The sequence below is a fragment of the Eleginops maclovinus genome, chromosome 16 (genome assembly GCF_036324505.1).
Source record: "Eleginops maclovinus isolate JMC-PN-2008 ecotype Puerto Natales chromosome 16, JC_Emac_rtc_rv5, whole genome shotgun sequence".
NCBI classification, from domain to species: domain Eukaryota; kingdom Metazoa; phylum Chordata; class Actinopteri; order Perciformes; family Eleginopidae; genus Eleginops; species Eleginops maclovinus.
In genome coordinates this window covers 15711508-15975647 of record NC_086364.1, presented here as the reverse complement: position 1 = coordinate 15975647, position 264140 = coordinate 15711508, and the positions used below count along the sequence as shown (strand labels likewise).

General features: G+C 41.4%; 27 protein-coding genes and 1 pseudogene across 38 annotated transcripts in view; 14 read left to right on the top strand and 14 right to left on the bottom strand.

The window, feature by feature from the left end:
* The first annotated feature begins 23010 nt into the window (after positions 1–23010).
* LOC134878095 (retinoic acid-induced protein 1) lies at positions 23011–35133 on the top strand. The gene is given in 7 exon segments (XM_063903905.1): positions 23011–23976; positions 23978–26033; positions 26036–26556; positions 26559–29612; positions 29793–29886; positions 31047–31096; positions 33458–35133. Coding segments are annotated over 7 exon segments (6750 nt in total). The 3' UTR covers positions 33467–35133.
* A 522-nt stretch (positions 35134–35655) lies between these two features.
* Positions 35656–49127, bottom strand: srebf1 (sterol regulatory element binding transcription factor 1). Of its 2 annotated transcripts, none has more exons than XM_063903906.1 (19): positions 48809–49127; positions 46142–46735; positions 44964–45175; positions 44726–44836; positions 44389–44625; positions 44161–44275; positions 43748–43905; positions 43376–43589; positions 42880–43064; positions 42504–42765; positions 42061–42227; positions 41615–41783; positions 41399–41507; positions 41170–41279; positions 40098–40230; positions 39739–39904; positions 38800–39015; positions 38075–38186; positions 35656–37518 (listed from the first exon to the last, which is right to left on the bottom strand). In XM_063903906.1, exons 1-19 carry the CDS (start codon positions 48912–48914, stop codon positions 37298–37300), a joined length of 3597 nt encoding a protein of 1198 aa, XP_063759976.1. In that variant the 5' UTR covers positions 48915–49127; the 3' UTR covers positions 35656–37297. The 2 variants fall into 2 exon arrangements, with proteins under 2 accessions (XP_063759976.1, XP_063759977.1); XM_063903907.1 differs by having other exon boundaries at positions 44389–44607.
* Positions 49128–51031: 1904 nt separating this feature from the next.
* On the bottom strand, positions 51032–69812 carry LOC134878012 (TOM1-like protein 2). Of its 4 annotated transcripts, XM_063903756.1 has the most exons (16): positions 69712–69812; positions 65593–65677; positions 64232–64310; positions 63611–63760; positions 62825–62959; positions 62593–62742; positions 62232–62348; positions 61023–61156; positions 60542–60584; positions 58992–59163; positions 58438–58552; positions 57612–57687; positions 56780–56854; positions 54343–54402; positions 53793–53829; positions 51032–53701 (listed from the first exon to the last, which is right to left on the bottom strand). In XM_063903756.1, exons 1-16 carry the CDS (start codon positions 69761–69763, stop codon positions 53556–53558), a joined length of 1626 nt encoding a protein of 541 aa, XP_063759826.1. In that variant the 5' UTR covers positions 69764–69812; the 3' UTR covers positions 51032–53555. The 4 variants fall into 4 exon arrangements, with proteins under 4 accessions (XP_063759826.1, XP_063759827.1, XP_063759828.1 ...); XM_063903757.1 differs by lacking the exon at positions 56780–56854; XM_063903758.1 differs by lacking the exons at positions 54343–54402; positions 56780–56854.
* A 499-nt stretch (positions 69813–70311) lies between these two features.
* Positions 70312–74228, top strand: drc3 (dynein regulatory complex subunit 3). 2 transcript variants are annotated; one of them, XM_063903754.1, is made up of 12 exons: positions 70312–70448; positions 70611–70777; positions 70847–70963; positions 71080–71246; positions 71391–71537; positions 71716–71835; positions 71935–72306; positions 72420–72551; positions 72784–72856; positions 73236–73357; positions 73667–73798; positions 73926–74228. In XM_063903754.1, the coding sequence occupies exons 1-12, from the start codon at positions 70444–70446 to the stop codon at positions 74019–74021; spliced, it is 1650 nt and encodes a 549-aa protein (XP_063759824.1). In that variant the 5' UTR covers positions 70312–70443; the 3' UTR covers positions 74022–74228. The 2 variants fall into 2 exon arrangements, with proteins under 2 accessions (XP_063759824.1, XP_063759825.1); XM_063903755.1 differs by lacking the exon at positions 70847–70963.
* Positions 74229–74413: 185 nt separating this feature from the next.
* Positions 74414–85859, top strand: LOC134878023 (uncharacterized). Its single transcript, XM_063903773.1, has 14 exons — positions 74414–74792; positions 75235–75294; positions 75979–76086; positions 76582–76683; positions 76768–76898; positions 76990–77050; positions 81296–81370; positions 81456–81536; positions 81622–81694; positions 81787–81970; positions 82597–82790; positions 82879–83001; positions 83464–83581; positions 83904–85859. The coding sequence occupies exons 1-14, from the start codon at positions 74568–74570 to the stop codon at positions 84655–84657; spliced, it is 2289 nt and encodes a 762-aa protein (XP_063759843.1). The 5' UTR covers positions 74414–74567; the 3' UTR covers positions 84658–85859.
* On the bottom strand, positions 85548–97606 carry tbl3 (transducin beta like 3). Its single transcript, XM_063903555.1, has 23 exons — positions 97445–97606; positions 97273–97324; positions 95959–96054; positions 95788–95835; positions 95525–95666; positions 95329–95413; positions 94888–95058; positions 94716–94791; positions 94482–94578; positions 94143–94363; positions 93851–93992; positions 93105–93163; positions 92812–92918; positions 92541–92676; positions 91767–92006; positions 91357–91427; positions 91106–91262; positions 90665–90723; positions 89747–89850; positions 88560–88631; positions 88220–88378; positions 87574–87667; positions 85548–86764 (listed from the first exon to the last, which is right to left on the bottom strand). Exons 1-23 carry the CDS (start codon positions 97474–97476, stop codon positions 86374–86376), a joined length of 2811 nt encoding a protein of 936 aa, XP_063759625.1. The 5' UTR covers positions 97477–97606; the 3' UTR covers positions 85548–86373.
* A 255-nt stretch (positions 97607–97861) lies between these two features.
* On the top strand, positions 97862–100305 carry rnf151 (ring finger protein 151). Its single transcript, XM_063904524.1, has 4 exons — positions 97862–98126; positions 98721–98890; positions 99001–99097; positions 99347–100305. The coding sequence occupies exons 1-4, from the start codon at positions 98124–98126 to the stop codon at positions 99815–99817; spliced, it is 741 nt and encodes a 246-aa protein (XP_063760594.1). The 5' UTR covers positions 97862–98123; the 3' UTR covers positions 99818–100305.
* A 422-nt stretch (positions 100306–100727) lies between these two features.
* On the top strand, positions 100728–102857 carry rps2 (ribosomal protein S2). Its single transcript, XM_063904765.1, has 6 exons — positions 100728–100749; positions 101063–101200; positions 101302–101391; positions 101852–101959; positions 102063–102396; positions 102642–102857. The coding sequence occupies exons 2-6, from the start codon at positions 101066–101068 to the stop codon at positions 102812–102814; spliced, it is 840 nt and encodes a 279-aa protein (XP_063760835.1). The 5' UTR covers positions 100728–100749; positions 101063–101065; the 3' UTR covers positions 102815–102857.
* A 537-nt stretch (positions 102858–103394) lies between these two features.
* On the bottom strand, positions 103395–105744 carry ndufb10 (NADH:ubiquinone oxidoreductase subunit B10). The gene is made up of 4 exons (XM_063904995.1): positions 105487–105744; positions 105030–105168; positions 103921–104060; positions 103395–103546 (listed from the first exon to the last, which is right to left on the bottom strand). Exons 1-4 carry the CDS (start codon positions 105629–105631, stop codon positions 103458–103460), a joined length of 513 nt encoding a protein of 170 aa, XP_063761065.1. The 5' UTR covers positions 105632–105744; the 3' UTR covers positions 103395–103457.
* A 706-nt stretch (positions 105745–106450) lies between these two features.
* LOC134877476 (large ribosomal subunit protein uL3-like) lies at positions 106451–110704 on the top strand. Its single transcript, XM_063902981.1, has 10 exons — positions 106451–106588; positions 107336–107528; positions 107928–108096; positions 108195–108330; positions 108888–109074; positions 109162–109322; positions 109755–109856; positions 110093–110188; positions 110354–110473; positions 110596–110704. The coding sequence occupies exons 1-10, from the start codon at positions 106586–106588 to the stop codon at positions 110656–110658; spliced, it is 1230 nt and encodes a 409-aa protein (XP_063759051.1). The 5' UTR covers positions 106451–106585; the 3' UTR covers positions 110659–110704.
* Positions 110705–111289: 585 nt separating this feature from the next.
* Positions 111290–121248, bottom strand: LOC134878291 (testis-expressed protein 2-like). Its single transcript, XM_063904237.1, has 12 exons — positions 120933–121248; positions 117657–118983; positions 116914–117114; positions 115690–115969; positions 115320–115507; positions 114553–114753; positions 113955–114054; positions 113397–113529; positions 113167–113304; positions 112595–112804; positions 112377–112497; positions 111290–111909 (listed from the first exon to the last, which is right to left on the bottom strand). Exons 2-12 carry the CDS (start codon positions 118839–118841, stop codon positions 111763–111765), a joined length of 2904 nt encoding a protein of 967 aa, XP_063760307.1. The 5' UTR covers positions 118842–118983; positions 120933–121248; the 3' UTR covers positions 111290–111762.
* Positions 121249–122014: 766 nt separating this feature from the next.
* Positions 122015–125647, bottom strand: LOC134877604 (zinc finger protein 90-like). The gene is made up of 3 exons (XM_063903166.1): positions 125187–125647; positions 124437–124652; positions 122015–123731 (listed from the first exon to the last, which is right to left on the bottom strand). Exons 1-3 carry the CDS (start codon positions 125290–125292, stop codon positions 122788–122790), a joined length of 1266 nt encoding a protein of 421 aa, XP_063759236.1. The 5' UTR covers positions 125293–125647; the 3' UTR covers positions 122015–122787.
* A 447-nt stretch (positions 125648–126094) lies between these two features.
* LOC134877602 (zinc finger protein 287-like) lies at positions 126095–129346 on the bottom strand. The gene is made up of 2 exons (XM_063903164.1): positions 128985–129346; positions 126095–127568 (listed from the first exon to the last, which is right to left on the bottom strand). The coding sequence occupies exons 1-2, from the start codon at positions 129166–129168 to the stop codon at positions 126370–126372; spliced, it is 1383 nt and encodes a 460-aa protein (XP_063759234.1). The 5' UTR covers positions 129169–129346; the 3' UTR covers positions 126095–126369.
* A 230-nt stretch (positions 129347–129576) lies between these two features.
* On the bottom strand, positions 129577–133305 carry LOC134877603 (zinc finger protein OZF-like). The gene is made up of 2 exons (XM_063903165.1): positions 131590–133305; positions 129577–131180 (listed from the first exon to the last, which is right to left on the bottom strand). The coding sequence occupies exons 1-2, from the start codon at positions 131750–131752 to the stop codon at positions 129997–129999; spliced, it is 1347 nt and encodes a 448-aa protein (XP_063759235.1). The 5' UTR covers positions 131753–133305; the 3' UTR covers positions 129577–129996.
* LOC134877605 (methionine-R-sulfoxide reductase B1-A-like) lies at positions 132325–134465 on the top strand. The gene is made up of 4 exons (XM_063903167.1): positions 132325–132484; positions 133177–133319; positions 133491–133605; positions 133845–134465. The coding sequence occupies exons 1-4, from the start codon at positions 132355–132357 to the stop codon at positions 133862–133864; spliced, it is 408 nt and encodes a 135-aa protein (XP_063759237.1). The 5' UTR covers positions 132325–132354; the 3' UTR covers positions 133865–134465.
* A 370-nt stretch (positions 134466–134835) lies between these two features.
* LOC134877606 (methionine-R-sulfoxide reductase B1-A-like) lies at positions 134836–136661 on the top strand (annotated as a pseudogene).
* A 9338-nt stretch (positions 136662–145999) lies between these two features.
* Positions 146000–158446, top strand: LOC134878264 (heparan sulfate glucosamine 3-O-sulfotransferase 6-like). Its single transcript, XM_063904192.1, has 2 exons — positions 146000–146778; positions 157033–158446. Exons 1-2 carry the CDS (start codon positions 146252–146254, stop codon positions 157649–157651), a joined length of 1146 nt encoding a protein of 381 aa, XP_063760262.1. The 5' UTR covers positions 146000–146251; the 3' UTR covers positions 157652–158446.
* A 6215-nt stretch (positions 158447–164661) lies between these two features.
* fahd1 (fumarylacetoacetate hydrolase domain containing 1) lies at positions 164662–165844 on the bottom strand. Its single transcript, XM_063903508.1, has one exon. It carries the CDS (start codon positions 165699–165701, stop codon positions 165039–165041), a length of 663 nt encoding a protein of 220 aa, XP_063759578.1. The 5' UTR covers positions 165702–165844; the 3' UTR covers positions 164662–165038.
* A 150-nt stretch (positions 165845–165994) lies between these two features.
* On the top strand, positions 165995–169338 carry hagh (hydroxyacylglutathione hydrolase). Its single transcript, XM_063903507.1, has 9 exons — positions 165995–166174; positions 166662–166846; positions 167277–167341; positions 167459–167576; positions 167668–167776; positions 167967–168070; positions 168190–168291; positions 168395–168474; positions 168574–169338. Exons 1-9 carry the CDS (start codon positions 166108–166110, stop codon positions 168671–168673), a joined length of 930 nt encoding a protein of 309 aa, XP_063759577.1. The 5' UTR covers positions 165995–166107; the 3' UTR covers positions 168674–169338.
* A 300-nt stretch (positions 169339–169638) lies between these two features.
* narfl (nuclear prelamin A recognition factor-like) lies at positions 169639–173393 on the bottom strand. Its single transcript, XM_063903506.1, has 11 exons — positions 173264–173393; positions 172306–172401; positions 172073–172216; positions 171826–171955; positions 171578–171712; positions 171261–171379; positions 171047–171176; positions 170889–170961; positions 170664–170801; positions 170312–170469; positions 169639–170146 (listed from the first exon to the last, which is right to left on the bottom strand). The coding sequence occupies exons 1-11, from the start codon at positions 173327–173329 to the stop codon at positions 169905–169907; spliced, it is 1431 nt and encodes a 476-aa protein (XP_063759576.1). The 5' UTR covers positions 173330–173393; the 3' UTR covers positions 169639–169904.
* A 1537-nt stretch (positions 173394–174930) lies between these two features.
* e4f1 (E4F transcription factor 1) lies at positions 174931–182468 on the top strand. 2 transcript variants are annotated; one of them, XM_063904455.1, is made up of 14 exons: positions 174931–175107; positions 175354–175463; positions 175543–175627; positions 175932–176116; positions 176268–176388; positions 176480–176632; positions 178439–178629; positions 178820–179053; positions 179387–179492; positions 179632–179849; positions 179966–180164; positions 180257–180417; positions 181234–181296; positions 181440–182468. In XM_063904455.1, the coding sequence occupies exons 1-14, from the start codon at positions 175011–175013 to the stop codon at positions 181812–181814; spliced, it is 2298 nt and encodes a 765-aa protein (XP_063760525.1). In that variant the 5' UTR covers positions 174931–175010; the 3' UTR covers positions 181815–182468. The 2 variants fall into 2 exon arrangements, with proteins under 2 accessions (XP_063760525.1, XP_063760524.1); XM_063904454.1 differs by having other exon boundaries at positions 180254–180417.
* Positions 182469–182647: 179 nt separating this feature from the next.
* On the top strand, positions 182648–206645 carry grid2ipa (glutamate receptor, ionotropic, delta 2 (Grid2) interacting protein, a). Its single transcript, XM_063904456.1, has 25 exons — positions 182648–182832; positions 183479–183684; positions 184960–185213; positions 185295–185627; positions 185717–185871; positions 193906–194181; positions 194981–195066; positions 195219–195288; positions 195705–196001; positions 196191–196342; positions 196546–196707; positions 197309–197415; positions 197523–197670; positions 198344–198669; positions 199697–201649; positions 201699–202274; positions 202356–202443; positions 202846–202935; positions 203011–203207; positions 203323–203478; positions 203768–203854; positions 203960–204089; positions 204208–204326; positions 204450–204614; positions 205139–206645. The coding sequence occupies exons 2-25, from the start codon at positions 183603–183605 to the stop codon at positions 205217–205219; spliced, it is 6090 nt and encodes a 2029-aa protein (XP_063760526.1). The 5' UTR covers positions 182648–182832; positions 183479–183602; the 3' UTR covers positions 205220–206645.
* A 200-nt stretch (positions 206646–206845) lies between these two features.
* On the top strand, positions 206846–214374 carry slc5a11 (solute carrier family 5 member 11). 3 transcript variants are annotated; one of them, XM_063903407.1, is made up of 16 exons: positions 206846–206938; positions 207205–207247; positions 208383–208529; positions 208815–208890; positions 209016–209116; positions 209216–209468; positions 209588–209693; positions 209789–209869; positions 209955–210160; positions 210808–210943; positions 211114–211221; positions 211315–211465; positions 211753–211921; positions 212029–212244; positions 212702–212876; positions 212965–214374. In XM_063903407.1, exons 6-16 carry the CDS (start codon positions 209313–209315, stop codon positions 213195–213197), a joined length of 1737 nt encoding a protein of 578 aa, XP_063759477.1. In that variant the 5' UTR covers positions 206846–206938; positions 207205–207247; positions 208383–208529; positions 208815–208890; positions 209016–209116; positions 209216–209312; the 3' UTR covers positions 213198–214374. The 3 variants fall into 3 exon arrangements, with proteins under 3 accessions (XP_063759477.1, XP_063759475.1, XP_063759476.1); XM_063903405.1 differs by lacking the exon at positions 206846–206938 and having other exon boundaries at positions 207007–207247; positions 208815–208886; positions 209012–209116; positions 209216–209275; positions 209364–209468; XM_063903406.1 differs by lacking the exon at positions 206846–206938 and having other exon boundaries at positions 207007–207247; positions 209216–209275; positions 209364–209468.
* On the bottom strand, positions 213659–234072 carry arhgap17b (Rho GTPase activating protein 17b). Of its 4 annotated transcripts, none has more exons than XM_063903402.1 (21): positions 233690–234072; positions 229786–229825; positions 224710–224814; positions 224225–224301; positions 223934–224045; positions 223179–223255; positions 222886–222988; positions 222409–222477; positions 222159–222240; positions 221469–221596; positions 220848–220959; positions 220684–220765; positions 220444–220524; positions 219929–220042; positions 219734–219825; positions 218949–219087; positions 217857–218141; positions 217145–217266; positions 216658–217062; positions 215493–215544; positions 213659–214975 (listed from the first exon to the last, which is right to left on the bottom strand). In XM_063903402.1, the coding sequence occupies exons 1-20, from the start codon at positions 233740–233742 to the stop codon at positions 215537–215539; spliced, it is 2286 nt and encodes a 761-aa protein (XP_063759472.1). In that variant the 5' UTR covers positions 233743–234072; the 3' UTR covers positions 213659–214975; positions 215493–215536. The 4 variants fall into 4 exon arrangements, with proteins under 4 accessions (XP_063759472.1, XP_063759473.1, XP_063759471.1 ...); XM_063903403.1 differs by having other exon boundaries at positions 215499–215544; XM_063903401.1 differs by lacking the exon at positions 215493–215544.
* A 2215-nt stretch (positions 234073–236287) lies between these two features.
* On the top strand, positions 236288–238221 carry aqp8b (aquaporin 8b). Its single transcript, XM_063903163.1, is given in 6 exon segments — positions 236288–236407; positions 236410–236599; positions 237138–237264; positions 237349–237563; positions 237801–237935; positions 238052–238221. Coding segments are annotated over 6 exon segments (762 nt in total). The 5' UTR covers positions 236288–236355; the 3' UTR covers positions 238095–238221.
* A 2473-nt stretch (positions 238222–240694) lies between these two features.
* On the bottom strand, positions 240695–244525 carry LOC134878515 (meteorin-like protein). Its single transcript, XM_063904585.1, has 4 exons — positions 244310–244525; positions 243392–243798; positions 242302–242361; positions 240695–241461 (listed from the first exon to the last, which is right to left on the bottom strand). The coding sequence occupies exons 1-4, from the start codon at positions 244393–244395 to the stop codon at positions 241139–241141; spliced, it is 876 nt and encodes a 291-aa protein (XP_063760655.1). The 5' UTR covers positions 244396–244525; the 3' UTR covers positions 240695–241138.
* A 4184-nt stretch (positions 244526–248709) lies between these two features.
* Positions 248710–251437, bottom strand: cbx8a (chromobox homolog 8a (Pc class homolog, Drosophila)). Its single transcript, XM_063902985.1, has 5 exons — positions 251218–251437; positions 251058–251101; positions 250622–250687; positions 250119–250185; positions 248710–249683 (listed from the first exon to the last, which is right to left on the bottom strand). The coding sequence occupies exons 1-5, from the start codon at positions 251284–251286 to the stop codon at positions 248871–248873; spliced, it is 1059 nt and encodes a 352-aa protein (XP_063759055.1). The 5' UTR covers positions 251287–251437; the 3' UTR covers positions 248710–248870.
* Positions 251438–256773: 5336 nt separating this feature from the next.
* The window catches only part of cbx4 (chromobox homolog 4 (Pc class homolog, Drosophila)), a 7787-nt gene continuing 420 nt past the window's right edge, over positions 256774–264140 (bottom strand). The window contains exons 2-5 of the mRNA XM_063904669.1: positions 264091–264134; positions 263259–263324; positions 260980–261046; positions 256774–259700 (exon numbers count right to left, since the gene is read on the bottom strand). Of these exons, the coding sequence (XP_063760739.1) occupies positions 258303–259700; positions 260980–261046; positions 263259–263324; positions 264091–264134 (1575 nt within the window). The 3' untranslated portion in view covers positions 256774–258302. The remainder of the gene's footprint in view (positions 259701–260979; positions 261047–263258; positions 263325–264090; positions 264135–264140) is intronic.

Genomic DNA, 264140 nt, shown 5'->3' with positions numbered 1-264140 from the left:
TCTCTGGCCTCCCACCGAAACAGTCACGACAGAATGATTGTCTGAGGCTTGTGCAATTCAGAACAGGTGGGAGACAGGGAGACACTGAAGGAGCATTGCAGCAAAAGGACTCTCACATCTAGAAACGCAGCTCAAACTCGCCACCAGTGTCATATTTACTCAAGTTAGCTCCTACAGTCAAAGCATGACTACTTGTGTGATGTTTGAAAAAGGGTGGCTTACCATGAGAAGCCGAAAGAAATACTCAGTGCGACTCGGCTCTATGAAACTTTACAGTGTTGTTCTTTTAGCAAATTGTTTTGGTTTTACGGCTAGCAACTTTAATGTTTTGATTCACTCTCGCAGTGTTTAGCATTGTCATTTTAGCTAAAAGATAAGCTAAGTTAGGCGCCCACCAGCACACAGAGACAGTCAGCAGATAGCTAGAGAACGGCCCAATATTTCTCTGAGAAGCTGGAGGAGACCAAAAACAGAGATAAAAACATTACGATTTATGTTTGTGAGGTGGATAAAAAGACAACAAATGGATGCTAATGGAGCTTCATATTTACTTGGTGTTAACATAAGTAGCTGGTTGCTAATAAGATTGCCAAACTCCATAAGGAGGTCATAAGGCATAATGCTTAGCTAATTTTTGCCACCCCAAAAAGGTCTAATAGGGATTGCATGTTTAAGAACTATTTTGAGGAATCCATGATATATATGCAGACCATTGACTGACCATTTGCATATATAATGAGAATATTAATAATACTATAAGATTATTTTAATAATAACACAAACTAATATTTTGGATGCAGGCCCATGCAGTTTGGTATTGCTATTTTTAAAATAAGAGGAGATAAAAATACTTTCTCCACCGCTGCACTCCCCTGAAAATAGTTGCAGCAAAGTAGAAATAAATATATAAACAGAGAGAACGGCATGAAACAGAGGATTAGGGGCTTAGTTAGCCTGCATGAAATCCCCTTTTCCTCTTGCGCCCTACAAAGGGAAGAAGGCAATTGTCCACATTATACAAAAATAGGAAGAGCGGGAGGCATAAGGGGGAGAGGGAAAAGGGGAGAGAAGCAAAATCTCGATGAATCCATCGTTGTTTTTTATGTTTCCCCCACACTGCTCTGCATGGCTGCCGCCCCACCTGTGACATCACATCTATCAATACAGGAAGCAGTTTTATTTCCTTGTTTGGCAAAGAGGAAGAGAACGGAGGGAGGGAGGGAGGGAGGGAGGGAGGGAGGGAGGGAAAAGTGACATTGGCCTTGAAACCTGCTATTGTCTTGCCTCCAGGACAGCCAGCCAACCAGCAGCTCAGTCAGAGAGAGAGAAAGGGGTAGAGAGATAGAGAGGGAGAGACGGTTGCCATGGTTACTTCCCGGGAGATGCGAGCACACTTGTTTATCTTTTGGCCGAGGGAGCGTGCGCGACGGGCCCTCGCTGAGCAGATGTGTATATGTGTGTGTTTGTGTGTAAACAGGTACGTGTTTTATCAGCATTTTGTGTGTGTGTGTGTGTGTGTGTGTGTGTGTGTGTGTGTGTGTGTGTGTGTGTGTGTGTGTGTGTGTGTGTGTGTGTGTGCGTGTGTGTGTGTGTGTGTGTGTGTGTGTGTGTGTGTGTGTGACTAAATGCACACAAGCAGACATACCAAACATTCTACGGCTTCCTTTGTAAACAAACCTCCACACAAAAACACACACCGACACAAACTCACTCACACACACACACTCAATCACACACACACACACACACACACACTCACTCACACCTGCCTAATAAAACTCCAGCTTACCTACTCAGTATTATTGAGCCAACAGGAGTGGACTGATGCAGGCTAATTGGCCTGGTGTGAGCTGAACACCAGCTAAAGAGCATGGAGAGGAAAATAAAAAAGTGGAAGGGAAGAAACAGACAAAAGGGAGAATGGGGAGAGAAAATGGGATTGAGATAGGCAGGGAAGAGTAAAAGGAAATGAGAGCAGAATGAGAAGAAAATGAACAAAAAGAAGGAAGAGCGAATGAGATGTGACACAGAGGAGGGGATGATGTTGAGAAAAGACAGAGAGGAAATTAGATGGTGGGGGGGGGGAAAGGTCAGCAGCCAGAGGCTCAGATAAAGAGCAAAGCAGCGAGAGGACGAGAAAATGACAGTATTAGAAAGAAACAGAAGCATTGGAGAGCAAGAGAAACAATGCAGAAATATGAAGCAAACCTGGCTGGAGAAGCAGAGCAAAGAGAAATGGAAACCACAGGAAGAAGTGATGAAAGGGAAATGAGAGTGAGAAAGTGTGACGTGATGCGAGGACTTGTGATGTGACAAGATGCGATGCGACGAGTGCAAGCCGAGGCGTGCTGCCATGTTAGCGGAGATCAGCCCCGCTCCTATAGAGCAGACACTGCAGGCTCTGTAGTATGTCAAATGTCACAGACACAAATTCACAAGGCTGCACAGGCACTACTGCCTCTCACGTCATGTCACACAAATACACAAACACACGCACACACACGCCGTCACACGCAGACGCCCCCACAAAGGCGGCCTACATGTTCACCTAATTGCACGCATGTGGATTCTTTGCCTTTCTTGAACCTGCAGGATGAGGTCGCACATATTATTTACACAAACAAACAATGTTGTACACTGTGTACAGACACACACACACACACACACACACACACACACACACACACACACACACACACACATACACACACAGTTGGACGTCCCGTGGGCTCTGTTGCAATTTGATATGTTGAGGTGAACACACACGATGTTGAGCTCGCCCATTACCTGAGACAGATAAACCTCTAAGGCTTGTTTTGTCGGCTTCATTTGCAATGATACAACTTGCGTCGGCGTGTGTGTGTGTGTGTGTGTGTGTGTGTGTGTGTGTGTGTGTGTGTGTGTGTGTGTGTGTGTGTGTGTGTCTATTTATTCTATGCGAGGTGAAAGCCAGAGTCACCCTCCTTAAAATAACAAGCTAACCCTTTCCCTCAGGACAGCAGACAGCCATCCCGCTAGCTGCCTGATCCAGGGCCGCCCTAGTTCACTGCTCAATCCATCTCCTTCTGTCTCACTTTGCTTTGTCTCTATCTCACATAAATAACACACAAACTGTATCTTAGTTGGTGGCCTAATAAGCAGGGTTTTCTCTTCCCTATGCCTCTTCTTTCATTTCCATGTTGCGTTATTGTTCTAGTTTTCATGAACTTACAGATAAGGTCACAAACAAAGTGAAATGACACAGACACACTGCATTTTCAAGGTATTAGAAACAAATCCAGATAAAGACATACCGCCTCCACCTCCTGCTAGGCTTAATGAGCTCTCCCCCAGCTAACTGGCCTAGAAACGGCAGCGGTCAGCAGTCCAGAGCCCATGCATCCAGCCAGCTGTAATTTTTTCTCAGCCTGCACTTCAGCAGCAGATCTCTCTCACTAGCTGTGCAGGGGGGGCTGCGAGAGAAAAGGCCTCATTCACTCAATTAATAGCTCTCTGTGTGTCTGAAACGACGCTGAAATACATGCAGTGCCAAAACTGAAAAGCAGCAAATGGTTTTAAGGACTTAGCAGTGTCTAATTTGCCACTAAAATGGCTTTTATTGCTGATATAAATAAAGACTGTAAGCACATTTGTGAGGATATTGCTCAGAAGATGGAGAGAATAATGAAGAAGGGGCAAAATGTCATTATACCCTGGATGAATCAGTGTGATTGCGTGAGAGCAACAGCATGAATTCTTCATGTGCTTTGCTTCTTGAGCTGTATGTTTCTGCATCCAAGAATGTATAAGCGTGCCTGTGTTTGAAGAGGCTTTAAAAACCTGTGTGTGTGTGTGTGTGTGTTTTTCCCTTGGTAAGTGAAGATATGAGCCAGTCAGGCCTGCAGGCTGTTGGGCTGTATGGAAATTAGGAGAAACACCGCTGAGAAGCAGGTGATGGAGGAGACAGGGGGAGGAGAGGGTAGAGGGAAGGGAAGGAAGGAAGGAAGAAAGAAGAGGAGAGTGTTGGAGGGGAGTCAGATAATGAGGACTCTTATGAGAAGGATGGAGAGCCTTGAATAGAGACATCCCAGAGATTGAGAGAGGTACAAAAAAAAGAGATCGACGGAGAGGTGGAGAGGGTTATGAATGGACAGCGAGATGGGAAACAGCTGCCACTAGTGGCGGCCTGCGAAAATAAATAATAGATGAAGAGGAGGAGGAGGGAGGAGAGGAGATGAAAGGAGGATAGGAAAGTGAGCAACAGAATGAAAAAGGTTTATTTTGAGGTTTGAGGGGGAAAAATGTGCAAAAAAAGGCAGATTGTGATGAAATGTGGTTTCAATGAGAATGGAAAACACGAGGCAGCAGGGATGTGAGAAATTAGAGGAGGAGGAGGAGGAGGAGGAGGAGGAGGGCAGGTGGAGCTTCAACTATTAAAATGTTGTGAGGATGAGAGGCTTGGTGGAGTGGTCACACTAAATGAGAGGGAAAAAAGAAAAGAAAAGACATCACCCTAGGGAGACCAAGCCAAAGACGGAGCAATTGAGCAAAAACAGAGAGAAATAGAGATGAGGAAAGAGCGTGAGCGGAGCGATAACAACTGAAAAGGGATGGGGGGGGGGCAAACAGACCGATACAGAGAGAGGGGAGAGACAGGGACGATGTGAGGAGGAGGAGGAAGAGGAGGGTGGCGCTGGCAGTGGCAGGACACGGGTGCAGGCGTAGAGACTGTGGCATGCATCTCAAGTTGGCATGGACTCTATCACTCACTCTCAGGCCTGGGCATGGGGCCCTCGGTGGCAGACACACACACACACACACACACACACACACACACACACACACACACACACACACACACACACACACACACACACACACATACATATATGAACGGGCCTAAGCAGATCTAACACCAGGACATTCGCTTTTTCTCTAAGTCTCTCTATTACACACACACACACACACACACACACACACACACACACACACACACGCACACACATACACTCAACCAGCAGACAGAGAGAAAAACACTGAGCTCAGACACAGCCTGACACACACACACTCACTTAGTCTCAACCACACACACACACACACACACGGACATATAAAGGAAAAAGACGGATGGATAAGCTTGTGCATGAAGGTGTGTGTGCGTGTGTGTCTCTAATTGTGCCAGCGCTGCCAGAGCAGGATGAGGGATGGTGTCTCAGAGCTGCTGCTGCCGCTAATAGCCACTGACTGGGGGTGACAGGCTCCCTCTATCTCTCTCCCTCACCCTCTCTTCCCTCTTGTTTTCCATCCAATCAGCAGTCAGCACATCTGTCCTTCCCTCTATTCCTCAACCCAATTGGGCTCATCTTCTCCCCTTTGTTTCTCCCTTTCCCTTCTCCCTCTCATATCTCTCCTTTGCCCTTTTACCCTCACACCATCCTCTCCCCCCCTCATCCTCCTCCTCCTCCTCCTCCTCCCCCCTCGTGCTTTCATCTCCACTCCTTACCCACTGCCACCTTTCATCACTTTCTTCCTCCTTTCCCCTCCACCCCCCTCTGTCCTCTCCACCCGGTCCTGATGATACACAGGAGAACGCTCACGCATGAGTGGTCACATACGTGGGTGTGCACATGCAGACACAATCATATAACGACTTTGTGTGTGTGTGTGTGTGTGTGTGTGTGTGTGTGTGTGTGTTGTTTTGTATGTGTTGACTATTACGCATGCATGTGTGTGGGAGCACATGCAGGTGGGGAAGTTATTATTTCTGAAATCATTTCGGGAAAGATCAAACAAAGACTAGAGGACGAACACAGACACACACATACACGTGAACACATGCACGCGTCTCCTGCTGCCTTTTCATATCCCTGGCTTCTGCATTTCCCTCACGTCTGGACTCTGTCCAAAGAGAGACGAGAGATGAGAGGGAGCACTGCTCTGCTTTCTATCTGCACCAGGTTATTAGAGACATGCAATTAGCGAGCTCTAGCAGGATAAATATGCCTGTTTGTGTGTGTGTGTGTGTGTGTGTGTGTGTGTGTGTGTGTGTGTGTGTGTGTGTGTGTGTGTGTGTGAGTGTGTGTGTGTGTGTGTGTGTGTGTGTGTGTGTGTGTGTGTGTGTGTGTGTGTGTGTGTGTGTGTGTGCCTGTCTGTGGTTAAAGAGGGGGAGAATTTGTGTGCAATCAGGGGCAGATTGTATGGGATGCATCTGGGTTGGCCTGATGTGGAGGGGGGGGGGTGGAGGTTGTTAATATTATAGAGGCTGCTGAGTGTCTGCCTGTATGTTTGTCTGTGTGTGTGTGTGTGTGTGTGTGTGTGTGTGTGTGTGTGTGTGTGTGTGTGTGTGTGTGTGTGTGTGTGTGTGTGTGTGTGTTTGCCTGTTTTAACTGGTCTACAGTCTTGAGTGGTACGTGTGAATAATAGCAAGACCTTTATTTATCTGTGTTTGTGTGCGCGGTCAGTGTAGAGCTCCCTGAGACATGTGGATGCGTGTGAAAGTGTGGTTGTATCTTTAGTGTCTTTGTACATATTTAATGTGTGTGTGTGTGTGTGTGTGTGTGTGTGTGTGTGTGTGTGTGTGTGTGTGTGTGTGTGTGTGTGTATGTGTGTGTGTGTGTGTGTGTGTGTGTGTATGTGTGTGTGTGTGTGTGTGTGTGTGTGTGTGTGTGTGTGTGTGAGTGCGTGCGTGCACGCGTGTGCGTGCGTGTGTGTTTATGTGTGTTAACAGTGGAGGGGGAGGGGCCTTTAGAGTTCCGTCCTTCCTGGAGGGTAAGAGACGAGGGGGGGCTTACTTCACAGCCAATCGGTTTTGCTTTGCTGAAGCAACCATCCATCGCCACCACGGCAACAACAACGCCACGGTAACACGGAGCTAGGCGGCTGCAGGGGATAGATGGGCGATGTGTACATGCCTCTTTGTTTTACTTATCTGTTTTCTCTCTGTCTTTTCCCTGCTGTTTCTTCCTCTGATTTGGCCCTTCTTGCATCCGCACTTTTATCAGTTATCTGTACTCTTTTAGCCTATTTACTCTCCCTCATCTCTCTCTCAGATATTTCACGCTAATGGGGCCTTCGCCGAGCTCTCTAAGGTGTGACCCAAAGGGCGAAAACAGAATTGAAATGGAGAGTGTGAAAGAGAGTGAGAGAAAAGGAGAAAGAGGTTGCGGTCGCATTTTCCTCCTGAAAGGGCTCTTTTTCATTTCTTTTCATCAGCCACCGCCTGCCTGCATATCTTGCCTCTCCTCCTCTTCTTCTCCCGCACACAAATCCCCTTTCTCTTTAGCTCATATGTATGCAAATAAGGCATCATATGCAAATGAGACAGGTAGGGGACTGGCGGTGGAGAGGGAGAAGAAATGGGCTGGGAGAGAGGGGGTTGAGGATGAAAGGAAGGGGCACTGGAGGAGAGGGAAGGGGTAAAACAGGAAGTGAGGCAGGCGGTTCAACTCTCTCAGGTTACAATCTGGCGCTGAGATTTCTGGCTGACTCTTAATAATTCTGCGCTTGTGTTGCATAAATAAAACATTAAAGATGCCTGCAGGTGTTTAATATTGGATCTTGAGCCACATTGATGTATTTACTGTCAAATCCTCTTAACATCAACAGAATAATGTGATCGGTGTCCTCTCTCTCATGCCAACTGTTTTATTTTGTATAAAATGATGTCCATGTTTCCTCAAACCCCATAGCTTTCTGCCATAAAGAAGATGTGCCCCCCCACCCCCCCGCCCGCCATATGCATTTGTTTTCTCTTTGGTTTTACTGAAAAGGATAAACATCTTGGAAGGGATCTTTCCATCGGACTTCCTCTCCATCCACCATCTGCCATGGCGAGAAATTCAGAAAGCTTGAGCGCTGCTTTTTTCTGGAAGAGGAGCAGCTCTTGGTTTTGTGGTTTAAAGCAGTCCAGCAATTTTTTTTTTAAACGAAATCCAACCCTGTTGAACACATTGGAAACTGCATCCAATCTTCTCTGTGGTTTGTTTATCATCAGTATACTAATGTTTCAAAATGAATGCTGGAATGATTTATCGATGTTAAAAAGCAAGTTGCTGGGCCTGGCTAACAAACTTTCCTGGTGGTAGATGGGAAAATCAGTTCTGCTTTAGGGGTAGGTCTTTCAATGGATATACATCAAAAGACAGGTGGTGTGTTGCTAAGGAGACTGATGGCTTGGCACTAATTGGCCATACGTTGATGCTAGCTGGTCGGTGCAGCAGTAGCTAACCTGTGATGATTGATAAATGGAAAGTTAGCATAACTGGCTTCGTTATTCACAATGTCTCTATGGCAAGTATGTGTGTCACTCCTGAGTTGTTTGTGGGGGCTTTTTGCCGACACATTTTGGAAAATGGAACACCATAATTAGGTTTTCATACTTAATTGGCTGTGTTTGATGACCTTTTCTCACTGGATATAAAATACACCAACATCCAATAACATCTGGCTTTTGTCTTCGGCTAGAAAGGTTACAATTTGCATTCATTCCTGGGAAATATGTGTCTGCAATAGTCTCGGGTAATTATCAGCCCGTGCTTCCATCTGCAGTTATTGAAACGTGACACCTGGTCTGACACGCAGATTTTTGACCATTTTGCAGTGTGATGCATTGAAGTGAATATATAATAAATCGACACCTATAGTGATTTTTGAACACACAAAACAAAGTATTAACATACTTTATTCAACGCCACCATACTCCAGTCAGACAACAGAAACTCAAAATAATTATTAGTCTTCTTTCCAACAATCTCCAACCCTAGTCCGAGGGGTTTGACAAAGGGACTGAATAAGTAACAGATATTTAATAAAAGAAAGGTAACCACATAATGTTCATTAACACTGCTTCTGTTGCCAGCCAACATCTGTAACATCAAACAAGACAAACCAGAAAAAACAACAGACAGAGATACTGGCCAATGATACTGAGAAATGAGGCTCTTGCACATTTTAGCAGGTTGTCTCGTGTTGTAAAGAAAACCTGCGTATAAGTGTTAATTTTGGTGGAAAAAGAGTGTGTGAGCAGACTAAATATGTGTGTATAAAGATGCAAGGCAAGCAGCTAGCACACAGATGTGTCTCCTACACTTTTAGAAATGAAAGTGTGTGTGTGTGTGTGTGTATGTGTGGGTGGGTGGCTGTGTGTGTGTGTGTGATGGGGATACTGTAGGTTTGACACGGCATGTGCCACACGGCTGCATTCAGTGACAGCTCTGTGCTGCTGCCTTAGTCCCATCGGACACACACACACACACACACACACACACACACACACACACACACACACACACACACACACACACACCATGAACACACACTAGCATCTTATGAGCTTAATGTTAAAGATTTTTGCCTACTTAACCAAACACATGCATTTCAGGGATCACTGTTGTGCCAATGTGATACAAGATAATAACAAAAGCACATATCTGCTTTCCCCTAATGTAGGTGCTAGAAAAAGGATGCAGTGCTGACAGGACAAATTATAAGCCACAGAAAGAACAACATGCAGCGACTCGTATTGTTTTCTTCCTTTCTGTTCTGTTTTCTGGTCTCATCCCGTATCCATCTTTTTTTGCCCCTCCCTTCTTTCCATCCAGCAGCATCCCTTCACACCCTCTCAGTCAGTCAGCCTCTCTTAGTCTCAGCGCCCCTTCTGCCTGCAGGAGGGATGAAGTCATGCACCGCAGGCGTAGTGCAGATCCCTCCCCTCTCACTGCGCCCTCCCTGCGCCTGCCACTCAGTCGCAAGCATATGGGCACTTTGGTTTTGCCAACGCCCCTCCCAGAACACCTGACTCTGTCTATTCACGCATGGCGGGCAGTGCACACACACCAACAGACAGGATGGACACACATATTTGCACACACTGCCAACATTGCATGACGGGTAGGTCCTTGATTGTCCCCTGATGTTCCCCACTGTGAACCTCACCGCCCAACGAAGGTCATACTCACTGTGAAGACCCCCTTTACTGTAGCATAAACAGTGACAGCATTCAATGTAGTTATTCCATCTTTTATTTTGGCCTGTGACTTAACTGCCCGATGGCAACATTTTTATTTCATTAGTGCCAGCCAGGCTATGATTGAACACTTCCTGGTATCATGATCTAGTTAAGGTCAAAGTGTTCGCCACATCGAATATGCTCAGCTCCCTGGTCCTGCATTAGCGCTGCAGTAGTTACTCAATCATTTCATTGGTGGATATTGGAACAGCAGTAACCTACAAAATGCAACATCTGTGATAGCTAATCCAGTTGAAATCCTTCACCACTCCCTACCTGGGTGTGGATTAAAAGAAGCGCTTGTTCCTAAAATAACGTTAAAAGTGCTCAGTATGTAAGTAGGAAGCTCATTACATTTCTTGGTCTATTTGCCTGATAACATTTCATGCGTAGCTGCAATATTTACTCAATAACATCAGATTTTGGTGTCAAATTTAGGATATTCAAGGAGGAAAGTCAATTTTGAAGAGCCTTTTCGGGACATTTATTTCATTTCTGTTGCAAAGGAGACATAAATGGACACATTGTGTTTTTCTCAACAGGGAAACCTTGATGTTGCAATTGCTATGGCTTCCATTATTAGTTTTCTCTATCGGGTGCTGAACGCAACAGGCATATTTATTGGGGAGCAATTCTGGGAAGCTCAGAATTGAAAGTTTTTCTCTGCAGAAATGTTTCAGACATAACATATTGATGGCGTATGATATTGTTTCTGAGAGGGGACTATACGTTTTAAACTTTTTAGCAGAGGTAAAACTTGTGGTTCTAAACACAGAGAAGTGTTTCATCTTAGAAATTGGGAAATGGGCTCATTTTGCAAAAAACAACAAATAACAAACTACAAAAGGCACATTTTCTTGGCTAAAAATCCTCCTAGTTGAAATTACCTGCAGTAGCTGTAGCTACTGCATTTTAGGATCGAGTACTTTGCTTGCCACTGGCTTATTTATTCCACACACACAAATGCATGCATACACACAACCTGAGAATCAGGTTTGGAAAGGGGCAGGTAGGAAAATGGTGGTAATTATCATTAGTTCTTTGTGATTAACCAAGTGACACACACACACACACACACACACATGCACCTTACACACACCCACGCAGCTTGTGATGCCCTCTGCTGCGTGGCACAAAATGGCGGAGTGTGTGCGTGTATGTTTGTATCCTTACAGAGGCTGTGTCTGTAAGAGAGAGATGGGAACGGGGCCAGGCAGAGGAGGATGTGAGGACTTGGCTGGCATCAACTTTGTGTGTGTGTGTGTGTGTGTGTGTGTGTGTGTGTGTGTGTGTGTCTGTGTGTCTGTGTGTCTGTGTGTGAGAGATAACATTCAGGTGAGAAAGGGACATTGACTGGCTCAGAGAGTAAAAAACGACTGCAGCTAGAGTGCCTCGTATACACACAGAACCAGCACAGATGTGAGTGTACACATGGAGGATAGAAGAAACAGAGGGAGGGAAAGATTTTTGTCTCTTGCAGGTGTAGTCTGACCTTCACTCAAACTCTAATTTCCTTCATCTGTCCATCCCTCCCTCCCTCCCTGTAGTTCAGTGCTCAGTTGCGTGGCAGGTAATTTGCGCGCTATTGGAGATTAAAGTTTAATTAGTGAGCGAGGAGTCATTTGGGTTTTAGTTGAGTGGAATAAGGCAGCAGTGTGTGTGTGTGTGTGTGTGTGTGTGTGTGTGTGTGTGTATGTGTGTGTCTCCTGCTCGCTCACTCACCCTAACACATCAAGGCTCATCACCAAGAGAGAATGCGGGAGTGGGAATAGAGGATCCAATTCCTCCTTTCATCAACGAAGAACAAAGGATGGACTTTTTTTCCGCTCTCCTCTTCATCTCCTCCTCCTCCTCTCTGTCTTTCTCTTTTCTTCCCTCTTTCCCCTCCCAATTCCTTGGCCGAGTTTGGCAGAGCTCCACAGCCATATTCACACTTCCCTGGTCCCTGGCGAGACACTCACACACACACATCACCTCTACTACCACCGTCACACTGCGACACATGTAGAAAAGTGAAAAAAAGAGAATGAAATAAAACTAACTTTGTCTCTCTTCATCTACCTGTGAGAAGTGGCCGATAGATCTGTCACCTGAACTGGGAGGTGTATCACCTGAGACAGCCTGTCATGATCTTTTTCCGCAGCATCTTTTTTTTCCCATCATTCACTCGACACAGTCTGCTGGTCTCCCCCCTCAATCTGTTTTTCCCTTCCCTACAATCTGTCCTCCTCTCCTATAAAGTGTTATAACTTTGTCATCTGTCTCTCTACTTTGTTTTTTTTACTACTCTCTTGGTCTTAATCATGTGGACATCAAACGTGCCATATGTTCACACACGAAGTTGATGCACGCACGCGCCCGCCACACACACTCTGGCGTCTCGAGAGCTGTGTTTGCTAATGACGAGGGAGTCTGCATCCCAGCACCACTGTTATTTCACCGGCTCGAGACACTAACGCAAATCAATAGGCAGCACGGCCCCGCGTTAACGATCTCCGTTTCTACTCTCCTCCCTGCATCTCTCCATTCGCCTCACCACGGTGCCCTCCTCCCCCCTGTACTTCATCCTCCCTCACATATGCCTTGATCTCACAGCTTCATCTATCTCCCCCTCTGCCTCCCACTCTTCCTCTCCCTGTCTCTGTGCCCTCGATCTCACATCCTCTCGTCTCCTCTTTTTTCTCTTCCCCTTCTCACTCCAAGTTTTTTTTCTCAGCTGGCTTCCTTGATCTCGCAGCATCTCTTCCTCACTTTCGTCGCCTCTCGTACTTTACACTCCCCTTCACATCTCGCCACTAACCTGTCATCTCTCCCACTGTCCTATCTTTACCCTCTCTATCTCATATTTCCCTTTCTCTCTTCCTCTCACTCCCCCTTCTCTCAACTATCTTCCTAGTCACTCTTCTATTTCTTGGCAAACTCCCTACATCTGCTCTTTCCAATCCTAAATATATCCCTCCCTCATCTTAGTCTCACACCATTTTTTCTCCTTCCTTCTCCTAATCTGTTCAGATCAAATGTCGTCTTCTCCTCACTTGGTTCTTGCTTTCCTCCTCTCATTTCGGCTATCTGCCATCGATGTATCTGTGGCTTGCCTCCTTTTAGTGTTGGTCTGTCTGCGTCTGCCGAAGGAATAAAGTATTCCCCAGTCTGGTACTCAGGTAACAGTTGAGAGTAGAGAAGAGAGCAGGCCATCAAGGACACTTTCTTGGAAAATTCTAGAAGGCACAAATACAGTGATGCAGCCTTCGTCAATTATGCCCCAAAGCTAAGGAACAATACGGACATGAAGGAAGCCTCCTCGGTGGAGGTCTTTAAACGTAAAAAAGCTAAAAAAAATATCTGTTCACCTAATCTGTAAGGTAGCTAACACTTTCTCGATGCATTCTGATGCAACGCATTTTCATTTTTTATATTATTTGTCTATTCTATGCTCATTTTATGTCTATTATTATGTATTTTATTGGCAACGGATGTGATACAGTTTCTGTGGCTATTTCATGGGATATCAATTCTCTACTGGGAAGCACTTTGGACTGCAATGCTTGTATGAAAGGTATTAAGACAAACACAATCGCATGCATGCACACACAGAGGTTTCCATGTTGAAGTGGGGCAGAGGGAAAGATGCGAGAAAAAGTTACTGCATGAGGTTAAAAGGACAGGTGCAGGCAGGTGTTCTGGAAACAACAGGAAGCCAGTTATTGGCCCGCTGATTTGACCCGAGCAACAACATGGTCAGCATTTAAAGCTGCAGCGGTGGCTGTGACACTCAGCTCATTGAGCTTATTAAGGTACTTAAAACGCTTACGGCAGAGCGACCGATAGGCGCATTTTGTGTCAACATGTTACTGCCTCTTACCGGACTGCTAACTCAGTCAAATATGAACATTTAGACATGAAACACACATTTCAATATTCAGTGTCATTTACCCGTACGGATTGTTCTATTTTCTCCGGTGTCCTTCGCAAATGAAGGTCCGTAAATCCTCTTTGATAGAAAGTTACGCTCCTTGTAATTCAAGAACTTGCTTGAGAATCATCACGCTTTTATACCTTCTCCAGTCTTAAAAAAATCAATAAAAATCAAGTGATAGTTGAACATTCATGGGTAGACTGCAAACAGGAATGGCTTGCTGTTGATTAGCCATAGGTTTAATGGTTGAAATTCACCAATTATAAATAATATAGGCTTGGACATTGGAGCTAATTTGTAGCCAAAAGATACCAAACGTCCCTCAATGGCAACAGGATGGCACCAGCATGGCAGCAATTTTACTTTCTGTTTAAAACCCCTAAGCATTATGGGAACTTATGCACTTTCTCTTTAAATCATGGCACCGTTTTCTCAAAAAAATGTGTTTGTTTACATTTTGGCAAATTTAAACCATTAAACCTATTCTGAATAAAAGCAAGCCCCTGTTTGCAGTCTACCCGTTATTGTACAGATAACTCTCACTGGTGGTTTTTAATACTGACAAAAACCTAAAAAACGTATGATTATCATGAAACTTCTGGAATTACAAGAAGCATCTTTTTTCTTTTCGCCTAAAAGAGAGGCAACTCATTCTTATTTTTTTAAGACAACCACCTGCAGAGGACAACATCTGAGTCCGCTCATCCCCAGTACAAATCTCTCCTCCAGGCTATGGGTTCAATGTGCCAGACCAGTGAGCTGCCTGCCACCTAAGACAAGGTCACAGAGACACACATATGTACACACAGCACTGCCAGCATCTGCACAGTGGCTACAGGGCAAGGAAAGGGTATGAAAGATAGAGGACAGTGGAGGACAGGGTACAACTTAAAGGACACGGAAAGGAGAACTGAGAGGAAGAGGTAGGAGGTGTGTGTGTGTGTGTGTGTGTGTGTGTGTTGGAGAGAGACAGCAGGAGTGACATGGCATCATCAATTAGATGAACCGAAGTGGCACAAAGAGGGAGCAGGTGCAATCAGTGTGTGTGTGTGTGTGTGTGTGTGTGTGTGTGTGTGTGTGTGTGTATTTGTGCACACATGTGAGTACTTGTGTGTATGTGTAAATTAGTCCAGGGATCGAATGTGGAACACACCATGGAACCCAGCAGGGATTTCACACCGAACCTGTTCCAACACCACTCCCTCTGCTTCATTGGAGCGCTCCACCCCATTACCTGCAAAGGGCGGATAAGTGTGTGTCTGTGTGTGTCGGAGGTGTGTGTGTGTTTTTGTGTCTGCGGCAGAAAGAGGTGCTTTGCTGGACCAAACCAAAATGGGTCACTGCAAGATATGAGCCATTTTACTTCTGTTCTCCAACCTCAAAACTTTGCATCTTTGTTGCTACTGTTCCTCGCTGCATTTGCGTTTGAAGTTTAAAAATAAGCAATTCTGCCTTCATTGTAAACAAGAATGTACTCGATGCGATCGCTTCTGAATACATCTTTCTTCTTCTCTTGTCCCATTTTCCTCCTGCATTGTTTCTTTCTTGTGCTCCACAATCTCCCTTTGCTGGAGGATTCTGATGGAATACTAAGTAGCTCTGCAGCCCAATACAGTGTGTGTGTGTGTGTGTGTGTGTGTGTGTGTGTGTGCGTGCGTGCGTGCGTGCGTGCGTGCGTGCGTGCGTGCGTGCGTGTGTGTAGGGAAAAAAGCAGAAGAAGTGTGTGGGCATGGTTGAGGTTATCAATACTATGGTACTATGGGAACATGAAGCCAAAGAGCATCTCATTCTCGCTCTTTGTTCTTCTTCTTTCTATTCTGTCTGTACGTCTCACTCCCTCAGTGCGATGGGAGGTTAGCTGAAGTCCACCAATGCCCTCACACCCACACACACACACACACACACACACTGACACTGCAGGGGTGTTGAAGGCAGTCAGGCTTGATCATTCAGGTGCTCAGCAAACCCTCTCAGGCCAAACTGCTTAAAGGTATGAGCACATATTAGACAACGCTTGCAAAAGCTGGGAATGATTCATGTTGACACCCACCTACCTACACACAGACATGTATTCACTTGCACATAAGCACACAGACACAGAGCACGTAATGAGCAATCAGTTTTCCTTTTCCTGATTCTTGTCACATGCTCAGGTATCCACGACAACCTTAGCAGCAAACAAACAGGACCTATGTGATGTGTATGTGCGTGCGCTTGATTGCCCGTGCGCCTGCTCTTTTCTCTGGCTCATCCTTCTCCATCCCCGGCCGTCTCATCACTCCGTTACCATGTAAACAAAGCCAGGTTTAGTCCTTCAAAGGGCAACGCTCAGCAGCTGCCCGCTGGAGGTGACCGTGCTGAAAGACAGAGGGAGAGACAGGGAGGGAAGATGGATAGAAAAACAGATAAAAGAGCATTGTGCGAAGGAGCAGAAAAAGGGAGGGACGAATACTTTTAGGTCAAGGCTAGAAGGAACGAAAAGAGAGAAAAAGATAGGTCTACAGGATGTGTCCTTTCACAGCCCACATGCTCATCTTTCTCCCATTATCAAGTGGGAAATGATTCACAGGTATGCCCTAAGGTGTATGTAAAATCATATATGTAGATGGAGCAGATTTAACTCAAAGCCTATCTTTAAAAGAAAAACGCACAAGGCTGACTTAATGCTGATAGTTTGAGTCTGGATTGTGAGTCACTGAACACATACTCTCACAGACTCTCTCTTTCTTATCTCTGTGTCGGACAAACTGATCAATATTTGGTGCTCGAAGATTCAGTGATGAGGAAAAGAAACACACGGACCTTGTCAAAACAATACACACAGCAGGGTTTTGTCAATTGGCAATATTCACACAAACAATGAGTTGCCTTCTTCCCAGGAGGCACTTGATACCAAGTGATGGTCATCTGTGAAAGAAAACAGAAATGTAAGTGATTCCTGATACCAGATTAAATGGAATTCATTTCAGAAATGTTTTTATTCCGTTGTGCGTCTCCTTTGCCTATAATAGTCCGCCTATATTTATATACCACTAGGCTTTTCTTGCGGTTATCATATGCAAGGCTTTCCACTTGACTGTGTGGCTTTGTCGTTACCATGGTGACTGCAGACCCTGTTGTTTTTGTTGTTCTTATGGCCTCACAGGACCCAGTGTGAGGTTGTCAGTCTCTGAAAGGTCATGTGACAACATCAACTCGTCAGTCGAAAAAGAAGATTGAAACATATAGACACGCACATCATCCAGCACAGCGCATCTAATTATTATCATATATTTTATTTCTCCTTTTCTCACAAAGAGAGCAAAGAGGGAGGAAGTGGTTCTACGTTGTGGAGGGATAACATCACCTCTGCATTCTGCTTTCAAAGACAAATAGGAATTCTGAACCTCGACCACAAACAGATAACTGTAGAGGCTGAAGCATTCCTCTCTCTCTATCTGGCTCACACACACACACATCTGCCTCTCTCTCTCTCTGACCTTTATTTATTGTTGCATGCTGAAGCTGCCGCCCTGTGTGTCTATCTGTCTTTGTACCGTCAAGACTTCCCTCTCTTCTTCGTCAAGGGTTATGCATTTGAGTAATGTCTGTATAGAGTGTGTGGTTGGCGTTGATGTGCCATGCCTGTGAATGTCGATGAGTCATCCTAAACCCCCAAGACAAGACAGTTGCACCTCTCAAACACACTCACACACACACACACACACACACACACACACACACACACACACACACACACACACACACACACACACACACACACACACACACACACACACACACACACACACATATAGATCCAGCCTTAACTCACCTCACTCACAGAACCAAAATGGTCTCCCAGATCAACTGGGGTAAGGCTCACTTTCCTCCGATTTTGAATTTTTATTGGGTCGTTTCAGCCTCAAAGCTAAAACAAAATCACGCTGGATTTAATCTAGGGAAAGAGCCGATTTGGTAGGAAAACACCAAAAGATTCTTAACTTCCATTTAAAGTTTTTGGCAGTAAAAAATGTCAATATTTTTAAACTGTGAGGCCAGTGTTACACATTAGGTTGTATGGAAGAAGGAAAACAGGCAACCATAGGGAGATGATGGATAGCGATTATCATATTCGATGATATTTGATGGAAATCTTTACATTTATGTCTGACTTAATGTATGAGTAACATAACCAATATTATCAGACTGCTTACATCATCAATTAAAATATTATGTACACACTGTTCCTCACTGTCAGCCTTCTCCTGCCTTTCCAATCGCCTCAAAGCGCCATCTGTCTGTCTGTGAGTGTCAACGGACGGTCTCCCCGCCCCCTCTCTATGTCTCTTCCTATAATCTATGGGACTGGATGCCTGTGACCCCCCGTGACCTCCAGCTGTGTGTCATGACAACAGGACGGTGACAAATGTCAGGGAAGATATTGGCTTCTTCCTTCTCCTAAGCCTCTCCCTGAGGAACCCACCCACACAGCCTGGCCAGACACTGCAGAGCAGAGGAGGAGAAAGACAGAGACGAGATATGTGTCTGTCTGTCCATCTGTCTGTCTGCTTTCTCAGTGTGTTGAACCTGCGGTTATCAGGGAAAAGGGCAAAGTGTCCGCTGAGAGGGCAGGATGCTGGCAGATTTGAGAAGACAGAATGATGGTTGGAGGCATCTGAATGCTCTTTGTGCACCATTGAAGTGTCTGTAATTAGGAAGGGGATAGCAGCACGCTGATTGGGAGCAGCGACAGGGAGGGCTACTGTGTTATTTCGGAGCGTGCTGTGTTAAACAGGGTGTTAAAGTCAGATGCGTTAGACATGAATGTGTGTTGAGGTGGGGAGGGGGCTTGGAGAGCGGTGTGTTTGGGTTATTTTCGAGTGCGTTGCCGGGTTTGTCAAGGAGCATGTGAGCTGAGCTTTGGTGTGCGTGGTGTTGTGATGATTTCCGAGGTGGCGGTGAAGTAGGGTTGTTTGTGAAAATGTGTGATGGGGGTGTGTGTGTGTGTGTGTGTGTGTGTGTGTGTGTGTGTGTGTGTGTGGGTGTTTGTGTGTTTGTGTGTTTGTGTGTGTGTGTGTGTGTGTGTGTGTGTGTGTGTGTGTGTGTGTGTGTGTGTGTGTGTGTGTGTGTGTGTGTGTGTGTGTGTGTGTGTGTCTTTGTGTGTGTGTGTGTGTGTGTGTGTGTGTGTGTGTGTGTGTGTGTGTGTGTGTGTGTGTGTGTGTGTGTGTGTGTGTGTGTTTCCTCCCAGGCTGCTCCACCTCCCCAGCAAACTGCCTCTGCATGCATAATTAACCAGGATGACTGGGGAAGTAAATACACAGGACGACGTTCCACCCTTCTACTCTGTATGCATCCATTTATATGTGTTTGGATCTGTGTGTGTGTCTGTGTGTATCTGGATTTGCATGTGTGTGTTTGTTAATGTCAAATAGACAGAGAGCAGGAAAAAGATTTGAAGCGAAAGTGCTTCAGAGTTGATGGAACGAGAGAATTGTCTGTGTGCACGTGTGCACGTGTGCACGTGTGCGCGTGTTTGTGTGTGTGTGTGTGTGTGTGTGTGTGTGTGTGTGGAGAGAAAGAAGATAAATCCCATCTCAAGCTGCCTCTGAAGATGATGCGATGAAAGAGAGGGAGAGAGGATAAAAAAAGAATGAAGGGGGGACTGTAACCAGTCGCAGCTCTGCGCATTATGAACCATCCAGCGGAACAATCAGATTCACCCTCCCCTCCTCCATCCCCCTCCCCTCCCGCCTTTACACTCCGTTCCTCCTGTCCTTCCTTCCTGGCAATATTTTATTTACAGACAGAGATCTAAAAAGGTCCTCCTGGACACATTTTTAAAGGAAACACACATGGAAAAGCACACACACACACACACACACACACACACACACACACACACACACACACACACACACACACACACACACACACACACACACACACACACACACACACACACACACACACACACCAACAATCAAATACTTGATGTGACTTTAAGGTTTACAAATCTAAAATAACAAAAGCTGGTTATGAAGGCAGCTGCCTTGATGAGATTTGAAGTGGGCAGAGCCCAACATAATCAATCACACGTCTAGCAGCTCATGTTTGTCTGCAGGGATGAAGCATTTGGCTAATTACGGATCCAACTGCATAGTAACCTTGTGCACAATCTTGCATGCAGCTATGTGCAAATGGTAGTGTGTGTGTGTGTGTGTGTGTGCGTGTGTGTGTGTGTGTGTGTGTGTGTGTGTGTGTGTGTGTGTGTGTGTGTGTGTGTGTGTGTGTGTGTGTGTGTGTGTGTGTGTGTGTGTGTGTGTGTGTGTGTGTGTGTGTGTGTGTGTGTGTGTGTGTGGTGATTGCTGCGGCTCATATTTCCCCGGAGCCCAGGTTGTAAAGCCCACTCAGTAAATCATCTATCCTCCTGTGTCCTCTGCACCCCCTTTTCCTCATACTCATCTTCAAACTTATCATTCCATCACTTCTACCTGGCACCCCCCACTCTCAATCTCTCCCCCAGCCTCGAATGACTCTTTCTCCCTCTGCTTCAAAAACACCCTGACGCTTTGTCGTCTTTCCCATCCGCTGCCATTCTAATACTCAGTCACGGTAATTGGTCAATAGGTGTTTTAAAGGAAATGTAAAAAAAATGAAGATAGAGTTGAGAGAAGGTAGATTTGAGTCACAGATACCAGAGAGAGAGAAGAAAGAAAGATCAGTGCTACCTGAATACATATAAAGGGAAAACATATGGGAAAGAATAACATAAACACAAGCAAGAAAACACTGTGGGTGTCTTACTGTTTGTGTTTGTGTGCTCACGAAGCACTGAGGGTGAGCGGTACGTGTGTTTGCTTCTACTACATCTCTTGCAATCTGAACGCATAGACAGATCAACAGAGAGGATTGGACGATCTCAGCATGTATCCATCGTCCTCTCTCCTCTCTGACCCCTACCGAGGCACGGACATGACGTGGTGCATCAACAAATACCCCTCACAATGCCAGGGCTCACTGTGGAAGACAGGAGAGGAAGGAGGAGGAGCAGCGTGGAGGTGGAGAGGAGACGTGATTTGAATGTAGACGGCACTCACATACGTGTTGTTGAAAGAAAGGACAGAGGGAGGAGTGAAGTTAATTGATTGGCGAGAGGGGTTGATTTGGCTTGTTTGCTTTATTTTTAGCAAAAAATGTAATTACTTATTCTTTGTTATGCGCTATTGTGGAAAAAAGCGAATGTATCAGAAACACACACAATGCAAAGATGGACATGTGGCATCACAACACTGGATCCCTAAAAGCCTATGTGTACCTCAGTCCATCCTCTCTGCTCTGCTGGGCATGCATGGTCTAGCAGAATACCGTCTTTTGTCCCCTATAAGCATCTTATTTAGGTCATTGTGTAAACAACTAACCTCACACACACACACACACACACACACACACACGCACAGCAGGTGCTGCACTAGTAGGATGCAGGCAGGGGAGATAGGAAGGTAGGAGAGTGGATAGAGAATCTCCGGGGGAATCTATAGGTGTGTAAGTTTGTGTTTGCATATCAATGTGTGTGTTTGTTGTGTGTATATCTGTGGGACTGCCAAAACTGTGGACCTGCATACATAAACTCAAACAGACCTGCAAAAGATGACAAACTCACACTCAGGCACATGCAAGAATGAATGCGCGCAATATTCACACACTGCTTTGTTTCCTCACGCACAGATCCACACACACACACACACACACACACACACACACACACACACACACACACACACACACACACACACACACACACACACACACACACACACACACACACACACACACACACACACACACACACACACACACACTCACACCGATGAATAATGCTACTGTGCCTCTGGTGGGATGCACCGCTGTCCCTGGGGCGGGTTGAATCCCGGAATATTATGCTGGAACCGGCTGACACACACAAGCACACAAACCCACACAGGCACGCGTGTGCGCACACACACACACACACACACACACACACACACACACACACACACACACACACACACACACACACACACACACACACACACACAAGCTCAGTGCGCCGTCTCCAGGTGACTCTGTTCCTTTTATAGAGCAGAGCACTCTCCACCCCTCCTTTATTTCTTCCTTTTTTGTATGAATGCACAAACACACTAAGCCCAACAACACACCATATGAACCCCCTGCTGGTGTAATGAAAGCATGCACGCAAATACACACTGTAAGACTTCTCACTTCCCCTTGGAGGAAGTTGGAGTTTGCATCTGTGCAGGGGAAGACAGGGAGGAGAGAGGAGAAGAAAAACATGGCTAAGCTGAACCTCTTATGAAACACTGGATCAAAGACAAATCAGATAATATCGCTATATATTATTTGTTTAAGTAATACATTTTAATATCTTGGGGTGGTTCAAAAAAAGGGGGTAAGGCTGGGGATCATGTTTGATCCAAACAATAACAATGAATAATGCATTATACAAAGTCAGCTGGAAAGCTAAATAGCCACAGAGGCTCTGTGAGTGAGTTCAGATGAGACTGTGCGATGAACCAACATGGATTCTCTTCAGATGTCAAAGCAGTGCTGTGGCCTACTGTGTTGGACCATTTTGCCTCGTCTACAATCCTGCATCCATCTTTGTCCTTCCTTCCCAAGACATAGATAATGCCTTACCTGTCTGCCACGTCCATCTTGAGAGGCTGAAACAGATACATATACAAACCCATGGACAGTTTCTTTATATCCGGAGAAAAAAAACAAGTATTTTATGTTATTGTTGTCGTTATTGTTGGGAAATGAAATGATGTAAATTAAGTGAATATAAATTTGTATTTGGGAGTGAAAATCGTAATAGTACTGTATCTATCATTCGTGTGTGCTCTTTATTCTTGTTTAGGCTCCTGTTGGATGTTAAAATAGAAAGAGGTGTTTTATATGAAAAGACAAATGCAGGCGGAACCTCATCGGCGCTAACCCTCGTATTGTTCTCTCTTTTCTTTTGCCCTCTCTCTCTCTCTGCCTTCAGAACCCCTAACCCCCCTTCCCCCCTTTCCCGTCTCACCTCACCTCCCCCTCCCCGCTCTGGCTACAGACGCAGAGAGTTATGCAGTCCTTCCGTGAGCGCAGCGGTGGTTACCACAGCAACCAACCCTGCTACCAGCAGGAGCCCCATGAATTATCCCGCCTGGAGACCTACCGGCAACACCCGCATCATCCCCATCCTCAGCACCCGCACCCAGGCCCCGGTCCACATCCAGGCCCAGGCCCAGGCCCAGGGCACACAAGGCCAGGCTATGAGGCTCATCCACTGGCAAACCCCACAAGCATGCCTCCAGCTGGGGGACCGGGAACTGCAGGAGGACCCAAGGACTGTTACAACCAGCAAGCATACCCTGGTTACCCTGGCAATGGTGGGGGGAATGGGAGTGGAAATGGTATTCCAGCATCCTCGCAGGCAAAGAAATCCTACAGAGGAAGTAAAGTGCCCCCGCCAAACCCCGGTCAACTCCTACAAGGTCCTGGGGGCTATAGTAACCACATGGGCCCGGGGAGTTACTCAGCCCAGTATATGAGTGAGGGCCACCTCCAGCAGAAATGGGAAGACTCAGCCCAGTTAGCACAGTATGACCAGGAGATGGTGGGGCGTATGGAGGCTGGTGGTACCCCTGCACCTGTGTCTTCTCAGTACATGGATCAGAACATGCTGGGCCACTCACAGACCCAGTGCCACCAGCCCTCCACCCCTGCCTACACTAGCCCCCACCATCAGCCCCATCCCCCTAACCCTTCTCCCTCCCCTCTCATGTACCCCCAGAGTCACCTCCACTACCCACAGCACTCACCCTCTCCTTCGCCATACATGGAAAAGTGCAGCCCTATGCCCCACTGTTATAAAGGTTACAACATACCCCCAAATTCCCAGTATGGCAGACAAATGAGCAGCCACAGCAGTCTGAAGCCGGGGGCTTACCGGTCGCCCCAGAACAGTTATGGCTACCAGCAGACTCCCTCGAGAGGTTATGAGCAGCAGCCTCCTTTACAGGCCATGCCTAACCCCCAGGAGCCCCACCTCTAAATACCAACACTACAGCCAACCACAACAGAACTACTGTCTCTCAGAGCTGTCTGTCAGATCACCAGAGCAATATTATCAGACCTGCAGCCCCTCCTCAAGCCACTCCCCTGCACGGTCTGTAGGACGCTCCCCCTCGTACAGCTCCACCCCTTCACCACTAATGACCAATCCAGAGTCATTCCAGTATGGCCAACCTCCCATGACCCCTGGGGCAGCTTCATCCGCTTCATCCTCTTCAGCTGGTATACAGGAGCAAACCAATACCAACACCATGTTGATGCCCCCACGCTCGCACCCCTCACCCAATGTGCCCCATGCAGCCCCCCACAGCTACACTACGACACCACAAGTCCCCACCATGAAAGAACGCTTCTCAGAGAAGCTGTTGTCAAACCCCAGCCTGTGGAGTCTGAATGCCCTTACCTCTCAGGTAGAGAACATATCTAATAATGTCCAGCAGCTGCTGCTTTCAGAGGCCATGGTGGCCAACAAGAAGGGTGGTAAGCGCAGCAGTGGAGGAAGCAACAGCAGTGCTGGGAGTGGAGCACCCGCCAAAAAGGGTGAGGAGTATAAAAGTCCTCCTTATCCAGATGGTGGTGGTGGTGGTGGTGGTGGTAGTATTGGCGGAGGCACCATGCAGGACCCCTATTCAACACCACAGCACCAGCCAACTCCCATGGAGCTCCACGAGGGAGGATACTCCAGCAGTAGTGATGAACAACTGGAGAGGGGATACTACTACTGTGGCCAGGGCAGAAGTCCAGCACAGGCCCCCAATAACACACAACTCAGTCTGGACACAGCCTCTTCCTGCTCCATGACATCTCCTGATGATATGTCCACCAGGTCTGGGGACTCAGGTCTGCACAACCTTACCCCTGATCCTAATAGATGTCAGTCATCGCAGGGAGGAGACGGCATGAGTACTCCAGTGAAGAGCATTGGTGATGAGAGGTCGCCGACAAGCTTTACAATCCCCAGTCCTATGAAACAAGAAAGGGACTCCCCTTCAGATATACAGCATATTAACGAGCCTGTCAAAGAGAACTTTGAAGAGTCGGCCTGGACAGAAAAAACGTCAGAAAAAGAGGAAGTGTCAACAGGTAACACTCCTGACCATGAAAGAGATTCAGACACAACTAAATCAACAGAGCATCTGGAGAAATGGTCAGATGAAGAAAAGTGCCCAGCTCTCTACGGCAAAGTAAACGAAGAAGTGACAGAAAATAACTATTGCTATAAGGAGACTGTGTACCAAGAGGCTCAGAGCAAATATGACCCTGATACAAGAGACTCAGTTGAACAGTCCCCAGCAGCTCTTTCTGACACCAGCCAAAAGGAACACTTTGGTCATGAGATGAAATCCGAGGCGTTCAAGTCTGAGTCACCAACTGCGTCTGAGAGCTCAGTGAAAACGTTGCCTTTCATTTCTAGGGGTGACCTTGAACAGGATCAATATTCCACAGAGAAGGAGGACAGCTCAGAAAACACCTCTCCCAGCCCCCAAGTTGAAGCCTTGGATGAGAGCAACTCAGACAAAAGAGAAAGGAGAAATGATGAGGAAGAGGTGGAGGAAGAGGGGGGTGGACAGAAGGAGGCAGATGAAGAGCAAGAAGAAGAAATACAGAAACATGAACAACCTTCTCTTTCCCCTCCTCTATCTGTAGAGGTAAGGGAGGAACTGGGAGAGGGGGAGAAAGTGTCATCAACTGAGGAACACATGAATAACAGAGATGAGCAAGAGAGGTCTCCTGGAGATTTCTGCGGCAGGACAGAGAGTCAGACTGCGGAGCTGCAGACTGACAACAAACCTTCAGGGGCACCTGCCTATCCAAACACAGCAGCAGCAACAGCAGCAGCGGATGCTTCTGCAAGAGAGTCTGCCATTGGTGACACTGCTCCTCAGCCTCAGTCTGCTATGCCATTCTTCTCGGCTCTCAATGACAAGACAACACCTTCAGCTCAGACCAGAGATCATATTGATCACATTGACGCTAAAGTATTGGAGCCAGATTCTCCTCAGCTGCCAGGAAAGTCAATACTTCCCTCAGCCCCTCCTGGGCTGACACTCCACCCTCTCCCAAAAAAGGTGATGAGGACATGGAGCCGGGCATCAGCTGCGCTAGTGCTGTGACCCCTTTGGCCAAGCCAGAACCTGTGGTCCCATCTGCTCAGCCAAGGGCCTTTGGACGTAAGCATGCCAGGGGCAGAAGAAGAATCATGCATTCAGGTGTGGGAATCAGGCGACAGATAAGCTTGGAAAGGGAGGGGGAAAAGGAAGAGGAAGGAGTCTCTTCGCCTACACAGAAGCCCTGCATCTCTCTAAGCAAAACAGAGCTGTTTTCGGATCAAATTGATCTAGCTCACCAAGAATCTATAGTGAGCCAGACTCCCAAAATGCTATCTGATGGTTTCCGTTCAAGAATGTGTACTCGCTCATTCAATGCACCGGACTTGCCACCCAAGGTTGAGCCTCATGTAAAGAGAAAACCAGGCCCCAAACCAGGATCAAAGCCTGGACTCAAACCTGGGCCAAAACCTGGACCAAGACCAGGAGCAAAGCAGGTCCAAAACTAGGGCCTAAACCTGGTCTAAAGCCTGGAGCAAAGCCCGGGCCAAAACCTGGACCTAAAACAGGACCAAAACCAGGACCAAGACCTGTGCAAAATGAACCTGAGCTGCCACTGAAAATTGAGACTCCTATGAAAAGAAAACCAGGACCTAAACCAGGTTCAAAATCAGGACTAAAACCTGGGCCAAAACCTGGGTCAAAACCTGGACAAAAACCTGGTCAAAAGGCAGCTATAAAGCCTGGTCCAAAACCAGGACCTAAGCCTGGACCAAAGCCTGCAGATGTTTTGCCCCCTGATGACACCTCACCCATCAAGCCCTCAGTTGGTCGCCCCAAAGGTTCAGTTTCTAAGGCAAAGATCGTACAACAAGAAGAAATCATTCAACCTTTGCCAAGTTTGCCTAGCAGGGTCAGAAAGAACCAAAAAGCTACATTATCACAAGAAAACCAGGATGTAAAACCAGTAAACCAGGAAGAAAAACAAGCCAACCATGAGGTTAAGTCTCCAGAAAAGGAGGGTAAGAACATGATCCTGAGATCCAGAAAGCCCTCACAAGAAAAACTGTCAAAAGAAAAAGAAAAAATGATAGCGGAAGACATTCTGCCCCAGACACTGACAGAAATAAAAGCCAGTGATGAATCACCAAAAGTAGAGGAGCCTGCTATTTTGGAACAACCTCCAACTCATATTCATGATGCAGACAAAAACACAGATGTTCTAGCAGACCCACCCACACCACTTGCCCAAACAGTCCCAACTGAACCATCTGAAGAAAAGACCTCACTTTCATTGAAACGGAAACCTAGCCCAGAACTTTCTACAACACCAGTAAAGAAAAAGAGGGGTCCAAAGCCCAAACCAAAAACCTTACCACCCCAACCCCCACTGCTGGAACAGGTTGTTTCCACACCTAAAGAGAAAGGTGTCAGAGGCCCCAAAAGAAAGCGAGGGCCACCCAAGAAAGCATCTTCAGTCACTCCACCACCCAAAGACACTCCTGTAACCATCAATGAAACGGACATTGCTAGTGATGTGCCTGTAGTGCCTCCTCAATGCCCCACTAGAACGAAAGTTCTCCCACCACGCAAAGGCAGAGGACAGAAGTACGAGGCCATGGTGCAAAAAATAACATCTCCAAGCTCGAAGAAACATCTCCCAATTCCTCAGATAGACAGCAATTTCACTGATGATGTGACAGCCAAGGGTTTGTCTCAACATGTCTTAAAGGAAGGTGAGGCTACTATCATAAATAGCACGGAAATGATAGAGGGAGAAGTGAAAAGCATAGAGTCTAGACAAGAGGGAGTGAAACAATCCGAAGGAGTGGATAGAAAAAAGGAGATTACTCAAGAAGAAGAAAAGCATGATGTTATTCAAGAGGCAATAACACCAGATGAAGTGAGACAACAGGAGACAGAAGAGCTATTAACTAAGGCAGAGACAAGACAACCAAATGTTGAAACAGAGACAAAGCAGGATGTTGGAGCTGACAAGGTTTGGAGCTCAATAGACCCCCAAGAAGAAGTCAGGGCTCTAGGAGAGTCTGCACTACAGGCCTCAGCAAGTTTATCTTCTGCTTCCAAGTCCTCCAGAACTAAAAGGAAGCGATGGGCCATGGTGGAGAGCACAGATGCCACAGTAGTGGCCTTGGAAGCAGGGAGTCTAATAGTTACAACACCAAGGCTGGCCAAGCAGAGGGCCATTAAAAACAACCATGAGATGCATCTAAAACAGAGGAGAAAGAAGAGAAAAGGCCAAGCTTCTCTAGAAGAAACAGAGACAGTTGAGGAGACAAATATTGAAACAGCAGAACAACAACATCATGAGAAGGAAGAAGAGAAGGTAACCCCCACAGAGGCAACAATACCTCTGCCAATCAGCACAGATGAGATTACAGAAGCCCCCCAGGTTACAAGCACAGAACTCATTAAGAAACCTAGGAGGGGCAGAAAACCATCCACAAATCCAAGTAAGAGAAAACGAGGAAAATCCTCATCGGAGCAGATTCCAGGCAAGCCAGTGAAAGTCCACAAAAAACCTGGGCCAAAACCTGGGATGAAAGACGCCATGGAGGTTATTGAGGCAGTAGTTAGGGCTGCAGGGTGTGAAAGTGCCCAAAAAGAGGAAAGAGAAAAAGAAGAAATGGAAAGAAGAGAAACAGAAAAAGATGAACAATCTGAGTCATGTATCGTGGGCCCTGTGGTAACAGTAACAGACAAAAAGACTGAGATTGTTTCTGTGAAAAGAATCAGGCGCAAACCAGTCCATCAAAATCCCAATATGTCTTTCTGTCCTTATGTACGGATTAACAACTCCAGAGACTTTTCTTCTTGGTGTGCCATAGTCAACAAGCCTGAAGATGCAGTAATATTTCAGAGACGTAGAAAAAAAGGCATACTCAGAATGAGAAATCCTTTCACAGTTGCAAAAGGTGTACCAAACACTGCTGCCATGCTACAGGGACCCTTGGTAAAAAGAAATCTAATTGACAAGTGTCTTACATGTTGCCTCTGTGGAAAGCCAGCAAATTACAGAGACCTGGGTGATTTGTGCGGCCCCTACTACACAGAGGATTGCGTACCACGGAAAATTTTGACCATCGAGCACACAGAATCCCTCAGGGAAGAGTCACAGAAAACCGACGACAAAAACAGTAGCAGCAGTGACGAACCAAGCGAGTCTTTAAAGAATGAGGGCGAGGGCAGCACAGAAAAGGAGGGCAGTACAGAGGCGTCCACTCAAGAGGGCAGTAGTAGCAGGCACCATCATTGGCGCTACCGGCGGGCGGAAAGAACCGAGAGAACAGGTCAGGAGGGTGGTCCACGAAGATTAACTCTCAGAGAGAGGTTCAGGAGGATGCAGCAGCTTCAGGCTGTCAGCACAGGGGCCTCGAATGACCAAGAGAGGGGTGACAGTGTGTTTCAAAGGCTACAAGCAGAAGCAGAGAGTAAAGAGCACTGGGCACATGAAAACTGCACCATCTGGACCAAGGGGGTCATAATGGTAGCTGGGAGACTATACGGACTGAGGGAAGCTGCCGGCAACTCAGCCCAAATGGTACAGTAGCAACTAGCAAGTCAATTCTGAAAATGTGTGCATGGTTATGGAAGTAAAGAGACATCATTTGCAGGTTCTTTGATAAATTGGAGTTAACGTTTGACTTTTTTTCTCCTTTTTTCCTCTCTATGTCCCTCTATTGGTCTTGGTCCATATGTCCGTCCGTCTGACTAACTTCAGAGTTGCTTCAAGTGCCAGATTGTGGGGGCATCCCTCAGCTGCTGTTGGAGAGGCTGCTCACATAAATACCACTATGTCTGCGCCAAAGAGATAGGTAAGAGACCACAGCGACAGAGTGAAGTAAGCAAGGGGGGGGGGATGACGGAGGAGAAATGAGGAGCGATATTGGGAATGTGAAATTGAGCATGAGTTTAGAGGGCAATGGGTAGAGGAACAAATAAGGAAGGTAGGAAAAAAAGGAAAGGAGAGGGAGGGAAAATGGATGTGGGTGAAATGAGAGAAGGAAAAAGCATCAAGAAGTAACATTATTGAGTGCGAGAGAAGATATCTCTGAGTGCTAGGGGAGAAAGAGGAAAGTGGGGAGGGAACAGAAGCAGGGAGCCTTGAATAAAGGGGGATGATGAGAGGAAAGTGGGACCCTGGAGTGTGCAAGAGGGAGAGGGCGATGAGACAGAGGGAGGAGGGTGTGTATGCGTGCATTATTGACCACAACCCTGTGGCTCCATCCATCCATTCTGCTGTCTGGGGACTTAAAGTGCATGTGTGGGTGGGTGTGTGTGTGTGTTAGCATGCATCGATGTGTGTGCCTTCCTTCATGAACGCTGGCTCAAATGCTTCACTCATGCCACATTCCCTTCAATTCCTGTGTGTGTGTGTGTGTGTGTGTGTGTGTGTGTGTGTGTGTGTGTGTGTGTGTGTGTGTGTGTGTGTGTGTGTGTGTGTGTGTGTGTGTGTGTGTGTGTGTGTGTGTGTGTGTGTGTGTGTGTGTGTGTGTGTGTGTGTGTGTGTCTTTGGTCATTGTTGTCAATATGACTGAGTGTCTGTGTGTCAGCACATGTATGGTATGGCTTCCCCTTACATTACCTCATGCCAATGAAGTACAGTGGGGGGATTAGAAGGCCTGCCACGTCTGCCTAGCCTGCACAGGGTGCAGAGCGAGGCCCTTTTTAATCCTGCTGAGTGCACCAGCCATATCTGACTGCCTGCCTGTATCGCTACTCAACCACTCAGCCTCTCTCTTTCTTCTGTTGCTCTCTCCCTCTTGCTTCCTCTCCCTCTCTTTTTCTCCCTCCCTCTACCTCTTTCTTGTTCATATTTCATTTTATACATACCTGTATGTCATCACTATATTTCAAGGGGGGTTACGTTCTGTGCACTCAACTCATGCTATTTGTTCATTTGTTATTATTGTCTATCTGCAACATTGTAGCTTATTCTCTTCTCCTTTTCTTTTCTTTTTCTATTCCTGCTTAGGCTGCACATTCCATGAGGATGACTTCTCCATCAAATGTCCTAAACACGAGGTAAGAAAATTACTAAATGGCCATAAATGCTCATATTATTTCTTTTTGAGCATTTAAAATGACAGCATCCTGCTTTAGAAGTGACTCATTGAAAAGGGAGGGAGGGTTGGATGGAGAAGTTTTCGCATTTCCCAGGGTAACAACCTCTCAGACATTTGTGTTTTCATATATTTTCATGTAAAGTGAGTGTGCACAGGATTGAATTTCCATTAGAGCACTTATAGCCTCTCTGCTCAAAAAACGCTGTGCATTTGTTTTAGTTTTTTTTTCCTCTCATCCCGCTTCCAAGCCCAGAAAAAATTGAGTTCACACATTTCTGTCACAAGCAACAGCACCGTGGCTGGATAGACGATACTGTGCAGAACAGAAAACACAATTGTCAGCTCTTGTAAAACAGAAAGAATCAGAGGGGGAAACACAAGGTTTCAGGTTGGAGTTTGTTGTATCACATAACCTATTATCTACTTCAATGACAAGAGAGTCAGTATTTCATCTTGGGCTGATCAATATTCTGTTACCTAATCAATATGTACCCAATGACCTTGGCAAGCTGAACCCATATCAGCCAGCCTTCGTTGTGTAAATACTCAGTTATGTGACCTGTGTGCATTACTGTCACTCAACACACAGTGTTATGGCTGCCGACTGCTGCAATTACAACGGGTTACTCTAGTTGTGTTAATATGAAACGTCCACTCCACAGCCAGCTTTCCTGTAAGACAGACGCCATCTGGTGGAGACGTATTTACACTGCAGCACAAAGAGGAAGGTCAAATGCAGAGGGGAGGGGGGAGGGGGAGGGAAGTAGAGGGGGAGAGATGCTGACATTCAGCAGGGAGCAGCGGTGCATTGAGGCAGCAGTGGCAGTAGCCTCCCTCCCTCCCCTCTCTGCATCTCTCTCCCCCTTCCTGTTCATCTCCATGCAGACTGACAGGGATGAAAAGCTGGCTGATGATCAAAACACCCCATCCAGCATCACTGCCTGCTTTTCTACCCTGGTGCTCTCTCCACCCTTATCTCTCCTTCTTCCTCTTGTTATTTCTCATTTTTTCGCATTATTTTGCCTATGCGCCTCCCTGCTGTTTCAGCTCCCCCACTCTGTTCACCTCTCATCTCCTGCGAGCTCCCTTTTTTCTTCCATTGTTTTTAGTTGTCCCCCCCTTCATCCCTTCCTCTTTCTTTCTCATCTCATCTTCTCTATTCCTCTCCTCGCCTCAACTCCCACGTCTAAGCAGCAGAAATAGAGTATGTGAAACAGAGAAAAAAAGGAAAGGCAAGACAGGGAGAGATTGTTGTTAGTGAGCTGAGGCAGAGCTGTCATCAGCTAAGGGATCTGAAGGTCTGTGTGTTTGGGTCTGTGATGCGCCAATTTAGGCTGAGCAGCCTAATCAAAGGGAAGAGCAGAAACATACGAACACACACACACCACCCCACCCATGGGTCCCCCTCTGAAATTCTCCCTCTGCCTGTGTTCTCTTGGTTTGAGGGCTGGAACATACATATTGATGAAATCACATGTAGAGCTAATGGATACACACTGTGCGCTTTTACACAGGTTTATTAACGAGTTACCTGTAAGCTCACAAACGTATGGACATATTGAACGGCAGAGAGTGAAAAGCAGGGAGAAGTAAAAACAGGTTTGTGCTGCGGCTGAGTGGGAACAAAAGAGGAATGGGGGCAGTTACATCAGAGAGTGACAGCATGAAAGAGACAGGGATAGGAGGAGAGAAGAAAGGCAAGAGAGACAAGCAGCTCTCAGTGAGGGATACATTAAGATTGAAGGGGAATTAGGTAATTTAGGGAGGTAAATAGGAGAGAGAGGTAGAGTAAAAGAGAAAGTAAAGCTGATCTGAGTCCAGGCCATAAGGATGGGCAACAGAGAGAAAGACAGAGAGCGAACAAGAGATGGGGGGCTGCAGAGGAGAATAAGGGGAAAGAAAGCACTCCACCACCAACACACCGGTGCAATTAGTAGGCGTTCCTGCTGTGTCTTTCACAGTGGAGCTGGTTCAATGGCCAGCTGCATCCATCTCTCCACTCCTGCACACGGCAGCCAGCTCACCTTTGTGTCTGCATATCTGCACAGAAACACTCATAACGCTGCAGGTACAGCACATACACCAGAGCTCCCACCTGCAGAACACATGGACACACATTTATTGCAGCTTTCGTGTTCAAAACAACATGCTGCAGAATATTTTAGCACTTAAATAATGCTCATATTCTGCACAGCTGTAGAGACAATGTAGCAGTCATAGACCGAATACCTCAAAACCTCTGGAAAACCAAAAAGAAAAGTCCACTCTGTGTGTATTTATGAGTTGAATTCATAGCAGTCTCTCTTCCCCTATTCTACAGGACCTGTAAGATATTCCAGTTCATCACTTCCAACACCAACACAACCTCTCAGCCAGGCAGGCGTCACTTATCCAGCAAGGCAAACAGAGATGTTGTCCTAACAGCCACCTATACCTAAAAAAAACACGAGGATGACTGATGACGGACAGGCACATCAAGCCAGTGGAGATGGGGGAGGGAGAAAGGCTGCTCTGAGATGGAGGAAGGAGCAATACAAACCCCAGGAGAACGGCTCCGCAGAGAATAGCTGCTCCCTGAACCCGGCCCTGAAACGTGTTTTCTCAACTGAGCCCCTTACTGGGAGGCAGAAGGCAGCGGCACTGTTTACCAGGAGGAAAGACTGCGCTTTGGAGACTGTGTGTCTAGAGCCCAGTGCACAGGGGGGGCTGCTTAAAATGCAGAGCGAGGGATGTGTGTGTGTTCTGCCTTCGGATGGGTTGCTATCATATTCAGACACCTGGCGGACAGTGATTGGACAGGAGCATCCCTCTGGCCACCTTGTCTGTGAGCCAAGAAGTGTGTATGCGCAAGTGTGTGTGTCTGTGCGCGTGTGAGTGGGATAATCACATTGTCATTCTACAGCTACACCATCCGTGTGTCTGGGCATTATGTGTGAGTGAAGAAGTTTGTCTCCAAGATGTCATTGCATCAAAAAAGCAGCAGCAGCAGCAGCAGCAGCCAACCACTGGATGTACTCTCTCAATGTGTGTGTTTAAAACAAGAGACAAAATTAAACATAAAAAAGGAAACTGTACATGATGACGTGCTTTACAGGTTCTACATATTCTGATATTGAAGAGTTAAGTAAAAAAATGGACGCAGTATTTTACTATAATGCTCTTATCTTCGGAGATGTATTTTGATGTGCATTATGACTATACAACATCATTGCGTCACTCTTGGTATATGTCAGGCTTTGTTGTAATTCCGAAATTAACAAAAAAAAATGAAAAAACAAAACTCTGTTTAGGAGTGTTATCCCATTTCAACTGTGTGCACATTCAATATGTACAGTAGATGACGCCATCATCACTCAAAAGGTTACAAATCAGGGCTCCAAGTGTCCAACCGGGAGTCAGGTCATCTCACCTCATATCTATGTACAGTTCAGAAGTATTACTGTTAAACATTGCCATCATGTATGATTATTTCATCTACAACTTCATCGCAGAAAAACATACATTCACTTCAGATTTCACAACACTCCCGTCTGTTCGTGTATCTCAGATGTAGCCTCTTTCACTCTTCCATGCTATGTTACAACGCCCTGGACAGGGTGTGAGTTTGAGTACTGGTCATATCAAAAGGAGACATATTTAAGTATTAGAGCATAAAAGAAAGCGCAAAAACGCCACACCAAACGTTCTCTTTTATGAAGCTCATTATTTAATGGTGTATATAAGTATTTGATGCTGTTTAAATGTAAGATGTGATGTACTAATATAATTGTGTATAGTATTTCCTAGAGATGTTTATTTTCTATAAAATGGAATATGTTATTGCTTATAAAATGTTATTAAAAGAATCCATTGATGAAAAAAATAACCTTTTTTGGGAATGTCACTTGTCATAAGTTGGAGCATGTCGTTTTATTGATTTTCATGTCTATTTGTTTGAAATCGATGATACAGCATCACTTTGTTTGAAATGTTTTTTGTAACGCCAATGTTAAATATACCAGCACCTTTCAATGCTGCTATGACCAACGCCTGCTCTTTCTTGTCTTTCCTGAATACGCACTGACATCAACATAATTTGGATCAGCATGGCATCACCAAGCAAAGTGAGCATGATGAGTCAAAACAGTTTCCATTACCAAAAGTACGTCAAAACTTTCCTTCATTTCAGTCATATTTCAAAACTTCCAACCTAAACACAAATATGTTACCAACATACCAAGCAATCACATTTGAGAAATGACAGCCTTATCCAACAACCTGCTTTTAATAAAGAAAATGATTACAGGTAACTATTACTGATCAATTAACCTTTGCAGTTTACTTACAAAACTCCAAAGGAGATTCCGTTCAGAATAATCACAGGTTTTCTTTGGACAAGTTTTGTTTTTGATTTTTCCATTCACCCACAAGAACTGCCTAACTTCGAGTAAGGAACATTATGTGTATTAATATCACGATCATGTGGTTTTAAGCACAATTACTCGCAGTGAAATGGAAAACACCACAGGAAACTGTAAATCCTTCCTTACAAAATGCTTTAATATTTACATCATAAAGAGAAGAGAATATGTAAAAGTTTAAAGAACACATGAATAACAACTTTAGACATTGCTATGTCTCATTCCATCCTCTTTCAGTCTTTCACATTAGTGACACTTTAAAAAACATACCCGTCCTGAAACAAAAAACACATGCCAACGTTCTTTTTTTAAAAGTCCTGTAAAAATCAACAACGTGTGGTTCTCTAGGAACATTAAATTATGATGACTGAAAGAGCAAGTGTTGCTCTTCATGATGGAGCTAAAAAGGAAAACCAGTTTCACTACAGGCCCTCTTTGGAAAATAAACACATTATTTTGAAATGTTTTGCATTATGTAACTTGTTGGGAAAGTGCCATAGGTTCACTTTATAGCGTTTAATATTTGTGATGCCAGAACTGGAGGCTGCCAATATGAAGAAAAAAATCGTAGCTGCATACATGTGCAACAGTGCAAAAGGTCAATTGAGTCAGACGGTGTGACGCAAATAACTTGCACTCAGTTTTGACACCCATTGCCATGGCAACACATTACAGTAACTTCATTATATGGGCCTGGAGAAAAGTTACCAAATAAACTTGGTTTAGGGGAAGAAAATAAGCATCATTACTCTGCTTTGCAAAATACTTCTTGATCCATGTTCTTACAGATTATAAATACATTTTAAAATATGTACACGGCAAAACAAATAATAATCTCTATGAAAATATCTCCATAAAGCCACATTTCGATTTATCTCAATGAAATCAGCCTTGCAGGGCTAGTGCAGATTGACACATGGAGCTTGGACAGTGGATCACCTCTCCTCAGGTTTCACAAGTCAAACATGATTTAGATCAACTTTAACACTTTTTGACCCGGCGCAGTGGCTTCCCACTGAACGAGCCCATGGGCGGACCAATCGAGTCCTTTTCCTCCACGACCAAGAGACGCCTCACTCTGCGGCCAATCAGAGCAGCCCGCCACTCCAACCCACTGAGCACTCCCGCTTAAGGTGCATTTATATTGAAAAGATCAGAGTGGGACTGAATAAGTGCAGGGCAAACATCTCTTTCATCACACACACAGACACAGACACAGACACAGACACAGACACAGACACAGACACAGACACAGACACAGACACAGACACACACACACACACACACACACACACACACACACACACACACACACACACACACACACACACACACACACACACACACACACACACACACACACACACACACACACACACAGAGGACGTGACGGCTCCTCACTGTGGTCAAACGGTGGCACTGCAGCCGTGCTCTCGAGGGGGGATTAATCTCATTAGAACATTTTTCCATTATTCTGCTAATAATCCATAGCAACAAGAGTGTTAACTCTACACACACAGTGCGTCCTGATGTGGAGATTAGGTGTTGGCAGTCCATGAGAAAAATCATTCGGTTTGATATGAATCTGGATAGTTTACTAAATCTGAAATGAAATAGCTGCACGCCAGAAATGCCAGAGAATGTGTGGCTGTGTCTCTGCTGAGTTTTTCTTTTTTGTCTGTGTGTTTTTGTATCTCAGAGGTGTTTCTATATACAGTGTCCATACATGTCTCTCAGCCCCTCCCCAACCTCTCTGCTCTCTAGCTGTTGGTGACAGTAGTGCCGCTGCCCAGCTTGATGATCATTTGCTGGCAGTCGTGGAGGGTCCTCTTGTCTCCCAGCTTCTCCAGGGTGCGGGCAGCGTCTGCCAGCATGCCCACCCTTTGGCCGGGAGCCGACAGGAAGGAGGGAGGGAGGTAGCGGCACGCCAGCATCACAGCCTCTGCCTGCTCCCGCTGGCCCGGCCGCGTCTCGCACTCCTCTGCACACAAAAACACAAAGGAACGTTGTTACCGTGGTAATTTCAGAAGAGCTTTACGATGTCATCAGCCACCGACGGCCAATCAGACTGCAGCCGCTTCTTGCTTAATTACTGATGGGATTTAGTGTTGTGAACAATTGGCCAAAATAGATTAGAAGCTGATTAGAGCTACTAATTACCGCCATTCAGTGTTTCCCAGCTTTTATTTAAAACGAATCAAGGAAACACACATTTAAAAACGCTGCTTGAAGAGCGGAATCCACAGTTGAAGTTTATCAGTAAGTTTAAAATGCTTTTATTCTTATTTGTCAACTGCTTTAAAGCTAATTAATTGCAGCTTGATAACTCACTAATAAAATATCCAATACATAAATGGCAAATACATCAATTAACGGAATATATCCCATCTGAAAAGATGAAGGTTTGAGGACAAGAAATAAGACATACATTTAAAGCAGCAAAAAGCTAACTAAAAATTCCTCCTACAGATAAAATAACATGTTGCAGAGTTGATGAAAGTATCAAAACAAAAGTGCATCTACCCACAAACACACACCTGTTTTGGCTCCAGGTGTTGCCCTGCGTCGCAGCGAACGATCCAGGAGCTGATGTGTGCGGGTGGGACTGGCCCCCGCCATCAGCCTGGCTGTAGCTTCATGGAGGAACAACTGGAAAGAGATGAAGGGAGAGAAATGAGGAGGAGGGATGGTGACTCATACAAATATCCAGCTCTACCTCAGAGAGACTTTGAAGCCTAGTGAATAATGCTGCTAAACACTTGCCTCAGGGGTGTGTGTGTGTGTGTGTGTGTGTGTGTGTGTGTGTGTGTGTGTGCATATATGTGTGTTGTAACACCTCCCATTTAATTTCCACAGAGAACTGCACCGTGGCCTGCCTGCAGATATCTGCACAGGAAGTATTTGGATGTATATACAGCACACTATGCGCTTCTCTTAATGTGTTGCCATATTGGCTGACTGTTTGCCATTCCAGCCCTTGATGCCTGTGCCTAGATACTCTACAACAGTTTATGAGGATTCTATTGGGTCATGGTTGTTATTTTTATAAACTTTTATATTTATTGATTTTTGGTTTGCACGATTAGTCATGGTTTTCATTGCTTGACAATAAAAACACAGGAGTAGGTGTATTCATCTTGTCTGTCAATTGTGTTTGGATGTCTGCTTGTGTTAGAGTGAGAGGAAATCAAATTAAAATCAGTTCAGACAAAATTTAAGTTTTGCAAGACAATGAATTTCCTTCAAACTCTGCAGTACGTACTCTCCGCATTGCAGGCCTGAAGCTGTGTGCCAGTTTTCGTAGGGAGCTGAGATCTTGCTGAAAGCCCTGGAGCTCTGGTGGGGAGGCCTGGTGGACCCCTGCAGGACCGCTGGTACCCACCAACCCTGACCCGGCAGGACCGGCCCCCTGCTGCTGCAGGCGCCACACATTGGTCCTCATCACCAACAGGAGATCACACAAGAGCAACTGGACGACCTAGAGAGAGAAATGGCCAAGCATAGGATGCATTAAAACTCTATTGATGCCACAAGCTGCAGGAACAGCACGGACTGATGACCTGGATGCTCAAATTAGAGTGTAACTTATTTTTTAATGACCTGGTAATTATTTTAAAGTGTTATTGTACACGCTAAATCTATCTCATTAATTGTAATTATAAGAAACAAAACATTCAATACTCTATATGTTAGCACAAAATATCACAGAGATATTAGCCGGCTCCAGTCAAAGATGAAGGGCATTCTGCACCCTCACTATGTGTGTATGTGTGTGTTTGCTGCTGTTAGTGGCCCAGCTCTGTGTTGCACTGCAGGAACATTGCACTCCGCTGAGACACACATGCAATGCAACTACAATGCACCACAGCTCTGGCCGCAGTGAGCTACCTATCCACCAGCATCACCATCTGCTGAGCACCAGAGGGGAGAACACCGCCCTATCACAGAGGAGCTGCTGCAGGGGGATTCACGGTCTGTGGCAAAGAGTGTGGCGTTGTTTTGTGAAATGTGTGTGTGCGAGTACTCAAGTGATTATGTGCGGGCAATTTTCTCTGTTTACAATTTTAAGCACGCACATGTTTCGGCACATCTGTCACTCTGTGCATTTGTGTGTACTGTTTGCATTTTTTTGTATTTCTAATGCAAAATATAATGAGCACAATCTGCAAGAGCCTGTGTGTGATAGTGTGTGAGCGTGAACCTTGTCTAAACTGGAGCTGTGGCAGTGTGGTCCGAGGTTGAGGCTGTCACGAAGCAGAACGCTGGCCTTGTCGCTGTAACTCAGACTCAGCTGGCAGTTTTCAGGCTTGGACAGCAGAGCCCTCACTGCCCTGAATGTGTTCAGACACGCCTTGGGCAGAAGACTCCTGACAGAGCGAGGGATCAGAGAGACAGAGGACACAGGTTAAAGGAGTGGAAGTGTGTGTGTGTGTGTGTGTGTGTGTGTGTGTGTGTGTGTGTGTGTGTGTGTGTGTGTGTGTGTGTGTGTGTGGCATAGCTTTATGCCACACACTCTAAGGCTAGCAGGGGGAAGTTCCTGTGTGTTCATGTTAAACTCACTCTGCGTTCTGCAGGCTGCGCGGCAGGTGCTCAACAGTTGGGTACAGCCGCTCCGCCGCGGCGTCATCTCCTTGGAGCCAATTGATGATCACCACGGTAACCGAGGACCACCACTTTGAGTGGGGGTCGCAGCCTGGAAGTTGGAAGAAAAAATGGTCAAAAGCAAGACACCCGCAGACAAACAAACAAACAGACATGCGAGGATTTGAATCCCCCATTGCCCACTTTCACATTTAACATGAATTAGAGTGCGAACACACACACACAGACAGCTGCTGTCTGTATTTTGACCTCTGAATCAATCTGTTTCTCCCCTCTGGCGTAATCACAACATGCTGAGAGAAAGCTGCCATTTTGACGACTCCCTCATTTGGGAAAATTACTCCATTTAACATTTGGGCAACACGCACAAACTTCTGACACTGCGAGCAACCTCAAGCTCTGCCAAGAAAAGTCTCCTAATAAAATTCCTGCTAGACACCCCTCCCTCTCTCCCTCCCTCCTTCCCTCCTCTCAAGGTGATCACAGATTTGACAGCACTGAAGATAAATGAAGCAATCTAGTGAATGCCTCCCTTTCACCTAGCCCCCTTTCGCTAAGATGTGTGATCATTGAGGACAAAGGAAAGTGGTGGGAGTGTAAGTCAACCAAGTGGAAACGGTGTTACTCAATCTCAATAGTGTAAGACCTAACTTTATCCATCCACTTATTATTTTGCGAGCTCATTAAGAAAATCAAACAGTCAAGGGAAGGTGACTGAAGGATGCTGTAAAAGCAAATCCAATTATCTCAGATAGAAAAGTAGTCATGAAGGAAACAGCCCTAATGGAACACTCAATAAATTGATGGAACCAAGAAACAGAAGCAGGCTTAGTCAGTAATAGTTTGGTTGCCATGGTTTTAAAATATGTTTTTAGTCTGGGATTCAGAGGCTGATATCATAAATTGGCACTAATGTAATTTGATGTTAAACTATAAAAATGCGCCAAAGGTTTTATAGAATACACAAGATAAAATGTCTTCACAGTGCTTGGTTTGCATCTCCTCTGGTAAGATAATGACAGGCACTTACCGGTCACAGTGGCCATGTTGGAGCCGATGGCAAAGGACTGGGAGGTGGCACCAGCCGCATCTGATGCACTTATCAACAGCTGGAGATACTCCAGAGCATCGGCATACTCCCTGAGGAGGGAAACACTATATTACTACCAATTAATTTTTAAATTATGCAATCCTTTTTGTTTAGTGTCAAATTGTAATGGCATACACATTTCAGTTGGGTAAACAGTTTTTTTTCTCACCCTTCTCCCTGGTTGGGGCTTTTCTCTCCGTGAGGCTGAGCCACACAGTACAGAGCTTTCTCCAGGAGGTGTTCCCTGAAGGCCTGAGTCACCTGGGCCAGAGGATCCACTGTGAGAGCACAGAGAGACCATTAACATGAGAAATACAGTTGTGTGTATGTTCAAAACAGATGGCAAGGCCACATGGGGTGTGTACTATATTTTGTCTGCACTCACCAGTATTGCCCGCCTGGCTATAGATGCTTTCTTTAGGAGTGCTGCGAATAGCCCAATCCCCATCCACAAAGAAGCGATGACCGAGTGGGTGACACAGCCACTGCATAGCTGGAGGAACGCTGCCACTGGACGACAGGCAGGCCTGGCGAGCGCTGCTCAGGAAAACACGCTACAGGGATAGAAAACTAAGTTAGGTTCATTTCTAACATAAATTGATTATGGACAGAATGACACAACTTATAGTTCACAAATGATGTTTCATCAGGTCCCATTAATTACAGAGGAGCTAAACATAACCTCTCAACTGCTTGCTAAGTGAAAACCATTTGAATTCGAAACAGAATTATGTGAAAAACGTCATTCTGACAGCATCAAAGCATAAACTATTGAACAAAACATAAGATTTAGCAATTGGGTTTGTGCAAGTGCGAACTAAGGGGACTTACAGAAGTAAAATGCAGGATCCTTGGCATGCTGGCTTTGACCCGTAGAGCTGCAGACACGTAGACCTCAGCCAGACTGGCAACAGGCAGACAGGAGCCAGCACACTCTGCCAAGTTCACTGCACTTAGAGCCATGTGCACTGCTGATAGGTGGCTGCCATTCAGCTTACCTGTACAGAAATAAGACAAGAACATTTGATTTAGAAATGTATATTATTAAATGTTTTAGAATATAATTTTAATGATTATTAATTATGGTGATGGAACAATCATGAAAAGGCTTTGCAACGTTAGCCAATAAGCCTTTACTCTTCTTCTCAACATAAGCTGACAAAGGGGGACGGAGCTTTAATCACCAGAGATTCTGCCACTTCAATAAGCCACCAGATACAGTTCAGTTTCCCGCAGCGATTTCATTTAGAAAATGTGTTGTTCCACCAACCGACCTGTCATGTGAAGCTGGTGGAGGCGGTGGTAAACCAGGGCTGCGTCCCGGCTGCTTTTGCAGGCATCTTCCTTCAGGGGGCCGTCAGACCGCAGCCCTCCAGCCCTGGCAGCCAACCAGCGGCCCACCCAGAGGCGCTGGAGGCAGAATCTTAGCAGGGACCAGAGGGCAGAACAGGCCAGGTCCAACTGGGAGATGGGTAAGGGACGACCAAGAGCCTTTAGACAAGTCCACAGGTTCTGACTGGCCTGGGCAAAATCTCCCTGGGGGAGGAAGAAAGAAAGAAAGAAGGAGATCATATCTAACTCTTCAGGGAGAGTGTTGGCATGTAGAGCTTTCTCTTGTTGATTCAATCTTTGTGTATTGATTAAAAGTACTCTAGCCAGGTCCAGGTCAGCCTGCTTGCGGTGCCTCCAGAACAAAACAGAGGATCCAGAGTGTGGTCTGGTTACAGGCTCTCCATACACCAGCAGTCGGACCAGAACCCCCGACACCAGAATACCGTTCACCAGCCACACCAGTAAGGTTGGCAGCATCCAGTCCATCCAGCCCCACGACTCCGCTGCAGAAAACACATTTCATTTAATATTTTGTAGTCTTAATTTATACTTAAACCGACATTTCAAGACTGTGGAAGTCATTATTGTCTCATCTAAATTGTTTGATTATTTCACAAGTCAACTTTGATTGTATGTTTTGATTATTATCAAGGATATGCTAGCTCCGGCCTCCCTATTCCTAACATTATTGTTCAAATTAAGCAAATTCAAAATGTTTCTAGATTTATCTTTCTACGATCTTCGTAACATGACGTCAGGGCCCTTACATTTCCAAGCAGCTAATTTCTGTGACACTCTACTGACTTCCTTCTACCTGCGATATCCACACCCAGGACGCTCCTTCCTGTGTGATGTGAGGCTGCGGAGCTTCCAGCTGTGCTGCTGCCGGCGGAGCAGAGCAGGGCAGCCAGAGGGTTGAGAGAGAGGAAGAGGAAGGTGAAAGTGCACAACGCCATGCGGGAGCGGTCCAACATGCCGCCAGCGCTGCCTCCTGCTGTGGATTTGTCCATGATGCCCACAGTAGGCTGCTGAGTTGTAGAGAGACCAGAGAGATACATTGATGTGAGTAAACTTAATGATAGACAGAGACTTTAACTTCATCCTTTATTTTGTTTATGAAGCACAACGGTGATTGAACTTCGGCCGGGATTCTAAATGCAGCATGAATCATGCAAAGCATTAATACCTTTGTGTCCTCCACCATCGGACTGTCGGGCTCTGAGTCACTGCTACAGTGTGAGAAAGAGGTGGGGGAGCCCACGTCAGAAGCAGGTGGGGTGGGCAGCTCATTCTTCACATCAGCCGGTCCATCGACCTCCATGGCAACCAGGTCCTTAAGAGACTCTGAAGGAAAAAGGAAAGGATGGGCGCGGTGACCAGTTAGAAAGTCAATCAGCGGTGCAAAAGTAAAGACATCTTCAAGCCTCAATTTTACCTAGTTAGAGGCTGTAGAGGACTGTTCTAATTTCCGTCAGTTCAGGATAACAGTAGCTAACTAAGACCTCCTCCCAACAGGTCAACTGAACGACTTCAAGAAATAGAAATGATTGTAGAGACCCATTGCGGAATAAAGAAGAGCAACAGGTTTAAAGCACATACTGTTTTTCTGGGCAGCCATTTTAAAAGCCATGTTCTCCTGTTTGAGCTTCTGGTTGGTCGACTGCAGGTAACGGATGTAGTCGATGGCTTTCCTCAGCACTGCAGACTTGTTGAGCTATGAGAAAGAATAAACATCAAATGATAACCTTCTTACTCTTTTCAATGTTGATGAAGCACAGATTATTCTTTGACAAGGAGAGATTGCAATGGAGATAAATATCTTCGTACCTTGGCATCGGAACCAGCCACCAGATCTTTGAGCTCGAGGATTTTGTCATTAATAGAGGAACGGTAACGCTTCTCAATGGCGTTGTGGGCTGTGCGCTTCTCTCCCTTGGGTGGCTGGCCAAACGGCTTGCCGCTGATGGCGATGCGGTTGATGGGCAGCTTATCAGTGTCCACCATGACGGGCACAGTGGTCAGGATGGTGCCACCACCCATAAAGGCCTGGAAGGGGAAAGATCGCTAAAAAATTTAAGGAAGACAGTTCCCTAAAGAGTGTACACTAAAACCATATTTCAGTTATTGTATAAAGTCAGTATAGGGTTGCATTGGATGTGCCTACCTGCAGTGAAGTGCTCTGTACTGGGGTGGTGGAGGCCAGGGATGTGGAAGAAGCCATAGTAGTAGTCAGCAGCAGAGACTCCGCCTTGATGAACTGCGGCTGCAGCAACACCTGAGAAGACACACAAGCATAATTACAGTTTAGATACACAGTTCTGCTTTCGGCTCAGTAAAACACAAACAATACAGTACATGCAGAAGTACTCAGGCTCAGTCAGGTGCCAGTGTGAAACACTTACAGGTACTTGCTGTAGTTGTTGTACTTGTTGTACTTGTTGTACTTGCTGTACGTTGGGTGCGATGGTTTGAACAGGCGGGCTCACTGACGTGGCCAGGAGAGGAGACGTGGTGGTCAGCCCTTGGATCTGAGCCTGGATGGTCACCGGCTGCACACTCGGAGGTGAGGAGGACAGGAGGGTGGTTGGTTGGCTCACACTACTGGGACTGGTAGCTGGAAAATAGTATTGCAAAAAATGTGTTTAACTTTCATTCAAGGATGTACAGTATAATTGTATGCAACATCCACATTTCATAACCTGCATTTTTATTATTGCTAATTAGCTTACATCATCAACAAGACCCCTATATTCTTCATACAATATTAATATTTTGAACACTTCAGGAAACTTGAGAGATGTCAGACTCCAGTACTCCAACAGCAACGCTCTACTTCTACTTGATGTAGTTGAACAGTATACAAAAAGAAATAAAAGACCAATCATTACATTGCATCAGTGGCTGGTATCAGTCTATTACCTTAGATTGAGCTGATTTTTCATCTGATACATTAATCCAGTGTATTTTACTCCATGTGGCAGTGATTTGTGATCTTTGAATCTTAATTGACCTTTCACTTGTTACATCCTGGAATATATTTTATGAGCTACTATTAAATCAGATAGAAAAAAATACTAGTAATTATTGGTTGTAAATGCAACTCTATTACACTACATCATTGCCCGGTCACTAGGTGAAATAACGGGGTTTCAGTGAGTCATCTTTTCTTATCAGCTCTATCTAGGTTGGCATTTACAATCACCTGTCAGTACAACAATCGTGGCGTTATAAAAGTAGTAAAAAAAAATTGTTTTATTTAGTTTGCAGACTGTCATACCGCAGAGCAAAGTGTATCAGATTAGGAATTGGATTGATTCAGTTAGGGTTGAATGACCTAGTGTCCATAGTAAATGCAATACGCTTTGCTCGGCAGTGGAGTTACATTAGGTTATGTCAGTAATGATAATTTTGGAAAATGTATTGATTTTACATTGATAATTGCACCACGTTCAAAACCAAACACTAGAGCTTCTCTTGTCTTAAAACTGAAACTGCTGATCCAAGTCCTAAACAATTCCAAAACAAGGCAGTAGCCCCTCTTGGCACTCCAATAAATCCTACTCCATCAAAGAGTGCTTACTTGTGTAGCTGCTCTGAGGGCTGTAGTTGATTCGGATCTGTTGGGACTGAGGCTGGACATGAAGTGCCTGCTGCTGCGGTTGGGGCTGGGGCTGGGGCTGAGGAGGGGATGTGGGAGCAGGCGCAGTGAAGACGGCCTGGGGCGTCGAGGTGAAAGGTGGGTTTGGTGTTGGCGAGCCATGAGGTGAAGCTGCCTTTGCCGGGGCTGAAGGGCTGAGAATGGGTTGGGGCTGCTCTACCTGGGGCTGTCTGAGGGCCGGGGCCTGTGGCGGGGAGGCCGGCTGAGGCCTTTGTGTGGAGTTGGGCACCTTGGCCAGGGGGGACTGCTGAAAAGTGGGTGGCTGGAAGGCCTTGTCTGGGGTGGAGGAACTGCGGGTGATGGGTGGGCCCAGGAGTGCATCCAAGTGGGGGCTACTGCTTAGGATGGAAGAGGAAGGTGGAGGTGGAAGTGCGGTAGTGGTGGTTGGAGGGGCAGGTAAGGTGATGGACTGGGTCAAACCGGGAAGCTCTTGGGTGGGAGTGGGCACTGTATATGGGGTGGTATCAAACAGTCCTCCAAACTCCATGTCCTGGTTGTTGATGAGCTGTAGCATGTCTGTAAAGAGAGAAAAGAATCAAAGCCACTCATTGCCACCGAGTTGCAAGATTTTCCAGTTGCAAATTGGTCTGAACCAATATTTATATACATGTTTACAGTGTTTACTATATAAGAGATCAGAGAGTGCCCCCATAAGAGAGTTACAGAATGGAATTGTAAATCTTCAAAATGCTATAATCACTGTATGAAGAAATAACTTAATGCAAGAAGGATGTAACATACATCTAACAAATCTACTAGTGCTGTGTTGGATAAGAATGCATCATTTTGCCCCTGAACCAGCTCTCGTCATAATGTAAAAAATGAATACAATTAATAGATTAAACAATAAAAATACTTGTTTTGTTAAAAATAAATATTTGGGGGGTTTTTTATATGGATTTCCCCCAAAGCGGGACTCAAAAAAAATTGCCCCAAGCAACAGATACACAACATTTGTAGTTAATAAACTTCTTCATCTTCATCAACCAATACTATTATGATATTGCTGCAGTTATGGGTGAAGGCAGTACAAAAGGCAAGCAGAAAACCGTCATGTATTGTGAAAAGAAGTTGTGAAACAAACAGGATTTTGGTCATGAAACTATTGACTAGAGGGTTCACATTAGTATATGAACCTAAGATATCTATATTGACTGACGTGTTTAATGGATATTGATTTAAACTGTTTTAAACATATACTATTCAAGGTGCATGTAAGGCCCTGTTAGATTTATGACTCGGTAGCAATATGCAAAATTAACCAAATATGTAACAATCTCTAAATTTGATCTGATGAAACTCTAGAGAAATACATAGCTCGAAACTAAAAACTGCGTGTATGATGTGTCTGCAGTGAAACGCAGCTCTCTGGAATTACACTCCAGTGTTTTGTATGAGGTGATCGCTCTTGTCCAATCAGATCGCGTCTCAGAGACTTGCTATGCCGATCAGCCCAAGACAGGGAAGAGAGCGAGCGCTGTCTGTGGCTGCGCGCGAGGTTACCATCGAGCAAAATCACAGAGGGTTACTGTCGGTCAAATTTAGGAAGGTGACGAGTAGGTCTGCAGGATGTGTATTTCCGACTAGAGTTTACGCAGTGGTGCTTTTACAAATAAACTTTGAACAATAATACAGTATTATAATATTTAAATCTGGAAAATCCCTAGGAAAACAACACTACAATAGCTAATTAAGTCTTTTATTTAATATAACATCAAACGAGTAATGTGAATGACACATACACATTTTCATTTATTAAGATGCCCACTAGTTTATAATATTAAAATAATAATAAACGAGTAACGAGAATTGAACTATAACACATACATAAGCAGTTTAGTTTATTAAGATGTCCACTAGTTTTCAACAAAAAAATAAAACCAGCGATGAGAATATGACTATAACACATACATAAACAGATGCATGTATTAAGTTTTGCACTAGTTTTCCATTTTGAAAGATGTATAGCGTTATTACAAAGCACGTGTTTAAACAGGAATACGAAATGTATCATTGGAGCACATTGTAAAAATAAAAACATCCTGACACATTTTCTACAATTCAAGTCTAAAGTCGGTCAACCAAGGCGGTGTGAACCCATGAAGGGGGAATGAACGACAGTAACCCTAGTCTGTGGAGCAGGCTGGGGGCGGGGCGCACTCACGACCACCTAGCTGTACGTTAGCCTCACCCACAAGCATTAGCATAACCTATCTTATATTTTGTTAGAAAGATTGTACGATAATATAATAAGTTCCGATAGTAGAAGATCAAAAATGGGAACAAGACCATCTCATATTTCAGAACCAAAGCAAGCATCTAAAGAAAATGAGTTAGCTGAATAGAAGCTAGTCTAGCTAATGATGAAAGCTACGCTGTGAAGTGAAACCTTTAAATTGACCACTGGTATTGCTTTAAAATCGTATAAATGAGATGTTAGACTACATATTAGATGTAAAACACATAGTGCAAGCCAACTAAACACACATAGCATGCAAGGTGTAACGTTAGCGTTAATGTATAAGCAGTCTTTAGCTGCAAACGTTTGACACAACTGTATTAGCTAGCACACGCTGTCAATTTTCTTACCATCAATGTCGCTTAAGAGGGCCGTGTCAATATCGTTGGGATCATGAAGCGACAGAGTTGGATCCAGGTTATCCAACGAAGGATCGTCAAAAGACAGGCTGTTCATCTTTACTCTTGTGTGTGGCTCCAATGTAGACTTGACTGGCTGTAGAATCGCTCAGAGGAGAAACACTTCTCACGTCCCTACATTTGCCAAAACGTCAGATCCAGAGTGTACCTGAACAACGTGAGCTGGAACTTTTTTTAATTGAATGTCAACTAACTGCTCACTCTTACCCCCATGATCATGCAGGGAAACTTGTCAAACCAAAGCCAAACACTGGAGCTCATTCAGTACTAACATGCTTACGGAGGCAGCCGGGAGGACCCGCCTAGCCAACCATGATTGACAGGCGCGACAGCCAATCACTGCCATAGTACTGGATTCCCATCTCTCTTGTTTCTCAGGGTTGTTTTGATTATTTTACTGAAGAGGTGACAGCACCATGTGGAGCTCATACAGAGGGGCTTAGACATAACTATTCACTCAAGCCTTATAACTTTGATCCAGAAATACTCAACTAAAAGTCAAGATTAAAAATGTTACTTAAGTAAAACTAACACAGTTTCCTCCGAGGTGCAGTGGAAGTAAAGGACAGTTATGTCAAAAGTGAAAAAAGAACGAGGTATCATACTCTCAATAAGCATGTTATAATACAATAGTATAATGGCTCCAGAATAAACATATATATCTATTTTAAAAGTATTATAAAATTATTATCTAATGTGTATACATGTCATGTTTTACATAATATCATGCACACCGTATATTTTGAGAGAAACAGCATGGATGTGTTTGGTTTATGTGGGCTTGCCTCCAACAGCCAATGAGAACCGAGCAGGCGTGAGCTACTGAAAGCAGGTTTGTTTGACTCGCAACAGCGGCTCCTCCTGTGGAGCCAGTGGAACCGACCAATGAGAAGCTCAGGAGCCGAGTGGGGTGATCTGACGTCACATATCTGGGTCTAAGTGATTACATCATGTGTTTCTATTTCAGCAGCAGGGGAAATAACCTGAAGGATACAGGTGACCTGACAGATTACAAAATGAACTCATTTGTAGTCTAAGTAATATAAATGAAATACCATATCCAATAATTCAGTGTACAGATAAATATCCAATTAGTCTTTGTAAATTAACTCTTCTTCCAGTTGACAACAAGCACACATTATTAAAGATGTAAATAAATGGCAAGGCACACTTTATTTCAGATCAGCATCAGCTAAATTAAAGCTATGATGTGAAAAAACACTGAAAACAAAAGGGGGACACCACAAAAGCCTACTGGGGAAATAGGTCACTGACCTAGAGTAACACTGCAAAGTTGTTGTCAGTGAAGGCATGTTAAAAGCTTGTCAGCAGGCCTGGTATTGTTGTTGATGGGGTGTGTTTGTGTGAAGGAGCACATCTTATTCACTTGATTAGGGAAATCTACTGCTTTGCTAGGAAACCATTCCTTGTATGTTTGTTTTTTGGGGGAAATGTATGCAAAACAATCATAAGTCCAATTGTGTTGCTATAGAAGAGATATTAAAGAGTTTTAAACATAGGCAATTAATATCAACCACCCACATATTATTATATGACTCACATGCTGTCAAATGATTAAGAGATTAAGGGATTTATTAAGTCTCCCAGACTGGGTCCAGAAGAGCGAGTTAATGCGTAAGGAGAGAAATTAAATGTTTTACCATAACAAAACTTTGAACAAATAATGAACAAGATGCATAACAGTAGAAGTTAATTTGTGAATTTTTTTGAAAAGTAAATAAACGTGTAATACATTCAATATATATTTTTAAAATGTTAAAAAGTTAGGCAATTAACAAATGAAAAACTGAAGGCAGAACACCAGTATGACTTTTTTGGGGACATTTTTGTAAAATTACAATTCATTTTTTGTTTATTCTTTCTGTCATCTCCAGTACATTTTATGAAAATTGTAACAAACCATTAATGCAAACAGGGTCGGCAAAAGCAACTACTTTCTAATATATGTGAACAGAGTGGACACTATGTACATGAACCAACATGTGTGAGGGGGGAGGCTCATTTGACAATGAATGGCCAGTACAGTGCAAGATTACGGTTGGGTTGCATCAGCATGTGTGTGAGGAAGTAGAAAAAGAAGCAGGGGCTTGAAATGAAACCCATTACTGTAAATAACCACAAACCATTGTGAGATAGAGGTCACACATTGCTAGTGTTTTATTGGGCAGTTACATACGTGCATTAGGTCAAACTAAAATCTGACCGTTAGTAATGGCAGCAGACAGCACGGCCACACTGACATGGAAACAAAACTAGCCTCTCTTCCATGTCTACAAACATCAGCTGATTGATCCGCTTCATCCGTATTAAAAGACATTCAGTAACCATTTTGAGAAATCAGAGGAATACATGTTGCAATCAGGACTCAAGCTTCATAAAAGCAAGTTACACAAACAATCCGTTACAGATCCAGAGATACTAAACTCACAAACAGAAAAATACCCAAGTTCCCTTTTAAAGGATCTCATGTTACATTTTTAATACTACTTAGTTCAGCCTGCAATCGTAAAAGTAGTTTCTTTTTAAAGTGAACACAATGGTTGATTGTAAATTTAACGCTATTATCTCAGTTACCTGGCAACCATATTAAACCTGTATAACCACATATAACCATACAGCATTAAACAAAAAGTTAAAGCTCATAAATCATTAATCTTCCTCAACTAAAAGACATGTAAATATTTAACATAATGATTATGCAGACACGCAGAACTTTGCAATGTCACCATTGCGTTTATGTTAACAAAGTATAACAACTCTGGAATAATTCCCTCTAGTGGAAGGCCTATACTGACAAGTTATGTTGTTGTATGAATTAGGCTTCTAAAAATGGGGATTGGGGATGCCCTTATTGAGAAAGCTTTTGGTCTTTACAAAAGGAATCCAATCTTTCAAGTTTTCAAGTGCAGAGCATCAGTAAAACAAACCACAGCCTCAGCAAAAATTTGGAATGACAACAGGATTGCTTTTTGCATCAACGTGTGATCTTAAGTTCTCCACAGACAAACTCCTGCCAGAGCTACTTAGCTGAAATCAGAAATGCTTGGCAGCAGCTTCAGCAGGAGCAGATGAATAACGCTGGAATGAAAATAATTCAAGAATACGTTTGCTTTTGCCTGCACAAACAACAAAAAAATAGTGTGTGTTCGCTGCATTCTTCAGCCTTAACCACAGGAATAAATGATGAAGGACCTCAACATGCTTTTACATGAACTAGAAAAAAATACAATCCGGGCATGAAATGATACATCAACCTCTCTGCCTTCTGGATACAATCCATAAGCCAAAACATGCGTTACCAAACTAAATTGCTATATTATGAGGTATATAGATTACATAGTTTAGGGTAAATTAAGCTTTTCCTATACGGATACATACTTAACAATAGTGCAATATTGTAAGCTATACATTTTGTCTGTTAGTGAATTATGGTGCCAGCACTAACGTATGATGATAATTCAGATGCCACATTCTGTCTAGCATTACTACTACTAAGTTTTTGCTATCATACATTGAACTCTCTATCAACCCACTTCTATGTGAACAGCGCAGTTACAAAAGTTATGTGCAAGATGAAGTCAATCTTCGACCATTTCCCATTCCCTAGAAAAATAGATACAGTCTTGTAAACACAAAGGACAAAATACAGATTTTGCTTCAAAGTGCAGACATTAATACTGTAGGGGGAAATAACTGTTCATGATCCCTCAACCTTTATAACACATGAACATGATTACCGTTCTACAGGTTCATTTCAGAGCTAGTTATTTTTAAAGCCTTACTATTCTTTGGAATGGCTAAAAATGTTTGTAGTTGTTCAAGAGCAGCTAACTAATTTATCGTAGCCTTTCAGAGGACAGAAAACACTGATAGGAAATACTTCATGGGCACGTTCCATCCCAATAACAATGTAAAATACACAACAGGATCCTAACTAGTGCTTTTGAGATTTTGTATTCCCTTTGGTTAGAGGAATGCTGGCATACACTGTTCAAGAGTAGCTATAGTTTTGCTTTTATATCCCTTGTAAGGCAAATTAGCCTGCTTACATAAATATTTTGTCCATACGGCTTCAGTTTATAACAACGTGTTGCTATCCACACATCACCCAGTATTAAAAAGCGTTACTAAAGCTCAAACTGATGTACGAAAATGCCTGGACCGACCACAGCGCTAGTAGTACATGTCACAGAACACATCTTCAAACAATAAATGCATACATTAGCAACTAGCTGAATGTAGTAACACTATAATCCCAATTGTACGCTTCCATACTGACTCAATTCATGGACCTACAGTGAACACTTCTCCATTCCTTACGCAGTAATATACCACATTCTAAAACCACATCTGACCGGTTAGGTTGTCTTCCTTTGGTGGAGTGTTACAGATGAGATGCATGGCTGCGAGTAATACATCCCATAGTAACAGATTAATACATCCATATATAGTAAAGCGCAAAACAGTTGTGCACAGTAAACCTCTCTGCTTGTTAGAGCAACACCGTGGCAAGAGAATGACGAGTAGCTGGAGATGGCCTGCTACACCACTGCCAGTTAGCGATGAAATGGGACAGGAGGGACTGTTTTGGAGGAATCATTTAGGGCCAAGACCTTAAGATGCCACCAGAGAGAGATCAAGGTTCTCTGAGAACAGTCTACAAGGCAAAGAGGGCATCCTCCGTCCGCTCGGCCTTCTTGTGGGAGCCATCAGCGGCACGAGCAGGGTGAGAAGGGTGAGCTCCCGGGGGAGACGGCAGGGAGTCTGAAACCTTTGCTCGCTCCTCCAGGAACTTGTCAAATTCTGGAAGAAACACATTAATAAAAAAGAGGGGAATGAACACAATTTCACACATGTAGGAGTTAACTGAATATACGCAATTATGTTTCTATACCTTCGCTGGTCACCCCTTCCTCAGCAGCATCCCCTTTCTATTGAGAAGGGAAAAGAAACCATTAGATAATGTGCACACTTTGGTTTTGTTAATGGAGTTTTCTTTGTTTTAGGAGACAGTGGTGAACCTTTGTGTTCAGACAGCAACACAGCAGGCTCTCTGATACACAAGAACATACAAGTCAAATGTAAGTTCACACAAACCCACACAAAGTCGCTTATGAAGGGTCCGTCAATCATGCATTCTTCCACACTTGTCAACCAGTAGCCTCCTTGAGCCCAACTCCAAAACCTCCGCATGCACGTTTACAAAGCTCATTGCAGCCATTTTAACTTGACTATTGTTAGCACTGTGTTAGCAATCAACCAATTGATCGTCATTGGTTAAAATACATTCGATTACAGTGAATGAAAGGATGTGACGTGAAAGGAAACTAAAGTCAAATGTAGACAGTTATGCGAGTTTGGGGGATGGAATGTGCTCTCCAAGAAAAACAAATCTGAAGAGAAAAAGATGGGAAAACGTTTAAATCAAGGTAAAGAAATCTCACCACGTCAGCACAGAGCCACTCCTCTATGTCATCCATGACAGAGGACTGCGGTACGGGGATCTATGGAGCAAAGCCATGGACAAACCAAAGGGCAGCACCAAAGCCACACCACAGAAAGACACCCAAAAAGAAAATTGTAACACACAAACAAAACAAAAAATAACAAGAATTGGAATCACCAATGGAGCAAGATGATCGAAATCAAAATGAAATAACAAAGAAATAGCTGAGAAGACACACTCAACCTCTCTCAAGTCTGTGCTCTTATTGTTTTACCATGTGCAACAAGCTGCCACTCAGCTGTCTTCACTGAGAACAGGAGCTCCCAGGTTGTGTTTTGTTCTCATTAGTTTCCTGATGCTGATATGGCTTAACAGCTGCCGACTGATGTCACACAGCAGCGTTAATTATTCCACATCATTAGTTAATTAGCGAATCATTTGAACGTGATTAAGAGATTGATTGGATGGGAAAAGCTTAAAGCACAGGGACTGTCGAGAGGCAGGGTATTCCCACGGAACACATACACACACAAACGCTGCATTGAGTGAAGTAACTGTGATGATGTGATGAATGTGCGGGTTTGTGTTGGCACCAAGTGATCACAGTGAATAAGGACTGCTGGAAAAGTGTGACGCATTGTGTGTGCTTGAAAATAAAGGACATTCTAAAAGTGGCTCCATCCATGAGGAGCAACACTTATTGGGAAATTGGGAAAGCTGCTTGCATGCTTTTTGTTTCCAAAGATACAAAGAATCCACACAATACTAAAAAGTCTTCCACATCATTTCACTGCCTATGTGTTGGAGTCAAAGTCCACATTTGATGTTGGCCTGATATCAAAGTTGAATAGAGATAAAAAAAACACTTTCATCTGACCCGGCGAAACACTACAAAAACATGGGTGGGGTTTCCTCTTGAGATCACAGTTTACACGGTGAAGGAGCGTTTCAGAAAGAAAGGCCAAGGCAGTGGGGCAGTGAAAGTCATCCATGAGAAATAATAAATAACAAACACATGTAGGATAAAAAGCTGTAGAAAAGTGTGTGGAATTCACCAAAATGACACTGATAAAAGTTCAAAGTGCACGTTTTTTTACGCAAAATACAGCCACAACAGCACCTTCACTTTTACAGCAACTAGTGACTCATTCGTTAGTGAGTATTTCTGGTTAGGGTGGTTCTTGTTAGTTATATCTAGTGTATTATCTAAAATCCAGAGACAGTTAGAAGACAAAATTACAAATACTCTTCAAAACACAGCAAGACACATCCCTTTTTGTTGTGGGGGTCCGATGTTACTAGCACTAAATAGATCCACTATTGTTGATAGTGCTTGCTGTGCAGTTGAAGTATCTGTACTTCCCTGCTGTTTTAGTGTGTGAGTGTTAGGAGAGGAATCTAGATGATGACAGTTCCTGGTGACCCATCAGGCTCATAAACCAAACCATAATTTCCCAATTTGGGATCAATAAAGTACCCGTCTATCATCTATAAAGGGGTGGGAAGCATCAGTTATGGGTGTAGTGTTTTATGTCAATAGAGTGCAATGGAGGGGCGTAGATTGGATGAATTCTTATATCTTCACTTAATTTTATAACCAGTAAATCAAGTGAAACTTAATACTTAAGAAATGAAGATCCTTCATGATGCAACATGTCACTATAAAAGGGCCTGTTGATTGATTTGCAGAATTAGCTTCAATAAGCTAATACATCCAATACAACAGATGGTAAATAAATAACTCCCTAATGTGAACAGTAAATCAAACAGCACTCAATGACAGAGTGTTAATCTCTTAAAAGGGATAGTTGAGATTGTTTTTAATTGCAGTTTTACATTCAGTATAAATGACATCAGCACGCCTACAGTTTGGTAAAGCAGACAGGATTAGCAGAAGGAAAGTTAAGCAAAGTACTTCTGTACAGAGAGGCAGCAGCGAAACAGATTTTAGCCTCTCGAAAAAGTCTGTGTTTAAGTGTCTGCTTTTGTAAAATTGTCGGATTTGAACAGAGCATTGATTATGGCTTCCTAGTCACAAAAAGCTGTCTCGAGGCAAGATAAAGCTGAAATAATATTCTTAAAAGTGAACATGTAAACTCATATTGACTCTTTTTAGATGGCAATAATATGTTTTCTGCTGCCACCGTCCCAGGCAGTTCTGTGTATTTCTCCAAACAGGAGGCGATCATTAATCCTCATATTGCCCAACAATAGAAAAACACTGGAGGAACCCTCTGAACCTGCAAGGAGGCTCTTGGGAGGATATTTTTCTCTGGTATGGGCTTGTATGAGCATTCCAGGACAGAGCAGTGAGATGAATCTAGAAAGGAGAGCAGCTCATGAGGGTTATGGATGACGCTGCAGGAGGTTGAGAGCAGGGGTGACGGTGGACACGAGGGAGGGGAAGGAGGACACACTGAGGATGGAGTCCTCACCATTCCTTGGGTAATAAGCCAGCTGTCTATGGGCAGCTCCTGTTCTGCTGCGTTATCATCCCCTTCTACCCTCAGCTGAATCAACAACAGAACAACACCTTACACAAGAGAAGAAAAGGTAGCAAGCCCCACCACAGCATAGCGCACAGTGCAGAGAGAGAGAGGAGGAGTCAAATATGCAAGAGATGGCTTTCATTTCAAAGTGGGAGAGGAGGAGAGGAGAACGAAAGAAAACGAGGATAGGATCATTCCGTAAAGATGAAAATGAAGAAAATAAAAAAAGGGATAACGACACTTTGGACTCCCTCAAGTAAAAGCTCAATCTGAAGTAACTGAAAGAGGAATGGACAATCCCCACTGTGTGTGTGCTTGTTTGTGTCTGTGTGACGCAGTAAATATTTCAGAGTCGTCTGTTTACATTGCGATAACTATACAAATATATTGCAATGTGTGCTCGGACAGGAAGAGAGACTACAGAAATCAAAAGTATGGTGTATATTTTTGTAAGTAATGAGATTACTAATGCTAGAACTAATATTTAAATAATATTTTCAGTCGCTTATATCTACATATTGGAATGCTTAACACTTTGTAATGTATTTATTTTAGATATGAAGTAATAACCAAGTACACAAACCTACGCCCTTTTGTTTGATCAAAGTTTGAGTACCACTGCAGACAGGACGAATGTCAGAGACCACCACATGCAGGGAGTGACCGAGGGCTGAGGACAGACTGGTTCGGGAAAGGCTCACCATCAGCCATGTAAACAACACCCACCCTTCATATACGGGTGAAAGCAATATTAAACTACATGCATCAGTGTACTCACCCCCACTGCGTTCTGCTGTCTCACATCCAAAGCCGAGGCCAGGCTGCCCAGAGCCTGAGGGTCCTCATACTTCACACTGTGTGACAAAACATAAAAAGTACTTACAAAACAAACCATGAACAAGTCCCGGCAATTCCCCCCCATTTTGAATACAATTTTTGTTTTCAAATGCCAACTTTAATTGTATTTATTGAGTTTGAAAGACTTATGTGCAATATTCGTGGCCATATTGCCCTTATTAGGAAGTACAGAGCAGAAAGACGGAAAGCGGGAGAGTTTTGGTCAGCAGGGATAAAACCTTAGCCACCAGTCACCCCAAAACAACCTTCATTACAACAAACTAAATCCAGGACTGGAGAAAAGGGAGAGAAGGACCCAGTTTGACGAGAATAAGTTGTCTAAATTGACGATAAGGCAGTATCGTGAAACACGCTTACTTTTTGGCATGCTTATCAACTGGGAACTTGTCTCTCTTGCCCTTAATTTAGCGCTTCAATTTGCTCCACCTATGGGTTCAATTTACAGCAAGAAATAGCAGGTTTTTATAGAGATAAACATCCGTACCCTGGAGGTTTCCAAAACTAATTTAGCAAATTCAATAAGTCAATGTATTAAGGGCAGGTTGAGAGACAGTGCGCATATAAGATGTTCAAACTTCATCACGTTGAACATCAGAGACCAAAAAAAGTACCCATGGATAGCTTTTGTTTTAAATATTAAAAGGCGGTTATGAATATCCCTTTAATTAGAAGTAAATGAAATCCTGAATAACAACATGAGAGGGTCTGAGCTGCCCCAGAAGCAAAATAAAAAAACAGAGACCTACTTTTTGCGCTGATCAGCCAGAGAGCTGGTCCTGGTCTGGGCAAACATGTCAAAGTCGTCCTTGTTGTGGCCTGGTAGACAAGACGGGGTTCGGCTCGCGCTGTCTGAAGTCACATCTGGAGAGGGACAGTGAGGGAGGAGAGCAGGAAAGAGGGAAGAGCAAGAAAGATGGAGAACACAGAGTTAGAGGGTTTTTAAATAAGGATTCAGGAGCAATATATCCAAGCTTTAACCATACAGAGACTTTCTAGGGAAGAGTGTCTAGCGGTGAGTTATGTGGCTGGGCTCAGTTCCAATTAGCAGCCAGATTATTAGCCTTTTTTACACTCAACTGATTCTCTAATGCCAAGTCTGGAGACGCTGGGGGGGAGCGGTGTTACGACACTGGTGAGAGAGTGTGAGTGTTTGATAGTTAAAAAATAATTGTGGTTGTGTATGTAAATGCCTCCAAATTCAGGGGCAAAAGTTTCCCAAAATTGCCTATTTTTTGGCTAATTTTCCTATGCTGTAACACAATATTTTTCTTCCACCAAGGAAAACAGACATGATACTTACCGATACTCGCAAGTGCAGATGTTAGCGAGGCTGTAGCGGGATTATGGGCTGGGGAGGCAGCGGCCCCTGCGATGGGGTGGTGTGTTGGGCTGGAGCTGATCCTGGGTGTGACCACAGCCGGGGAGCCCGGGCCCAGGTCAATCAGGTTGTCCTCCGTGGCTTCATTCAACATCTGAAACAGGGCACGGAGGGGAGAATTATTGCTGTCAATAATTACGAACGGATACAAACAATGTCAATATACAGATTAAACATATAATTATATTTTTCAATGACAGGTTTATTGAGGAAATCATATTACATTGTGATTACCCCTTGTATACAGAGACTACCGACATCCTACAGGATTTACTACACAGTTTGAGACAACACTGAGGGTCAGTGGCTGTAGATTGAGGGCTATGCACTGATACAATACTGAGGGTTGAATACAGTTGCACAAAAGGGCGCAAAAGGGAGGACATATAGAGTATAGTTTCACACAGAGCTACTGTTTGGTCTACACCAGTGTTTCTCAGACAAGGGTACTAGTTCCCCACGGGGTCCTTTGGAGCACTGCAGAGGGTACGTGAAATGTGATTAAAAACCTCTCTTAAGAAACGTCAGCTATGCTTAGTTGCTTAAATAAGTAAATATACTAAAATAAATTCCACATTTTTTTAAATATAACTTCAATAAACCATATTTATCATTCAATATTCCTATTTCCAATGCAACTTGGAATCCTGTTTTGAAATTGAATTACAGAGCGAAAATTGATTCGCTGTTGAAAGGTTGCCGCAATGGAGAAGAAGTGAAAAATAAGCTCATATTTCTTGCTAAATGGTCAATGCAACACCATCTTTGTTATTTCATGATGCAAGAAAATCATAGTGATGGTTTCTAAACATTTGAAAGGTAGCATTTAATTTGTATAGTAATGAGCTTGTTATACTTTTTTATGGCCTTTATTTTCCCTCCATAAAAAGTCTTCCACTGCTCTGGGGCTTTTTTTTAAAATGTGTACATCACGGAAGAAAGTTTGAGAGACACTGGTCTAAACATCAGTTCCATACAGTTTAGCAGACATGTTCACTGCATCTGGTAATGGCATCATACTTGCCTCCATCAGCTGGCCACAACACAAACACACAGAGCACACAGAGAGATCAGCAGCATGCAAACACAAACAGCTATGTGGGAGGCGGCGAGAGACGCCCCGACCCTCCGGTGAATCACTGATCCTGGCAGATCTACGCTCTAGACAGCAGATTGAGACTTATTTTTTCTTAGCTCTTCCAGTTTTCACAAGGCAAACAAACCTCACTTGAATTAAATAGTAATGCTGCACTGAAGTGCTGGGTATGCTTTTAGAAAAATAATACATTCAAATACTCGAATTGTAAAACAAGCACAACGTATGGGTATGGGAGCGATTTTAAATCATCCCTCATGGCATCTTTAACGTAAGTGGAACCACCACAGGCGATGCAAATGCAACAAGCAAACACAAAACAAAGATCTATGACAGAATCTGGGGTACATCTTTTCTTCTCTTTGATGGTACTCACCCCGTTGTTCTGTGCGGCTCTACCCGACCTGTACCTCTCGTACCTGTGAGCAGCACACACATCTTTCAATGTTTTAGCACAAATTCTGTGAGGCTCAAACAACGCTCATCTTCACAGGCCTCATGAAAGAGCCGTTTGAAGCTGCAGAATGTTTTAAAGGAACGTTTTGTGACTTTGAGCTTCAAACTGTGTTTAGCATGTTTTCTCCAATTTTTTATTTTTCACTGGTAAGCTCGGGTATGATCACAGCGGGAGCCAGCTCTTTAAAAATCATAACTCGAGGAACTAACGAGCATCCATTATTCATTAATTAACCATATTGGACCGAGATCTTACACATTGCAAAAAGTTCTGTTTGAGAGGTTAAAATTATTCTGACATCAAAGATGGTATAAACATAGGTCTGCTCATGTCACCCTAACAAATCGATATGTCAGCCCTTATTCTGACACACAGAGCCTGACTGTTAGAAACATCGTACCTCTCATATCGGAGGAAAATGTTGTTCAGGTCGTCGTTGACGTGTAGCAGCTCCTCGGTCACTTCTTCGTTAGAGACGCGTGAAATCAGCTCGACCACTCTCTGCTGCATCGCCCTGCAGGTTCTGTTCAGCTCCTACAGAGATTGAACCACCAATAGAAAAGACTTATTGATAAATTCATCAGTAATAACAGAAACAAAATAGAACGGAGAACCATAACAAGTAAGCTATCTGATTTAGTCAGACACATACAGCCCTGGGAAAAATTAAGAGACCACTTCAGCATTTTCATTTTCTATTGTTTATTATAGGTATGTCTTTGAGTTAAATTATTATTATTATTTTATTGTATTCTATAAACTACTGACAATTTGTCTCTGTGTTGAAATTCAACAAACACTGGAATGGCTGCCATACATGTAGAGATAAAGATTTAAGAAAACATTGGAGTTGTCTCTAATTTTTTCCGGAGTTGTATGACATTATGCAATCAATCTGTGAAAGCTAAGTGAAAAATACATATTGTTTTGTTTGTTTCTATTTAGCGTTGAGCAAGTCAGAAATATTTTCTCAGCTGTGTAAATCTGTGCCAGGTGTATTAGTAAGGAACACCTACCAATACAACTGGCACAGGGCCAGGGGCCTTGCAGCTGACTCAAATACCTGAGTGGATTTGGCTTTAGGAGATTAAACTCTGCATGAGTTTCTTTACCACCGGTTAGTTTCCAATTCCAGGAATTTTACAACAGCTAACTGGATATTAATAAGTTGTGTGCGAGTTGAGCTTTTCCTCTGAAAATTAGACCCAGTACTCCCCCTGGTGTCTGCAAACAGTTCCAACACTTCACAGCTGGAGTGCGATGCTGGAAAGCGTTTTACTTTGACCATCTTTAGGAGTGTGCGGACAGTCATGTACTCAAATATTTGCAAGGGTTTATATTCCTTTAAATTCAGTTTTTAGAGTAGGGCTGCTAGTATGATTTCCTGACAGACCCTTTCATATAAAGAAGAAATATCAGATTTTCCCCCTCTGAACAGTCTTCTGATTTAGATTTGCTTTCATGTTCTTGACAGCTTTGAAACCACATCTTCTTAGAATCCACATTAAACATTAAAACACATAAAGCCAGATTTATTTACGGTTTTTTGTCTAGTCAGGCACATCATTGGTCAAAATAAACCCTCATAATATATTAATTCTCCTCTAACCTGAAGCAGTTCTAGGTCTGAGGCGTCTTCCTGCCCAGGCACCATCTCTGTCAGCATCTCCGACATGACTTTGGTGTTTCCTCTCACTACGTCCAGTTCGCTGCGCAGCCGGGCGATCTGAAGGCACAGAAGGTCAAAGGTCATTCACACTTTCAGGGATTATTCAGGATCAGCAGTGCTGCGTCTCTTCTTAAAGCGGTCAATGGAGTGATATCCAGATAAACTCTTGTAGTCTGCTTTAATCTTTGCACTTCACAGTTTAATAATCTCTGGATTAAGCTCCTTTAAAACAGACTTTGAAAAGGGCTTTTGATATAAATTATTTGAATAAATTAAATTTGTAATTTTTGAAGACATTCACCTGGTCAGGGGTCGCTGTGATTGGGCCCGGCACGTGGGAGGTGTGTGTGGTAGGGACAGGAGACGGGATGGGGGAAGGTTTAGGCGTCGCAGCAGCAGGTGAAACCGGGGCGAGGTACTTGATCATGGCTGGGTCCACCTCGGGTGTTCCCTGGAAGAAAGAAAATAACCCCTTAAAGAGATTGCTGTGTGAATATACAGATGTGTTTGTGCTGTGTGTGTTTTTTCCTCACCCTCTGCGGTGTGTGGATGGGAGACAATGCATCCAGGTCCGCCATCGGGAACTCAATGCCTTTCCTCTTCAGTTCTTCGTAAATGTGGACCACACCAGTGAGATCCGGGCTGCTCCTGAAGGCATCAGCCCAGGACTGCCACGAACACAAAGTCAGTATAAACGTCCCAAAAGCTCATAATGGTGTCCTTCTACTTTGTTCTTGTCATCAATAGTGGTTATTTGCATTAAAATACACAATCAAATAGTAGGGGAAAAAAAGGTTTGTTTCAATATTTGCTTTTATGAAAAAAACTCTAGTAATTCAATTCTGTATTATAAGCAGCTTAATGTATGAAGCTAAACAGGTCTTTCCTTTTTCTATTTTTCTTTTATATTAATGCAGAATTAATTCAATGATTTTGATGATGATTAACTAACCTCCGTAAAAAATGTGTTTAGGGAAGAAACACTCTCTAATGTTGTCAATAAACCAAGCAAAGAAAATAACAATGGTGTCTAAACTTAAACATAAATCCCTATAAATAATCAGAGGACAGAGAACACCACCTGTTGGCCGAGATGGCTTCTAGTTACGGGACAGGAGGCTGTAGTCTGTGGACTTGCTGCCATGAACTAACCTTTCTCTTATCATCACACCATGATGTCATGTCCTGCATCACCGAATGTGTGAACGGAGCCATAGGGAGGAGTCAGTATGAACAGAAAGCTGTGTGCACTTGTTTTTAGAAGAAAACACCTACGTAAAATAGGGATGATATGGCACTGAAGAAGAAAGCTTTAATACCTGTATGAGCGCCAGCACTTTGTCTTGTACGATGGTTGGAGGATTGTTTTTGGGCGATATGACTTTGACCAACACACCGTCGATGAAATCTCTGGTGGCTACCTGCACATGGAACCTGTGACCGCAGTTCTTCACACATGTCTCCAAAACCTGCAGAGAGGGAGACGATTAAACACAGACAGAAGCCGGGAAGATGAAATTAAAAAAAGCAGGAGGATTTGTGAGAGGCTGCTGGGAAAAGACTTCTAAAACCAGGCTGCTTTGACCACATAGAGAGAATTTTAACTAGGGGAACTATCCAAGATGTGAAGAAAGTTTAAAAGGCATGGCTGCTACAAACAAAATAAAATATGTGCAGTAAAACATAACTCTGACATCTGCCGCGGAAGAGAAACAGTAAAATAAAATGACCGAGAAAGAACACAATATCTGGAAAGGTGAAGTTTTATGCAGGGGACAATCCTTTAATGTGGCCTACACAGTGAAGTGCGACTTGAAGTGGTCCCAGCTTCCTCAGAATAACACCATCAGGAAATGTTGCAAGTTCAAAGCCTTTCCATTACAAAAGCAGGTGAATCTGAAGCCAGATTTACAATGAACCAAAAGTAAAAAGGGTCTCACCGTCAGCGCCAGCATCACCTCTCTGTAGTTCTTGTTGCCACTAAGTCTCTTCTTGAGTGCCCGCATGGCGTCTTTTGGCCTGGAGGGGAAACAGCAGAGAACACAGCTGGATGAAGCACCCCAGCTGAGAGTAGGCATAACATCTTTGGCTTTGATGGCATAAATTATTTTCTGTGCCACAATAGCAGATGCCAGTCAGTCTGTCAGCATATCTGTTTGACTAAGACAGAGAAGTGCTGTCACACCATCTGTTTCGCTCTTTTCTTTCAGATTGAATATCTATTTCCTCGCAAGGCTGGGCCAAAGCTGTCCGTGTGTGAGGACTTCAGGTTGCAGTAAGTTTTTATGATCTATTTTATGAGCTACATGTGGCTATTCGTTGAGTGTTGGGGCGGAAATAGACAGAAATGGATGGGGATGGTGCACAGAAATCTGATATTTAGCTCCTTTAAACAGCACTATATGTGTAACTGATTCAGCTTGTGTTTGTTCCGTTTGGTTTTGGATGGTGCATCTGTTTTGTCATATCTTGCTTCGGCACTCGGTAGCATGTGTTAAGACAACATTATGCTCATAAAATAAAGAATTTTCCCACACATCGAGGCTAAATCTGCAAAACAGACAATGTCGGAGTCGCAGAAACATCTTGAGAACAAGACGGTCTGTGTTCTGTGAATCGAACTCTGTGTGGATGTGTGTGTGTGTGTGTGTGTGTGTGTGTGTGTGTGTGTGTGTGTGTGTGTGTGTGTGTGTGGATGTACGACAATGAGTTGTGTGTAGGCAGGAAGAATGTGAGAAGCTGGGATATAAAGACAAAAGGAAAAGTGCTGAGGGAATAATGAAAAAAGATGGATTCTAAAATGTTTCCACTAAAGAAAACGTGGATATGTTGGATGGGATTGCTTTCTGCTTTGAATGTATTTAGTCTACTGATTAAAATGGCGAACTGTAGCTGAAATTAAAAAAACAATCCTCGAGAAAAAACACAACCAGAAGTGGAAGAAAGTTATAGAAGTGAATAAGGGCAAACAAGTACATGTTTTTATTTTACATTAACATTTAAGATCAGGTCTTTTTTTTTAAAGGTTTTTTGTTGCAACTACATTTTGTCTAACCACTGACTTGCCTTCATTTCTTATTTCAGTCAGAGACACGCTCAGAAAACAAAGACGGTCTGTGGTACGGTGCCTGCTGGTGAAGCCCAGCAGGCAGTGTATTAATTGTTAGAGTCATTCAGTGAGCCAGTGTGACAAAACTGACCAATTCAGGAAGCAGACGGTTTGTTTTTTTACGCCAACATAACGGTGATAAAGCAAATTATAACCCGACAACGATTCAATCTAGACAGAGCAACAGCTCACCCCTCGTCCGTCTCGTTTATGATGTCGCAGATCTCCATGTTGATGGTCCAGTCCTCATTCTGGAGGCCTCCATCTGTGGCCCTCTCTGCAGGAAAACACGAGAAAATATGTATACAATTATTTATTTAAAAGACAAAAAATAAACTGTGCTCATTCCTTTTTCCATGCCTCTACATTTGTGTTTGATTTCCCTTAATATAAATATCAAACCACGAGCCCTGACTTCCTTATAGTCTTTGCTATGGTGTAGTTCACATTAGAAGAAGTCATTTGCATGCGAGACAGGAAGCTGGCTAACATTGTTTACAACCCGACATAATGTAGACGATACCATTCAGTGGAAAGATCTGTCAGTAGATTGTTTTAGTTTAGTCTCAGTAATACTCATTATGATCATGGCTCTATTTGTTTCCAGGTCCTCTGTCTCCCAGATGATGCATTGTGGTCGGGCTGGGTGATCGTCTGTGCTAAAGTCAATACACAGTAATTAAAGCAACCCATAGTTTATATAACATCGGAAGTAAAACTGTTGTGTAAGCAAATCAGGATGGGGTGACATACTTTTTCTGTCTCTGCAACGCCAGTTTTTATTCAGCCAGACATTTGGTTTCTAAACTTTACAATCCCTATAAACTTGGCTGCAAACAATGTGTTTTTTCTGTAATAGTGTACAATAATGATCCAACTAAAAAAAGCAATAATTAACTTAAATTTCAAATGGAACTCCAGGGAATCCTGTTTTGTTTTTTTCACATGTAAATACTCAGGAATGTGAGGACCTTGCTTGCTTACTTTATTGTTTTTTTTCCTTCTATTTAAGTGTATAGTCTGATTCATTAATAACCTTTATTGGAAATGATCTGTCGGAATGGTTGGAGAAAAATCATGGGTAAGGATCCAACAACAAATCAGAAAAATACAACTCTTTTAGTTTTCACATCAATGTTATCTCCAGGAAACCCTTAAAAAAAACACCCACCACCTGTTGCTCCCATGCCTCAAACTCCAAAGTGAATGAACGAAGGAGTCGGTTAAAAAGAGGAACACTATGTCAGAGGAAAGAGAAGCAGGTTAAGGGTGTGATGCGGTTTTGTGAACTCAGTATAAAAGCTGAAACACAGAAGCCTCTGAGCCCTGTTGCTTTCAAACGCCACCCTACCATTTAATAGCATTTTGTCTACAGCCAGGAGATCATGTGCTCCAGACTGTGAGGAGCGGCAGTGATGAACGAGCACTGCATTCATCGCTGCGCTCCTCGCTCCGTCTCTTCCTTCCTCTCCCGTCGCCCAAATCCATCCATCATGTCAGTGAAAGCTGAGATCGTTCAGGATGGCAGTCATCTGGGGTGAATTTCACAGTGGAACAGGAAAAAAAAGGGTTTCTACCAAAGTGAGCTGTGACCAAGTTCCTGTGACTGACAGTCAATAGATTCTCATTAGACGACTCTTGAGTTTGGACAGGAGGAGCCCCTCTCCCTGAAGCCCAGAGGCCCAGAGCCGGCTGTCATGCCCGGGCCAGCAGCCTCTCACTGGGCCATGCTGCCTTCCTTTTGGGAGGCTCAACTTTGGACAAGTCTGACAGCCATGACTTATTCATGCTCCATCTCCCCTCTCTAATCAACTTGTCACAGACTCAGCCAGCACTGAGAGACAGGCATCCTTTTCTGAGAGGATACATCTTTAGTCTCACCTACAAACACACTTATCTGAAGACAGAGACGATACACTTCAGGATGAGCTAAAAACACTGCTGTGTGTTTCTGTGTTAGGCCGAACATAGTGCATAGTAGTTAACCAGCTTCTACCATTGGGACATCTCATGTAATCTTCTCAGGTGGATTTCCAGGTCAAGACAGGGCATAACACAAAGTCTGACAAGGAGGAGAGTCAAAAAAATAAATCTGATCTCTACATGTGAAATGAGCTGGAACGCCTCTGAGCAATCAGAGCCTTGCTAATGAAGTGAATGCCCGCTGAGAGCATGCATTCATGGCATTGTGTCAGGGAATCGACAAACCAGTGAAGCACGTCGATCACGTGGCTTCAGCAGTGGCTGGCTGTGCCATCCGCTGCCAACAAAGCCATGAATCTCTGCCCCTCACTGGCCCTGTCTCTCCAAGCTTCTGTCCTTCATAGACTCTAGAAAAGCTTAAGCTAGCCAAAATACAAAATATTATTCACTTTCTTTTTTTAATGGTCAAATAGTGGAGGAACTTCTTAATTCTTCTTAAAATCTTGCATGATATTCTGAAAGGAAAAAAGTCTGTGGACACATGCCAACAAGCTATTAAAAACAGGGGAGGTTCATTTAAATTTACTTTGTCCATCCATTCATGACTGGAGCAGTCTGTGAATTAATTGCTGCCTTACAAATGCCACTCATTGACTGGCAGAATGTGAGAGTAGCCTCTGATTATTATGCTGTTCTTGAGGAAAAAGTTGTACAGCATTGAAGGAATATCAGGGTCAATAACTTGAACATGAAACTGCAGCATGTGAAAGAGGAAAGAAAATGAATTCACCACCTCTAACCCCTCCACCTACTTCTCAGTCACTTAGGAAATGAACAAGGTTCCTTACAAGGCCTCCCTCAGCATCGGTTCTATCGATTCTCTCTAATTGTTTCAGGTAAGCTGATACGGTGTGCTGCAGCAGTGGTGTACAGTACCCTCCGACAGCCAAACAGACAGCAGGCGGTACAACTCCAGCAGCAGCTCAACCGGAGAGATGAGGCTGGAGATACAGCCATCTCTGAGAGGAGGAGAAATTTAAGATGTGCCGCATACAGCCCACAGCATGACCTAGAAAGACCTCTGTCGAGCAAAATGCCTGAGAGGAGGGTCACAGTTGGTAGCTAAAGGGCCGTCTTGGATGACATGGCACAAAGCTGCTGACCGGTGGGTGGTGAGCAACAGTTCAAAGGCCCCTCTAACAACGTCCTTCCTCCAGACTGTTTCTATCCGGTGCACTAAAGAGCTAATAACTCTCAATCACTAGGAGCTGGAAAATGCTTTATGAAAGCTTAAGAAAATCTGAGATCTACCAACAGGCCTTTATTTATTAAGGGACAGTACACAATATAAATAATGCTTATGTGACATCTGCTTCATTCACTTAAAAGGTAAACATAAATATACATTTAAAAAACGTTTCAACTAAAAGTCGATAAAATAGGAAATGCTGCTTGACATATTTAGGATTATTTGCCCAACTGTGTAAACACTGGACTTCAAAATTAATTAAAAACGGTTTACAAAAAAGAGGGTTAATGCTATTAGGAGTCAATCCAAGGTGTTGAATTATGTATTAGAATTTAAGATGGAGTTTTCTATAGAAGAGGAAACAGAACATTAATGCAGTTGCCATTAGGGTGCACGAGTGTGGATTATATTCAGACAATCTAGAGTGAATACTTGATCTTCACTAAGCCTCACAAGATTTAAATGGACAAGGATCACAAGAGAAGTGCTTCAAGAGAAGTGTTGCTGCAACCAATCTACACAAAATAGATTCCCCTAAAGATCTCACAGAAAAGCTGGTATCATCATGTGTGCTATTCTCTCATGACAAAACCTTGGTGACAACTCTTCTGGTTCCGAGATGATTTATCAGAGTTTTGCAAAACAACAAGCAAGATGCAAAGAGAAATGCAACCACACCAAGGGGATGTGGTGGGCCACATGTATTTCTCATCATCTGCAGGACGAACTTCAGCATAACGCTTGGAGGTTTAAAACTAAAACCAACCAGGCTGACCAAGCAGTGTGGTCAGCTCTGGTCAGGATTTAAGGGAATATTGAACTTGAACTTGGCTACGGCTCTGTAAACCCCTCTGAGACATGACACTAACACTGCCCATGCCATTTACTCGCAGTTTCCTTGAGAATTGCTATGAATTGTCTTACAATATTCAGTTTTATACACTTGTGATTACAGCGGACTAAGTTAGGTGGGCTAACGTTAGCTGTTCATTCCAAGTAGGTGACGTTTGCTGCGAGGATGCTTGCTAGCTCGCTATTTTCGTAACGTAATTCCTCCTAGTAAAACACCCATATGTTTATCCACGCAGTATGAAGCAGAAAGTATCACATCTCTAATGATAATTTTAAGGATAACGTACCTATACATTGGCCCACGGGAGTGCCGTACGGATTTCCAAGTAAGAACTCCATTTTGACAACAAACAATCCGCTCGGGATTGACAAGAGGCTGAGGCCCAGAGGCGGTACTAAGGCCCGCCCACTGAGGAATTCTATTGGACAAAAAAACTGAAAACTCAAGGCGAATGGTTGAAATCAACGCCAGTTATATTTAGCAAGGAAAGCTATGTTCAACAAACATTTTTATAAATGTTACCCACATAATAAATATATATTTTACATAAAAGCGTCGACTATTTTCTCCAGATTCAGCAAAAATACACAAATAACGATACAAGCAATGGACTCAAGCATTCATACTCTGAATGTATTGTATATACATGTACATCAGGGTGATTTACTGGGTATTGCTTCATTGTAGTTGAAAAAAGACCGATACAAGAACAGCAAAACTATGTTGCACCAAGTCTTAGTTTCATCGTTGGCACCATTATTTTAATGTGTGTTTATTATGTTTATTCACAAGAAAGGCAAGAATGTTCGGAGATGAGCGTTCATTTTAACTGAATCTTTGGAATATACTTGAACGCAGCTTAGGTTCAACCGGTTGCTATGTAACCGTGTAAACAACAGAGGTACGAAGTTACAGTTTGTCTTTACTAGCTAAGTTAGGTCAAGTATATTGTATTGTTTGTTGAATTTAAAACACGATTGAAATTCTCCAGTGTTTTTTCAGTTGGCTAATTTCGGCTATGAGGTTTGTCTGATAAACTCATTAATCCAAACAAGATCATGTAAATTTGTTTGCTAATCCGAGCTACACCATAATGTATTTACTCGTTTTGTTGTTTAGAATATTTTTTACTTATAACACAAGTTCTGAATTTACAAAATGCAATCTACTTTCTGCTTTGAGCAGTGGAAGTGAAGTAAACCTGAAGGATGCTGAATCGTTGTGTTTGATACATGAGGATCTGCTCAATCAGGCAATATTGGAGCAAAATCCTAAAGATGAAGTTGGGGGCAATTTCAATGAAGAGGGAATCCACTTTGATGAAATCCTTAAACTAGGTCTGGAATACAGAAGTAAGTAAAATAACAATTGGTATATGATTGTATTGGATTTCAGGTATTTGAGAGGTTGTATGTTCACAGACATCCTGAGGATTGACCACTTGTGGGAATTCACATCCTTGACCAGACTCAATCTGAATAACAACTATATTGAAATCATTGAGGGCCTTGATCGTCTGATTAATCTGACATGGCTTGGTAAATTAAAGTTTTTCTCTGCTTTCTTTTTAATGATTGTTCAGGCATTATCAAAGGTGTGGTCTTAACATAAGAACCCAGTAACTTGTAGTAATAATGACATTTACTCCTTTTAGATCTGTCATTTAACTGCATAGAAAAAATTGAAGGTCTGGAGTCCTTGCGGAAGCTGGAGCTGCTGAATTTGTCCAGCAACAAAATCTCTGTTCTTGAAAACATGGACACACTCGAGGGACTCACTCATTTCTCCATTGCAAACAACCTCCTTGGACAGTTGGACATCGTATGACAACATTTTCTTGTATAAATCTGTCATAAAATGCTACATTTATATAGCAAGATTCATATAACTTTTCTACTTTGAAGTTTCATAATATAAAATAAAAATATATAACATAATCTCATAAAATTTGAATGCATTTCATAGGTACTCTATCTCAGGAAGTTTAAGAACATGTTCAACATCAACCTACTTGGAAATCCTTGCAGTAAGGAAGGCGATTATACATTTTTCATCGCAGCCTTCTTCCCAGACTTGAAGTCCCTAGACTACACTTTACTTGACGAGAAGACAGTAAGTATTAGTGCCGTGTTTGACCCAAACCAAAGTTGCAATCTACTGTCTTCCCCTTTTAAGCAATATTTAATATTTTTAATGAAACATAAGTTTGTGTGAAAAGATTCCATGTGTCTAGTAACTGTTTGTTGTGATGATATTGTATACCTTAATGTGTGTCCTGTTCAATGTACAGAAAGAAGAAGCATCTGTCAAATACCACGATGTCCTCGAAGAGATGAAATGTAATGATCTGCAGAAGCAACAAGCTGAAAAGGCTAAGCAATGCAAGGAAGCTGAAGTCCAATTACACACTGTAATATGAAGCTCACAACTGGTTATCATAAAACAAAAATTCCACTGAGCTCTCTATACATTTCTTATTCTTGCTGTGTCAAAATTATTTTTCTAATAGGATGCCTTTGTGGAGTTCCTGAATGACTCTAAACTGTTTAAGAGCATGTTCAACGACGATCAAGAGGCAGATAAACTACACTGTGTGCCTGAAATTGCTCGTCTGCTTCGAACATATCCTTTTATTCAAGAGGGGGTAATAATAATATTATGTAATCACAGGAAAAAAGCTCTTGAATTCCTTAACCATACTCTTACATTTGAGAAAGAAATGGTGGATCTGTGCATGCAGTTGTTTGAAACAGGCTTGGCTGAACATAAGCGAAGGGAGAAAGAAGTGAACTCCTTTTTCATTGGTCAGAATGAGACTGTGACTGAGTACCAGCAGAAAGCGTTGCAAATATTGACAAACTTTGAGCAGCAACACAAAGAGGTAAGCTGTAGGACTAAATGTCTTTCACTGTACTGTAATGTATTAAGAGGACTCAGTAAAGCTGCTTTTAGTAACCAGCATAAAGACGTTTTTCTTGTGTTCACACCTTCTAGAGGACAGTGGAAATGCAGAAGTTATCAGAAGGACACTTACTGAAGGTCAAGATCAACCAGTGCAATGATGAAATTAATCAACTCTGTAAAGGCCTCATGGCGCTGGAGTTTCAGATGGTCAGCCAGCTTGAGGTCAGTATGTGTGTCTGTGTGTGTGTCTACATTCTAAACATTGTGCATCTTAAATTTGTTCATAAAACTGCACTTTGTCTATACATTTGAAGTCTAAGGTTTTATGTTCAGTTTCCTAGTTTATAGTAGATTGGATATATATAGATTACATTTTTGATTACAAGTCCAAAAGTGTGTGCTTATTTTATTTAATTTCTTATCTGTTCATCATGAAGCCTTCTATTCATTTCAGGATATCACCAACAAGTTGGACATCAACATTTCTGAGATGGTTGGCTACTTCACTGAATGTGTTCAGGGGACATATCCTTTCTGACTGTGCCTCAGCTCCTGCGCTTTGAATTATTTCCTATAACACAGCTGTTCTCAGGGTGAAGCTATTGAGATCATGTTTTCCCTGATTTAGGGAAGAAACTTGCTCCAAGTCCAAATGTAATCAAATCTGAGTTCCAAAGCAATTACCTGCTTTTTTGTTGACAGCAATTATGTTTAGATGTCTGTGCACACACACACACACACACACACACACACACACACACACACACACACACACACACACACACACACACACACACACACACACACACACATACACACACACACACACACACACACACACACACACACACACACACAGTTATGATAGAAAATAAGCGTCAATCTTTCCTTAACATAGTCATACATTAGCGCAATGTCGAGATCTTGAGGATGATTATAATGGGAAGGTACGAGTGACTGCTTTAGCACTTCTGGATGATGCTTCCAAGGACAACCTGGATGAATTTTTGCCAGATCCTGTTAAAATTGTGAGTTTTATCCTTTTAACGATAAAATATAGAATTACTTGGACTATTATAAAAAATAATTGTATTTCTCAGTTGTGCTCTGATTAATCTAAAACATAACTGTTACCAAAAATGGAAAAAAACATGACAGTATATATAATATTGTTATGTTGACACTGCTATATATATATATATATATATACTGTATATATACAAAGAAATATAATATTGCAAATATAGCATGAAAAAGAGCATTCTCATGTAAATAGATTTTAGAACATGGACTGCCACCAATGTCAGTGCTGTCTCCCCTGTGTTTTCTCCAAGCAGCTGTTTACATGCAAAGAGACAGTGATGGATGCACTGGCAACCGGCCACGATAACCACCTGATGAAGATCAATGACCAAGAGACTGAGATGGTTTCACGTGCCAATGCCTGGAAAGTGGCCCTCATTAAAGGGGTAAAGAGTTGGATTTACATTAAAACAAACATCCCAATATTTTATATTAATCTGAAAGACAATCCTCTCCCTTCTATCTCACAGTCTTGTTATTGTTTTTGCTTTTTTGCTTTATGTGTTATTTCAGATTCAAGACAAAGACCTTAAGCAGAACCGCACGCGCATCAAAGACATCCACAGATATATGGACCATCTGTGCGTTCAGCTGGAGGAGTTTCAGTAGCAGTATAATTTCAGTGTTATCTACTTGGGTATACAAACAACAAACTGCAGTTCTGAATAGAAGGCTATATTCAATGATTCAAATATGTGTAAGGCTTGGTTAAAAAAGTAGTGTGAAAAATAAGAATGTGAAGGAAAATGTCTTTTAAATGCTATCTGATTTCATGCTCTGTATTGTCATATGTGTAACACAAACTAAATAAATATGTATTTGTATCCAGAATTGTGGTTGTTGGATAAAAAACATTTTACTAACACATAAGTCTCTCACTTGTGCATTGTAGTGTAGTAGGAAATGTCCTACAACTCCCAAATGCATTTCGGTATGTAATCCAATAGGACTGTTACTTTAGTCGAGCACCAGATTCCAGCCAATGAAATTCAAGGGAGCTGGATTCTGGAGTGAAACGTTGCAGTATCCCTCCTCCATGGACAGTCCATGGGCAGCTTGGAAAATTGGGTAAAGTTTTGGGTTTTTGTGTAGCTGGCAGCCCCTCTGTCAGTCCACTTTCTCTGCCCAGCTGTGGTGTGCCCAGTCATAAAGTCCATGACGGTTGCTGACGGTAACGCTTTAGCGCTCATCATGCCTGTCCGAGCAGAGTGTTGCAGTATCCCCGGCTCGGCCTGCACATCCTCGGCCTCCCTTGTTCCCCCTGCCCCGATCAACACCTCCCAGCCAGGGGTGGCCACGTCGCTGCTGTTCAGCGGCTCACAGTTTCGGGGCTTTCAGAAAAGCAAAGGCAACTCCTACGCCGTTGAGGTTGTTTTGCAGGTAATGTCTTTTTGGCAGGCACTTATTTTTTAATCATTAGTTTTTATGGTTTGCAAAGTCAGCATATGTGTACACCTAGTTGCTAACTTGGCTGACATTAGCTTTTAAGGATTTTTATGGTAGTCATACAACGCTGACACGTTGACACGTTTATTTGACAAGGTTTTTACTGTGACATTTTGAGTTTGGGTTTTGGCCAATAACTAACATTATGGTTGCCTATTACGTAGTATACTTACTACCCAAACACGTTAGCATTTTCTTTGCAACTAGCTACATAAATCTGTATAAATATTCATCAACTAGCATTGCCTTTGATAGCTTTTTCTGCAGACCTACTGACAGTAACTATAATAACTGCATGCCTACTTCTTACAATATGTCTCTGTATAGACCACTTCTCCTGCTATTTTTCATTATTTTTGTCTAAATCTGTTTGCAGCATGTGACTGTGGAGGACTCATATTTGTGTGGATACCTGAAGATCAAAGGGCTGACTGAGGTGAGTTTTTAGACTAGCACAGAGGTGGTAGGACTGACCTTTATTCTGTCATAGAATAGGCACACACTGTTTAAGCATGTGGGAACTGGTTTATACTTGCTTGCAGGCTAAACTTTAACAAATTGTTAAAGGTAGACAAATATTAGGACTCTAGGCTTGACCTCTTCTTTCAGGTCCGTAGCTTAAGTGTGTCAACTGTATACCCATTACATTACGCAACATATGGAGGGGAAAATGTCAACAGGATCCTTAAGTGAAGTTTGTCTGTGGCAGAGTGGAATGAAAGTCGAGGAGCCAAAATGTGTCTGGTAGTAATGAGGCATATTATTTTCAACTGATACGTTGTTTATGAGAAATAGAGGTAGAGAGAACAAACTGTTACCTGCTCACATCTGTTATTTAAGGTTGTGCCTGAGTGCATCTGCTTGCTGTAAATGAACTACATGTAGGAACGCATCATACAAAGGATGACAATTCTTCCTAATGTTTGTAGATGTACAGGCACATGTAGATATCCAGAATGTGAAAAATCATACAATCGCTAAACGAATCTCACTTTGCACAGTGATGGCTTGACAGAACAGCGCCATTTTAAGCACTTTAATAACAAAATCCAGCTATACACTTTGGAACCAAATGAAACTACAATTGTTGTATCAATTTCCCCTTTTCTCTGTGTTACAGGAGTATCCCACTCTCACAACGTTTTTTGCTGGTGAAATTATCAGTCGGAAAAGGCCTTTTTTAACTAGAAAGTGGGACGCTGATGAAGACGTGGACAGAAAGCACTGGGTATGTACAGTTTGACTTTTAACTTTTGTTTCTTTCTGATTTCAAACCATTTTTCTATGTTAATTTAGCAATGCCCAATTAAGTAAGACTTACAATCAAGTTTATATTGACAAAAATGACAAATATGGTGCTGCATTATTTGTGCATTCATTGGTTTAGTGTTCACAGGTGTTTTCAGAGGCTTGCACCAGATGAATATACACCATAACAGCAGAATGTATACATATGCTGAGCAACCACAACTTGAGAGGAATTCAATGTGATGGGAGAAGTTACGTTCACCCAAATTGCTGTAGGCTTCTGGAATCGGCAGCTCTTTATCTAACCAGTTCACTGACACATCATTTTATCCAAAAAATCCTCTAAAGTTTGCATTATTTATTTGCTCTTTTGTGAAAGAACATTTTTTTATTAAATGTATGTCAAGGGATGATAGGAAGTTGCTGCTGTATGAGCACCATGCGTCTCTTACCAGTACTTAATGAACTCTTACAGGGCAAGTTCCAGCCTTTTTATAAGTATGCCAAAAGCTTCAACTCGGACGACTTTGACTATGAGTCGCTGGGCAACAGTGATTATGTCTTCATGAGGTGGAAGGTTAGTACACAATCTTAAACATCTCTCTCTCTCTTCTTGTGTTTGCTCTGAGCTCTAACCTTTTATTTTCTCTTGCCCTCTCAGGAGCAGTTTCTAGTTCCAGACCACACTATCAAAGACATTAGCGGTGCCTCATTCGCTGGCTTCTATTACATCTGTTTCCAGAAGTCCACGGCCACTATCGAGGGGTATTATTACCATAGGAGCTCAGAATGGTAACTATCAAACGTTACGAACTACAGTTTCCACAGTATGTTTCCTATGCAAATATCACTCTTATTTCTCCTTGTCTACTTGCCTCTGCAGGTATCAGTCACTAAACCTAAACCATGTTCCAGCGAACAGTATGCCTATTTATGAGTTTCGGTGACAAACACACACACGGGTATCGAGTCAAAAAGGGGACAGTTCATGCTCGCCTGTGGTTAAATAGGACGGGAACAACGGAGAGCCCTTTAGTGCCATGATCAGAGCTGACGCGTTTTCCCACTGCTGGGAAATAAAACGTGGGGTCAGACACTCCTATGGTGGACTGAAAGAAAGATGGCACAGGAGGAGAAGTGAAGACGGAGGTCGCTGACGATCGTTTCACTGTAGAGCTCATGTTTACCTCAGATTTTATTTTTTATCCTATTTGTCCTATTTTTGGTCTATTTTAATTTTAAGTATGTGCTTCCCAATTTCTTTGCTCATATGATTTGTCCCCTTGTTGTTGAACATGGAAATATGTTTTCCTTCAGTGGATACACTAAACATAACTGCCTTCTGAATGAGAGTTGCAATAGAAAATAATATTAGGTTTATATAACTATTAGGAGAGTTTATATTCAGTAAAGCCTAATTGTATTATTCTAACATCGCTTTGACGCCCCGTGCAAAGAAGGATGGAGGGGTTACAAAAGTAGCAATGATGAGCAGTGATCTACTTTTTATGCAAGGTCTGTAAAACTGTGAGTTAGGTTTGTTGCTCAGGGATGGTGTGATGGGGTTAAGTAAAGGTTGATATTAACCATCAATGTTTAGCTGCTGCTTCTTCTTCCAGCACAGTCAAAAACTCAACAAATAGTCTTCAAAATACTTCTCATCAAAATGTCTCTATGCAAGCCAAAGGTCACTACTAGGTAGGACTACTAGATGCATCTCATTCATATTTATTATTTTTTCAAATACAAGAACAACCTTGAAAGACAATGCTGAATAAAAAAAATCGATGTGTTTAATGACCTGCATTTGAAGCGTGTGACAGTACATTCCAACTCAATTAGTGTAGAAAGTGTAAGTTTTCATATGGGTTATTTTGTGGCATGTGCAAAATAGTTATGCTCAACCCAGTCTGTCAATGCAATATTTTCTTTGGTTTTACTCACATTGGTACCTTCCATTTTAAGAAGCTGTTAAACACGGCTGTCATTATCAATACACCTGCCGATTGTTTTATACTTGTTTTTTTTTTAATGGCTTATTTTGTAAGTTCAAAACTATTCAGTTCATATTGTATACATTCAACACGGAAGCAGGAAATCTCCTAATTTCAGAGGCTGAAAACAGCTTTTTTGGCTTGCACAACAGTTGAAGGAAACAGAAACAGCTTCAGATACTTTAGCAGCTTATCAACAATGTGTTACTATTCTCTCCTCAGTAAAAAAAAAAAAGATTTAAAGAAAAATCACCATTTGTGGCTCATGGAAAAAGGTCTGAAGTATGAAACGATGATGGGAGGAACAATAAAAACCTGCTGCCTTACAATTTTAAATGTTTGTTAAGCTCCATGTTTGGGTTCGTACGGTTTTATTTGAACGTATATTAATGTGTTTAAGAGAAGTTGTACAAAAAATGAGAGGACTTTTTATTAACAACCCAAGGTTTTTCTGTAAAGGGTTGATATAAGGATTCTGTGATGGAGCGTGCATGTCTGCTGCCTGCCGACTCTGCTGCTCGTAGACTTTCAGCTGCATCATGATAAGCGGGTGTGATGACTTGTGAGATTAATGTTGGCACTATATATATTTTGTACCCAATAATGTGGATTGAAGATGGTCTGCTTTTTTATTAATCATATAACAGAACACAATGTGCAATTTAAGAATCAGATGTGTATTTGGGAGTGCAATGACTGAGGAGAAATAAAGAGCTAACTATTTCATACACTTGGGAATTATTTATTATGAATCTAAAATGCATTATTTCGTCCAATGGCAATACATATGCATATCAAAGCAATGAGAAATAACAATAAGAATATAACAAATAATAAGTATCTTGTACCAAAAGTCTTGTATCGCTGCGTCCTTTTGATAAAAGTTTTAGAATCTAAGCAAAGCAATGTCCAAAGAGACATAATATACAGTAACATCATACTTCAAGATAGGTAAAGTAAGAAATACAAATGTGGCTTTCCACAGTTACATAAATTATAGTGAGGCATTTGGACAGTCAAAAGAAGAGAATAAAGGAAAATAAACATGAATAAAATGTGAGTTTCCAATTCAATATCTTTACAAAATCAGTTCTCAGATTGTACGTATTGCATTCAATTTTTCCCAGAGGTATAAGAAGATGTCCATCTTTACGTTTAAAGGGAACCATTGCCACTGTTATGATCTCTACTGTATTTTCTTTTACATATTTTTATACTACTTTTAAAAAAAAATTAAAAATTCACACTGAAGAAAGACTCAAGAAATGGAGGGATGGGTACAACATTCAGCAAAGGTTCCTGGCTAAAATTAAACCGAGGATTCCGGCAGTTGTGTGGTATTGTGCGTTAACCGTTAGGGTACTGGAGCACTACATGAGTGGCAAGGTTCAGTCAAATCATCAGTGCACAGAAAAGATAACAGCCAGCACTAGATGGCAGTGGTGCACAAAAAAAGGTTTGAGTCCTTCTGTTTTTCTGAATACCTTCATAGATTCAAGAATCAAAGGCTTTAATGGCATATGCACAGCTATACAGTGTAGAAATGGCAATGAAAATTTCAAGCCCCACAAAGAAATCAAGAAAAGCACAGGGCGATCCCTACAAACAAACATGCATCACATAAATGCAGGCACTGAAAAATATCCACAATAACATTTACAAAATATTTCCAATAAATGCTGGTCACACAGATGCTTCATGCATTGGGTTACATTTTCACAGAGCAGCAGTTTGTGTTGGGTCTAAAATTCTAGTACCTAATATTAAAATGGCCAATTTTGGTGCTTGGACACCAAAGCTATAGTTTCATATTCCAAACCTAAATCAAAGGAATGCGAAGAGTGATGACAAATATTTAGCTTTTGTTATCAACAGGCTGATGATTAACCAATAACCAGGAAAACAAATTCAGGAAAAAGTCCTTTCTAAAGGTAACTAACCATGACCTATGTATGTGGGTCGTGTTTAGCATACGTTTCTCAGCCCACAAAGAGAGGAGGAAACATTATTTCTCCAAAAAACAAAGGAAAGAAATGTGGAAATATATGGGCAACAACTTCCTCATGTTGCATGTGGCTCTAACGATGCTGGCTGCTATATTAAGAAGTGTTTAGTTTCTTACAGGTGTGAGCAACACTGATGCATTTTACTATTAATAAATAGTGCAGTTGACTTTATTTAAGTTGAATCAAACACAGTTTGGTGATTTGTGTACTTGATCAAGGATTTGTAAACAGCGCCAGAAAATAATTATTAATCAGAAACAACTTTAACATTATTATGATTGACCTGATTATAAACCAAAACATTGGAGTATTCTACTGTGTGTGTGTGTGTGTGTGTGTGTGTGTGTGTGTGTGTGTGTGTGTGTGTGTGTGTGTGTGTGTGTGTGTGTGTGTGTGTGTGTGTGTGTGTGTGTGTGTGTGTGTGTGTGTGTGTGTTGAGTGAGTGAAATCAGTAGAAATCTGCTGAATTATGTGCGTGTATCTTTACTGTATGCTGCTTAATAAAAATAGAGCCCCCGTGGTTGTAGGGGGGCAACAGATTAATGTTTTCTTTTGGTTTTTGTTTAGAACATTTATTAATTTCATATTTTCTTGGTGTGGATTGATTCAATTGTATTATTGTGTTTCATTCTTGTTTGTTAAATGTTGTTTAATATATTGTTAAGCCCTTTTGTTATTAGCCTACTGTCTATGTAGTATCATCAGTATATCACCATGACATGTTTTAGAAAAATGTTCTAAACATTTGCATATCTGATCATTTGTTATGTGATTGGTATTATAATAATGATCAGATTGGAGCTAAACATATATAAGTAAAGAAAAGACAATTACAATTAAACGGACGAACCATCGCCAGAGGTCTGGATCACAGCTTTCTATCTAAATAAACTTCTGCCACATTCTCCTCACATATCCACATCAAATTGTAATAGAGTACATTTCTCCATGACTGAAGAGAAATAATTTAGGAATGGAAACCACAGAAACGTGCTGCCTTACACGCGCGTCCTAAATTTAGAATACAAACTAAGAACACACTTCGTACTTTCCACCGTGGTATCGTGACGTAACACTTGCGCAGGTGCAATATAAATACACCTGCGGAGCTCCTTAGTTTCAGTCCCAGGATCAGAGCGATTGGAGAGGAGCACCTCACAACTAATCAACACTCAACTGTATTCCTTATTGTTCCCGCATGGAGTCCCAGCGGTATCCCATCAGCGTCCGTTTAATTGGAGTGATGCACAAAGAGAAGAGCAAAGTAAGCGCATATGGCATTAAACAAATAATAATTAAGAGACCTCTTCTCTACAGTGTGCTTCACATCTGCATTTTATTTTTTCCAGATGTACATGACCTCCGTGCTTTGGTCAGACCAGAGTGACATTGTAGTTTACAGGACTTATCCGGAATTTAATAAAATGCATGTGAGTATACAGCTGATGTATGTTTTGCGTCAGTGTGGTTGTTTGTTATTATTAACAACTCTGCTACACATTTTCTTTATGACAGAAACAAATGAAGAAAGCATTCCCACCTGCAAGTAAAATAAAAAAATCCGACAGAATCATCCCCAAATTTCGATGTAGGTATTTTTAATTAACAGGAGAAGTTTGTGCGAGTCACAAGTTGTATTGCTTTGTGGATGCTGACTTTAAACGTCCTGTGTGCTTTCAGACGGAAGGGTGAGAAAGGGCGGCCGGAGGAAAGGTCCCACCAGGTCTCTGCTGCGCCTCAAGTTTCTGCAGAAATATTGTAATGAACTTCTGAGCTGCGACCCGAGGGTCTGCCAGTGTGCAGATCTGATCCAGTTCTTCCACCCCAAAGACCAGGACCTGCAGCCGGAGTTTGCCAAGAACAGGTAGGATGTTTAAATAATTTAAAATGACATAATATTGATGCCTTTAACCTTTAAGGGGGCATTGCTCGTCTCAAGCCGTAGGAGCTTTAGAGGGAAGTGAGTGGTGACATCTTTGGCAAAAACTGTAATTAGAGGAAATACCCTGAATTATCCTTTTAGGGAGATGAAACAATCCAAGAAATAAGGACATTATTTTTTAGAAATAAACTAAACTTTTTTACTTTAAATTCAGATGTGTTGCTACCAACTCCAGTGGGCTTTTCGGCAGGATTTGAACTTTCCCATAATGTCTAATTGAGAATATACATATTTTACATTATATAACAGTTTGTAACTTGACAAAAAAAAAACAGCCCATGTGAATTATTATTGTAGTTGTATTAATATTAAAAATAATTGCAAAAATAGAACATGTGAGTTTCTCGGCAAACATGTGGCCCTGGATCATGTTAAATGAGGGAGTAGCATCTGCACCAGGAGCCTTTAAATTAAAACCAGACTATACCTCAATCCAACACATTTATAATATTTTCAATTATCAGTTTAGAAGTTAGGATTTAGACTTTTCAACCAGCTGCTCTGCGTTTTCCTGCTAAATACTTTTTTACCCCTGCTCCCTCCCTCAGCATCATGATCATGCCAGCAGAGGATGAAATGATCAGTGATGCAGGACCAGGACACGGCGGAGGGAATGTGACCCAGCCGTTCGTCACAGAGACGTACAGATGTGTGGCGCCGTATGAGACCAAAGACACCAAGAACAAGCCTTTCAAAGTGGCGCTGGACGAAAAAGTAGATGTTCTCATCAAAGACAAAGCAGGTGAGCGAGCCTCAGTGTGCTGTCAATGGTTGACCTCAGCAACCCAAATATCCTGAGACCTGTTAAATGAGAAATCATGTTGGTTTAGGGTGGTGGCTTGTGGAGAATGAAAGCAAGAAGATGGCCTGGTTCCCTGCCCCCTACCTGGATAAGCTGGAGGATGACGATGAGGTTGAGGATGAAGATGACATAGATGGGACTTCTGAAAGAGGTATGTGCATGGATATATTTTTACCCAATCAAATCATTACACTATCAACACATGGCTTGTTTACACATCAGTAAAGGATTAGACACTGTTTAAAGTAGAAAGAGTAGGGTGTAGAAATCCCCCATTATAAGTAAAAGTTGTGAATTTCAAAAGTAAAATTACAAATAAACGGTATTAAAAAGTACTCTCTATGCAGAATGGTTCCTTTCACAGTGTTATATTAAAATAGAACATAATATTGTTGTTTTTTTAATCACAATTGCTCATTAAGAGGATTATAATGTGTCACGGTCAGTGTGAAACACATTTTATAAACTTTGTGTATTACTAGGTAGAGTAACAACTTTTAACTGCATTATCAAAACTGTACTTTACTTCAGTACCTATGTGGATTTACATAGTTGGTTATTGTGAGTAAAGGTGCAACAGAGCAATGTATTAAAGTCATTTCTTTAACTGCAGGAATGCTATACAATGCAATCAAGAACTACAAGGCCACCAAAGACGACGAGATAACCGTTGCCATCGGTGCTGTGGTGGAAGTCCTGCAGAAGTCCGACAACGGCTGGTGGCTCGTCAGGTATTTTACATTTTAGCTGAACATTTTAAAACATCGTCGAGTGTGCTGGATTTAGTTGCATCTAGGGGAGAGGTTTGCAGATTGGAACCAAATTAATATACTGCTTGTCAGGAAATCTATGGTGGCTTTTAAGTAACGTAGACTCTCAATAGGCCCTTTCTGGAGCATGGTTAGTTTATCTGTTCTGGGCTACTGTAGAAACAATGAAGGTGCAAAATGGCAGACGTAATGGAAGACTGCCTTCTTTTTAAACCTTTAAGCTTTAAACTCATCCTGATTTCTGATTAACCCTCTACATGTTCCTCTTTGTTGTTTTTAACAGATATAGTGGTAAAGCAGGCTACATCCCCGCCATGTTCTTGAAGCCTTACAAATACCCTCATATCCGCATGACAGCCACCAATAAAGATCGTCGCAACTCTTCCCCAAACCAACTTATGCCGTCCCTGGATCAGCAGTCCAACCATCTTAGCCTCTCTCAGAGCAACTTGCTGCAACTTCCTGTCAGATCTTCCACACCCAAGCTGCTCAAATCACCCCTACTACAGCAGAGATCAAAATCTGTTGATATCCAGCCTTATCATCCTCCTGTTCCGTCTGCAGCAAGCATTACTTCTTCCACCGACGTTGACACCTCTCCCACGACCTCAAATCCCTTCCCTCTGCCCAGAATCAAGGTGGAGATGGATGGAGAAGATGAGCCGCGTCGCATGAGCCTGCGGGCCGACAGCGAGGGGAGTCTCTTGAGCAACAGCAGCAGCTTAAGCGATGACCTCAACAGTCCCTGGGCGAGCTCCTCGTCCATCAACCTGAGCCAAAGCTACAACGAAGAGCAGCTGCGTCTCAGCCGTACGCCTCCCCCTGTGTTGAGCAACCGCCTAAGCCCGACAAGCGGCCTAGAGGGGAATATGGCCCCAAGTGTCTCTGATCCAAACCTCTACAAGGGTCCGACAACACCTAAGGTGCCCCCCAGACCGCGGGCCCAGGAGATCCTCACCCGCTGTACCACTGTCACCCGCAAGAACGCTACCAAAGGCGGCCTGTCGTCCACACAGACTGAGATAATAGGTCGATGAAGTGTGTGTTATCTTTATTTGAATAATTAGGAACTTTTAATTTCTGCAACTAAAACTCCCCAGTAAAGTGAGCATGTGAATGTAACTGGCATTGCATCAGTTGTATTAAAGTGACTGTGGGAACATTTTGTAGAAGTCGTGCCAACATTTTGTTTTTCATTTTTCTTCCTGATGAGGTTGTTTTCATTGGCCTATTACCTGTCAAACAGTCTTGTTGTTGTGATTGTCATGAACGTTGAAGAGAAGATTGTTTACATGTTCACACAATGTACAAAGGTATTCAGCAAGGAGTAAAATGATTCCTCTGTAAACTTGGTGGTTTTGTGCACTGATAGAAACGGATGTGTTTTTGTGTCTGCAGCAAAAGTAAATATGTATCTGAACAGTATGTGGGCATTCTGTTTCCTGTCAAGCAGATTTACAGCAAAATTAACTTGTATATAATGATAGGTTGTGGTTTAATAATACAGAATATACTGACCATGTAAATCCTGAGTGTATTTACATGTTACAAAAAAAACTGAATGATATTTTTTTGGGGTAAACTGGAAATGTCTTGCTTTAAGATTTTGTTACAGCTGTATAACTCTCTGTCAGTCCGTCCACAAAACTTTTCTCAGCCTTTGATTCAGTTTTTTTTCCCTCGGAGACTGACATTTGGCATGTAGGTCAAATGTTTGGGAGGTTGAGTGTGAATGCCGCCTCAGATTTTTGCAAATGTGGACATTATGCCTTTTGGGTCGACAACAACCGACGCATTATGTTGAAGGTTTATGCGTCTGATTCTCATGGAAGAAATATCTCAAGAAGACGGCACAAATGTCCCCATGGACTCAAGGATGAACTGATTTATCTTTTGGAGGGGTCCAGGATCAAAGTCTCTGTGACGGTTCAGAAAACGTCCAAGTTTATTTCTCCAAGTTAACAGCTGACAAGTCAAAAGCAGAGAGATTGATCGATGTTTCTTACAATATCATTTATATACATAGTCCTCATTATTCTGTTAGTAGCTGCAGGTATTACAGTAAACATTAGATCCTGTGAAGTTCTGAATCATGCTTATAAGTCTGGAATCAAGTCTCATCACCTTTGTTCTAATAATAACTTTCTTTGGGTGCTTCATTAATCCTTAAGAAAAAAAGCTCTATGATGTTCACCACCTGAGTTAAGCTCCAATAAAAGCACAACCTCAAAACATCCAACAGGAATCTTTCCCATGCTATACCGTACTATGAAAATGTAACTCGTTTGAAATCACAACATTTTTTTATTTATTTTATAAACATTTTTAGTCATGACATAAAAAAGAAATCTGTGGTTATAGGACGAACATTTTCTGTTGTTGTGGTTGAACCGGTAGATCAGGACTATGCAATGCTGCAGAACTAGACAATAGCTGCTGGTGTCTGCAGTGGGGGAGGATAACCTAGGCTCTATGCAGCTCTGTCTTTCTTCTGTCTCTCCTGTTTTCCGACCAAAGTCCACTTTGTCTGAGGAGATCACAATTTAGTTATTGGCATAGGACAGAAAGTCTTGACAAACTGCAGAGACTCAGGAATGCACAGAGAGGGTTATTATCTGTATCACTAACATCCCACGTCTGTCTCTTTACACACCGACATTCAGTCAGTGCTTCACACCAGCTAATGGTCCGAGATGAGACAACCCCCTTTTTTTCCCTCCAGGAGTCATCGGTTATCAGCTTTGAGATCCCTGTCAGCTGGCTGAAGGCTCACATTGTAGAGCGGAAGAAACTGGGAGACATTTTACCCCCTTTACCGTTGTCTGATCCATTTCTTCTGGGTCTTCCTCTTCTGAGCTCTCCTCACTTTCAGAGTGGTGGTTGCCGTTTGTTTTGGCGCCTTTTCCGTTTGCTGTTCCACCGTTGTTGGTGGTTGATTTGTTAGTGGCACTGACCTCCTCATCTCCTTCTTCCTCTTTGTCTGGACAATTTGCATCTTCATCTTGTCCCCCATCACTGTCATCCCCGTCACTGTCATCCCCGTCTTGTTTCTCTTCACCGTCGCTGCCCATTCCTTTCTCTTTGTCAATCATAAAGGAAGGCTGTGCGAGAGGAGTGGTATCCATGTCTTCATCTTGGCCCATGCTAGATAGGATTAACCAACATGGATTAGATAAACGGCAAAATCAACATGTTTAACTATAGAACAAATATATGAAACACAAATAAAGTATAATGCATTCAGAGCTTTTCTGTTCTAGATATAATTCACTTCAAGTATCTTGGTATTTTCTCTCTCCACTGCATTGGACCTGGCAAGCCTGAAAGTCAAATCTCTGACAGACAAAAATGTTGCAGTCTTTTTACTCAGAGAATGATGCTCTGCAACCTTTACTGCTTCCTCCTTCTCCTTCGACTGAAAAACAACCACAGTCTAGTGCTGGGGACCTCACCTGGATTTATAACACATGTCAAGTTTGACTGACACAATCTTGGTACCAGGCCGAGGGAACAACTTCCTGATTGCACTTTTTGCCATAGTTATTGGAGGAAGACAAGGAAGTCTCTGAGCTCTGTCTGTGATCAAAGAGGTAAAACGAAGTGTGTGAGACTCTAAATGGAGCCAGTCTGTCTGTGCAGCAAAGGTGCCAATTCACAGAGTTCAAGTATAAAAATAGCTGGATTGTCAGGCAAAAAGTTAAACCATGGTTGATTTTGGTGCAAAGAAACGTACTGATATCTGGCAGTAGTGTTGTGCAAACCTATTACAAACTTTCAAGCGCATATTGCTTGTAGTTCACTTTGTAATGTGAGCTGTATATTTAAACTCTGAAATGTCTCGTGGATTTCCTTGATCATATTTCATTCTTTCCGCGATATTATAAACAATATGCTAACCAACATGGCCTCAGGTGCTGTTTGAAGGCAGGGCTCTTTGGGGGTGAATCTCTCACCTGGCTGGTGCTCCGGCCACTCTCATCTTCTGCCACATGTAGTTCAGGAACATGGACGCCTGCAGCAGGTTGCCGATCCTCAGCATGTGTCTCTCTGTGGCAGAGGGAGAAAGGTCACCGGTTACTCAGAGGATTTCATACACACATCAGAGTTATAATTAGGAATCAGAGGTAGAGTGGCCCAGCAATAATGGGATGGGTAATAGACTTGCTTCAACACAAGACCGTCATGTTAACATCCATTTGTTAAATACACTGGAGTGGGCTCTCTGTATCTTTTGTTTTATCGGGACCGTCCTGCAGAAAAGAAAGGAGTCAACAAATCCTTATGTATTGCGCATAAGTATATATGTAAAGCGCATCATGTACTCTGCCGCATTAGCTTGGGTTCAATCTATCCTGAGTCCCTTTTTGATGCATGTCATCCCGTCTACCTCCCTATGTCCTTTTCTTTTTCTTAGCATTGACACTATAATATCACGGAATTAAAAAATTACAAAGGGGTAGATTCTGCTCAAAACAGGATTCTACCTTTGCTTTGTTTTAACGGTTGTGGTAATCGCTCCAAGTGGAACCAGTGCTAGAGGGGCCCAGCAATGAAAGATGGGTTAAAGGAAAACACACACACACACACACACACACACACCTGTATATGGGATGAGTCCCTCGAGGTGGGCTCGGGCGCCCTGGTACTGCAGCAGCTCCTCTGGTGGCAGGTGTGTGAGGAGCACCTGGAGGACGGCCTGGGCGTTCTGGCAGTTTCTGGCGTTGGTGTTCCACACCACACAGTAGCGCAGGAGCGACTCTGAGTGTAGTCAAAGTGAAAACAGGGTCACATGAAGGACAGCAGTCAGTGATGGAGGTGGAAAGGGAAAGAAGATAAGAAAAGAGACAGACTTCATTACTTGTACTTCTACCTCGCTTAAAGACGTTTAGCTTTTGTATTCCATCATTAGAAAGGTTGAAGGATATTGATGATCTGTTACCTTTTTGATCCACCCGAAGTTTCAGTAGCGTCTTCTTCAACAGCTCATGGCTATTCTCCACCTGGCGGAGCGCTGGAAGCATTCGAGAACAACATGTTAAACACAGCAGAGTGTCAGTGGTCGGAACAACATTCATAGAAGAGGCGCTTATCATGTTGAGCTAAATGTCATAATTTTTGTTTGAAACATTGTAAATCATTTTGTGTAAAATTAAACAAGAGACACAAGGGTTAAGCCATTCTTTGTTTGTGCCGTTGTAATGCCTCGCTTTCCTTTCAATTTTGTAATACCGTGAAGAATTATAGTCTACCCAAAACTTTTAGATTTTAGAGAACTCGAAACCAGACATGCATGTGCACACCTGGGTTTGGCACAATTCATTCTTGCTTAACTCTGTGTACTACCTCTCTGCATTGTCACTGTTACATAACTAAGAATGCATCTGCCTTTGATTGACAAGGGAGCTAAATGACCCATGTTACACTACATACTTGAAGAGACGGAGAAATGTCTTCATGAGAATAAGGGCTGTGCTTAACCGGAAACTATTCAACTACAGACGTTTTCAAACTCTTGACACATCTCAAGCACTATAATCTTTGTCTCATGTATCCATGCTTATGCTGACCACTCTCCAGATACAGATTCTAAAAATAACTAGTTCAAACATTTATGTATACAGTGTCTTGCTTGCGTAGTTATTGAAGGATCATTATGAGTGTAAAGCTTTAAAATGTGACATTTCTGTGAAGTAAGGACTATTTTGACTACTATACTACAATTTTTCTTTAGCTTTGCAATGACAGCAGGTTCATAACACTACCAACACTAAAGTGAGATTCAAATAAAAACAGAAACCTCATAGTCTTGTGTCGTCTGCACGCAATACCTGATGTGAAAGCTATTCAGCTTCAGACAAAACATCAATGTACTTATTTGTTTTGAGGAAAATGTTCATGTTCACAGGCTGAACCTTTGACAGAGCTGGGATTGCAACAGCTCGGGTGACTCAACTCTCTACAGTGAGCAGTCGTCTACAATAAACAACAGATAGACAAGATAAACACAACAGAAAGTGTAAGAAGAGGGATGCAATGTGTACATGTGCTTCCAATCTCTCGCTCCACTCTGTCAGCTCTTATAGTCCAGAGTCAATTTAGACCAGAAGGTGTTGTAGTTCAAAGTACCTTTGATGACGTTGAGCACAGTGTGCGGCTGGTCCAGAGAGATGGCCAGACCCAGGGCCTTCAGGTACTTCTTCTCATGGAGCAGGTTGGACAACTCCTGCTGCCTTCAGACAGAAGAAACACAAAGGTTCATATGGAGACACACGACACAACAAAAATATCTAGTTTAAAGTCATCAGCAAAAACTAGTTCATCAACCAAAGAAACAAACTGAATATCAACACATTCATAAAATGTGACCAAGGGCTATCCGGATATATCACTTTCAAAACGCGATTTTTGTTGCCAAGTTAATGGACAAACAACAACAAAATCCCAGAGGTCCCGGTGAAGATCTTCTTTTGTCCCAAACTTGTTTTCAATACCGTCCAGCTGCTGAATTATTACACAATATCAAGGTCCTATGGGCCTCAAGTTGTGTTTAGATATGGTACACTCAAACTTTGCTTTTCACTTAAAATCTCTCGACTATTTCAGTTTCTATCAATATAGAAATAAGGCTTTCAGACAAATGCTCCTCAAAGAAATGGCGGCGTGAAAATGAACCAACATGTCTGAGTGCATGTGTGCATTCCTCAGTGGGCAAACATATACAATCAATTATATGTTACCCAAAATGCCCCTTTTCTTATCAGAACACACACCGCCTGACCTGTGACCCAGAGTAGTACGCCTTAGCCTAACACAGTCTCTGTTTATCTGTTGGGTGACAGGATGTTTCAACAAGGGGAACCAGCAGCCATGTCTGAATATTCCTCCAGGATCTCTGACCTCAGGCAAACAGACAACAAAACTTTGTTCATCCACCATTTCAGTTTGAGCGATCAGTCGGAGGATGGAGGGCTAATAACAATGTGACCGCCTACTCCGTCTCATCTGTTCAATGACATCTAAAAGTCAATGTTGTGTGTGACTTACTTAAGTATCTGATCCTCTTGCTTGGCCTGCTCCTCTGCCAGCTCCACTTCAGTCACATCCTAGCGGTGGACAAAAGACAAAAACAAATTTGTGGTTGGACATTGTGCATTGCAGGGGACTTTCCAAGTGTTCCCCTTCAGAAGAAGAGATTCTTTAAAGTGAAAGGTCAGCTAAATATAAACACCTACATAACATTTGGATTCAATGTTATCAAGTGTTACTCAGCAGGTCAGATATTAAATGCCACAAAGATCCAACTAATAGATCCACTGTGAACTTGTTGCATCCTGTAAGCTAAATTATGTAAAGGTAGGAGAGGAGAAAAAAAACAGTCACAATCTAACAACCTCTACTTGTGTTTATTTAGAAGTTAGATTGCTGATAAATCCAGCTCCATTATCACTCTACACACTCTGCTCAGCAGGTCGGTAAAACACTTACCACCCACACGGTGATGTTAGAGTCTGCTGAGCCAGTCACCATCTTGTTGTCTTTCTGAGTGCCGTGGAGACCCCACACTTTGTCCTGGTGGGCGTCCAGCGTCTTCACACACTCGTTGGTTTTTATTGTCCACAGCTTCACCAAACCGTCTGAGCCACTGAGGACAGAGCGTGATTAAGAAGGCTTCGTAACAAGTGTGGGCCAACAGAAGCTTATTTAAACTCCTAACGACTAATAAGAGTTTAGGTTACCTGGTGAGCAGCTGGGTGCCTCGGCTCACAAAGACGACCTTCAAAACGGATGCATCGTGACCCTCGAATGTCTTAAAACAGTAAACAAACAAACAGTCATGTCATTTTTTACTTTACAGCCACACAAAAACAGTTAAAATAATTTATTTTATTCAGAAGTTGCTTAAGAATGTTTGTAATAAATGTATTATCCTCATTAAAAAGTGTCATATAACAATCAGCTATAGGAATATAACTAGCTATTAACTAAACAACTCTTGCCCTTGTATAATCTTTATATAGTACTGAAAGTGAGAGACTTAAGGTATGTTTGTCAAGTCCTTCATACAAGACTACTGTAAGTAAATAATTTATCATATTTTCTGATAAATGACACCCTGTCACACATGCACACTATAGCTCGGGCCCACCTTGAGGCAGCTGAAGTCCTGCAGGCTCCACAGTTTGGTGGTGCCGTCGGCGGAGGATGTGGCGAGCACCTGGTCGACAGGAGAGAAGCAGACGGCCCAGACGCCTCGCCGGTGGCCCTTAAAGACCCCCAGCAGACCTATGCTCCCCTCCCCAGCCAGCGACCACAGCTTGGCTGTGCGGTCCTGGGAGCCCGAAGCCAGCAGTTTGTCATTTGGTGACACTGCGACGCTGTTTACATCCTGGAAGAAAGCCGATGAGGAAATGAGGAATACAGTTTCACAACGCAAAAGAGATCTGGCTATCTTTAACTTGGAAGGAGGAAATGTTTTCAGAATAGGGACCGTGCCGAGAAATTACATGGCATTGTGGAAAAAAAGTACAAAATGACATTCTTCCTGTCACTACAATGCCTGAATATGACAAAAGACATGTTGAGTAACCAGTATTTGCAGATGGACAGACGGTCGATTGTTTTATCTGACATCTCAAGTTACTGTGTAGGTGCAGTGTTGAAATTTCACTTCACTACAGCTTTCTAACGGTTATCAGCTTCACTGGTGGGCACATTTTGCACTTCCTTGTGTAAAGAGTCAAAATGCATAAAACTATTTAAAGAGAGATAACTGGAGACTGACTCACCTGGGCGTCTGCGTGTGTGTGTTTAATAAAGAGTCAATGAGTGAGAAACAAACTTTTATAGGTTTAAATGCTGCTCTAAATGCAGATCAAATGCTATGTGCATACTTTACTGTGCATTTTGGAAGCTACCGTACCTTGTCATGTGCCTTCTCTGTGGCGCGGGGAGTCAGCTGTTGTATCTCCGCCCCTGTTGAGGAAAGGTCTGCTGGCAGATCCCACACCTTCACCGTACAGTCCTGACTGCCGGACACTACGAAAGATGCTTTCATCCTGGACAGAAACATGGAGAAGCATTGCTGTCACACATGCTCATTGGTTTTCTTTTACTAACAATCAATTCCCCTCTTTTTACCACCAGGCTCTTTGCATGTGTATGTGTGATGGGATAAGATGTATGAGAGTTACCTGGAGCAGGTGATGGAGCCCACAGCGTTAGCGTGGTTGGAGCCCTGAGCCACACAGTGCACCTGACCACTGTCGCTGTCCATCTTCCACACACGCACTGACCTGTCCTAAGGACACACACAACACACACATTTCATTCTTTGCTTGAATGTAGTTATAAAGGGACTTTAGTTTGTGGTGATACTGGTAATCTTACATGTGTTGAATGCCTTAGAGGCCATTGTGTACAATAATTGTTTGAGTTTCTATTCTTTGTGTGCAGCGTTGCTGGAGGTGCAGAGGAGTGTGCTCACCTTTGCACAGCTCGCAAAGAGAAAACCCTTTTTGAACACGTCCAACGAGAGGACAGTATCTGTGGATGATAAACAGATAATAAAAGTGAATGTCAAAGTGGATAATCTTCTCTCTAACCTGCTCAGCGGGTCCCTTTTCAACACGTGCTGAGACTACCAGATCGTGTGAAGTCTGAAGTCTGAATTCCAGTTGCTCTTAAGTAACCTTTAATTTTAGGTTACCATGTCATGTAATCAGGTCAATCAGTTATGCTATTATGTCATTATTGTTTAAATGTTGATTTTAATAGCTGTCTATAAATAATGCTTTAATGTATTTGAATGCCTTTTGAATTGCACTGCTATAAAGCACTACATAAGTTCTATACAAATAAAAGGTTATTAATATTTAATTTGTTAACATCAACATGAGCCAGCGGCAACACAAACAAATGTATTTTTCTTAAAGTTATTATTATATAAATATAAAGTTATGTTGAAAATGTCTGTAATTATCAGTAATTGTAATAAACAGCATTACATTAAATTAAGTAAAGCTTTTACTCTCAGTTAGTTAAGTTTCTCCAAGTCATAAAAAGGTTGATTACAAGTTTAAAAAGCTAGGGACAGTATGGCGAGTAGACTGTGTTAATGTCAAGATTTGTTTGTGTGGTTTCTTTCTGCCCTCTGGTGAACAAATGAGCAAACTGCTATGCATTTCACATGAGGTACACACACATGATCTCTGCCCTCTGTTGGTGGCTGACCTGTGTGTCCGTAGAGGATCTGGCAGCTGTTGGTGAGCAGCTCAAACACCTTCAGCTGGCTGCTGTTGGTGGCCACCACAATGTGGCTGTCTCCTTTCCCCAGAAACTTCACATCCAGCACTTCGTCATTGTATCCCACAAACTGTGAGAAATTAGAATGATGGAGCAACAGAGGAAGAAAGCGGCCATTAAATATATGTATACGATATTAAAACAAGCTGGATGACAGACACCTATAGTTTCAGAACTATTAGAAAGGTTCAAACCCCCCCCCCCCCCCCTCAGTACCGACCTGCTGCTGTGTGGTGAGAGCAGGCAGCTGGTAGAGGACAATGTTGTGCTCTGCTGTGACGGTGGCCAGTCGAGAGGAGGTGGGCAGGTGGAGGAGATGTGTAAGACCGCGAGGGTCATCGTCTTTCTCCTCCTCCTCTTCAGAGGAAGCGGAAAGGCTGGAGCCAAGGGTCTGAGCGTAGACACAGCGCGCCGTGCTGGCCTCCCACACTCGCAACTCGCCTGCCGTGTGAGGAAGGGAGAAGAGGCGAGTGTGAAAGACATTTTAAGCAAAGCTCTGAGGAACTGCTGTCACACAAAATCTTGACTTCACATGTGATTGAGAATTCAAGGGTCAAACCTTTGCTGCCAGCTGTAATGAAATGCATGTCTTTGCTCTTCACTCCAATCAGAGACAAGTCCTCATCCTCAGGCAGCAGCACAACACCCTCCACAGCCTGCAGACAAAAGAAACACACACATTAAGCTGTCAGAGTTCAACAATTTGTCTTTTGATGTTTTTATTAATGAAATTAAAACCATCTATAAGCACGTAATTAATGTCTTCTTTTCAGCGCACTGTTCTCAGTCTTACCTCGTAGACAGGCACCGTTCTCTTGGCTTTCTTCGTCTTCAGGTCCCACACTGTGCAGATCTTGTCTCTGCCAGAACTACAAATAAAGATTGGCACACAATTACATTAAGCAGAAGAGAGATGTAAAACACTGAGCGTTAAATGTTGTAAGTGACTGCTGAGGGTACAGTACCTGACCATGGTGTCACCATCGGGGCTGAAGCTGAGCGAGGTGACAGCGCTGTAGTGGCTCTGCAGCACACACACACACTTACTGGTGCTCAGGTCCCAAAGCCGGATGCCACAGTCCAGAGAGGAGGAGAAGAGCTGCAGCTTGCTGATGTCTGGGTGGAACTGGACCAGGCTGCAAAGATACACAAAGTTTTGTGACTCAATTTTGTGATTACCTTTGCGAGGTGCACGCGTGTTTTTCTGTGTATGTAGCTTATCTCACTACTGGCCCCATCAGTCTAAACATGTTTTGTGCTCATATATGATTGCATGCTCAAGGACTTAAAAATGCATGCATTTAGACTGTGTTGGGGGGGCATAATAGTACTAACCAGGTCTTTTTTTAACGATATAACATCTTATATATATATATGCATATTATTCAAAGCATTTCTGAACTTACTGTACAACGCCAGATGACCCTTTAAGGTTATGGGTGCAGTACTGCTTTACAACATCCCAAAGCTTTATAGTGCCATCACAGCCACCTGCAAGACAACAAGGAGAAACCATATGCCATCTTTACAATGTCTGTGTAGCGGAGATCAGACAGAGAAACAGGACACAAAAGATCCAACTTCTTTTCATTTAATGCTGACCTGTCGCCAGGAGGGTGGAGGTGGAGTCAAAGGTCATACTGGCGACAGGAACAGTGTGAATGGCCCTCCAGGACCGAGTACACTGAGCTTGCTTCCAGTCCCACTGCTTCAGCAGCAGAGCTCTACTAGCTGTCACCAGCATCTGTGTCGGGAAACACAGCAGAGATTTACTCACAAACAATCCCTCTCAAAGGCTGGTAAGATTCATTTAAACAATGAGCTTTGTCTGAAGTGATGAAAGGCACTCGAGGTGTTTTCTTTACCTCATCATCAAAGCTGAGGGCAAAAGATGTGATGTCCTCTTGATCCTCCTGCAATTATAATATAGACAGAGGAGACAGATTGTCAGGATTAAATGGTCCAAAACTGTTCATTTTCTGTGATACAAAACAAAGCAAAGCAGAAAATACTGACATTTGACAAGCTGTACTCACATGCTCAACACTGTGGACGATCTTTCCCGTGCTGATCTCCAAAACATTGACACGAGATCCACAAGTGCAGAAGATGTACTTCTCATCTTTGCTTATCTGGAAAACAGACAGAGGAATTAAAAAGGGAAGCCTGTTCCATACCAGGGACTAAAAGTTAAGATGGTACCAAATCTTGTGGCAGTCCAATATATATAAGAATATTATAAAACGTAAAAATATAAACTAAAGTTTTAGAGCTTGAGTGCAGTTTTCAAAGGTCCACAGTTGTGGAAAGCGATTGATAATACATGCGATTTCTGTGTGAGTTCATACATTTGATATATTATCTGCTTAATGTCATGAAGGTTATAAGGCGTCCCATTTTACATAACTGTATTCTATCATATTATTTTACTTTCAGGTGAATAAACTGACACTGAACTGAGCCATTAAGTCCCTGAGACCTAGCCTCTCTCTAACACCCACAAAGATGGATTCAGTTCTTCTTGTTGATTAGAAAACTTCTGCTCAGGATGAAGATTGCCCAGCGCATTGACAGAAATGTATTTGACACACAAATACTTTGTCTACAATACAGTGTTAAGGAGTAGTGTACTACATGTTTTTAAACTAGTTGTCTAATACATTTTGCATTAGATTGCTTGTAGTTTCCAATACATCTATATTAGCATAGTGATTCATGTAGAGACTTTTTGACATCGTTCTTTGAACTCAACTACTGAAAGTACAAATACATTTTGGGCTATTAAAAGGGAAAGAAATGATTTTTAAATTCTATGTTATAATTGATTCTCTAATGCAATAGATGCTCTTTGATTTTCTCTAACGAGTAAAAATATATGTCCAATATTTAGACCAGTCTGACAGCTGCTGTTAAAAGGTTAGGTTGTGAAGATTGTACAAAGCAGATGTCACGAAAATGACAGGTAAGACAACAGCCCTAGCATTTAAGACCAGCACAATAGCCGTTCAAATAGTCTAAAAAAAAAAGTAAAATATTTTGAGTGGGGCATTTCGTTTTGGGGGTAAATGTATGTCCTCAAGCAAGTGGGCGCATACAAATTCAACAAAATGGACATTTTTTTGCTGCCATGTGACTTCATTGTTATAAAGCTTCATCAACACTGCCAATATGAATAATAAAGTTGAATATATATTCGCCCACATAGTCCTGAGGAGAAGCCTAATCAGCCAGATTAATTAAAACACCTGTGTGAATGTTCAGTGGTTTTAAAATCAGTTCAAGCTGGTGCAACATAATGAATACTTGTATCAGCAACATATTTGACACAAAACACATGACAGGTCACTCACCTGCACTTTCCCTCCTTTGTAAAACGGTTCAATCTTGCTGTCAACAACATAACTGTAAGGGAATAACAGAAATATCACTGTGAGCCGTACCAACTTTAAATGACACTTTAGCCTAGCTCGTGCCAGCTAGCACAGTTTTGCATCCTTCACGTGCCGTGCGTCAAACACTTACTTTGTTTTGAATTGAAGGTTGGTATTTGCCATCTTGCTTGCGAAAAATTCAACACCTTTGTATATTTAGAAGCTGCAATAATGTCATTTACTTATTTTTCACTTCACACGTTGGCTGAAGTCAACACATCCATGCCGCATGTTGATAATCGAGTCGCACACATTGTACGTCATCCAAGCGCACTGAGCTGTGATTGGTCAGACGGTTTCGCTCGATTTCATTGTCAAAATGTAAACAGAGATATATTTAAGAAAGAAAACGTCTAAACTAGTCAAAATGTTTAAAGAAATTAACTTCATTAGTTACAAAGGCTAATTCAATGTGATCGTATGATTCAAAAAGTTAACTTTGACTTTAAATGTGTGCACCCCAGACTCAGAACAATAGACTCAGCTACAGCTATTCATGTTGAAAAGTTCCTGTTTGACGCAGGGTGAGCTTTGATGCTAGAACAGCAGGGAAAGGACGCGCTTCATAATGAGCGCCATTATCTCTCTTCGTTTTCATATTTTACTGTTTTCAGGACACACACCCACACACACATGGTCCCTCCTTCACGTTTTGTCAGGAATGTTCATGTGTGTGTTGCATTGATAACGCGGGTGTGTGACATGTGAGAGGACCGATATGGAGTAAACCTGCGCTGGGAATGGAAACACGGTGAGGAGAGAAGATTGACATGGTAAGTACACAACAGCTTCTGGTCTTTTTTATTATTATTAATTCGTCCATTTTACCAAGCTATACTTTGGGTTAATTTCTCAAAATGTAAACATACAGTAAATAGGCCTATCCTTAAAGTGTGATCAGCTAGTTTCCTAATTTATTTGGTGAACTGTGAAATATTCCTTCCCCTAAAAAAACACACAGTCTTTCATTAATTTCATGGTATATATTTTTTTGTTTTTATTTAGTTTTATAAAAATGTAAACAATCGAAATAATTCCATACATCATGTGCTCATTAGTCCTTTCTCATTGTTTCAGTTTTTGTTGTGAAATAATGGTGTTTAAGGTTTACTCAGGCCTTTTTGTTGTATGTTATCAGTCATATGACTTTCTAGAACAATTCTGTTTTGTCATCTCTTGCCTTTTTGTTTAAAACACTGTGGATGGGTTGAAGGCAGCTGTGGAGAAAATACTCACCTGTTGGTACATAAAGGCTCACAGTTTGTCCATCATTGGAGCTGAAACTACTTAACATGTTATTGTTGCCATGAAATATAAGATAATGATGATACACAATACTAAGGTAGTATTTATTTGGCCCCCACCAGGCGGACCCAGAGGTGTCATCACAGAGCGGGGGCTACGATGTGGAGCTGTTTGTGGACACTCCAGACTACGATCTGATCTGCACTATATGTCAGGGGGTCCTCAAGTGTCCAGTAAGAGCAGCGTGTCACCACATCTTCTGCAAGAAATGCATCTTACAGTGGCTTAAGAGGTACTGAACATAACATAGAAGAGATCGGCGTAAAGTTATCCTGTATTGGATTGTTATTCATGCCTGGTCTGAACAGAAGAACGAGACTCAGTGTTGTTTATCCTCCACAGACAGGAGACATGCCCCTGCTGCAGGAAGCCTGTAAACACAAGCCTTATATTTGTCATGTTCAAGCTGAGCAAATCTATTGGCCGCCTGAAGATCAAGGTAGGAAGATTGAAAGAAAGAATTCTATAAAAAATATGTGTACATTAATACATACATTTAGTCATGTACTGTAATTATCACCTCTCATTTTAGTGGCATTTGAGTGGCTTCATTAATACTTTCAAGCCGCAAAAACATTAATAATATCATTGCCTTAAAGTTACCCAAACTGATCTATGTCAATAAACAAGTCTGGATTTTATGACTACAGATTTATTTTTGTTTCTCTGTGTCTGGCGTCTCTCACAGTGTAAGAATGAGATCCGTGGTTGTGCAGAGACCTTCTCCCTTTCGGAGCAGTACTGCCACAGCATGAGCTGTCTCTACGAGCTCATCCCCTGTCCCTACCAGGGCTGCCGGGCGCAGCTCCTTCGCAGGGACCTGGACACTCATGCACGCCACTGCGAACACTGGCGCCAGCCCTGCCACATGGGCTGCGGGACGATTCTCTCACACCGCACCCAGGCCCAGCACAACTGCTACAAGCAACTGAGGCAGGAGTATGAAGTCAGACAGAGGAACCACAGGGCCATCGCCACTGCCCTGCAGAGGAAGATGAGGAGGATGCAGAGTACCATGACCCACATGAAGAGGCAGATAGGGCTGATCTGCGATAGCCTGGAGGTGATGGACGACCTGCACGAGGTAGAAGAGGAGGACCTTGGAGAGAGCAGTGGAAGCTCGAGCGGGACTCCAAGTAGCAACACCAGCAACTGCTGAGGGATTCCCTTATTACTGCTGCTGCTGGTTGTTATTTCTGCATGTGTTTATTTCTTTGAAAGTGTGTTTGTGTGTTTTAAAATATGTAGGTGGTATATGATTAAAAAGAGTGAATTTGTAACATTTTTTGTGCTGTAGTTTCCTATATTTTGTTAATAAAGTATTTAAAACTGACATTGTCATCCTGACTTTCATTCAGGAGAAAAATGTGGAGACTTTTTTATATTTACCAGCTTTGCCTACAGATGCCACTTGAGATGAATACTTATTTTAATACAAACAATTACCAGACGTGTGCAAACATAACCTACATCTAACTCATGACTATGCTTTCCAGAACATTTAAAGCACTCAGACATGTATTCATATTTCACAAGACTGTTTTTATCTTCATATAATGCATTTGTTGTTTTTATATTTTTCTTTTAGGCTATGACTATTGATATCTGATGAGCGATGTATCTTTTTAGACTATTTGAGCTTCTAACTTCTAGTACACAATATTCAAACATGTTCTTAAATTCTTTCTGACTTATGCATAGTTGTTATTATATTTATTTTATTGTATAATTGTTTATTTTCTACTTTTTTATTTCTAATTATGTGCAATACTTATTCGACTGTTTTTTGACTGCTGCAATGAAAACATTTCCCAATTTGGAATGAATAAATTATATATTATCGTATGTGTAGATATGCAAATACATAAATAAATAAAAGGATTTTTTAAATTTTTTTGTTTTAAATGCTAAATTATGATTTCAATAACGAGATAACATAGATTCGATAATTACTCTTACAGGTCAGGTCTGAAAAGCTGCCGCTTGGGGCAGTGTATTGCATGTTTTCTCGAAGAGGAGATATCGCGAGAACAGCTCTATATAAAGCCCGGTGAGACTTCACGTTGTTCTTCTTCCTATAATAAAGATCACGTAAGTGCATTGCTGTGACTTCCTTTCCTATCGTAATCCTGTATTATCTTTAACATCCCTTTGACAAATACTTGTATTTTACCTCGAAACGTACACATAAAGCTGCTATTTCCAAACCCTGCTCTTATTTACGAAAACATTTAAGCAGACATTGAGATATTTGTAACTATTGACTGAAAATCCGCAACGTTGAACATGGCGGCGATCCTCATTTTCTGTGGGATGTACTGTCAGACAATGCTCGGTGTTTAGCGCTCTTTTACTCTTATCAATTGATGTTAATATTAATTTAGATCTTTATTCTTTCCTGCAGCAAATGGCGGACGACGCCGGTGGTAGAGGAGGTTTCCGTGGAGGTTTCGGCGATAGGGGCCGCGGCAGGGGCCGTGGACGCGGCAGAGGCCGTGGCAGGGGACGCGGTGCCCGGGGCGGAAAGTCCGAGGACAAGGAAGTAAGTTTAGGACTCCCTTATTTAAATGGTTCTTTCTTTAAAAAGCTGGCTGTATCCAAATGCCTTGAACAACATTTAACTGAGATGCTTTCTTTTCAAAGTGGGTTCCAGTCACCAAGCTGGGCCGCCTGGTTAAGGACATGAAGATCAAGTCCCTGGAGGAGATCTACCTGTACTCTCTGCCCATCAAAGTAAGCAGCGTTTGAAGATGATCATTGTTAAAGACCGTTAATGATCTGTATTGAGAGCAATGGGGGGCCTGTTGCATGCAAATAGGTGTATGTTTATCTCCCTTACATAGTCTTTATTTTATAGCTTATTGTTGTGCCATCACATTCAGGCCAAAGTAGTAACATGTTATGTTTAAGATTACTAATACCTGTCAATTTTCCACATCTATCAGAAAAATATTTTAACATATTCATAAAATAGTACAAATGCATTGAGGATGTATGGTTGCTGAAAACTGTTTCTTTGCTCATTTAATACATGGGGAAAAACTTCCTTGAGGAACTTCAACTATTCTAATAATTCTTAAGTAGTGCATGGCACTAATTATCTTATTTAAAAATTCATACGTAAAGCCCTATAATGGATGTGGTGTGTGTGTATATAGTCAAACATCCGTTTCACTTTTTTTTTCCCCTGCAGGAGTCTGAGATCATCGACTTCTTCCTGGCTTCTGGTCTGAAGGACGAGGTGCTCAAGATCATGCCCGTCCAGAAGCAGACCAGGGCTGGTCAGCGCACCAGGTTCAAGGTGAGTTTGTTATTAAAGGTTAAATGTCGCTGTGTATTTATTGGGTTTCATCTCCCCATAATGATGTTGGTCCTAATGTGACACTTTTTCTTTTTGCTTACAGGCCTTTGTTGCTATTGGTGACTACAATGGCCATGTTGGTCTGGGTGTGAAGTGCTCCAAAGAGGTGGCCACCGCGATCCGTGGTGCGATCATCCTGGCCAAGCTGTCCATCGTCCCCGTCAGGAGAGGTTATTGGGGTAACAAGATTGGCAAGCCCCATACAGTGCCCTGCAAGGTGACTGGCCGTTGTGGCTCTGTCCTGGTGCGTCTCATCCCCGCCCCCCGTGGTACTGGTATCGTGTCCGCTCCCGTTCCCAAGAAGCTGCTCATGATGGCCGGTATCGACGATTGTTACACCTCCGCCAGGGGCTGCACCGCCACCCTCGGCAACTTCGGTAAGTTCTTTCTGCTGATCATGTGTCCTTGTGTTCTCCTTGCTCTGCCCAACTTCACCTCTGCTGTGGTGGTAGTTGTCGTTATCAGGAGAGACATTAATGAGTATTGTAATGCACGGCAGAGAGACTTGTTTGGTGGTCTCCTCTGTTCCCCTTTTCAGTGCTCAACATTGCTTCCAAAAAAGACTGCAGAACTATATCTCTTAAGCGTCGACTCATTGTTTTTATATTTATTTCTTCTTCAGCCAAGGCCACCTTTGATGCCATCTCCAAGACTTACAGCTACCTGACCCCTGACCTGTGGAAGGAGACAGTGTTCACAAAGTCTCCCTACCAGGAGTTCACTGACCATCTGGCCAAGACTCACACCAGGGTGTCTGTGCAGAGGGATTCACCGGTCCAGCCCCCTACCGCCTAAAGTTTTTGTACAGTCTCGTTGAATAAAACGTTCTGAAACAAAATGCAATGCGTTTGTCTTGTGTTAAACAGAGTTGTTGCCTAATATTAAGAAGCATTTGTAATGTCAGATGTTTTTTTGGGGGGGGCTTTTTGCCTTTAATCGGATAGGACAGTGGAGAGTGACAGGAAAGTGGGAGAGAGTCGGATGGGATCCGGAAAGGATCACGGGTCAGGAATCGAACCCGGGTCGCCGGCGTACGGTGCAGGCGCCCCAGCCAGTTGCGTCACGGCCGGGGCCAGATGTTTAAAAAATATATATATTTAGTTTGACGCGATATGAACAAATACAATATTCTCTGGTCAAAATATGTTTTAAAATAGCCCTATTTAATGTGGAGCACAATAGTGTCAAATCCATGGCTGAAGAGCAATTCACTGTAGTTAACTATTGACCCACACTAAGGTGTGTGACTTAAAACAGAAGGTTAAAGAAATCTTGAATAATGGTATTAACAGGAGGTGGTGCCAGCCAACCTGGTTTTATTGCACTTGCATGCAATTACAAACTCTTTTAGGGCTAAAAAAAACCACCAGCAGAATTGATTTATCACATACATTTTTATTTTACAATATTACAGAGGACATATAGTAGCAATCTGTTCTTAAGAACTCTGGGCCTGAGCAGCCATCATCCGTTCTTTTTGTTTCATGAGACATTTCCTGCCACTGGCATATGCTCCCAGGTCTCCATCTATAAAGAGGAAAGTCAGTTTAACAAATGTAGTTGGATTTTTTCCCCGAACACCAGAATTGTGATCTCCAAAAGAACTTGGTGCAATTGTTAGAACAGAAAAAAAGCAGGCTTTTAGCATTTTCCTTTTAACAATGGCATCTAATAAAACACTTAGTATTATTTCAGCACTATATCAAACAATATTATTTGTACAAAAGAAACTAACATATTGACACAGAGGACAGTAAATACAATTTGAGTTGATAAAATAATTTGCTACACCTTTGTTTATGTCAGCAGTGTTATATGACATGTAGGTTTTCTTTAATGTTTTGAAAGTCTCTAAGTATCGCACATCACAGCTGTCCAAGTTCCATTAGCACACTACTTACAGCGTAACTGGAAGTTGTTGGAAGTCTCTTTGAACTGCTCAATTTCCTTGGCACAGTTCTGCAGGTAGCTGGATCCTTCTCTCTGATAGCAGGCCCTCATACGCTCCTGGACTACCTTCACAATCTCCTGGTCCACTTTGCTGAAGAGTGAAGACAGCACAACAGGGTGACACTCTAAAACGGCATCTCCAACACTGATAAGCCTCTATTACAGTTGCGTACATTCATTATAGAGTCCTTGAAATAAATGCAAACATTTTTATGCCCACCACTGTCTCATAATTATAAAAAATGCTAGACTACTACAAATCAATTGGTGTCATTGCCTGATCTAGAGAGGGTTGTCCAAAATGTGATCTCGTCTTATCTTGATTATGCAACTCCCTTGTCTTTCTCAAAAGTCTCTCAATCATCTCTAATTTGAGTTTCCCTTACCGTAGTTACCCATGTTTTTTAACAAACTTAAAAATCTGTTAAAAAGGACAAGTTTGGTTGGGCATCTACTTTAATCTTTAAGCCGTTTTCCCCCTAAAACCAAACGTTCTAACTCAGATTCTCAGGTAGAACTGTGTTATCCGTATCAAAGTCATGGCTAAAGTACAGGTGATGTACTGTTAGAGCCCTTGAATGTCCTTTCTGAGGAAATCAGGCATGTTTGAATAGCGCACCATTTTTTGAATCCCTAAGTTACACACTTGATGCTTTATTTTGTATACATTAACTTTACATATTCCTTTAAAAAAATGGTACTCAATCTATAATCAAACAGTGAGAATAAAATGCAGTGCATATTCTGAAAGGCACAGTTCCCTACACTGTTCCCCGGCAGCAGCACATATGGCAGCCCACTGCTCCTAAAACTAGGATGGGTCAAATGCAGAATGTATGTTTCCCCTCTGTGGGATAATAAGTGATCATTCTACAAGAATGCCACTAAAATGCCATTATCTCATTTCACAGGTTGCTGTACTGATGGATGTCTCCCCTATACCAAGCCACCTTAGACACTGGGCATCCAGCCTGTTTAAATATGTAATCTTAATACCAAAATATATTGTCTAGTAAGATGAATAAATATGATGTGATGTTCATCTATGCATGCAACTTACTAGTCTCTCCTCCACTGCATCTCAGCCTCATAGTAGCAGAGGTAATCTCCGTGCTCGCACTCTGTCAGGTCAGGTACACGGCGGAACTTCTGGTGGTAGTACACCGACTTGTTGTTGGACCGAATACTGTCAATAGCACCTGGGGGACAGATAAATAACAGCTTTAAAACAAAGACTTAGTTCAACCTAACGCTAAGCAAGGACACGTACTGTGATTTGATATGCACCAATGTTGCTATCTAGCACAACACTCAGCTATAAGTGCATACATAGCTAGCTTGCTATGTCTTTTACTGCCTTCAAACCAGTCTTATTATGAAATGAATATTACCCGATTGCAAGGACACAGCAGTTATGGCAGTGTTATTAAGTTAAACCAACTGTATGACTCCTGATAACTTTAGCTGTGTTGTTGTGCTAGCCTGTTAGTCCAGTTAGCTCTGTTAGCTTGAGTTACCTCTAAATGTGGAGACAGGCACATCCACGGAGTAATAGAAGAGCTGAGACAGGATCACTGCCGGGTTTGGCAATGCTGTCTGTTTATCCACAACAGGAGTCTTCCTCGGAGGCTCCGGATATGCTGCTTTATCGTGGTCCGTCATTTTGCCTTATTTTGACCACGATAAAGAAATCCTTCAATTCGACCTCAGCAGCTCTCCTTCGGTGGTTAAGAATGCGCATGCGCAGAGGATCTTCGTCTGTTATTATTGCAGACTGCAAACCAAGTTTTAAAGGTGCATTACGCCACCTACTTTACCGGAGTGTGTCACATCGACACTGAACGACAATTTATTTCAAATGATTAAATTAAATTAAATAAATTAAAGCAAATATGCTATATTCTAGAAATCAAGCCTGTGTTGTCAAATACTTTAATAAAGCCATGTGCAGAAGAAGATACAACTCAAAAGCGAAATAGTGGTCGAAAAATCTAAAAGTATGTATTAGTCGTTACTCATAATATCCCCCAAAAATGTCCAAAAGCTCATAAAAATGTTTTTAATACAAAGGTTGAAGGGTAAAGGTTAAAGGTACAGTTGTTTTACCATGGAGATGCAGCTGACTGACACTCATTTTATTTTTTTTATTTTTTTAATGTATTATTGACAGACAATAATAGTACATATACAAGAAAAATAGCCCTCAAATAAATCTAGACAAAAGTACTGTATTACTGGAAGTATAAAGCGGGCTATACATTTTCAAGTAAGAACAAGTTTCTAAATATTGTACTTTAAGTACTTAAGGTATTGTTACATTCCACCAGTAAGGTTGGCCACAATGAACATCTTTCTTCAACCCTTTGTCTCCTTTCTTGGTCAAGTGTTTCCTCTCCACTGGGCACCCCCACCACCTCAATCCTCTGATATTAACCCCCTCCTCTCATCCTAGCCTCTCCTTTCATAACTTGGCAGAGATAGCCTTACTTGAAAAATAATACGACTCCTCAACTGGGCCAAGCACAAATTTAGAGCCCTTGCACCCATATCATCTTAAGTATGACCCTTACGCCAGCAGCTCTCTCTTTCTATTCCTCGACTTGACAGAGTGCAGACATGGTCAGTGCTCCTTATATTTTATTATATTTAATTTGCAGTTTTTTCTGTCTTTTGTCTTCTATATGTGTGCATGTGTGTGGGGGTCATCACTTTATTTGACCATTTCGTTTTTAGAAGGGAATATGAAACATATTGAATCTTGTAATGGCTGCTTTGAAGAGACCACGTGGAGAACTGAAATGGCCACTTCTTTTAATATCCCATACTATGCATCTATTACTGTTTATAAGCAACTTGACTCTGTTACAGTTTTTTTCTTAATGTATTGTTTTTATTGCAATATTCAGAGTCCCTTTAATATTACTGGATTTTAAGTATAAATAATACAGCTTTACAGAAACAGGAAAGACAACATTTTACTAGGGCTGCAACGATTAGTCGTAGATGAGTCGATCAACAAATAAATGCAACAACTCTGAGGATCGATTAATTGTTGAAATAATCATACAACAATACATGAAGATTATCTGCTTTTCTACTTTATATCATATTTAACTTCAAGGTCTTGGGGTTCGGATTATTATAACATCTAAAGACATCTTAAGACATCACCCTTGAAATGTTTCACTATTTTCTAACGTTTTATAGAACAATTGATTAAATGAAGTAATAAATCAATAGATTATTAAAAAATAAAATAATGGTTAGTTTGTCTCTTTTTTTTTTATCTACCACTGAAGTTCTTATAGTGTTATTGAAGATATGAATTGTAATACATATCTGAGTAGTAACTCTGTGCCTCTACAGTCTCATCGTAAATTCCATGCACCCCGCCATGGACACATGGGGTTCCTGCCCCACAAGCGTTGTAAGAAACATCGGGGCCAGGTACGCACGTGGCCCAAAGATGACCCCAGCAAACCTGTCCACCTCACTGCTTTCCTGGGGTACAAGGCTGGCATGACCCACATCGTGAGGGATATGCGCCGCACTGCCCTAAGTATGTACCACTGTAACATGGATGCATGGGAGGATTGAGCAAAAAAACAATAATTTTGACTTTTTTCAGAGGATAATGGACTTCTGAGGGCAGGTGTTACATCGCACCTGAAAGTTTCTATTGTTTACACATATCACATTATCACAGTATTACATTGTTATTGGGTGTTCAAACACTTAATGGCTCATAAACTCTTCTCTTAGGTGTGTTATGTGGTGAAGCCAAACTGCCTTAACTCCATGCTTTAATTATCATCCCTATTCTTTTGTTTAATTTTGCTTTTTTAAAATTGTTTTGTTATCATTTCCATTGTGTAAAGGCTATGCTTGTATGAGCTTTACAAAACACTGACTGTTGAAACATTTCTGTGGATTAATATTTTCCATGATTACCCAACAGAGGTAGCACATCGAGAAGGAGTTGAGGCCGTTACCATCATTGAAACTCCACCAGTTATCGTGGTGGGGATTGTGGGATACATTCAGACCGTCCGTGGCATGCGTCCCCTTAAAACCATCTTCGCTGAGCATCTCGGCGATGAGTGCAAGCGCAGATTTTACAAAAACTGGTGTGTGTTACCATTATGTGCAGCTAATTGAGCACACCGTTGTTGCCTTTAAAACTCCACTGTTTCTTCTTTCTTAACTGGGCTTTTCTGTTTTTCAGGTACAAGAGCAAGAAGAAGGCCTTCACCAAGTACAGCAAGAAGTGGCAGGACGAAACAGGAAAGAAACAGCTGGACAAGGATTTCACTCACATGAAGAAATACTGTTCCTCAATCAGGGTTATCATTCACTCCCAGGTAGACCTGCCAGTTTACAGCTAAAGCAAAATACGCTTATAGAGACCCAACAACTGTTTCCGTGTCAGTGAGACTCCACTGATCTATGGTTGGCAGCTTTAGAGCCACCCCTGCAAAATGATCACATGACCACATGCAATGGAAATAAAAGCTGCAACATCCCAAATCCCCCAGCTGCCAAGAGCCACACGACTTTGACAGAGGGGAGGACTCGAGGGTGTCATCTCAAATGACAGTTTAAAAATAGTTCTCAGGGCAGAACCAGGCTGGTCACTCAGGCCTCACCAAGCGAAAACCTTAATGTTGGCTGCAACACTATATCAGCCAATAAACTGTTGCTGGGATCATATTACAGTTTTAAGTGGGATTATAATTTAAATGTGTTTTAAAATATCAAGGCTATGGTAATTGCCCTTAAAAGAGGTTCAAACATAAGCTTGTGCTTAGTCATTAATCCAACAATAAAAAAGACTTCCTAGGGCAATTATATAACTTTTCAATTATAAAAACCTTTCCAGATTTTCCAGCCGCAATTTACAGGCTTTATCCATTTCCAGATGCGAATGCTGCCCATAAAACAGAAAAAAGCCCACATCATGGAAGTGCAGCTGAACGGGGGGAGCATCTCGGACAAAGTGGACTGGGCTAAGGAGCGCCTGGAGAAAGCTGTGCCTGTCTCTGCTGTCTTCTACCAGGATGAGATGATTGACGTCATTGGAGTGACCAGGGGACATGGCTTCAAAGGTGAGAAACATGTTTTAATTTGTGCCAGTCCAAAAATGTGTTAAAATAAAAAATTCATTCAAAATTTTTGTTCCTTTGTGCTGATAGGTGTGACAAGTCGCTGGCACACAAAGAAGCTTCCCAGGAAGACGCACAAAGGTCTGAGGAAGGTGGCCTGTATTGGAGCCTGGCATCCGGCCCGTGTGTCGTACACCATAGCTCGTGCTGGTCAGAAGGGCTATAACCACCGTACAGAGCTCAACAAGAAGGTGAGACAAAAGTCCAACTTCACCCACAAGACTTCCTTTTCATCTGTCCTCAGGGAAACAAAACTTCATCAAATAATAACAAGCACAATCTATGTCAGAGAAGAAGATTGTTCATCAATGTGGCAACATTTTAGATACTTAAACTACAAGGAAGTATACATACTATTTGTGTAAAGAGTAACTTTTCACTTGATTTCAAATAAATGTATTTGAATAAAAAATATAACATTTTCTTTAGAGGGGTTGAAGGTTAGAAATTTAAATCTGCATAAAATAGGAATCCTCCGGTAAAGTACAAACGTGAACTAAAGCACAGTACTTGTGCTCAGTTACATTTCAACACTGATAAGCAATGTTATTATAAAAATACATAGATTTACTGTAAAGCTCTGCGTCCATGCTGGAGCTGATCATGTCCTCATGTCTTCTCAGATCTACCGTATGGGTCAGGCTATTCACATCAAGGACGGGAAGTTGATCCAGAACAATGCCTCCACTGACTACGACGCCAGCCAAAAGACCATCACACCCATGGTACTATTTTTAAGATGATAAAATCCACAAAAAAAAGATGTCTAAGAAGCCAATACATCAATATAATGTATTATCCACACAATGTTTAAAACACTGCACAGGGATTGATAATGCATAATGGTGTATTACTATGAAAGACAATAGGGTTTAAAGAAAGTGATAAAATGTTGTTCCTGAACGCTCCCCATTTACTCTTTGTTCCTTTTGTTTCCTCTTCACTGTTGTCCACCCTGTAGGGAGGCTTCCCCCATTATGGTGATGTGAAAAATGACTTCCTCATGGTGAAGGGCTGCGTGGTTGGGACTAAGAAACGTGTCCTCACCCTCAGAAAGGTAAGTTGAGACTTTAAATGTTACATTTTGGATCTTATATGCAGCAGCTTGTTGTGTGAGTACACAGCTTTAGCATCTATTTTACTCTCAAAGTAAATAGTTTGGCTCTTTATACATAATTGAAGACATGTACATTATATCTTTGTGTCTCTCCTCCTCTCCTAGTCTTTGCTCGTGCACACATCTCGCAAGTCCACTGAGACCATCGATCTCAAGTTCATTGACACCACTTCCAAGTTTGGTCATGGCCGCTTCCAGACTGCCCAGGAGAAGCGAGCATTTTTGGTACGCGGGAGAAAAGTTTGGTGCACGCACAAATCTGAAAAGCAGGAAATTCTTCAGAGTTAACATTATCACAGCTGAATCCTTGTGCACTATTTAACACTGAGTTCTGGTTTGACCTGCAGGGGCCACAGAAGAAGGATGCCATGAAAAAAAATCTGCCGGAGCTTCTAACTGAGGAGGACTAAAAACATTTTCATATCTTAATACAATAATTAAACTGAGTTGAAAACACTCACAGTGTGTTGTTGTGCCATGTACATTAGCATTGGTGTGTTTGAGTTCTAACGACATCAACCGCAACATACAGAAGCCATGAGAGCCAACATAGAAAAATAACTAATCTAAATCCTTATAGTCTCAGTATTTATTTTTTTCTTCTGTGTGTATGATTTAAAAATAGGTCGAAAAAGCAGATTTTGATGGGATTATCTTTTTTAGATCCTTGAAATTGTTTGCAGGTAAAACAATTTATGGAAAACAAAGTGAAGGAATGGGTAAATCTACTACTTATGGTGGGAATTAAAGGGTGCACTTCTTCCTCTTGTGGCTGAGTTTTTACAACAACACAAATTATCCTGAAAAAAAACCTCAGTCCAAATTTGTTTTTCTTACCTATTATCAAAAGTGAAAAAAACAAATTACGAAACCTAAAAAATATTATCCGGGCAAACATCCAAACAATTTGGATCAGGCTTAGATAATTGATCACAATAACTTGTTTTGTTTCATTTGGCCTTTCAGGGCTTCCATATAAGCACTTCCTATTTGAACTGAATTAAGGTTCAACAAGTAACATAGATTCAGAGTTTTGAACTTTATTAATCAATGATAAACCATCAGCATATTAACACCATTCAAAAATAACATGCATTCATCTTCTTTATAATTTCCATGTTGAATGGATGGATAGTTGGTTCATTCAGTACTTTTTTTTAATCACTTGTCATTACCAAACCCTTCTCTTGATGTGCAGGATAGACATCCGCTGTTTGCATCTTTCCTTAGCGTTGGCCTCACGTAAAAAAAAGTGCCCGTTTTGTGTTTCATGTGCTCTCACAGTTCAATCATCCTCACAGTAGGGGGCACTTTAGCTCTACTCTTCCAGTCCCCAGGTTGCCGCCACGCTTAGCCTGTCCTCAGGAGGCATCTATCCTGACACACTCAGGGTACACACCAAGCTGCTACCCAGCTGCAGCATCCTCTGGAAGCATCCATTAGAGATTCAAGGCAATCGCTGGACAGTGGCTGTTTTGCGTCAACATTATTCCATTTGTGGCCTCACAGGGGAACTACTCTGACATGTACTCCTGGGACTCTGTGGAAGACTGGTGGGAAGAGGAGTGCATTGACGATTGGTGGGATGCAGGTGGGTTATCCAGGCCAGATGTCATCAGGGGCAGATATAGATCGTCCATATTGGGCATCACAAGCACTTTCTGATGAAGGGAAATACACAACATAACTATATTTATCTACAAGATTGCATTCAGTAATGTGCAGATATCATCCTGGATTGTCAGCCTCTTGCTTGCCAAACAAGTAAGAGTTAAATCTCACTCAGTTTTTCCTCCCTGCCTCCTTACAGTTAACCTGGTGGCAAACTTAACAAACACAGTGATTTATGAATCTTGTATTGTGCCTTACTAACATATTCTAAAGAATGTATATGCAACAAATGTAGCCTTCAACAAAATAACTAAAATTAGCTTTTAGCTAAGTCAAAAGCCATTATATGCATTCTGCTACTGAAACATTTGTTCATCACAAATGTTAAATTCTTGCAACCACAAAAGGTCCTTGGGCACACATCCGTAAATGACCACAAATAAATTAGGTGGATAGGTTAAAGTACAATACTAGCTTATTTTTAATTGCATATAGACGGATTCACTTATGGACTTACCTGGAACTCACACTGCAGTTTTTTCTCGATCCACTCGGTGACATGAGTGAAGGTGACCTCCCTCTCCCCGAGTGTTGGTCGCACATGAAGGTCTAACCTCGGAGGCACCCTGAAACTGTACCTGAGAGGACAGAACAACATAAAAAAAAGACTGCATGAGAAAGAAAGGTTCCCTTGAAATGAATGTGTGAATGATGGAGAACAAGTTAACTCAGTACCATATCCTGTCAGTGGGGGGAGGGGGGATGTTGACAGCCAGAGTACCGGAGAGCTCCAACACCTCGACGCTGAGCATCAGAGGCATGTTGGACACCTCAGCTATCTTCTTCCTTATGTACTCGTTCTCTGTTGCTTTCTGGAAGTACTTGGACTTTGCTATCTTGTCCACAAATCTCAGGATCTTCCTACTCGTGCTGCCACTGGTTTGCCTGGGGGATTAGGATAAGGGCACAAACTAAGTGAAGGACTGTGAATGAGACCTTTCACTTTCAAGGCATATCCAAATTAGTGGTGCTGCATTGAGGACTTCAAATATGTGCAAATTACCTTATTTACAAAAAAATGTGTCTCGAAACTACTATTTAAGACACAGTATCAGTGGTTCTATAAACTTTTTCTGTCATTTCTGCCTTTAGTGGACTGAAAAAAGGGTCTAGAGTCGTTGTATGGACATAATGTGGACACATAACTAAAAGTAAAACTTTGACATATCGAACATATTGTGTTTATTAAATGTCTTACATATAAATATTGTATAATGGATCTGTATGATAGAAAGGTATTTATTTACCCGTCAGGTGCTAGCCCTGAGCTCTTATCTCCCAGAGACCCCTGCAGCTCAGAGAGTGGGGCTTCTTCTTCATCGGACGAGCCTGCGCTGGATGACTCTTCATCACTATCAGCCAGTACACACAGCCTGGGTTTGGAGCTGAGAAACACACCATTGGTACCTGTTAATGAAAGCTTCTAATTCCTCCTCCAGCATGCTAACATCCACCTATACACTCTGATGGACCTCACCCAAGTGGCTGGTTTTCTTGAATGCAGTGAGCCTCATCCTCTCCATCTTTACCCAGCTTACACAGGTTCATCTTAGTCTCCAGGGTCATCTGAAGGCAGCCTGTGTACACCACCTCTAGTTCCAGCCACAGGCCTTAGCAAAAAAGGGAGGCAAGGAGAGGCGGTGAATAAAACAGCTTAGAGGTTCAAATCAGATCGAATTTCTTAACAAGTCAAGAACTCTTCTAGATCTAGATTGGCACAGTGTTGTTGCAGAATGGACGTCAGAGCAATAGAGGATAGTTTGGTCATGTAATTGTCAGCTAAGCTTTGTCCAAGAGGATTACTAATCTCTTAAACGGGAGACAATTGAAAGCTCTTTTAGGGCTGGTGCAACAAACTATGGGATAAAACAAAAGAGATCATGGCCTAAGCTGACGACAGGTTTGTGTCTGAGAGAAGAAGTCGAGACGGTCTGGTCAAACCTTTTTGTGACTCCTCAACAAAATAAGCAAGAGCAAGTGCTGATGCATTGTTATGCAAAGCAACATGTACTGGTGTAAATACAAACAATTGTACCTCTGCGGTCCAGTGTAGGTGTGGAGGTGCTGAGGACTTGTGGTAGACAAGTGCCCATATCCAGATCTGCCAGCTTCAGCTCATTCATGAAGTATGGCAACTTGTAATGAGACAAACACAACCTTTAATTAACAAATATGCTGGGCACAAAGAAGATAAGAAACCTGATTTGGTTGTATGCATTTGTGTGAAGGAAAGAGGGGCAATATAGTAAAAAGGATGGTGTGTGTCAAAGAGAGCAGGAAATGAGTAATGAGATGCTGCAGCGCCATCAGTGCTCCACTACTCACACCCACCTCCTGCCTTTGGAGTGCTGACTCTCACACACACACTACACAACAAACACAGATTCAGCGTTGATGTGCCTAATATCACATCTTTTGACCTTGTGCACAAAGCATTGGTGTTCAGGTCGTATCATTGTGTGACAAAGCTTGTAGAGCTCTGACCGACAGTACACTGACACCTGCCAAACAGTGTTATAAGTCACTTTGATACTTATGATACTGCTGCTTCTTTTTACTGCATCAGTTTTATGTAAAGACCATCCGTCCAGCATTAAAACACTTTTATAAGACCAATAGTCATCTCCCCTCACCTTGATCTTGCTCAGTTTCTTCTGGATCTTGTGTGCCACCTGATCGGTCCAGTACTTCTCACGCAAGAAGTCCCAGAAGATCCGCCCCACCAGGGAGTTGACCCAGGTGGGCTGGCCCTCTGCAGAGGGTCCCTCTGCACCTGAACCAGCATTTGGCTCAGCTCCAGTTCGACCTCCAAATCCATGCTCTTCATTCTGAATCTGCAGGGAGTAATGAGAATTAGTCTCCAGAAAGTATATTTTTGCACAAGCTTTTCAGAGGTTACCTGTATATGACATGCATGAGGTGCCGATTCTTTTTTTCTAAAAAATGTTTGCTATTTATATGCTAGTCTATTCCAATTTATGCTGACTTTCTCACTGATTCTCAATCCTTCTTCTAACACCAGGACAGACTGTCTCTAAGGTGGCAATCACAAACTCAAGCCAGGATTAGTCAGGTATGCTGCAGTTCCCTATATATTACCATCCTTCCAGCCAGGTGATACAGTATTTGATATTTCTGCACATTGACATTTGGTCTAGTCAGCAGGGATGGGTTTAGCTGAACCAGCATCCCAGACAAGGCTTGTATGAGTGAGAGCAGTACCGTGGAACAGCAGCTGATATTGACCAGCCCTGATCAATGGAAGTATAAGCAAGACACGCAGAGGGTAAGTAGGGCAGAGAAAACGTTCTGATATCTGCTCCCACTTTACAACCTCCAACAATGTCATGTTACCCCTGACAATACATCCAAAAGCTGAATAAAGGTGATGCTCATTGACCTTCTTGTGGCTCGTGGGGCTTCCCTTGTCACTTTGGCAGGGGCTGGGGGCGAGATTGCAGCGCTGTGTGCCAATTAGTTGCATCATGTAGGAGCTGTAGTCCAAAAGTGTTCTAGTTTTCATGGCTCCTGGCAAATCATTCAGCTCCTCTGTGCTTCCTTTGGCTGTGTCTCCAGCACATGGTGTTTCTGAATCACAGAGAAAAGACAGACTGGGCTGAGGGAGTTGGTAAATATAACTAAAGGACGTAGGAACAGTACAATTCTGCATGAGTATTAATCTGTCCTGTACTGGAGTTCATCGACTTTTAGAAAACAAGGAGTTGATGTGGCTGAATTCTCAACCACAATGAATCCAAACATCTCGTTACCTGCGTTCTCCTCTTCGCTCATGATGCTTGTGGCTGCAGCCTGGGAAGCAGACAGGAAGTGCTGGAACCACTCCTCCTTCTCTCTTCCTGTTCGGCCAAACAGGTACAAGGTGACAGGAAGCTGGTGGTTGGGTGCAATGTTTCTCTCTGCTCTTTCTTCCTCTCCCTGACCTTCGATCACACTTTCCTCCCCTACTTCCCCCTCAGCCAGAATGATGCAGATGGGATACTTCCTGTTCCAGATCCTCTTGCGAGCCAATCCAGGTGGCAACAGAGACACCTGGGATTGAACACACAATATGTAATGTTCTGCCACTAGGAGTGACTCAATCAGAACAATAACAAAAGACAACAATTGCTGGCGTCTTAAAGTAGTGTGGCATCAAGGGAGTTTGTAATGCAATCAGCTTCCCGTTGTTATAATTTCCAATCATCGTAGAACACAATGAGTTAAACTGGTAAAAACAATAACTAAAGAAGCTAGGCACAAAATGAATGTTTCATTGATGTATTTCAGTGAACATAGGATGGTTGAGCAGCAAGCTAACGGCAAACATTTAGTCAGCTGGTTTCCCTGATGATTCAAGATGCAGAAGTTTGATTTATAAAATCCTTCTTCTTTTTAAATATATAGCTTGAAAAGACGAATAGAAAAAGGTTTTGTGTGTGTGGCTTGCAATTAGTTAAAAAATAAATGTATATAAGCTTCTGGGAGAAAACTACAATATCAACTATATGTCAAAGTTCAGATGACACGTGTTCTTACTTTGACTTTTGAATATTACACAACGCAACAACATATATACCATAAGTCTTCTTGTTTTTAGTCATTTTAATGTGGACATGTATATTGTGTCTTAAAAATAAGTTAGTAGTAGTAAGTTTAATTTATTTCCTTTCTGCTGGAAGCTAAAAGTTGTGTTGACGGTTCACCATGACCACAGAACTCCCCGCGTTGCTTACGTATATTGTGTGTTAGCTTTATATTATCACACTATAGCAGCAATTGTAGCCCGCAACTGGAACCTTGGTCAAATGTATTCAGAGCATCATCACCTCATTTGTAACCCCATTGGTCTTTCACCCTCCGTGTTAGATGACAATATGAGTGCAGAGAGATAAGAGTTCAGGCGAGAGGTCACTTTCTCTTTTACTCACCTTGGAGAGACATGCCTGCTACCCTGGGTCCCAGATATGTGTCTATTTTTTGTATAACACACTGACCTTACAGTTGGGCAGCGGGTAAGTGCGTGAACGCAAAAAGACAGCCTCCTGGGGCGTCTTGTCGAATGCTGCCCACCGGGGAATGTTGGCACGTGGGTATGCCAGACGCAGGCGGCTGCCCTCGAGGGTGACGTAGACAGAGTGTGTGATGGAGGGGTTGAAGGTCTCAGGGTCGTAGCTTAGTGTCTCATTCATCCAGCCCTGGTAGAAAATAACAAGGATATTTAGTGAGTCAGAAAATCTGGAATATAATAGATATTATATTCACTGTGAGGGGTTCAATCTGTGACAATACAGCTCAGCAGGAGGGGAAACATGAGACAGAATAGGGATCTCATTTAACAATATGGATGAGGCATTGAATTAGCCACAAGCCTGCTGTTAGAAACTCCTCTATTCTCATAAATTGCCTCTTTCGAACTGCTTACTCTGCATTAAATGAGCAGCCAGCCCCACTCTCTCAGCAGAGCAGGGCTCTGAGAAAGCTATTATCAAAATAACCTGTGTCTGAGGGAATTTTTCAATAACGTAATTACCTCAAAAGTAATCCATAAAGCACCACTGACAGCACTAGAGCTATCCAAGGCCTCACATGGCAACTGTTGTTTAATGTTTTCATCTCTCGAACCTAAGAGCTTCATCGTCATTTGCATATAGCCAAATGTGTAAAAGGAAACAGAAAGTGCATGAAAGGTCACCCTCATGTTTACACCTCTGTTTGTTGTATTTTAATAACTTGTTACCTCTACGATTTCTGGATCGGTGAGTTCTTCATCCAGTAGATCCATGTTCAAGGTCTTTGATTTACTCCAACTGGAAGACGAGCATCGAGGTGCAAACATGAACACCGCCATCAAACCCAACATGAAGCCACATGCAACCCCCATGGACAGACCAGTCACATAGGAGGGCAGGGGCAGCACGAAGAAGCCATAAACTAGAAGCCCCACAGGGAAGAGCCAGTAAAAAGGCAGTGACGAGCCTGGCACTCTGACTCGAGACTGGGAGTAAGATCTATGATGTGTCTCTCTGGAGCCATTCTGGAGCTCCACCACCTGAATCATATCTTTATAAGTGCGAATTTCTAAATGGCTGTCACTTCTATGGCGTTGTAAGGATGTGGAGGATTCTGTTAAGGAGGCTTTTTGGAGTCTTTTTAGCGGCATGTCACATGCACCTTCAGCTCTCCTCCGGCACTTGAGTTCTGCATCTTCACGTCCCATTTCTCTCCCGCAGCTGCCTTGGAAGGGTGGTGAGTCTTCGGCACCTGAAGCCCTCCCCTGCTTGGGGCTGCCAGAGTTTTCCTCCCCCATTATCTTACTCAGCATGCTTAGCGGATCCTGCATGGCCTCGGAGAACTTCCTCCGTGTGTCCTCCAGCTCAGCAATCAAGGAGCTGCCCCGGGGCTCAGGGGGAGGCACGCCGCCAGCAGAAAGAGGTGCTTCCCAGTCATCATTCTCATACAGCTCTCCTGTTTCAGGCCTGACCTCTGCGATTTTTGGATGGGTACCCTGCTTCCAGGGATGCATATGCAGCTTGGAGTCTGACTTGGAGAGGTTAGCCTCTGGCTCGACCCGGCGGGAAATCTCTGTGCTCAGGGACTTGACCAGGCTGAGCAGAGGTTTGCCTCGCAGGGAGCTGCTCTCCCTCAGCTCCAGCTCTGTGGAGGAGGATTTGACAAGGTTGCTGGTAAGAAGCATTTCTGCTGATGAGGCTGACAGATCAGCTAAAGAGCCAGGGGAGGAGGGGGAGTGAGGCAGGAAGGGGGGCTGGGAGCGGTGACTGAGGTTCAGGCCGAAATCCATCCCCAGGCTGAGGTCAGGCTGGCTTTTGCTGTCTTCTGGTTTGTCTTTGGAAAAAGCCACAGTGGGACCATCATTACGGCCATCCAAGCTGAAGATTAGCTTGCTTTCTTCCATGTTTGCCATCAACCAGGAGCTACTGAGAGAATGTGGTCAACAAAACTGGGTTCTTGAAGACATGGAACAAGGCGCTAGCAATGGGAGTCTTTAACTGCATGAAGATTTGTAATGTCCTCCTCGGGTAGCTTGTAGTACATAATTTTGGATGCTGGAAAGTGAAAAATATATTTTAAACATTGTCATTTCAAAAGCTTAAACTTCCTTGTAGCAACATCATCTTTTAATGGCAGCATAACATTCAACGTTAAACCTCTATGCTTGGACCTTCAGCCTACAAAGTACCAACATCTTGCCCATTGCTTTTTTCATTTTTTCTCCCCTTTAACCTCTCAACCTTTTCTCTAAACTCTCTTTTCTTCCTCTTGTGTCCTCTTCACTGAACCTCTGCAGGGATGCAGAAGGTGATACTGTTGTCAAAAACTCCTTTTCCTGCCATTTATAGGCCACATTTAAAAAAACAAAAAGGATCAGCCAAAAATGATCAGTAGAAAAACACTTGAGCAATGATTGGCCATTGTCCAATATATTTTTAATTATTTTATTTACCTTGATGAAACCAATTTTCAAGGCTACATATAGTGATGTCTTACCGTGTTGCAGTAGAATTCAACTTTTCCCTTTGGCTCCCCCCTCATCTCTGCACTCCTTTTATCAGGAGAAATATTAATTAATAGCACCAACCTGCTGAACTGTTTGTCAAATCTAATTAACAAAAAGTGCTGCTCTGTCAGTGCTTATCGTGCTCCAGACAGCCCTGCATTACTCTAATCAATTTCTATTTCAGACTTAGTTTGGATCAGTTGGTGCTGACAGAGAAAGGAAAACCTATGCTGCTCCGTGGAAGACAGAGTCAGCAGGGATTTGGCAGCTTTCCAGTCAGGACTGAGGAAGAGCTTCTGCAGGAAGACAGAAAATCTATTTATTTGGTTTGTCCCTTGGGAGGGGAAATTGGAGCAGATTTAGCTATTTTATAATAACGAGGATTGCAGTTAAATGTCAATGTTCAAACGCATGAAAAATGGGAAGTAATTAACATGGGAAGCAGCCTTCAAAAGAGAACTGAGTAATATAGTCCAAATGTACTTGGTAATGTCATTTTGAACAAGAAAGATCACATTAAAGCAGCAACTATACATTTTCTGTCAAACAACAAAGACATTTTTCAACTTCCAACAGATAAACCCAAAGTGACTGTAGGCCATTTGAGAATGGAAAACATATAGCGACTACCAGAGAAATGTTAATAACTGGAGGTAACAAGAGGCCTATTTGAAGGAAAAGTTAGTCAACTCAAAAAAGAGTTCTACAATTCTAAATGTTTTTTTGACAGGTGGGTATCAGAGTGGCACATGGCTGAGTGACATTAAACCCTGTGTATTTTCAGATGATGATGGTCGAGGTTTATTCCACAGTCTGCAATGACTAGCGAACCAGTTACAATGGATTAAAAAGGGAGAGGAAGAAATGAGGTGAACATCAGAAAATCCCACTTTTATCTTTGACGTCAGCATGGGATTGAATCCTGCTGTCTTTCCCAATCTGTCCTCCATTAACATATCTATCCTATGACGATGGGATACAAAAGGACAAATAACCTTTTTTCTCAATCTTAGAGAAATTTTATTGAAACCCATTGGAGTGCTGTATGATTAAATGTGACTGGCTACGCAGCCTGGCTTCACAAAAAGAGACACAAAGTTTATTTTAAAAGGCTTAAGCATCACCCCAATTGCCATTTGACCGTGATGGCTGGCACATTTGGCACAGCACTGTGTTTGTCTGGGTATCACAGGGTCAGTTTTAGTAAAGCTGTACTTCATCTCATTAGGCAAATCATTAAGACAATATATCCAGGGTTTAAAAGAAGGTTCACTGTTAATAAACAATGTAAGCCAAACCCTCACGAGTCCCTTTTTTCCCATTAAACTTTGTGCCTTTCAAAAGAGGACAAATCCATCTAATTGTGCTCACCAGTAGTCTTGTATTTCCAAATAAAGGCAGGTGTTCCACTGCTATTCCATTTCCACTGCTATTCCATTTCCATAAAAACATGCGTTTGCTGCATGAGTTTCACTACAGTAAAAGCACAGCACTTACCTGATTGTGGCATGTTGCACCAGCTGCTCCGGTGATCTCAGTGGCAGAGGTTTGTGTAGAAATGTGCAGGCTGCAGTGCTAAGTGTGGATGCTGCAGAGCGCGGGGTTGCTGCACGCGAGGATGAGCACCATCGCAGTCTACAAATATTCACTCAACTTCACTTAATGTGTAGCCCATCTTCGTTGCAAAATCGTCTAAACTCCTTGAAAATATTTTACCGTTCAGCTTTAAGATGAACGCGTCAGCAGCACCGTGTGACATTGCGTCTTCATCCCTTTTCGGGACACGTCAATTCGGAATAATGTGATTATTGGAGTCCTGGTTGCTGCCTGGACCGAGCGGTAATCCAGATTAGACTCGAGAGGCCAACAGTTGACGGAGCGACTCCTCCTCTCTGCTGCTGGGCTCAGCGTCAAAACACACACCGAGCTCAGCTATGACACCGCAGTCCTCCACGCACCATTGTGTAATTGCATGACGTGGAAAAATGATGCACAAAGTTACTGAACAACATCCATTTCTTTAAAAGACAAAATCCTTCTTTGTCATTAACTATAAGGGATGTAGGATCTGGTATTAACTCATTTCTATAATGCATCTCACTATTGGGTGTTAATTTATTTTGAAAAAGGCAAATATCTAGGATCCTTTATATTTCTAAAATAGAATAAGATAAAAAATGAATGTAAAATGTAATACAGTAAGGTGGAATTAAATACTGTTTGGTTTAAAAAGATATAAATATGTGGACTGCGAATAAATGTGTTATAAACAGAAGTAAATGAAGTGTGTACTCCACAGAGCTCAGGATTTTAGCAATCTAATGTCCTGTGTCATGAAACTGAGTAAGCAAAAAGTATAGAGAATACAGAGCTAAAGGAGGTTAACAGCTGGCGTTTGGGTGTTAGGATGTGCATGTTTTAATGTTGCCTTCTGCTCTTCTCAACCAGGACCATCAGAGCGTACCAGACACTGTGTGGGAGATGATGACTGACCTAGTATGACGGAACATTTAAATGGTGACTGCACAAAATGACATGAACAGATTCATACACTTTGATTCCCAGTAGCATAACGTGTTACATAAAACAAGCGATACTTTGCTTATTTGTTCAAAGTTTATTTAATAGAAAATAAATCCTACATTTCAATCCTTGAAATCTGATGCGTCACAAAAAAGATCCCTGTTTCGGTGTATGACACAGACATTCATGGTGTTGACTGACTGCTATATAAGTTCTATGGGATCTTCGGAGTAAATTAGAGAAAATATAGTTACAAAATAAATTTAAAAAACACATGATGAGTCTTTGGTGAGTCTTCTGCCACCTGTGGGCTAAACTGCAGAAGACTACATCTTGCTCTTCTGCCGTTCATCTGGAGGAGCAGGGTATACTGATATGCACAAGCATCACTGGATTGCAAAAATAGTTTGAACTATTATTAGGAAACTACTTAGGCCTAAAGGCTTTGATTTTGAGAAACGTCAAAAAGTGATGGCCAAAAAACAAATCTGTATGATTTACAGTTGGGAGGGATCTGTATGATTTACAGTTGGGAGGGACCTTGTGGTTGAGCATTTCTGATGCATTTGTTTTGTAAGCCTAAAGAAACTGTGAACTTATAATACTTTTAGGCATTGTTAATCGTACATAGGGCAAAAATATTACTTTTTCCAACACTCAACCTATTTCATGGAACAAATATTGACAGTCATGTTATCTAAACAGTTTGAGGTAAAAGGCACAATGGAGTGCTGCATATAGGCTCCACAAATGGAGAACTTACACAGCTGTGTGTAAATATTGTGTCGCTTCAACTGCCGGCTTTGGCAAACACATTTTACCGCAAATGTTACATGATGAGGGCTTTTGTCCCGTAGAAACGCTGCATGTGTGCTTTAAGATGACCATGGGTGTAAAATGCTTTCCCACATGTCGCACAGGAATAAGGTTTCTCCCCTGTATGTGTTCGTTTATGAACAGTAAGGCAGTGTCTCTGATTGAATGCTTTCCCACACAGATCACAGTGATATGGCTTCTCCCCTGTGTGGATCCTCATGTGCACAATCATTTGCGCTTTTTGGACAAATGTTTTCCCACAGTCTCGACATTTGAAGTCTTTAGTCCCTGTGTGTATTCTTAAATGTAATTGAAGACACCCAGGGTTAGCGAACTTCTTGCCACAAACATCACAACATAGCCTTTGGTTGTGAGCATTTTGCAAATGCCTTAAAAGCTTCTTCGTGGATTCACTCATCTTTCTGTGTTTTTTAATGTGCTCCATGAAGGAACGCATGTTCTGGAAAGTCTTTCCACAAATAGGACAATCTCTTCGCTCCCTTTGACCTTTAGCAGAAGAACCTCCATCAGGCAACACTGCTGCGCCCTTCTGCTTAGTGCTTCCATTTAGTTTTTGCAAGGTCTTCCTTTTTCGCCCCTTCTTCTTTGTCCGTGCTCCTTTGTTCTGAAGCAACTCCTCGTCACCTTCATTGCTGTCATTGTGAGCTGCAGAGCAGTCTGAAGAGATTGGCTGCAATTCACAAGACACTTTAAACTCAGTTTTCACACCTTCAAGAGAAGGTACAATTATTTCAGGTCCCCGAGTGTCATTTGCGATTTCCTCTTCCTCCTCTTTTATATTTGACATCTTGTTTGTCTGAGCCAAGCAATAGTTCCCATCTTTGTTGTCTGTATCCTCACTGGTTTGACAGAGGACTGGGAACTCAGCCGCGCTCAGGTTAGACTCTGCTTTCATCGAGGTCTCCTGCAGGACTTCCTCTTCAGGCAGTGGAGGTTCTGCAGCCACAAAGGAGACAAAAAAAGCAGGCCTTGTTGCGTTACAGTTGATAATTAGTGAAAACTCAATTATAATTATAATCCAGATTCAATGAATCCACACAGCTTTATTTTTGATCTTGTGCCTTAACTTTGATGCCTGCCCAGTGCCCACGATTGACTTCCCCTTACATGAACAGTGAGAATCAGGCATTCAAAAGAGGTAGACTTGTAGGTAAGTGTTTCTCTTATTTCTTGAAACATTTTTCAGAAGTTAGTTGTAGTACGAACCTTTTGCAAATAGCATTATTATATCTGCAAAAGTAGTTTTTGTAAGTTTGACCTGTGCTGTAGATACAATATACAGATCTGGAAAAAAAAATAAGAGATCACTCTAAATTGTTCTCAAATCTTTATCTCTACATATATAGCAGCCATTCCAGTGTATGTTGAATTCCAACACAGAGAAAACTTGTCAGTAGTTTATAGAATACAATAATAAAATAATTAAAATAATTTAACTCAAAGACATACCTATAAATAATAAAACAAGAGAAAATGATAATGCTGAAGAGGTCTGTATATTCACATCTGTCCTGAGACAGTAATGTGGGGTTTCCACGTGTGCACATCAGGGGTCTTAGAGACAAATGTGTAAGGTTCTGTTGGGCTATTTAAATAAAATATGATACAGTTATTCCAGAGTAAAGGCACCATGAAGCAAACCTGATATTTGACGCAGATGGTGCAGATTTTCCTGATGACTGTAGCTCTCTTGTTTTGGTCTTTGAATGTTTGCTCCGTTTAAAGCTAACTTTATCTGTTTCTCCATCTCTTCGAGGATCTCCTCTGACGCTGCCTGCAGCCGCTGATGAACAAAGTACTTCAGCTGAATTATTGTGGCGTCCTCGGTGCACAGATATGGTGGAAACAATATCTGTGCTAAAGAAATGCTGGTGTTATTTCAGCATAGAATGTATATATACGGTTATAAAAGTAAAAAGGACAGAACCGGAAGAGAACGTTCCACACAGAAGCAAACGTTTGACGACCGTTACAAAGATCTTATATTGAGATCAAGATGACTCACTCTGGGTGTCTTTCAGCGTCGATCATGAAATATGGATTATGTTTATTGTGTTTTCTGTTAATATATTAACATGAATGTAATGTATATTTACTGGTTGGTAAAATGTTGAATTCCAACACAGAGAAAACTTGTCAGTAGTTTATAGAATACAATAATAAAAAATAATTTAAAAATAATTTAACTCGAAGACATACCTATAAATAATAAAACAAGAGAAAATGATAATGCTGAAGAGGTCTGTATATTCACATCTGTCCTGAGACAGTAATGTGGGGTTTCCACGTGTGCACATCAGGGGTCTTAGAGACAAATGTGTAAGGTTCTGTTGGGCTATTTAAATAAAATATGATACAGTTATTCCAGAGTAAAGGCACCATGAAGCAAACCTGATATTTGACGCAGATGGTGCAGATTTTCCTGATGACTGTAGCTCTCTTGTTTTGGTCTTTGAATGTTTGCTCCGTTTAAAGCTAACTTTATCTGTTTCTCCATCTCTTCGAGGATCTCCTCTGACGCTGCCTGCAGCCGCTGATGAACAAAGTGCTTCAGCTGAATTATTGTGGCGTCCTCGGTGCACAGATATGGTGGAAACAATATCTGTGCTAAAGAAATGCTGGTGTTATTTCAGCATAGAATGTATATATACGGTTATAAAAGTAAAAAGGACAGAACCGGAAGAGAACGTTCCACACAGAAGCAAACGTTTGACGACCGTTACAAAGATCTTATATTGAGATCAAGATGACTCACTCTGGGTGTCTTTCAGCGTCGATCATGAAATATGGATTATGTTTATTGTGTTTTCTGTTAATATATTAACATGAATGTAATGTATATTTACTGGTTGGTAAAATGTAAATTACTTAAATTCAACAACAGCATAACCCTTGAGTTGGAGCTGTTAAAAACCAAGGAAATCCATATAATCAATATGCTTTAATTGGATTCAACTTTTTATACAGCAAATATAATTTGGTTCTTATATATATATTTCAGATTTACAAAGTTCTCTTAAAAAATGAACCCAAGAAGCAGTTGTTTAAAAAAATACATGTAGTTAAAGGACTTCACTTTGTCAAGCCATAACTTTGGAACAAAATGTTCCTTCCATAACATCTGCACCAAGTAACACCTTCTTGCTAGTTATGGCCTTGTAATAATAGAGATAGACTTTAGTTTGAAACAAAGGAGTAGCCTATTTGATGTTCTGACAGACTGAAGGAAGGATAATAGTGGTGTTTATATTCTAACTTGGTGTCCACAGGCAGAAAAAGATGAACAGGCTACTATAAGGTGAATGGCAGGATACTAAACTTTATTGTTCCTTATGCTGGAATATGATTTCAGTATAGAAAGACATTACACAGAACAATATGCAAAAATAAACACATGAAACAGTCTTGGCAAAAATTGCACCAGCTTAAAAGTGACAATCTTCAGCCTTCCTATTTACATACATAGAAACCTTAAAGACAATTATGAACATACTTGCACTCAATCTAAATATGTTAGAGTTCAAGGAGTTATTCTTTAAAAAGAATCTAACGGATGTCAGAAGCCTGCCTGTTTTTACTCAGTGGTTGCCTTTTCATGAGTTTCGATGTGGACTTTCAGATTAGGGGCAAACCTGTACCTCATTCCACAAATATGGCAGCCATAGGGCCTCTCTCCTGTATGCGTGGTTCGATGTCTGGTCATCTGTCCGCTTTGGCCAAAACGTTTACCACAAACATCACATTGATACGGTTTTTCTCCTGAGTGGTATCTCATGTGTGTTTTAAGATGACTGCTAGTATTAAAAAGTTTGCCACACAGGCCACATTGATACGGTTTCTCTCCTGAATGACTTCTTTTATGAATTGTAAGGTTCTGGCTCTGACTGAATGCTTTTCCACAAACATCACAGTGATAGGGTTTCTCTCCAGAATGGGTCCTCACATGCACAATCAGATGCTCTCTGCGATAAAAAGTCTTACCACATTCTTGACAGACATACTCTTTTATGCTAATGCTCCCGTGTATTCTTTCATGCAGCCGGAGACAACGCATATTGGCAAAAATCTTGCCACAAACTTCACAAAAACATGTTTCGTTGTGACAATCTTTAACATGAACTATCAGGTCCTGGGTAGACTGGCAGGTCATCCCACAAGCAGTGCAATCGAAATTGTTCTCATGTGTTTTTATGTGCTTCATCAAAGAGCCAATGTACTGGAATCCCTTGCCACAAAAATGACAAAAGCTGCGACCCTTTTCACTTTTAGCTTTGTTTTTCTCTTCAGGCATTTCACTTTGCCCTTCACTTATATTTGTGTTGGTCTGTTCTCCTTCGTTGTTCACCAATTCCTCATCTCGGTCACTGTTCTCACTCTGGGCTGCAGAGCTGTCTGAAACTGGCTCCAGTTCATATGATATTTCTCCCTCTTGCAGATCTTGCTCGCTTTTCACAATTACAGAAGAAGGTAAATACATCTCCTCAGTTTGACTGTCATCCCAAAGTTCCTCCTGCTCTTCTTTTATCTCTGTCAGCTCATAGTCTGTCTGAACTGAGCAGTAGTTCCAATCATTATTGTCCAGATCTGCACTTTTTTGAGAGGTTCCTGGGATCTCAGCATTAAAATCAGACTTTTCTGGTGTTGAGGGTCCTGGTATCTCAGCATCCAAATTAGACTCTTCTGGTGTTGAGGGTCCTGGGTTCTCCTGCAGTGGTGCATCACACTCATCTTCCTCACTTTCCACTGTGCTGCTGGTCAGTGAACGCTCTACAACTGCAAGAAAAATGGGAAAAGTTAACCAACATGTTATGTTTACATTTATATTAGAGTTTAAACAATTTTCCCGAGAAATTTGAGCAACGCAATTACTTGAAATCTTTTTTTTTAAACTTTTGAAATTCAACATATCATCACAGTTTAATCAGTTGTAATTAGTACTTTTTTGGGAGTAGCATAAAATGCCTTTCTAAAGCATACAAATCTTATTTTTCTGCACTAGAAAATGTCTATCATTCAGAATGTAAAATTGCACTTGAATAAACGAAAAACCAGTTAGTTAATTTATTTGGATTGAATACAACTGTTTCATTTACTCGTTTATACATTTACTATTGCTCTTTTAAAAAGCAAACGTTTTTCTTATTCAGTTACTGGACTAATCAACGGAATATTCAGTAGAATACAGGATAACAAAAAATAACCTGAAAGCGGAAACCCTAATTTAGAGTAAATACTTTTCTACAATAAACAAACCAAACTAAAATGTGCATGGGCAATCTCTCCTAACTAACTGCGTCTGATAGTGTTGCTACAAGTACTCAGATTAAGTAAAAGTAGCAGGAATACTTTGTTACAAGTAAAAGTCCTGCATTCAAAGTCTTACTTAAGTAAAAGAACAAAGTATTGGCATCAAGCTTTACTTACAGATAGATAGATAGAATAAAAAAGCTCAATAAAAAATAAAATAGCAATAAAAACAAATGTCTAAAATATACATACAAAATAAACACAGATCTAAGTTGTACTATACAGTAGGATATTGTTAGGTGTTGGAGGAATGGAATATTAAATATGATTTAAAGTTCCAAAAGTCCAAGTATTCACTATGCAGATTGGACAATTTCAGAATAAGTTGTATATTATTCTGAAATAGACCAATCTGCATAATGAGTACATCATATGTTTTGATTATAATTACTGATGCATTCATGTGTTTATCAAAGCAGGTGATGGTGCAGCTCATTTGAATTGATTTGCATAATGCAAGGTAGCGTGTGCATTTACTCCAGATTTGAAGTTTTATTTAATTGTTAATTCAATTTCACATCCTTAATCCAAATCTGCAAAATAACTAAAGGTATAATTTGGATCTTAGATCTTTGGATCATTGGATTTTACAACAGCAAACTCTCTTGGATTTTTTAAAAAGTAAATTAAAAAGGTCTATTATTTTTTTTTTTTTGGCTTTTAATTAATTTGGCTCTGTAAAGCACTAAAGCTGCATCTTGCATGAAAGGTGCTATATAAAACAAATACAGTTTATAAAATAAAAGTACACTATTTACCTCTGAATTGTAGTAGTACAAAGTAGCAACAAATCAAATTACTCAAGTAAAGTACAGGTCCCACAAAACAGTACTCGAGTAAATGTAGTGAGTTACTTAACACCACTAAATATGAGTCCCAAACCTGGTTTCTTCCGCAGGTCCAGCGGTGGTGGCGGACTTCCAGCGTCCTCTTCAAATAGGTCGGTACCACCGTCCGCTAACAAAGCTAACTTTATGGTTTTCTCCACTTCTCCGAGGATATCCTCCGCTGCTCTGTACAGCCGCTGATGAACAAACAGCCTCAGCTGAATCAGAGCTGTTTCCATGCCTCCAGATTTAGTAATGGCACACTAATATGATCAATAGTTTCAGAAAGAAGGAAGATAAACGTGGCTAACCTAGCATAAACCATAGAAGTATTAACAAGAAGCTCCAACGGTTGCTTCTTCTTCTTCGAGTTTATTGTCGGATGGCGAACCAACTTCAAAGTAGCATACTGCCATCTAGTGGGTCGGCGTGTGTAGACTCACATTGCATTGAGAAGGGAAGAAATCACATCTGCATTATATAAACGATCATAGCTTACTTAATTTGTCTATAAATTGCATTCTTATTCTTTCCTTTAATAACTCCCTCATTATAATCACTCTTAATGGTCTGTTTTGGTTTAGGACTTGGAGCTACATCTCTTGAAGTTGACAGATTTTATTGATTTATCCCCATTATATATGTATATAGTATGGATTGAAAACCTTTATTCTTAAACCTTGATCGTGCCATGAATACCTTCAGTCTGTGGTAGTTATCCTCCTTTAAACTGTTGAACCTGTATGTAGGAATCATAGCAAAGTATTCAAATGATAATTGGGATTATAGTGGAAAGAAAAAAAAACATACTCACTCACATTTGTGACAATAAACCCCACAAACCAAGAATGTAAATGTTTATGAAATGCATTTATTGAATTTTCGAGTTTAATGTTAGGTGTCTTGCTACCCTTATAACCAACCCGCACAATGCCATTGCATTAAATATACAGACATATGAGCAGTTAAGCAATACACTCACAATGTCAGCTGTATTGGGTCAAGAATGTTGTTGATGTTTGTATTTTAGCTTACAACATGGTCTGCCTGGTTAATGGTAACAGTCTTCACTCAGTGGCTGCCTTTTCATGAGATTTCAGGTGCAACTTTAGACCAGGTGCATACCTGTATCTTATACCACAAATATGACAGCCATAGGGCCTCTCTCCTGTATGTATGGTCCTATGTGTAGTCATCTGCCCGCTTTGGCGAAAACTTTTACCACAAATATCACACGGGTAAGGTTTTTCTCCTGTATGGTATCGCATATGCGTTTTAAGATGACTGCTTGTATTGAAAAGTTTACCACACAGGCTACAATGAAACGGTTTCTCTCCTGAGTGACTTCTTTTATGAATTGTAAGGTAAGTGCTCTGACTGAATGCTTTTCCACAAATATCACAGTGATATGGTTTCTCCCCAGAGTGTGTCCTCATATGAACACTCAGATGCACTTTCTGGGAAAATATCTTGCCACAGTCTTGACAGACAAACTCTTTCATGTCTTTATGAATTTTTTCATGCAGCCGGAGGGAACGTAGTTTGTCAAAAGTCTTTCCACAAACACCGCAAAAACATGTTTTGTTGTGATTACTTTTCAAATGAGCTATCAGCTCTGGTTTAGACTGGCATTTCATCCCACAAACTGTGCAATCAGTTGTCTTCTCGTGGGTTTTTATGTGCTTCATCAAAGAGCCTACATACTGGAATCCCTTGCCACAAAAATGGCAACATCGACCTCTTTTTCCACTTTTAGCAGAACTTTTGTCATGGGGCAATAATGCTGGGTCTTCCTCATTAACGCTGCCACTTTGTCCTGGGAATATCATTTTGTTCTGTTTCATTGTCTGTTCTCCTTTGCTTTTCACACACTCATCATCACTGTCATTGTTATCACTCTGGGCTGCAGAGCAGTCTGAAGAAACTGGCTGCAATTCATATGATATTTCAGCCTCTGGCTGATCTTGCTCACTTTTCACAATTTCAGAAGACAAATACATCTCCTGTGTTTGACTGTCATCCCAGAGTTCCTCCTGCTCTTCTTTAATCTCTGTCATCTTGAAGTCTGTTTGAACCGAGCAGTAGTTCCAGTCATTATTGTCCGGATCAAAGCTTGTTTGAGAGGGTCCTGGGGTCTCTGCATTAAAATTAGACTCTTCTGGTGTTGAGGGTCCCTGGTTCTCCTGCAGCAGTCGAGCATCACACTCATCTTCACTTTCCACTGTGCTGCTGGTCAGTGAAGGCTCTGCAGCTGCAAAGGTATTAGATGAAAAAGTTACCCAACAGTCTGTTCAGTTTCGAATTTAAGTACATTTTTTAATAAAGTATTTCATATGAGAAACTACAATTTGAAAGGAGAAGTTGTCCATTGTGCTGCTGTGAGATCATGAGTAAGATTACTTTGAGGATCGTGCAGGAGTATGAATTACAATACAGTACATTTGTATGACTTGCTTTTGCCTTTGGAGGCCCCATCCTGCATTTCACTGTTAAAGATGCCAAAAACCTTAATTAATGTCTGCCCTAAGGAAAGCCTTTTTTAAAAAATCCCATTGTACAGTTGTTTATCCTCAAAGCAAGCAAGTTGGACAGAGCCTTATACGGAGGGTACACTTAACCAACCAGCTTCTTCAAAAAATAATTTAACAGGAGCCCCAAACCTGCTTTCATTCGCAGGTCTTGCAGACGTCCAGCCTCATCTTTTGATGGACCTTCATCGAAAGCTAACTTTATGGTTTTCTCCACCTCTCGGAGAATCTCCTCCGCCGCAGTGAACAGCCGCTGATGCACAAACGACCTCAGTTGAAACATTGCGGCGTCCATGTTTCCGGAGAGGCTTATAGCACAAAAATATTGACGATTATTGCAAGAAAGCAAGGAGACAAGCGTAGCTAACCTAGCCTAAACCCTCTAGCTAGTTATCCGCTAGCAGCCACTAAATGACTTCCGGTTTGAACCTTTCAAAACAAAATGTACTTTATCAGTCACAACAATGGGCACTCACAACACCAAAATGAAAGCGACATCTTTTTTGAAAATAAATTGCATAAATGGCCTCCTTGGGATTGATCAAGTAAGAGATTTACACCAGAACTCTTGTCCACTTTCATGTCTTTTGTGCTTTCTTCATTATATCAAAGTAGTTGTGAATATTGTGTTGTTATCGAAACCATGACCAAAATAATAAGTACGTTGATTTATGAATTAGGCAATTTAATGATCATTTGATTACTATATTTACTACAAGTTAGTTTTGAGTTGAACATGTAATTATGTAAGTCATAATAGCGTTTTATAATAAATACATACATATTTATATCTATGAATTGCGAACAAACTGTAACAGTCTCTGATTGTGGGGCACGTTTTATCTTCACATTTTAAAGTTCTCTGGTTTTACTTTGAAGGACGGAATTTCAAACCGGATGTATTGTTGTTTGCCGGCAGAGCGTCCCTGTGATCACATAAGTTTTACTAAACATTGCCCGGAGAGCAGAGACATGTCGTTCTGCAGTTTCTTCGGAGGAGAGGTCTATAAAGACCATTTTAAACCAGGTATATATTCATCGTTGTGTACTTTATAGAACTGTCTGCTTGATAAGTTGCACTGTTTAAAGAATGTTTGGCTAAAGTAAAATTAACGATAACTAGCTAGCCACTGTTAGCTAACTACTCCATGTAACGCTTAATAATACATCAGCGGCAGTGCATATCTGTCTAATATTGCACTTGTAGCCTTTAATGCTTTAGCCACTGAAACACCTATAAATAGTAAGATTAACCCGATTCATCAGATCACAGAAAACTAAATGTGTGGATGTGGAAATTATGAAACAATGTGGTAAGTTGTGTAACCCATGGTCAGGTTACACAACAACTATGTTGTAAAATTGGTTGTTGTGTACAACAAATAAGAACTTTTTCCCCCGTTAAAAATGTCAACCTTAAACAAATACAAAGTTATTATATTAAGTAAATGTTTTTTTAGCTTTTTCTGAAAGATGTTGTACCAAATACTGATAAGAGCCACTATCTTCTGCACTATGTGAGCCAGTGTTTTTGTTTGTAACAAGTCATTATGTATAATGTCATTACTATTATGAAAAAAAGTTAGCACTAACCATTGACTTTATATATAGGTACTAACTTTATATCAAGTCTGAGCCATCCTAAATAACAACATTATTAAAATAGGTATTGCCTCATTCTTTTTTTTCATCAATCATCTCCCATGCTTTAATCTTCAGGGGTTTATGTCTGCTCCAAGTGTGATCACCAGCTGTTCACCAGCCGCTCCAAGTACGAACACTCATCTCCCTGGCCAGCATTCACAGAGACCATCCATGAAGACAGTGTGTCCAAAAAAGAGGAGAGACCTGGGGCCTATAAGGTACAATCAATACAAAATAGAAATACTTATTTCAGAGGACCCTGTCAGTTAGAATGCTATAAAACACATTTCATACTTGTTTAAACACTATTATCATCTTCTGTACGTAGCTACCTTTAGATAAAAAAGTGAATTGATAAATAAATGGCTGATTTTGCTGTGTTTTTCCAGGTGCGATGTGGGAAATGTGGAAATGGACTAGGCCATGAGTTTGTGAATGATGGGCCAGGCAAAGGCATGTCTCGCTTCTGAATATTCAGCAGCTCACTGAAGTTCGTCCCTAAAGGTACGTCCGACTATATCACAACACCATCTGGCTGCCACTGCTATTGCAACAGCAATTTTACATTGACTTTATGTCACATTTTGATCATAGTATTTCAATGCTAGACCAATTTCCCTGATGATTTATTTGTTTACATTGGTTAGGTCTAGCATTACACAACTTAGAGTAGATACCATCCAAGTAAAGATGCATTGGCTGTGATGTACATCCTGAGAAACAACTCTATTCTCTCCCCACAGATAAGGTTGATGGACAGTAAGGTGAGCCGTTAGAGGAAAATGCTGCTAGAGTTGTAGAACTTTCTCTGCGCTGCTGAAGGTGTGGACAGTGGATGAAGTGTTCTGGGATAAAGCCCAATCTGGGAGCGTCAGGGCTCTGAAGAATGATGTCCACACTGAGCAGCAAAAACAGAGGACTGGTCGCAACACTTTTTTATGATGCAATCATCACCATCTCACTGTAGCCTCTCGATCACAGTCTCACCACTTTTTAAACACTTATTTATAATAATTAGGAAATACACAGTCATGCTATTTTTTTATTGATAATTTTGCAAATAAACTAGCTTAACGAAAAAGACTTCATCTCAACGCAAAAGCTTTGATTAATGCTTTTTATTTCTAACCCTGCTTTCCAAACTAAAGGAATTGGTACTGACACCACATTAAATCTAAGTCTAGGTAAAGTTTTCTCAGGATATTTTTTTTAAAATTAATTAATAAACTGCATCTACCTGCGATGTATGATGTGCAAGATGCTGACCATTTATAATATTTCTGTTTTCACTTGATAAGCTTTATGTACATTGTTCACAATGACTGCTATGCAAACTGAAATAAATGTATTTTAAAATAACAAAACACAGTGCCCCGATTTTGAGCTTATTGTCTTTATTCTTCTTTTCTTTTTTTAAACTTTCAGTCAGTAATGAGGTAAGTAGGACAGATGGAGTCTCTTATTCTGGAACAAACGGCATCTTAGGTTTAAAACTAAGATATCAGAATGCAGAGAAAGTACTACTGAAATATTAATTATATGTATGGTATCCTGAGGTGGAAGGAGTACTCGTATATTTGACTTGTGACAGTAAATGTTGAGATACTAAATAGACTTTTTTCAGTCTACATTAACGCTACTGCTCAGTGATGTAAAAGTGCTGCCCTCAAGTGGATGTAATGAGAATGAGATCAGACATTACACAAGTAGGACAGAGCTGCTGACACGTGACACCTTCAGACTGACATGCAAGTCCAGCTTAAGTCGGGTGACACTTTGCACACATTTCTAACCAAAGAGAGATCCTGTTTGATTTTAACACACAGACATTTGAAATGGATGAAATGTCATATTGCTCTTTCTCTGGTGGAGAAGAATACAAAAATCATTTCCTACCTGGTGAGTGGCAAAGAAGCATGAAGTCCCACTGTAGAGAAAATTAAAAGTCCACTCATATTTTGGTTCTTCTTCTCAGGCATTTATGTTTGCTCTGAATGCGGGCACGAGTTATTTTCCAGCATGTCAAAGTTTGAACACTCTACTCCTTGGCCGGCCTTTTCACAGACTATCCACGAGGACAGTGTCACCAAATACCCCGAAGCATGGGGACCCTTAAAGGTAGATGACCTTTGCACACTGCTGGATGTTTTTTATAAAAAGAGAGGACATTAGATTTACGATAACAATGCACCTGTTATTAATCATGTAATGTTTAGGTGTTTTGATGAACCCTTCTTGATGTTAATATCCCAGGTTTGTTGTGGGAAGTGTGGCAATGGATTGGGCCATGAGTTCTTGTACGATGGACCAAAAGAAGGGCTATCACGCTTCTGAATATTCAGCAGCTCACTCACGTTCATCCCTAAAGGTGAATTTGTCTTCACAAACACGGTACATTACATCCTCTTCATGCACCTTTAACCCTCTGTTTGTTTCGTTGATTTATCTCTCCACAGAGAAGGTTGATGGATCGAAAGGTGAGCTGTGAAAGAGAAGAAAGCTTTCTGCTGCTAAAGGTGCGGACAGTTGATGAAGGGCCTTGGAACAAAGCCTAATGGAGCTCCAGGGCTCTGATGGACATTGGCCTCACTGTGCAACAAGAACAGACCAGTCTCAACCACTTTTAACCGGGAGCACAGGTGCACACGAAAACAGCAACTTGGATCTCAATTCAACCACATTAAACTGTACAACTGAACCCACACTCGTTAATTATCAACATACCTCTCTGGAAAACATCTGGAAAAGATCCAGATATGAGTTAAAGTCTAACCAGTCACATTGTTTGCATGCCTCACCACACCATTCTGGATCTATGAACATTTAGGAAACACACTCTTAAAGTGTAATTGCGTGCTTCGCTCAGTTGATGGTGCTATGTGCCCTAAAAACAAATCTTAAATGGACTTCATTCATAAGTGGGTATAACTATAGACATCGTTTTTTTCTCTCTAGACTACAAGACAAAGACTTAAGAGAACTCGCTTCTGGCAACGAAAAAGCCTTATCGTAGTAGTTTCCAATGTTTTTGAAATGTTTTTAAGTAAGTGTTCTGAAGAATCGATAGTGGATAAAAATGCTGCCTGCAAATATTTTTCACAAGTAATGTTATTATTGTCACAAAACCCGAGTGTGTTCATTGATTTTGTTGACATCCTTGCTAAAATACACCAGTTAAGAGTACTATGAACATCATGTTCATGCCATCTTTGTTACGAGGTGGGCCTGCATTAGGAAGTACATTAAGGATTTGTCTGGATTTCTTAGTAAAACTCAGACATATGGCCATGTTCCAAACCTGTAAGTGTATTCCAGAGTTTTCCAGATAGGTTAGTAAGCCTGCTTTTTGGCTCGTGGTGGAATTATAAACAAAGTGAGGGTGTGAGGGTGCGTTCAACAGCCCGTCTGCTGTTTAAATGTCTGGCAGAGAGCAGGTGTGGAGCTGCTCGTTTCAAAGGCTGGGAGATCAGAGGGGAAGATGAAAGATGCAGTGTCAGGCAGAGGATTAAGAAAGGAAGTGCAAACTTTCATAGATTGTAATGTGTAGGATAGCATTTAAAGCAAAGACTGTTTTGTGCATCTGATGATGATCCAAATTCTTGAATTCACTTCAGAGAGAGCAGCTGTTCAGTATTTATGTGTTGATAAAGTAATACCTATCTCGTGAGGTGTCTTTCTCGTGCATTCTCTGTTGTATTGCCACACAGCTGGCACACAGACTGAAGTGTCCTCAGGGGTGACGTCTGGAAGACAAAAGGGGGGTTGTAGAGGTGTAGAGCAACCTTAGCCCTATCCCTAACTCACCACTGACAGAGACCAAAATCCAAAGATAAACCAGATGTGAGAATGAGAAATGGAGAAGAACAAGCAAATGATCCAAAGCACAGGACTTTAATTAAAATTTGCTATCTGCGAGAACACTCCTTCTGCCTGGCATGTGAGCACAGCTGTATGGCCGAGAGGAAGCAAACAGGAAGGAGGAAGTGGTAATCCTCTGATAGAATCACAGACGTAAATGTAAATCGTAACTACACTCTTCCTTCCACTGACCCCCAGGGCTCATCCTGCTCATGAGCAAATCCTTAAGTACATTAAACCACTACTACTCCAAAGCCTTGCACAGTCGCAAAGGCCGAACCTCAGGGTACAATTTGAACCAATGTGTGTGCCACTGACTCATTCGCAGGGACATCTTGTTTTAATTGTAATATATAAGAGGCCCGTTGCTTAGATGTGGATGTTTACGGGCACTGCACCTGCTTCTGTTTTGAGCCACAGAGAAAATTGTCTCATTCTGTCTACACACGCCACGACAATATATCTAGTTTCATCAAGGTATTCCCTCGAAAACATCTGCCATCCAGTGGCTCCGCTTCACACACTGCAGAAGCTGTGATCACTTTGTGGGAGGAATGAAGCTCCTGAATGCACGGCTGTAACGGAAATAGAGAAAGCTTCTTTCATCAGGGAGTAATGTGAGTTATCCCGCTATGATGTCTCCATCCGTACACGGCGGGGCTGCCCTCCACATGTTACAGACCACATGTGTTGGCCAAACGTCTGCATCCCCCTGTAATGACTGAAAGGATAAACAAAGCTTTTATACATGACACTGGAATGTGATTTCCTCTCTGGATCAAAGGAAAGTGCTGGAAACTCGAGGCACTGCAGGATGGGCATGCTGTAATTCTGTCAGGACAACATGTGTTTGAGAGAGACGAGGCTTATGAAAACCAAAATGAGAATATTTTTGCTGGTCCTCTCTGCAAAGCCCAGCAGTGAACCACAGCGTGCAGTATAGCATATATAGTATATTACCGAGCATATAAACAGATTTGATGCAGTGTGGGTATGTGAAATGCATATCTGGACAGCCTGCATTGGTTGTAAACACTGTAAATGTGGAATGAGGAGTAATAAAATCACAATTGCATTAAGGAAGAAACAGTTCCATTCCAACTATATGTCAACAGCTATGACATGGGAGGGAATGCACAGCAAAGCCAAAAATCGCCCGGTTTAGTCCCAAGTATGAGGGCTCCCTGTAAAGAAATAAACAATGAGAAATTTCAAAGATTATCTTCAATGGTATCTGCTGCTTTATTGTCACCGTTATCACATCATCACATATTTCTGAACTCCACCAGCTTCAAAAACACAGAGGGGGTTTTGAACATATATGTGTTTTCAAACATCACTCGCTATCTGCACTGTGATCTGCTTCAGGGAGATAGGACTTCGAGACAGCAGCACAGGTTGGTCTGAAAGCTTCAAAGGAAAACTCAGAGTGTGTGGCACTGGTATTGTTCACAAAGATCAGGGAGAGGGGTCTTTGTATTCAGGGATTCTGGAAAGAGGGGTTAAAACAGGAGAAGAAGACGGGCTGATTGTGTGCCAACATGTCAACCTTTATCCTTCATCAGAGGCTAGGGGTTTGAGAGGCCTTAAAGGCAGTGGGACTGTCATCCAGAAATACTTTCATATTCTGATGCTGGTAAAAAATAAAGTGTACCAGAGGAAAAGTAAGATTAATTACATTTTCCAGCATTAGAGTATGTCAAAATCAGGCTGTTTTTTGTCTTGATGATTTAAAAGGAAGGCTCAGCTTAAACATAGACAGAGAAGTGATGGACTGTGGAAAAGATGCATTTGAATGTCTGGAGAGGTTCATGGCACGCTAAAAACGTCCCTATTGCAGACAGAGACTGAATACTATTCAGAAGATGAAAGAAATTACCTCAGTCTTTCCCTGCGCACAGTGCCACATACTGTCTTCCTCCTGCCCTCACCCACCCACCCTGCTCACCCAAGGTCCCTGCAATTTGTGGCTGCTCATCCTCTGTCATCTTGGTAAGTAATCCCAGTGAGCTGCATTTAGGAGACAACTGCAAACATTTTTGTGCATGCTCTTTTTCGTTTTATGTGTATTGCAACATACATTAAAAAAATGATGAACCCCCACAGGGCCGAGGTAGGTGGTCTTATTAGACAAAATTGCTCCTTTGGTCAAGCTGATTGTTAACTTCTGTGCAGAAAATGTTCAGAGGTGCCTGAGCTCTTTATTCTCCTCAGTGATTATAACCCAATCAGGGACCTATAATCATTCCCAGCATACAGAGGTGTACTTAAGTTTTGCTTTGTAGATATTGTGAAAATCACATTTGCATTCACCAGAAATCCCTGAACATAAGGAAAAAAGGAACAGTTATATGGAGATGAATTGACTCAGCAATCTTCCATTTGTACTTTTTATGTCTCTATGTGTGTGCATGTGTTGTATCCCAACCTGCACTTTAACAACCCAAGGTTGTGGAATAGAGATAGATTCAAATATTTCAATTTCAAATATGTCAGTTCAATATGACCCTGATCAAGGTGCAGGTTAGCTTAGCTTAAAACAACAGGAAATGTGTAAACAGATATGCTAAGAGATATGCTAACAGGTTTGCAGCGTACTTCCTAATTATTTTTTAACTATTCCTTTCAAGCACATCACTGTTACCCTTGTATTTTACACCAAAGTTACGGTTTTAATTAAAACATTTAACGTGTTTATTGTGTTAGCGCATTTGAATCCCGCTTGTTGCGTGGATGAGGGGAATTCCAGATACCTTTCAGGTTTATGCCCCTTAGCCCCTATTGTGCAACACACAAACACTGATTTTACCTTTTTAAGACACCTCCTTCAAGAAGTCAACATTAGAGCCAACTAACTATTCAGTGGTATCATTTATCATTCGCTTTCATACATCAACAATAATCCTCGATTGCTTGATTACTATATGTTCATCATCAACATCTGGCACAGACAAACTTTAATGCTCCACATTGCTTTTTATTCTTTTACGTATATGCCAGAAAAGCAAATACCCTCTAATCTCGCCTGTCACTCTGCAGTAATTGTTTCTCTAGATCCATCAGCCTCTCCCTGTTGGCTCATCAGTGTCCCAGATTTGTACGGAGAACATCATGTAATGCCAAATGCTTGAGAAGGTGAAGACAGTGAGTATACTTTGTGTTTTCCTCCATTTGTGTCTGTAACAATTACTGCAGGGAGTGAATGATTGCTTGGTCAAATCAGAATCCAAATTAATTTTGGATATGTTTTGGGGAAGTCCACAAGAGCCGTATTGCTGTCATTGGGACAAGCAGCTCTGTTTTGTCCCCTAAAAACACAAACCTCAAAACCCAAAGTGAGACCAGATGAGCCTTACAGGAAGGAGAGTGTGCGTGACTGTGTGTGTGTGCGTGTGTTGGTAAAGGGGTTAAAAAAGAAGAGGTCATACACTCAGAATACATTCCCACAGGAATGAAGCTCAAAGACAACCCAATGTGATTATCAGCTTTACGACAAAGTGAGGGTGTGGTGGCAGTGTTGTTTTAAAGAAAGAGAAAGATATCCAGCTTTACCTTAACTGCGATTCAACCTGTAGGCTACCGTATAAGGAAATCTCCAAGGAAAGTTTCAATGATATTGTTGGGCCATAAATAAGTGAAATACTCATTATGGTAAATTTGCTTTTTTACCAAAACAGGTTTGATACCAACATGATATTAACACAGTTGGCTGTAGTGTTAGGTACAACCTGTTAGCCTAACTTAGCTGAAGGACTTGAAAGAGCTAGGCTGGCTCTCTATGAAGGAAGCAAAAGCCACCTTCTAGGAGATCTAAAGATTACTTATCAACACGTTTGTTAAATTGTAACCAAAGAAAAGTTTAAAAGAGACCATTACATTACATAGCATTTAGCTGACGCTTTTATCCAAAGCGACTTACAATAAGCGCAATAAACCATAAACATTCCAACCAACCACTCACCAATTTAAAACCAATAAATATACCAGCACAATAGCCTCTTAACAAAATATAGCTTGTTACTAATTGAGGTTTGCAGGTGACAGTTTTGTTACCTTTGTACAGAGCCAGCATAGCTGTATACCCCTTAATCAGCTTAGCTGTAGCTACATTTTTAGCATCCAGATGTGAGTAGTATTGACATTATAATCTACCTCTCAGCATTAACACACATAAGCGTTTTAACCAATTACTTAGTGTTTTTATTCAAGCCTTTCCTCTTCTTTACCTGGTTTAGTAGAGCTTTGGACAATGATTGTCTAAACAACTCTACACTACAACATATTTGAACACATTTTTAAAACGTAAAATCCCTAAATTAAATATCAATTTTTGAAGGTCATTTCCCACCAGACCTTTTCTTTTCCTGGTGGGTCACATATTTGATCCTGTCCCCTTTGGCCAAAACAACTGTCAGTTCCTTTGCTGATGGTTTGCCTGTTTGAGTCGCACATAATTTAGCATTCCTGTGAAATGCAGACTGGCCCCACAGGGTAGAAGCCCATCTCCTGTTTCTCTCTCCCTCACACACACGCACGCACGCACTCACACACACAGACTCTGCCTGCAGGATCTCATAAGACAGGTGATAGGCTAGCATTTTAACAGTGAGGCAATAGACGAAGCAGCTTTTCTCAGTTTCTTTTTGAGGGAGAGAGCTCTCTTTTCTCCCACAGTCGATGTGACAGGTTGGAATTTGAAAAACATGGGAAACTCCAGAGCGTGGAGATACGAACTGCTGTGGTTTTACACCAGTAATTACAGTCAGTTAACACCCATCTGATGACTGTTTTTATTTACAGAAATCGTCCAGGTTTGACCTGTTGACATAAATGAACGCATAGCCCCCGGTCATCTAATCAGACATTTACCCAGATGCTCGTTCACGCGCATCTTTAGCTCCTCTGATTGTTTTTAATAAGCTAAGTGAGTGTGAAAATTAACAAGCACTTCCATTTTGGTGGCGCTTCTGGCCCAGTAACAGTAGCACAGTGTTCGATCCAACTGTCGGTGTCAGTGAACTGCAAATATGGAAAGTAAATTGTTTTTCACACACTCGGCGGAAATAGATGGTGACAGTGACACATAAAAGGCAGTGCTGTGGTCTGGAGCTGACGTCATGGTAATCAACGTTTAAGACGACGAGGTCTTTCAATGAAGGAAAGCCACATGGAGCAACCCACAAGCATTTCAGTAAGTAACAGTCTGGGATTGGGTACCACAAGTGGTACATGTGCACGCAGACTGGAACAATAGGCCTCCACAGGCACATGGGAGCATGCATAACACCCCGAAGGAATAAAAGTCTGCACGCATATTGACAGACTTCATATACATAGTCAGACGCAAGCTGCAGCTCAAAGTGTTTCACCTTCGCAGCTCTGTCAGATTCGTAGCCACATGTCTCAGTGAATCCCCTTAAGTAAGCTTGGAGGCATGAAACTGTATACCGAGCTAATTAAAGTTGTTTCTTTTTTAACCTCTTTCTCACTGTGTTTCTTCCTCACTCACACCCGGCTAATGTCATGAAGACACAAACACATACAAGCACACGCAAATCTCACACCCCCACCTCCCGCTTCTCCTTTTGCCTCCACCCTTCCCCAACACACCCAATATCACTTAGGAGCCAACCAGCAGATCCCACTTTTCACCGCAGAGCTGCGGATTAGAAAAGAAGGCATTTCCCAAATGGTCTGCGGCTTGTGCGATGACATGATTGTCAATCAGTTTAATTCTCTCAGTACTCTTTAGATCCTTCCTCTCCTGATTCTACTGCTACTATTAAGCACCAAAAAGAAGGTAAATAACTGTTTGAAAAAACACATGAGGCTCCTGTGCAGACTTGCTCCCCGGAAAGGCATTTTAGTTTTTATTGCAAAGATGAAAGAGACTTAAAAAATTGTTCTGTGCAGCTGGTCTCTAGCTGTCGAGGAAGGCCTGCCTGCATTTTTGTTTATTTGAAAAATATCTTGTATCTCTGTAGATTTATATTAGTAATGTAATTTAACCTCCTGGCTCTAGATGCTGCTTGAATCATGATGTCGGAAAATGTACCTCTGATATAAATTACTCCCATGTTGAACTCGAGGCATTATGTGGATCTAACACTGTTTAATGCTTTCAAGGCCGTTGAAGTTGTTGTATAAGCTCCAAACATTCCCCCTTCTCAGATCTTTTATACATTCATCCTTTCAGTGATGTCTCTATAAAGCTGCAGGGCAAGACTGCGAGTCAGGAAGTCCTCCTGGAGGCGAAACAGATGCATGCACCTGTGTGAAGGTAGTGAGACGCGAGGGATAGAGGGTGGGAGGAGAAGAGGAAGATCATTGTGTGTGGACTGAGAGATCAAAGTGTTTTTTTAGTTCTGTCCTCTGTCTCCACATCCATCCATCATGCTTACTGACTTTGCTTATGTCTGCAGATGAAAGTTTGGGAAGGCTCCAGGAGAAGGGTGGGGCCTCACCGTTGCTTTGTTGTTAGCTTTTGTATTCATTGAGCCTCCCTACCTGAGGGCCCGTTCATTGAGCATCTAACATACAGCAGAGCGTGTGTGACATCTTTTATTTCTTCAAAGGAGCTGCACTTCAGACACCACAATGTGAGCATTAAACTGGATTGTTTTGGGATAATGACCACATCACTGCATATAAAACCAGAACCAAACAGCAGGCACATTCTCTGATATACATACATCTTCAATCTGGAGTTCATTATCTGTAAATATCTCATTCCAGAGACAATAAAAAGGAAACTACAGCCATGCCTCTGCACCGCTAAATGAGTGTATCCTGGGCGGTGGTTTCAAAGATCTGTCATGAAGGCTTTAAGAAGATTCTCCCCGGTATCTTGCGGCTATCGCAAATGGTCGACAGCTACTTCCTCATACTGGAAATTACTAAATAAGAGTGGAACGTTCTGCTTTTGCTGAGGAGGATTTGTAATTTGCTGTAATGGCTGACACATGTATATGCCATCAGCGGGCCTCCGGCTATGGAAATATCTATCAGTGGTACACAAAAGGATGCAGCAGAAGCATACACCTGAAGGCACTGCAGATGTAAATGTAGTCTGGACACGCATCCATAAATACACACACATGAATGCAAGTAAAATAAATAAAGATGTCGAGATACACACACAAATACATCAACAGAGAGATATTATCCGACCGCAATCCTATACCAACAGGCACAGTTCACAACTTGAATGTCGTATTTGTTTCCCCAACACTGCTGCTCCCTGTTTGTTTCTTTAATCTCACTGTTTATATTTCTGGGTCCAAACCTGTCAGTGCATCTCCAACTAGAGCAATTAGCTTTGAGGGAAAAGCAAATAAAATGTCCTGATGAAAGCAGAGCCTGGATCCTGACCTCATTCTGATTGAATCTGCTGCTAGTCCGCAGACAGTCATTTCCAAAGCTGTGAATTCCTCAGTGCCAGGCTGGCCTCACGTTGGATGGATTTACAATGGCTGTTTGTGCTCCAAAACATATCATTATTCTATATTTGACTGGGTCGTGTCGGAATCCCCAGAGACCTTTGTTTTAGCACTTTCTTCTTTTTAAACCGGTTTTATATCTCAGTTGTATGTAATTTATATCGGAAAGGTTTAACATTTTTGGATATACTTTATTTAATATACTCTGGAAATCTATTTTCTCATCTAACTTTTGACAACAAAGCGAATAAGCGCACGGTATACAGCAATAATGATTCTTAATGTGCCAGTACATATCAGTTTGAGACCAATTACTTTCACTAACTTTCTCACTCTTGCAAAGGAATTGTCCACCACTAACTCTGTAAAAACTGATTGACTTTACTTATTCAGCAATGGGAAAACAAATTGTTAAAAGGTGAGATTTTAAGGTGCTATTAGGTGGATTTTGTTATCTTTGGACAGATTCATGTTAGTTGTTCCCCCGTTTCCAGTTTTTATGCTAAGCTAAGTTAGCCAGATGTGACCTTATTTTCACTATCCAGACAGGAGCGTGGTATCAATGTCTAGATTTTAAGTGTTTTTTTAACTGAGCAATTTATATTTTCTCTGAGGACATAGGAAGAGGGGTGAATAAAGATAAAAAATAAACTCCTCAATCAGCCAACGCAGAGAGTTTGCCAAATTCATTTACTATCTCTGTCTGAAACATACTGTGCCCAAGGCTTGAAGTGTGTGTCAGTGTTTGTGCACCTTTTCTCAGACAGATTATAGCTTCACCTCTCCTCGCTCTCTTTCCATCCCCTCATCCATTCAAACAGCCGCTTGGTGTGTGAGTCAGGTTCAAAGTCTGAAATCCATCTCAGGATCAACATCCACCTCTCTGCCAGAAGAAACTTTATACCTACTGCAGCTTCACAGAGTCGGGGGAACATCCCGGTGCTGATCCTTCCTGTACAACCCCTGAGGTGCTACACTCAGCCTCACATACTGTATTTATGGGACAGAACAGTCGCTGGGCCCCCCTCATGCTCCGAGTCTATTGTTTTTTAGGTTTGTGTCCGCAGACTTGTCACCGTGTCGGTTATGTGTTGTTCTCAGTGTTGAGTCTCAGGGTGCAGGTAGAGTACAAGAGGTTTTGGATAGACATCCTCCGGGCTTCTCTTACTCACAGAGATCTAACATACGGGTTCAGAGGGGCAAGAAGGATTTTCCTCAGTGGGGTCAGCTTACATTTGTAAAACAGTGATTTGCCTATCGTTTATAATAAAGTACACAAGCTATTATTTTTTTCGTGATAGAAAGTTCCCTGAAAATAAATCACAGAGATAATTTAAGGCTAATTTAAATTTGACAGATCACAAATAATATAAAAAGTGGGATGTTTTTGATGATACATCATCTGCATTTTGTTATAAATAAAAAATATTTTAATATGTTTGCAATGTCGAAATAAACATACTGTAGCCTCTTTATGAAGTTTATGTCCCCATGAAACATCTTCATCTATAGCTTGAGGAGGGAGGGGTGGAGACGTGTAGAAAAGGGCGTAGGAGAGGCAGAAGAGAAACCTTGAATGAGAAATTAGTAGACCTCACAGCAGCCTGGAAGTCTCATCTGACTGCAAACAAACGAGCCATGTTTAATGACAAAACTTCCTTAATTGACAAGGAATAATTTTGTAAGATTATGAGGAATATTTTTTTGACAAACTCAAGTTTTCTATGTGATGCCTCACTTTTACGCAACAGGTTCTAAAAGATAAATGTGACAGTATTAACTTCGATCAATGTAGGAAAAAGAAGCATGCTGTCCCCATTTTGGAACTTTGGCACCAAGCAGGAGATCAACTCATGGGATGTAGTGGATGCAGAGTCAGGTTCAACTTTGGCAAGGTGCTCTCCAAAGTCTCGGTGTTTTTTACCATGGTCCTGATCTTCACCTACTTCTTCTACTGCCTCACTGGATTCTGTGATTCGGCTCCTAGGACTTTATACCGCCAACAAGTATCAGACTATGACGCTCTGGACGATCATCGCCGCGTTTTGGACGAGCTGCGACTATCACCCCGTCTACTCCCGGACGCGTACATTAAGCGGAACCGCACAGCCTCCGCGGACGCAGAGCAGGTGGACACACCGGGACAGTTCCCGCTACACATATCGGAGAGCGCAAAAGAGGAGATCCCACAGAGCAACGGCATTCCCGTGTCCAACACTTTCGGCATCAAAAGGTTTCCCCAGGCGATTATAATCGGCGTGAAGAAAGGAGGAACCCGAGCCCTGCTGGAGTTTCTCCGCATCCACCCGGACGTGAGAGCGGTCGGTGCGGAGCCTCACTTCTTCGACCGGTTTTATGATAAAGGACTGGAGTGGTACAGGTGGGGAACACACAGAAAAACACACACGCAAGTTTAATTTGCCTTTTAACTCAATTGTGTTTGCAAAAACCCTGCAGGAACTTTTAACACCTATCCTTTAATATTAAACATGTAGCTAACGTTTTATAGCCATATGTACAGTAGCTACAGTGTAGTTGTCCCACACGCCTTCAACAATGCAACATAAATATGTATAAGACATAAATCTATGATAAGTTTTTTTAGAATACAGCTTTGGACAGACAATGCAGGATGATGTATAGCAGGTTTAAGGGTCAGACGAGCAGTGGTGTCACCTTTGCAAAAGTGCTGATGTGTCCTGTCAATAGACCGGACAGCCATAACACATGGATGTCTGATTTATTCAGATCACCATAAGCCAATATTCTCCCTGCATGCTGCACTGTAGATCAAAGGGGTCTCTGAGGAGCAGTTTATCATCTTGGCAGCCATCTAAACATCATTTATACCCTTCAACATGACATCCTGTACTAACGCTTCCACAATGTTTCGACTGGGAGTCATGCAGTGAGATGTTTTGCATATACTGTATAAAGGATATACAACCTGATAGATTTAATTATGTATACTGTGGGTCTTGGCTGCATTTCAGGATGATGTTGCCCATAAAATGTTCATCAGCTACTGTTGCAGCAACAGCAGCTAATTTTGGTTGACCAGGCCAACCAGAGATATAATTTGGGTGTACTCAAGGTCCTAAAGAAGAATTTAGTTCGGGATGAAGCTGATTCTGAATATATCCAGATGTTTACAAGCTTCCGAGAGAATCCCAATTTTGCTAAAACTCGTGACAAGTGTCAGAATAATATTTCTGACCTGTGAGAATAGCATGAAATGATCCATGAGGAGAGAGCTAGGTTTGACATTGAGAAGAGAGCTGATAAATAAGCCCTTTGATAGCATGATGGCTCTTGCAACGCTGAGATGTAATTCAATCTTCTCTTGGCCTTTTTTCCATTGCCCTTAGCTGTCTTTTAACTGCAAACATGAGGACACATGGAAACACTTTCACCACTGATAATTTTATCATGCTGCTAAGCTTCCTCTCTGTTTTCCTCAGTGCGGAAACATGCTTTATCCACAACTCCTCTTTAACACTCCTCCTCTGCTGTAATCATCCATCTCTCTCCTTTATTTCCACCTTCTCACCACTCTTCCTCTTTTTCCTTTTTTTGCCTAGTTTCACTCTCCCTTACTCTTCTTGTAAATGTAGAACATGTCTTTATGTGGAAATACCTGTGGCAGACCTGGTGTTTCCAGGACATGTTGTATGTGTGTTTTAATTAGCCTGATTGGTGCTGTAAAGCTGTTACGCTTAATGTTTTGTTGATGCTGTAACACGGCAGCGACAACAGCATGGTCTGTGAATGTCAGATTGGTCATTATTAGAGTTGAAGCTTATAATTCGAGCCTGAAGTGACAATTTCAAATGTCTTGGTTTGTTCAGTTGAAAGCACAAAATCCAAAGGAATTCAGTTTCGTGTCATATATGCTAAAGTAAAGCAATGGATCCTTAGATGAGAAGCTGGAATCAGCAAAAGTGTCATTTGTGTGATCAAAAGATGAACTGACTATCAAAGTAGTTGCTTTTGCAGTATATTCTCTGTTAATGTACTAAACAATTATTCAAATAATCGTACATACTGTATATACTAGAGTAAAACAAAAAAGATTAAAAAAAGACTCAACCTGCTACAACATTTAGTTGTAATGTCACATTTTAGTGCCACTAATAAGTATTTGACAATTTACAACCCCGATAGTCCAAGTAAAATCTGTTATGATCGGTTTGATCCACCTAAAACACAGGTACTTTTTTTTAGCTGTTCTCCACCTTGAATAGAAGTAAACTTAGATGCTGAAGGTGGAGTAGAGTTGGAGGGATTATCCCAACAAAAGCGACAGCAGCAATATGATCCTAGGTGAAATCACTGAAAGATAATTCCCTCGCTGTCACTGAATCTCAGAAATTCCGGAAAATATGTTTGCTGTCAACCGAGGGACCTATTGAGGAGGAGGAGGCAAGATGTATAGAGAGAGTAAGTGTGTGTGTGTGTGTGTGTGTGTGTGTGTGTGTGTGTGTGTGTGTGTGTGTGTGTGTGTGTGTGTGTGTGTGTGTGTGTGTGTGTGTGTTTGTGTGTGTTTGTGTGTGTGTGTTTTAGTGACAGCAAGAGCTCATCCAAGTGGAAAAAACAAGCCTGCCTCACCTGACTGTCAGTGCACAGCAGGTCAACACACTGTCACATCTGGAAGCTAAACACACACACACACACACACACACACACACACACACACACACACACACACACACACACACACACACACACACACACACACACACACACACACACACACACACACACACACACACACACTGATACAAGGCTGCTGTGTAAGACAGGCTCTGAAAAGCAACCCTGAGCTTTGACATTTTATCTTGTTGAAGTTCCCCGCTTCATCTGCAGCTCTCGGGTCAACAGGATCATATTTCAACGATACAGATGGACATAAATATTTCACTGGATCATAACTTTAATCTTAGTATAGAACCAATCAACTTACATTGTCTGATTACTTTATTGATTCTCCTTTTTAGCAACGATAATCAATATAAAAAAACATAATGAATAATAAAGAGCTAACCAATGTAAGAAAAAAATGACCTCAGATTACAGGATCTGACAGCAATTTGTGTACAGGGATACTCGACCTGCTTCCACATACTGTATCTTGAATCGAGGTAATAACCAAGACTGTAGGACATTTTACAGAAGGATGAGAGTCCTGCACGGCTGTATATTGTTTTCAGATCTCCGTGCTGGATACACTTCACAGTTGCAGTTGTTGGTTGTGTGCATGTTGTTCCAAGAGCATTGTACTCTCCAAGACAAACTTACACTTTGTTCCTGTGTGCTTTCCTTTGCTTTTGTCTTTGATCGATCCAGTCAGTCAGTCCTTGCTCTCCACGCAGCCTGTCTCCCCATCCCTGTCCCTCCTTTGCATGTGTGCATACAAGCCTGTTACGGGAATGGAAAAGCCACAAATGATGCATTCAGAATGAAGCAAGGATTTAATGAATTTCTGTGTTGTTTTATGGCTTTAAGGGGACTTCATCGGATGATAGGTTTCATATGGGACTTGAGAGGCACCGCATAACACAGAAAACCACAGCTTTCCATGGCACAATGGTTGTGATTGTCACAGATTTGTCACCAAGATGCGGGCAAGGATGAGTAACTGACAGATGAAGCTTGTTTTAGTATATTCTGTTTTCTTTACAACATTTTAGTTTTTAAGATACGAGCACTATTTATTATTTAAAGAATGAATTTTTTCATTCTTAATTCAAGAAAAGCACCAGTCCGCAAGTTCCATCAATATTTTGAAAGCATGTCAATTGCCTGACCTACAGTCTTGACACCGGAGGCCAGGCCCGATCGGATTGCCATTAAAATGTAGTACAAATCCTCTAAGGGCAGCAGCACAAGGGCAAGTAGAAATAACAGCACAACTGTATATCACATTCGCCCGTTTAGAGACATACATTTTTAAGAATAAGGATATGATGTGATGACAACAGATGATTATTAAATGGTATAATGCCGGCCGTTACGGATGTTGTATGGATCAATCTTTTAGATCAAAAAGCTGATAATCTTACAAAAATAAACCCAGAAAATCTTCCTCATGATTTTACTTAATATCGACAGAATAAAAGGTATGATAGTAATAATAAAAATGGATACTTTTGCAGTTAGATTACGGAAGTGAGTTGTCACATAGAGTATGCAATTTCTCAGTGTACTATATATGGTTATGACTAGTACGGATTGACCTTTACATTTTTGTAGTTTTAAGTTATGGACAATTCATTTGACTTCATTTGACTTCCTTAGCTGTTAACATCTGGCTTTAAGTGGTTGGATTCATCTTAAAACTGCATGCATGTTTTATTTCAGTATTTTCTAGGTCGGATTCAAACACTTACCATGTCAGTTTTGATATTTGACATTTGAAATGGTGAAAGTGGACTCTAATGCGGAGCGTTTTCCAGAGCGTGGGTGATTTTCCTAACACCTCATTCTGTGTCCAGCCCGGAGGCCATTAGTGATAGAGGCTGAACAAGACTGATTGGTGTAGCAGACCAGGAAGTGGTTTCTGTAGTGTTGAGTTGTATTGTGTTTTAATGGTGGTGGGTTTTGGCTGTGGTTGGGTTGAGATGGTGTTATGGGGTTTGAGAAGGCCCACACTCACACCCCATATGGTGGGAATTATTATAATTTGAGGCGCATCGTGGTGCATTTTGGGGCGCCTTTAAAATTTCTCAGTCGTGCCGTTTTAGCTCAAGACTTCAGTTAGCTTGTGAAAAATAGGCCACTTATATAATGTTTTCAATACTTGGTAGTCATGCTCAGTTGCACTGCTATTTCCGGAGAAGAGTAACACAGGTTGGAAAAAAGATGGGAGTCAATCAGGGTGTCTGTTTAGCATCAGGCTATTACCATTACTTGGACTGGGTATTATCATCTTTTTCTCTGGCACAAATTGTGTCCCTTGCATCAAAATTAGTATCATCTTCAATCCAATATTTAAATTAAATATGATAAAAAGAATACCTTTGTACAAAAGAGTAAATGTTTCTTAATGTGAGGTTTTAAATAAAAGTATTGTTTTGGTGTTGGCGGAGGTATAAATTACTCTCAAACCCATCCCTAGTCAGCATTTTTACCCTGGTAAATACAACTGTGAGGCCTACTTTCAAATGTGCCAAATGCTGAATCCATTACTGATTGCCACCAAAGCACACTGACTTCCTGTTAAGTCTTCTAATTATGACTGGACGCTAACATGCCATGCAGTCCCTAATTAGCCATTGACCAACAAAAAGTAATTTATTATATGGAAAGGCCCACACACACATGTGCATGATTTTACCCCCTACCCACCCACCATCTCTTACACACACATTTCTAAACTCATTGCAATGGTGTCATGCTGTTAACCACCAAAGATGAAAATGTAAAACATTGTAGTCTCTGTGGGAGTGTATAGAACTGCAGCTAACCTCCTGTCGAGAAAACCCTCCTCTACCTCCATTACTCCATCATTATTCATAGGGGAAAAAATCATCTGATAACAATGTATTTAAAATCTGTGGGTGGCAGCAGTCTTTCTGCCTGTCATGTGGTTTCCCAGAGGGGTCTAACCAACCACTTCCTCTCGCTGCCTATGGAGAAAGGTGATGGGTGTGTCTGCAAAAGCGCCGGAAATTCACCTCCCGGCTGACACATGCATCTAGTTTTTAGTGTTTCTGTGTTGACTTAGCATTCATCACAGCACTTATTCACACTTGGTGACTAGCTGCTGTACAATATAGTTTTTAATGTTTTTCCTCACTGTCAAGCACGTCCTTAGGCAACTTTTTGGTTTAAGGCATGTTAATTTGTCTTTCTTTCAACTTCGGAGTCCATGAAACTCAGAGGCCTCGTCGCTTGCTCAGGTTTCTGTTTAAGCAAAGAATATGTAGACAGCATGGCGGCATACTTCCTTATTATCCCAAATACAATGACATACCACTCTTGTGTGTGCAGGGTCTTGGGTTGTATCTTATCAGCATCTGTCAGTGTCATATTGGTTTGTCACTGTAGTGCACCAACGTTGTAATTAAAGCTAAAGATTGAGATGGAAAATAAATGTATTCATTTTTTTGCTGAGATTCAGGTGAGAATATAAGCAACAAGCTAATGTCAGCAGGCCTACGGTGTAGCTTAGCTTAGCACACAGACTAGAAACAGCTAGCCTAGCTCTGTCAAAACATAAGAAATGCTCACTTATGAATATGTTACATATTCTTTGTACTAAATGGCTGTTAACTGTAGCAATTTACTTACTGAATGTTAGATGGATCAGTATGTTCTTGAACTTTTTTTGTTGTTTTCTGGTTGGAGGAGAATAACAGCAGATGTTTCACCCAGGCATGAAGGCGTAAATCGGGGTTCCCACACATCCTGAAATGCTTAGCTGTTAGTGGCCCGGAGGCTCCTTCAGTCACCCTCTGAGCACAGCAGCACTGCTGGAAAATTTTTTCGTTCAGTTTGTTGTTTGTGTTCCTTCTCATATATTTACGGCCTTGACTTTCCACTGACTCATTAACTTTTTAGCTCTGAAGGCGTTTGGACATAGAGACGTCTGCCAGAGCTAAAGTGTTTAACCTTTAGAAAGTCAGCATTAGCCTAAATTGTCAAGTAACTGAATATTATTACCCTTGGAAATGTTTGTCATTTTTGTTTTGATAATAATTGGATTTTTTGGGGATCCTTTAATCAGCTATTCTTTCTTGCCAGAATGCCTTCTGTTAGTGCGCTAATGGGATCAATTTGCAGTACTTCAGCGGGAGAACCCATAATCTTGGGGGCAGGAAGTCTCTTGGCCACATCCTTGTTTCCAGGGTTAGTATTTAATCTTCTGATCCAGACTGCCTAGAACATATCAGTAGTGTAATCAGCGGTGTAGCACTCCAGGGAGGAAAAGTGCTACATCCTTAAAGCAGCAGGGAGTTCCAGACTAATGTGGCCAGTTTTCCAATACGGGCTAAATAGAAAACACCTTTATGCTCTGAGTAATTCTCTTTGCACACCAGTAGACTGAAAGGCATGTTTCCTTAAGTTAGATGGAATACCTTAATTTGTAAAACATCAATAACCTAAAACTAGAGTCACATGCATGGCAATAAATTAATCATCCTTGATATGTTTACAGTTCATCCTGACACCGCATATAGGAGGAGATTTATGGTAGAAAGTCACTATTATTGATTCTCTGATCATGAGACAGATTGTGATGAGGTGGATAGGGACCCAAGAAGAGACCGGGGAAAGCCACGATTTATTAAATATTCATGAGAATGGAAAGAAAATGTCTGGTCAATTACTGAAGTAACAATTATGTAAAGGACAAATTGAGAGGAGTATGGATGAGAGAGGAGAGGACAGAAAGGGAAAGTAGCACTCAGTGTCTCATCAGTAAACACTGACACCTTTGCAACCACATGTGTGTATGGTTGCACTAACACACACACACACACACACACACACCACACATCTCAAGCACACACAGTGAACAATCTGTCATATAGAGACAGACTTATTGATTAGACACAGATAAACAGGGGACAGACAGGCAGGGACAGGCCATTTGCAGCTCTTGTAGTTGGATAATAATCAATTAATGGCCTTTATTGGAGGAATCATTTAATGGGGGTGGATTGAAATGGCATAACTTTAAGTAGGAGGAAACTCGAAACTTACACAGGGACAAGGGGTCTTTCTTTCCTCCTTGGCATTCATCTTCATGGAAACTTCATGACAACAAACATTCAAGAATTGAAAGGTTTCTTCAAAGTTGCACCACATTAGAAATACACACTTTAACATACAATTTTACCATTTGGTTACCCTCAAATAGCCTATAGCTCTTCTTAATCCTATTTTACACGTTATATTGTTACACCAATCAACCAAATGGTCATGATTTAGATGTGATATGAACATTTCCCACAAAATTCATTTAAACGTATTTGTTATTTTTCCAGTAGGCTTATTTATCTTTGCTACATGGGGATATTCATTTCATGGTCAGTTATGTAAGTATGACTCCATACTGTTAGCTTGGCTCTTTCCAAAAGTAAAATGCACCTCTAATCTCATTGAATCTTTACAAAACTTAAGTTTAAAAACATGTGTTATTTTACGAGACTTAGAGAATAATTGGGGCAAAAAATAGTCCCGTACATAATGCCCCTAAAACTTCAACATTCTGCTTTTACACTTTTGTTTTTGTGCAGACTGAACAAACTAGATACACACTGTTAATTGCTGGCATTGGGTTTGAAAGGGGTATCAAGATTTTTATCTCCTGTCAAGAAAGGGAATAAGTGTGTTTTCAAATATGTCAAACTATTCAGTGGACTCCACTATTAAAAAAATAAATAAAAAAGGGTCTATAGGTTTCAACAATGTTTTGACTGCACAGCAAGAGCTTGCAATGAGTGATGCACCAGCAGGCTGACCACCGACCAAGTACAGTGTTACCTGTACTTTACCTACGGGCTACTGCTCCTAACCACAATCAATCACTGCCTTGTGTGGCAGTGACTGATTGTGTGGAAGGTCAGTTAACCAGCCCCATCTTGCTCGAATATTAAGGTTTTGCCTAACATTAGTTCTGTCAGCTGTAATTTAAAGAAAATGGATATATTGTTGGCTTATGGCAATCAAATCTCAAGTTAAATCAATGTTTATACACATTTTTAAATGAGGCCGATTGGATTATTTTGATCACTATTTGGAAACAAACCATGAGTCTCATGGACCATTACTTTATAAATACCCTTTGCTTTTCTAGAATCGTTTAATCAGTGTTTGACCATAGACATCTCACAAGAGAACTGCCAAAATAGAAATATATTTTCCTTGCAACTTGATCTATATTCCTGAATCGCCTCGTTTTTAAAATTTGGACATTATGAAGACTTTCAATCTGAAATAAATAAAGAATACAAGCTCCATTACTTGTTTATTTTATTTGAAGCCACATTAAATCACTCTGTTTCCAGTATGAGTTAAGTTAATGAACTACAGACAATTTATTTGTTGCTTTAAATATTGCCTAACAACCGTTGTCATGCAAACTATCAGTTTCTGAAATCCAAATCCATCACAATTGTTCCTCACGCGGTCCGTCAACACACAATGTGGACCCACGAACAAAAGTCAAATCTGACATAGTGTATATGATGGAACCCACAATGCCTGTTTGCCAGATAATACTGATAATGTATGGACAGAAGTTACAGACAGTAAATAAAGAAGAGAAGAAACTGTATATGTCACTAAATTTGCAAATATTGGTTTGGATTAAAGATTCATTTGCGTTGTAATACTATGCAAAATGTACCTCCACAGTGTAGTAACACAACTCAACTCATGCGTTTTCACTGCCGTATTCTTCACAACATCATTGCCACCATATGTTCAACACACTAGCTGAGCTCAGCAGTTTGCCATCCTGGTTGCACTTCCTGAGTTTGGTCTGTTTGGGTTCTTGTAGGAACCCGTAGGGGAGGTGAGGGTTGTGAGAAGGGGGGTACTTTGCTCTTGCAGGAAGAAAGGAGGGGAGTGCAAATCTGTAGGAAATTGCCATTAAGTGGTTCTTGAGGTTTTGTGGTTTGACTCATCAGTGAGTGGAAGGTCCTGTTGTACAGGCCAATGAGTGAGGCTCAGATGGGCTGGCCCTGCCACATAAACACAGTACACAAACCTTTAATCACACAGATTTTAGGGTGCTTTAATGTTAAGCATACATAATGTGTTTACCTTTGTCAGTTTGTTCCTCACATTGTGTTAAATGGGCAGACCATAATGGTGAGATTTTACAAAACGCAGAGCCTTTGTATTTCAGTGGTACGGCACCTTTTTACCACAACATCCCAGATTTTCCTGCCTTGGGAGCTATGTGGCATGTCACGCTCCTTTCTCTCCCTCCCCAATTTTTGCAACTGACACTTTCTCGAATGAATGAATTTGTTTTTTCTAAACAAAAATGTCAATTTCTTTGTAATGGAACAGGGTTACTAATCATAGTGATCCACACAGAATCATCAACCAACTCTGAAGATCCCCTCGGTTACACAGAGCGTTTCAGTGTCTTTAGGTCATTGTTTTGAAAAACTTTACTGTTTTGGTTTATTTCTTGCCAGAAGAATTGTTTCCAGGTGTAGCAGGCAGCTGTTTTTATCGAAAAGCTCTGACAAACCAGCTGTATACTTCCTGCCTTGCAGCAAATGGCAGAAAGGCAAAGTTAACAACAAGTTGGTGAACATCGTGGAGCAGTTAATGAGCAATATATTACCCTCAAGCGTTGCTGGAAACCAAAAACAGAGCTTTAAGGAGAGTTCTCATTTCTCAAACAAATAGATGCTAATTTTGTTGTGTGTCTATTAGAACTTTATAGTTAACTGTTAAACATATCTTTATATGGCCATGGTAATATAGCAGTGTTGTGTTTACAGCTTATTCTGCTGAATAATTCTTTAAAAAGGCTCAAAAACAGTTGCAGCACAACTAACCAAGCTTTCAAATTGTGACATATTAGCTTTATTTCAGTTTGAAACAGTCTCCACTATTATGCCTTTAAGAACATTTTGTGACTGACCAGTATCTTCTTTTCATTTAGGAACCTGATGCCTCGGACGCTTGATGGCCAAATCACTATGGAGAAAACACCCAGCTACTTTGTCACAAAAGAGGCTCCTAGCCGTGTCTGCACTATGAACTGCCAAACCAAGCTCATTGTGGTGGTCAGAGATCCCGTGACGCGAGCTGTATCTGACTACACCCAGACACTGTCCAAGAACCCAGGCCTTCCATCCTTCCAGAGCCTGGCTTTAAAAAACTCCACCACAGGTCTGATTGACACCACGTGGAGCGCTGTACGCATCGGCCTCTACGCCAAACATCTGGAGAACTGGCTTCAGCACTTCCCCTTGTCTAATTTTTTGTTTGTTAGTGGTGAGCGACTGGTGTCTGATCCAGCTGGGGAGATGGGCCGTGTTCAGGACTTCCTGGGTCTGAAAAGGGTTGTTTCAGACAAACACTTCTACTTCAACCAGACAAAAGGTTTTCCCTGCTTGAAGAAGCCCGAGGGGAGCAGTAGACCTCGCTGCCTTGGGAAGTCTAAGGGCAGACCCCATCCCCAAATCCCCTCCGAGGTCCTGCAAAGGCTCAGAGACTTTTACAGGCCCTTCAACCACCGTTTCTACCAGATGAGTGGACAAGACTTTGGCTGGGACTAAACAGATGATTTCTATCAGAGAAAATGACAATTTGACTGTTTAATGCTCCACAGGATTAAGGTCCTCAGGGATGCGGTACAGGAACACAAAGTCCACAGACTAAATTCTGCCTCAGTGGATTCAACAAGACAAGCATCCCATGAACTGTGACTGTTTCATTCTAGAGTAGAAGCTGACGTGAACACAGAGCTGCCAATAAGCAAATTACACGCATTGCTTTGTTTTTAAACTATAAGTTAAGAGCAAGGTGTGTACAAAAGGGGGAAAAAACATTCCCTTTGAACATAATTTTTATTATTTTCAAATAAAATAAGCTGATATTTATAGTTTCTGTTGATTTGAAATACAACAGTAACAATCGTTTTTATTGAAAAAAAGTATTTATTTTGCGACAAGGCCAGACATAAAACTGAATATGTTTTTATTGACATGACATAGTAAAGAAAATGTCATACGCCATGATTAACCACTGTGTTTTCTTAATTATTAGCAGTGTTACTTTGACTGCATTTATATTTTCAATACATTTGCTGTTTCCAAATGTCCTTTAACATGTTACATGTGTTATGTTGATGTTGCAGGGTGTTTCTCTGTACATTACAGTTGATATTCCCATAATACCTCATCTGTAAATATGAAATGTGTTAAGAAACCACACATACATTAATTCCATTTGTAGACATATGTAGATAGTTTCTCCTCAAAGCCACACACATTTTAATGGCATTCGCAGTAACAACTCCGCTGTTGCTTAAAATAAAATGCTGTTTTGATCTGTGATTATTTTGAACCAATTAAAACTCCATATATAAAGTACACAAAGCACAGTGGTGTCTATTAAACCATTTTTATGACTCTGATTATTTTGAGTTGTATAGTAACGTTTTTTTGACATAACATCAAACGTTTCATCCTTTCTATATTATTTGTTACTGTAATGGAAAACTGAGGCTGTTTTCGAACTATTTATATTTGGTCTGTCAACAGTAGAATTATAATCCAATAGATGTTACTGAAACCTAAATTCTATCCACCATTTGCGGAAGGATCAGCTGCTGTTATAAATCTCTTCATCAACAAAAGCGCTTTGCATTGGGCTGGAGAAAGATACTCTTTGTCAAAAGCAAAAAGTGCTGGCTAATGTCATTAACATGACTTGTCTTTTAACATGAAATCATGAATGTGGCCATTTTGTATTGTAAGCTAACGTTAGCTGAATTTGCTCGCAACATCTCAACGCAAGTAACAAAAAAGCTTGACAGGCATAGCAACGGTAACTATGGGGCGCAGGCTTAGTGAATGCTCAGTCTTTATAGGGTTACCCTGTTATTGCTGCCACAACCAAATGTCTATCTATCTCTCTTTCTGTAGTTCTGTTCCCCACACTTCATTTGTACGCTATTCTCAAACTTTAGCTCCTTCCATAGAGAACTGTCTCTCTTCTTCTCTTATACTGCTTTCCCTTTGCCACTTCCACACAGTTAGACCACATGTACAGTCTGAGGCCTGGATGCTACTGGGGCCTTTAATTATGAAAGATGTCCTCTCTTCTTCCTCTCTGAAATCTTTTTTAGCAACAGAAATCTTCTCTTTCATCGTACACCATCCTGTAATGTTCTTTTCCTTCTGTAAGGAAGAAGAACATGGTGGAACAACCAAAAAAGGATCTGAAGATCTGAGAAAGGACGAGTCAAATTTTTCTTTGCTGAAGTTTTTTTTTAACAATGCATGAAAATATGTCTGACCAGTGCTTGCATTCAGTAATAGGCCAAATCAAAACCATTGACATTGAGCCTTGTTTTTGGAAATGCGGCTTCTTGCATTAGCATGCACTAGCATGTCCTCTTGCAAGCTTGCATGCACAGACACAAACACACAGACACAGACACACACACACACACACACACACACAGACACACACACACAAACACACACACACACACACACACACACTTACTCTCTCTATACATCTTGCCTCCTCCGTTTGCCTATTCCAAAACTCACTGTTTTATATGTCTGGCATCAGTTTTTGGAGAGCCTTACTAAAAATGTAAATGTGCTTGCCTCACTTCATCTGGGCCAACTTTTATTACTGCATTACCAGTCACAGTGATAGCTGCCTTTTCACTGTGCCAGCCCAGCAGCCGCCATTGAAGATAACTGATTTCCCATTCTGCCATCTGCAAAATACATTAGTAGCAGTGTTAGCAGGACTAGCCCAGTCGTTAAGTCTCATTAAATCAGCAGAACATTCGGAATAATCTAGGGTTGTCACTAAACACTGGTAATGATGTGATAAATTCAATTGAGGTAAAGGAAAATAATGGAATGACAGAGAATACGTTAAAAGCAAGACAGGAAAATGAATGCTGGAATTCATCCAAATGAGCTACTGCACGTAATAAACCATAACTTCATCAAACCGTACAGTACTCTCTCTTTTCTGTCTTTGCACATATTTCTGTGTATGAGCTCATGAACATCCAGCCTCCTGTTGTGGCTCCCAGAGGAATCTGTAGACACCACCAGCACTTACTCATGTTTTATTTCTCAATCATCAATATTATAGATGTATGGCAATTCACCTATAATATTCAAACCCAAACATGTTTCACTGCTGGGTAAAAGTGTTTGGAGTCCCATCCCTCCAGATGGGGCATTACATTTAGAATTTAATCAATATAACCGGGTGATAACACTCTGATTGGGTGGTTACATACAGTATACATTCAGCAAAGCCTAGATGCAACTGAAGTAAAAAAAGGATTTCAGACTCAAGTCCACCGATACACAAACCCCGTATGATAGAAAGACAATATATGCTTCTCAATGTTTGTTTGAACTACATGTTTCCTGCATTACAAATACTGCAAACATCTAAAATGAAATTACAGGTCTAAGAAACTCCAAATCTTCACTCTCATGGGTAAAGCAATTTGTTTAGCCTTGGTTGCCATGCAGCTTCCAAGGATTTGAGCCCACAATTTAATGCATGCCATCAATTCAAAGCAGTTCAGATGTGTTTGCATGAGTAAAAATTGCCCAATGTGGATTGAGTTTCAAGCCACTGTGACTATTTGAGATTAGCCATGATGAGGGATGTATATTTTGTGTGGTGACTCAAATTTGGGAATAATGGGCATATGGCAGACTAATCAGAAACACCCCCGAGGGATGGATGAACCACTCCGAAGACTGAGTTGATGGAAAGGTGGGGCCTGATTTCTATACAGCAGATAAATGTAGGATTAGTGAGTAAAACTGGTTTCCCTTTGAGGAGACACAATTGAAGACAGTTCATACTGAGGACTCCACACATTTCCCCCCGTACCGCGGTCTCCTTCGATTCAGCGAAGAAATGCTCGGGGATTTTCTCTCTTCACTGCGGTTTAGGCCTCAAAGCATCTTGTTAAATTGTGACTCCAACTTTAATTGATGAGAGTAATTTGGGTTGGAGAGATTTTCAAATGCTTATGGTAGCTCAAATCAAGTTGGGGAACTTTCTAGGGATATGCGTTAATAACTTTTACAATAGGATTTTATAGCGTTGTTTTTCTGGACACGTTTCCGTGCATACTTGTTTTTGCCATTTTAGACAACAAAATACCAGCTTCAGTCTGCTTTTGGACCTTGATTGTAAAATTTGAACAATCAAAGTTTATAGAGATGCTTGTACTGTTGCCAAATGGATGGAAACCTTTCACACGAACATTTAACAGCAAAAAAAAAAAAATAGAGCATAACTTTTTACCACGTGTTTAGAAAAATCATACTTAAATTTAATGCTGCGTATACAATATGTTCCATTGTACACTTCCCACCTTGCCTTCCACCTGCATCTTCAAACAAAATGTTAACACACTAGGTGCAGTCAATCACGCTGAATGAAACAGGCTCGCACCTGGCCTTCATGCATGGCTTCTTTTCATTTGCCAAAGTACCCATTCATTATTTTTACAAAGATTATTTACAGCCCTGAATTTGGCATATAAAACAAAATCACATTTTGGCTCTTGATTTGCTTCATGGTGTTTATAATCCCCAACCACCCACTTATTACCAAGGACTTTAGCTCAATGCAATGTAATTGTTCACATCCAGAAGAAATAGTCAAACTGTGACAATGATTTGGCAAACATAGGGTAAAGGTAAGATGTTTACACTGTAAGCAATGTGTTGTCATCCAACTATGCAAACTTGAAGACACATACAGTACAGATACACACAGTAGCCCTTCTGTCTTACCCAAAACAAGTCAAATTAATTGCCTGGCCATGTAAGTGCGTGTCTTTTCGATGTGATATGTCATAGTCATCCTGTCTGACTCAATCCTTCCAACGGTTGTGCGTGTTGGTGGTTTTATTCTAAGAATGGCCACACTGCCACACAGTCTGGTGACACACAGTAGAGTGCAGCACACAGAGCAAAGGACTCCCGAATGGTCCTTTTCTAAACACACACACATTGCCAAATTGTAAATCATTTTAACATGTTGGACCTTTTTGCCATAAATTACATGTCAAGAGCTGCTGCTTCCGTTTTCCACCCAAAAAATGTCAGTGTAAAGTTTTCAAACTTTCATGTCTTTCAGTCATGTGGAAGAATGGTATGGTGTAGCATATTACCTATTAATTATAACTACAATCTCTCATGTTGTGTAATCCTTCCTATAAAGACTAGCTTTACTGTATTAAAACAAACTATCAATGTATTTTCTGAAGTGCCACTATTAAGTACCTCTTCTTGATTCATATGAACCATGGATGTTCATGCCTGTAATCATGTTCAGGTTGTCTCCTGTGTTAATCGAAGAAATTTGCCCCGCTAACCTCCGGCATGATAGATTGCTCTCAACCTACTGATGAACTGATGGTTTCTAACAGATGTTTAAACATGTCTGTAGGAATATGTCATGTGGTATATTACATAAGGTGTAAACAAGCGACACATTCAACCAGTCATCTATCCCTCCTTATCCTTGAAAGACCCTTTTTGGTATATATAGGTATGTCTGTGCATGTGTAATCAATATGTTAGCATGCTCACAACTTTTGTTTTGCAAGTATTCGTAAATGTAAGTATTAGACCAATAAAAAAATGTGACTTTAAGGCAGTGGATCACGAGAGTTACATGCATGTTCTTAAGTTAATGGCAAGCCATACAATAGTATTTGAAACATTTCACTCAAAGCCATCAATGTCATCCTCATTTTTACCGTAGAGTTATTAAGATTTATCATTTAGGCCATTTGCTTTAAACGATAGAAAATCTACTTTGTTTATGAGATATTACCCTCAAATTTCTCTGTTGCAGTTAACAGCTGGCTTGATTTTATTTAACAGTTGAAATCATTATGTGTGAGTTATATCGGAAGACTGTGGTCTCCACGTAATCCCCTCTCCCTGGAAAGCGTCAAATATACGTCCTCAGACTCCCACTCTCTGACAACACACAGCTTCATTGGGTGAACGCTTAACCAGAGCTGAGCATAATCTTTGAAGCCATTGTTCCAACCTGTGAGGGTGTAAGACCTTCAGTCACATGGGGACAATGAACAGTATGATTCATCATCTCATAAAAGACGACACCTGTGTGCACAGGCCACACTGTGCATGGCTCTAACCCTGTTCTAAAAAAACAGGCCACGACTACCTTTCCCGGATCCCACATCTAATTGTTTCTGTCATAACTGCTCTGATGATGGACACATATAATCCTGGAGTCCCCCGAAGGTCGGGCTTGGGTCCTGTGAGTCTCAGAGATAACGTGCCCTAAAGGTGTTGGAAGATGATGTACACAGACTCGGGTTTCAGCAGGCTGGCCTGGGAAAGGTTGATGGAGGCTCTGATTGATCCTGGAAACAGAGAAGCCTGTGGGAGAATTGTAATTGAACCTGGAACAGATGTTGAACAGTCCAGGAAGAATGTGGCTGTAATGAAGGTACAAAGCCTGAATGTCAATATTAAGCTAGATGAACCAGTTTTATTAAATGGCATTGGCAATGGTAGTTTTTTTGGCATATTAGATTGTTGTAGGCTGTGAAGTAACATTTACTCTGCAGAGGCAACGGGGTTCACTGTTCAAAAATGTATCAAACTATAATCCATACACTTTCTGAGGAAAACACATCTCAGCTAATCCAACAAGAAGCACAATGTGTTTCAAATGTACAAATGAACCACAAATAGCCAGTGCCAAACCCTCAACCCTCCCAAACTCCTGCACTAACATGACTATTTTTCTCAACTTGAACTGGGATAAACACTACTTCACATTTAAGATTCTGAAGGGAGCAAAACATTGATTCAACTCAAGCGACTGTAGGAAATGTCCTTTTTATAAAGGACTCAATAACCAAAACATAATAAAGCATAAGGTGTGCAGAAACACTATTGTTATTGTATTTATAATCAATTACATGCCGGTTATACTGTATCATTTCCATGTGTCCATACAGCATTATAGTCGTATTTAAGTACATTATGGAGGGAAACATCAAACTTTCTGAGTTATTATATATACTTAAGCAGAATGTTGATGTACTTATCACATACTACTAATCTTCATTGGAAAATATTCTACTTTTTACTCCCAATACATTTTGTAGCAGCTGTAGTTAGTACAATTGCAAAATCATATTATTAATTATTTGGACAGCAGTGGCTCAGTCTCTAGTGAGTCTCTTTTGAGTCCCAATCGGACCAAAAAAAGAGACTGGCATCCTCTTAGCTCGGGCCCTCTCTAGATGCATGTGCATTCTACCTGTATTCTGTATAGTGTGTATAACAGTGTGTCTTACAATGCATGTGCATGTGTTCACCTTCCTGTCTACTGTGTGTGTATTAAAAAATATAAGCCAGAGTGAAACCTGAATTTCTAATTAAAGGTTAATCTTCTTCTTTTTCTTCTTAATAGAGTACATCATTTATAAAGGTTGACATCTTATTGTAGACCAAGTTACCCAGCAACGTATAACGTAGTAAAACATAATCATTACTAGCTGCAACACTGAAGTGATGTACACTTTAATGCAACAATAATTAGAATACAATGATATGAAATGCATTATGCTGAAATGGGTCTGTCTGCTGTTTTTTAAAATTTTGATACTTAAGTACATGTTGCTTCTTCCCCCACTGATTGAATGAAACAGTGAAAATGGGTGTTGATTTTTTTGCATTTCCTTGGTTTAGGTAGAAAATATAGCAAAACAGATCACAGGTGATGTGTTAGATCAATCAACGTAAGCATTACAAATACAGTCTGGTGGCACAACACTGCCATCTGCTGATCCAAAAAGATATTGAAAAAAATTAAAAGAAATTTACAATCAGGTTTAATCACTCTTTTTTTTAAGAGTCTGGGTATTTATTTTGTTTTTTCAAACTACTTTTCTTGTCTGTCCACTCTGAAGCTCATGGTGACAACGTCTTCGATCCCAGCCTGCAGCTGATCATGCTCCTGCACGGCTGACACACCTTTAGGGGTCCCAGTCAGGATGAGATCCCCCTCCTCCAGGGTGATGAACTCGCTGATGTAGCTGATGAGATAGGGGATGGAGAAAATCATCTGGGAGGTGCAGCCGTTCTGCCGGATCTGGTCGTTCACCTTCAGCCACAGGGTCACGTTCCCCGGGTCAGGGATGCGCTCTTTGGGGATGAACTCGCTGACCGGACAGGAGGTGTTGAAAGCTTTGGCCATAGTCCACGGTAGACCCTTGGATTTGCACACATCCTGGACGTCCCGGGCTGTCATGTCCAAGCACAGAGCATAGCCTGCAACATGTTCCATAGCAGCAGACTGAGGGATGGCCGTGCCCCCTTTCCCGATCACCACTCCTAGCTCCACTTCATGATGCAGGTTGCTGGAATACAGTGGCACAAGGATTGAGGAGCCCTCTTTGACATATGCAGAAGGTGGCTTCAGAAACAGGATAGGCTCTGTAGGAATCGCATTTTTCAGCTCTTTAGCGTGGTCTGCATAGTTTCTGCCAACACAAATGATCTTTCTCCCCCATTCCCAGAATCGAGATATATTTCGTGCCGTCATTGAGGAGGAATGTGTCGGTTTTCAGCCGCTTTGAGGCTGTCAGAACCAGTGAACAGTCAACTAAACTTTGACTGACCCTGAAACGAATTTCTAACCTACGGCAAGCCTGAAAGGACTTTCAGTTAACGCGAAAATAATTTTAAAAAACAATGCATTTTAAATATATCAGTGCTCAATTAGAAAATAAATATCCTTTACATCAACCCGTTTGTACATTTACATAAGTGTGCGTGAACACATAGCTAAATAAGATTTATTTTCGTTTTTTACATTATTCACGATCCACTCCCCCATACTTGATTGGTCGAGCCTGTGAGGTTAAAGTTGAAGAGGAGACGGACGCGGAAATAAACCAAACTTTTCTGGTTTACTCTACGAATGAGATTAGCCTTTATCTGGTGTTGTTATGTTATTCAAGTCACTAGTAGGGAGTGCCTGCACTCTGCTTGGAGCAGCAACAGCGTTGAAATTTGGTAAGTTCCCACTACTTTACAGTACGTAAACATCTCTCTGAGCACGTTAGCTTGCGTAGTTATAGGATTGTTAACTTGTTACGGATGGTTAAGTTTGTTTTTGTTATGGTCGAAAAAGAGAGCTGTCACATGAACACATGAAGAGTTGTCGGAGCAAACATCTGCACCTTATTACATAACATCATCCTTAATAGTCAGGATAGGCAGTAGCTAGGTGGAAAACGTGTAATGCATTTTAAAAGTTAGCGTTGAAGCTAACATCGTTCACTTGGTTTTGGTGTTTTGTTCGCTTATAGGTTGACTACTTGACCATATTAGCATTCGTTTCCGGTTTGTGTGGCAGTATAAAATAAACACGTATCTAGGTTTAAGGGTCTCTGTTATAAAACCATTTAATTGTATTGCTATAGAACAGATTATGTTTAAAAACAGAGAGCGTCATCGTGTCAGTCTGCCAAATATTGAATTGTATATTCTTCTAATGAAGCACCTTTGGAAGTAAAGGCCCAGGCAGCTGCCCTCCTTCACAGCGCAGTGAGGAAGTCCTCTCTGGTGGAACAAGCAAACATGAAGATTGAACTTCTCCCAGCTCTCAGTGACAACTACATGTACCTTCTGATAGATGAGGAATCCAAAGAAGCAGCTGTTGTTGACCCTGTGGAGCCAATAAAGGTCCTTGCATTTTATATTATTATATTATATTGAAGTGCTCTTTAATTGATCACTTTTCTCACTATGTGTTCTGTATGTCTATTTTACATGATTTCAGACACAATTTTGTATAACTACCTATATTTAGATAGATAATCTCAATGCTTCCTACACTTATAATTGTATTATTTATAGGTTGTTGCCATTTAGTGCAAAACTCTGCACTCCAAAACTTACAATTGATAAACACATTTTTTGATCATGTAAATCAAAATTAAATAGCAAATGATCACATTCGAGAAGTCAGAAACAACACTGTAGGAAAACACACTATCTGCTTGATAGAGGTTTTAAACAAGTATCAAGATTATTGTTGAATCATTTATATTTTAATTGCATGATTGAATAATCGTATCACTGATTCAGTTTGACCCTCTAATGTTTTCAACAGGTTGTGGAAGCTGTGAGAAAACATGGTGTAAAACTCACAACAATTCTGACCACTCATCACCACTGGTGAGCTTCATTTTTTTTATACATAGTGTACACTGGCTACCATTTGACATGCATGAAACTACCCTTTGGCTGAATCAAAGAGTGGTAAGAATACACTGATTTATTTTCTCTCCTCAGGGATCATGCTAGTGGAAATGAAAAGATGGTTAGGTTAATGCCAGGGCTGAGGGTCTACGGAGGAGATAACAGAGTGGATGCAATCACAAAGAAGGTTTCTCATTCCAACAATTTAAAAGTAAGTCCATTAAACTGTATATTCTACACTCTAGAATAGATATAAATCCTCACCTGCCTGATGTTTGCTCACTAGTGTCATTCTTTCCCAGGTTGGGTCACTCAATATCAAATGCCTTTTTACACCATGTCACACAACTGGTCACATCTGCTACTATGTTACGAAAGAAAACAGCACAGAACCACCAGCTGTTTTCACGGGTATGTCAAATCCAGGAGATCAGATAACAGGCACAAACAAATACCAGGTGATAGTAGAGACAATGAAGTCTCTGACAAAGCTTTTAAATCTGTCAACTTTGACCAAAAAGTATTGATACAACAGCTTTAACAGGACAGCACTGCATCACCTGTGACCTTTTTTGATATCTCTTTTTTTTCCCCCATGCAGGAGACACGCTGTTTATGGCCGGTTGCGGTAAATTCTTTGAGGGTACAGCAGAGCAGATGTACAAAGCCTTGATAGAAATTCTCGGACAACTGCCTCCAGAAACTGTAAATGTCAATTCCCAATAAATATCAATATAAAGGGTATTATTGAAAGTCTTAATTTCATATCATGATAAAGTACACTCAAACTGTATGACTAAACTCGATGTGTTTTGTGATTTAAGCGTGTTTATTGCGGTCACGAGTACACCGTCAGCAATCTGAAATTTGCGCGTCATGTGGAGCCAGACAATGAAGTCATTCAGGAGAAGCTAGCATGGGCCAAGGTATTTAACTGATGTATCACATCATAGCAATCATTGCATCAATCAAATGATCAGCCTGTGAAAAAAGTGAAAATTAAAACAAATTTGCATCTGTGTTTTCTAGGAGAAATGCAGCAACGGGGAACCTACCGTCCCTTCCACTTTGGCAGAGGAATTCATGTTCAACCCTTTTATGAGAGTCAAGTATGTAAAGCACGATTAAATACTAGTTATTTACTGACAATCCATGTGTGTGTCTTAATAGTTTGTTTTGAGCTAATTCCTGTTATTTGTTAAATTCAGAGAGGAGTCTGTGCAAGACCACGTAAAGGAGACAAGCCCGATTGAAACCATGAGAAGTCTCCGGAAAGAAAAAGATGGCTTCCGGGTGCCCAAGGAGTGATTTCCAGTGTAGTCATGCTGAATGGTTCTTAACTGCTCAAAACACTGCAAGCTGACAGTAGTGCATTACATAAAATATCTACAACTCATCTTCAAACGCATATGGCTATAAACTTGTTTTAATTATATTTGGTTTGTTCGGATGAAATTGGTGTGGTAGTTTTAAGGAATATTTGGCTTTTAATTGGGTGCTTTAAATAAGGAAGTTCAATCCGGTGTAAATCTGAGTTTAAGAGTCTATTTAATGTTATTTTATAATATTAAATCAATGTTAAAACTACAATTGTAGTTTGTTTGTACAAAAGTTTTCAAATGTAACAACTTAAATATGACAGGGAGATGCTTGAGGAACAAATGTTGGAATGTGTAAAGTTTCTGTTAATTGCTAAACTAATTACTCATTAGTATACATGCTTTATTGAGGAAGGTTCACTTGTGACATTTCTTTTCATTTTAGCTTGAAAGTTATTTTGGTTGTTTTATTATGTAAAATTTGGCAGAATTTAATTTAAAGCATTATGTGAGCATGGCATTGTCTACGTGTACTACTGGTGTTGTTTTAACGTTTAGTTTTCAATATAGCAAATGCTCTTTTGCATGTAAAGTACAATCTAACAAAGAATATTGGATGGGGGGGAAAAAAGCAATAAAACCTGTTTATTTGAAGTCCTGCTTTCGTGTAGAATATGTTGGAGTATTGCAATAAAATATAATTACAACTATAAATTATGGGTATTTAACTACTAAATGCATTTTTGTATGATTAAGATGTCACCATTTTTTATAGAACGGTTCTATAATGTTGCACTCAAATTCAACAAAATTCAAATTCTACACATTTCTCAACGTGATTTGATCCTCACTTTGTGATTATAGTTGCACCACAGATTTAAGATGATTCAATCAGAAATATCTGTCTATCTGAATTCTGTTCGATGTATTCCATTAAAATGAATAAAACAAGTCTATAATTAAATAAAGTCTTTATTTTTTAATACACAATCATAAGGTTAAATAAACAAGGAATGATTATATTTAGCTCTGTTATTTCAGCTGCCACACAAATGTTTTACTATTTATACATTTGAAAGGACTATCAGCAGTATAAGGGCAAATGATCATGTTTGTATTATCTAAACCCTCCATCTTTCAATTTACCAGAAGTCACACTTATTTGGACGGTTCTGTGGTGTTACTCTTTGCTAATCATGGATTATAAAAAAAAGCTTTCTTCACCACTTCATGATAAGTCCATTAGTCATCTTCTCCACAGTGTGGTATTGTGTGTGCAGCAGCTCTTTGGCTCTCTCCTCCCCTACACTGTGCAGCCACGACTGGTACAGCTCTGCCACACGGGTATCCTCTTCTGGCGATAGTGGGCGCTCTGCCTTGTAAAGATCCTCGACCTTCTGGAGAATCTCCTTTGGGTTCTGACCAGGTAAGGGCTTCACCTGTCCTCCGCCATTTAGACAGCCTGAATAATAACAAGAGGTAAGGGTATTCATGCTAAGATTATTGCTTTAAAATGCTTGCAAACATCATATTAGTAGTGCAGTGCTTATTGTTGTCTTGATTTGGCCAATATATGGAGCAAAGATGCACAGGCACAAATAAAGGAAAAGTTAACATCCCAGTTTACCTGACGGACATGCCATTACTTCCACAAAGTGGTAAGGCGACTTCCCCCTCTTGAGTTTCTGCACCAGGTTCTGGATGTTGCGGAAGCCGTATGTGGAAGCAAAGCTCAACTGGACAACTCCATCTTTCTCTAAAGTCACTTCCTGGAAGTCTTTATTCCTGTGGCAGGGGTTGGAAAGGGGTCGAACGGGTAAACAGGGTTAGCAGAACATTCTATACACAAGCCAAGTAGGCCAATGCAAATCATTTTTATACAGATAATTGGCCCTTAAAAAGTATCTTAAACGTGTATTCGTACTGGACTGAGGATTGACTGTTCCACAAAATGACCACCAAGCATGAGACAGACTCACCTGAGGGTTTTGTAAGTGAGCTCCTTAACCTCCTCTCTAAACAACTGCTTGGCAGCGTAGGTGAAGACATGATGGAGGTAACCCCCTGACCCACTCCCAGAATGGCTCAGGAACTCACTTTCACTCACATTGCTGAACCTGGGTCAAGAACAATATGTAATGTGTGAGTTCCTCTATTCTTCTGGGATACTGCTATGGCTAAAAAAAAAACATCATAGGACTTACATTGTATCTAGGGGAGCAGGTTCCACATCGTTCAGCGATACATTTTTCTCCTCCAGCATTTTTTGAACCTCTCCTACAGGACAAATGAGGGAAGAATAATAAGAGAAGATGCTCCATTTTCATAGAGACACAGAGTATCATCAGAGTAGTTACTGTACCAGATGTTATGACACAGTCTACTTCTCGAGTCTCTGCTTCATTTAGGTAGAAGTCTGGCCTTGAGGCCTCAAGTTTCTTGTCAAAGCAGGGCATTACTGCCACATGGTAGATCTGCTGTGGAGTCAGCCCCTAGCAACACACAATATACACAGATCAGTGTCAATTCAAAATTTAATGAATTAAAAATACTATCCAAATTCGAGATGTGCAGACCTGTTGTTCAGCAAAATAGCCTTTAACCAGAGAACCCATCATCTGCTGGGGGGAGCGAGTGGTACTAATGTAAGGAAGGATAAACTCCCCATGGGTCTTCTCTGCATAGCAAATCCAACCTGAGTAACACACACACAAACACATTTACATACAGGTGAAATGGGAGATGTTTAAGCAAACATTGAAATCATATATACATCTAGTTAGTATTATCTCACTAAAGTACAATGCAGACAAATGAGGATGACACACTTCAAAAATGCTTAGCATGGTCAGGACCCTCCAACATGATACATCAAGGATTTATATTGGAATACCTGGACAGGCCGATGTCAGCATGGGCAGAGACTTGCTGTCCTGCTCTTTCCTATGGAAACGCTCCACAAACTCTCTCTGGCTCTCTAGCAGGCTGAAGGTCCGACTAAAGCTTGTGTCAAAAACATGATGAACCCCTGCAATAACGATAATAATCTTTAGTGATTTAGCTTTAATCAACCTCTCATTTAAATGTACAGTTTTTCTTTGAGTTGTATGACTTAAGTAGAAGACATTTTTTTGAACTCACCAATGCCTTTAAAGAAAGAAGTAAGCCTCCTGCCTGCCTCAGTACTGCTGAGTTCAAAGTGTGCAGCGATGGAGGCTCTGGACTGCGGTGACACTGACACCACCACCACCTTATGCTCTGCATCATTGGCCTGTGAAGGGAGTCATATATACAGTGAAACCCCAAATTCTCACATTCCAAAGGCTGCAAAAGCATAGTAACCAGACACATACTACACAAGCATTCTAACATATCTGTTGATCTCTACCTTGTTGTTTTGAAGCACTTTTAGGAGCTCCTCATGGCTTTGCTGTGTGATAAGGACGCTCTCAGCTGAGGTGATGCAGCCACTGCAGGCCAAACAGTCATTCAGTGTGATCTTTGCTTTCTCCAGCTTCTGTTTCCCTCCATCCTGCAAATATGAGATGAATGGGTTCAAGGTAAACACTGGTGCAACACCTATATTTTACGCAAAGTTTATGTTTCGGTCCCGATACGAACCTTGTTGACCTGGACATAACTGCCATCATCTTCTATCTGAATTTTGGCCACAGATTTGCCATGTTTTTTTTCTATTTTCACAGGTTTGACGCATTCCTAAAAAGCAGAAACAACACTTTTAAACAAACTTCAACATACTAAACTTTAATTATTTTGTATAAACTTTATAAAGACAGCTATTCATAACACCATCCAAATGCCCCTAACTGAATTGAGAAAGAACAACAAAAGGAAGGGTAATTAATAAATAAAACAAAAAATTAAAACGTTTCTGAGGTCAACACTAGGAGTTTTAGATCAATATTTCTAGACAGATTTAACAGACGTTGAATTTGTATTTCTTTAAAAGACCCCAGGAAATGACTCGATTCTTTCCAAGGGTTAGGAAACAAGAGTCAAAAACACAAATGATCAACAACGTCACATCATTGCGCTTATGGCAGGTGACTAATCTTAATAATGTAAACAGGCGAAAATACCTGGTCTTTAGTTACCAAGGACATTCAATGAGAGCAAAACTACAAGCTGTATTGCTATATTCTCTATTGAGCTAAAGTAAAACCTAACTTAATCCAGAAAAAACAAGTTATTGCCTGTTAGCTAACTACCTCAAACTCTGTCATCGTAGCTACATAAATGCTAACATTAGCAGCAAGCTAACTACGTAGCAAATTTCGATTATCAACGCTGGCTGTTTATGCGACCATTAACGGTTAAAGAATAAGTCAACAGTGCTTTATGGCGAATTTTTGTCAAGCGTTTATTATGTATTTATTACAAATGTTAAAAGTGTGTTCTACACAGCAGTACTGACATGACATCTAACAGATACTGACATATATTTGAGTACGTTTTCGCCATCTACTGCTTTTATATGGGGCGTAAATCATTAGTCTCAAAGATGTAATTTAACAATACGTATTATTAATAACTTAAAATGTAATATTAACACAACTACCTGAGAGGGAGTGATAAAATCATCGAGATCTGTCAACTGCAGCACACCGCTAAAGCGAGAAGCCATTTTTTACTGCCGTAAAGCGTTTGTTGTTTACTGTTGTGTCGTGAATAGTTATCCTTGATTCAACTCCAACATTGACAAACCTCCCTGTAAACCAACTGTTGAAATGATTTCCTGTCATCTTTAACAGTATGGACTTAATGATCTTGTACAGCCTCCTTGTTTCTCTGAGCAAGTTAACCTGCATGAAAAGTTACGGTATCAACATTAAATATGTTTTCTAACTGTGAAACTGCAAATTGATCCCTGGTATGGCCTCCAGTTCATATCTTTGTGTGTTGGTTAACCATTTTCTACCATTACTAAATAAACATTTATATTTAGGGATCCTTTGAGGGGGAAAATGCAATATTATCCACTAATCCCCCTCAAATCAATGTTTCTGACCGAACCTTTGTCCACATCCTGATGTAACTTTATCAACTGTAAAAGCCTCTAAGTCAATATTAAATGCCTTAGGTATTCTGCACAAATAACAAAGTAAAACAATGTAACATATCCATCCCCAAAATAGGTAAAGTAACATAACATGGAGCCTCACAATATTTTCTTTTCTTTTCTGTGATTTAGACTCTTTATCTACATAAATTGAAATGTTATCTCTGTAGGTTACTATGAGAAAGTGTAGACAGTAAGACCAAAATAAAATGCATTATTTCTTGACCTGCACAGTGGCTTTCGGGGCCCTTAATAAAATGAGTATGTATGTAGTGTGTAGCTGTATATGTATGCAATGGTTCTGCATACTCCACAGATGAAGAGCAGTTGTGCTTGAAGTGGACATTAGAGCCCTACAGTGTGCGGCAAATACATTGTTTATTCCATTGCTCCTTATCTGTCCCACACTTGAATATATTAAGAGACAACTCAGGAAATTCAGTGGTATTTTTACTTTTGGATACGTTTTCAATGTTTCTATAAGCACTTCTCTGTTATTCATCTTAGAAGCTGCTGCATTGAAGCTGCAGATGCAGATACTGTTTGAAGGATGTTGACAAAAATATATTCGTACTATCACTAAGAAAGATTGTTAAAAATTAGTTTGTTTAATAATTTAATCATCCATTAAAATCCATATACAGTATAAAGGGATAATAAGAAGCCAAATATGTCATTTGTATGTATATAAATGTATTTCTGACCATTTGAATAGCGTTTAGAAAATACGTCAGACATGCATTTATAAGAACAATTCGATCAAAGTATTTTTTGTTCTCTCCTGTATCAGTTAAAAATATAATGATACGAATAAAACAGTTTAAATGAAATAGATGCATACAATATCTATAAAATAAAAATATCGGATGAAGATGACATAAAATAAGAAGTTATCATACATTTCTTGTCATATAGATCCATGTCTTTCTTGAAAACATGAAAGTCAGTTTTTATTTTTAGCATATACTATAATGAATGTAACACATTGCATTTTAAAAATATGATTTATTAGAATATACTCTTTTACATACATTGTATTGAACTTTAAACAAACCCATTTCCAGTAGAAGTTCCAAATCATACATATTATTATCCAAGAGAAATCATAATTTAACAAAAATAAAATCTTTCTTGTTGTCTTCCCTCTATCTATCATAAGAGGCGCCCTTGTGTTGTTATGGCTACGCGGTCGTAAATCCGCCATGTTTTTGCTCCTTTATAGCTGCGTTGCGACAGAGACGGAGACATGAATGTAGAAAATAATCATACGGCAGAAACAGAGAGGGAGCAAACGACGGACGGCAACGAGACGATCACCATCCAGACAACACTGGGAGATGAAGGTTTATCCTCTAACTGAATCAAGACTGATATATTTATAGATATTGTGTTTGGGCCTAGCTCACTTCCTCCATCGTGAAATGTTGCTAGCAGCTAACTGCCATTAGCAACAACATTAGCTAGTTGTTGTCCCGCTGCAGTTTTACTTAATTAGAAGTCCACTCAGTCAGCAGTTTACACCAGCTAGGTGGCACAGATACTTAACAAAGTTTTATGATTCTGTATGTGCATCTCTCTTTGCCTGTCAGATGAAGATGTGCACAAATGTGGACGCTGTCAGACCGAGTTCTCCACGCTGGAGGCTTTCATCCAGCACAAACTGCAACAAAACTGCAAACGTGTGGAGACCAACCAAGAGGTATGAACTGTGATGTGTGTGTTTTAATATCCAGTTAACACTTTAAACTGCAGCATCAAATACATCTATATTTCACCAGGTTACTGCAGCCAATGGAAGTTCTTGTTCAGAGGTGAAAACAGCTAAAGGTGCATCCTCAGATGAGCGAGTGAAGATCACTAACGGTGGGTGAACATTAAGACTGCATCTAAAAGGTTATCATCATATTTATTGTTTGTTTTAACCAACCATCAGTGCAAAACCCAAAGATATACTGTTCACTACAATTTTTAAGACAAAGAAAAGCATTGAATCCACATATTTGTGAAGCTGAGATGAGCAAATGTTTATTATTTTTGCTTAAGCATTGACTTAAGTGTAAATTACTTAAACATAATTTGTATTGCTCCATTCGTCATTTAATTGGTTCAACCTGTAAATGACACTCTCCATTGGGACTAAATTGTTATTTGTCTTTATTTCACACAGATGAAAGCAGTGGTACTTTTGGCCGAGGTCGAAGGAAGAAAACCGTTTCACTCAAAGTCAATGACCAATCCGATGGGACGGAAGGATCGTTATCTGACAATGCTGAGAGTGACAAGTCTGTTGTTTACAAAGTCAACCAGGAGGGACGCTACATTTGCCAACTTTGTGACAAGACATTTAAAACTGTGAGTCCTACAATTCATTTGTGTGTGACTGAGGACCTGTGATCAGATTTCCTTGTCAGAAATCTTTTCCATTAATAATACCAGACTGTGTATTTATTACACTTTATTTTGCCATTGCTTTCTTTATGATATGTTCTATTTCTACCCACAGACAAACATCTTGAGAACTCACATGAAAACGCACAGTGACCAGAAGAACTTCTCATGTGACCTATGTGGAACTTCCTTTCGCACAAAAGGCTCCCTGATTCGTCACAATCGTCGTCACACTGGTACAGACAGTAAACAAAGACTGTTTGTGTTTTGAATCCATGTCTTCTAACACATTTCATTGTTGACCATTTTCCTCCTGTTTTCTTACAGATGAGCGGCCGTATCGCTGTAACCTATGTGGCCAGTCCTTCAGAGAGTCAGGCGCCCTCACCAGACACCTTAAGGCCCTCACACCCTGCACAGAAAAGATCCGCTTTGTTCAGTACAAGGAGATCTTGGTCGGCAAAGATGGCATGCAAAAAGGTTGGATTTACACAGCAGCTGTTGATACTGTGACAAGTATACAGTGGGGCAAAAAAGTATTTAGTCAGCCACCAATTGTGCAAGTTCTCCCATTTAAAAAGATGAGAGAGGCCTGTAATTTTTATCATATGTATACCTCAACTATGAGAGACAGAATGAGAAAAAAAATCCAGGAAATCACATTGTAGGATTTTTAATGAATTAATTGGTAAATTCCTCGGTAAAATAAGTATTTGGTCACCTACAAACAAGCAAGATTTCTGGCTCTCACAGACCTGTAACTTCTTCTTTAAGAGGCTCCTCTGTCCTCCACTCATTACCTGTATTAATGGCACCTTTTTGAACTCGTTATCAGTATAATAGACACCTGTCCACAACCTCAAACAGTCATACTCCAAACTCCACTATGGCCAAGACCAAAGAGCTGTCAAAGGAGACCAGAGACACAAGTTGTAGACCTGCACCAGGCTGGGAAAACTGAATCTGCAATAGGTAAGCAGCTTGGTGTGAAGAAATCAACTGTGGGAGCAATTATTAGAAAATGGAAGACATACAAGACCACTGCTAATCTCCCTCGATCTGGGGCTCCACGCAAGATCTCACCCCGTGGGGTCAAAATGATCACAAGAACGGTGAGCAAAAATCCCAGAACCACACGGGGGGACCTAGTGAATGATCTGCAGAGAGCTGGGACCAAAGTAACAGAGGCTACCGTCAGTAACACACTACGCCGCCAGGGACTTAAATCCTGCAGTTCCAGACGTGTCCCCCTGCTTAAGCCAGTACATGTCCAGGCCCGTCTGAAGTTTGCTAGAGGGCATTTGGATGATCCAGAAGAGGATTGGGAGAATGTCATATGGTCAGATGAAACCAAAATAGAACTTTTTGGTAAAAACTCAACTCGTCGTGTTTGGAGGAGAAAGAGTGCAGAGTTGCATCCAAAGAACATCATACCTACTGTGAAGCATGGGGGTGGAAACATCATGCTTTGGGGCTGTTTTTCTGCAAAGGGACCAGGACGACTGATCCGTTGAAAGGAAAGAATGAATGGGGCCATGTATCGTGAGATTTTGAGTGAAAACCTCCTTCCATCAGCAAGGGCACTGAAGATGAAGCGTGGCTGGGTCTTTCAGCATGACAATGATCCCAAACACACCGCCAGGGCAACGAAGGAGTGGCTTTGTAAGAAGCATTTCAAGGTCCTGGAGTGGCCTAGCCTGTCTCCAGATCTCAACCCCATAGAAAATCTTTGGGGGGAGTTGAATGTCCGTGTTGCCCAGCGACAGCCCCAAAACATCACTGCTTTAGAGGAGATCTGCATGGAGGAATGGGCCAAAATACCAGCAACAGTGTGTGAAAACCTTGTGAAGACTTACAGAAAACGTTTGACCTCTGTCATTGCCAACAAAGGGTATATAACAAAGTATTGAGATGAACTTTTGTTATTGACCAAATACTTATTTTCCACAATAATTAGAAAATTAATTCTTTAAAAATCCTACAATGTGATTTCTGGATTTTCTTTTCTCATTCTGTCTCTCATAGTTGAGGTATACCTATGATAAAAATTACAGGCCTCTCTCATCTTTTTAAATGGGAGAACTTGCACAATTGGTGGCTGACTAAATACTTTTTTGCCCCACTGTCTGTGCTAAAGAAAGTAGCTTGATGGTCCGCTATTCTAAGTAAATGGATAAAAATGGTTATTTTTTGATCAAAGCAAGTGTGAGATTTAAAAATAGATTTAGAATATCTATGGGAGTGAAAATCCAACAAATCCCTGACAGGTCTGTGTGCATTTTACAGGAGTCGATGATGCAGTGGCAGGCCAGCAGCAGCAGGAGGTGGTGGTTCTGGAGCACCAACCAGAAGAGGAGGAGGAGGAGATGGTAGAGGCTCAGACTGCTGTGGTCAGTGTGGTAGAGGCTGGTTCCCAAGAGGTCCTCCATCAGGTCCACTTCACAATGGAGGTGAATGGAACAACGCAGGAACAACAGGTTAGTAGAGAAATGGTGCCAGTTTGGTCCTGCTGTTACCAATCAAATACAGACAGACCACATTTTCCATAATACATTTTCTTACATTTCTGCAATGAAAAAGAAAAGCGTTATAGAGATTTAGTATGAGACGATTAAGCCTGTAGTAGCTGTCCTCTAACCTTTTCTGTTTTCTTTTGCCTGTGGCCAGGTTGTAGTAGAGCAGTCTCAGGCTGAAGCCCTGGCCGCGGCTGCAGCAGCTGGAGACAACCTCATCTGCCAGGCCATCATCAACTCTGGCATTGCCCTGGAGACAGAGGAAGCCGTGGTTGAGGAGACAGAGGAGGCAACTGAGGAGATGGATAAAGACCTTTCTGACTGCCCTGATGCTGATGAGAATTTCACTGAGATCCATATTAAAGAAGAGTTTGAGATGGAAACTGAGGTAAGGATAAGAGTGATAATGGTATTGACTTTGTGAAAAGGGTTCAACTTCTTTCCCACACTGCAATGTTTTTTTCAACATTTTCTTCTTTTTCAAATATTAGCTTTTCATCATTTTTAATTACTTAAGAGATGACTCTTTATTAAAGACTTAAATAGTAGAATAAGTAAAAAATAATGTTGCACCTGAGCTGTAAAGAACTGACCATAATGTCATTTGACTTTAAGGACGAATGATTAATAATTATTCAACATTTTCATTTGTTTTTATTAAGGTTAAGAAACAGAAAAACTGAACTGAATGTCTTGTTGTCTGCTTTTGATTCTTTTGCAGGAGGCAGGTGATGGTCAAACATCTCCCAGAACACACAAGTGTCCACACTGTAGTCGCTCTTTCAAGGGGCTGAATTATTTCCGCTTTCATGTCAAGGGCCATCTGGGTAAGTCCAAAACTATTATTCATGACTCACAGCATCACTGTTTGCTTCCTTCCTAAAATCCTTGTGAAATCAGAAGAAAGCACTTTATGTCTCAAACTAAATATGTCACCTTCTCTGTTTATCTTTTCTCTTTGTGCAGGTTACAAGCCTTTTAAGTGCACGCTTTGCCACAAAGAGTTTCTGACTGGTTACCTGCTAAAGAAACACATGGAAGTCCATGTCAGTGAGAGGAGGTACAAGTGTGGGGAATGTGGCAAGCTGTACAAAACCATTGGACATGTACGTGAGCACATGAGGGCCCACTCTGATGAAAGACCCTACCGCTGTGCAAGATGCAACAAGGGGTACAAAACCAAGGTGATTTTTGTAGATATTTGTCTTTTTGTTGTATTAATCTCACAGCTTTTATTTATATTATTCCATTTTTCTTCACCAAGTTATCATTCATTGATGTATTTCTATGTCTTGCTCAGAACGCCTTGCAGGTGCATCAACGGACCCACGGTGATGAGAAGCCTTATGTCTGTCAGTTCTGCCTGAGAGGCTTCAGGGAGAAGGGTTCGTTAGTGCGACATATCCGCCATCACACCGGAGAGAAGCCTTTCAAGTGCTCAAAGTGCGGGCGGGGCTTTGCTGAGCATGGGACTCTGAATCGGCATATGCGTGCGAAAGGTCTGTGTACCTGACAGATCCCAAAACTTGAAGAACAAATGCATTTGCTGACGCAGACAAACATAATAACGCCTCTTATTTCTCACCAGGAGGCTGCCAGAAGGACGACTCCAGTGAGCAGCAGGATGTGGAAACAGAGGAGCAGGCGTCAGTAAATGGCCTCGCTACGGCAGCCATCATCTCAGAGGATCCTCATGCTGTCCTGGTGGAGTTCTCCTCAATGGTGGCCAACACACAGGAGTACATCATCAAGGTGACGCACAGGGAAGCAGGGTTAAGAGAAAGTGGTGTTCTCCCCTCAATCAGAGTTTAATGTGTGAATCATAATTCATGCTTTTTCTAGATAACACCTGTTTATGTAAACAATATGTCACAGGAGGTGTTTTTGATAGCAGAATATGTGCTGTTACGTCCCTGATTCAAGTGTAAATTGAATGGTTTGCTGATGAGAACAAATTACTTCATACCTTCCTTTGCAAAGTGTGGATACTTCATGCTTTGAACACATGTTACAGGCCTGTTAAAGAGGAACTCTTGATTGTTGGTAGTAGCAGATATTTATAGTTCTTGCAAATTCTACAGTAGAAAAAACAAATATATACAACAATGCTTTTTTTTAAACAAAGGAAAGGAAAATAACTCTTGACTGTTAAGATAAATGTTCCAAAATACAGTATGCAGGTTTGATCCAGGGCTGCAGGAAACAACGGGTTGAAAGTTATTGATTGTGAAAGAGGCTCGACAAAGTATTATCTCCAAAACTGCACACTGTTAAAAAGTAAACAACTGAAGACAAGACCCGAAGACCTCTTATTGTTATCGATTTGTGAATGAAAACTAATGGACTTAACTACTGGTAGACTATGTTGGTGACTGCAAGTTACACTTTACTTAAATAGCATGAATAAACAATGTCTCCAAAATGTAGAGGGGGTTGTGCTCATTATTTGTTTGAAGGTTCTTACCATGACTATATTTAGAACACGTATTGAATTAAATACTCTTTATTAATACTTCCTAACATTCTGTTAGTATTTGTGATTGACTTTATTTCTCTCATTCCTTTCAGACTCAAACCGATGAGGATGTGCAGGAAGAAGAGGTTACACTCATTCAAGACAGCCAAAATGAGGTCAGTATAAACACTCGCATCCAAAATGAGATCTGTAGAGTTTATAGCAGCTGCAGAGCGTGGGAATAAAGGGATCTGATAAGGACTGTTAATTGTGTTTTAATTATCTCCTACCTCTTTCCTATCAAACCTCTGCCTGTCAGATGGGAAACACCATCATGAAAGTGGTGCAGCAAATCGTCAGCCAGTCGCAGGCCGCCGGCAACACGGGCAGCCACCAGATCATCGTGCGCAATGTGGCGATGAACGAGGAGGGCGCCTCCATCTCCGACTGTGGTGACACCATCACCATCGCTACACCCGAGAGCCTGACGGAGCAGGTGGCCATGACTCTGGCCTCTGCCATCAATGACGGAACGCTACTGGCCAGGGCGAGTACCGTGGAGACTGCAGACGGGACAGTTACTATGGTTACAACAGAGGAGACAGTGGAGGAGGGAATACACATGGTGCAGCAGCAAGAGGAATACGTCATCACCTCCCCAGAGGAGGTGGAGATACAGACTGTCATTGTATGATCAACGGGGTTACTAACTATGGACTGACACATTTGGCTGGACTTCCCCTGTAGCCGTTAACTGTAGAGTTTGTGTGAGGTTTGATAACAAAACAAAGGCCAAAGTGTTTCTAAAGTTTATGGCTCCAGAAATAGAAGAAAGGATTATCTGTGTGGAACCTGAAGAATGAGTGTGCATGAGGACTATCATGTTTTGAGTTTTTGTTCATTGGTTTACTTAAATGAAGCACTGCATTCAGTATGCCTGCTATTTTATGATCTTTTAGGGGCATACGTCTTAAAATGAGTCCGTTTTCTATTTCGAAGGCCTGAGGTGATACAAACTGAACATTCTTTGCCTTTGTTGTTGTAGCCTGGTGTCCTTTATTTGCTGCAGTCAAAAACTGAAATTTCTTTGTGTTATACTACCTAAATCGGCATCATTCCGCATTGTTGCTGCTCTCAGATCTTCTTTTCACCTTCAAGTTGAAATATGATGCCTTTTGAAGACGGACCGATCAAAAACTGTGGCGTGTGCCTGCCTGTTTAAGGAGATCACTACCCTCCCATATTGCGGTTTTAAATAATAGCGCATCTTTAAGCATGATACACCAGAAACTAAAATGTGTTCAGTTTACTCGAGCAGAGTTTGCATTAAATATATGCTATTTTCTTATACAGGTGGCTTTCATTTATCTTTCTTGCTATCCAGATTTTTGTCTGACCTTTCAGTGTGTGATAACATTTATTTTCTTCAAAGTGATATAGAGAGAAGCAATCAAATGCTCGGTTATTACTTGGGAACTGTGGATGGTGATGTCTTGCAATTACAATCCACTCATCCACAGTTGTTGTGCTTCTACATTTCCTGTCTGCGAGTTTAATCATGTTGTGTTTTTGTTGTCAACATTTTGTTATACTGTGTAGCAGTCTTATTTAATTTCTTCTCTTTGTTTAAAAAAGTTTGCAGCTGTAGAGAGTGTCATCTTCCATCTCATCGTGGGAATAACACCTGCTTTAAAAGCACTCACACCTGCCAGGTAAAACACAGCAACCTCTGAGAGGCATGTACACGCTTGTACTTTCTGATGTTGTGCTGTAAACTTTGTAGCAATAATTGCACTCCTACACTTAATCCACCAAGCTGATTATGCATATTCAAGCTTAGATAATATTCATGCAACTTTTAGCATATATCTGCAGGCTGCAGCTCTAACTGGTGATCGAGCACAGAGGTTAAAACAGCCGCTTTAATCAGAGAAGTGTCCCCGGCTGGTACCACACACACTGGTTTCTGGGTCACTCCTCAGCCCTCAGAGAGGGCTCTATCCACATGAGCAACCGAAGAAGGCAGAGAGAGAGGGTGGGATAGAGGGAGAGGGAAAGGTATTTATAGAAAAATGGGGCTTCACGGTACCTTTTTCTTGCAAAGAACCATTTCAGGACCAAGTGAGTCTGTCCCAGTTTTCTGATCATCTCTCAGCCATTGGGTTTAGACAGAAGCTGAGGCTGGACCGCCTCACCAAGGATGGAGAGCCTTACTTTCAGATGCTCTCCCCCTTCCTCCGGCCCCCTCTCTACAGCTGCTTACCACTGGTTTTCTGATTGAGAACAGGGGGAGGCGTTGCCCCATGATAACCTACAGATGTGACCTTTTAGGCACACTTGATTTGCCTTTCTTTGTAGAGGCAGTGAGCTCAGGTGAGGAGCAGCACAAAGGTGTCCAAAGACACCCTTTGGCTGCATCACCCTCCGGGCCGGGGGCAAAGAGAGGCTGGCTGGAACGTGCCCTGCCGCAAGCCGGGCGAGGATGAGGCGCTTCCTGAGCAGAAAGGGTCGCTTCTCCCTGCGCCAGAGCAAGTCTGGGACCCGCAGTGCCTCCAAAGATTTCTGTAAGTCTCTTTCTCTGAATTGTACTTTGTAATTCCTGAATTGCTTCATCTGATGGAGGTAAGATGAAGAGGACAGCTTATGCTGACATTGTGTAACTAGGTCGCAGACTGAAAAAAAGGACCGAAAGAAGTCTTGACAATCCTCAAAGTGCTGCATGTGTTCTGATTGAGAGGATTTTGATCCACAGCTCCATGTCAGCGATTTCCCAAACTATTTTAAGATCAATAATCAGCTGCTTGATGTTTCTTCCCTGCGAGCTAACACCACATTCTGTTGCTCTTTGGTTGCCTTCAGATTTTGTATGATTTATTCACTCAGCCACATCTCTCCCTGAATATTTAGCCCTTTGCTCCACTGAGAACTGCCTTGTCTTTTTTCAGGGCTGAAGCAGATCAGATATTTCTACATGTCTGGAGCAGTCTTATTTTCTCACTTCTCGTGCACTTTGTTGTTTCCCCATTTCTAATGATCTCTTCCACTTTCTGTCTAACTTTTGTTTGAGTTTTCAGACAGAAATTAGATTAAGTTTCTAATCCTGCGTGCTTTAAGCTGTAATTAGCCTCTTAATACAAATGTGAAACGTGCACAAACAAGACATCAGGACAGAAAAATACAAGATTATAATTTAATGTAACTTTTTACAAGTGCATGTTTTGATCCAGAATATTAAGCAATTATGTGATGTTTGGTGAAAAATCCGAAAACAGAACGTGGACTCGGTTCCCTAAAATATTCTATATATATCTTTGACATATCTAGGTGAGTTGAGATGAAGTGAGCCTTTTGGGACACTTCCTGCCGCAGTAGAATGAGGCCAGTGACCAGGGGAAGGCCAGCGGTTCATGTGGGTTAGATAATAAAAGTCAGAAATAACCTCCTTCCCTCTGTTCTTTCATTCATCGTATAGAAAAACATCCTTAAATCTGGAAAGTGCATTCTGTATCTAAACTATACAGTACATGTGTGGCTTCATTACATAGACCGATTTACCTGCTGCTACAGCTCGTCAGCTTGCATTACTGAGATGCCCTATTTAAAACCAATGCACTGTTTGACCTCCATTTAACAGCTTGCAACTTGCTCGTCTGTGAGCAGCTTGCTCCAGATTAACAACGTCCTTTCATGCTAGTATGACATACATATCCTTCAAGCTGTAAAACATTTCATCTTCCAATTAAAAACCCTTGGAAGTCTCAACAGACAATACTTGCTGGCCTTTGGATGTCACTTGTTAATGTACTTTTTGCAATGTTCCTTTTCCGTACATCTTCCAGACCTTGGCCTCCCAGCAACCAATCAGAACTGGCCCGAGGCGTTTGGCTTCCGACTGGGTGGCACTGGTCCCAGCTACATCCTGTCCGTGGTGGAGGGCAGTAGTGCCTATCTGGCTGGCCTGCAGCCCGGGGACCAGGTGGTGGACATTGAGGGCCAGGATGTGACCAACCTCAGCACACCGGCGCTGGTCGCTCTGGCTCAGACCCTCAAGACGGTGCCACCCAGCATCGGAGTGGTGTCACGCATCGAACAGGTAAACTCACACCAAGAAATTCCTGTTTTGTGTTTTAAATTAAGGGCGAGTCTGTCACATAAGTACTTTCCCCTTCCTCAGATTGACATCACTCCTGGCCCAGATGGCCGTTTCGGCTTCACCATTATCGGAGACTGCCCTCTGATGGTGGAGGACTGCATGCCCAACGGTCCTGCTGGTCGCAACGGCCTCAAGGCCGGGGACTATGTCATGGAGGTCAACGGCATCCCAGTGAAGCACCATGAAACGGCAGCGGCCATGATCAAAGCAGCTCAGGGTCGGCCTCTACGCCTGGGCGTGCTTAGTATGGCCCGGCGACCCAAGCGGCTGAGCAGCAGCATGAGGGTGTTGTCGCAGAGTGGGGACAGCATCAGGGAGAGCCGTGCCCACAAGGCCATGGAGTTCAATAAAAAAGTGGGTGTGATATAGATGTATAAAGAATGTGATTGGTGCATTTTCATTTTGTGTATTAATTAATGTTCGGGCATTCATTTACCCATCAGGTGGAGGAAGTGCTAGGGGAGGAACTGGATGTGAAGGAACAGCTGTTTGAGGTTCTGAAGCAGTACGCTGCAGAGAGGGACGTGGACAGTCTGGCTGAGGCCCTGCCCGACATCTTGATCACAGAGGAGCATCAGCAGCTGATTGACAACGTCAGGTAGCCAATCAGAGCTATTTTAGGTTGAAAACACAAGATGCCCTGCATTGCTTTGTTTTAGTTCAACATGCCTGAATAAGACGGAGCATTTTCTGCAGAATGCCATGATTTATTTAATGTCCTTATATTTAATAGAGGCTTTACAGTCTAAATTAATGAAAACAACTTAACCAAACACTCAAGTAGCGCACTAGGGTGCTGTTTTTGTTCAGATCACATTGGATATTAGGAAAACACAAAAGCAGTGAGCAAAATGCTTCACCCTCAGTAAAAACATAAAAGTCACCCAAGGCTGCTTAGACTCCCTCTTGCTGTCAAACATGTCTGTATGGAAGCTGTGTGTGTGTCTTGTTTTAACTATTGTGACTAACTAGTCTTTTAGTCCTTCTTGTGCAGTGATCAAAAAAGTCTTGTGAGATATAAGAGAATGAATTAAACTGCTTATACCCCCTCTTCACGTGCATTAATCCAGACTTCACTGCACATTTAAATCAGATTGCAACACATTTCTGCTTGACATCTTGTTTCGATATCTGTCACTACAGTGATGCAACCAGGACACTGCATTAATATTTCAGCCTGCAGTACTGTTTCCAAAGCTGCCTCTGTTGTCTAAACTCTCAAAGGGTATGCGTGCTTGTTAATGTGGAAGTTGCATTTTATTTGAGCTTGTTGGGAAGTAACCGAGATATGTATTCTGCAGAAAAAATTGCTGTTTAATGAGCAAACAACCAAAACTATGTTTAGATTTGTTTGTTGCATTTGTGTTGTACTTTGGTGAATAGCTAATGCTAAAAACCTGCCTGCAACACCTTAAAACATTAACAAATATGGGAGCACAGTTTACTAACCACACAGCAAGACATTCAGATAAATCCAAGCCGTCAATAAAAAATGAGTAACCTTTTAGAAATGCCTCCAGGATTAAAAACAAATTAATCGTAGGAATATTAATATTCACCACGAAGATAATTCCCTGGAAGTGTAGTACTTATTCAAATCGTTTTCTCATAAATATTTCAAACCTATTTTGTCGTATAGACAGCCATAGGAGTCACTGCACAAAACAGCCTTTACACAACAATCAGGGCGGAGAGGTGGTGCAAAAACCCCTTAATTTAATCATGGAATCAATGGCTCAGAAACTCCCCCTCTCAGCATTTTACTGTGAAACGTGGGAGAGGTGTGCATCAAGGCACATGTGAGTAGCTGACCTGATGTCAAGCACAGACTGCTGTCCTTCAGTGCTGGAATATCTCTGTTTCTCCTGTCTCAGTTACAGTACACACGGGTATAGTTAAAAATTCACCACAGAATATTGTATTTCTCCGTCCTCAGCATTGAACGGAAAATCAAAACCCAAAACTCGATATCTCTGCATCCTCCTGGGTTTTCTATTTTCTCTCAGCCACCTCTCGTTTACCTTTTTTCGCTCATCTTCTCTCACTCTCACGGACTTCCTCTCCGTTAGTCTCTTTCTTTCCTCTTTCTTCCTGTCGCCTGTGATGCACTCTTTGATTTTTTTTCCCGTTTATCACATCACTGGATGTTCCTTATTCCCTCCTCTGCATACAGCTCTTAGCTGGTACAGCCTCCAGTTTGCGGCGGCTTATTGAGATATGCACACATACCAAAACAGAGAACTATGCAGATGCTTACACTGCTTGCACACAGAACTGTTTCTGACACACATGCATTCAGTCCTTGCTTTGAAGTTCATTGCGGGGAGAAATTATGAACTGCTGCCTCAGGTGAGTACTGAAACACAATTTGGCGTTGTGCATTTGCAGATTTCGTCATCAACTTTATGAATAATTTATGATTGTGAATGAAATAAGCTGAACTGCTTTAAAAGCATTCTGTGGTGACAATCTTCTAACAATCAATTAGCGTTCAGTTTTTTCCTTGATTAATTTTGTATTCCTGCGAGCTAAAAAATCAAAGCTGTGCTCCATCTCATTTTCCTCCGACCACAGCTGTCTGTCTCACAGCTTTAGCACATTTCCTTCCTTAGAAATCTGCCTGTGAAAAATGCTTTGTAATATTTGTTTTACTCAGGATTGCCATTAATTATGCATTAACTCTATCCATAGAGGACCGTTAGCTCCTTCCTCTTACCTTTAGCCAATAAAAAAAAGTACAGTAACCCTCTTAATAGTAGCCTGAATCCCTCTTTGGATAAATCTACTTCAGATAGGTGTAGTTCTCTCTTTTTGTGTTTAGTTCTGGTGCGCTGTAACCTTGACAGGCTTTGAAATGCAAAGTTTTTCCTCTCCACTTTCTCTGCCTGCTGTGTCATTGCGTTGTTGACATTATCAGCGCTGATTGTGCTGTCATTTTGTGCAACAACACCTTCTTTATGGCAATTAGGCTGTGCAAATTTCTCTCTGCAAAGAGCTAAAAATATTTATATTGCAGGTTTGGAAAAGCTCTTGATGTTTACAGCATAATCTGGTGACCATGTTTCTGTGATTGGAGCCTGAGGGAATTTAGCTTCCAGGTTGTTCGTTAGCCCTGCCTCGAGGCGGTGATGGTGTTTATGGCTGCTGCTGGCAATTAGATGTCTCATCTAAGAGGAGAGAAATGTAACGTGGAGTTTATTTTCTGTTCTTGGGGAAATATGTTGCTGATTATAGTTTTATCAGGCATCTTTTTTTAAACCATTGTTAGTGGTAACATTTAATATCTCAATATCTGTTAGACGGTTTCCCATACAATTAGATAATTCTGGGTTTTAAATGAATGCTCCTCAAATTTGATGATTCCCTCACTCATACTCAGTGCTTCCTTAAGGGGGACATTTGTAATTTTGAAAGAAATGTGGCTCAACTTTAAATTGCCATTTTGTACACATATTCACATCCCCATCAAGATGAACTTAGGTGAGCACATAACTTTTCCTTTATGCCATCATCAGGTAGAATTATTCATTTTATTCATCCGATGATTTGGCTTATGACTAAATATATTTCAAACTAATGACAGTCTCAGGGTTGTGTGCTGATTGGCCTATATTAGCATGCTGACACTCATAACATGTGTGAGCTGGTCTGAAGAGAGTGAGTGTGGAAATTGTCTGCTTTATCAATTCTTTTATATGGAAATTTGGAAAAATATGTACCTGTGATTTTTAGGAATGGTGTCGAACTGTGACATCATATCCTGATGCCTTGTAAAACTTGACCAGCTGGGCCACTCTCTGCTCACTCTGCCTCTGTCCCCTTGCCGATTTGCCTCGCTCTCCCACAGGATGTGTTCTATTTTTAAACAGCCTATTTCTTTTATTAAATTCTCTTTTAGGTTTCTGACACATTTGCCAGTTTTGATTCTTAAACGGCTCTGAAACCAAAGGTTAGCGAGGGCTTGAACACTGGAATATTATGCAGAAGCTTCTGTATCTGGAGTGTCATTAGAGATACTGTTTGAACATCTAGTCGCTCTTTTGTTCACGCGATTTTGCAGTGTTATGGTAATTGAATGTAATCATAGTTAACTGAAGGCCTTTGTCTGAAACTGTATATAGACTTCAAAGATATGAATTAATTAAGCGAGTGCACTCAACCCGTAATGTAGTGCTGTTTTTTAAAATCTTTTTCATTATTATTTGAAAACCAGAGTGTTTCTGTTCACAAATGTTTTATGAATCAGTCAGACAAGTTTTTGTTGGATAGATGTTGTCATAGTTGTTGCGCAGACATGGCTGTCAAGGTTTTTGTGCCATCCCTTATGCACATTATCGGTTCTTACCCAGACACACACACACACACACACACACACACACACACACACACACACACATAATCATTGTGATGACCTGCCAATAAAATTCCACTGGGGCTCTCCTCTTGTCTCAACTTCTCTCCTCTCTCCCTCCTCACTTACCTCTCTGTTCATCTCATTCTTTCCTTCACTGAGGGAAGAGAAGATTTATCACACTCTCCCTTTTACTGAAAAACGATGGACGGCTCAGTGATGAGAATTCTCCGTTGACTTTGACTGAGAAGATTACACTACCCTGCGGTGACCTGGACTCCTTGCTTCTTTAGAGGGCGAGGGGACAAAAGATGGGACAAAAGAAAGAGTGCCGCCCCAAACATGTGTTTGGAGAACAGCTGATGATGCTACTTGAGTATGTTTTGGTGGTGTGGAGGGACGTGAACCAATGTTACGGTGTGCTCCCTCCCTCTCCCTCATTTTCTTTCCTCCTTTCTCTGGCTGCTTTCCGAGCCTGCAGCAAGCACTTTTGAGATCCAGGACGTCTTTCTTTTTCTCATCTCTACTTTCCCCTTTTGTCCCGGAGAGAGTTTGTTTGTTCAAACGAGATGGGGACTCACCCACATGGAGAAGAAGCTTATGCATTGCTTAACTGAGCGCAGGCACTCCCTCAAAGCCCCCAAGAACCATGGGAAGGGATAGGAGCCTTTCCAGACACTTTCGGTATGGGACTTTTTCTTTGATCCCAGCAGTGTTCGCTGTGCTTTGTGTTGATTGTACTAACTTGTATCTGAAGGATTGTTGTGCAACTGTTTTCTGTGAGTCTGTTGTCTTGTCTTAATAATTTTACACTTTCAGCATATAAAATTATTAACTCTTTTCTGTCCCAAATCTCATTCCAGCATATCAAATTGCGAGATTCTATCACAACTATTTTTTAAATTTGACATCTCCAAATAATCGCTGATTCTTTTTTTTGTTTTTCTGTCTGTGGTTTCGCAATTCAACTTTGTGTCTAAAGCTATGCTTTGTGTTTGCAATATCATAACTGGCCCAGCTGTCAAAATGAGCTGATCAGAAGTGGGTCTCATTATAATGGCTATTGCAATGAGTTTTCCAGCTGATTGCAATTGTCATTCATCCCTCTGTGTGCTGTGTCCTTGATCCACCCCTCCTTTATGCCTAATTATAGACACTTCTCGCCCTCCTTATAATTGAGGGCATCCTAAAGCCTGAATCTAACTTCATTGAAGAAAGCTATGAAGTTTCTGCTCACTTGTTTTGCCATGTTTACAAGATTTGATAAATTAAATATTCTTGCTGAGATCGTAATATGACAGAGAGATATCTTTTGGGCAATTAAAGTCACATAAATCAATGTAGCCAGGCACTGTGACTGTCACAAATACACAATAAATGGGCCCAATTCTGTTTAGTTTTCCCTATTTGCTGTTTGTTGAGACACACAGGTGATGTATGGGTGCAGTTTGGGAAAGTTTCATGGCCTACATCGCCTGAAAGCACATGCTTGCCAGCTTCATTCCCAAAAGTTACATGACCCTGGCCTAGAAAGAGCTCTAGTTCTCCACTTTCTCTCTTTCCCTGTCTCTGACTCTGTCATATGTTACGGCTTGTGTTTTCATCTATACCTCTGAAGCTTTTTCTTTCATATCCACGAATCAATTTCGACTCTTTCAATAACTCGTATCTCTTTCTCTGTCACTGACTCTCTGTTCCTTTTAGCTAAATTTACTAAGTGCAGAATTATTTTTAGTTGTTTTGTAATGTCTCACGCAACTGACCAGGGAGATAGCACTGGAAAGCAGTCTGGAGTTGCAGATGAGCACGTTTCAGCCCTCCGGGTAGTGTTTCTTTTACATGAACCCAGCATTAATCAGTCACCTTCATACATACCTTACAGGGCTATTTTTTTATACGGATCTCTTCAATGTAAGCAAACGAAATTGTGAGTACGTAAGTGATTATCCTTTTAATATGACACTTATGTATGTCAACAAGGAGACTGCAGTGATTGAACCAGGATCATACATAAGAGATATGATTGTAGATTGTAGTCGATGAAACAATGTCACATAACACAAGAGTCCCAGCCACTTTCCGAGTGATTGGCAGTTTTAAATGTAGTTTGGTGATCAAAAATCAAAAGGATACACTTATCTTTTCAGGCTGTTGTTGCTCTGGTGAGAGTTGGCAAGGTAGTTGTAGATGTAAGGGTAAAGGCTAAGGGAAGCAGGAGCACCCATAGCAGTTTGAAAACCTTTACTTTTATATTTATTGCGTAATATAGCCTGATGTTGTGACTTTTGTGGTGATTGTTGTTGCAGTAATGTGTAACTGCAGTTAACTCAGGATTCAGATTGTGTGACTGCAGTGGGTGGTATGAAATTATTATAGGGGGAAACAGTGCTGTTGCCGCAGTGCTGTTCACATAACACTGGTTGAGACAAATCACTTGCGATATACACCGATAAATAAGGTCCAAGTGTGTCGTGCTATAATTGTCACAAGACTGACTAAACTGCAAAAATTCAAACAGATTTCATGATTAGTTTCTCTGAATAGTCTTATATGTAACTTAGATTCCTAAAATGGTGAATGCATTGAATTCAGTCTTTCAAGCTCAGACTGTTAGTTGTGAGGAGTGGTCAAGTGATTTCCAGATTTAAGGCTTTTGACCTGATATATAAAAGTTAGAGTATTTTATTACATCTATACACTGACAGGCTTTGGATATATGCCCAGGATCAATGTAAAGGTGTTCGACGTAAGCTATAATTACAGGCATCAGGCAGGTGTGTGTTTTGTGTGTGTGAGGAAGCTTGTAAAACTTTAGTCTGTCTGATTTTATTTAGGTAAGAAACTTCCAGAGGGAAATGTATGTGAGCTTGCATCAACTTTGGATAATAGGAAAGCGTGGGTTACGAGTCACTCATAGTTCAAACCCAAAACTTTTCTGTATGTTTTTTATGAAACTACCAAGTCACCTAATCCTTGACGCCAACAGTCCCCAAATGTACATGCAAAAGAACTTTAAAAAACTGTACCGATGAGATTGATTCTCAATAGTAGGCTAGCTGTTGGGTTGTGCCGTGTGTCTGGATGCCTATAAGAACTGGGGCACAAACCAAAGCACTCGTTTCTCCTCTGTGCAGTAGAAGACCCCAGGAGATTCATGATGAAGACAGAGAGAGGATGGAGTTGAGATGGAGGCAGCATCATGTTGTATCTGGATTAGGGGGGAGTATGCAAAATATGAGGTGTGTGTACATGAAAGGGAGATGGAAGTATTTTGTGTATGTGTATGCAGAACAATTCGATAAAAGAAGAAAGAAAAAGTCAGCGTCCTTTTTCACAACACAGTTATTGGTAATGATTCTTCCATTTCTGGGTCATTTCTCTTGTTTTCTACCAAACCGTTCTTGTTCTTGCAGATAATTGGCCTGATATAAACCTCATGCAGCAGAAAAACACAACTGTAAGAGAGTTTGACAGAGTAAGACAGTTTAAGCATAACAAAACTTCAGAGGGTAAATGTCATGTTTTAGAAAACAGAAAGTCTGCCTTTTTTCCAGTCGTCTGCTGGTGTTGAACAATCCTAGAACAATACAACTGTCAAAAAAGAAAGAGCCAGCGGCACCAATTTTCACTCCAAGCCTTAGACAGCTTCAATACAAGCCTTTAATGCCAACACTGTCTTTAGTTTATTGCCTGGGCACTTAATTTGATCTTTGTGTTTGTGGTACTTTAAGAAGACTGAAGGTCAAGGGTGCACCATGCTCACAAATCCACTCAACACACTTACTCTCACAGACTCATCTTAGAATATCCAAAGCAAAGGCATTTTCAGGGGATAATAACATTGGTAGGGGAAAAAGAGCACTTTCTCTCAGATTTATCTTTGGCTCTGAGCTTCCTCCTTTTGCACATATTAGCAGGGAGCTGTCTCTGACACTCTTACCTGCAGCGGCTGATGTGACGGAACAACACAAACAAAGCTTTTCTTTTATCCCTTTATGTCTCGAACACACATGCGTACACTCACAAACAAATGTTGGACCAATCCTTTTATACTTACCTCGGCCCTCCCATGAGATGATATAGACTGAACTATTTTTGGCCCAATTAAATAGAAGCTGCAGCTGGAACAATATGTAGTCAGAACAAGAATCCCTTTTGTTTTCTTGGTACTTTGGACGATGGATGTTTTGAGAGATCAGGATCTGGGATTTAAAATGCTGCTTTCAGGTGATTTTGTTAGTGTGAATCTGAGTTTGTTTCTGATTCCACAATGTTTGCCAGGATCTTCATTCCCAAGAAGCACCGGGAGCGGTTTGACGAGGTGGTTAACCAGAGCCTGATGAGCCGGATCAAAGGGCGGAGCTTCAGTGACCCCAGCCGCCAGCACCTTCGCCGCAGCCGGAGTGAGGATCACCCCGAACGCCTTCTGGTCTCCACCCGAGCCAGTTCAGTTCCACGCACCCACGCAGAAGAAGGCGTGGTCCCCCCTGCTCGAGGCATGCGCAAGACCACCTCGCTCATAGCTGGGCACTCCAGTGGAAACACCACCAACTGCAGGTCTGTATTTAAAGTCATGTTGCAGATTTAGATTTGAAAGCATTTTCTTCACTCATACTGACTTCTTTAGTTCCTGGGTGCTTTGGCCTTGTATCAGCAAGAGTCACATCATCATCCCATTTTCACCAGCTGCAAATAGCCAGAAAGAAAAACAAAATCCTAAAATAACATCTTCTCTCATCTTTGAGTCTGATCAAAATTATAACCACTCTACATGAGACGGCTGTGACGGGTCTTTCTGTGTGAGCACGGAATTTATGTGAATTAAGACGAGTAGGTGTTCAGAGAAAAATAGACGGTTCAGTGGTTGAAAGAGGAACCTGTTTCAGACTTACCTTTTTTCTTGCTCTTTTCATCTGCTATGACGTTGTTCCCTGTCATGTCTTTAAGTGTTGATATTTTTATTTAAGTGTTGTTTCATGCTGATGTGGTATAGGTATAGAGCCCCATCGATATACCGTCCATATTTATGTTTGTTAATTCATGGGATTTTAAAACTCCACAGGGGGTCCACAGTTGGACTCACAGCCACTGTATCTTTGAGATATTGTTAATAATGAACAACTTAAGACACAACACAGTGTGTGTCCATTATGCCATATATAATAAATGCCCCAGGGTTTCTTTGGTAACCCATTTAATTATAAAAGTTACTTTTATCATATATTACCACGCACATTTAGCAATTACTTGATCTAGAGCTGAGTATTATAGTGCATATCTGCTTTTTCTTTCATTTATAGAGCCTCTGTTCATCCTACAGTCTGCCATTAATCAAAGCTCAAATTTGTCAATTTAGGACCGTGAGGGTGTGTAAGGGTAACACAAGTTTTGGCTTCACTCTAAGAGGCCATGCTCCAGTGTGGATCGACTCTGTCATCCCCGGTATGTAAGAGTTATTAAAGTCATTACACTGTTATAACACTGTGATATTGTCTTATAAATGTGTTACGTTTTCAAACGTTTGTACTGTACCATTCTTGTAATGAGGAAATAATTAAATGAGACATCTCTCATACTCATTTTCTGTTCTGCAGGAAGCCCAGCAGACAAGGCAGGTCTAAAACCAGGAGACCGCATCCTGTTCCTCAATGGGCTAGACATGAGGTTGAGTTCTAAATCTAATTAACACAAAACTGACTATATTTACATCAATATGGTAATCTGGTTCCTCTGTTGAAAGTGTTTTGTTGTTTGTAGAGCTCACAGTTATTGACAGGAGGAAAAACTAATTTCTTGTGGCTTCAGTACAGAAACAGTTTCCTAAAAATAGCTAGTGTTAGAAGACATAGATAAAAAGGCTCCCCAGAAAATGTGCAGCTGTCTTTAAACTCCATTATGTTGTCTACGGAATACAGAAAGCATTATGTCATTTATTTATTTAGAAATCAGCCTGAAATGTCTTTATTATTTAAATTGTGGGATTGAGCTTCTTCCTGAACAAATGAAATAATTTGCAGATGCATTTGAAAGTCTACAAGAGTGTGAGTGTGTCTCCCTGTGTACCATGTTTCTGCCTTTAGGACCTCCTCCCATGAGAAGGTGGTGTCCATGCTCCAGGGCAGCGGTGCCATGCCCACTCTGGTAGTGGAGGATGGTCCGCCTTCTTTCACCCTTTCAGAGCAGGACCTGGCGGGGGGCGGCGTTCCCACAGAGCGTTCCCGCTCCCCTGTACTCAGCTCCCTGCAGTGGGTGGCAGAGATTCTGCCGCCCAGTATCCGGGTTCAGGGACGCACCTTCGGACAGCAGCTGGAGCACCTGCTGACCATCCAGGAGAAGTACACTATCTGCAAGGCTCTGGAGAACTTCTTCCAGCACAGGTGAGAAAGGGTAGGGTGAAAGATCAATAGAAAAGTGGGAGGAGTGGGGTGAGATGGATAAGGTCAGAGGAGGGATGTGAACATCTCAATATTTTCTACTGTTCGGGCTATGTGTTTTTATATTAGACCATAATTATTTACCCTCAACTTCTACCTCTGATCTCTGATCTCTGTTACCATTGACAACAGGAATGTGGACACTCTGATCGTGGATGTGTTCCCGGTGCTCGATACTCCCGCCAAACAGGTGATCTGGCAGTTTGTTTACCAGCTGCTGACGTATGAGGAGCAGGAGCACTGCCAGAGCAAGATCTCACGCTTTCTTGGATACAAGGCGCCAGGTGTGTGGCACATCTGTCCTTTGAAATTTTTCTTTTGGTGTCTGTTCAAATGTTTGAATGAATATAAAGAGTTTTTGTGTGTGCGAGATGAAGGCTTCATGGGGTTCATTGGCTCAGTAAAGTGCAACCAACTCAGCTGACACAAACCTTTATACACATTTGCCTCTTCCTCTGCATTGCCAATATATGTGTGTGTGTTCTAGTTCCACCACCACCACCTCCTCCTCCCCCTCCTCCGGAGCCCGAGATTGCCCCCGAGCCCCATCGACGTAGCAGCTCCATGAGGGTGACAGGGACTACGTACAGGAGCAGTGTGAGGGGACGTAGCTCTGATGACCTGGTCATTGGCACACACTTGGGCATGGGTACAGGTCTTTATTATCTTCATCATCATACATACTAAAGACAAAATAGCACTCCATGAAACCCTTCTTCCAGTGTTAGAAGAAGTAAAAATATCATTTAAAACCATGTATCATGATCTGCGAAGTAATTAAAAACGGTAAAAAGTAAAGTCAAAAGGACAATAGTTACGTGTGAAGTATAAAGAACCAACACATGGATCTACTCAAATACTAGAAGAACCTAAGTATTTTACTTTAACACAAAACTCTAGTAAATGTACTAACGTTATGCAAGTGTTCTTATCAACACCTTTGCTCATATAGTAAGGAATCACACTGTTCTTATTGTGACCATTTACAAAGTCCTGTTAAATCCTGGTTGCATCTTTTTGCTTTTGTTTCAAACTTCCAATTTCCCTTTAACTGGACACGGTGCCTCATGCTAGTTCATCCGTTTATTTTATATAAAGCGACAGTTCTTTGATAAGTTGCTTCCCTTTAATTGGCCCAAAGCCCAATTTAACTAGAGCTGCCCATCAGCCAAAATCTGTTGTTGACCACATCCTGAAGTCCTGCCCAAATCTGGCAATGGTCAGTCATACTAATTGGTGTATTGTAATAGGCTTTCGTGCAGAGACAGTGCTGGATGCAGGGATGAGGTTGGCTCCAGGAGAGAGACAGTCAGGAGATGGTACCTCCCTTCCTGAGACTCCGAACAACCTTACCAACGTATGTACCAAAGTCCTCATGGGAAATAATACCTATAAACGTAGCATTCACCATCAATAGTAAAAGAGGTCTTACTCTGGTTTCTTTGTACGTTTCCACCACAAAAGTTGTCAGCAGTGTACGCTGAACTGGAGAACATGTATTCTTCCAAGAGGTCCAAGTCTCTGAAGAGTCGGCCTCCTCCTGCCCCCGACAGTTTGCTGGAACTGGAACTTCCCTCACGCACAGCCTCCCCTACAGCACATGCTAACACAGGTAGCTAAAACACACTAAACCCATAGCAGCTGGAATTATATTTAACTGTTTTCCTTTAAAAATAACTAGTTTGCAATTATATTGTGTGTCTGCCTGTGTGAAAAAAAAGTATTGCAGTAAATGTCCTTGATTCTTACATTGACAATCTTTTCTTTGCCAGTATGATTGGTTTGAATTGATTTAGTTTGATTAGAAAGTTGCCATCTTAGACTTTATGTGTCTTCCTACAATGGATACGGATGCAGAGTGAATCTATGAGGGTAAGATAGGAATATCCTAAATTTGCACCAAGTAGAGCAGCCTGTCAGGTTGCAGGCATGTTAAATTGAAGGACTTGCATACACCATCTCAATAATACTGCCAAGATATACTGAACCTTATACAGTTAGGAGGATATGGTGATGGTGGAAGTGGAACAAGAAAACACACATCTTAATCAAAAGGTGTTTTCAGCAATGGTTAGCTCCACTGGGAGATATGTTTAAATTACCTTTGTGCATAACCTTTTTTCAAATGCCACAACTTCCAAGCGTTTGTTACATTGACTATAATCGATACTGTTTTAAATGTAATGCCAAATTTGTCTTCCTTGAAAGACCGTGGAACTGACATTTTTGTTTTAGAAATGTACCCTTCGTTTATAACTAGACTGTTTTTTACCTCCTTACCCCAGGTAGCCGTAAAGCCCCTCCTACATCCTGGCCGGAACCTCTCCCCAGTCCCCCTCAATCCCAGTTCTATTCATCAGGGCTAACAAGCCAGAACAGTGGGGAGTCTAACCCTTACATCAGCCTGGACAGTCCCCCTGCATCCCCTCCAGAGCCCCCTGACTTCCCATCCAGTCCCCCCGCCCACCGCAACAACAAGCGACGTTACACCTTCTCCAAACCGCCGCGCTCAGAAGATACTGATCGCTTTCTGGACGCTCTGAGCGAGCAGCTGGGACAAAGGGTGGCCATCATAGATGACTTCCTGACTCCGGAGAACGACTATGAGGAGGTAGAGCTACATGAAGTCTAAAGCATGATTGTAAAATCTATTTGAAGTGTATTATATTACTATCGGATGATTATTGATATTTATAGTCAGTTCATATTAGTCAACACTAATGATAATCTGAATAATTAAATGTTTGTGTTCTTACTGATTATTTATTGAACTATACTAAAGGAAACTTAAGAGAGTAGAAAAGTAGAAGTATATTGTTTGGTGTAGAACAATACATAGATTTTCTTTTAAAATATCCAGAAGGCCACTATGTTCATGTATCAACTAAAATGGTGTTGTGTACCCATGTTTCCAAAGTTTCTTGTAGAGGGTTAATTCTGCTTGGTACACTTATTCCCTACAGGCAGTTTGCAGTTCATCCAAATGTGAAATAGGACAGACCCCTTGACACACATAAACTTACAGAATGGGTACAGAACATAGTCCCCTAAAAAACAGGGACAAAGTGAAACACCTAAGAGAAACTACTGCAGTACATGGCCTCACATACATCAGATCTACCTTAGCTGTTGTCCTGTACAGTTACATGTAAGTTTTGTTGTCCATCACTTAGAATCATTACAATTTAATTACTGTGGTCCTAATAAAGACAAAGGAGCAGCCCAACCGTCAACAGTTAAGCTACATTATTAAAACATGATGTCAGGCCTGAATACATTGGAAGGTTAAATACACAACAGCTAAATGGAAGTAAGTATTAAAACGCTATTTTCCACATAACATTGTGCTTACTAATTTTGGTGTGAGGAGCCTTTGTACAGTGAAATTTTCAAGCTGTCATTAAATGTAGCTTTAGTGACAATCCTGCTAGTGCATGTCAAAATTGTCTTGCAAATATATAGCCAGTAGATCCTATAGAACATGCCCAGTTTTAATAGTTGGCTATATATTTGTTTTAAGGGTAAAAACTCCTGTTGTAGTCATGTCCCTATATTGTTTGTCAAGTTTGCCAAAATATTTTACCAAGTTTAACTTTGACATTAAGGGTCTAATGAAGTGTAATTGGTGTTAATGCCAGGATGTTGTGCAGATGGGTTTCCCAGATGATGATGATGATGATGAGGAGGAGGAGGAGGATATTGAAGAGGATTTGGGGGTGGACGAAGATGAAAATGGAGGATTCGTGGCCCCAGAACTCAGCAGCCCGAGTGATATTCAAAGCAGCAGTGGAGAAGAGAATGCCTCCTCCCTCACCTACTCCTCCTGCTCTGACCACATCCCTCCACCTCCGATGTCCCCTCCACCACCTCCGCCTGTTCAGTTCAATGACCCGCCTCCCCCACCTCCGACACCTGCACAGACTCAGTCTCAGCAGCAACAACAGCAACAGCAACAACAGCAACAGCAACAACAACAACAGCAACAACAACAACAACAACAACAACAACAACAACAACAACAGCAACAGCGGCTCAGCTACACCCCCGAACAATCGCCAAGAGCATATGTGCCCATCCGCCGGAAGTCTGGCCCTCCTCCACCACCTCCACCTCGCAATCACCCACCACCTAAGCGACACTCCTTACATAAAGTAATGCCCAAAAGAGATGACCTTCAAGTCCAGGCGACTATACAAGAGCTAAAAGCATTCCAAGAGCAAAAGGTTTTTCAGCAAAGACAAGCATACGAGGAGCAACAAGCCTACAAGGAGAGGCAGGAGTATGAGGAGCAGAACGCTTTTGAAGAACAGCAACTTTTACAAGAGCAGCAGACTTTCCACGAACAACAGGCCTATCAGGAGAAAATGTTCAAGGAGAGACAGGCGTATGAGGAGCAAAAACTTTTTGAAGAGCAACAGCTGTACCAGGAGCAACAAGCCTACCAAGAAAGACAAGTGTATGAACAGCGCCAAGCCTACCAAGATCAGAAAGCGTACGAACAGCGTCAAGCCTACAAGGAGCAAAAAGCATTGGAGGAGCTTCAAGCCTACAAGGAGCAAAAAGCATTGGAGGAGCTTCAAGCCTACAAGGAGCAAAAGGCATTGGAAGAGCTTCAAGCCTTCCAGGAGCAAAAAGCTTACGAAGAGCGCAAAGCTTACGAAGAGCGGAAGGCCTACGAGGAGCAACAAGCATATCAAGAGCAACAAATCTACCAGAGCCATCACTCCATGCCTAACCAGCCAACACAGCAGAAAGCCCATTCACCACTCCCTCTCCAACAGCTCCACCAGTCCTTACCCCCACTCACCTCTCCAGACTCCACCCATCACCACGCTAACCATCCTCTGTATATGATGCGCCAAGCACAGCAGCAACAGGCCCACCAGAGTCATCACCACCGACGCCTGTCACGATCAGCCCCACCTCCGCACCAGCCGTCACCCCAACCGACCGCCCATCCTAACCAACATGGTCAATACTCTGAGGGTATCTACCAAAGCCATCAGGGCATGAGACCCCAGGCCCACCATTCCTCTGCGGAGATGCTCAACCAGATGCAACAAGCCCCAGCTCATCATTCCTCTGCAGAGATGCTCCATCAGTTGCAACAATCCCAAGCCCACCACTCATCCACTGAGATGCTCCAGCAGTTACAACAGGTCTTCTCGTCTTCAGAGATGCTCCACCAAGTGCACAAAACCAAGGCCCATCACTCCTCCACAGAGCTTCTCCACCAAGGTCACCAGATGCAGCAAATGCAGTCTCACCACTCCTCAACGGAACTTCTCCACCAGGCACAACAGATGCATCGGGGACAACCCCACCACTCATCTACTGAGATGCTCCAGCAGTTACAACAAGCCTTCTCTTCATCAGAAATGCTCCACCAAATGCACAAAGCCCAGGCTCATCACTCCTCCACAGAGCTGCTCCATCAAGCCCACCAAATGCACCAAACAAAGCCCCACCATTCCTCCACGGAGCTTTTGCATGAAGACCGCCAAGAACCTGCATCCCTCCCATTTCAGCTTAACCGGGACAGCCACTCCCATCAGAGTCGGAGGAGTGTTAAAGGTCATCATCAGACCCCAGTGTCGCCGCAAGGGAGACCTCAAGATCAGCAGCTCCATCACCCCCCAGCCCACCAAACCCTCTCCCCAAAGACCCCATTCGATCCAGCAGACCCACCACCATTCCAGCTCCCCTCAGATCCACCACATCCACCACATGACCCCACAGCCACCCCCGAAGGACTACCAACACCAGATCCACGTAATCCACCCTCCCCAGCAGCCCCACAGGCCTCAGCCCCTTCTCTCCACCTTTCAGCCACTCCAGCCACATCAGCCCACCCTCTCTACGTTCCAGCCTGTGCCCCCACACCACCAGTCCCCGCACCAGATCCAACCCCCTCCCCAGGCCACCCGCCCGCAGTCCCAGCCTTCACATCACCTGCTGCAACACCAGCCTCAAACCCAGTCCCACCAAAAGCAATCCCATGGCCAGAGCCAGCCCCATTCCCTCCCACACTCTCTATCCGACCCGTCAGAGCACCTAGAGCTACCTCCTCCTCCTCCTCCTCCTCCCCTGCCACCACCCTGCACCCCTCCACCCTTGCCCAGGCCTTCGCTCTCCAGAATGGACTCCAACCACATGAGTGTGAAGAGGCTGCGCTGGGAGCAGGTGGAAAACTCAGAGGGGACGATCTGGGGACAGGTGAGCTTTAATGTTTGGATTTCCAAATCTCTGTCATAAAATTGTAATTCACTTGGTGACATTTTTGCATGTCTTTGTTAGTTGGGAGCAAATTCTGACTATGACAAATTGCATGACATGGTGAAGTATCTGGACCTGGAGATGCACTTTGGGACACAGAAGAGCTCCTGTGAGTATATCACATCTGCAATTATTTGAATAGAAGCATGGCTGAACATCATAAAATGATATTCAAAAAAGCACACCATTATTCAAGTTCTAGGCGTGTGATTATTTAGGCATTAAGTATACAGTATTTCACCACTGGATTCTGTCTGCCTGATCTAAAAAAAACACCACCACACTAAGCCCCAGCTTTTTTCTTAATCACTTTTCCTCGCATTTCTTACATTTTTGACTGTAATTGTGTGATTAAGTTTCTTCTGCACTTTTTGTTCTCACTGTTATTTGCTTTAAACCTGCTGCAAATAATGTCAAGTGTACACACAATCTGAATCCCCATTTATCTCTCTCTGTCTACTATGTCCCTCAATTACATCTAGGCATTCTACTAACACTGATCTAATTTTAGTGCCTGCTCCAGAGCCCTGCCTCCTACCACAAACCTTCAAGAAGAAAGATGTGATTGAGATTCTATCACATAAGAAAGCCTACAATGCCTGTAAGTAGACAATGGTATATTTTGTATGTTTTTTTACCATGTCTGATCCCTGTTTACCTTATTTTTAACATTTAGCAATCCTGATAGCCCACCTGAAGCTGTCTCCTGGTGAGCTGCGTAAGGTGCTGATGAACATGGTCACTGACCGGCTGGAGCCAGCACACATCAAACAGCTGCTGCTGTATGCCCCCGATGCAGAGGAGGTCAAAAAATATGAACAGTACAGAGAGGATCCCAGCAAACTCAGTGAGCCGGACCAGTTTGTGCTGCAGGTACTCGCAGGGTGTGGAAGAGTGGGTCGGTTGTGTGGTTTCAATGTGTCTGTGTGTTAGTTATCACTCACTTCTTTGCTTGTGTGTGTGTGTGTGTGTGTGTGTTCTCCATCAGATGTTATCAGTACCAGAGTACAAGACCCGCATGGAGTGCCTCCTCTTCAAGTGTTCCCTGCAGGAGAAGACAGAGGAGCTGAGGGGAGCGTACGACTGTCTTTACAAGGCTTCCATGGAGCTGAAGACAAGCAAAAAGCTGGCAAAGATACTAGAGGTAGCCTGCTGTTCAGCCAAGTGCATTAAAAAATATATGCTGTTATGATGATGATAAAAAGGACTTGAGGGATTTTGAGAAAACAGTAACACAAAACCTCCCAACTGCATATTTAACCATATACAAGGTATGGTGCATTGAGAAAAGTTTGCAGTGAAAGACGTCAAGGACAATACTGTTGTAGAAAAAGTTATACACGAGTACATAGGAGAGATAAAACTATATGCTGTGATTGCATCTTTATCAGTGTGTATACAGTTTGGTTGTTACACATTCTGTCTTTTGTTAGTTTGTGCTTGCGATGGGGAACTACTTAAATAACAGCCAGCCTAAAACCAACAAGACTACAGGCTTCAAGATCAACTTCCTTACAGAGGTACCTCATACACTAATACATTGAAATCATGTGACCCATTTATTTCCAAAGCAGTCTCTCCCGTTGTATTATGTTTAAATAACAACTTAATGTTTTCCTCTGCAGTTGAGCACAACTAAAACAGTGGATGGGAAGTCGACATTTCTACATATTCTGGTCAAGTCCTTATGTCACCACTTCCCTGATGTGTTGGATTTTTCCAAAGATTTAACCATGGTTCCTCTTGCAGCAAAAGGTAGACACATTTTCCTTAAGACATTACAGCTTAAAAATGAACTGGGCAATGGGTTTTTTAAATACTTTTTTTGTAATTAATTTCAAGCATACATTCCTTCTACTTTGTCTGTCTCTAGTAAACCAGAGGACTATCACGTCAGATCTGAACGACCTTCATACAACCATACAGGAAATTCGTTCAGCCTGTCAGAAGATGCCTGCGACGGCTGAGGACCGCTTTACTGTCGTAATGAGTGTATCCTTCACAGAAGTCACAAAGAAAGTGCTGAGATATGTGTGCTCCTAATAAAAGGGGAAAAAAGTAATGCCATTGAAGACAAAATAAAACTTTTGTTACCCTTGACTCCAGTATTTATAGAACTTCCTGGAAAACAGTCATCCAGCTCTGCAGTCTCTGGAGTCCCTGCAGCAGAGAGCTATGGAGGAGTTCAGCAAAACTGCCTCTTACTTTGGAGAAGACGGCAAATCCACAAACACTGAGGCCTTCTTTGGTATCTTTTCGGATTTCATTGGCAAATTTGAGGTAAGCAAGAAGCATTTATTCATTCAAAAATATTCCTACTGCCCTGTACAGAGAAAGTCTTCAAGGCTGTGGTACAAATTATGAGCTACACACAGTGGTAGGAACAATATGTTGACACTGAGTATTAAGCCCTGAGTTGCACCCTTGCCGGCCCCTCATGGAGCCAGTTCTGAATAGTTAATAAAACAAAAATCAGCAGCTCTAATGTGAGCTCAACATTTAGATTTTTGCAATTTACACATGTTTTGTATGCAGTCTCAATAGAACAAATGTACCAAAATATTCACCTTTCAAATTGTATTATTGGTATTCATTTTCATACAGTAAGTGATTTTATTGTGAATCGAGGGCAAATGTATACGTTCATAAAATATGGAAACAACAGGGCTCCAATCTTTATAAGTCAATGCTGATTTAAAGAATAAGGAATGTAAAAAGATGAGAAACAAAAACAGGTACATGCAACACAAAAAAACTAAAGAAAAAAGGGAAATCTTAAGAACCCTGTTGTTTCTTTACCACAGAGAGCTCTCAATGATCAACAAGCTGTAGAAAACCAGAAGAGCCCCAGAAGTCAAAGAATGGCCTCTCCACTGGCCTGGTAACACACACACAAAAACACACACCGACACACATGGCGATGACAATATAGTTCATACGGTGCATATACGTACACATCCTAATATAATTTATATACACGCACATACAACTAATGAAGGAGAAGCTTTAAAATGAGGCAAAAATAAATATATTTTGCATCAAAGATGGACGATTAAGCTTTATACCAGTGGTATATACTGTATATTATATATCCTTTCAAAACGAAACAGAGTTTTTGTTAAGTCTAACACTTTAATGTCTAAGTCTGCTTCATAGGAAATGTTGTTTGGTTGTCAGGGTATCAGTTACTCAGTAACATCCTCTAGTTGAAGTTTTCTTTCTTTTGGCCTCAATATAAGTGTGCTATTACAATTCTAAGGTAACATAATAATGGTATATGCTCTATAAGACATAGATTTACACAGATTGATTAACTTGAAATAGATGTTCAATTGAATTGCATTCACGTTCTCTTTGTGGTTAGGAAGAAAACCACCGAAGCAGTCTTCCTGTTCGTTTACGTGTTGTGTATTTTTGTAATCCGCCCACCGCGCTGAATGTAACGTTAATTCTCTACTGACAAAGTTTTTAGTATTTCTTCATTGAAATAATTTGTCGTGGTGACCCGTTGTTTCATTATCTGCTTTGTATCTATGCCTCACTGTCAGACGATCGCCTAAATTCCTTCCATGTCAGTTTTTTTTTTTTACAGTGTTGTTCAAACTTCTGATGTTATTTACGTGTATATATGAGATATTGACAAGTTGGCATTTACTATTTGTTTTTTGAAGGAAATATGAAATGTTCCAAGGATCATTTGGAATCTGTCTGCAGTCTTTATTATAGGCAATAGAAATGAGATTATGGTAACAGCGTACTGTAAATAGCGGGCAGTGTGCAATATGTGAATGTAAAGCCATGCTTCACTGTTGGATATTATACAAAAAACAACTATACCATATGAAACTATCACTGAAATATATTGTGTTTGTACTGTACAGAATAAGAGTAAATGCTATATTATATGAAGCGCTTTGTTACGTTAATGTTACCCGAATGTTTCTTGTATTGATTGTGTCATATGGACTGCTCATAAAATGATACCACTGAGAGGACAGTTATGTCATTAAGGTTAGTGTAGCAGATGCAGCATTTTACATCACAACAGTTAATAATACAGCTTGTTTAGACCTGCCATTGCTCGTTGAAACATACATCTTAGCCAAGTGATATTCTTTAGAGGTAAGGCAGGAATAATGTGCACAGCTAGTGACAGCCTTATTTTTTAATGGTCTTTAGGTTGTTTTTCATGTAAGTTACAGGATTCTAAAGCATTGCTCTCAATTTTAGGCCTATAATTGGTTAAGTCTGTATTTTGTATTGTACCCTATCGATGCTATAAAAACACTGGAATTAAATCTACTTTGTGTACTCTGTGTTTTTAAGGTTTTTGTTTAAGAAACTATGGAAATTAGGTCAATTTACAAAGGAGTAATATTGTAAGCTTTATTAATAGGGACAAGTGCATCAGTGGCTTCACATACTCGCTACACTCACACACACATTTTACATATCCTGCTAATGTTAGGCAGTAAACAAATCATCATTATCTTTTTAACTGCTGCTGACTCATCTGCTTTTGCTACAACCAGCTTATCTCTCCTGCTGCCGAAAAAACTCAGATAAACATTTCTTTTTGTGAGATAAACTTGTTCACACACACGGTGAGTGTGCTCTTACCTTGTTTTAATATCATATGTTTTTTGTAAATGTAAAGAAGTTAAAACTTTATAAAGGGTGATTGTTTAGCGTTCCCATTACCAGCAGCGAAAGCACCCTTTATTACTCTGTTACAAGCTATAATCATTTACATTTTAACCAAACCTTGTCGTATACAAGGTTAAAGTGGAGTTTGATCTTTTGGCAACCGAAGGAAACTTGACAAACCGGGATGATGGTATTTGTGACACGCTGTTTTTGTTTGGACCAGTCAACTTAGCTCAAGGAAACCCAGTGTGAGAACGTACTTAAAGGTGAGTTTATTTATTTACCAATTCATGCTCCCAATACACGGCCAGAAGGTGTAAAATACTTATGTTTTATTGATACCTGAATTTCTGTAAAATGTTATTACATTAATCAATTAAGATGGAAATGAGTAGCTTATTATTTAATATGATCTGTATGTATTACGTTTTATATACAAGGTGCTTCACAGATCAAAGTGCAAACCCTGTATCTCACATGCTGGTAAAAGTGTGGTTTACAAGTCTAGAGTTAACATTGAGCTGTGTGTTTCACTCTTCAGCACAACCGTAAAGCAGGTTCATTAATCCTATCTACAGTAACTGACATTCATATATGTATATTATAAGGAAACTGACATTGTTGTTTGGATAAAGTACCTCTTACCTACCTTATCTTATATGACACAGTGTTGTCAAAGAAACTCTCAGCTGGTCAGTGTTGGAAACACGAGATACATATTTTTCAAATTCACTAGTGTCCCAAAAGATTATTCAGGTTCTGAGAAGTACTTTTTTTTTTCCACCTCGTGTTTGTTACTGTTACGACCGGCTCGCAGGCTGCAACAAACGGGAGTCACACAGCATTTAGCAATATATGAACTTAAAATGACCCAGGCTGGGTGAGGGGAAGGGTATCAATGACAGAGACAGTGAGTGGACTCCGGGCAGCAGGGTTTAAGTGCGTCCTTGGGCACTTTTGTCCCCAGTGAGTATGATTGGCCTCCTCAGCTCAACCCCATCCAAGGACATGCAACACACACTCACAGGCAACAGGCAGCAGGCTCTGGGGCTGTCACAGTTACTCCAATTAATAATGAGTGTTATCACTTTAGGAATTGAATTGATGACGAACAAAATCCACAGTCCTGATTCTGTTTAAAAATACCTTCAACATGTCATCTCATTATGTTGAATAAACTCATGTTTGGTCAAATCTGTATGTAAAATAAATGCATTAAAAAGGTAGCTTTTGTAGTATATTTAAAAAATTGTACCTCAAACTTAGACACATGAACTTTATTTTGTGATTATACAGCTATATTTATCTCAGGACTTTGGAACATATTCAACACTAGTCCTACCACTGACTGCTGTATGCTACAAATCAGGACACATCATTTGTTTATTTCTTTGGCTTTAGATGAATTTTGACCTCAGAGAAGGCCGCCAAGCGACCAGCATGCCCCCGTCTCCATCTCCTGCCCCAGGGCGCAGGACATCCCTTGATACAGTGGATATCGTGGTGCTGGTGATCTACTTTCTGCTGATTCTGGCTGTTGGGTTCTGGGTATGTACCGATCACTGTTTTAATTTTCTTACCAAACATTTTAACATTGTTAGTCTGACTCAACAGTGACACATATTCAATTTTGAGTGGTCAACCAATCAATACGCCTTTCTCACAGCAGACATAGTCATAGTGTTACTCGAAACACGACGGTTCGATACAGCACTTGATACCTATAATTATTTGTATATGCAGTATATCATATCCCTTGGTTTAGGGCTCATTATGTCTTTTAAGATGCTTTATATCCACATATCTTCTGCATTCTTGTTCTTTTTATATCAGTCAATGTGGAGAACAAAGCGCAACACGGTGAAAGGATACTTCCTGGCTGGAAAGAACATGACCTGGTGGCCTGTGAGTCAAGCAGACCTACTTTCTGAAACTACTAACCTCAGTGTATTTTAGCACTTTAAAAGTTTGATAGAGGCAAAATGTTCTGAACTCTAAAGTAGGATACTGACTCTGGCATCTATATTTAGGTAGGTGCCTCGCTGTTTGCCAGTAACATTGGCAGTGGACATTTCATCGGCCTGGCAGGGTCAGGAGCTGCAGCAGGAATCGGGGCTGTTGCATATGAGTGGAATGTAACGGATCAATAATTACTCTTAAGAATTAATATAAGACACATTGTGACATGAAATGCTGTTTTGAAGTGTTGAGAGTTTCTGTTTGATGGTTGACAGGGTATGCTCATGGTGCTGCTGCTGGGATGGCTCTTTCTCCCCATTTATATCGCCTCTGGGGTAAGGGGGTCTTACACCAAAAAAATGACACACATGGATGATTTATTTCAATTATTCCTTTGTATATAATCATCTCTTTTACCTCCAGGTGATGACCATGCCAGAATATTTGCAGAAGCGTTTTGGCGGTAGAAGAACACAGATATTTTTAACTATCCTGTGTTTGTTTATTTACATCTTTACAAAAATATCGGTACAAAACAACTATATGTTACTTTTCCTTTGCTGTAACACATACCTTTATATTTGTGTATGCATTCGAATGCTGTTGAGTTTGTTTGTATTTTCTGTCTTGTAAAATGGTTCTTCCAGGTGGACATGTATGCCGGTGCTCTCTTCATTCAGCTCGCTTTACAATGGAACATCTACATCGCTGTGGTGCTGCTGCTGTCAATTACTGCTCTCTACACTGTTACAGGTGACCTTTCTCCCTCTTCACCTCTTTGCTTAGACATTATACATAAACGTGCATTTTACAGTTTGTTCTGTGTGTCCCTGGCTGTTGTTTCCCAGGTGGTCTGGCTGCAGTTATCTACACAGACGCTGCTCAAACTGCCATCATGCTGGCAGGAGGGCTCACCCTCATGGGCTTCAGCAAGTGAAATCTGACTGCATTAAACTTTCCCATCACCAGCAGTTTGTTTTCCAGTTTATTTGACCCTGTTTTTCACCTGTTAAGGCTTTGCGGAGGTTGGAGGCTGGGATGCTCTGATGAGCAAATACCCCAACGCCATCCCTTCGGTACGCGTGCCAAACTCCACCTGTGGCATCCCTCGAGATGACGCCTTCCACATATTCAGAGACCCGGTGAACTCGGACCTGCCTTGGCCAGGGGTCATCATCGGCATGTCCGTCCCCTCCATGTGGTACTGGTGTTCTGACCAGGTACTGTCATATATATAAACGTTCTTGTGTAGCACTTTTCTTACTAATTGATATCTGATAAAATAATAGAGAATTAGTACCGCAGTGAAAAAGCCTTTTATTTAAATTAGATCACATGCTGGCACACCTGACCTCTAAGGGAAGGAGTGTTAGAAATGATAGGCCCCAGAGTTGCCAACATTGCTATAAAAACATTCAACTTATTTTACTTGTAAAGTGTCTCGAAGTCTTTTAACTCTGAAAGATGAAAGTGTTATTCAGTCCCTTTACATCTTGTTTATGCTGTGTACAAAATTCCTCTGAATTTAAGCGAGAAAGCACCTTCATCTGAAAACCCCCATCTTTATAATTTGGCATGTTTTGCTCTTTAGAAAAGTAAAAAATTCCTTTTAACCAATATCAGAGTGATAGTCTATGTACCAGCCCAAATCTGCGACATCAGAAGACGCATGCAATTTTAATGAGCATTTCCTGCCTTTAAGTTCAGCACATAAAACATAAAGCCTTAAAACCTGCCAGGCGCAATAACATCTGATGTGATTCCCTATTCGTTGTCAAATAGACCCCCGTTAAAATTAAAATACATACTTGACATCTCTTAATTATGCACCAACTATCCCTGTGAGGTCAATTTGGTTTATTTGCAGGTTATTGTACAGCGATCCTTGGCCGCTAAGACCCTCACCCACGCAAAAGGTGGCTCACTAATGGCGGCTTACTTAAAGATTCTGCCTTTCTTCGTTATCATGCTGCCGGGCATGATCAGCAGGATACTTTACACAGGTACAGTGTGAAATGTACGCTTCAATTCATCGAGCCAGCAGCTGGGATTATGTACTTGGTATATGCTTAATGAACAACCTTAAATTACCTCTGTTAAATAGTGATGCATGCTATAAAAGTATAAGAGTTTTAATGTTTAAAATTGAGTGTTGTGTGTTTTAATGAAATAGATGATGTGGCGTGTGCAGACCCTGAGTTGTGTAAAGAGATTTGTGATAACCCAGTTGGATGCTCAGACACCGCCTATGCCAGACTGGTGATGGAGCTGCTGCCTACTGGTGAGACTGGTTTCCTTCTTACACCTCCTGTACTGTTTTAGCCTTCTTTATACTATAGTCTCTTGTGCCAGTCATTTTGTTTTTCTCTCCCAGGGTTGCGAGGTCTGATGATGGCAGTGATGATTGCTGCTCTCATGTCCTCTCTGACCTCCATCTTCAACAGCGCCAGCACCATTTTCACCATGGATCTTTGGAAGACTTTCCGTACCCGTGCATCTGAGTGGGAGCTTATGATTGTGGGAAGGTATGTAACCACCTGAGGATAAGCAGGCCTAACCCAAAAAAGGCCCTGGGTGCAGCTTGTATGCTGTATAAGTCAGGACATAGCCTGCAGTTACAACATTTTGTATCAGTAAAGTTCAATATTTTCTGCTTTTCCACCAACGCTTGAAGGCAGAGGTTAAAGGTTTATACATCATGAATAATATGTCCTCCCACTAAAACCACACATGTCATAATAATTCATTTTGGAAGAAATCATCAAGCAAACTGCAATGACTTAAAAACAGATGTTTCATGTGTGTGCTACAGGGTGTTTGTGCTCGTGCTGGTGGTGGTGTCTGTGCTGTGGATTCCTGTCATCCAGGCCAGTCAGGGAGGGCAGCTTTTTATCTACATCCAATCCATTAGCACCTACCTGCAGCCTCCAGTCTCTATCATCTTCCTCACCGGCTGCTTCTGGAAGAGGACCAATGAGAAGGTAAGGTGCTGCAGCCTCGGGTTGTGTCTGTTCAGGTCTGTGAGAGATTATCATACATCGCTTGCTTGCAACTGACACTTCTCTCCCTCTCTCCCTTCATACATCAGGGTGCATTCTGGGGTCTGGTTATTGGCCTGGTAGTGGGCTGCATCCGCATGTTGCTGGACTTCATTTACCCTGCGCCCCTGTGCTACGAGGACGATGACAGGCCTGCGGTGTTGAAATACGTCCATTACCTGTACTTCTCCATGTTGCTGTCCTTCATCACGTTGTTTGTGGTGGTTGTAATCAGCCTGGCTACAGAGGAGCCCAAACCGGAGCAGGTGAAAATCACAACTAAATTTCAGTTGTGACGCTTTTCCATGTGTATATCTGTAGATTTCTGACTTTGTAATATAGAAATAATTTAATTGTTATTGTAAATGTCTTTACAATAACAATGTCTTTAGATTCAGTGTTTCACATCAAAAATATTGTTTGTAACTCAAAAAACTGAATAACAATACTAATATAAATTGCATTTCTCTCTATATGAACCTGCTCTACAGCACCACTAGGGGTCAATAACACCCAAGCGAAACTTTTGAAAGTTACCATTAATACTAGTTTGCAGTGCACTAATTTAACACTATGGCCAAATGGATCATCATTTGGGTCCTTTCACACAGATGTAATAATAAACAGCTTAGGCTGCCAGATAAACATGAACTACAAGAGAGTGAATTAGATTTTCTTAGATTTATGTAACTTTTTCCATGTTTTGTTTTTTTTAAATAACAGATTACTCGCCTCACCTGGTTCACAAGGTTTGACCCAGTGGAGCCCAAAGAGCAGGTCTTCTCAGTGGAGGGCAGCACTATGAGTTTAGAAGTGAACAACAGTCAGACAAATGGCATGGGAGTCACAGGAAGTGAGCAGGAGAACAGCAATGGAAAAGCATGTCATCACAGGAAGGGTGGGTTTCCCATTTGTCATTTAATTTAGCTGTGGAACGAATCCTCTCCACTATTCAGTGTCTTCTCTCTCCCTCCTGAACTTTCCAGACTCTTCATCCTCCATGTCCAGTGTCCAGAGACAGTCCAAGCTGATGTCTGCCCTCTTCTGGCTGTGTGGGATGGAGAGAAGGAAGCGAGGAGATGATCAACCTGTGATGGATCCTCCACCTGAAGATGCTATCTGTTCTCTAGAGGAAAAGCCACGGCTGCGACTCATTGTTAACGTCAACCTGCTCATTTGCCTCTCCGTAACTTTCTTCATCATCGGCTACTGGGCTTGACAGACAGGTTTTGACACTAAATGGACACCTGGTGTGTGGGGTTGGTTAAAAGTTGTGTATAGATGTTTGTCTTTTTTCAGAGAATGAGAAGAAATTCAATTTTTTTTGGTACTAAGACTGAAATTTAACATAAATATGTCCATACAGTGACGCTTTTTTCCTTCTTTAAAACACTAGGTTGCTTGCTATGCTTTACTTCCCACACATTTGTAGCATGATTTAACTACATTGATGTTAGAAAATAAGGTTTTATTGTGCCAAGATTATGCTTATGTCGAATATCAGATAAAAGCTTTATTAACATTGAGTATGTTAATGTATTCCAGCCACAAAAAAAAAAAAAGGATCTGACTATGATGACTGATGACTGATGCAGGCAAGGTTTTTTCACACTTTGCATTCACCTTTGAGAAACAATTACAGTTGGACAGAATGACAAATAACTGATGAGCTGACAACACTTTAAAATGTTGAACACCTTTAATTATAAAGAGTAATGATGCATTGTAGGATGCATTGTGTGCAGAAAAGCCATCATTAAAATGCTGAGAAGAAGTAAAAAAAAAGGTATAATCAAATAGCTGAAAATCACCCCATCAAGGTAAGCTTGTCAGCCTTGGTAAAAATGATACACAAAAACAACTGGCTGTATTTGGTCTCAGCTTTGAGCTTTAGTTGGGAGTGATCAGTTACAAAGTATGTATTGAAAGTACATGTATCACATCAACCTTTAAAAATAATCCCTTTTAATGATATAAATACATTCACTGAGCTTTAAACCCATTTTAAACTTGGTCAATCAGGTCATTTGGAATCGAGTTTTATTCAGATAGAAAACAAAAGATAAAATTCTACCCCAATGGATTACCAAAATTATAAAAATGACAGCTGTGGAGGGGACACCATTGCAAAACTATTTGTTTTTATATTGCACAAAACATTTGGTCGTTAACAACCACAAAAGAGGCTGAGCAGCTCTACATGCTCATTTCATTTCCAATGGCCCATGTTTATTTCTTTGGTTCTTTACACTGGTATGTTTGGTCCTGAGGTGTGTGACAATTATTGAAAAGCCTCTCAAGCCTGACAAGTAGGAAACTGATAAATAGAGCTGGCTCGCACTACAATATCTCCCCACAACTATGCTGAATAAAAACATATTTCTTGACTACTGTAAGTCGTGCTAGAGCGAGATTCTCAAATATCTGTCTGAAAACATTCTTAGCATTGTCAATTTTAGCATTGACTGCAAAGTAAAAAAAGAAGAGTGAAGAGAAAGCTGAGCACCCTTTCAGTTTAGCTGCTACAGTTATGTGTTTATATTATATGTTTATATTGAGTCCCCTATCACCTTGATGCTATTGCTCTGCAGTCCAATCTTAGACTAACCAACAGTTTAAAGAAAGGAGAGCTTCATATGTAGTCTACTAGCTGAACAGGGGTTTTGAGGTTCTGGTTTGAGACTCAGCAAAACAGAAGAAAAGGCAGCCGTTTTTACATGAGTGGAGCATGAGGAGCTGGGGTCACCGATGAGTTTGAGTTACTTTTTCTAATATTTTATTCTAAACATTAATGCGGACCAGCTGAGTGAGTGAGAATTTGGATGACAGCGATCCCTCTTTATCTTCAGAGAGCTGTGTACTCTGTCTCGAACTGAGGGTCTGGTTGCGGCACTGGGGTGGGGGCGGGCTCTTGACCAGCAGAGCTCTCCCCTGGTTGGTCTGCAATCACCTCAGGGATGAAGGCTCGTCCAGTCCCCTTTAGGAAAAGGCTTCCGTCTATACAGGACAGTTAGGGGGACAAATAAATAAGGTTAGACATGTTTTGGACTTGAGCTAATAATGAACGAAACATGTAATGGCAACACACACGGTTTTGAACTGCGGAGCGCCCAAACACCTTCTCACACAAAGACAGACACCAAGGACCGATCTTTCTATCAGGTCAATATTGAAACTATAGTAATGTTTTTAGAGGTAGGGACAGTATCCTTGGTGTGTTAATCATTAAATGCAACATTTTCCACATAGATCTGTTTAAGAAAATACAGATACAGCAGCAACACCAACAAGTATTAGTTTAAAGTCTGTATTCATATTTTTAGGAACAGGTTAGTTATCATAGCAGGGGATGGTGTGGAAATGTAAAAGCGTGTTAATAATGCTGGACAGCAGGGTGAGTGCAGGAGAAATGCATACTAGTATACAGACAAATATGTACACAGTTTTTGCACAGCAACACACACATGCAGTGGACAAGGACAAAGGCTAGCACGTCAGCCAATTAGATCCTTACCATTACCTGCCTTGCAAAGCTCATCTTACAGGCAGACCAGCAGCTCAGACATCTGTAATATTTACATATTTCCTGTCATGCATCAGATCACCACAGTTACATTTAGGTGTGAAGCACTATAACACAGTGAAACCAAAAGCCAGAGAGCTAATTACAGCAACGGCCTGAGAGGAAGCTGAAAACACTCATTACTATAGAAAGTACCAGCAGATCATCAGAAGGTGATTTCAGCCGTTGCATTGCTAATACAGAAGAAGAAATCATAATTAAGAATATTAAACATCACTAAATATGTTTACCTGTTGAAGAAATATGCACTTTTATTATATCTCAAATGTATATAATAGAAAACACTGCAAGAGGTGCACCCAACAGTGAACTCCTTTAGTCTTTGGCTGATTTAAACAGAGGAAAGTAAAGTATTTACTCGAGTACTGTACTGAAGTATCATTTTGAGGTACCTTAGTTAATTACAATTTCTGTTACTTTATAATTAAGGGATTCAGGAAAAAATGTTATACTTTTAACTTCAATTAATTTAATAAACTATTGACTTTAACACATTATTTAAAATTCCACAAAAACAAACAACAAGCTTAATACTTATGGCACACTGCTTAAAGTTTAACAAAGCCTATAAAGCAATAGTAATAAAGTAAAAAGTAATCTGCACCTCAAACACTAACAACATTAAAATGGGTCTTGAACAACAAATGAATATAACACTAACAGAATCCTGTCACAATGGCTTCTTCACTTTTGATAACTAAATGTGCTTTTGCTGCCAACAGGTACTTTCTCTCACTTAAGGTGCATTTTGAATATATCACCTTCACTAAAACTGTATATTTGATTTGCTCCTTTAAGTACAGTAAAATCCCTTCTTCATCCCCAGATTCTGTGAGATCTGTTCACCCCGGCACTACACAACTAGCCTTAGCTATTTGACACTAGCTGAGAAACGTAATCATACAGTATACATGCTTTCATTGTTTGAGTTACAGTATAACTGCCCTTTCTTGATATCTGCCAGCTGGTGTACCCTTTTTCCAAAAAACAATCTGATTCGTAATTGTTTTTTAATGCTTTTCTAACGCAGCTTCTTTTATAATGTTTTCGTATAAACATATCTAAAAACAGGATTTGTAAGGCACAGACAGCTTACCCGTTATAACCTTGGAGGCGGAGCCAAAGATGTCATTCGCGTTGTCATTTGCTGCAGGCTTTTGGGGCGGCGGCATGTTGGGTCGGGGTTTTGGCTTGGGTGCCGGCCTGGAGGGTCGTGGGAGGGATCCAGAGTGGTGGTAGGAATGCTGGTTGGAGTGTGGTCCTTCATGATGTGGACTGTCAGGGGGGGTGGGAGTCCTGGGGGGAGATGGCTCTGACTCCCCCTGTGCTTGAGGAGGGTGCGGGGGCGGGTGGCTCGGGGCGTGGATAGGGCTGTCTTTGACGGTGTGGCGTCGGGGGGTGATGGGTGGATGAGGAGTGGAGCTGGATGTCTGTGTGTTGCTGGGCTGGGAGAGGAAAGGACTGAATTGTTTTGGCGGGGCGGGGGCCTGCTTCTTAGTGCCTTCAAATGAAAACATAATTATTATATGACATTCATTATATTGATGGTATTAAATAATCAGAATTGGAATGGATTATCTCACCTCTTCGAACCATGTGCGGACTAGGACCCCTGGATCCACTCTGGGAGTGAGGGGTGCCTACTGTAAGGTGGGCCGAACCATTCCTCTGGGGAGGGGGGGTGGACATGAGCTCACGGGCTGGGCTGTGGGAATACAGTAAACCCAAATGTTAGTCATTCAACACATAATCTGTTATTTAACAGATTTTAACAATCAAGTGCTCATGCAAGCAACGAAGAAAACGTATTTCATTGGGTAAGGGTTATCACACAGGGAACAATAGACAAACATTATGAACAGACGTGGAGAGAAGAGGATGCAAAATTCAGAAAATCTGTTTGTTCAAAAGTTAAGTGATTTGCTACATGCAAAATCAGACATTGTCTGAAGAAGTCAAGAACTCAGTCAGACAAGCAGGCAGACAAAAAGGGAAACTTTAACAGACTGGTCAATCATCACAAGCAGTACGGAGGATAAAAAGTGCCTGTAATCAAAGCAGCACATGATTTTTGTTGCATTACTTTCTTAACTTGTTAACAATAAAGCTGAATTTAAAAGAAAATGTTGACAGTGTTAGTCCTATGAGTTACAATTTTGGACCTAACTGATTGAAAACTCAAAAGATCAATCAAACACGTGACAAACATAAAAGGGCAGGGGTGCTCCGGATTGGCTGATTGGCTGCGAGCAGGCGATGGGAGTAATGTTGCCCCCTCAGCTTGCTTCTCCTTACCTGCTTTCCTCTGCGCTGAGCTGGGTTACAATCTGAGGTTGCACTGTAGCTACCTGGAGCCCACCACCAACACCACCACCACCGCCACTACTATCACCACACAGGCCAGGCTGCTCAGCCTCTGCAACCGAGGACAGGAGCTGGGGCTGGGGCTCAGGCTGGGCAGGACCCCCGGCTTCCAGAGGAGGCATTGGGGGATGGAAGGTGGGTGAGGTTAGCTGTGGCTGCTTTCTAATTACAGTGCCGGCTCTACGTGGAGTGGGCTCCGGCTGTTTGTTAACAGTGCTAGGGAAGGGGGAGAGGGGAGAGATTTCAGGAGGGCAAACCACACACCATCAGACAGAATGAAGGAGCAAAAGACAGAGTGAGACAGAAAAACAGCGAGAGCAGAGACAGACAGAGAGAGATGGTGCGGAAGACTGAAATAGATGCCACTTCCTGAGTTCAATGAAACCCGTGGAGGAAGAACCCAATAAGGACATGAAACCACCTGACAAAGACTTTTTAAATGTAACTTTTAACTGCGACATCTCTGCAGGGACAGAGGAGACAGATGCAGCACCATACAAACAAAATGCAACAGAGGAAGCCCAAACAAAACATAAAACCAGCAACCTACAGTGAGTCCTAAGCTTTAATTGGGAAACAAAGGAGATTACACAAAAGTACATAAGAGTAACACACAAGAAATAAAGCTCTCGACAAACAATCATCCCAATAATACTGAGAAATATTCCAAATGGTTTGTGTTCGTCTAAAAGATGTTCAGTACCAATCTTGAGGAAAACATAACTGATAAGCCTTTGCTGAAATGACCTTACCATAACAAAAATGTGCAAAAATCACAAAAACATTATTTGCTTCTTTTACTCAGTAACTGGATTCATGGGAGCTACATTGGACTGCGGCACAGCTTTGAAGTCTGGACTGGGCAGATCTTCAGTGGGTGTTTCTGTGACTGTGATGGACTCGTTGGCCACTACATAGAGGGCCGACACCACTGGGCCCCGAGACTCCTGCCTGCTCAGTGTCTTGGGACGGGACGGGAGGGTGAGGGGCAGGCTGAGGCTGAGGTTGGGGCGGAGCAGGTACCTGTCTTTTCGGGGGGTGTGACTGTCCCCTTCCTGCCCCTGCAGGCTGCCGGGACGTTTCCTATCCAGGCCGGGTTCGGGGTCAGGGGTGGCTGGATGGGATGGCAAGGCAAACATGCCCGACACGTTGAAGTCCACCTCTGGAGGGCGGAAAGATGGAATGCAAATAGAGAAGAGATGATGAAAAATACGATGATAGTTAAGATGATCTTCTATTTCATTTAATAATTTGGAATAGTAATGGGATGATCAATAACTACATAGTCAGCTTATTTTGCTTTAACTAGTTTTGACATTTAATACAAACTTTTACATCCTCCTAAGGACAACTTATACCTTGTCAACATCAGCTAACGGTAGCATTGTCCTTGTGCGTGTGTTGGCTAACGATAGCATGCCTATATACAGCCTCAAAGAGGCACTACCGACTACGACTCAGAACCTCACCTTAGAGTTTCAATTCATTGAGTGATTTCCAAAATGTCCTAAAATGTTATTTAACAACACACTGGGGACAGCAAACACAAAGTAAGAGGAAGATAGATTTTCTTTTGTTACTTATTTTTTGAGAATTAGTAGAAAAGAGAATTTTCTTCTGTAAAAACATTTTGATAAAACTTGACATGTCTTAATTTGGGCTGTCGGGCAGGTACAGTATTATTACACCACCAAATAACATTCAAGCATTGATTCTACAAATCTCCTAATTGTTTTTTTCAGTTTCAGTAAGACAGAGAGGAGAATATGTCTGTTGCAAACTGTGAATACAAAAGATGGATGTTTTACCATCAGGAAAGAACCAATCAGCATGCAGAATGAGGGGCTCGATTATGGCGACCACGTGGACAGATGTGGCTGCTGCCATCTCTGCCAGCGTCCTAAACACAACCACAGACAGACAAGGACAGGTGGAAGCTTCATTAACTTCAGCTTCACTTTGTACTAGGACATGGAAATGAGGTTACAGTTCACAGTTATTACCCCTCCGTCTTTGCCCAGAGCAGGTTGGGCCCAAGGACAATGGCGATGTTGCTGGGAGTCATCTTATTAACCTCACTGTCCTGAGCCAGTTTAGCCAGAAACTTCACCAGATACCTGAAACATAGATTTGAATTACTTAAACAAATCTCTATGCTACTGCAACTGGATTTTGGAGCAACTTAACATAGTATTTTTTTCTTCTAGATGTGTTCTATTTTAGGATATAAGCCCATAAAATGGTAAAATGTGTAACAAAAAGAAATGGGACAAATTAGAGAGAACTAAAACCATTCTGTGTGAAATTGAAAAACATGTTCCATTTCATTCCATTTCCTTTTTTCAACATGTTCAACTGTATAGATTTATATTGAGACTCCAGGTTTCAAATCATTATTTTAATTAATGAAATGACTCTTCGACCAAGGTCAAATGTGCAGCATCACTTTTGAAAGTAGAAAACAGTACAGAAATTACTTGTATACTTTCAGTCATGCTGTGTTGCAAGATACCCTTACCTGAGGTTTGCCTTGTGATTCTTTGGCAAACGATCACATACCATCCACAACGCCTGAAGTCTCTTGTCTTGGTCAGTCACACTTAAAACACACAAAAAATGTATTTGTTACACAAGTTCCAGAATATCTCAGGCAAGCTGTGAGCACACACTGATTCAGGTGTGCATTCAACGACTATTAGCAAGGATGAGTTTTTTTTTTACAGGATATTAAAAGAGCAATATCTATGGATCTTCTTACTTTGAGGTCTGTGTCCACTCATCGTACAGGTCAAAAGTCATTAGAGGTTCAGGAAGTTCCCTGAGGTAGGACTTCAGGGCTCCTGTATAATAAGAGTAGAGTTATGTAGAACGTATATGGACCAGATGGTTTGACATTTTGTGGATTTGTAGTGGAGGTTGTACCGGCGACAGCGTGGGGATCGAAGTAGAACTCCTCGAGCTGCGAGGTGGAGCAGTCCAGCGCCGCTTTAAGCTTCTTTAGTTTTGAAGCTCCGGCAGCTATTCTAAAGAGACCCTGCAAGGAAAATGTTGAGAAGATTACTGACTGGTACAAGTGACTGATTACAATCCTAAAATGTAAGAAGTGAGCCTATGTTGGTTCAGGAAAGGGGAAGTAAAGCAAACCACGTGTACCATCCACTATCTGACAGAGAGTCAAGTTTAATTGTTTAGGTTACCAACAGAGATACGGCTCTTTCGGAATGAGTGGACAGAAATAAGGAGTCTAGTTTCAAGTAACATGTTAATGCATAACATATGCCTGCAAACAAAAATAGACGTTTTCTATTCTCACAACTTCAAGGTTAAATGACCACAAGTTGGCCACAGCAGTTTCCAGACAGTACGTGCCATCACTGAAGAGCATCTCCTTTAAGCTCCAGAGTGGCGCCTTTAAAGTCTATGTGGACATATTTATATTCTAATTCTGGTTAATTTACCTTAGTCTTTGCCCTAATTTACCTTAGTCTTTGCCCTATTTACTCTTAAGTTTCTCGTACTATTCGGCCATCACTTTATCCATACCTCCTCCTTCATGCCGGTCTCTAGAAGCATCATGACGCAGGCCTCGATGGGCAGAGCGATCTCACGGCTGCTCCTCTTCAGGTGTTCCTCCAGCTCAGTGCCGAATGCCGGCTTTTCCATCAAGGAATCTAGGAAAGAGGTCAGCGTCTTTAAACTTATCTGAGTGTTGGACAGCATTTCTCTTCTGTGTCTTTCAACAGTTCCACTTTTGTACAACAGACATTGAATATTTAATATGCTAAGTGTAATGAGCCCTCCTTTAATCTCACTGCGTTGCTGTCTCGTACATAATTCCCCATTCTGAAGTCTTTATCGTTCACGTATATATGCATAAATGTTCAAAGTCAACAATGTTCTTTCTCTAGGAGAAAACTAGCCTGGGAAATCCAGTTTCTTCTATAGATATTTACAGAATTTGTCATCAACACACTGCAGCCATGTTTTTCCTCCTCTTTAGCTGGCTGTGTTTTGAATGATTTGATTTGCACTGTCAACCAAGTCAGTTGCAACAAGCCATGAAAAGCCAGCCTAGATTTCTCAACAGCGCAAGAGCAGCTTGTTTCTTGTACAATATTAAGGACTGAAGCTAACAGCTTTAAAACCATATGAGGGTTTAATGATCAACGCATGCAAAGCTTATGTGTTTTTCTATTGTTTGCAGATTTAGTAAATGTCTGTCTTGCTGTTCACCTTGCTGTATTTGGATTGCCGGTATCGCATCCTCCAGAGCTGCCAGAGACCTCCTGTGGTAATCTGCCTGGGCCTTTATTAACTGGTATGTATATAAAAACACAAATCACAGGTAAAATACACAAACCATTTGCATAATATAGTGAAGCAGGCATTCAGCCAAGCATACAGTTGTAGTGGATTGGACCATATTTGCATCATATTTCCTTTTCCGTTCTAGGTGATTTAAACTAAACTGAGGCGCACCCACCATGACATAGTAGCGTGCATAATCTCCCTCTTTGGAGGCGAAGTTGTACAAGTCTGCAGAGAGCTGGTCCTGTAGGAAGAGAAAAATGTATGTCTTTACATGCAGGGCAAATTTTATAGTAAACTAAAACTATCTGCTTTACGTTGGACAGTAACTTTTCATTAAACACAGATAAACTCCAGATGACAAAGCAACGACCTCTAAATACACGGTCCTAATATTGAGCATAGTGTGTTTGTTCCTATTACAAGGCTTCCTTTGTTCAGCCAGTTCATAAGATATGATCCGAACCTGACGAAGAGGCCCTAAATGGAATGTTCTGCTATTAGATTAAATGTTCCTCTATTAAATACTCAACATAATGCATAATGAAACCTCAGTCTTTGGTAAAGCTGGCTGTAAAACAACAGCACAAATCCTATTTTGAGTCATAAATAAAAAGGTGCATTATAAAAAGACATTTAAAACAGAAGTTACCTTGCATATTTCTACTTTGTTGAGAGCCTCATCCTTCTCGTCTTTGAGCAAATCGACTTTAGCTGCCATAGCCTGGTTGTTGGACTTTATTGCCTGGTACCACCTGCAGCGATAGCAATTATTTAGACCTTTAAGTGTGCCAAATAATCACAAAACAAATATATAATACAGCAGTCAAACATTTTTGAAATCCTAAATATGCAAAAGTGTGCAATTAAAGAATACATGTAAAAGTGATGTTGGTGAATTAGTTACTTTTTCCACCACTAAATTCAGACTACAGGCCGGTGTACCTCGTCTTGGCAGAGTCATAATCCAGAACCAGCTTGGCAAGTTGTTTTCTCTGTTTTAGTATATTTGGAATCTCGACCTGTGGGAAAAACAGAGGGGATTATGAGTACAGCATGATCACACATGCACTTGATAGTTAACACTGAGGATAACACCTTTCCTGTGAGAACATTTTGTCAATATGAATCACTGAGAACGGCAATATAACACAAAAAGATGCCAAAGGCCATGTTGAATTTGGCACATTCATGAGATTAAACACACACACTGTGTATGAGTCCGCTACAGGCTTACTGAGTGTTTCAGTCAATAGTAATCGGTCTTATATGCTAATTAAATCCTAACTCCTGGTGCATCATTAGGGCCTTATTAGGCTCTTATCTGTCAATTATTTTGAGTGGGTTTTGCATACATACATGTTGGCAAGGGTACGAGTCATACTTCTTATTTATAATAATTATTTAATAAAATACAGGCACTCCAACCCCTTAGAACAAAAATGGCCCCATTAACAACCCAATAAAACCCAGTGTTTGATCCCACGGCCATTACAGCAAAATATTAAAAACAGTGGCATTTTGGTAACAAACTCACATTTTAAAAGGTTAATAAATAAATCATGAATATTTGGAAGGATTAATCGCCACTGAATTTTGATAAAAATACAGTTTAGTGAAATTGAAAGTGGAAATGTGTGCATTAAGACATTGGTCACATAGTATGCAGAGAGGCTCAGCATTTTGTTCAATATTTTTACCTCAGCCAGCTGGTTGAGAGGATCCAGGATGTCTCTCTCGATCTGAACTTCATGCTGCATCAGTTCAGTCGCTAAATTACTCTCAGCCTCTCCGCACACTTCCATCATTTTGCTGCTCACACACAGGAATGCACACAAATATGACTGTTACTACTATACAGTATATTACTCAAGAGACCCCTTGTGAGGCCTTTCACATTCCTTTTACTTAAACAATCACTTTTAATGTTGTTGTTATGTTTTGGTCAATTAATCAATGGAGTTTATTTTTGAGATGGACAGGCATCTCACCCAATCAGACCCTCATCTCCAAGCTGACTGCCTCCCTCCTGCATGGCCTGGGACAGAGCTGTCAGGGGCAACTTTTTCTGTAGGCACACCAGCAAACAAAGTTAATTTACTTTAAACAGTGTGGTGATCAAATATTCAAGGTGATCAGCGCCAAAGATTTCTTTAATTCCTTAAAAACAATCGACTATAATGTAGAAGTTACACTACAACACTGATTCCTTAATAGCCATGTATTGTTGATTATGGGTGGTTGATGCAGGTCTGCTATTCAGTGATAGTGAAGCTGGCAGGAGGCCACCTCTGAATATTTGTCTCCCGAGTGCCTCTCATATCAATCTGTTACATAAGAGGAGATGGTATGTGTTCAAAACACATGATAGCAGGTCTTTGCTAATACTGAATAATGGTGTCACAGTGATTCACCCCAATTCAATTTCAAAGTTGAGAGTTTCTACAAAGTAAAGCTGCAGGTAAGAGGAACTTACATGTCTCTTCTCTGTGTCTGTGCCAAGTTGACCTTGCAGACATGACACCAGCCTCTTGTGTGTGTTGTGCGACACCAAGCGCACCAGCTCCAACCGCCTCTCGATCTGTTAGTACACAAAATGTTATAAAATCAGGAGAAAAAAACTAAAACAGACCTACTTTGTTATTTTCCCAAACGAACCCGTGTGAAAGCTACAAATCAAAAAACAAGCTGTCGTAACAGCGCACATCCATTTCCAAACTTTCCATCCCGCTGTAGTTGTTGAGAGATGATGCAGGATGTCGGTGCTGTTTGTATAGCCCTGTTCTGCAGCGTGTTCTGTTACAATAGGCAGCACTGACAGCCAGATGGAAGGAATCATGGCAGATAAGTAACAGACTGATGGATTGTGTTCTTTACTGCGAACAGGGAACGTTTATTTTGTCTTGACATATGAGGACTCCATACGGGGTGAACAGATGAATCATTCTGTCGGCAGGCCTGAGGGGACCTGATCTACTGGTTGTACTTTATGATCCGTAAAGTACCATATGGTGGTTTAGCATGTTAAAGCTTATCTACAAATCATGTATGCTTTACCCAACCAAAGCCTTTATTCCAGAGCGTGACTTACATTTTCAGATTGGTTTTCTACCTTACAGGCAGCCAGCAGTTTATTTCACTTATCTGTCAACACTGAATGGCTAACTATAACTTGTTTTTTTCTGAGCTTAAACTCTGTAACGGCTAACTCGCTGAAGAAACTCATCGATAAAAATATGCAATTTTGCACAAAGAATTGCTGTGACCAAATAATGTAACTTAGCAGAAACTGTGAATTTGATATCACAGAAACTGTATTAAATGTGAATTGTTACCATTTGGCTTTACATTTTGATCAAATGGAAATAGATCTGAAACTGCATGAAAGTTACATTAAAAGTGGGTGAATTGAAGTCCTCTTAAATACATTAGAAAATCTATTATTATGTATGGGTCTGTTTCGGTCAATCCATAAATAAAAAACACTACAAATTAAGTTCATTCATAACAAGCAACAATGTCCAAAAACTACAAATATATCAGTGCTGAAAAGCTCTGTATCAAAGTGTCCTAATATCAAAATGTATTTAGGTTACAACACCAATCCCATAATATAAAAAACCCTGACATTGTTTTGAATGTTTGTAGCAGAAAGGAGGCTTCGTGTGGGAACAATGGTCCTTGATTCCATCAGATGTGAGAGTGCGTAGTTTTATGACCATGTGACAACGACTCTTACAAGTCTCAATCAACGTTAAAGCCTCCGCTGTTTTATTTTTTCATACATTATTGAAATTAACGGAAGCCAGATAGTAAATTGTTGAAATGCTCAAACAACTATGTCCTTTGGAAAATGGTCATTGGTAATGTCAAGTATACACCTACTTTAGTTAATCTGCTAATGCACACAATATACTAGTATGACCTTTAAAGTCAATTAACTCCGTCAGTGTGTTGCATGTTACAAATGTTCTCACTTCCTCTTCCAGTTTCAGTATAAACATCCAGCCGTCTCACATTTACAGTAAAAGCCCCTCATTTGCTGTCTGATCCTCATCTTGGTCTCAGTGTTCTTCCTTTACTTTAATCCTCTCTAATTCTCGGTTCTCCTTACATCAGGCAGACACTCACACTCACACTCACACTCACACTCACACTCACACTCACACTCACACTCACACTCACACACACACACACACACACACACACACACACACACACACACACACACACACACACACACACACACACACACACACACACACACACTTTCCCCCCTCTCCTCCCCCCTTTCTCTCCTCCCTCTTTCCTGCAGCTGTTGCTCAATGCCAGACCACAGCTGGATTGGCTTCATTGCCTGGATCCAATTGACTCGCTCACAATTTCAGTTGATCCTGAGCTCTGATTAATGCATGGAAGTCTAACTCTTTCTGGCAATGGCTCGATTTTATCCAGTCCTTGAACACTAGTGCCAAAAAGGAAAGGAAAAGGCCCTAGTGACTTCAGTGCAGGCACATACTGAATACAATAGGTTATCGCATAGTCTCTGAAGAATTTTCCATGAGTGTACAACAAAAGACCGTATAAAAACACCATAGTATTATGTCTCTGGTTTTAAATTAAGAGTCCGTTTTGCACCATTTACATTTGATATGCGTCAAATTTGAACCATCTTACACTATGTTACTTGTCTGCTTTTTGTAACCACAAGTGACATGTAATAAGTGATGATATAATAAGGAAAAGAACGTCTTTAAACATCACGATTCATTACCAATTAGAAAGCCTCATGTCTAAAGCAACTAGCTTTAGGCCTCAGTGAGAAACTGAACTATGGAAGCAAACACTTGCACAAACACAGAAACACCCTAAAAACTAAAGTCAGAGTCGAGGACAGGAGAAACGGAAGCAGGAAAATCTCCCTGATCATAGGCACAAATGAGCACACATGATCCCATCCGCCTGCTTCTCTAGTTATGGAGCTGTCCAAAGGTTTACAGGACAGTAACTGCCATCTTTTCTTTTTCCAGACAGCAATGAAAAAAGTGAACAGAGCCAGCTAAAGACCTCTGACCTTCCACAGGAAAAAAAAAGTGGAACGTTTAGTGAGTCACAGAGGAACTGGGAGGTCGGGTACAATTTTGTTTTCTTGCTTGGAGCTACTTTGGCAGAGTGGTTAGCTTGTTGACTGAGGGTCAATTTGTTATTAATCTATAGTTTGATGAAAACATTGCTATCACTCTCATGGCAGTCTGTTAAGTATGAAGCTAACGCCACCAGCAGGTTAGCTTAGCTTGGAAACAGCTAGCCAAGCCCTGTTTTTGAAGGTGACAAAGTCTGCATCGCAGGACCCCCAGCGCCTTAGCACCTTAGCATCTTATTTTCTTTTTCACAGTCCAGCACATAACAACCTTTAAAATCACAACGTTACAATTCTAGACCTTGGTTTTTGAGCTAATTTAACAAAACAGAAGTAGTCACAATCAATCACCTAAGCTAATGTATTCCTGGCTCTTGCAACATATTTAGCATTTGTGGTATTGATTTGTTCATCATACTAGACGCAAGACAGCTAAGCATATTCCCAAAATGACTAATTCTTCCTTTGACAGATCGATCCAGTGTTTTCACCAATTAAATAACTAACTGTGAATTTGTAGACTGATCTCACTTGCTGGTAAGCTGCTTTACATACAGTATCAGATATGAAAATGTGTTAAACACACAGTAAGCACAACAGGCTAATGTGTTTCCTAAATTGTAATTTTGAAAGTAATTTAATACTGAGCAATGGGACCATTTCCAGATTGAATCTCTACTGTATGAGAACCTCCTTAACTCTCCCACTGAGGCAAGACGTGTCAAGGCAAGACAAATGCCTTAGCCAATGCAAAAGACTATGGAAAAAGCAAAGACTACTACTACTCCATGGAAATCAGTGTCAAATTTCAAGTTGGACGTTTCAAAGAAAGGGGTGTGGAAGCATGTTGGGGAGGGGGAAAGGAAAAACTATAATTTTTCCTGCTTATGTTTGGAGAGCTGAAAAACTTTCCCTGCTAATGGGATTGATTTTAAATTCTAATACTGATTTGTCACTATGAATCAGTAAACTGGAATCTACACTTTTTGACGACATTTCTGTAATCAGGTTGCAGATTCTGACTTGAAGCTTGAGCTATTAGGCCCAAAAGACATCCAAACCACTTCCACTAGGCTGACCGTTTGACAGTCACATTCCTCACTGAGAGCTGCAGCTAAAGGAATGTCTAACGCAGCACAAAGCTCCTGTCGCTCGTGACGAGGACCAAAGACGAGAGAAAGCATTCTCTGAAAGGGCTCAGCCGGTCTGTGCTGTGCTCTGTGGTGTAAAAATACACATTACTAAATTGAACTATACTGCTGTTAAAGCTGTTTGTCGTGATCACAGCAAAACAATGAGCTTCTTTAGCTTATTCAATTAAAAAAAGTCATGAGTTTGCTCACAACCAAGTGTTTGTGCTGAGTGTTACTGTGTGTGCAAACCACACAGGGTTCATAGTTCACTTCTGCACGTCATAAAACTTAAACTTCACATTCACTCTGCCTTTCGTAAAAGCTTCTTTCTACACTCAACATGCTCTGTTTTTCAGTCACTCCTGTTTTTCTTCACACACTTTTCCTAGCAGTGATGTCACAGTTTCACCAAGTAAGAATTTTCCCATCCCCCAATAAACACGCACAAACACACGCATGCATAGAACGTACATCCAGTATGATTTCAAGATAACAGAACATTGCCAGGGTTCGTCTTGAGCGGAAAACCATGAGGCACTTTTCCTTCAGTGGCAAACCCCTGAGCTGGCGAAGCGTTCCTGAATGTTTTATGCCGGCAGTTGTACTCCAAGACTGCAGAGAAACTTGGCCTTAACATGCTCAGGAATGATGACTTTAGCAGAGCCTCTGAGTAGAAGTAGTGAGTCCTTTAATTACCCTTTGCATTTTACTGATTCTCAAACCAACAAAAAGAGTTGTTTTAACACTGAGATGTTGAATGGTGACCAGGAAATTACAGCCTTTGTGGGTGACGGATAGGAACGTTTGATTAACCTGTAAACAAATAAGTGTAGTCGCTAGGGGTGCGAACAGACTCAGCTTATGTTCAATCAGCTTATGTTCCAGTATGATACACAAAAAAAAGTTTGAAAATTCAAAATGTAATTATTTACTTTAGAGAATATATGTTTGCTTAACAAGCAGGTCCTTATTAGAAACAAAGGTTCCTGAAGATTGCAAAATGTAGAATGATGTCCATTCTCATATTTAAAAAGCTAGCACCTAGATCAAAACTAAATGCCTATTAATAGTCTGTTGTAAATTCATTAAAACATGTATATGAGAATATCCTCAGATGTTTTGATGACATTGTAACACGAAAAACATTTTTATATTTCCAAAAAAAAGGTGGTAAATGTTGCATTTTACATTGTGAGGCAACAACATACAGTTTGTTTCTAAAGCCGCTTGACAGTTGATGTTTATGAACAGTGGAAGAGAAGAAGCATGTCATATTTACATGTAGTAGGTCATCACTCAGCACCTCAGTTTTCTCAGCCCTGTTGAGGGAAACACAAAGAAGAAGGCAAAGGTCAAACGCTGACAACAAATTGTGAAATATAACACAGGCATTGAAAAAAAAAAACCCTCGACATACAGAAATAAGACAGAAAAATGAAGCCCCCAAAAAATATAATGCAGAAGACATTTGAATTAAATGCCCAAATAATATCTAAAAAATGTCTCACTCACATACGTCCCACACTTTTAAATAGACCACAAGTAATGTATTTTAATTTAGCAAGACATAACTTGCGCTTCAAACTCAGATAAACTGATGGTATCGTCAAACTAAAGCGGAAGAGGCTTTCTAGCCCAACCTGTCTGCAGTTCGTGCCTGAAGCAATCATTAAAAAAAGCTCACAATGCCATTAAAATCACAAGATAATGCTGTCACACGGTAGACCTGCCTATGTGAAATACTGTGTGTCATTTCTGCACACATACTCAACATGTTTTCACAAATGCACCAGCAATCAGTGCTTGTGCCTATGGCTGTTTTCCTTGATGGACGTGACGGATTCCTCTACCCTGTCCGAACACACACTTCCTCTTATGTCATTGGTACCTTGTTTATTATGGCAACAGGAAAAGGTGTGTGTATATTTGTGTGGAGGAGAGTTACCAAGTGGCATGTTGAGGTTGGAAACACAGTGAACACACTGCACACTGTTGCAGAATCAGCTGAAAACAGGATAGTGACATCACACCCTAAATGTTGACGCTAAAAAAGTACCTCTGAAATAAGATACACATTTGCTTCTTTATGTGACTTGCTGAGCTAGTGAGACCAGAAAACAAGCTAATCGTTCATCCTGTCGATATCCAACGAATGATTTGACTTCACATACAACCTCTACACACACAAATCCCTGAGGATTTCTCCCCTTCCTCTACCAGAGCAGGGCCACAGTATAGATTTAAATCTCACAGGGATCAATTACCCTCTCCCCCACAGGAGCGATTACCTAATACTGCTATAAATGACACCCTACAGATTCAGGCTTACCTGACTATGACTAAAACATAATTAGAAAACGCCTTTGGCTTCTATTTGCCGACACGAGCTTGTACCATCACTAAAAATCTTCTGTTCAACTGGTCAAAGATGTATTATCATTGATTTGCTTTTTTGGCACACAGTACAATTTCTGGCAACGATACTGAGGATATAGTATTGGTGTACAAAGTGTCCCCATTTTCCTTGGACCTCTATGATAGTATATAGAAAATCTTTTGGTTTTTGACTGTTGTTCATACAATGCAAGACATTTAAAGATGTCATGTTTGGTTCTAGGATTTTTTGATGGGCATTTTGCTCCTTTTGTTGACAATCTGGATCAAATGATTAAAAGAACCTCTATAGATGTATTGACAGTGAAAATAGTTGGTTGTTCGCATCAAATGCCTGGTCAGATTCCTAATCCTTTACATTTCTATTTGATCAGAAACGTTAGAAATTCACATATTGTTACGTTAATATGTGATAGGCCTACATGCTATTTAGGTGTGACGGAAGGATATAGGACCCTCAGCGGAAAACCTTCACTTATCCACACGATCGCATTACACATTAGGCTTTACTGGATATCTACATGAGCAATCTTTAGATTCCTATCAATATTGAATCAGCATTGATTTGACTGGAGTGCAGCTCAGCTCTTGCTGGCAGCTATTGTTCTAAGAATAGACTCTCACAATGCTGGAGCGCAGACCCTCAAAGAAAACTTGGAGCAAAACAACCAACCACAAAGAGGCCAAATGAGTAGAAACAGTTACTGTGTGATAGGTAACTTTATGTAACTTTTACTTACTGATGAGAAATCTAATCAAACAGAAAGAACACAAGCAGCAAAAACTTGCTTGTGTTCAGGTATTATGAGTTTGGTTAAATGTGCTCTGAGTGAGCTTATCTCGCCAAATTCTTCAGAGGTATGCAGGAATTTACAAACCCTGCTACCATGCAAGCTTGAACCACAGTGCAACAACTACATGTAAATCAAACAGCTTCCTCTTTTATGGAAACAGCCCTCTGTAGCTGTGTGACGTCCCCAGCCCACTTCTCTGTCCCCATCAACAACCGTGGAAATGCTTACTCCACAAAAACCCTCAGTGCCCGGCCCTTCCTGTGCCAAACATAGAACCATGTTATCACAAATTGTCATGGAGTCCACAAATTCACTGGTTTCCGAAATTAAAAGTAAAATAATCCTCGTGTTTTGGTGTGTGTGTGGAAGGATGGTATTTTTGACTGTCTGCCTTAAATGTTATTTAAAAGTGTATTAAGTGAAGGGTTGTTGTTGAGGATAGACACCACTGAAGCCCATCAAGGCTACATTTAAAGATGGATTTATGGACATTTATAATTATGTGACTTAATCATTTTCTTTATTTTTGACGGAAAACTGATGTAAAGCTGCAACAATTAGTCTATTAATTGAGTAGGTGATCGACAGAAAAACCAATCTGCATTGATTGTTGGTCTTTAGAGGAGAAATTTGAGAATTTTATGTTTCTATCCGAGCCTTAATCGGAAATTATATTTCCTAAATCAAATGGACTAATTAGATTTGGATTCGGGACAATTCTGAAAATGTAATTCTATGAACTTGTAAGTTGTGTTTGGCCTTTTCCATCTATTTATGCTAAGAAAACACAAATTTTGACAATAGACACATTGATTTTACATAGCGGTTGCTTGAAGTGATCACTGATAGTTTCACTCAACACACCTTTAACAACGCTGCTAAAGTTTATGGCTCTTACACAACTTATGTATGGGTTGGAATCCAAGGCCAATGGCTACAGGACTATTGGTTAGAAGGTCATTTTGAAGGCATCATCTGTAGTTACCATTAATGCAGTAATAGCAAGAGACATGGTCTGAGTGGTGGCTGCTGACAGACAACAGGGCTGGAAACCCCCGTGGGGGACAAAGATGAAGGGGGAGAGGAGGAGGAGGAGATGGTATAGATATGTGGATGTGTGTGTGTGTCTGTGTGTAAATTAACAACCAGTGTCACCACACTTCAGGAAGTATGTGTTTGTGTGCACACCCTTGCCTAGAGAAATAACAGTAACTGAAGATGTTAATATAATATAATCTACTGAAGTGAGAGCTGCTGACATCTCAAGGGCCCAAAGGTGACAAGGGCCCACAGTCTGTCTGTCTGCCTGACTTCTGACACAGATAGATAGTAATACATTTTACATAATAGAATGGATCTATCTTAATAGGACTCAAACATTTGATCACCTGAAGAAAAATTAAAGGAGAACTGTTTAGATAATCAAGGAATGGTTTTAATTATTCCATTCATTAGCAAAAGATTACCCTCATTCAATATCATCTAAATTAAGAGCATTTACTGATTTTCTTAGTTGTATTTTATAATATTAATAACACATAATATGTTGTGATTTTATTTTTAAATGAATGTTTTTGTATTTAAATGTTCTGGTCGAAGAAAACAAGGCATTCAAAGATGTCATCTTTGATTTTTCTACTTTTTTCAGGTTTATAAGTCAATTAAGACTTTACTTTTTTAGTTCACACACTAGCCTTCTTGAACAACGTCTGGATAACAATCCACCTTTTTAAGAGTATTGTAATGTTCAATGTATTTTGCGATTTCAAAGTTCATGCCTTTTTGACATCACTCAACTGCAAACGCTTAGTTTATTCTCCTAAAACTCACCAACCGACTCAGGGTATGTATTACGCTTAAAACGTAGCCCAGCCCTTCCGACCCCAAGGAAGACGTATTAAGAACAACACTGAATATTGAACAACCTTAAGAAGTAACAGAGTTGGCCTGCCAGACATTTAGTTGAAGACAACCCTTGTTATAAAACAAACTCACCTTCCCACAGTCTGGTTGGCAAGTTGCCTCATGCGATTGAACTGTTTCTTCATGTTTCCCCTCCTCTGTGTCTCCTGCTAGTGTGTAAAAGTCACTGCTGTCGATTATCTACCGTTGATCAAAAAAGTTGCGCTACGTCGCAGCCATTGTGGCAGAAAGGCTGCACTAGGATCACTTTAACACACCACAGCTGGATGCTTGTTCCTGATTAAACTCAGGGACATTGGCCGTAGAAAGAAACGCCGAGAAGTCAGTAGAAACAGTCACTGCAAAACTGCTAGATCCACATTGCCACGATGATCCGGCTTCCCATTAAACTGACTGGTTTGTGTGCACCCAGTGCGTTAGGAAGGAGGAAGTGCCTGTACTTCCCTACTGTAAACTGCACAGCCCAATGGTGACATGTGATACCTTTACAAGAAAAGGGGAAAAAAGCATTGACTCAGTTATTGGTCTCTCGTGGTCGTGGCAAAGTCATTTTCGTTTTACTTGGCTATAGAAAGTGTTTTTCTGTAAAAAATAAAAAAAAAAAATCACATCATAGTCTTACAATTGGCTACATATTTAAAATACACTACAAAATATATAGAACGAATTTGGAGAAACTCGAATTACACAGACTAAACTTTGCCCAAAAAAAAAGAAAGGTTAAAACGGAACAAATGGCTTTTAATGGCAATTGTTCCACTGATCCAGGGTCAGTGTCCGTCAGGGTTAGCAGGTAATGTGTTTCTCCCATAGGCTTTGCCAATAGACACATGATCAGCACTTTGCTGCCCCCTTGTGGCTGCTGCTCGTTAAGGACAGGCTCTCTCTGGGAATCAGTCAGTGGTTCATTTCTTAGAATTAAACTCTAATGGTTATTATTATCCGAATAAAACACATTAAATATATGTTGTCTCTTAGCCATTGTGGTATCTAAACATACAGATAATATTGGTTTTATCAGATAGTTTTGCACAAACTGAAATTCAATAGCGATTAAATAGATTTCCCAGTCAGTTTCCCTGCTTTATATTGAATAGTGAATTCCTTTTCTGGACCTTTGAGTTGAGTGTGGTTTAGTTTATGATATTCTGGCTAGTAATAGCTCAAATGCTTGCTATTAAGACACAGGGCAAACCTTTGCCTTATCTACCTTTTTAAAGAGGGTATATAACAAGGGTCAATATTGCATACATTGTAAAGGGATTCCTGTCTGCGCAACAGTAATGCCATGGGACCCATGAACTGTTTGTCATGGGATTAATAGTGATAGCCTATATGATCCCAATAAGTGGGGGTAAACTTGGTCCACGAACTTTAACCCTTGCTTTTTGATGTTAAAGAACAACTTTTGGCACAGTTTAACATCTGCCAAGTAAAGTGAGGCTTGATTTGTTCTTGTTTTGGTTGGTATCTTATCCATGTTTAGCTATCACATCTTTCTGTCACATTTTACTTAGTAGGGCTGCTTTGAAAGTGTTGCCACTGATAGCAGCTAAGGTTTGTGAAAGGGTTTGCACTACTCTATGCTTTTCAAATGATACATGAGATGTGCCGCTTTAAATTTGCTTCTCTTTAAGAGGCTTTTTAAAAAAAAAAATTGCGCAGGAGATGCTGATCTTCTGATGATGGTGCATTGACTTGCATTGACATTCACCATGTGAGACATTTGCTTTAAGGGATAAATTGACTTTTTCACAAGAAGGACAACATTTTTGTTGTACAAAAAAAGGAGACTCAGAATGGATTTCTTGCACATTAAGAGGAGTTTATTTATTCGAAGCATGTATGGCTGCTGCAAAATGTGTTTTCTCTAACAGGCCTTTGCACAGGGGGCGTCAATACCTGCAGTTAGAAGGAAGTTGGCTCAAGTGCTTTATCTTGTCTGTGTGAGATTGTGAGGGCTTTGCGGGTCAGGAATGATAATCATTTGCATCTTAAGAACCTTGTTTACATTTTCTGTTGGTCTGCAGGAAATATTTCTGAAATAAACCCATCCTATATATGTAAACAATATTTAGTATAAAAACAGCAAATAATTGAAAATGACTATTCCCTCTTTTGTGTCCTGCAAGTGATCTAAAGTCTGTTAGGCCATGTGTATCGTGTGTCCTGTCCATGTGCAAACTCTGCACCATCTTCTCCATTCTTTCAACCAATCTGTGATCTCTGTGGGAAATTATTAATTAGAAAGTGGAATCTGTTGGAGCCGGACATTATACAGTTTAACTTAAGAAGTGAATTTAAGAAATCTTCACACAGACACAGACACTTTGCTCTCGGGTAAATATTTATCAAGTTGTCTGGCTTTTTATCCAGGCTTTAATGTTTTTGTCTAAAGTCCTAATGTATCTGAATACAAATTCAAGTAAAATTAGCTTAATCTATAACAAGATGTTTTCTGCATGGTTTGCCATGCAGACTGGTGTGTTGTAGTTTGACCCTGCCATAAAAAAGCGGCATCTGAAAACTGGTTTTTTGTGCACTCTGTTATGAGAGGGCGTGAGATGAGCAGACTATGCTGGATTAATATGAAAAACAGTCAATGAGTTCACGCACCAAAGTCCGTGTGATTAGCAGGCACAGAGATATTAGTAATCTCACCTCAGGTCAGAATGCTCAGTGCAACATCCTCAGCTTGTAAAGGCAGACCTCCCTGAAGACTCGTGGCTGAAGAGAAGATGGAAATAGGTGAAGTCGGGTTGTCTCTTATGTCTTCAGAGCCTAAGCGTCCTCAGCAATACCTCCTAACAAATTTGAGAGGTTATTTCAGCCTTGCCTGGCCGAGTTGGTGGGAACTACTTTCTTTGTATTCATCGGGTGTGTGTCTGTGATAGAGAATACGGAGTCTACAGGGAGGCTTCAGCCAGCTCTGGTGCACGGTCTGGCTGTAGCCATCATGGTGGCTTGCATGGCTGAAATCAGGTGAGGTCATCTTTAGTGTTTCATACACATTACGCAAAGTTTATTGTGCCATGAATAATGAATGTTTTCCTTAGATTGCATTGAATTAACTCCTGTATGTTGGATGAACAATGATTCATTACAATGTAAATGTTTAATTTCTACAGAAACAGGATCTCACAACACCTTCCCAGTTTCATTTATTTGTCCTTGATACATTTACTGTTGTTTAAGTTTAAAATGAACTTGAATTCAATCAAAGTATTGCTGAATAATTGCATTTTCACCGTATATGTAAGGTATTTCACCAGTAAAACATTGATTTTGTTTTTTCTTCTTCAGTTTTAATGTCTTTTAAACAACTCAAATGTTACAAAAGGAAATAAAGAAAAGAGCCATTGAAGTAAATCAGCCCTGTTTACCCATAAACAAATTAATTGCATTTGTTTTAAACTTTTCAAAATCCCTTGTATGATTTTAAAATGATTGAAGACAACATGACTAAACACCAAGAAGTTTACCTGCACGACTGAATTTTCTGCCTGAATTTTCTCTCTAGTGGATCCCATTTCAACCCACCATTCACCCTGGCCATCTATCTGTGTGGAGGGATGGAGTTGAATATGGTGGCTCCTTATCTTGTATCCCAGTTGGTTGGAGGTGTGCTTGGAGCTGCTATGGCAAAGGTCTAATGTCTAATTTCATTTAAACATCCATCTTTGATATTTGCATAAGAAAGATTTTAATTGTGACTGATCTGCTGCCAACAGGCGATGACCTCCAGGGAAAACTTTTACAAAGCCAGTGGGGCTGCATTTGCTCTGCTGCAGACGGACAGTGATATTGGAGCCGCTGTGTTTGGAGAGGTCGCCATGACCTGCCTTGTCACCATGGTGGTGCTGCTGGGGGCCGTCAACACCACCACCAGAAGCCCCATGGTGCCATTTATGGTGGGCTGCACTGTTATCATCAACATTTTGGCTGGGTGAGTAAAAGTTATTGAAGAGAAGAAGAATTGTGAATGTACGCATAAGAAGTTCCTTTCTACAATAAAGTGCCAAAGTGAGAAATATTATTTGCATTTGAATGTTTATGCTCCAGTAGTGACGCAAATGCAGAAATATACAGAAATATACAATGAGGGAGATTAAAATCAGTATTAACCCTTTATTTTCCTAATGGGCCTGTTGTTTGAATTTCCAATACCTGTTCCTTTTTTCAGTGGAGATGTTTCTGGCACATGTCTGAACCCAGCCAGAGCCTTTGGTCCAGCCATAGTGCACAACTACTGGGTTTATCACTGGGTGTACTGGGTGGGTCCCATCACAGGAGGCCTGATTGCAGCAGTACTGGTTCGGTAGGTGCACCGCAACATAGGCACTTTATACTTGAAATGATCCCAGTGTTTGTAATTGGATTATAGATTCACTCCTGACTGAAAACACTACAAACAATGTATCTTGTTTTTTGCAGACTGCTTCTTGGAGACAGGAAGATTCGTCTCATTCTGAAATGAGACTTTAGTCGGCTACATCATGAGATGGCTTTGTCATCTAAGGTCATAATATAACCCTTTTTTCTTATGTGCTACTGATATGCTTGATATGCTTTGCTTTACAATAAAATGTGACTTTCTCATATAATTTAGGGTACTTGTGCTTGTTTTTTAGTCATGTTAAGTGTTTAACTTACTATGAGTGATGGAGTTTGGGTATAAAACAATTTTTTTACAGACTTCAATATTATGCTTAGCTTAAAGGTCAATTTAATATAAAACCTAGTTGTAGATGATTAGTAAGCTGAGTCTTTAGCTCTGAAAAACACATTCTGGTTTTGTTTTTGTAGTTCCTTGATTGATTGATTCTGTTTATTATTTATGAACACAAGGACATTCAGAAAATTGAGTTTTTCCACCAGGTGCATCACAACAATAACAGGCTTTAGATAAACTCTTAAACTCATTTACTTTTGAATTGAGAAGCAAATTTAAAAAAAAACCTTGAGCTAAAATTCAATTACTTCGAATTTTCAACCACAAATGCTGCCTACCGTTTAAAGGAGACCAAATGGCAACCTTTTCAAAGCCAAGAGACGTCTCTGCTCAGCTTTGTGTCCTGCGTACCCTGTCCCTGTTCTCCAAAGCCGGAGCAGTGAATGCCTGTTCGGCACTGGAGGGTATCATGCTGTTTCCATATTGTACCCCTGGGCCTCCCCGCAGCAGTGGCCCACATGGGAAAGCAGGCCAGGCGGTGGGATAAACTAATTACCCCCCGAGTCTTAGTGGACTCCTGCCGGTGCTCCATGCAGCGGCTCCCGGGCCGGGCCCTCCTGGGCTCGTTCCCCATGAGAACCAGCTGGAATTCCCAGAGATGAGAATTGTGCAGTCTCAAACGTCTGCAGAGAAACTATATTTTGCTTGGAAATTTGACATGCTGGCCCCCTGGGACAATAGTGAGGGAGGAGACTTCATTCTGGGCTTTTGCAGAAAAAGAAAGGTTTAACGAAAGCTTGATTTTTCGCTGACATGAAAATATGATGTTTTGGCAACCCTTGTCTTCTATGCTTAATACTTCAGAGTACACTCTCGTGTGTCCAATCTATAACGTTTTGTTCCAGAAGTATCATTGTCTAATTGATCATTCCTCCATGATAAAACTATTAAATACAGTCACAACAGTTTGTGTTTAATGGCTGAGATTCCACATATGATGCTTGTCTAAAATCAAGTTTTTTACCTAAAACTCAAAGACATAAAATGCATCAAAAGAGGAGCAATAGAGAGAAATATAAAAGATAACATGGATATAGAGCAGAAACACACAGACAAAATGTGGCCTGAGTGAGAAAAAGAGCAAGGATCACGCCTCCTCTGGCTTCTTGGATTCATGAGCCCTGATGGTTTCTAGATGACAGCAGCCGTGACAATGGTCATTATGTCTGTTGGAGGCCTTGTCACTGCAGAGCCATTGTCCGGGCCCCATTCACCACAGCGTCATTTACACTTTCATTGGCAGCTATTTAGTCCTCATAAAAAGTTCAACACACCAATTTGTGAGCCCTGCTCAGCCAGGGAGAAGTGTGGAATAGGCAAAGAAAGCAGTTTCTTTAAAAGTCAATTAATTGTTCTCCTTCTGGGAGGGGCTGAGGGGGAGGATCCCCAGGCTTTGGGGCCCCACATCTGGCCATTCGTCTTCTCGCGCTGTGATGCAGGGGCCGCACAATCAAAAGTATTGTCCAATTCAGTGTGCTCAGAGCTTTTCGCCATCTAAGGAGATTTGTATATCACTTTATGGTAGGGCTATCCTATTATCATAAGAATCTGATTAAAGGGGGAAATATGGGATGCAGAAGGAAAAGGCAAACCTAAGCTTGTAGGATACTTCAGATCTAAATCTCATTCTACTAAATAAAACAAGATTATGCAGCATGTGATGGGCAATGGGGGTGTAAACTCATTTAAGCTTTTACCCAGTCTCTTAAGGGGCCAATGTGTTCTCGTGAACCGGAGGGCCTCATGAAATTTAGATTTTTATGCACTGTTCATGAGCTCTGTTCACTACAAAAAACTTAATCAGACTATCTGTTAAAATATGTTAAGAAGAAGTCCACAAATTACAAAGATGGTTTGTATCTGATTTAGATATCCACAAATGAAACGTTCATTTTTGAATAGTTGAAACAGTTTCGGTCAATAAGAATTTACTTTTGTAATTGTAAAAATATAAAAGTACCTAGTCTTAATGAAAGAGAAAACCGAGACTTAAAGACCTTTATGATTATAAATCATAAAGGTCTTTATATAATCCAATTGAATTTCATGTAGCCCCCTAATTTACATCGGTAAAATAACTATACTGACTCTATAGAAACTGATTGAGAAATGTTAAAGGTAATTATTTTCTCGAATTAAAAACAAAATAAATATGCAAGTTAAAACTGAATTGAACAATTTAGCAAATCATCATTTTTACAAATGCCAAACTAATGTTTTGAAGGATTTATTTTTCACATTAAAAATAATAATCCTGAATCAGATGCAATAACATTTATTTGAACGTGTAGAAAAACAAAACATATAAATAAACAAAACAAAGAGCATTTGAAACGTAAGCACGGATGAATCAGAATAAAGATAACTAACACATACAGTAATATGTTCAAGCATATGGAACAAACTGGTGTTTATGAAAAACAGTCTTTCAGTCCTCCCTCCCACTTTAGTTCATGGGGCAATTGTCACACAGATCCAGCAAAGTGAACAACGGTTGATGTGGGGAGAGGCACAAAGAGGGAGCAGCAACCCAACCCCTTCTCAGTCCCCCAGGACTGAGGGCAGTGATGGGGGGAGACAAAGGCCGGCCCTCTGAGCCTCAGTGCAGGAGGCCCTGCTGTTTGCCCCTGCCCTGCTCCTCAAAATGTGATTTTTAAAAAACCAACAATTGAATTACTTCGTCCCTGGTGGTGATGCTGGGTGCCACCTTGCTGGCACATGAAAACATAACAGGGATCCCACAGTGCCAGTACTGGCGTGAGGATGCCTGTGGATAAAACAACATTTCCTCAGTCCAAAGGGAAGTCACAGGAATTCCGCCGTGCTACCCAGGCGGTCTTGTACACAGACAGGAAGTCTTTGTAACGCGGGGCACACCCTAACCAAGCTTCTCCAAAGTGTTCTGATCCTGTGAAGAGAAACTCTCCGTCCCCAGGCTTCACTTGGCACTGCAGGAGTGTGTGGATGTGACCAGACCGGGGGGACTCAGGGGCAGCCGCTTGTTGCTCAAACACTCCACTGCGCTGCCAATACACCCTCACTGCTGAAACCTCCAACAACGACGTCTGACGTTCAGAGTCGTGGGAGACATTTTTGATGTGCCCTCGGACCACTGGAAGAAAGAGAAGAGCCAGTCATGCATTGAGGAAGCTGTTTCCTATGTTATTTTACTTTCTCTCCTTCCTGTCTTTCTCCATTAACAGCTTAACTATGCCTTATCTTTATATGTACATGGCAGGAGTGTGAAATTGAGGCACATAAATGAGGACCTATTACTTCTGCTCTAAAGAACTCCTCACTCCCATTCTGCAACTCCCCCTGACATCTGTTTGACCTCCACTGCCCTCCTAGCAGAGCCGCTGTGTTCAAGGCATGCACCGGACCAGCTTAAGCCTTTTACCTCAGTTAGTTTCACCAGGGGTGGAGGAAGTATTTAGATCACAAATTCAAAATCGTTCTAATCGTTAAAGTACACAAATATTGTAATCTAACTAATTAAGGAATTTGAATATTAATATATCATAGGATGTATTTCAGTGATAAACATGTAAGCAACATTTTAATGAGGTAATAGCTTAATGTATCAACCTTATATTGAGTCGGTAGGGCTATATGATTCTGAATCATCTACAGTGAGCTACAGTAGTAAGTAAATTAACTCAGAGGAGCAGAAAAAGAGGTAAACATTGCATGAAATAGAAAACATGAGTAAAACACATGCATGCTTACATAATTTGCATAACTTGAAGAAATCTATACAACTTGGGTTTCTCTCAATTGTTTCCCAGACGAAAATCAATTTTATGTTATTGGGTATTTGTTCATCCTTTGACTAGTATTCCCTACATTACTTTCAGAACAATTATATCGTATTGGGAATGTAATGGAGTGTGTTCAGTTTGTAAATGCATTACAGTATGCAGGGTTTGTCGATTAAGATTTTTATACGCACCAAAGTCACTGTTGCAGATGGCCATGAGGAGTTCTGTATCATTGCAAGGTCGACATGAAGCTGTAAGGTGAGAAAAAAACAAGATGACATTAAGCATGATAAATACCTGCATCAAATCTGTCAATCCTATCCCTGTTCCAAACCACGTATGACCCAAAACTCTATGACTGACAATGATTGATAGATTGGGGTCTCCCTCCCACTCCATGGACTTTAAATCTGACACACATACCAACAGTATTGATCTCCCTTCTCACATGAAAGAGTAAAGAAACCAGGGTTAAATGAAGGAATGCTTCGCCTATAAGTGCTCTGCCCACCACACTGCCTCCATATCAAAAACTCTTGACCCCATGTTTCACTCCTATTATCTCCATCTAATTGAATGACCCTGTGCCAATGCAGGAGACCGCAGGAGTCAAACACTTCTGCCAGACTGGCAATGCAGAAAAGATAGACCAGCAACTGTCTATTATGGACATCATCACATTGGAAAAGGCCCGCACACATGGATAAATGCTACTAAACAGAGATGCACAATGAGAAGGCATTTGTGGAATCTGCAAAGTATTTGTGGTCTCAATTCAGGCCCTCTGGCCCTGTGCCCTTCAGCCGCCCTGTGGTCCGCTCTGTCCTGGCTGCTTTGTCCCTCCCGATGGAAACCAGACAGCCAGACAAAACACACAACTGACCAGCAGCTGCATGCTCCAGCCAGCATGATTGGGGTCTGTAATTAAATGACCACTATTTCTCCCATGGAATTAAGATAGGTCCATCCCTCAACGACAGTTAATATAATTCATGCTTTAAAATGTTATTAGGATTTTGGGTGCCATGTTCTAACAATGCACTCTTTATGAAGGGTTTATGAGTTGTATATGATGTAATAATTGCATGGACTAGAAAGCAGTGCCCGTTTATGCGCATATTTTGGGTTGCCAGGTTTGGGAAAATCCCCACAAAATTGTCCTTTATTTAAGGCAGTTGGTAATCCATAAATCAATTATCTGCAGCGTTTCTCATAAGGAACATTTTTAAACCTTTTTCTAAATTCTTATTAAAGGGTGCAAATGCATGTTTTTCCACTTACTCTGCAGCCCTCGGTGTCCCACGTTGGGTGCAGCACTCCTGTTACCCAGCAGCTCATATCTGAAGCCCATGGTGTGTCTGCTCCAGGCTCCGTCAGTCTGCGGGCTGGACTGGAGGTAGAGGACGGGTCTGTGTGGACCATCAGCCCGAAAACAATACACCTGCCGCCCGGGCCGCCCGCCCTCCGTCACCAGCAGCTTCAGCTCCCCGGCTCGTTCAATGAAGACGCTGGCTCCGCGGAAAGAAGGGGACGGTTTGATGCAGACCGTGGTTCGCCGGTCTGTGGACAGGTTGGGCTCCAGGACCACCCGGAGAGCCTGACCAGGGTAAACCCACCTCACCGAGCCTTCTGTACAGCGCAGCCGCACCTGGAGAACAATCCTCGAATCCACACCAGCTGCAAAACCGCTGGATCAGAGGGAAACCGAGGAATGGATTATCAAAATGTGAAAAAGGTTTCTAAAATTCAAACGACTGCCATGCATTGACTGCTTCATACCATAATTAATGGTTAATAAACAATGTACTATTCATTTAAAGATAATTTACAAGACACTAATAACACATTATAGGTTGCCAGGTTGTAGACCATGCTGTCGGTTAGTCCTTTAATTTAATACATTTGCAGTTGTAAATGTTTCTAAGTCAATAATGAATAGTCGTATGCTTTTGCAGAATAAGCATCTGCAGTTATCAAAGTTAACAGGTCATTAGTGAAGTTGATAAATTGTCTTTAGAACATTTCTGGACTTTTGCACAACATCTAGTGGCCAACAGTTGTTCTTATCATTGTATTTTAATGGATTAACAAGGCCTGGGTAGGCCTAAATATTTCCTCAAGATTGATTAAACCATCACATTTAAATGTCCCTGATTTCCCGCCTTAAAATCTTGCAGAAAACGAGAGAAAGTTCCTTACCTTCCAGTCCAGTTGCACAGATCAGCGGAACAGTGCCGTAGCTGAAGACCCAGCGTACACATCATAATAATCACATTTGACAACATCTCATCCGCATGAAAAACAAAAATCTAGACTGAAATGGACGGCAGTGCATGGCTAGAAAGTTTGTCTGTGGATTATCGAGAGTACAAGTGCTCTGCTGCGACAAAATACGTGACTCAGCTTCACAAGATACTCTCTCTCTCTCTCTCTCTCTCTCTCTCTCTCTCTCTCTCTCTCTCTCTCTCTCTCACACACTCCTCTCTCTCTCTCTCTCTCTCTCTCTCTCTCTCTCTCTCTCTCTAATTAGGGCTGATACAGTTGTTGGGGGACTCTGCAGGTCTTTGTCTTTGCTCTTTAAAGGCACGCTCAGTGTGAAAGCCTTCAGCCATCTGTTAACATCAGTGCGCCACTTTGCACAATCATGTATCCTCTTCTGAGAGGCTCTCTGCGGGTTAGTTTTAGGTTGGCTATCCGACAGACATTTTTTCCTTGTGCAGCGGTGTCTTCTGGAGTGTTTCACTTAGTAACCACTCATTTATCAACGTTTAAATTAAACACACCTGATTTATTTGAATGACTTTCCCATATTAGTGAAAATGATGCTAAATAATTATAATAAATGTGTGTATTGAAGTATATCTTGTAGCGCTGTTTGTGAAGATGAAGAAGTCTCCGGAGGCACCAGCTTGTATATAATAAGGTTTATTACAACAGCATAGTATCATACACCAACACGGGCGATACGAGGTTCCCAGAGCCAATTGTGGAAGTCCCCCCGAAATCTCTTTGTGCATGCAATTTATAGGAGAAATGTGGGTGTGTGACCAAATGCGATGTTCTATAAGAATGTGTACCCAAATAAGGTGAGCTATACGTTTGTACATCATGTCTTGCGCGTACCCAAATAAGGTGAGATATGTTTGTCTTTTTCTTACTCATCCATGGAGGCCTTCTGACATATTCCAGAGGTTTGTTATACAACACCCTGTTGTACCACATCACTCTCTGCACTCTCTATGACCTCAGAGGGTAACTAACTGTATATGAACAGATTTAATACACCACAGTATATAAAATATGACCTAATGACCACTGACTAAAGATCAATGCAGCATTTTATTGGAGGAGGACACACCTCTTTCCCATTTTACAACATTTAATGGAATCAAATGCTTTTATTTGCTTGGCTGAAGGTGAGCTGGAATCCAAAACGTATGAGGTTTGCCTTATTGGAATAACATCATCATTTATTAGGGATTACTGGTCACATTTCATATTGGTATAAAACAAAATAACCTCTAAAATCCAATAAAAAGAGGCGGTTCTAATGTTGTGGGACAGTGCTGCATTGAATAGGACATAGAACATAATTTTAAAAATTGAAACTTTTTAGTAAAAACAGCTGAACTTTCAGAACATGATGTTTATGAACTAAAGTTATCTATATGATCACATTAAAAAAAAGAGCTGTGTTTTATCTGTCCAGTGTAGTTTAACAATGCTGCATTGAGTTGGAGTCACTTGGTCACATGACATGGAAGCTATTGATTTCAGAAGTACTTCAGAATATTGTAATAAAATAAGAACTTTAATTTAATGAGAGGAGGATTGTCTTAGTGTGTCTTACTCAAGTGATGTAATATAATTGTAAGGGCCGTTTTAATGAAGGTACTTGGGTTCGCCATGGGGTGTCGCTGTTTTATTACCTAGGGCACAGGTACATAGGTGTGTCAGGTCACATGATTTGGTGTGTCTAACCCCGGAATATATGGTTTTAGACCGCCGTGGCGCAAGTGTTGTCAGTAGGTTACCCCAGATTGTTTGGTCGGGCAATGAATTGATGGTGATGGATATGGACTCTATGCACAACACAATAGGAACAAAAGGATTGTATTATGCTGCACCTGATAACGAGCCTATCGATTATTGAAGCTACAACACAAACGGTATCTTATCCACAGGTAATGCCCGGGAGTTAAACCACCACATAGTAGCTTTATTATTAGGCCAAAAACTCCTACAACATTATTGCATTGATTTGGGCTCACTGGGTGACATGGAAGCTTTAACAATTATGACTTGTCATTTAAAAAACGGATTAATTAGCAACCATTTGCTCAAGAAATACTCATAATTCAATGAAAATAAGTGTTTTATTTATAGTAATTAATATAGTATTGGATTTGGACTCACCTGGTCAAATGACACTTACTGGATCGCATAAATGATTCTCTCTTTATTCAAACGTTTGTGTAAAATCAATACATTATACCATGTGCTAAAGAGTAATCTAATGTTGATGCATTTCCAAGTTAGCCAAGCTGAAATACAATTGGGAGAGGTGTATCTGAGCTTGAGCTTCATCTAGTGGAGGGATGATGTAACGCACACTGCCCTCACTGAACGTCTGCTGCTGGCTGTCTTCGTGAGGAGGCTGGAACTCAACAGCCGCTAATACTGTACGTGAAGACAAACGATACAAGCTTTCACCAATGATTAATCCTCTGTGGATGAGTGGTTCCACTTCATTTTAACTCGCAGGGTCTTTGTGGGGAAATAATTTGGCAGAGTTTCAAGGTCTCGCTGCTGGCGACATCTTGTGGAGGTAAAGTCTGTGGAGTGTAACCAGACAGGCCTCTCGAGGTTTGCATCCAGCTTATAAGGGCCCTCAGGCAGAATCAGATCAAAGGGTTTAGATTCTTGATGGGTAGCTATGTCGTTGAGTAAATTACACTCAGGTGGAGAATCTGGCAGGATGTTGTCACAGCTGCAGGACAAGTTGTACTACTCTAGCCACTACATCTAGGAGTTTGGATGATATTGAATGTGTAATATAAATGTGAAAGTGCACGAAGAATGCGATGGGTGTTGCTTTCTTTTTGATCCACGATTTTGCGTCAAAATGTATTCCTGGAAAGCACTAAATCATCCCCTTTTTTCATCAAACCAAAACATCAAACTAAATGTTCCTATATAAACTAATTTAAATTTTAAAACGGCCATTGGTGAGGCAGAATCCAGACGGAGTTTCTTCACAGGAGTCCCGGATGGTCAGATTGGGTCATGTGTCCTCTGCAGAGACAAAGCGAAGTCAAATGAATGGAGGCTTTGTGCTTGAAAGAACTGGCCTCTTATCAGCGGAGTGCAGCCTGGATGCTTTATGTACTGTACAAGCCTGGTGGAGCAAGGTGATGCAAGTTAAGGGGATAAATAACGGCCTACGATACAGTTTAACCCCCTAAAAAGAGGAACCGTATAGAGGAACCATTCAAATCATAAACCTCTGTTCACTCAACTCGACACACGGGGTCACTGTTAAAAAAACTCTTCCTGTAATTCTTTCTCCGGGTTATGTGCAAATTAAATGGCTCACTTATGTCATTACTTATTCCTGGAATCATTATAGCATAGAGTGTTTAGAGTAAAACTGTCAAAAACATCTCGTTCCTGTAGAATGACTGTCAGATTAAAGGCCCAACTCGTCCTTTGAAGTCTGCGTACTTTCACCACTTGCTATAATCGACATTGGTGGTGGTGATGATAATGGCGCAGGGAATAAGTATAACATGCTTATAAGCTTAAATCGGTAATCAAGTCCACCAAGGTTAGACAGGTTCTGATATTTGTCTTCTTTTTTATTGTGATTCAAAGCGTTTAACGGATATTAAGACTACACAATTAAAACATGGTGTAGTCTTACACAAATCGTTTGTGATTTCTTGAATTTGAATGGAACCGGTGGGGGTCAAAGAAAAAATGTGAAGATGTCCTTATGTGTTGTTCGGTAGTTGCGTGTGACCAGGAGGCTATACACTTACACCAGTACAACTGAAAAATAGTATATTTTTAAATACATCTATTACAGTCAAACTTTGGTATGTCTTCAATTCCGTTTACCAAAAATAGATTAACTTTCAGTAGAGAAACTACCAACAGAAAAGCCTTCACGGAAAGTATTTCATCCAGCTGTATAATAAAACATTTTATTATGATGCATGGGTTATCTATTTAGGTGTAATTATTTCGATCTTTTGAAGTGATGCTGCAGCTTACACACATTCTTACCTTTTAGAAATATTGAAAAATCCTTTTCAGAACCGTGTTAGACTCACGTGGCCTTTGTTTAAACACGTGAAAGACTGTAAAGTATTTTAATTTCAGACACACCTTCAGTACATCTACAATTCAACTTTCTAAATGAAAACCTTGTCATGAGGGAACACTCTCAGAATCAATAACCGGATGAATGTCAAAGCAACATTTGGTTGAAGAAAGGTAAGGTTATTTATAATGACGTGATCGGACAGTTTTTCTTTAAAAAAAAAAGAGTCTCAAGCAGGATGTAATAGCGATTGCAATAACGATAAATTCACAAGGACACTTTCATTTTTTTATTTTTTCAACAGCGTATTAAATATGTGTATGTACACGTTTGAAAGTTACATAGAAAAAATATAGCATTGCAGTAGGCTTGTTAGTTATAGTAACTTGTTAAACTATGATATATATTTATTTAAAGACCCACATCCGAGCATACTCATCGTTTCTCTCTGAAAAAACCTTTCTCCGTGCTGCTCTCTCTGACAGTGACTGTCAAGAAGTTCATGGTGACATCTGTCACCGTCACAGTGTCCTGGTTGGTCAAACTTGGGGTCCAGCACGAGGCTGGTCGCGTGGTCTTGTCATTGGGCTCCGTGGATCTGACAGCGGAGTGACCGCACTCCTTCACGTGATGCTTCCGGTGCTCTGCAGAGCTGCTGGCCCGCGGAACAGACATCGAACATTTAGTCCTGTGTTTTAACTGATCCTTTTTACGCATATCTGGATTGAACGCCCTGAAAGACAACCCTGCGTGTCTGTGCTCGCTGCTGTGTTTTGGTGTGATTGTGGTCTTCTCCTGGAACCTCCGTGTCAGCTGGATGAGGCTGTGATCTGACGCCTCACCGTGATGTTGCAAGCGGCGGGACATGTTGGAAAATACGTTTGACACCGGCTCCTCGAGTGACCTGCTCCGTTTGGTGTTAAGCTCTGCTGAGCGGCCCCCATCGACTGTTTCATTGTAATGTAAATGAAGCTTCGGTTTGCGCCCTCTTTTTTTAGGTAAACGGACGGCTTCTAGGTCTGTCAAAGCAGCGGATGGAGTCGGTCTTGGCCTCCTCTCTGGTTCTGGTGGTCGGATTTGGACACTTTCCCCCCTGTTGACCGCACTAGGTGGGAAGATTGTGGGAACCACGGTGCGTAAACCTTCCCGGGCCCTGGGTGTTATGACAGGCTCCGGGATGGGATAGGAAACCTGGATCCCTCTGGGAGTCTCTCTTCTAAATTCATACGTCTTTTCTTTGGCTTTGGCCTGAGGACAGAGCATATAACGTTTATGAGGGGAGTTTACCAGAGATTAAATGTTGATTTCTCCTGAGGAAATGTAAAGGTTTAAGAGAAAGCAGCTGCAATCTGTTTGGTTATACGAGCTTTAAGGCCTCGTCCCTAAAGCTGCTTTGTTTTACAAGGAATGCATGTCAAATACATATAACCCTAACCCTTCCTTTAATATAAAAATATGTTTTAAATGTAAAGGCTGAAGCTCAAACTAATGAAAATCACTGGGGGGAATTAAACACTTTCTTGGCTCTCAGATCTCACAGTAGTCATAAGCAATATTTTTTTAATCACCAAAGTTTCAAACTCAATAAGGCTGTGATAACGATGAAATCGAAATGACTCACATCATCTCACATGATAAAGAGGAAAAGATAACATGAGAAATGCATCAAAAGATTTACCCGACCTTCAAGAGAAATGTCTCAGGTTTGGGTCCCCTCTTCTTCGGTCCAAACAGCTCCCTTTCGCGCTCCCTGAGAAAGAAAATCAACTAACGAGTCATTACAGTTTAACATATATATAAACATTTTTCATTTAGTCTGTAATTAAATTGGGAAATGCATTTTCTCGCAGGGGCCTTTAGGTGACCAATGGGCTTTGATTAAATGTTTTTTTTAACACTTTTTAATTATAATTACGTTCAAATAAAAATAAAAACGTGTCACAGTGAGGCAGATATCCCGTTTATGATAAGAAAATGACAATAGCGTACATTGCAACAATCTGGATTATAATCGGAATGACTTCGCTCCAACGATGCTTGTTGTCACTTTCTTAAGTAGAGAAAAAGTTTGCCAGATTCAAACATACAAAAAAAGTCTTATTTAAATGGACATGTTTACGGTACAAAATGCACGGTGCTGTCTCCTTTCTGCACAGAGGCCTACTGCTGCGCTGTCAAACCCTCACCTCTCCTCAAAAGCTGCGAACAGACGTGCATCCAGAATGTTTTCCTCCGGCTCCCAGGTACTGTACCTGTGTCCAAAACACAACAAGACAGATACATTAGACAGATCGTCTCCACCCACACCGCTGCGTTGTACTTTAACAACGCGATCTTGCTGCTTGCGCTACAATTACAGGCTATGTAGCGGACAGTGACGCATGGTGAACCCAGCCATTGCTAAAGCTACTTTAATGCATCCCAGCGGACTGAACGTCAGACTTCTAAAGCCCCATGCCTGGAGCACAAGAGCCATCAGATATATAGCAGACTGCACTTCAACACAAGAAGCGATTGATATGACAAGAAACGATCTGAATAAACGACATGTCTGGGGTGTTGCAGTTATGCGAGCCGCCAGAATGGAGCGCTGTCCTTCACAGCCTCCGCTAAAATACTCACTTCTGAGACCAGCCCTTCCATTTCACCAGATATTCCCAGCGACCCTGCAAAACAGATCCGTAATACGTTCATGGTTATCAAAGCATTGATTGTAAACGCCGGACAAACAAATGGTTGCGTAATATGTGTGGAGACCCTGTGGGCGAAAAGCAGCAAATACCCGTCTGATTCTCCGTTTAAGGATGGACTCGGCTGCGAAGACACTCTCACCAACAGCAGAGAGCTCCATGATTCACCATGCAATTCGTTTATATCTATCTCTTTTATTATGTTTGGCTTCCCCCTTGTCCTCTTCGGGTTGTTTAATTCTGCACATCCCATAATACGCAATCTGGAGAGGACGTCATCACGTCTTTTTCTGTTGCCAGGCACCGCAGTCGGTAGGACGGATCGCACATTGGCTCGGTTGTTGCTACGTGCTCCGGGTTTCTGAGTGAAGGGGAGGAGTCCCGCTGCTCAGGCTGCTGTAGAGGAATGTCTGGCACAGGGGGGCAAGAGAAGTCAGAGCGGATCCACAGAGCACTGAGGGGGTCCAGAGAGTCCAAACTAAAAAAAATAAATAATAAGTTTCACTTGCGGTTAAAGAAAAACCGAAAACAAAGAAATTAAACAAACGTGGGAGGACACATAATGTTTTAATAGAGTGGATGATCCTCATGCAACACACATTTATGTAAACATCAATCAGTGTAAAATTATGAATAAATTATGAATTCAATTCTAACCAATATCACATTTAAAAATGTTCACATCTAATGTTGTCTAATGGGACACTAAACGTTCAAATATCAGCCCCATTTAAGGAATTTCAAATAACCCTGAGTCACATTTTGATTTGGATTCGTCTATATAAATAATTATTAAAAAATATATATTTAAATAAATTATAAACTGCAAACCTGTTTAAGTCGAGCTCCATGTTTCCCTATCAAACGATGTTTAAATCACAATGTAATAACATAATATGGGTGTAAGGACAATGCCCATTAACGTTTTACGCAGCACACAATATTTCACTGTGTAGCAATGATAACCGAATAAAGACCGAACACACCCCCCCCCCTCCCAAAAAAATCATTATTTCGGTCGATTGGTTTTAAATGTCCTTTCCATAGGGTATTCTTTACGCATTGTGCACGTTAACAGTAAAGGAAATACGGTTTATTTAGACTCAATTATTTCATCACAACCAAATTAGATGAAAGCAAATATGGTCCATAACGACTGCATTAATATCGTTGCTTCAGTCAAAAACATGCAGAATATTCACAGTCATAATTTATATAAATGTATTTTAGAGTGACTGAAGGACATTTGAATAATTCCTGGATGAGTGTTGACTCTTGAAAAGCACAAGGATTGTGTAAATATATTTTGCAAACTGGACTCTAAAAGTTATTTTTCCTACAAAGTTTGGCAACATTTAAATGAAATATTAACCCAGAGTAAAATAAGTGAAGTTTTAGGTTTTTTTGCATCCAAATACAACTTAAAAAAAATAAAAATCATTTGTTTTAATATAATTGAAATACTGGTGCACATTCGTTTCATTGTTTATATTATTATATTAATAATAATTGCCATTATCACTGTTATCAAAATGATTAATACTATTAATATTATTATTGTTTTTATTCATTTCTGATATTGTGTTTTTTACTTCTTGTTTTTAGCTTAATTGAACATAAAACGTTTCTTTATCTTCAATCAGTAGCATATTATTATTATGATTATGAGTATTTTGTGGTAAATTTTGAATTGACTAAATTGATGGTGAAGAAAATCGTAACTTTAAGTAATAATCACATAAATAAAAACACATTGTATAAACGGAATAAAGTGCCAAGTTGCACCTTAATCTTCTAAGGCCTCAGTTGCAATTCTCATTATTGGTCAGCTAGTCATTCTAAATTAAAAAAAATGTTGATAAAAATCTACTAACAAATTTCACTCAAAACAAAAATGTTCCCAAGATAAACATTTACGTTTAATAATCTTGCAGTCCTTCTAACTGCTAAAGCCTTCAGGTCCTCGGCATTATCATTCCAATGCTGAACGGAAAGTCTAATAGATAACACAGATAATTATACAATTGAAAATGCGCTAAGCAAAAAGAAACATTAGCACAATACTGTATTATTTAATTTTCAGGTTTCTATAACGGTGGTCTTCCCTTTTTTCCAGTCAGTCAATTTAAAAGGAATAGCAACAATCGTGCAGATTGTGCAGTATGAGCAGTCCTGTGAGATTGTACACATGTAATGAATAAATAAGGGCAGAATTGTATCTGGTATCAACCACCAACGTGTTTTTTTGTTGATGCTATGGGCCAGAATTTTCCACTGATGGAGAACACAATATTCTGCCAATGTGGCGATTGTAAAAGATGTGGCAGCTTCCCCATAGTGAATACAACTCAAAGGTGACTTTATGAAATAAATATTAATAGACAATTCACACACATTTGCCACACAAATAAACAATACTTAGAAAACACAGTCTACAAATGCATTTCTCTACATATATTCTTGATCTGTGATAATCCTCATGTTGTTAAAACTATAAAATCCTTCAAATGTACCCTTGATGACGCAAATTTAAAAAGAAATACATGTGTTTTAATTTGTCTTAATTATATTTCAGGTTAATTAGATGTGGGATCATTTCCTGCAGATGTGTAAAGGTAATCGCAACATAAGCAGGGAGGCGGTCTGTCGTCCACCCGTCTTCATTCTCGATCAAGTTAAAGATACTGCGTAATATATTTGCTGCTATCTGTTTAAATTCTCCCCGCAATGGAGGAGACAAAGGCGGTGCGCCGTGGACAAAAGATGCGTTGTGGCTGCCGTCGAAATATGAACCACCATTTTGATAGTCACTGCCTGTAGACCGACATTTCCTGTCGGTACTATAATGGCTCTGCACCGTTTGTGTTCAGAGAGAAAGCGGCTGGTGCACGCAGAGAGCAGGCAGCCTCCATATTTGGCTGCGAGTCGATGAAAAGTGAGTCTGCGGGAGCCGCAATGGCGACAGCCGTACATGAATAAACACTGCTGGCTCTGTGAGAACATTATTGGCTCTCTGGTTTCTGGGCAACTGCTGCACACAGCTCGCTGTTCTCTGTCCTACTTTACCGGGCGACATTTTCTTCTGAAGGTGGCTCACACATACAAACCACAAGCGAGAAACTGTGAAGCCATATTTCAGCGCATGCTTTGAATTAGAGAGCATCCTTTAGAACAGCCTGATATGCTGCACCACACCACAGCTCCAGCTCTCATTTCTCACACTATAACTATTTTAGGTTGCCTCTATTCGTGTTCAACATATACGTTCTAGATGAAAAATGAAAGATCCACTGAGGTCATCTCGATTGTTTTATGTATTTAAAAATAAAACCCAAGAAGTCAACAAATGAATTCCAAAATGACTTGAAGCACTTTCGCATTTCAAACAATAAAAACCATGTATCTACATCTATTAAATGTAGGCTAGTGAGCATAGGCCTCCTCCGGGTTGCACACTGAGCTTTAAATTATCCAAACGATCCTTTTGCTGACATGATCCTGTGACGGTGCACTGTGCGGGGATGAAACCGACACTGTGCAGGCTGCTGGTGGGCACGATGATAAAGGGGGAATGTGAAACATCACCCTTGGTCTATAAATATGTTCCCCTGCTCAACGATGTTTCAGTACGGATGCATGACTGACTCGCATGCTCCAAAGCCATGAAAGGCCTACAGAGAGCATTTACACAGAGACAAACATGAGAGCTGTGTGTGTTCATGACATTTCAACGTTGCTCATATCAACTGATATAGACGGAGTTTCGCAATTGAGAAATGTGCTCTGTCATGCGTGTCTTTGGTTGCCATTCATAGACAGTCCCCTGTGGGCCTGTTTGGAGTTATCGATTAGTTGTCATATTTTTGTCCTTTTCAGACTCCTAAGTTCACACAACAAATACAACGAACACATTATTTATTAAGCAATTCAAAGATTCATTTATAGAGAGGGAACCCGGCCATTTGTTTGTAAAATTAGTAAATTAACCCTTAAATCGCCTCTTGCTGGTTATTCTGTTCCAACACGAGATCAGATAGTTAGATGAAAATGGTATGAATGAGTTTGGGACAAATATACAAATTAACTAAATTCTTGACACACACTTCTTAATCTATGAGATCCCTATGGCATATACATGTGTTGAGTTGGGTTAGCATTCCAGTTAGCCTTTAAGTTTTGAAAATAATTTTCTGACACTGGCTTAATGTGACGCCAGATAACTAGAGAAAGTCTCTGTGACAAATGACCTGGCAACAAAATCAAAACCACACAAGAGTTCTGAGGGAATGTTTATTTATTCTGTAAATAGGTGGAAATAATGTAAAATTGAGGTATCCTTCATTTATTTTAATCAGATTAAAGGAATGGATACAGAAATAACTTTTGCGACCCATGTTTCTGTTAGGTTGCACTGTTTATGTCACATTCTTTGATGGGAAACCCCCATGACTAAACTAAAGAACACACACACACACACACACACACACACACACACACACACACACACACACACACACACACACACACACACACACACACACACACACACACACACACACACACACACACACACACACACACAAACACACATTCATACATTCCTAGGCCTTTTATCACTCAAAACATTCAAGGGTTAGTCTCTTTACAAGCTTGAGATTCCAGATTATCAACAACAAAAAAATCAGTTTACAAATTCAGATCAGAGTGCTGGCCACAGTCCTTTTGGTGATCCTCCTTGAGTCAAGTCAAGTCAGTTTTATTTATACACTATAGTCAAAAATGTGTAGGACACCTTCTCGTTAGATTGGGAAAACTCCCCTGCCGAGCCAGAATATAAACCTTTAACAGGGAAAAATGTAAGAAACCTGAGACAGAGTAACTAAGAGATTAATTTCATTTGACACCCTATGATCAGAAATATTAACATAATACAATATTCAAAAACCAGACTGAGGCAGCATTTGGCGATGTAATGAAGCTTGTTTCTAAAACTTTGCATTTGTGAATGTGTCTTTATGAGTCTGAACTTGCCTCTAAATTTTACTGTATGATAATAATGTAGTGAGAAGGGCTGTGTCATTGTGGCGCGGCCTTTTACGAGTCAACATAGCCCTTTAAAACAAGTTACACAATGTTCTGGAAATGCCACGAAGCCTTTTGCAGACACTTTATATTTAAATGCCATAATTGACGCCTATAACTGTCACATTGTGCTGGAAGGCACTCAAGCTTATAAACCATGTGATGGCTGAATACTTGCCCTCCATGACGCCTTTCTTCTTGATAGAATCTAAGAATTACATAACAGACTTCCTCTATGTTGTGTGTTTACATTCCTGCTCGGGGTCGAGCTGCAGTAGAAAAATAATGCATGGGTAAAGTTTTAATAATACGAGCTGCTGGTGCAGTTATGCAATAGAGGACCCTTTGTGCAGGATCGTTTGTGATTACGCAACACAATCTGTTTTTCTGTTCATGGTTCACAACCACATTTCTAGTGTTTATTGTTCCATTCTTTGTCAGTATGAGCAAAAGGACTTCATAACAACGGATACATAAGTCTTTCACTAGAGCACTAGAAAAAAGTTATTTTAGTGGGTTCAATTTATCAACACATGAACCAAATATCAATGCAACAACAAATCAGGTAATTTCTTTTTCTTTATTGTGAAACATACCGTCCAAAAAGTTGTGCCAACAGCAATATCTCAACCAACTTTTGGTAGAACATACTTCATATCAATCAGTCTGATTTTAAGTGCCAGAAAGAATGATCAAAATAAAGTCAAAGATATAAAAGTAGCAAATAGATGCAAAATATCTTTTGAAAGTTCAGTGGAATCACTTGTAACTTCTGATGCAGAGCATCTTTGTAGTTGTTTTGTTAACAAATTAAATGTTATTAAATATGCTTCATTTTTTATGTTAACATTTTAGCATTCGTACTGTTCTGCATTAAACGTGCGAAGAAGGCAATTTCGACTCAAATGTAGGTTACATCCAACAGCTTTGACATTTGAATTTTCAGCAGCATAATCAAAACAGCTGGCACTCATTGGCCGCCTCACAACTCACATGTATTCCGTGTAACATACTCATCAATGACCCTGGTAGCTTTTTGTAATTTAAATAGTGTAATGTGTTTTATTAAGATAATATGAGCTTCAAAAGCAAAATTAGATGAATATCACTAATCTGTGTGACATTAGAATACTCCTATTGAGACTAGCATATGCATTTTCGAAGTAACTGCATCACTGTGAGATCAACAGAAAGGTAAGTAAACAAAATCTATTTAAGATAAGAATTGATACGTCAGTTTAACGGCAAAGACTCAAGTTTGATAAATGACACACTTTTCTTAATGTTTGAGATGTCACATTTGATTCCATACATGTTCGCTAAAGGTGACATGTGCAACAAAGTAATAGATTGGGTAGCAACAGCAACATCACCGACAGCTTTGTTGCATCTAAATGGCAGGACAAAACCTGGCAAAAGAAGTATATACCGGGGCATTACTAAAAAGTTGTTTACACAGTGGTGTGTGTGTTTACACTGTATTCAGACACACCTGCTGTTTAAATTTGAATGTCAAGTCATGGCCAGTCATGTTTTCTCAAACAAGCCACAAACAAAACATGTCAAAAGTATGCCAATTGCCAGTTTGAGGGTACTTGTCAGCAGTAAAAAGTAAAATAAGACTTAAAGAGAGCAGAGGTTTCTTCACTTGTAATGACACAAACCAACATATGAAAATGTAATTAAGTGCTTTCAACTTGATCTTTGATCTCTATATACTCAACAACATCCTCTACCTTCTATCAGGACCAAAATAAGTGATATTATTCATACAAAATGTGTTAAAACCTTCATACATCTGAGGTTATAAGTTTGGTACAGGTATGAAACGACAGCAAAAGTATCCCATTTAGCTCGATATGACAAATAAACAGTATATTTTTTAAAGTGGAACACATCCACCTGAATGCATTCGCTCAAATCCTCGAGGGCACTTTCTTGACTACGACGTCACAGAGGAGTTACAGTATAAAACATTATAAGAAACATATTTAATTTGAATGATAAATTATAAATTTTCACATATACAAAATTTAGATGTTTTTACATATGTACATATTCACATGATCCATCATTGAGTCCCATTTACGGTTTCTTAAAAAGAAACATATTCCTTGAAGGTGACGGTGAGACTGTTTGTTGTAATGTCAGTGATTATGATATTTCCCATAAAAGGGGAGATCTTTTTAACGGGTGCTTCTTTAGATTTCTCTGTGGATTTCTGTGTTTCTTGTACCACAGGAGGTGTGTTTATGACAGCAGGTTCAGGCTCCGGATGGATTTCCAGCTCCACCTGCTTCTTAGTCTTTGGGCAGCTGAGATCCATAGGCTCCTCTTGGCTGTCCACAACCTCAAATGTACATGTGCTGCTGTGGCGTGGGCCGCTAAAGTGGAGGTCCATAGGTTTGTCCTGAGGTGGTGTGACAACAGTGCAGGGCACGCTGAAGCTTCTGGAAGTCAGGTACGTTTTGGAGACACTCCTGTCCTCAACAGGATCTGATAGCTTTCGCTTGCGGTCGTTAGGAAAAGAAGGGATCCTGATAGTCTCAATGGATGTAGGGGTCGGGATGTTGGAGTCAACAGACCAGGACGTCAGTGGTGAGCTAGCGGTCAACTGAAGAGGCAGATCTTCCGGTAAATCGGCCTGACCTCGAGCCACTTCAGTGTTGTATTCCTCTGCTGTGCTTGGAGAAGGTTTGGAGAAATGTCTGTCCTTTGGGGAACACTTTATGGGATGCTCTGCAGCAGGGAGGGAGCTGCCATTGCAGAGCTCTTTGGGGATCCCGTTCTCGGGGTGCTCCACTATTTTGGTTGTGCGTGCTGGATTGTTTCCTGACGGTTTGGCGTTTTGGAGTTTCACTTCGCTCGACGATTCCCCGTGTTTACCCTTTGCTCCGTTAACCTTGTTGCCGTCCATATATTTGCTCATGACAATAACAATACGTCCATTCTTGTTTTTGTTCTTGATTATCTTCATTTTGCTGCTCACAGAGCTAGGCAGCGTGGCGTCTTTAGGATTGGGTTTAAGGGCATGTTCGCTCTCAGCGTCTTTAACAGCGGGTTTCCTCACCTCCACTGCCAGCTCTTTGACTTTGCTCAAGCAGCCTGTGTCTTTGTCTCGAATCCATTTCTGCTGCAAGGCCAGCGGTAAGTTCCAGCCAGGATTTGCTGGTTTACTGGCCGGTTCCTGAACTTTGACCACCTCTTTGAGCCTGGAAGCCTGTGCCTCGTACATGTTGGGGTCAGGTTCATAGTGGTGGTGCTTCTTGCTGTTGAGCTGGTAGATGAATTTCTTCTTGCCGTTGATTGGCTGGTCGGTGGGGATATCCTGGCTGCTGGGCTGGTACTGATGGTGCTTCTTGCTGTTGAGCTGGTATTGCTGAGCCTGTGGACGCTGTGCCGGGATGGGATCGGATTTGAGGCTAACCTCGGCGTCTTGAGATGATTCCTGGAAACCTGCAGGGATACAGGATCGCCTGGCAAATGACGGTACCTTTAAAAAAAAAAAGAGGGACAAAAACCTAGTTTAACATCTTAAATGTTGTTGTCAAGACAAGAATATGATCAACCATATGAATAAAACCCAAGAAAAAACGACAGGAATTTGTGGTTCCCCTAAAGTAACCATTTGATTAAAAAAAAGGGTATAATAGGAAATTTGGGGGATAAAAAACAAAACATTATAGATCAATTTAGGTGGCCTGAGTTAGGTATAGTAAATTCATTTTTTTATAATACAGTCATTTATAATAATACAACTACTTGCCTAAATACATTATACCCTCCCTGCCTGGGATTTGCTCACTACTTTCAAACCACAAGTTTGAAACGCAGGGTTTAATGTTACACATTTGTCTCAGCTTATTAAAAGCAACTTGATTTTTATAGGAAAGGTCTATGTAGTTGGGGTTAAGTGGCTCTTACAACAGCTAAAATATGCAAATCTGCATGCTGAAATTCAAATGAAAGTGTACAGGATGATGAAGCCTATTGGAAATATAAATAAACTTTTAGGTCATTGCTAAGCTTACGACATCCCTCCCACCATCTTGTCCCCTCCCCCTCTCCTGTACAGACTGACCCTTCGGGCCGTCAGAGGGGAACTGCAGCGGAACGCTCAAGACGCTTTGGCTGTGACCTCGGGTCACAGAAGTGCCACCAGACATGTCACGCTTTAGCCCGGATTTCTGGCCACGTGTGACTCTGGCAGAGTGGTATGCCTCTTAAGGAGTGACACTGCATAGCAATCAGCTCTGAGTCTCTCAAAATATATAATCACATTTGGCTCAGAAAGCAGTGCTGTAAAGGTCCGAGCTAAGATAGTCAATGCACGACACTGGTGCTTCTTTCAGCCATTTATTTTTATGTTTTCCAAACAGGAAAATGAAAGAAAACATTCTCTCAAAACAGATGAATGTTGTGCAAAAAAATATCCTTGTGTTTTGCATGAAAAGCTATTTAGCATAAAGAAATAATGAACATGCAGATAAAATGAGTGCACTCAAGCAACGCTTACGTAACCTCAGGCCACAAACCCTGTTTCATGATGAGTGTGCAGACATAACCAGCTGGAGGACCCTATCCTTGCTTTGCTTTTACTCTATCTCTCTCCAAACTCTATTAATAACCGCAGCCATAATGGCTACGGCTCTAAAACACCTGACTGGCCCCTTCCCCCCTTTTGGCCCCTTAAAGAATGAAACATACAGAAAGGTTTAGAAAAGCAGGACATGGCAAACAATCACGTTTGTGATGATGAAGAAGATAATTACCTGGAGTAAAAGATGTTTTGGTTTTGGCCCCCGTTTGCGGTAACCCATCAGCTGCTCCTGCCTCTCTCTGTGAAAACAAAAGATAATTAAATTTCCCTGCACCATGTTTACCTTCTATATACCACATCTCATTTGACTGACACGGTTTCACCTTTCTGCATTAAAAATCTAATTACACCACAAACATAATGACAGGTTCAACATTTTCGAGTTTGTTCATTTTCTTCTACCTATTCAAGGTCAAAAGTGGAATTTAGATTTGGAGGACTAATGAATACCCACATGTGACCCGCTGCAAAGCATTATGGTCCTTATTTGCATAGCTCTCCATGGTAATCGGCCCATTCTATATTCTCATTATCCAAGAGAAATTCAATTAAGGCAACGGCAGGGAAAATCTCCCCTTGTCTTTCAAATATCCTCCCTCCTGCAGCATGCCCTTCCTTCTACATTCAATCTCTAATTAGGGTCATGAGGGATGGAATGGGATACATACAACATGGTAGAGTACTTCTGAGATACATGCTGCTGTTGAAAACACGCAAACCACCAGCCTTGTGCAACACAACGCCTACACCCTGAAAATATAGGGTGATGAATATCCAACTAATAACAAACATCTCTTGGAGCTGTTTTTATAAGGGGAGGGGAGAGGGATGTATTTATTGTTGTACTGACTAGACCAAGCACTTGAGTTGTCTCTGAAATATTGCTCCCCGGTATAAACCTTGACTCATCATTGGCTTGTGAAGGCCGACTGCACACGGGCTTCACCAGGCATGCGTTAATCCAGTCTATTGTTGGCCTCTTGCTACAGATGTTCAAACCATTAGAGCTGCCAGAAAGTTGCCACAATAAACAGTCTACATTTTAATGCTATAATGTGTGCGATTTCAAACATCGTCCAACGGGGTGACCCCTATTCACAGAAGATTTGGCAATTACAGCCTCCCTTGTCGGATCCCCTCCCCTCCCCCATCCTCTGGGAGCAAAGAGGAATCCACACACACGGTGCAGAGGCAGCACTCCATGACCATCAGCACAGAGCCAGACACACACACACACACACACACACACACACACACACACACACACACACACACACACACACACACACACACACACACACACACACACACACACACACACACACACACACACACACACACACACACACACACACACACACACACAGCCAGGCCACAGGGGGGGATTTGAGAATGGTACACTGGAAACGCTGGAGAGCACTGCATGTAAATTAGCCTTTTTAGAAATAATAATTCCTTTCTTAAACCATCGTGTCTTTCCCAGTCCCATAAGCGGCCTGGTGGCCTACTGAGGGAGAGTGTATCTCACAGGCCTCATGGGTGCAACAACCCATACAAGATGTGGTTGTGCACGCGCCACAGGGCTAAAATGACAGCTGCATTTGTATTCATTAACATCTCAACCTCTGAGATTGGCATTGATGTGTTTCTGATTATCTTACAGGCATCTATTAAGCCTCTTGACCTATTGAAAGCAGGTTGACTATGTATACATCCAAGGAGAGATATTCTGTTTCCACAACATTAAATGTCAAAATAAAGGCAGCCGTTGCATCGGAAGCATCAAAGCTAGTGCTTTCAATAGGGTTTCTCTTGGGGTGGAAAAGACTGTATGAAATAAGCCTGCAGAAGTAAAGCACAGCTCAGCCTGATAGCATATCTCAGACTAGTATAGTGATGAGAATCCCATCAGGCAGCAGCCTCCTCAAATGAAAACAAAACAAACTGCAGCTCTTGTGTCCACCACCCTGAATGAAAACAGCTCTGGAGTGCAGCTGCTAATTCAACACCTGTCCCGCTCAAACTCCAGTTGCAAACTGATAAAACCAGAATAATCAAATCCACATGGGAAGGATTGTTTTTCAAATTTGCATGCACCTTCTGGCAAATGAAAAGGCAACTACTTCAGTTTTCTCTGTAAAAATGGGTCATGGCATGCATAGAGCTCTCTGATTCCTGACGCAGAATCACGTAATAATATCATAATTTGTTGCAATTTACGTCTTAATCCATGCATATTTCCGATCCTCCCATTAAGTATGATTTAGGATATCCCACTACCACCTCCTCAGCCTATTCCCCAGGAGACCTCCTGTGGGCAGGAGGAGGAGAGGGGAGGAGGAGAAGGGGGATCAGTGCAAGAGTTACTGGAGCGCCCCTCCTCCCATGCCCATATATGGTCATGGCTGAACTGGAGGCTGCGCGGCCTGGTCCGAAGTCCACCTCTCTCACCTGTGTTGAAACGCAACGAGGAGACGAGGGTCCAGAATGTTTTCCTCTGGTTCCCATGTGTTGTATCTGCAGAGAGGAGAGAGCAACTGTCATAGAGCTGTCACGTGCAGACTTCCTTTTTCTAACTGTCACACAGACCTTAGCCTCAGTCCGTCTCACACACACACACACACACACACACACACACACACACACACACACACACACACACACACACACACACACACACACACACACACACACACACACACATTTACCATTACTGTGTAGAATGCACAGGTAAGGCAGGCCTCCAGTTTGACATCAAATATTGTGTTGTTGTAGATTTCTCTGCACTTTGATTTAAAATGTTGCAATTTGTTTTCGCTTCACCGAATCACCCTTGAGGACGTGCAACTGCACATCCAAAATGTCAAAAATAAATTGTCTAAATGTGCTATCTAAACGCTGCTCCAGTACCAACATACAGTCGGCCATTTTAACACCACTGTCTCGTAAATTCGCTGGCAGAGCAGAAATAATTAAAACGGGATTACATGGCTGTGCCTACCCCCTTCCCTCGCATAAATTAGTGAAGGCATCCGCGGATACACTGAAACACATACCGAGCGCGCTCTCCCAGTTTGTACACACACACACACACACACACACACACACACACACACACACACACACACACACACACACACACACACACACACACACACACACACACACACACTGTGCGCGCACGCCCTTGATGAATGCCATTTTTAAGTAACAACACTATATTTTGTCGCAAAAAGGTGCATTTTCCCATTGCAATTGGAGAAAATGTTGCATTCAGACTTACTTTGGAGACCAGCCTCTCCACTTGACCAGGTACTCGATCTTGCCCTGTGA

Coding starts and splice junctions, on each gene's coding strand:
- srebf1 (XM_063903906.1), bottom strand. CDS start 48,914: ATGAACAGCCTGTCTTTTGACGATCCTTCGTTGGATAACCTGGATCCA. Junction 46,736..48,808: donor CCTCTTAAGCGACATTGATG/GTAAGAAAATTG, acceptor CTCTCTTTACAG/ACATGCTACAGCTCATCAAC. Junction 39,905..40,097: donor CGCAGCCTGCAGAACGCAGA/GTGAGTTTAACA, acceptor TCGCTCTGTCAG/GAGTCTTCTGCCCAAGGCGT.
- LOC134878264 (XM_063904192.1), top strand. CDS start 146,252: ATGGGATGTAGTGGATGCAGAGTCAGGTTCAACTTTGGCAAGGTGCTC. Junction 146,779..157,032: donor AAAGGACTGGAGTGGTACAG/GTGGGGAACACA, acceptor CTTTTCATTTAG/GAACCTGATGCCTCGGACGC.
- LOC134878012 (XM_063903756.1), bottom strand. CDS start 69,763: ATGGAGTTCTTACTTGGAAATCCGTACGGCACTCCCGTGGGCCAATGT. Junction 62,743..62,824: donor CCATCCACACACCGCAGAGG/GTGAGGAAAAAA, acceptor TCTTTCTTCCAG/GGAACACCCGAGGTGGACCC. Junction 59,164..60,541: donor GAGCCGCACAGAACAACGGG/GTGAGTACCATC, acceptor GCCCTGTTTCAG/ATGTTGAATGAAGCCACGGA.
- tbl3 (XM_063903555.1), bottom strand. CDS start 97,476: ATGGCAAATACCAACCTTCAATTCAAAACAAA. Junction 95,414..95,524: donor CTCCACCCTCCTGGCGACAG/GTCAGCATTAAA, acceptor GTTGTCTTGCAG/GTGGCTGTGATGGCACTATA. Junction 88,379..88,559: donor ACTTCGGGTGGATCAAAAAG/GTAACAGATCAT, acceptor GACTACACTCAG/AGTCGCTCCTGCGCTACTGT.
- rnf151 (XM_063904524.1), top strand. Junction 98,891..99,000: donor ATCTTACAGTGGCTTAAGAG/GTACTGAACATA, acceptor TATCCTCCACAG/ACAGGAGACATGCCCCTGCT. Junction 99,098..99,346: donor TTGGCCGCCTGAAGATCAAG/GTAGGAAGATTG, acceptor CGTCTCTCACAG/TGTAAGAATGAGATCCGTGG.
- grid2ipa (XM_063904456.1), top strand. CDS start 183,603: ATGAGGCGCTTCCTGAGCAGAAAGGGTCGCTTCTCCCTGCGCCAGAGC. Junction 202,275..202,355: donor AGGGGACGATCTGGGGACAG/GTGAGCTTTAAT, acceptor TGTCTTTGTTAG/TTGGGAGCAAATTCTGACTA. Junction 202,936..203,010: donor TAAGAAAGCCTACAATGCCT/GTAAGTAGACAA, acceptor TTTAACATTTAG/CAATCCTGATAGCCCACCTG.
- e4f1 (XM_063904454.1), top strand. CDS start 175,011: ATGAATGTAGAAAATAATCATACGGCAGAAACAGAGAGGGAGCAAACG. Junction 180,165..180,253: donor TCGGCATATGCGTGCGAAAG/GTCTGTGTACCT, acceptor ATTTCTCACCAG/GAGGCTGCCAGAAGGACGAC. Junction 181,297..181,439: donor TTCAAGACAGCCAAAATGAG/GTCAGTATAAAC, acceptor TCTGCCTGTCAG/ATGGGAAACACCATCATGAA.
- ndufb10 (XM_063904995.1), bottom strand. CDS start 105,631: ATGACGGACCACGATAAAGCAGCATATCCGGAGCCTCCGAGGAAGACT. Junction 105,169..105,486: donor GCCTGTCTCCACATTTAGAG/GTAACTCAAGCT, acceptor TCTGTCCCCCAG/GTGCTATTGACAGTATTCGG. Junction 104,061..105,029: donor ATGCAGTGGAGGAGAGACTA/GTAAGTTGCATG, acceptor TTCACTCTTCAG/CAAAGTGGACCAGGAGATTG.
- LOC134877603 (XM_063903165.1), bottom strand. CDS start 131,752: ATGGACGCCGCAATGTTTCAACTGAGGTCGTTTGTGCATCAGCGGCTG. Junction 131,181..131,589: donor AGACCTGCGAATGAAAGCAG/GTTTGGGGCTCC, acceptor ATACCTTTGCAG/CTGCAGAGCCTTCACTGACC.
- fahd1 (XM_063903508.1), bottom strand. CDS start 165,701: ATGACGGCACGAAATATATCTCGATTCTGGGAATGGGGGAGAAAGATC.
- slc5a11 (XM_063903405.1), top strand. CDS start 208,383: ATGAATTTTGACCTCAGAGAAGGCCGCCAAGCGACCAGCATGCCCCCG. Junction 209,276..209,363: donor CCATTTATATCGCCTCTGGG/GTAAGGGGGTCT, acceptor TTTTACCTCCAG/GTGATGACCATGCCAGAATA. Junction 212,877..212,964: donor AGCATGTCATCACAGGAAGG/GTGGGTTTCCCA, acceptor TGAACTTTCCAG/ACTCTTCATCCTCCATGTCC.
- LOC134877604 (XM_063903166.1), bottom strand. CDS start 125,292: ATGGAGAAACAGATAAAGTTAGCTTTAAACGGAGCAAACATTCAAAGA. Junction 124,653..125,186: donor CCATCTGCGTCAAATATCAG/GTTTGCTTCATG, acceptor GCATTTCTTTAG/CACAGATATTGTTTCCACCA. Junction 123,732..124,436: donor CCATCTGCGTCAAATATCAG/GTTTGCTTCATG, acceptor TTGTGGCTGCAG/AACCTCCACTGCCTGAAGAG.
- narfl (XM_063903506.1), bottom strand. CDS start 173,329: ATGGCTTCTCGCTTTAGCGGTGTGCTGCAGTTGACAGATCTCGATGAT. Junction 170,962..171,046: donor AGACTGTGTCATAACATCTG/GTACAGTAACTA, acceptor TTTGTCCTGTAG/GAGAGGTTCAAAAAATGCTG. Junction 170,470..170,663: donor CTCACTTACAAAACCCTCAG/GTGAGTCTGTCT, acceptor CCCCTGCCACAG/GAATAAAGACTTCCAGGAAG.
- LOC134878023 (XM_063903773.1), top strand. CDS start 74,568: ATGACGGTTGCTGACGGTAACGCTTTAGCGCTCATCATGCCTGTCCGA. Junction 74,793..75,234: donor CCGTTGAGGTTGTTTTGCAG/GTAATGTCTTTT, acceptor ATCTGTTTGCAG/CATGTGACTGTGGAGGACTC. Junction 81,971..82,596: donor CCGGAGTTTGCCAAGAACAG/GTAGGATGTTTA, acceptor TCCCTCCCTCAG/CATCATGATCATGCCAGCAG.
- arhgap17b (XM_063903401.1), bottom strand. CDS start 233,742: ATGAAGAAACAGTTCAATCGCATGAGGCAACTTGCCAACCAGACTGTG. Junction 224,815..229,785: donor TGAGTGATGACCTACTACAT/GTAAATATGACA, acceptor GTGTACTAACAG/ATCGAGAGGCGGTTGGAGCT. Junction 217,267..217,856: donor CTCAGCGCAGAGGAAAGCAG/GTAAGGAGAAGC, acceptor GTATTCCCACAG/CCCAGCCCGTGAGCTCATGT.
- cbx8a (XM_063902985.1), bottom strand. CDS start 251,286: ATGGAGCTCTCTGCTGTTGGTGAGAGTGTCTTCGCAGCCGAGTCCATC. Junction 251,102..251,217: donor TTAAACGGAGAATCAGACGG/GTATTTGCTGCT, acceptor TCTGTTTTGCAG/GGTCGCTGGGAATATCTGGT. Junction 249,684..250,118: donor CTGAGACATTTCTCTTGAAG/GTCGGGTAAATC, acceptor CTCTGTCCTCAG/GCCAAAGCCAAAGAAAAGAC.
- LOC134877602 (XM_063903164.1), bottom strand. CDS start 129,168: ATGGAAACAGCTCTGATTCAGCTGAGGCTGTTTGTTCATCAGCGGCTG. Junction 127,569..128,984: donor GGACCTGCGGAAGAAACCAG/GTTTGGGACTCA, acceptor TTTTTCTTGCAG/TTGTAGAGCGTTCACTGACC.
- rps2 (XM_063904765.1), top strand. CDS start 101,066: ATGGCGGACGACGCCGGTGGTAGAGGAGGTTTCCGTGGAGGTTTCGGC. Junction 101,392..101,851: donor TGTACTCTCTGCCCATCAAA/GTAAGCAGCGTT, acceptor TTTCCCCTGCAG/GAGTCTGAGATCATCGACTT. Junction 102,397..102,641: donor CGCCACCCTCGGCAACTTCG/GTAAGTTCTTTC, acceptor TTTCTTCTTCAG/CCAAGGCCACCTTTGATGCC.
- LOC134878515 (XM_063904585.1), bottom strand. CDS start 244,395: ATGTTGTCAAATGTGATTATTATGATGTGTACGCTGGGTCTTCAGCTA. Junction 243,799..244,309: donor CTGTGCAACTGGACTGGAAG/GTAAGGAACTTT, acceptor CCTCTGATCCAG/CGGTTTTGCAGCTGGTGTGG. Junction 241,462..242,301: donor CATCTGCAACAGTGACTTTG/GTGCGTATAAAA, acceptor TCTTTCTTCCAG/TGGTCCGAGGGCACATCAAA.
- LOC134877476 (XM_063902981.1), top strand. Junction 109,857..110,092: donor AAAAGACCATCACACCCATG/GTACTATTTTTA, acceptor TCCACCCTGTAG/GGAGGCTTCCCCCATTATGG. Junction 110,189..110,353: donor GTGTCCTCACCCTCAGAAAG/GTAAGTTGAGAC, acceptor CTCCTCTCCTAG/TCTTTGCTCGTGCACACATC.
- drc3 (XM_063903754.1), top strand. Junction 72,857..73,235: donor TGAATGTGTTCAGGGGACAT/ATCCTTTCTGAC, acceptor ATAGTCATACAT/TAGCGCAATGTCGAGATCTT. Junction 73,799..73,925: donor AAGTGGCCCTCATTAAAGGG/GTAAAGAGTTGG, acceptor GTGTTATTTCAG/ATTCAAGACAAAGACCTTAA.
- hagh (XM_063903507.1), top strand. CDS start 166,108: ATGTTATTCAAGTCACTAGTAGGGAGTGCCTGCACTCTGCTTGGAGCA. Junction 166,175..166,661: donor AGCAACAGCGTTGAAATTTG/GTAAGTTCCCAC, acceptor CTTCTAATGAAG/CACCTTTGGAAGTAAAGGCC. Junction 166,847..167,276: donor ACCCTGTGGAGCCAATAAAG/GTCCTTGCATTT, acceptor TGTTTTCAACAG/GTTGTGGAAGCTGTGAGAAA.
- LOC134878291 (XM_063904237.1), bottom strand. CDS start 118,841: ATGGCAAACATGGAAGAAAGCAAGCTAATCTTCAGCTTGGATGGCCGT. Junction 115,970..116,913: donor ACCCGCTGCCCAACTGTAAG/GTCAGTGTGTTA, acceptor GTTCAATCCCAG/GTGTCTCTGTTGCCACCTGG. Junction 114,754..115,319: donor GCCCCACGAGCCACAAGAAG/GTCAATGAGCAT, acceptor TACTCCCTGCAG/ATTCAGAATGAAGAGCATGG.